Below are 247,376 nucleotides of genomic sequence, written 5' to 3'. Positions count from 1 at the left end.
TTTTTTTGGAAGCAAGAGAGATCAAAAATATGCAAAACTTTCGCCGGGAATCGAACCTCGGACTTCGCAATTACGCGCTGAGCGTGCAGGCCACTACACCACGAATGCACGCTAGGAAGGCGGGAGAAATACCTTATAACTTTATATCTAGAATAAAGTTCAGAGTAGATTATTAGCAAATAAATTGAATTATTACGTATAGTAGTCATTAACTCACTTAGAATAATTTGGATTCGAAGAGAAACTGCGGGGGCACGCTATAAATAAAATCCTAAATACTTTTAGGCTGATCGAGAAAATGAAACAAAGTTAAGGAAAAATGATATGAAAAATGCTCTTAATAACATCTGGTGACAAGTCATGATTTGGTAACTAAAGCTATTGAAATATCCATTGAATTTAATTGGACGAAAGAAGGACTATTAAAAAAGTCGTAAAGTTATTTATTTTCTGAGTACTAACGGAATAATTAAGGATCAACAATTAGACTCTTCTGTAAAGTTTATAATTTATATTTTCAGGTCCACTTTTGTAAAATATCATAGTTAATACTGTTTTTAACTTAAACAGTGGGAGGATGTCATTATCCAGACATACACCAACGATACCATGCTTTTGTAAAAGGAAGAGCTATCAGGCTTATTATAAATAAAAACATTTATCCTATTCCATATTAGGAATAATTTTTACCACCATTCTTATTTGATACCATCAGTATACAGCTTAATAGTCGCCGATCAGACGAGAACGCTAAATCCTGGTGTTATGAACGTCGTTCGGATTCCGGAGATGGGCTGACCACTCAGGTGTTTTCGCGATATGACGATCGGTGGTATGATCCAGCTTTCTTTAGAAATTTCTCCACAAAGATAACCCTTCCTTTATGAAGCTATCCCTGATATACTTTGCTATATGCTTTGCTGTATTCACCTAAACAAGCAAATAAACCGCCAATATGAACGTGAATCCAAAGCTTTATTAACATTAAAAATGGATCAAATTTTCAGCAATTCAAATGCTTTTATAGTTCAGCATAAATATATATACACATACATTGAAAGTCTAAAAACAATGCATAATATGATCTATTTCCCTAAGAATTCGAAATTGTTGTTCGAAACGTTAGAAATGTGAAAAATTCCTGCAACTCCACAATGGCAGCCGATAGAAAATTATGGTAAGAGCATGAGTAGCGCTAATCTCTTAGTAATTATGTTGCGGCTCATATAATAATAAATCAATGGAATGAAACGACGGTGATCACGAACTGTGTATTTTATTCAAGAAGAAAAGACAAATGCATGGATGGAATCTCTACAGAACAGCAATTTACCCAAAATTTCAGGTAGCAGTTACATATCGTTTGTTAATTCATATATCCATTTAGAAAATCCTCGGAAAACTGACATTGCAGCGTAGTATCACCACATATTTAATATTCTAAAATTCATGATCGTAAAGGTAAGAAAAAGCTCTAACCTTTTCTATTCCGGAATGGTGAATATGGAATACTTTATCTGATCTCCAAATGTAGAACTTAGATCAAACACACTCGAATGGATCTTACACGGGCACTTTTTATAATTTATAAAAAGAGCCCGTGTAAAAATGGAAGTATTATTTTACATATATACATCTTTATGTTAACTACATTTCGAATTCTCAAAAGTTAGAACCACACACGCTCTCTTTCAGAAAAGCTTTTCACTCCAACTACGCAATTAGAGTTCTAATTCTCTTTCTTTTCACTACTTCGAAAGTTCGCCAGATAGCGCTGGGAATCCAGACATAACAGCAGAATGAAAACAAGAACTATCTCCTAACCTACACTATTTTTAATTAGTGATGTAATTAGATAGGGGAGATGAGAGGGTGAGTCTCCCCGAGCGGCACATCTTAGGGGTGGTATTTTTCATGTGAAACATACGTTAAGTTATATACGAATCTTCGGAGTAGAAAAACTAATTAAGTTTTTTTTTTTTTTTTTTTTTTTTTTTTTCTTTTTCCCATTATAGCAAATTCATTGTCGTTACCTGTCTAAGGGGCGAAATGTTTTCATAGAGGACTAAAATTCTTTGCAAAGGGCTTATAAATGTTAAGCGTTCATAATCATTTTATGAAAAAGCCCTTGGCTCGTATTTACGTCAAACATATATAACGTTACGTACCCTATGTTAAACACAAGGTAAACCACATAACGCAGCCACCCTGCTGTTTGAAATTTAATATCATGTCGAACTACGAATATTCACACATCTAATCCGCTTGGTCATTGAGATGAAGAACCACGAGATGCCTAATTGTTATACTAAATTAAATTGAGGAGAGACTTGTCTTTACACTGGAGAAAGAAATTGCAAACAGGCTCCAATCGTTTCTTGCTCTGACTTTCTCATTCCATCGAAACTTTTGAATGGAGAATACGAATGGCAGTTAAATTATGATCTTAATAATAGGGATGCGGAAGAATTTCTCACGAGAGAAAAAGAAAAGCTTCAGAGTTTATTTCTGTTATTGCTTGGAAAGTCGAAACCGAGAGATGGAAGGACAGTCGCTTTGTATTTTTATTATTTATTCTAAAGTCCTCAAAACGAAATTACAAATATTGTAATTCTACTTCAAATTTTCTTCACAATTGTTATAAGTATTACTTGGTGTGATAGGAGGTTTTCTGTATATAAATCGGTTAAGAAACACCTAAGAACTAAATGAGTCTCTTGTATTTAATAAATACTGTGAGGTCTAGAAAAGTGCTATTGGGATAATGAAAAAAGAATGTCATCAACGATTTTTCCAACAGCAGAATAAGCAAAATATAACTTTAAAATGATGGATTTGAAGTATTAATTTCAAAATTAACCCACAGCTTTTATTTAATTTCCAATAAATCATTTTGGAATTTTATACTGTAAAGTTTCTAACAATTATTTCAAGTTTAAACATGCTGCGCTCTCTATTCTCGTTTCTCATCTACTATTCCCTACCAGAGTGCGTTTATGAGTTTTTAGTATCGCATTTTATACAAATGAGTTTGCCGTCTGGCTACTCGTTCTTAAATCTACTACGCTCTGCCGTATTGTACGTGCCTGTTGATAATCGCCGGCTAAGTTAAATTGAGGGCCAACTACGTAAGTATTGGCGTCTAGCTTCGGCTAAGTTAGTTTAATTTAGTATTAGATTAGTTTCTTATTTTCTTATCTTGAGTTAAAAGCCCGAGTGGTGGCTTTCCCGTGAGCCCGAGAAGAGGCCATCTGTTATTATTCCTTTCAGTTAAAAAAAGGGTATTTTAATCCTTCTCGAGACTATCGTAAATATACGAACTCATCGATAATTCGCTACTCAGTTCACTAGGTTCCTCTGCATTTAGCATAGACAAAGTACTGAAGAACATTATAATACATTAGATTTTTTGGTGTGCATTGAAAGCGGTGGCAAATGGACCGGTCTGCGCAACAAAAGCTTTTACTATGACATTGTTCTTAATTCAAGTTCAGATTGATAAATTTGGTCCCTAGGTTGAGGAAAGACCTGAAAAATAAAATGTGTATATATCGTAACGAGTCAGATAACCATACACAGTAAGTATGAAATTTCACTGCATGCAAAATATTTCTCAGACCTCTCGTGGATAAAAATGGCTGTATATAAGGGATTGCTTAATACTGCGTTTGCATGCTATTTCAAAAAGTAGAAAATTACTTTTGTATTTTCGTTAATACAGAATGAATTATTGCGAGAAAGAATAAAACATAAAATTCTTTCAGGCTGTTTTTTGCCAATCAGTTTCATGTCAATTGCTTTCCTTTGGGCACGGAATAGATTAATAAAAACACCTTAACGTTCGAAGGTATAGGTGGATAGAAAGGAGTAAATAAAATAATAGAACAATAAAATAAATGAAGAACTTTTTTAAACTTTCACTCAGAATATTTTCTCTTAATAATTTTGATAAACTGTTTATTCCATATCTAATGATGGATAAGAAATCATTACCCCTGCTTACTGAGCACTTGTACAGGAGGTAAAAAACCAACTTAATACAGATAAATCTAATCCCTTGACCATTACACATATAATTAGAGATTAATTATCTTCGTTCGTGTCTTCTTTGTCAAAAATATTTCGAGAGTTAAAAGGGATGTACTTAGGAATCAATCCGAAAACGATTTTCACATGCAATTCTCATATTAAACAAGTCAGATAACAAATAAAAATCAGTCATAGGCAAAGACTGTCATAAATTTGCTTCCTAAGAAAAGTAATTATAACTCAAAAATCAGGCTTCCATTCATGTATTCTTCATCAGATTGGGTGACAGCACTAAAAATTAAATTTGCAAACCTAAAAAAAATTGAGAATAAATATCTCAAGATGACAGCTGATGTGACTTTATTAGGAATAAAGATTTGCATAGATGCTCGGAAACGCTCGTCATTCAAGATCATCTGAACAGCATGAAAGACAAATTCCTTTTTCAAAGTAGAAAACTGCAATATTATGAATTATTCCAACAATTTAAAGTACGAGTTTATTAAGGATGATTATTATCTTCCTCCCCCGATACCGTTCTTTTCCTCAGATATAATGCATTTTATATGCAATCAATAGTCATTAGGTTTATTTAAAGTCTTCCATTTTTGTACTTTTTGGGAGTCCTGCAGTGCATTATTATCTCTATTGTCCAGATGCTCATTATTACAATAATTAAGAGGCAACGGCTCCTTCTTATTTTTTCCTTAATTGTTCCCTTTTAAGTATGGAGCATATCCGGACTTCATAATGCCAGATTTCTTAATGAATATATCTTGCTTTTTACTGGAATGCACTTTCGGCAAGAATGTTCACCACACCATGGTTATATTTAAGTATATTGTTACGAATTTTCTACTTAGACAGATAAGTTCAGTAGAATTATAAGTAAAATTGTTGCATTTTTCTTTGTAATGTAGCGAGAGACAAATTTAAGAGAAGGCTCTTCCGGAAAAGTAAGAATACAGGGGCAAATGCATTTAACATTGAGTAAATGGGTATCTCGGTAATTTGTCGCCAAATTTGGTGACATTTCGGTGCGGTCCCTGTACCATCATAATAAGCATTAAAACTGAATAAATGAAATTGACCACTATGTAAGCTGTAACCATAATTACACCCTCGTATTGCTTTCCAGTAATTTCAAGAAGCAGAAAGTACTAGAAATATCTCACGGCAGGCTAAAAACTATTTGAGGCCGACGAAAGAGCATCTGCGGTCAGTTGTTTAGTTAGCTGCTGTTGTTATTATCGCGAGTTCAGCTTGAGATTAAACGAACTTTTTCTTTAAATACGCTTTGCATTGCGTTGTATTTAGCGTTCTAAGTAGTTTGAAGTGTAATTACTGATTGCACTGTGTGATACTGTGACACCTGTACGAGTATATCTGTGGAAATTTCCATCTGAAATATTCCTTTTGATAAAATAAATTTTATTAACCTATTATAGGACTTGCGCATTCAATCTGTTACGAAACCGTACACACACAACACTTTTTGGTGTCAGGAGTGAGGGTTGAATGCCAGTGACAAGCGCGATGGAAGAACAGTTAAGGCAGTTGGTGGCAGCCTTTGCTGCGTTCAAAGAAGAGATAAAGGCAGGCCAAGAACCGTAAAGAAAGAGAATAAAGCTGTTCAAATAGTGATGCAAGCCCTGTCAAGAATCCGTTAAAGAAGAGACGCAAACTCTCCAAGTAAAGATTGAAGCAGGTCAAGGGAAAATGAGAAGAGGAATTACTTACATAATAATAGAAAACAAATTCGAGGCTGTGGAAGGCAGAATAGACGCCGTTGAAAATAGAGTTGCACCCACTGAAGAAAGAGTTTCTTCTATCAAAGTACAAATAGAAGGGAGAGTTTCTGGTGCGGAGCAACGAATCGAAGGAAGAGTTTCTGTCGTCCAACAACAAAGGGATGATAGGGTTTCTGAGGTCGCCAAAGGAATTTATACCCTGAAGAAATTCGTAGCGACGTCAGGGAGAAATACTGGTGGTTTTAAACTTTTACCCATGCCTTATCGTCCTTCTCTGAAGCTATACCCACATGATGGGAAGACCTCCTGGCACGTACATGGTGATCATAATTAATCACCGATTTCAAAACGCTCTAACCTTAAAACTACTAGTCAGAATAACTTGATATTTTACCAGAACAATCGTGAGGCAATGGAATTTTGTTTGGCGAAGGAAAAAACAGTTTAAAGAATACGTGTTTTAAGCGAAAACTATGATAGTGACAATTGAAAAAGAGAAGCTTTATGAAACAAACACCTTACAGATGATTAACGCATAAGTTGTTCGATATAGCCTCCGCATTGTTCCACTACTAGTCGGAAGCGCAAAACGGCATGTTCCACAACAGTTCGGAGGGTATCTGTGCTGATGCTATGAATGTGGTGCGTGTCGCTTCTCTTCAAGTCAGCCAGATTCCCAATCCAACCACTGTAAACAACATTCCTGAGGTATTCCCAAAGCCAAAAATCACACAGGTTTAGTCGGGGAAACGTGGCAGCCACCCTGTTCGAAAATGGCGGCTTAGGATTTTATGAGCAATCAGCAGCTGCTTCACTCAAGTAGCAATGTCCGGAGGAGAGCCATCTTGCATGAATATTATGCGATTCACACATTGACGCTGCTGAATTACCGGAAGGACAATAAGTGCGTAACCATGTCCACCGTTATTGCACTGTGACTGCTTGACAGTAACGGTGCAGTTAGCGGGACCAGCAGATGTGACCTCGAAGAAGAACCGACCGATGACAAACGCTGCCATTATTCCGCACCACACAATTAGGCTTTTTTAGACTGAAGAGGTAATGGCTGTAGCGGAAACGGATTCTTGATCACGAATATCCCGCAATTTTGCGACCTTGCAAATGGAAATGGGATTCTCCAGACCACAGAATGTTCCCTGATCATCCATTCTCCACTTCGATCGGGGCAAAAAATCGTTGTGCAAACGATTCACGTGTTTCCAGATCAGCAAGTAGCAACTGCTGCACAAGAGTGCTTGCACGGATAGCAGCGCAAGATATTCCTTAGTACATTACGCATCATGCTGATAGGCATATCCAGTATTTGTCCAATTTTCCATACACTACTGATTCCCGAATCACTGTTCGTCTATTCTTGTAATGTTGTGGCCACATCTTCCACTGCCGCCGCCGAAACTGGTTTCCGTCCTCTACCTCGTTTCACGTCAAATGAACCGGTCTCTTCGAATTTACCTATCATTTTCTGCAGGCCGCAAGTGATCATGGAGCAAGATTTTATGCCTTTTAAAGTCAAGAACTTCCTGATAGCTGTTAAAGCAGAGTCACCGGTCTGATCGAAAAGCTTCACAAGCAGAGCGCGATCTTCCTTTCCCAGCCATGATGAAGCATTACGTGTTCCGCTAGCGTTCTGCATTTTTATCACAGCTGTGTGTTCGGTTGCGCATGTCAAATCTTAGGAATGTGCATACCTCCATAACAGCAATGTGAACCTTGACTATTGGTACATTTTGGAACTAATTTTTTTTTTCTTCACCAAGCAAAATTCCATTGCCTCACGATTGTTCTGGCAAAATATCAAGTCATTCTGACCGGTAATTTTAAAAGTTGAGCGTTTTGAAATCGCAATTTTAATTATAATCACCCTGTATATAAGACAAAGTTTTCTTTGAAAGTCTTGGATTGGGAGTCTTATCCATTGCGGAAGCAAATGGATAAGACTCCCAATCCAAGGCTTGTCATCTCGCCGCATCTCACAGAGCAAACGCAGCGCATATCCCTCAGTTACTTCCCGAAGATCAAAAGAGCTCTATCCGGCGCGTTAAAGCTGCACTTCGGGAAGAAATGTTTGAAAGACTACAGCAGGCTCCCATTAAAACCCGGTCAACAGAAGCCCACGGAGGTACTTCAGGAGATAACAGATTTACAGGCAGAGATTACAGAGCCTTGCATACTCGGATTGGACCTTTTAAGGAAATACAATTTTCCCTTGGACTTTAAAAATAACGAAGAGCATTTTGCCTCCGAGGACACAGCCGTATTCGGAATTAATAATGAAGGAGTTATATCTGCCTACAAAATCATAGCTCACGATATCACAATACAAGCAAGAACAGAATTTTTATTTCCTGGATCCATAGCCAAAATAGAAATTTCCACTATTGCATAATCCAATCTTCCATTAACAGTAACAGACCGAAAGGACTACTAGTATCATCACCACTCGTCGACCTATGGAGGAGCGTTATCCTGGTGAGAGTTGCCAATGCAACTGACAAGGCGAGAGTTATTAAGAAAGGTGAAGTGGTTGCAGCATGTACTCCAGTAACCAGGGTTAAACGAAACAGTAACCCTCCAGAATCCGTGTCTTCAGAGATCTCTAGTGTATGCCATGAAATTAGAACCAGCAAGCAACTCGTAGAGACCGCCATCAAATCAGAACTGTTCAAGTCCAAGAGTGGATCAAATGGCTGCTCATACAGACGATTTAACCAGACATCTCAATGCCTTGAGGCGGAATATTGGTCACAAAACAACCTATCCTTAAGTGCTGAAACTGCGGTGCTGAAGGCCACATACGAGAAAACTGCAGAACACACCTGGGTATGGAAGTTACGACCACGCCTTTCGAGAAGGAGGGAAACTAATGAGTGGCTATCTCGCGGAGGCTGCACGCTAATGAAAAACCCCAGTTTAAAGCGCTTCAGATTTCTGCAGCTAATGGCGGCAGTAATAGACTTTTCGTCATGGGATATGTCATAGACTTTTCGTCATGAGTGGAGCTCCTTGCAATGTGACGGTCGACACAGGAGCCTATGTTAACATCATCAGAAAAGATTTGGCTCAACAACTAGAAGGTAAATTTATCTGGAAGCCGCCCTGCGTTACCCTGCAGACTGTGTCCGGTAAGAAGATCGACACTGACGGAATATTAAACGTTAATATAGCGTTTGGAAATGCCGAATACCACCACACGGCATATGTGGCAGATATTACAGATATTTGCATACTCGGATTGCATTCTGCCTCTGACGACATAACCGTATTTCCAATTCACGGGGAAGGAGTTAAATCTGTGCATCAAATCATAGCTCGGAACGATGTTACAATACCTACTAGAAGAGTATTTTTACTTCCTGGGTCCGTAGCCGAAACAGAAATTTCCGGTACATTATATTGGAATATCCCAAGAACTCTAACACTACACGTGGAATGCTAGTTGACTCGGCACTGGTCGACTTATCGAAGATAGTTATCCCGGTGAGAGTCGCCAATGTCAGCAATAAAATGAGACTTATTAAGAACGGTGAATTGGTTGCAGCATATACTCTAGTGACCAGCGTTAAAACGAAACAACACTCCAGAACCCGTGTTTCAGAGAGCATCACATCGGAGTTATTTCAGAATGCAATTTTAAACGACGAACACGGGAATGTTGCCGAACGTTCATTCAAGAATTTTAAAATGCTTTCTCTGGCTAGTCTTCTGATGTGGGTCGAACAAGTCTGACTCAGAAACGATACCGGGGTTCATCCACTAATTAAGCAACATCCAAGACGTCTACCGATTGCTAAACAGTAAGAGGTCTAAGGGATATGCAAGAAAGCTATGCCATCGAGCCTTCAGCAAGTCTATGGGCCTCTTCCATCGTCCTCCTCAGAAAGAAAGACTGTTCAACTAGACTTTGCGTTAACTATCGCCGGTTGAACGAGGTTACGAAGAAAGATAGCAACAATCTTCCTAGAATTCACAATATTCTGGAACCTCTTTCTAGAAACAAGTTGTTCTCGACACTTGGTTTAAAAAATGGATACTAGCAGGTAGAGATACATCCTGATGATTGAGAAAAGAGGGATTTACTACTGGACAAGGAATTTGGCAGTTCAAGGTAATGTTCCCTTTGGACTCTGTAATGCGCCGGTAACATTCGAACGTCTCGTAGAGACTGTAATTCAATGATCAATGATGAAGTGTAATCACTTCATCATTGATCATTGAATCTTTGCAAACACTCCATTTGTATCGTCGTGTAATCACTCCATACTTCGGCAGCATTCCTGTGTTCTTCGTTTAATTGTGCATTCTGAAATAACTCCGATGTGATGCTTTCTGAAACACAGATTCTGGAGTGTTACTGTTTCGTTTAACGCTGGTCACTAGAGTACATGCTGCAACCAATTCACCGTTCTTAGTAAGTCTCATTTATTCAGTCATTAATTGAGAGGTCTTTCCTATGAAACCAAGTCTGATATACCTGTATGACATCATCCTCGCCGGGAAGAGTCTTGAAGAACATCTACAAAATCTTAGAAAGGTGTTTCAGAAACTGAAAATAGCCAATCTAAAGTTGAGTCGCACTAAATGTAAACTATTCAGACAGGAAGTGACTCACCTCAGACTCGTCATCTCTGCTGAACGTGTGTGTATAGATCCAGAAAAAGTGTCAGCAGTTGACTGGAGACGCCCCGAAAATGTTTATCGAAAATGTTTTATTATTTTATTTGTTTATATTTCCTGGGGCTTTGCACTTACTATAAGGAGATTTTTGAAGGACCTTTATTCCGTCGCGAATCTCTTCACAAACGGGCAGAAAGCAAACAAACGTTCCTGTCAACAAAGAAGTCTGAGAATGCATTTAACAACCTGAAGAAAGCTTTAACATCTTCTCCAACCCTGGCGCATCCTCTGCTCGGCAGACCATTATTCTCGACACGGACGCGAGCAATGAAAGTGTCCGTGCTGTTTAGTCCCTAGAAATAGATGGCCAAAAACGTGTCGTGGCCTGCTGGAGTAAGTGCCTATTTAACTGGACAGGAATAACTGTGTCACCACTAAAAGTTGTTCGCCACAGTTAAAGCCGTAGAATATTTCAATCATTATTTCTAAATAAATTCCTGCTTCGAAAGAATCATGCATCGTTCACCTGGCTTTTAAATTTCTAGAATCCTGAGGGTCAAATATCCAGGTGGATACAGAGACTCCAGGAATGCGGAATCACTATCTGTCATCAGAAGGAATCATCACACTGAAACTTTAACGCTCTGTCTAGAAGCCTTGTTCCAGGCTCGAAGGGAAATACGAGCTGATTGATCCGGTCGCACGTTAAATTAAACTTACAACATGAACATCGACTGATCGAGACCCATGGAGTGACAAAGAAGTCAGGGAAAGCTAGCAGGCGATGTTAAACCCATAATTGACTTAATGGAGTCTTCAAACAGAAAACCTTGTCTTATGACAAAACAATATTGGGCTCTCTTGGACTCACTCCATACTTGAAACTGCGTCTTGTACCGGAAATTCAAATCGGATGATGAAGACATTCCAATGGCAGCTGATATTCCCAAGATCTCAGGCGTCCTTAAGAACTACACTACAGCCCCACAGGAAGCCATTTTCGAATAATGAAGTCTTTGCAGAGAGTTCGAATGCGCTTCTATTGGAGTAATGCAAAGGATGACGTAAAACCTGTTGCCAATCTTGCGATGCCTGTGATGGTGGGAAAGTACCGAAGAAACGCAGCGGAGAGAAGCTACAACGTTACAATGTAGGAGTAACATTTGAAGGTATCGCCTTTGACATTCTTAGACCTCTGTCACGAACTGTTGATGGTAACAAATACATCCTCGCTGTCATTGATTACTTTACCAACTGACCTGAAGAGTATGCTATTCGTGATCAAGAGACTGTGACAGTAGCAGAGGTAATGATACAGCGTTGGATTTCCAGGTTCGAAGTACCTCTTTAGTTACATTCCAATCAAGGAACAAATTTTGCATCGGCTGTAATAAAAAACTCTGCAAGCTACTCGGCATTGAAAAAACATAGAAGGCACCTTTGCATCCTCAGCCAGACGACATGGTGGAGAGATTTAATCGAATCATCCTTAATAACCTCTCGTTCGTGATTTCCAGAAACCAACAGGACAGCGACAAGAAAGTTACCTGTGTTTTTACTGGCTTATCGCCGTGCTGCCATTGAGACTGCCGGCTATTCCCTTTCCCAGATGCTCTTCGACCATCTGCCTTGCGATTTCTTGTTTGGTCATCCTCTTGATGCACCTTCAACACCTGAGGAGTGCATCCAAGATCTCCAGGCACAGTTTGAAGTGATGCACAATTTTGCACAAGAGCGAGTCAACTCGGCGACGAAGCAGGTGAAGACCCGATGCGACAGAAGAGCTACAGGGTATCGATTCAACGAAGGAGACAACATATGGTTGTAGAATTGGATTCAACAGAAAGGACTCTCGCCTAAAGTACAGTCACATTAGAATGGTCCTTACACAGTCCTAAACAAGCTGAACGACGTCGTAGTTAGGATCCGTAAGTCATCAAATTCTAAACCTAAAGTCGTTCGTTACGACAGGTTAACTCCATACTATGGCCATAGTATGTAGTGTATATGATGTAAATAGTATGAGACCATGATCCCATTTGTTTCTAAATATGTAAATTTGTGCACAAAATTATTAGTTTAGTATTTGATTTGTTTTAAGTTACTTATTGCGATTATTGTTTATGTTGTCTATTCTTGTATTGTAATGTTTATTATTACATTGACGCTTTCGTTGTAAGTATGGCTTCCTGTCCAGGGATTGTACTACTATCCGGGAGATGCAGTCCTTGGGAAGGAAGCAATGTTACGAATTTTGAACTTAGATTGGTAATTTTAGTAGATTGGTAATTTTGTAGTATTTCCTTTGCTGGTTCCTCGAAATATTATAATACGATAAACACTGATCAGATTTATCAACACCTCCCATATTTATATTATAGTCTACGACAGCTTGGGGTTTTTTCGCTACGTTTGTTCTTTTTGTTACAACTTCCACAATTTGCCACGTACTCAGCATACAGATCTCTTTTTTGTCCTTCCATTTTAGCACACAAATTTTTCCTTTTTGGAATGCTTTTAGTTCCCCTTTCTTAATTTTTTTATTTTTAAAAGATGACGGTAAACCTTTCCTGCTGCTTTTCATAGTCCCATATAAATCGGTTTTCTTCTGAATAAGAATTTCTGCTAATTCGGGAGAGGTATAGAAACTGTCTGTTGTAATTGAATACCCTAGTCCTAGCAAATCGTGCGCTAAATACAAAACACTTTTTGTAGCTAGCCCGTACTGTTCATACTCTTCTCTAAATACCGTATATTTCCCCTTATATATTATCGAATTCCATATATAACCGCTTGCTGCTTCACAGAGTTGAAAAAGTTTAATTCCAAAACGATTTCGTTTTGAAGGAATGTACTGTTTCCATCCAAGCAATCCCTTCTATGCAATAATTGATTCGTCCACTGTAATGTTCCTTTCAGGAACATAAACACTCTTAAATTTTTCAGTCAATTTTTTATGAATTTCATAAATTTTTTTCAGTTTGGGTTGCGGATGACTGCTGCTGTTAAATTCTTCATTGTTTGCAAAATGCAAAAATTTCATTAATAAGCTAAATCTTTGTTCAGTCATCACTTTTCCCACATAGGGGGTGCTTATAACTGGTCTCTGTGACCAAAACCACTTTTCTGTTGGTTTTTGAATTATTCCTTGTAGTAATAAAAGTGCAAAAAAGTTTTTCATTTCATTTCTATTTGTTTCATTCCATTTGAGAGCCCGTGATGAAGGTGTCAGCTCAGCTTCCTCAAAAAATTGAGAGGCATATCTGTTTGTTTCATCCACTGTGGAAGAGATTATTGCCTCATCAAAGTATAAATAAAAATATCTCAGAGGATCACATGAATCATCCACCTGGGAGCTGAATCCTGGATGGCCGGTGAAGGGAAAATTTGGGGGTGCAGGGCTCGGTGTAGCAGTAATAACAGCACACCAGTCTCTTGCATCTGCAATAGAATCGTCTGTTTCACTTTCAGATGAAATTGATTCATCATCTGAACTTCCAAAAAACTTTCAGTTTCTGAATCACTTTCCATTTAAGAGATAAGCTGCTGCTCAGTACAATTTCGACCTTTTCAGCGCAGTTTCAGATTGGAATGACCGTAGTATACAAATAAAATCAAATAGTGGCCATGGGCTGGGGATCCGTGGACAGCAGAAAAGAAGTCATTTTCATCAAAGGTACCATATAATATCTGGAATGACCATGCGCATTGCCTTCCATTGTTATCCTTCGTCTTCTAATTTCGGAAGCAATTCCTGTTCTTTCTTCATTTCCCTTTATATTACCTCTTCTTTTCAACGTGCACCCTATTTGAAAATACTTGACCGATTTTTAGAAATAGAGGCAGAACATTTCTCAGTACTGTCAGAAGAAGACGATCAGTAGCATGTAAGAACGCACATCTGTAAGTTAAATTCTATGGGAAAAATCCTTTTCAACAAAATTAACTCAATTTTATGATACATATATAAGCATAATTTTAAATGTAATCTAAGTATGAATTTTATAATTTTAAATACATGCATCTGAGAATACCATAGCCTTTATCGAAGTCGCAGTCTTTTTTTTTTAACACTAAACCCAAGTTTTGCATAACTTTGCAAGCAAATGGTTTACACTTACATCAATGTGTTATTTTTTATAAAATGTTTAAGAAAGAATTTAAAATAATTGGAGTATATAAGGTTAAAGAAAATGCTTAAGTGTTATAAGAAAAACTAAATTAAGGAGGGAAAAAAAAAGGTTTCGCCATTTATATTTTTAAAATAATCTAATTAGTGTTTTATAAACAAGTGCTATTATTTCTCTCTTTTACGACAGTATTAGAAAAATAAGGGAAATAAAGATGTTTAGAAACTGTTTAAAGTCCAATTATATATTTATATGAAAATAAATTTCATAATTCTTAATGTGTGAGTTTCACATACTTCAAAAAATACATGTGCATATTTATGTTCTACAAAATAATTTTTTAAAACTCTACAGGATATTTGAGTGGGTTTCAAATACTCATGTTTCATAAAGTAAGAAGCAAACATTTATATTATATACAGCATGCAACGATAAATGCAAATGATATAAATAATCTGTTTTTCGAGCTTTTGTAAAAGGAGAGTTATATACTCCATTTAATAAGCATAAAACGTTTTTTCCTCTTTTGTCACTTGCAGCTGAATTATGATTAATGCATTATAAGGTTGTGCAGCCATTTCCTAGTCCGATTTACCAGCGTTCAGAGACTTCATTGCTCGTCCTCTGATGGATCAATGCTCTTTATGCATTTTTTGGAACATGAGTTTAGTATGTGCAGTCGGAAAATTGAAAATATTTTTTCAAAATATTAAAAAGAGCTAATGCATAGTGTTTCTAAACATTTTCTATCAGTGTTACTTTCACTGTAGTTACCTAATACAGAAACATAAAGTTTTATAAATATTTATATTTATAATTTGGTTTTCGATATGATGAATTAAGATTTCCCAGAATTCAATACATTCTTAAATTTCATTTTTCAGTATAATAATATTCAGTTATTTTTAAAGGGTGTAAATGGTGAAAGTTTTGAAATATGAAAAGAAAAAAATTATGTTTGCGCTCAAAAAAATGCAAATGATAACGAATTTTAAAATAAAATTGTGTAGATCTGATCATGATTAGATTCATCTTCTTTCAGTTAGGTTATTCTCAAGAATATTGATGTGTTCAAAAATACACATGATCAAAGTGCGAATATTAGAAATTATATAAAACATGCACTGAAGTAGAAGTAAGCAACAGAAATTCAACTAATTTCAACGAATAACCCGGGATGATATGATCACAATCTATCTGAATATTTAAGAAAGTCTTGGCAACAGGTTTGCTTCCTATAGGCTCATATTTATTTATTATTACGTACATGCGTGACTGTTATTTTTTTTTTATACAGAGAATGTTTTTCCCCTCTAGGGTTTGAAAAAAAAATTAAAGATTTTAATTTCCGTAAAACAAAATACAAAACAGACATTTTAAGGCAAAACTGAAGTGTAAAACCCTTTTTATTCTCCAAAATGCACAACATATTTCTACTTCAACTAAAAGAAGCAAAATTAAGTTATGTTCACATAGCTGACTGGCTCAGTTAGAAATAAATATATAATCTTTTATTCCTTCTTTCCTCTAAGAAAATAAAATTCAACAAGATACTTTTTTTTTTTTTTTTTTCCAAAACAAAAACGCGTAATTTATTCATTTTCAATAAAAAATAGTTTATACTATTTGGATATTGCAGAACATAGGACAGCTATTTATTGCAAACATACCAGGGCTGCCATCGTGAAGGGCTTTCTAAGGAAAACTGACTTTGCACGAAACACTTATGATGCAGTCATCCCATTCACCTATGTTCGAACCTAAATCAAACTATCGGCAAGTGTTTTATCATTCGGCTGTTAGCAAGGTTCAACTAGACGAAACCAACTCATAACTTTTATTCGCATACGGTACTAAACTCGACACTCGAAATAAGAGAATTCTAGTCTTACTATATTTCTTGTGCTCTTGTAGTTAGCTAATTTTAATGCAATTAGCAGGTAATATCGATATTAGAAAACTTTTAAAGTAAATTGCACTTTCGAATTTTCTTTCGCATCATTCTAAATTTTACAGTGGGAGCCCAGTTATGCGAACAGAAACAGATAATAGTTATATAGGTTCAGGGGGTAGTGACTCGTGGATAGCGGAAAAGAAGTCTTTTTCATCAAAGGTACCATATATAAAACGTGGATGACCACGCACATTGCCTTTCATTCTTATCGTCCCTCCTCTAATTTTCAGCGCATATCCTGTTCTTTCTTCTAGTCGTTTTACATTACCGCTTCTTTTCAACATGCAACAGTTTTGAAAATACTTGATCTGTTTTTAGAAATAGAGCTAAACTTTTCTGAGTATCGTAAGAGAAAGACGTTCAACCGAATGTGAGAAAGTATTTCTGTGAGTACAATTTTGTAGGAAAATCTTCTGCAAAATGCTTTAATTTTATGATGAATATGTGCATAATATATGCAAAATTTAAGAATTTTTATAATCATATATATATTTACAAATTCGTTTTTCAAAATCGTAGGGTTTTCCCCCCCCCCAAAGGGGCACTAGGACAGATGGGCTACTATTCTCAAAACGGCATTTTATAGCGTTTCACTATAAACGGCGAATCAAGTTTTAAACTGTTGCTACCAAATATTATATTTAAATAATGTATATTTAAATGTATATTTAAGGAAATTAAATCATTAAGAATCTTCATGAATATATATCTTGCATTATTAAAAATACAGTACCTAGAGCCATCAAATTAAGAATAACGTAATCCTTCACTCGAATATGACCACTGGAAACTGGAATTTTTAAGTTCGAATTTGTTTTATTATCTCTTTCATATTTTGTAAAACTTGATGAATTTTTGATTAGGAAATCGACAGTTTCAAAGCGAGCAGTGGTAACACTAATGAATAAAATATTTTTATCTCCAGCGTGCGAGACTGTTTATCGGAAATTCTAAAGATATGCTGTTTTTAAATATTTTATGATATTGCTGTTGAATTGAAATTTATGTGCTTTAATTGCAAAGAACTTGGTATTTAATAAATAAAGGTAACACACAAAGCGTGAAAAAAAGTCCCTTTGGGCGTAATATAAAATCTGAAAGCTTCTGGATTTTATTTTAATGTTTTTAATTTTATAATTCCTTTTTATAATCCAAATGAGAGTTAGTACAGAAGGGCTATTAGTTTCGAAACGGCATTTTGCGTCGAATCACTTTAAATGCCCGAATCACTTTTCAAACTGTTGCCACCAAATATTATCGCCCTGTATTTATTTAAAGAAACTAAATAATGAGAATCTACATGAACGTATGTATGTTTTTCGCATTGCGGAAAAACAATGTTACCATTTTGGATTACATAGTCCTCCACCCGAATAAGGACTCTTAGAAAGCCGAATTTAGAATCTGGAATATGTTTTTATTGTCTATTTCATATTCTGTAAAACTTTACCGGATTTTTGATTAAAAATCTCAACAGTTTCAAAGCGAGCAATGGAAACACTGTAAGCAATAAAACATTTTTGTCTACAGCCTGCGAGCCTGTGTATCGGAAATTCTAATGATATGCTGTTTCTAAATAGTTTTAGCCCAAAGTGGCGTTAACCCAAATGCTCTCGAAACATGGATGTGTCTGTAAATGAAAAAAAAAAAAAAAAAATGTCCGTTTGGACCTAATATAAAATCTGTTTTCATTTTTTATTTATTGTTTTGGGTACTGAATCCAGTTTTACATAACTTTTCAACCAAATATTTTGCGCTAGCATTATTTTCTTATTTTTTATAAAACGTTTTAGAAAAGTATTTAAAATAAATGGATTTTATATGAACAAGTTAAAGAAAGTGCGTAACTGTCATAGGAAAAACTGAAGCAAGGAGGATAAAAAGTTTCGCAGGTCGTATTTTTAAACTAATCTAATTAGCTTATTATAAGAAAAAGACTGTTATTATTTTTTTTCGATGATAATAATAGAAAAATAATGGGAATAAGGATTCCTGCAGATTTCTTTATGTAGAGTATTATATTTATATTAAAATTATTGCATGAGGTTTGCATATTTCATAAAAAGCATGAGCATATTTGTATCCTATAAAATAATTTGTTAAAATTCTACAGGACAACAAGGAAATATTTATATCATATACAAAAATGCCTTTAATACGTCAATTCACCAAATGCACATGATATATATATATATATATATCATGTTCTCTTTTTCGAGCTTTTATAAAAGGAGAGTTATATAAACCATTTAGTAGGAATGAAACTTTTTTACAGCTCTCAGCTGATATTATGAAAGAGTACAAGAGGTTATGATTTTAATGTAAGAAATTAAATGAATAAAATTAGGCTTTCAGTTATGGACTATTTCGTCTACGAATGCATGAGAGACTTGTCTGCAAAGCGATTGTGCGAAAAAAGTGCCATTGAATGTGTTGTTCCTTACCTTGCTAAAGAAAATTTAGAGAAATAAGACGGTTCCTAGCACTTGTAATAAAAGATGCTGAAACGATCGAAAACTGCGTTTAAAAACTTAAAAATGCAACTTCTGTGTAGTTAGTGCTTGAAAATTTGCTTCATACATTTGTAATAAAATGAGTCAAAAAACTGTCGTTGTGCTAAAGCCTATTTTATTTTTATTTATTTATTTGAAACTGGAACCATGATTCTGCTCAGAACGGTGAAAAAATTGCTTAGTCGTGCAATCTTTTTGAAGCATGTGTACATTACAACTCTCAGGAATCTACTACCAAAATGCACTTTAATTAACGATAATTGCACATTGATTTAGTGAATACTGTATCTTTTTGTTACTCTATGATATCAAGAATACATTTTTAGAACTGGAAAAGAAAATTATATTTAGAATTGAAAGAAAATATGAATTTCACAATTTTTTTTTTGCATTTTACAAAATATTTAAGAATTAATAAAGCAATACCGAAATAAAATATGAAAAGATATTAAAACACAAAGTAAATGGTAACAAATGACCCACATATAAAATAATTTTGCTTTTTTATAATACTTATTTCATCAGTTCTTTTTTATTTGTCCCCAAATTGATTTCTTTCTCAATGTATTTTTGCTCCGAAAGTGAATACCAAATCGTACGATTGGTATCATTGACAGTGACAAGAATAATATTCCCACATTTGTATTAATTATGGAAATATGAGCCAGTTCTGCTTAAAAAGTCCTCAGTTGAAGCTTTACTGCTCTTAAGCACAGAGCCTAGAGTATTAATTACGAGATTAACATCACTGGAAATGTAAATCACAATAGTAAACATTGATTGTTATTGATGCCTATTAAAACATATAATATGATAATTATCTCAAAAAGTGATACGCCCACCAACGGCCAAGCAGTAAAATTGCTGAACACGGGTAGTTCGGTTCGAATCCCAGGAAACGGGTGGCTTCATGGACGTTTTCGTGATTTTTCCTTTGTGTAACATGTATAGAAGCCATTTTCTCTTAGACAGTTCTCCATGAAGGCCTCCCTCCTTTGGCAGATAGCCTTCGAGCGCTTTTCAAGTAAACCAAACCAAAGAGAAATATTTCAAACGTAGCATAGATATTAAATTTTAAATAATTCTATTTTGTTCTTAAGCTGTGAAATTATTTGAGTGGACGTGAAGGAAGGATGCCATAAAAACTGCACATGAAATGTTAATAAGATGTGAAAACTGATTTCAAGAAATACATGCATATAATTGGCCTTTTTAGTAAAAGAATCATAAGTATTAACTAATGAATTTAAAAATAAGGGGTAATCAGTACCTAATATAACATAGCTCATCAGTCCTTAGTCATAAATAACGTCCACTAGCGGCCGAGCAGTAACGTCACTGAACACTAGTAGTTTGATCTGGAATTGAGTTTTCCCACTTGTAACGTGAATATGAGCCAGTTTTCTTTAACAAGTATTCCAAGAAGGCATCCCTTACCATACAGAGACAACCCTCCTTTGTTTTAATTAACCGTAGTCGTAAATAACAAATTGTTTTCCCATCCCCCAGAGTCCCAGAGTCGGTCGCCTGTACTCTTCTTTTTTTATGTTTCTCTTGTAGGAACATGAAGGAATGCACTTTTTTGCACTATCCTTAAATTTTCAATGATACTAGCACAAATTGTGGTCACGCGATTCCGAACGTTTGCGGCCAGAAAACTTGGTACGAGATGAACTTCTTGAATCACGAAGTTCGGACACTTGAAGAGCTTTAATTCCTTCACAAAGATGAGTCGAAGAGGAACAGTTGCCATTTGCCGAAGAAGTTTCGTTGGTAGACACGATGGTGGATGTATTCGTTTTGTTGATAGCTTTTTACATGTAATGGTTCTCTGTGTCTAAAGGTGCATCAAAGAGGATTTCGAAAATAGTAAATAAAATTTATTTACAAGAATATATAATAAATTGAAATAGACTGAAGATACAGATACATTATTAGGCATCTCCGCCTTCCACGTACTACACCCTTAGAATCCAGCCTGCCACTAAGTATTGGAACATACACGTACCCGCCTGCCACTGGCTACTGGAACGTCACAGCGTCGTCGAGCCGAATGGCGCGGGAAATACATAACACTCCCCAACTGAATTCACTTGAATTCACTTACCATTGATTTGTAACAAAATTTACATTCAAGAACCATTTGAAATTACATGAAAGGAAACTGAGTTGAATAAGAAAAAGCATTGGCTAAAGGAAAGATGAACAAACCGTTAAGGGTTTACTGTGAGAGAAATGAATAAGGAGTCCACGTAAGGGACGAGTAATTCTTTCTACTTTCAACTTGTGATCCAAGATTGAAAGAGAGAGAGGTGTTGATTGAGGCGAATTCCGGAACGCATTGCGTTAATGGAATCGGAAAGGTTGGAAGAGAACAGCCGGGAAACATATTGTTCCAAGGCTTGGGAAAGGTAATATTAGGTAATACGGACAGCCGCAGTGATTGCTAATGCCTTGGGGATGAGCGGGGGGGGGAAGAGTATTGCGACTAAAACTGGAATCCAGGGAAGAAGGAACGAAGAGGAGGGGGGGGGATAGTCTATTCAGAAGGCGAAAAGTTCTCCGACCGCCCGTGGCGAGTGGAGAATAGGAGCAACTTTTCGAGCGGAAAAGAACCGTGAAGAAAGTTAACTGCGAAAAAGACGGAGAAATTTTTGGAAGAGGATTTACAGGGACGAGTATTGAGCTAAAGGAGGAAAGCAAGGGGAATTAAGGAAGGAAAATGGATTAAAAAGAGAAACTAGATTAAATTTAATTATGGATTAAGGTCGTGAAGTGATGAAATGCAAGCTTGTGATACCTGTGTAAAAAATAAGGAATTGGTAACTTAAAATCAAGTAAAAGGTGCTCTGCAGGAATGATTAGATTATAGATTATTTATTGCAGGATTAATTAAGTCTGAGATTTAACGAATTTTTACTAGAAGTTAAGTTAGTTTAATAAGTTAATTTTTATTATTGCCTATTTTTAAAGTTAACTTTAATGCTATAAGTCTGGTCCGTGATATATGAAAAGGTGAGGTCCCGATAAATGGGGGGAGGTCATGGTTAGTGGTACAGATGTAGGTCGCGATGAACGAGGCCAGATTAGGTCTGGCGGGCAGTGATGTTAATATGAGAGTTCGTTAAGGGTCGCCGGGTTAGGCCCGTGAAGTGCTGGTTGAAATTTTAAAATTAGAAAAAATTCCTAGTCAAGCAAGCACTTTCGCTTTGGCTTCCTAGGAAAGATATTAAATGTTCTATCAAGAACGCTCCTAGGTCGCTTAGCAGAGCTGGGCTCTGCTGGATTATAGGCAGGAAGTGAATGCAAGACTGGGTTTTCAATCTGAGAAAGTCTATTGAAAAACTACTTGGCCGAATTTTGCCGAAAAAAGTAATCTAGGGGTAAAATTTTGAGATCGTTATGGAGCACTTCATTCCGGACGAAATAATGAGCATTGGTGAGTATGCGAAGCGTGACGCTCTGGAATACTTGGAGTTTCTTTAGATGGCTGTTAGCTGCGGTCGACCAGATGATAGCTGCATAGGTGAGGATGGGAAGGATGGTACTGCGATAAAGGAGGATCTTGTTGTTGAGAGAGAGGTTGCTGGTGCGGTTGATGAGTGACATTAGTTGGGTTCTGACGGTTCTTGCTTTGGCTATTGTATAGTTGATATGGGTACTCCAGAGCAGCTTCGCATCTAGATAAACTCCCAGATATTTATGGGAATCCACCCAGGGTATCTCCTCTTCAAATAACCTGAGTGGTGGGAGTTGGCTATGGACATTCCTCTTTCTGGAAAAGAAAACGGTGGCGGCGCTTTTTGCGACGTTAATTTTGATTTTCCAGGTAATGAGCCAGGACTCCAAGTCTGTTAAATAAAGTTGGAGGTGATTGAGAGTGGCGTTAAGTGTTGGGTGCTGAGAAATGATGGCTGTGTCGTCTGCGTAAAGGGCTAGATCGACACTTGGTGATTGTGGTATGTCATTTACATACAAGTTGAAGAGCGTAGCGCTAAGAATTCCTCCCTGAGGCACCCCCGCCAGGATAGGCCGAGGAGAAGAAACAGAGTATTTAACTTTAACAGAAAAGGTACGATTATTGAGGTAAGAGTGCATTATGTGCACGAAATTAGCCGAAATTTCAAGTCGCATGAGCTTGAATAAGATTCCGATATGCCAACACCTGTCGAAAGCCTTTGCTACGTCTAAATAGACTATAGTTGTAGGCTTTCCACTGCGAGATCCTGTGTGAATGATTTCTACTACCCTCAGTAGCTGGGTCTGAGTTGAGTGTTTTGCGCGAAAACCGAATTGTTGAGGAATAATAATATTTCGGTTTCGGCAGAAATCATTCAGGTATCTAAGCAGTATAGCTTCATAGATTTTACTAAGTGAAGACAGGAGGCTGATCGGTCTGTAATTTTGAGGGACCTTTGGGTCCATACCAGGTTTAGAATAGGAATGACTAAAGCATTCTTCCAGCTATCAGGATAATATTTTAACCTTAGCATTGAGTTAATCAAAACTGCTAGGTAAAATATGAATTTAATTGGCAAATTTTTAATCATGCGATTAGAAATCCTATCAAGGCCAGGTGCTTTTGCAGGGGTGAGATTTTTGACAATTGCAGAAATCTCGGTCATTGTTGTGGTAATGGATTCCTCAGAATGTGTATCTGAGGAGAGAAATTCTTCAACTTGGTGTTGGACTTCATGCGTGTGCGTTGCACAGGTATCGAACATGAGTCCAGTGTTTAATGAGAATTGTGTTTGAAGACTGTCCGCTATGCGTTCAGCCTTCTCAGTATCTGTTAATGCCATCCGGTCATTGACCGTGCCCATTAAGGGGGGAAATGTCATGTTTAGGTTTGCGAAGCCGTGCACTAGCAACCCAGAGGCTATTGTCAGAAGTCTTTAAGGACTTAAGATAATTTGAGTATTTATCATCTGCATACTTTTTAATGTCAGACTTGATCTCATTCTGGATTCTTCGCAGTTGTACTCGAAAGGATTCTAGACGTGTGTTTTGCCAATCTCTGCGAAGACGGTTTTTAATTTTGATTTTTTCCTTAATGAAGTCAGGTTATTTATAGTGATTAGGCCTGAATTTGGGTTTGGAAGCAGCCGTGAACGCACTTCCCAGGGTTTGGTTGAGCCTGTCAATGGCTAAGTCAACCTCCTGATTATCGTTAATTTTGATAGGGGGGAGAATACCATTTTCCAAAACATACCGAAAGTTGTCCCAGTTAGTCGAGACTTGCGCCGGCAAATTTTGATTGATTTTGGTAGTTTTAAGGGTGAGGTGAACCGGATAATGGTCAGAGGACAGTTCCGGAATCACTTTGATCGAATAATCTAATGGAATATTTTTAAATAAAGCCAAATCAATAATGGAAGGAGCACCTAACCCCCCAGGAAACTGGTAATGGGTAGGTGAGTTCGGCGCTATAATTTGGATACGGGCGTCCTGAGCCCAAATTTTGAGTTTATCGCCATAGTTGTTGGCAGTGACACAATCCCAACTTCTATGACGGGCATTTAAGTCTCCTGCGATAATCAGGTTATTTGCTACACCACTTAATTTTCTGAGATCAGAGAGAAATGCAGGTCCCTGTCTCGGAGGCATATAGCAGGACGCTACTGCTATTGGGGGGGAATTTTGAATATGAATTTGAATAATTGTCGCTTCTAGGGCCTCCAGTGGTGGCGTGGGTATTCTAGTATGCTTTAACCCTTTGAAGGGCACCGGTATATAATATATACCGTTTGTTTGTCAATTTTTTAACCTCCGTAAAAATGCTAATTTTTCTACACCAAAAGCTACAATCGTAAGTGTCTAGTGTTTTCTTTCAATTCTAAATGGTAGTATCACCCTATGAATTCTCAATATTTTGCAGTTATGAAATTAATATACCTCTTTGCAAGGTATCATGTTGGAAGATTCATAAATTCTATTGGAGGGAAAGAAAAAATTCAAAATCTGCAAATATATGACGTACACATGCTGAATCTTATATATTTACTTCATTTTTGTCAGAATTGATAATTAACAGAAGATTATTTATACGATTTTAAAACCGGTATATAATATATACCGGCGCCCACACTGAGGGTAACACGCCAATAGATGGCAGCACCAGTTTTCTCCTTTTCTACTCTGTGACATGACAGAATTTCTTTATTATTATAGCAGTTTATGATGTAATAATTTTCATGATTAATTTATAAGTCGTTTGGGATTCAATATTATGTTCATGGAGGAATGGGGAGTTTACTGACCCTGCGCTAGGACTGAATACAAGTATATTAGTTTCATTTATTCTTTGTGTACTCAGCTCGAGTTTCATTCGTCTGTGTGTAGCTAAAATTTTTATTTCAGCACTTATCCCTTTCCAAGAGAAAGACTCATCGATTTCAAAACTGCCATCTGGGGTCAAAACTTTACACAATTGTGGGGGTTAAATGTGGCATGTAAGCCCCCAAAAGACACCCGTTGCTTCGTGTTTTCCAAAATCCTAGAATGCAAGGAAAATGAAAGAGGTGATTGACAACTAATTTGTCATTCGGGAGTCACGCTCTCTTCCCTTTGTGTGTGATAAGATCACACAAAGGGAAAGCACACTTAAAATGGAAATGTACTCTCATAGTGTAATCACAAAAACTGCTGGTTTGAAAGCATGCTTTTATTCTTTAGGGAAATTCTTTTTAATTCTTTGTTAATTTCAGATGAAAGACTAGAGAACACAAGAGAAATTTGCGTTCTGGTTGATACAAATAGGTTGTTTCCGAAATAAATTTTCACAGTTGGTGAAAGGAGGAAAAATATTTCTAAGGCCCGTTTTAGATACAAACTGAAATGTATCCAAAAGTTGAAAAGGAGCCTCTATGAGGCCAAAGGGATTGAAAATCAGAATAAGAGCTTTGAGGTGTATCAAATAATAAAATTGTTTAACGGCGTTTCTTTCTGGAAAAAAAAAAAAAAAAAAAAAAAAAAAAGATATATTACAAACTATACAAAAAATAAAAAAGGGACCCTTACGGTCCTCGATGAGTGTGTGTGGAGGGGGGAGGGGGCGATTCTTCGTATACTGTATGAAGCATGGTTTTTTTCATATATTATCTAAAGCATAAAATACAACTTCAAAAATGCAACATACTTTCTCAGCTGAGTCGGTCGCAGTGCTTCATTTTTCAATTTTTTTAATTTTCGGCTGAGTTACATCTGCTTGTAATATTATACTAGTTCAGTTACAGCATGATAGAATTTACACATGCAGTGTTATATTTGCTAAATTTTTTTATAAAATAATATTGAATTTAAATCTTGAAAAGCTTCTTACCCATATTTTACATAAATATGTTCAGCTGGGTTGCATCATCAAAGTGCATAAAAACATAAATTTTATTTTTAAAATTTTTAATTTCTGCCGAAATTTAAAAAAATTTTGTCTTTAGACTTACATAACTGTATTCAAGCACTCATCACTACAGACGCACATCAAAAGTATGCAAAATTAACTTAAAAAGCAAAGATTAACAGTTGGCAGCTAACTGGAAAAAAATGTCCTAGAGGGGCGCCGGTATAAAATATATACCGGCTCTCAAAATTCAGGATTTCGCTCTAGATTTTTTTGAAGTCCCAATTTTGTGTCCTTAGGGTCCATAAGTCATAGTTCATGCAAAATTTTACCACAGTTTAAATTATTTTATGTACCGCCCCTCAAAGGGTTAAAGAGCGTTTTACATATATGCTAGTACCGCCACTAGCACGAACAGTGTCACTGATGCATACCTCTCTATCATTTCGGTAGCAGAAATAATTCGCGATGTTCGCGCTAAGTCCCTCAACCAGATGTGTCTCCTGTACGAGGAAGAGGTCCATGTGGTGCTCATTAATAAAATCCCGGACTTCGTGGATCTTGTTCTTTATTCCGTTGGCGTTCCAGAACGAAATCAGTAGCTCATCATCTCTATTTGGGTCGTTGAACGTGCTGCTTTAGTTGAGGAGTCCAACGTAGGCCTCGTAGATAAAAAAATGCTCGCTCAGGTCCGGTGAAGACTGTCCGGAGCTGAGGCAGGGCATTTCTGAAGGCTTGTAGTAAGGTCTTGTGTTCGATTCCGAACTCAGATGAAATCTGGAACACGCAACGGAGTGTGTCGATGCAGCTGTAGTCCTCAGGAGTTGGGGCTAGAGCCTGGGCCGGTGGTGTTGGCTGTGGTGCAGGTCGCAGTGCCGGGGCTTGCTTCTGGACTTGCTTCTGCTCAGGAATCATGTTAAGTCCGGGATTTTTTCGTCCGGAAGCGATTTCGCTGAATAGGGGATCTGTACCACTAAGAGGAGGTTTGGCTGGCGCCGGTACGAATTTTGGTTTCCCGTTATCCTTCCGAATAGTGGGGTTTTTGCCCTTGTTGCCCGAGCCACTACAATGGTTCCAACATTTTGGTAAAGTCAGTGACTGCACTTGAGGCACTCTGTTGGCAAGAAGTGGTTTCCAGTGTTTAGAAGATCCTTTCAACCAATGAAGGACGATTTGAGAGTCGCTTCAGAAGAAAATTTGTTTCGCGAAATCAGGAAAGAAACTTTGTAAATAATTTCCTAAACGTGCAGCGAGGAGTGCTGCCAATCTTGCAAGACTCTAATCTTGCAAGAGTCAAAATTTTTAAAGGAGCAACTTTACTTTTTGACAGTATAAAGCTCACTTTAATTTGGCCATTACAATCCACGCACCTTAGAAACGCAACAACCCTATATGCTTTGAGACTGGCGTCACAAAACACATGAAAAGAAACTTCAATTATTTTTACACTCTCAAAACACTTTCTCCAATAGATAGTAATTCAAGTTCACAAAGTTCAGAACACCAGGTGCTCCATTTATTTTGTAAGTCACTAGGTAAATCTTCATCCCATTGTAGACCACGTTCCCACATCTCTTGTAGAAGAATTTTCACAGTGAATACAAAGGGACTAATCAGTCCGCATGGATCAAATATCTTTGAAATAACTCTCAAAACGTGTCGCTTGGCGATTTTAACATCAATGGAATCCATAACATCTCTTAAATCTAATTTAATTTTATCCTGAATCGGATCCCACTTCAATCCCAAGAAACCTGCCCCTTACCCGAAATCAGTATTTTCTAAATATCCCCGAATCATTCCAAAGTTTATACAATAATGGACAAGTAGTTTTTAATTTCTTCAAATGAAATCCCGTTACTTTCAATATCTCTATTGCTGTAAAATTCAAATGATAAGCATCCTGAACGGTATTTCAATGGTTCCAACATTTTGGTAAAGTCAGTGACTGCACTTGAGGCACTCTGTTGGCAAGAAGTGGTTTCCAGTGTTTAGAAGATCCTTTCAAGAAGGTATTGGCTCCATAACACAGATCATCAACATAAAAAAGGAATTTAGCATGTCATAACATTTTGGATGATGCTTCTTAAATTTCTTAACGTGAAATTTCAAAACGCAAGCCAAGCAAAATGATGAAGTGGTTAAACCAGATGGGAGCCGATTTAAATGAAGTGTTTCTGTTGAATCACCTATCTCTTCGAGAAACCACAAAAATTTAAGGTATATTCTATCTTCCTCAGCTATCTCTATCATAACGAAAGCTTTTTCTAAATCTCCGCAAAATGCAACTTGATTTTCCCGAAATTTAAGAATTATGTCCAATGAATTAGCATAAAGATTTACTCCCGATTCTAGACACTCATTTAGAGATTTATTATTTTCAATTGCTTTACTGCTACAGTCATAAATAATTCTAACACGAATTGTTTCTTTGTCATCCCTAATTACCACTCTGTGAGGCATATATGTGAGTGAATTTTTATCTTCATTAACACATTTTCCCACAATCTGGCATTCTAATTGATCCGATGTAATTTGTTTATACTGGTCATAAGTTTCTTCATTTTTGCTTGGTTTGCGCTTTAACGAGTCAAAACGCCTTTTCGCAACCTCATAATTAGAATTGAACCCAACTGCGAGTCCCATGTTTTCCTTCCACATCAATCTGCAATTGTACCTTTCTCCATTAAATTCCAGAGAATTTTCAAATTTTACAATCAATTGATTGTCCTTTTCAGAAAAGCTGCATGTCCCCAGATCGGAGCTGTATAAAGGAGGGCTGGACGAAGTATGGAGCAATATAAAATTACTTTTTTTGTAGTAGATAAGTTGCTTTTTCTACCAAGAAGAGGTCGCAAAGTAGCTGTGGTGATTTTAAATTTTTGTACTACGGAGCGGGAGTGGGTTTTTAAGGTAAGTTTTTGGTCAAGGGTGACTCCAAGGTATTTGGTTTCATTAATTCAGTCTATTTCTTCGTCAAATATTTCAGGTGGTGGAGGACAGTATTTCATGTTTCCTTTGTGGAAAATTATTGCCTCGGTTTTATCAGTGTTAATTTTAATCCTCCAAAGGGTGAGCCATTTTTTCAGTTTTATGAAATAGTTTTGGAGTTGGTTTCTTACGGCGATAACTGCGCAGGCTTTAGTAAGTATGGCGGTGTCATCGGCAAAGAGTGCAAGATGAACAGAAGGGTCTTTAAGGATGTCTTGTGTATAAATATTAAAAAAGTACGGCGAAAGTGCCGACCCCTGTGGGCCACTAGCATTGACTACTCTAGTGGTTGAGTAAGCAGTATCGATTTTGATTCTGAATGTTCTGTTGCTGAGAAAAGAGGCTATTAATCGAATAAAATGATCTGGAAAATTGAGAGTGAGTAGTTTGTAAATAAGGCCTCGATGTCATACCCTGTCAAAAGCTTGATGATTACGAAAACCGAATTGTTCTTCAGGGAGAAAATTCATGGAAGGATGAATTTTTTGAATGTGGGAAAAATAGGACTTTTTCAGTAACTTTAGACAGATGGCTAAGTAAACTGATAGGGCAATAGTTCTGTGGGAAGGTTGGATTTTGTTGCGGTTTAGCAAAAACAATTATTATAGCTTGCTTCCATGAGTTAGGAAAATGAGCGAATTTGATAATGTTGTTGATTATCTTAGTTAGGCAGGTAAGAGCGTTGATCGGAAGAGGTTTCAGTGCTTTCGTCGAGATGTCATCGTGCCCTGGGGTTTTCTTCATTTGTAAGAAGCTGATGGTGTTGGCAACTATTGTTGGGGTAGTCAGGACAGTGAAGTTTTACGGAGCAGGGGTATTAAGGAAGTTATTGACCATCAGGCTGACCCGTTGAATATAGTTATTGTCGTACGGAGACAATAATTAAGAGTGAATGTATCTTCCATATAGTCCGCAAAAGATTTAGCCTTATCTTCTTCTGTATATGAAATTCCGCTAGGTCCATGGATAGGTGGGACAGGTTTATAAGGTTTCTTGAATTTGCGGTAGGGAATTGTCCTCTATAGCTAGGTTATTTAGATAATTGGCCTATTTTTGGTTTTTGAAGTTCTTGATTCTTCTGTTGATTTCTTTTTGCATAGAGTTTAGTTCGCGTTTGAGTTGTGGGTCCCTGGTGGTTTGCCTTTATTTAACCCACGAATAAGTTAAATTTTAACAAAAAGTTCACAAATATTTTAATAATTATAAATGCTTACTTTGCATAGTATTGTATTATCATTTTAGGCAACAGTTTTTATCTTTGGAATACAATTTATTAAAAAAATATATAAATGAGTTTTTGACTACTTCTAAGTTGGTGAATAAAATTATATTTGGTGTTGACGTAGTTATCTTTTAATTTTTTGTAATTCAGTCAAATAGTCTTGGAATAGTAAGATTTTGTTTGCATCTTATTACATTGTATTAACTGAGGACTGCATTCATAGTTACTACTTCAAATTAGTAAGCAGTGCAAAACACAACAAAATGCGAAAGCTTGTACAGTGATCTCTCAATACTCTGAATAGTTTCAGCCACGGAGTATTATACTCCGTGGTCTCACCTAAAGTGAAAAAGGGAGCTCACGGGGAAAGTAGACAGATATCTAGTGTTTTGTGTTATTCAGTGTGTTTCTACTGTAATTCTGGTTTTAATTACTGTGGATTAATACGTTTTTGACCGTGGTTTGTGCTATGGTGTGCGTTGTGGGTGTTAAGCCTAACACGTGCTAGTGTCAGCAATGGATCCGAAGGATTACCCGCCGCTTCCTCCGCCCGAGGTTGTGAACGTTAGTAAAGAAAATCTCTCTGGTTTACCCGAGGAGATATGTGCGTATGCAGACAAGGTGTTAGGAAAAGGTTGGAGTCAGCTATTAAACAAGGATTGTTACGATGCGGAGGATTATCAACTCGCGCTTCAGCAAGTTCTGGTTCTGAATGTTGCAGTTCATGTAGATGAGCAGTTAACGGAAGATGATCTCAATACATTATCCAGTGAGGAGGATAAGCAAAAACGTCTGGATATACACCAAAAAAGGAGTGGAATAGCCAAAAGACTGGCTTTGTTATTTCAGGGTAAGTGCGACGTTTTTAGTGCCCAAAATCCTAGTATTGTAAATTTATCTTGTGATAAGTTGAATGTGAATGTTGTTAAGCATGTCCCTAAGATGCAGGTTATATCTACTGTTACTTCTGTTAACTGTAATGATACTATATCAAGTGTAAAAAATGTTAGTGATAAATCTGGTGCAATTGCACAAACTCCTAGCGGAGAAAAAACAAAAATTTTGCTTAAACGGCCTTCGAAAAAAGGAAAAAGATGTGTTAGCGAAATTCAGGATTCAGAGGGCTTTACACAGCCGCGTAATACGGCTCGGCCTGCTAAATTAGTCAAAGCTAATGCAGAAATTAATGTTAGCAATAAATTTGATAAGCTAGGTGAAAATGCTAATGCAGATAATACTGCCACTAATAATGATATGGAAGTTAGTGAAGAGAATGAGGTTATTGAAATGCAACAACCGAAGGTGAAACCGATAATGGTGAAGCCTCCAATTAAATTTTCGGATTTCTCTAAAAAATTGAGGGCTGAAAATAATTTAGACTTTGCAGCTAAAGTTACTGGCGAGTTTTTAAAAGTTTTTCCGAAAACGGAAAATGATCACCGTCAGATAACAAAATATTTGGATGAAAAAAGTCTAGATCATTATTTAATTACCAGAAAGATAGATAGGCCCATCAAAATAGTTATAAGAGGTTTACCTATCGATTGCCCCTCAGATGACATTTTTGAGGAGCTGATTAATTTAAAGTATAAACCTCGAAAAGTTACCCAAATGCACAGAACCAAATCTAAGGCTCCTATGCCTTTGTTTCAGGTTCATTTAGAGAATGTACCAGGGGTGCAATCTATTTATGATGTTAAAAAACTACTATGTTTCTTTGTTGAAATACATCCTTATAAAGTGCGTGGAAATGTTGTGCAGTGTCACAACTGCCAACACTTCCACCACAGTAGTGAAAATTGCAAACTACAACCAAGATGTGTGAAATGTGCGGGTGCACATCGTACTGATAAATGTAATGTTAAAAATTTAGACTCTCCTATTTGTTGTAATTGCCTGCAAGAAGGACACACCGCCAATTATCGCGGATGTCCGAAATTCCCCCGACGTGTAGTCGGAAATAAAACTGTGAATTAGAGTGCAAACTCAGAAAATGTAAATAATGGTGTTAAAATGCCTAGTACTTCTAATGCAAATTTGAGTTATTCTGCTGTTGCCTCCGGGCGCAGTTATGCTAGTGTAGCCAAGGGTGACGTTCAAAGATCTGTAAATACTGTTAATAATTTTAATGTTGATATGCATAAACAGACTGTCAGCAGTGGTGGTGCTGCTAGTGCTACTGTTGGTTCGGGTATGTTTATGGACTTTCTCAAAATAATCAAAGAGGTGTGTGAAGTTTTTAAAGGCACCACAGTTATGAATGTTTTTCAAAAAATCTCGGCAGCGATGCCTGAATTGCGGGCTGCGGAGCATTCAATCGATAAGTTGTTTATATTATTTAATGTTTTTGACAGTGTTTTTTCCAATGTTGAATAATTATGTATAGTGTAAACAATAGGTACTTAAGTATTATTACTTGGAACGCAAATGGTTTGTTCTGTAAGATTAATGAATTGCGGGATTTTGCAAGTGAGCACAGTCCCGATTTATTTTTCCTACAAGAACACAAGCTTGACCCTAAAATACCATTGTGTGTGGCAAATTACTATACCTACAAGTCGCACAGAAGTACTACCGCTCCTCGCCCACGTGGAGGTGGCACTGCACTTCTTGTCAAACGCTGCATTCCCCATTATCACGTGAACATTCCACAGCTCTCAGCCGTAGAGGCCACAGCTATCTGCATCACAACAGACACTAACACTACATACACTTTTGTCTCCACCTACATTCCTCCCATGAGACCTGTGGCTGTCGTTCAGGCAGACCTTGAAATTCTACTCACACTTGGTACACATGTTATTATTGGTGGAGACTTGAACGCAAGACACCGCGCATGGAACTGCTACACTTCTAATGCAACAGGCAGACTGATTTATTCCTTGGCCGCGTCGGCACGGTTTAAATTGGCAGTTCCAAGTATCCCAATACGGTATGCTGCTGGGTCCACCGCAATTATTGATTTTTTCCTGTTGCGGAACACCAGTTCTCCACTGGATATTTACGTACTGGACGAACTTTCAAGTGATCACAATCCTGTTAGGATTATTCTGGACCTCAGCAGATATACTACATCAGACACCAGGGCCTTTCGTACAGACTGGCAGGTCTTTGCCAAAGCCCTCTCCAACACCCAGTACACTTTACCCACGATACACAAGGGGAGTGACATTGATAGTTTGGTCAAGGATCTCACTGAAAATATACAAAATGCTTATGCGAAAGCACAAGTTGAAGTTAAACCTGGTATGAAACACAAGCCTCAAGAGCTCAGATTATTGATTAAAGAGAGAAATGCTGCAAGACGAGCGTATCAACGTACCAGACACCGTGATGATAAAAGGAACTTCAATCGCCTGTGCGAAGCGGTCAAGTTTCTTACAAATAAACTCTCACAAGATCGCTGGACTAACTACCTCAGATCTCTTTCTGCAGAGGATAACTTCTTATGGAAAGCAGTGAAGAGGTACAAAAAATGCTATAACGCCATTCCGCCCCTTCACGGCCCTCAACGGATCCATTACACAGGAACTGAGAAAGCAGAACTTTTAGCTCAGCATCTGGAATCTCAGTTCTGCATTAACAACATTTCAGACTCAGACACTGAACAGCTTATTGCTGACTTCCACTCCAATTTTACCACACAGCCATGCACAGACAACATTATATCAGCCATGCCATCGGAGGTCTGTCTCTATATCATGCGAATTGCGAAAAGGAAGAGCCCTGGAGCAGACGGGGTCACAAATGAGATGATCAAGCACTTCCCTGTCAAGATAATACTCTACTTCATCAAGTTAGTGAATATCATACTACGATGGCAGTACTTCCCAACTTGTTGGAAAACTGCCAAGATTGTCCCTCTGCTAAAGCCCAACAAGCCTGCGACTGTTCCTGAGAGTTACCGACCAATCAGTTTGCTAAGCTCAATTAGCAAAATCTTGGAAGCAGTTATTCTACATAGACTAAACATCTTCCTGGATGAGCAGAAGATCCTCATACCCTATCAGTTTGGGTTCAGGCGTAAGCACTCGACAACGCATCAATTCTACAGAGTTGTTGAATTAATAAGCAGTGGGATGCAACAACATCGTGTCACTGGTGGACTTTTCTTAGATGTCGCCAAAGCCTTCGATAGAGTATGGCTGGATGCCCTCATATACAAATTACACAACCTGGGACTCCCAGGCTACATCACAAACATAATTAAATCCTACCTAACCGGTAGACACTTTGTCGTTCATGTTTCTGGTTCATTATCCACAAACCGGCCTATACGGGCTGTTGTTCCACAGGGATCCCTTCTGGGGCCTACCCTATTCAATATTTACGTGAACGACATCCCCACTACACACAACACAACACTAGCCATGTATGCAGACGACACAGCGATCCTAACTCAAAGTGCATTTGTTAGCTCAGCAATACAACAGCTACAACACCACATCCATTCGCTAGAGACTTGGCTGACCAAATGGAAAGTCAAAGTGAATGTCGACAACACACATGCCATACTGTTTACTACTAAGAAGAATTTCCCGACTCACCTGCAAATGTATGGTGTGGACATTCCCTGGGTCAAGCAGGTCCCTTATCTTGGGGTGATCCTCAGTAAATCTCTTACATGGAACCCACACGTTACACATATTCTCAGGAAGTTTCGAGCTAGTAAAGCTTCACTCTTCCCCTTAATTGCTCGAAACAGTGTTCTATCTATTGATAATAAGTTGCTCATTTACAAAACCATGTTGCGTCCAATTCTTAGTTATGCATGCCCCGTCTGGGCATACTCGTGCAAAAGTTTGAGAAGGCAGTTACAAGCTGCCCAAAACGGGGTATTGCGTATGATATGTAATGCCCCCTGGTACATTCGGAATAGCCAAATTCGTAAAGAGTTAAGAATAGAGGATCTTTGTGATTTTTATTGCCGCCTATCTAGGGCATTTTATGATAAACAGGAACTTCTGGACAATCCTGTGGTTGTTAACTATTGTTATGATACTAGGGACCCCAATTTCAGGAAACGCCCAAGGGCGATCCTAAATGTTAGTAATGTGTAATTTTGTATATGTGTTATGCAAATTGTTGCTCAGATTCTTTATTGTATATTGTTCTTTTTTCCTCCTGATTGCTTTTTGTTTTTACTAGTGGCACTAAGGCGTCGCACTTCGTATTTTGTTTCTCTTGTGTGTAACATGTATTCTTCTGTGAAATAGTTGTTAAAAAAATAGTTAATTATGTATGGATTAGTAATTAGGTACTTAAGGAAAAAAATTTGTATTTAACTATTAGCAATTATGAATTTAAACTCTTGCTCATTTAATTATTTAGCACATTCAGTTATATTTCTCATAATTCGAAACTTTTATCATGTTATTCGATGAGGGGTAGGGCTATGGCGCCCAGGCACCCTGGTGGTTAAGCACCGCAGTTCAACTACTGTTTTGCACTTGCTAAAGTGCACTAAGTTTTTCTGCCTGCAGGGCGAAAAATCAACCTTGGGTGAAAAGGGAATAGCAAATAGAAAAAGAGAAATTTTGTTAGAGGGAAAAATGTAGTGTTTTAATACGAAATTGCTAAAACCGGTTAAAAGAGTGGATTAAAAATATTATATGGCCCAGACTAAATAAAAATAAATATAATTATGTGCCCAAGTAAGACAGAGAAGCTGAAAGAGAAGCATGAAGAAACCTAACCGTGAATGTGTCCAAACATGCAATGAACGATTTGTCAAATATTGGAGAAGTTTATGTGATCTATCACCTAATCAAGAAGGAACTAATGAGCTCTTGTAAATATATAGTATGTTGAGAGAGGTGTTGAAATTACTAGCCTAATCTAAATAAAAAAAAGGGGCTTAAAAAAGTGCGGCTTTGCTTCATTCCAGTTCCTGAACATTTGTTTCTCATCAAAAGGGAGCAGGAAAAAAGGAAGCTAAAAACCTCTGATCAGGAGTCTGGCGCTTTGAAAACTCTTTAAGTGTGCTTGAGTTAGTTAAAGGAGTAGTAGAGTAACGATTTGATCTTCAGACTAGTGAGTAGAGTAGCGGTACATTATAGTGAGCTGCTGGCGCTTTACTGTGATTTTCAGTACACTACTCAGTGTAATGCATTAATTTTTCTTCTATCTATTATTTAAGTCCCTTTAAATAAAAGAATAATGAAATGCGTTAACTAAATCTTTTTTTCAAACCATTCTAAAAGTCCTTCCTGTGGCGAATGCCTAACTGGTATTGAAATAATTTCAATAATTTACATTGAAATAATTTACATTCCAGATAACGCAATTTCACGAATTAACTTATCGTTAACATTATTTGTATGTCATTTGTAACTTATGAGGCCAGAATGTAGAAAAAATAAGTTACCTTGGCGGCAGTCTAAGTATGTAATCAAATTTTATGCGGCGGTTTCTTATTTCTTATTTTCGTATGTGTGATAGCTCACGTGATGGATTTCCGCAATACCATATTGTTAAGTAAATAAGCAGTGTGTGATATGTATTTTGAAGTGTCAGATGATAACTTGAACTACAGCCGTGTGTTTATTGGGACTTTGTGACTGAAATCTTCAAAGTAAGTAACGAATTGTTACCAAGTCTCAAAATTCTTTATGCTATTACGAAGCGCATAGCCAATATGAAATTGTAATATTACATTAGTGGAGTTTATATTTTCTGGATATTAAATTTTATTCCGTCCAAATGCAGGTCCTAACTTTTTTTAAAAAAATTCTTCTCTTTATTAATAGCCTTATAATATTTTATGAAGTGTCTGTGTAAGAATACAGTTGAACTCTGTTAAGCAGAAACTGAAGAGACTAGAGGAAAAAAATTTGAATAATCGAAGAGCCAAGAAATATTAATATTGATTTCGAATTCTGTATTTCGATTTACCGCATGTATACTGTGTATTATCTTTCTGTGTACAATTTCGACTGTTCTCTTTTGTTTAGATAAGAATATTTCATATTGCTGTTGGTAAGGGTGTACAGGGGTATATGTGCTATAGATTTTCTTGTAAAGTTTAAAATTTCATGCAATAGGTATACTTCTCAGATTGTCACTTTTTACAGTGTTAAGCTATTATAAGTATTCTATCCTGATGTAAACCCTGGAGTGCATTATTACTGCAGAGTACTCGACAGTTATGTGTTCTGTTAGAGTATTTCATAAAGGAAATTGGCTTTATGCCTGTTAAATGTAGAGTTATGATATGTTTAATGGGAGCTGAATCTGAAAGGACTATTGGTATTCATTGGTAATATCACCTGTACGAATTCTGGGCAGCATTAAAAGCAAGGCATATATAAGCATAAGTTACCAATAGTAATTGGTAATGCTCTTTAATTGAAAATTCAACTTTGAATCAATGATAAGCAGGGAAATGTAATTTTCATAAAAATGAAAACTTTACATTTATATGCAAAAATAAGTAAATAAAAATGAATGCTTTTCAAACTTATGGATAATCAAACAGACTATTGCAATTGTAGGGAAAAAATATTAAAGTCTGTAGTTTCATTATTCTCTTCGATTCTTTGTCTTCTGTCCATAACTATATTATAGATATAAAATACTTTTTTTTGCATTACAGGATTTCAGCGATATTAATCAGGCTGTAAGGTTTTGTGACAAAGTTGGTTCTTTAAGAATATGTATCATATCTGAGTATAATGTGAGTCACAGAAGTTATGGTATTGTTCTGTTATCGGGAGTGAATTCAGAAATATATGAATATATGCATGTGTGTATGTAAGTATGTATGTATTCACAGAATATTTTTATATGTTTGTCAATTTGACAAAAGAAATAAACACAAGCAGCATCGTGTTGCCAGAAAAAAGTGTGTGAATGAAAAAATTTATTTTAATAAACACTTTCATGACAAGAAATCATTAAAATTTAATATAATATAATTACACTCAGGTTTTATTATAACAGATTTTGGTTGATCTTTACAATATGGTAACTGGTAGTTTGGCGACATTTTGGAGGCGATAAAGGTTACTACCTGGGACTTTGGTAATAATGTGAGCAGTACTCAGTTCCGATTACGCATTATTTTGTGTGAGGGAAATGAGAGATCATGGGATATGTTATGTGATATTAATGGACGAATTACGGTTCTTTAATCGGAAAAGGGGGGAAATCGGGAAAAAATCTGGAAATTTTGTATTTAGCTTTATTCTGTGTTGTGTGAAACAGTGTTCGTGAATTTTTGGATCCCATGGCCGTAATTAAAGTGAATTCAAAATGGGTATTTAGTGGTATTGAAAAGGGTAGTAATAAATGTTTCTTTAAGGTTGTGCGAGATAGAAATAAAGATGTTTTATTAAGTTATTTATTTTACTTGGTACCTTGCTGTGAAATATAAGTATGATTTTAAAGATCCTGAAACATACAGAAGAAAAGTTTATCGGACACGTAATCAAGATTCTGAAGAAGATTAGGTAAGTTAGTATTTTTAATTATTTGAGGATATTATTTTTATGCATTGTTCTAAATCTAAGGTGGAAGTAAAGTAATTTAGTATTATTGAAAAATTGTTATTAGCAATGATTTAGTTTAAAGTAATTAGGATTGTAAGCTAATTTTTATTAATTTAATGTATGTGCTTATTTATATTTTAAGTAGTGTTTTTGAATTTAATTATATTTTAATTAAATGATAGTTATTTTGTGAATTTTATGTTTGTAGGAATTTGGTATAAGTTTTAGTTGAAGTAAACATGCATAGAAATAATTTAAATATTTGACACTAAGTATTTGTAATGTTTGAGGTATGAATTCATTGGTGACGTTTATAATATAATAGATGATTTAGAGGTAAAAGTTTTTGGATATTTTATTTATTTTATATGTGGAAATGTTCATATTTGGAAAGGGTATATACTTTTTCGCGATCAGGTAATTTCATTATATGTTCTTTTTACCGGGTTTAAAGATTCAGAAAATTGTCATGTATTTTCGTGAAATTTTTCTAATTTATGAGAAGAAAGCATTGTACATGGATATAGTGAAGAGTGTGCGCAGTGCCATTTTTGTGTAATTCTGGGATGTTTTTTTAAGTAAAAATAAGTCGACGTGTACATGGTTTATGTGTATGTGTTATTTTGAAAAACGCGTAAGGAGTATGGTATTGTGCACTTTTTCCCAATTTTGCAATGAATATTTGTCATGATTAAGCAGTTTTGTTAGATAAAATTTCTAGCATAAGTGTAATTCGGCTAGTAGATTGTTGGAAGAAGTGTTCAGTAGATAAAAAGAAAAGAAACATGTCTTTACTTCGTGAAGACAAAATGGCGGCGGGGAAAAAAAAAAAAAAAAAATAGAGGGTTGCTGTAGGAGAGTTGGTCGCCAAATTTTCGCCAAAAAATCGCCAAGTTACCATAATGTAAAGATCAACCATTAACATTTTAGAGAAGTTTACCAATAATACATTTGGCTTTAAGCCTGTTGTAAGAGTGCTGACTGTTCCAGATGGGCAAAAAAGCCTGGAAATATCTGTACAGAATTCGTTTGTTGCATTTGATACCATGCTTAAACATATTTAAACTGTTGTCTGCTGCTGTGATCAACATTGCTTTGTGCTTATCAACTTCTGCTTTATTAAACTACCTTTTGTCTTATTCCAAAAATATCCACTAATTTGAAGCTCAAGAGATGAGATTCCTTAAATATGTGTGTTTGATCAATTTTTATTCAAAACAATTAAAAAGCAATATTTTGTATTTGATCACTGCTACTAGAAAATTTGTATTTATTCACCTTTATGTCAAACTTTTAGTAAACCCTAATGATAAGTTTCATTCTTCTTCTCTAACAATTTATATTAAAAAGTAGCATTTGGGAGAAAGCTTTTTTTTTTTTTTTTTAATCATTGAAACATCTAAACTGTAATATTTGTTTTTTAGGCTATAGCATGTTCATTGAAGGAAATATTTCTAAATGCATCATCATTAATATAAATTTAATATTTCTGATTAAGTAAAAAAAATGTCTAAAGGTGATTAATGCATTTTATCATGCAAGTGAATCATCTGATGATAATGACATTTTAATAATAAAGATTACTAAGATAGAATCCATCCTCATTTTATCAGCTGACAAATCATTTAAAAACATTTTTCTCCGTTTAGGGATAATTAAAAACTCGTTTTTATTACATAAAAGTATTTATACTTTTTATTATTAAATTTTAGATTTTATTAAAATTTGTTACAATAAAATCTTATTGTAATTGTCATATTAAATTTTAAAATAATGATTTCTTGTCATGAAATCATAAGTAAATAAATTGACAGTAATAAAAGAAATGCATTAGCCTACAAACCATGTTTGTGTTTGGACACCTTTTTATTCCCACCTGGAATGAAGGCTATATGCCATTTTCCATTTCAACTTCCTAACGTGGTTAGTCGAATATGATCATTAATTATGAAAAATATTTCTTTCTTGAAGGAACTGGATGCTCATTTTTTTGATATCTTGGCAAAATTTAAGTTATGCAATTTATTGAGGCAAAAGAAAAACTGTTTAGATGTAAAAGGTGGTTATAAAAGTGATTATTTGCAGGAAAGAAACCAAACTAAATTGGTAGCTTAGAAGATAGAGCAAAACAGGAGAACTCCAAACAGTATAACTTTAATTGGAAAGTGTTTGAAAATTTTTACTTCTGGACTTGTATTGCATCACCCTTGAAATCAATACAGTTTAATTCAAAATTTATGTCAAACTAATGGTTCCCCCTAATTATAGATACAGTACAAAGTCCGTAATCCGGACTCGTCGGGACTTCGGCGATTCTGGATTACAGATCATCAATTTAAATCTGGAAAGATGACATGCAGAAATTATACAATTAAAAATATGAAACCGTAATTTATGAAATAAAGAGCAATTATTATCTAAAGGTTATCAAAATTTACAAAAAAAAGTTTAATATTTATTTGTTTACTTTATTAAACATTTCTTTTAATGTAAGTTGTTTAAGTTGCTTCGTTTTGGAACTACTCTGATATGCGCCCTCAAGTCGCCAAACATTTTTGGCGAGAAACTCCACACTGCCATATTACTATTTAAATTATTTGTCTGCATTTCGAACTTTAAGCCTAAAATGTCCCCAAAAATGCGGTTTTCGCACATGCAAAAACTGCGTTTTGAACACACAATTTAAGCTAGAAATCCGAAACAAAAACAAAAAATTCTAGCAAAAACATAAAGTTTCTAACCAAAAATATTTCACAAGAATCCATGTACACAGCGATATGTTTTAACTTAAAAAAAAAAATCTACGAATGGCACAATCTAGGCAACGAACGAATCTACGAACTACACACACCTCACTTTAATAAATTAACATAACAACAATAAATTTCAAAGAATACCATGTACACAGCATCCTGTTTAAACTTAAAAAAAATCTACGAATTGCACAATTTAGGCAACGAACGAATCTATGAACTACGCACACCTTGCTTTAATAAATTAACATAACAATAAATTTCGAAGAATACCATGTACACAGCGTTCTGTTTCAACTTGAAAAAATATCTACGAATTGCACAATCAAAAAAATAAACTAAAATAAATTTCAAACAATTAAAAAAACAACAATGACAGAAATTCATACTAAAAATGCACTTACCATGAATTAATGCTTTTTCAAACAGCAGAAATACTAATTTCATACCGCCTTTAACATGCCGCCACGTAATCACTATTGTATTTATATACAGGCAGACACACTATCCAGAAAATTGATACTATGGTTCACAAATAAATAAAATCACAAATCCCTATTTCTATCGTGCACAGCTACTAAAAATAATCTCCCAGACCCTCTTTCCACACCTCCAAATACTCACTGCCCCTCAACAGGATGGCCACAATATTTCCTTTTGCCGAACTTCAATTCAACAACTTGCACCATTTTACCTTCCGAGACACAGACGCGAACCAACAAGCTCCAGCAAAAGATTTTTCAACGTCAACAGGGTTGCCCTACAACAGGCAATCGTGCCAAAAACCAGCACAGAACACATATCGCCACATTTGGTGAAATCAAGGTGTATGTCAGAGTTGTACCTTCGATGTTTGTACCTTCGATGTGTCTTTCTCTTTAATTCTATAAACAGACATAATTTCTTGTTCCATTACAAAGTTCCACTGTTCAAGTATTGTAATTGCTGTGTCAAAAATACTGACTAATTTGTCAATCGAAATTTTTTCGTTTTAAATAACGTTCTCTGTTTCTCTGTTACTGTCTTCACTATTGGAAGCGCGCATGGGTAAACACTTTTACTGGCTTTACGCGCATGCGTAGTGGACGCGCGGATCAAGCGCGCATGTGCAAGTTTGTGGCTTTGAGGTCCAGATTAGAGACTTTGTACTGTATTTAGTTTCTTTTGCTTGAAGCTATAATATTTAGATTATATAATTATTCTTCTTATAGAGTATCTTAAAATATGCAGGATTTTCTTATGCAAGAGACTATTATATTCAATATATATATATGTCATTGACAAATATATTTTAAAATCATTAAATGTATTTCAGTGGTAAATTGTTTGTAGGCTATATAATTACATTAGATGTATAATGCTGAGTTTTCTTTATATTTCAGTATCTCTATTCTAAAAACTGAGAAGATGAATGATTATGAAAAGCCTCCTCCATACTCACCACGGGGTAAGACATTTATTAAAAATTTGTAGATAGAATCTTGCTTCAGATTTTTTAAGTATTAAGAAAAAAACATATTACTTTTATCTTACGGAGAATTTTTGTAAAAGCAATGGATCGTTTCCAGTGGTGGGAGAACAACTTTCAGCCTGGTGAAACAGAAATTTTACAGCAACCTTCTGTAAAGTTATATGATGGCAATAAAAAAACATTGTTTGAATCAGGGACTTTGACACTAACTAGTCAAAGAATCCGATGGAAGGATGATATAAATCCAAATACTGATATGAGTTTAAATTTGTCTCACATCGTGTTAATTGAGAAAGAGAATGCCACTTGGACTAAGAGTGCAAAAATTATTGCTCATCTCGGTGCTATACTAGAAGAAGATAAAAAACCTGGTCCAGTCAAATACAGTCCCTATAATTATGTTAAATTTTCATTTAGGGGAGGTGGTGATAAAGAGTTCTTCAATGCTTTCTCTGAGGCATTAACAAAAAGGGCTTGGGAAGATCCTGCTGTGGCTTATCCAAAGGGAAAACAGTATCGTGCTGGTATAGTTGGAATAGAGAGACAGATAAAAGACCGCAATGAAGCAACTGGAGAAACAATTTCTGAAGCATTTGAAGATTTGAAAGGTTTGATGAAAATGGCAAAAGAAATGGTTAACCTTTCAAAAACCATATCGCAAAAATTAAGAGAAAAACAAATGGACATAACAGAAGATGAAACTATTCAATTTAAATCTTATCTGCTGAGCCTTGGTATTAGTGATCCTGTTACTAAAGATGAATATGGTTCTGGTAGTGCATTCCATACTGAGTTAGCTAAACAGTTATGTGATTTACTTATAAAACCATTAAATGAAGCTGGAGGTACATTGACTTTAGCAGAAGTTTATTGCCGTGTGAACAGAGCAAGAGGAGTTGAGTTGATCTCTCCTGAAGATTTGCTCAATTCTTGCTTAATGCTAGAAAAATTAAATTTGGCTGTGAAACTCCATAAATTCGACAGTGGAGTTATGGCTCTTCGTCTAGTGGCAGAAGATCCCATGGCTGAGGCTCGTGAAGTTATGCAAATTCTTCAGGATAATGAATCCTTGACTGCTGCAGAGCTGTCTATTCTCACAAAAGCTACAGTTGTGATTGCAAAAGAACGACTGTTATTTCTTGAGAAACAAGGCCTTGCATGTAGGGATGATTCTGTAGAAGGCCTTCGATTTTATGCTAATCAATTTTGATTTTTTGTAAAATTTGCCAAAAGATGTTTTAAATGTCATTATACTATATTACAGTATTTTGATTGGTTATATTAAGATTGTTTCATTAATTATGTATTTGATGTAATGTTTAAATATATATAGACAGAGAAATATTCAGTGTCCCATAATATTTGAGTAAATTCTGATTCTTCTGTATAGATGTGAATTTGAACTTTTAAAAAATTATTTATTTATTTGGGACCCATAATATTTGAGTAAATTCTGATTCTTCTGTATAGATGTGAATTTATTTGAACAACTTTTAAAAAATTATTTATTTATTTGGGAGTGGGTCTTTTGCTTTAAGAATAAATAATATTTCAGTTTTAAATTTTTGTTTTTCAATTTCTGATCAGAAATATATGTATGAAAGGTGTGTTCTGTAATGTTTAAATAATTTCTGATTTTTCAACATAGATGACATGAATTTTATTTTTTAAAATTATTATTATTATTATTTTGGGAGGGGGTCATATGCTTTAAGAATAAATAATACAATTAAAGAGTAACATTTAAGACGTGTGGATTTTGTCTTCATTCCAGATATATAAACACTGTAAAATTCATATGATATATTTTACTGTATTGTAGGAGGTTCAATGTTATTATTGTTAACTGTGAATCATTATTATCAAGTTGCTGCATAATTTTGCGATCAGTATATATTACAAAGTGTGTATGCTGTCCCTTGTTATTTGTTTCCCATTAATTAGTTGTTTTTGTAAAGATGTTTGAAAATTGTAAGATTATTATATTATCTTTATTGATTTTTTAAGCTTGTTACTTAAATAATGAAACACTCATTCACTGCACTTGTTGATTGTAATCAAGTCTGAAGATCAGTTAAAAAAATTCTAATATTTCTGTTTGTAAAGGTGTAATAAAAACAATGGACCAGTACTCTTCTTTCCCCTCATTTTTATCTGATACTCATTATTTATTCAAGGCAGATTGTTTATATATATACATAAATTTAAATATACAAGTGATCCTTAAGATCATTTTATCGATATTATGACTTCATGAAAGTGAAAATTTCAACACAAAATTTTAACATTGTTTTTTAAAATCAGCTGGTATTTTGTATAGATAGTATATTTTGGTTAATCTTTGGATTATGGTAACGGCGATTTTTTGGCGAAAATTTGGCAACCAATCCTGCTACAACAACCTGCTAGTTTTTGTTTGGATGCCATTTTGTTTTCACGAAGTAAAGACATGGTTTTTTTTACTCAATATTTTTTTCCAACAATCTGCTAGCCGAATTACGCTTATGCTAGAACTTTTATGGAACAAAAGTGCTTAATCATGACGAAGATTAGGTGCGAAATTGGGATAAAGTGCAGAATCGCAAACTGCTTGCCGCGTTTTTAAGAATTGCACATACACGGTATCCATGTACACGGCGACCTATTTTCACTTAAAAAATCATCCCAGAATTGCACAAAAATGGCATTGCGCACGCTCTTGACTTTATCCTTGTACGCTGCTAAAGTCCTAGCTAGTAACCTTTACCGCCTTGCCAAAATGTCGCCAAACTACCTGTTACCATATTCCAAAGATTAGCCTATATTTTCAAGATCAGTGACAGCAGGCATAACCATATTGAAGTTTTATGAGGATTTCTATTTCCTTTGTATGAAAAATTGTAATAGCACAAATAGACCAGTTGTAATACAGTACAAAGTCTGTAATCCGGACTCGTCGGAACTTCGACGATTCCGGATTAGGAGATTTTCCGGATTATAGATCATCAATTTAAATCTGGTAAGATGGCATGCAGAAATTATACAATTAAAATATGAAACCATAATTTATGAAATAAAGAGCAATTATGGTCTAAAGGATATCAAAATTTACGAAAAAAAAGCTTAATATTTATTTGTTTATTTTATTAAACATTTCTTTCAATGTTGTAAGTTGTTTAACCCTTTCACAACCAGTTTTTTCTTTTTAAAAAAAAGATAAATTAGGGGTTTATTAGGTAAAATAAAGTAGAAATAGCAATATTCTGCCCAATTATAAGCAAAAATTTACTGTAAGGGCCATTTTGGAGGTGGGACATATGTGTCCCACTGGTCTTTTTAGTTGGGACACATGTGTCCCATTGGGGTTGAAGTGACAATATAAAACATAGTGAAAAGTTCAGTTTTCTAGTTCTAAATGAATTTCACAATATTTTTTAAACAGTTTTATCAGAAAACACCTACCTACACAACATTATTTATGAAATTTCTATGTATGGTACATTGCAAAACAGTTTTTACATAGTGCAATTTTACACATGGCGCAAACAGTTTTTGTTCGGGTTTCTTTATTTTGTTTGGCACAGCGGGCACATCTTCTTCTTGTTGGCCCTTCTAATGGCAAATGATCTCCAACATTCAACATCAGTTTTGTTGCATTTGACGGTCGACCTGATTTCTTCCTCTTGACAATTGCATTTTCTTTGCCATGAGCAATCATTAATTCGGCTAGGGGGACAATGTATTGCAAGAGAGGTATTTTCCTATGTTTGGTTTCTTGAAACAATATGTGTGCATTCACAACAGCTGTCATCAAAAGTTTATAAAATACTTTTTTCCACCATTTTGTAGATCTTCTGTCAAAATCATATAGGCATATCTTTTGATCAGACAAATCTACTCCTCCCATAAATCTGTTATAGTCGGCAATAGCGGTAGGACAATTTGTCATTACTTTTTCTCCATCTTTCTGCTTGCGTTTTACTTGTATGACATCAGGTCCGTGGCAATTACTCAGAATCAGAACTTCCTTTGAATCTTGCCATCTTGCTGCAAGAGTTCCTCTTCTATTCTGGAGAAATTCTGAATCACCTTTTTGAAGTTTTTCGTCAGAGAATTTTGGCATGTCTTTTCTACGAGAAATACAAGTACCAACAGAAGGAAAGGATATGTTATCCAATAAGTTTACACTTGTAAAAAATCTATCAAATGTAAGTGTAACATCTGGGTTACGTATTGTTGAGGAAAGTTTTAGAACAACTCTTTCTCCAAGTATTGTACCCTCATGATCTGTATTATCCATGTCTTTGCCAGAATATATATTGAAGTCATAGGTGTAGCCCGTAGCAGCATCACATCTCTCCCACACTTTGATTCCCCGTTTTATTGGCTTTAGGGGTAAATACTGCTTTAGGCTAGAACGACCTTTGAATTTAGCCATCGATGCTTTGAAAGGGACTATCTTCGCGAGCTTGCATAAATGTCCTTTTGAAACATGCCACCACTTCATCCATATAATATGTCTTTGGAGCATTCGCATCTTTTTCTGGATCATTGAAGTACATTTTTGCAAAGAGCAATAGGCATCTGTTACGGGAAATCGCATTTTTGATAGCTTCGTTTCCCAATGAAGAATTGCTGGACCAATAATCTGAAAAGTTCGGTACTTGATTATACGACATGACAAGCATAACTCCCAACACAAGCATAATTTCTGAAGGGTCTGTGTCAGGAATATCTACTTTTTTTTCATGTCTCAGTATTTCAAGGCGCTGGTTGGTACATTGAGAAATAAAAATAAGAAGACTTCGTGGAAATACACATGAGAAACATTCTAATTCATTAGAGGATCTGTTGATTTTGGCCAGTATTGCAGTTGGACGGTCTTTAGATACATGGAGCCGTGGCTCAAAATTTGGACCAACATTTGACCAAATGACAGGATCAGTAGGTTTTGAAATAGTTTTTTTTTATGTTTATTTTTTGCCTTGCACTTATATTTTGATACCTGCTCCGCTTCATCGGGTGAGAAATCATCAGAGTCCGAGTCAACGGAGGGTTCTGATGAATGCTCAAGACATGACAGCTTTCGTTTCGGTGCCCTTGATGTTCCTGAATTTTCTCTCAATTCTTCACAGCTATCACTGTCTGAGGAACTAGGGACATATTCCTTGTGTATATCTGAATCGTCCAATTCATCACTTGAATCCGGTTCATTCAATAATTTAATTATTTCTTCCTTTGTCAATCCCTTCCTGCGATTCATGATATTGCTATGCCTAAAAATACAGAAATGACCACTTTGAGAATGAGGCATAGATATATTTCAATAACCACTGGGACAATAATGTCCCAATAAAACAGACCATTGGGACATATATGTCCCATAATATTATTTTTTTTCAAAATCTACAATGAAAATTCACTTACTTCAAATAAACTGCTTGATATGGCAAAAATAGACGAAAATCACATACAACGAAAACAGCACGTGTGTCCACTCATGTATCTTCGCCTAAAATGGCTGCCAGAATGTCCAAACTTTCCCGCTTGTCAAAACTGTTACAATAAAACAAAGAGCTCACAGGGCACTAGTGTCATCTATCGAGAAAAATTACACTAAAAGGTAGATGTAATCACAGGAAACCAGTGGGACACTCGCGGCAATAAATTTTACGCTTGTTTTTCCCATTGGGTGATTTGGAAACATTTGCGGGACATATATGTCCCGGTGGGGCCGAAAGGGTTAAGTTGCTTCTTTTTTGTGCTAATGCTTTCTCTGTAATATTTGTTTACTTTATTAAACATTTCTTTCAATGTAAGTTGTTTAAGTTGCTTCTTTTTTGTGCTAATACTTTCTCTTTAATTCAATAAACAGACATAATTTCTTGTTCAGTTACAAAGTTCCACTGTTCAAGTACTGTAATTGCTGTGTTGAGAATACCGACTAACTTGTCAATCGAAATTTTTTCGTTTTCAATAACCTGTCACTTTTTTCACTATCGGAAGCGGTACATCAAAACATGCTTTCACTTTGTAGATCCTTTGGCAGCTCCAGAATTGGAAACTCTTTTTGACATAATCGAAAGTTCAAGCTTAATTTTTATAAAACTGCTCTAACAGTCTGCAAAAAATAATAAGCCAGATCCAATTAGAAGATTAACCCTCTGAATGCCTAATTTGTGGACCGAAATCGCTTCAAAAATTGTGTAATTTTTTTTTTGCATATTTTAAATCTATATATATTGGAGAATTGAAAAATGCATTTTTCCTTTCTAGAAAATATTTTTCTATATAGATTTTATCATGAGAAAAACCAATTTCAGATGTTATCATAAAAAAAAAACTTTCTTAAAATAAATTTCAGTCGAATTACAGTTAATTTATATTTATTGCATAATATAAAAAAGTAAAATGTATAAAATTTAAGAAAATATAAAGCGCTGAGGGGGAATACATTAGAAATGCAGTTTAGTATGATAGAGTTCAAAACAGGGTTCAAGGCAAAGTCCAACTTCACAGTTTTTGCACCAGATTCAATAAATCGAATTAATAATTCAATAATTTAATTAAATAATCAAGATAATCACTGAACGTTTTCTAGCAGCCATTTCTGTAAGAAAAAAGCGGCAAAAAGTGAAGTTTGAGCGCTAATACCACGTGCCTTCAAATGCTGTAATTTAGTGGACAACTAACGATATCTGTTGGCCAAAACGTAAACTAAACTTGTAATACTATATATAATTTATTTCAATGCTTAAACGGGGTAAAAACAGGATGCGCTCCTCAATAAAAGAAGAAAAACATATGCTCGCAGAAATCACAGGATAAGCAAATTTTGCTACATTTGAGTTGCCCATGAAAATCGCGGGATGATCAGCCAGAGGGTTAAAGAACAGTGCAATCTGCAACATTGACTGAAATGCCTTAGAATCAGTAAAGATAATTTTAGTCTAGCTTATACTTTACGTTATATATTAAAATCACATGCGTAAAGCATACAACAACAACAACAAAAAGTTTTTGGCTTTGATTTCCGGATTATAGATCATTCCGGATAATGGACTTTGTACTGTAGTACATTTTAGAAATTGTGTTTTTGACTGGGAATGCCTGTTTTAAACTTGTATTTCCGGAATTATTTTTCACGCATCCAAACACATTTACAATAAAGTTAATAGTTTTAAATTTTTCTGTGAAATCATTGTTATAAGATCTCTCAAACAAATAAAATCTAAAATAGCTAATTTTTTTTTTTAAAGAGTGGAATTACTTCCTGCATGCTGCAATTATATAATATTTTACCCTAAAATTCCATATTCGCATATTTGATTAAAGAGTGTATTGCCAAAACATAAAGTCCAAGATCTTCGGTGATTTTGCATTTTAGATCATCAGTTTAATATAGCAAGATGACATGTGGACATAGTAACATTTGGCTTTGCTGATTGTTTAGGTCAGATGGGGGGGATGCTTCTCCTTAGTGTATTTATGGCTAACATCAATTCAGTGTATTGTGATTGTCGATTCCCTGGCTAGTAGGTGTTTGATAGTGACATGTAAGTTTTTTTTTTTATATTGCTTGTGCATTGGAGGCCCGAATATTATATTAGATCAGTCCAGATATTGAATGCCCAGATTTTGGACTTTATTTTAGCTTTTATTCATCAAAGAGCAGAAAATAAGAATTTTTTATTTTAACAGTTTTAATATGTTTTAAATTAGATAAAACTATTTATCATAGATTTTATGAAAGAAGAAATGATCCATCAGATATACTTAATCTTGATGGATATATTTTACTGATTAAATTTTGCATTAAGTTACAGCTCATAAATAGGGCCAATGCTAGGCTTTTTTGCCTCCTACTGCAGTTTCCGATACCAGTTGAAACTAGTTAAATTCTGCTGCATTGTGCATTTGTGCCAACCGTGCTCAGCAAGAAAATAAAAGATTTTGAGATGTTTTGTGTATTTTTAATTATGAAAAATTGTTTGGTCAATAAAGTGTTATTGTAACGAGTTGTAAGCTAAAAAAAAAAAAAAAAAATGTATAATTTTGTAATATATGAAATAAATTCTAGTACTGTAGTCAAAACGTGAATGAAAGTTAATTTGAGCATAGCATTTTTATGTACAATGTACCTTGATGGAAATGCTGTAATCATTAATAAAATTGTACATTTTATTAAAGTATAAATTTTGAAACACAGATAATATATCAACACTTTATTATTCTTCTTTTTTATATCCTTAAGGGGGAAAAAACACATGAAACTATTTGCTTTCATCTATCCTTCCTTTATTATTTACTTTGTATTTGATCACTGCCAATTCTTAGTACATTTGGTAATATTTTGAAATTACACCAAGATTACAATTGTGCTGTAAAGGGCACAAAAAATTAATTAAATCTTTTTATGTACGAGCATGTATATACAAAATAAAAGTGTGTAAATGTTATTTACTTAATATATTATGCATTTCTGAGAATTATTTCCCTTTAACTAACCTTATGGCAAATTAAGTTCATTTTATAATAGGTAATTTGCTTAATTGTTAGATTTGTAACTGCTTTTCTGTGGGACTATTGTAACTGGCATTTATGCATATTATTTGTAATTTTGTGATATATCTTGTGTATTTATTTCGCATTAGACTAATAAATATATTCTAAACTTCATTCACTGAATTGTAGTTCATTAACTGCTCCAACATACAGTTTATTATTTTTTTATCTTGAAGCTTATTACTTTGTATGGAAATTTTATAAATATGCTTATATTATGTATGTTGCTAATATTTTGACATTCTAGGTTTCTTTTCTTAAGTTTCTATCTTAGAATTAAGATTTTTTTTTTTGTTTTTGTTTGTTTGATGGTAAAATATAGGATATGTATTAAGGAGAAAAACTGAATGTTAATGAAGAGTTTTTAAAGGGAAGATCTCTTGATTTACCTGACTAGTTAATAGAAGAGTAATCATGTAGTATGTGATTTAACCACTTTAAGTTAATTATTATCCCTTATTCAGGTTTAAAAATAGCATTTTAGTGTCATCATCTAAGAAATATTAAATAATTTATTGATATAAATATTTCTATAGGCATGTCTTTAATTAAATCTTATTTATAATTTTTACTGCTGTTAGCAAAACATTTTTCAATTATACTTAATAGTGATAGCAGGAAAGAAAGTTCTTTTTGAAATAAATGCAGTATTGTGCTTTATAACAGAATTTCATGATAATTGTTGATAAATATTAGGTATAAAACAAATAATTTCATCTGTGCAAGTTATAGCCATTGCATATAATTTTAGTATAATAATGTTTTTATTATTTTTTTATTATTTTTATCTTAAAGAGGAATTTGTCCAGAAGGGCTATTAATTTCGTTCTGGCATTTTATGTTGTCACTATAAAACAGCATTTCACTTTTCAAATTGTTGCCATCAAATATTAGCACCCTGCATTATATTGAAAGGAATTAAATACTGAAGAATCTACATGAAAGTAGGTATGTGTCTCACATTGTGAAAAAAAAAAAAAAAAGATATCTAGAGACATCAAATTTTAAATAGCGTAGTCTTTTACTCGAATATGGGCATCTGGAAGCTCAAATTTGGAATTGGTTTTATGATCTATTTCATATTTTGTAAAACTTTAACAAATTTTTGGTTAACAAACTCGATGATTTCAAAGCGAGCAATGGTGAAACTGTATGGGGGGGGAATTATATTTTATCTCCAGTGCATGAGATTGTGTATCAGAAATTCTAAAGATATGCTCTTTTTAAATATTTTGTGATATTGCTCTTGAATTGAATTTTATGTTTATATTTAATAAAGGTAATATACAAATCATTAAATAAAAAACTTATGGGTATAATATAAAAACTGAAAGCTTTTATATTTTATTTATTTATTTTTTTGTATTACTATGAATTCATGAATAAGAATTTTGGTGCTCTTTTTTTTTTTGTCCGTTTGTTACAGTACAAATAAGGCTACTTGTTAAACTAGAATTACTTCAGGATTAGTTGTAGTTTAAATTTTATTAATTAGTTAATAGCAAGTCACTTGCACCAGATATTTTACAGATTTGAGATTATAAAGCAATGAGGTTATCTCCCATGTTGTGTTACTTGTTTTTTAATTAATGAGACATTGAAGGAGGATTTTTTTTTGTTGTATGAAAAAGTAAAAATATCATATAATGTTGCATTTTTGCAGTAATTTAATAAAAATTAATTTTAATTTAAATATCGCACATAATTTAGGGCAGTTTTTTTATATATTTTTATTGCTTACATAATATTTTTATGGCTTACATATAAGAAATATACAATAAGAAAAAAAGAATGAACTAGTATAACCACTTAAATACAATTATTGTTCAAATCTCGCATTAGAAAAGCGGATGACAAATGTTAACTTTAGGCAGTGGAGCAGGCCATACAGAAATTGCAGACCTAGTAACCTGATGATACAGGTAATAATGAAATACTGATTGATGATCCAAATTCTCATGTACAATTTGACACTTTGTATATTTCTGCTATCAAATATCCAACAGCTTGTTGGCATCATGTTGTCATCTTTAAGCTCACATGTTGTCATCTTTAAACTGTACATTTGTTTTCTTAATTTTTGAATGTGCAATTACATGTACAAACATTATTTGGTATGATAGAATCTCTCTCCCCCCCTTTTTTTTGAATGCCAGAAAGTATTTTTGTATAGAAATTAATAATAATTGTATTTTTGATGTATACCATTTTGACATGTGAAAAGTTTCATAGAAATGCCCTTTTTTTCACTAAGCAGGGAGTATTTTTTTTTTCCCATAATTATCACTTAGGATTGGGCTATTTCAATTTTCTGCTTTTTCAGACTTGCCAAATCTCACAGTTTTTGACTGTTATCCTGCCAATCTGATTTATAACATATTTCTGCTATCTTTCTTATATTCCTAAAACTTCTCATGAATTTGGCACAACTTTAATATTTCATTGGCTCACCAGCGGCCAAGCGGTAAAGTCGCTGAACACTGGTAGTTCGGTCCGAGGTTCAAATCCCGCGAACGGGCTGGCTGCATGGGTGTTTTCGTGGTTTTCCCCGTGTGTAACGTGTATACGAGCCAGTTTCCCTTAGAAAGTCCTCCACGAAGGCATCCCTTCCCTTAGGCAGATAGCCCTGGTGTGCTTTGCCATAATTAAATACACATACACATAATATTTCATTATTTATACCTAGAAATGCGAATGCTGATGCTGGTTTAGTTTTTCTCTAGGTTAGCTGCTGGGAAAAGAAAAACACAAAACCATTTTATCAATGGCAGGTTATATTTATGCATGAGATCAGTTGTGTCTGAAACCACATATTTCAATTTTGCTATAAGCATCAAGCATAGCTGCAAGTCTTCTGACATATATTATATTGGCCAGTAAGCACAAAGCAAGATCAAGACTATTCGTTGCAGTCCCCAGTTAAATATGAATTTCACACATTTTGAGAGTTTGCTTAAGATTTGCAATCTTAGTTATGTCTGCAAAAAATGTAAAATACTTACACATTGTCATATATACTTTTCAAAAGTCATATAAAGATGACTTTTCTTATATTATTTCATCAAGGAAGTACTATGTTTATACTGTTAGCCATCACAATTTTTCGATTTCATGTGGTGGAAGTGCCCAACATTCTTAAACATATACAATAACATAAAGATAACATAAAAGGTACTGAAATTCCAAAACATTGAATTTTTCAATGGAAACAAAGAATAAAAATGTTAGTTATTTTTTATACAAAAATAATAATGTACTTTTATACAATTTTCATTCACAATTAATTTTTGCACTTTCATGTAGTAGATAGTACTTATTTGTAATTTATAAATTCTTTTTTATACATATTTATTGTTTAAAAATTATTTTTGTCACTAAATGAAAAGAAACTGATTTTTATATTTGATAAATTTAGAAGTATGGTATGAGAAACTTATTAGTGTAGTTAATTAGCATAGTGCAAATTAAACATAAATTTTGCATCAAAAAGCAGAATTTTTTGGGTGGCTATTTGAATTTTTCACTAACACTCTTTGATAACTTAAGTGTAATAAGATTTCAAATACATTAGTATATTTAATAGTATATAGTTTGTTAAAAATCAAGTTATAGAATTTTGTTTAAGAAAGAAGTATTATTTCAGACAGATAGTTATTTATAACAAAGCTCTTGAGGATTATTTATTTGAATGAGATGCTTTATAGAAGGATTTCTGTGGAAAATTAGCTCTTATTTATATTACACATGGAAAATGCATTCTGCTACTGTGAATTGAATTGCCTTCTATGAGAAATTTATTCTTATTTACTTTACAAATAAAAAATAAAGCTATAGAAAAATTTGATTCTGCTCTGGGAAGTAAGCCCATAATGGAAACTGCCTGTATTTTTAATTATCTTGTCTTTGGCAAATGATTTTAGAATGAATGGTCTGCTGCCAAACTATATGATTTTTGTAGTTTAGTAGCAAACCATCCATGCTACTATGATTTTCATGGTAGCTTATTTGATGGCAGAATTAAACTATTTTAAAAAGTTAAATTCAACTCTGTAAAAATTATTGTGGTCAAAAATTCTAAAAATTGAAAAGTAGAATACAGTCAAAAGTCGTTAATTCGGACACCCATAATCCGGAATGATCTATAATCTGAACCTTGAAGCTACAAACTTTCTGCGTATGCGCATAAGACCTTTACGGCTGCGAATATGCGTGTGCGCATGCGCATAATACGTTTACGCATGTGCGTTTAATGTATAACGGACAGTATAAGCTAAGCTAAAATTATTTAATTCAGTTAATGTTGCACATTGTGTTGTTCCTTAATCTTCGAATTGGATCCGGCTTATTATTTTTTGCAGACTGTTAGAGCAATTTTATAAAAGTAAGCTTCGATTATGTCAAATAGAATTTCCAATATATATTTACTAATATGTAAAGGATCTACAAAGCGAAAGTATGTTTCGAAGTCCATTAAACAAAAAGTGGAATTGCTGCAAAAAATGGATAAAGGCAAAAACCATCGTTACTCTAACCATTCTGAAATCTGTTTATCAATTTCACCCCGCTGCACGCAATGAATTGGAAGTTGATCTGTCAGCACTATCCTTATTTTCGAGGCAGATGTTATTTTATTTTGCTTATAATTCCTTACTAAATATACTATTTTATCTCGATGTCTTTGATATGATTTAAATCAAATTCCTCGTTATTATAATTCGCTTCTGATAGTGAAGAAAGTGACACAGAGATATTGAAAACGAAAAAATTTCGATTGACAAATTAGTTGGTATTCTCGACACGGCAATTATAGGACTTGAGCAGCGGAACTTTGTAACTGAAGAAGAAATTATGTCTGTTTATAGAATTAAAGAGAAAGTATTATCACATAAAACGAAGCAACTTACATTGAAAGAAATGTTTAATAAAGTAAACAAATAAATATTAAGCTTTTTTTTTGTAAATTTTGATACCCTTTAGATCATAATTGTTCTTTATTTCATAAATTACGGTTTCATATTTTTAATTTTATAATTTCTGCATGCCATCTTACCAGATTTAAACTGATGATCTATAATCCGGAATCGCCGAAGTCTCGACGAGTCCGGATTAACGACTTTTGACTGTATTAACAAATGTCATATTCAGAGTTCATACAGTCCTTAACGGTACTTGGATTTTTTGGAAATGATTTTCAGCCCTTAAAAGTTCATAATTTGGGCCAAAATCATCAAAATAACAATAATTTTTACTCATCTGACATTTCTGCCCTTTTTTTTACAACTCACATTTTAAGTGTTAACATTTTCAAGGAATATGTTTTTGGTGGTTTACTCATAAATATGTATTTGATTGATTATCATTTGAATTCTTTCATACTTCTTAATATTAAGCAGTGCAATTCTCGAATTTTTGGGCACGAGACCCTGACTCTGATACATTTTGAAATTATTTCTTTTTTTGAATTAAGAGTTCATAAGATATTACATGAAAACAATTTTCCCTTTTTGAGATATGATTTCTTTTATTATGCAGGTCTAAATTTAGTGACTTATCAACATTTTGGTTATTTAAACATCAATCTGTACACAAAATTTTTTATCTTTTTACAAACATTATAAAATTGATAAATATTAAAATAATGATAATCTATTAAAATTATAAATTAAGAAATAGTATTAACATTTTTATTTTCCCATGTCAGATTTTAAATTAACATTTTCCATGCTGACGTCGTAAACATATTTGAAGAAGTTGACTGCGATGCCGAAGGGCCTGGGTTTGAATCTCGGAGAAGGCATGGTTGTAACTCTTCATAGGAAAGGCGATGGTGGCCCACCTATTAGGTGCCTCCATAATAAAGAGACCACCGTATCTGGCCTTATATAGATTAATGGACTGGGTTACATTTGTAATTGTTCACAATCTGCCATTGGAAAAAACGAATGCAATGAAACACAATTTCCGAAGCACTTCTTAGCATAAGCAAAAAAGCAACTTGATTATTTCAAAACTAATTTCTCTTCTCTTTTATGTTTCTTCATAAGAGTTTTTCCCCAGGTAGTTGTTTCAGAATATTCAAACGTGTGGCAGTTTTCTTTTAAAAACTCACTTTGCAGTTTTTAGTCCAAAGGGATTTCAGTCCCGAAGGACTATTGCTTTCGTTTTGGCATTTTGCGTCGGACTCATAAACGTCGGTTCACTTTTCAAACTGTTGCCACAAAATGTTAGAGTCCTGCATTATATTTGAAGAAATTAAATAATGAAAAATCTGCATAAATGATTGTCTATTTCTCGCATTGTGATAAAACAATGGTACATAGAGCCATCGAATTTTGAATGACGAAATCCTACTGCGAATATGGGCATCTGAAATCTCAAATTTGGAATTTGTTTTATTATAGATTTTATATTTTGTAAAACTTTAACGAATTTTTGATTTACAAACTCAATGCTTTAAAAGCGAGAAATGGCAACGTTATATAGAAAAAAAAAACTTTTATCTCCAGCTCGCGAGACTGTGTATATCGGAAATTCTAAAGATATGCTTAATTTAACATTATTTTGCGATATTGCTTTTGAACTGAATTTTATGGTTTAAGTGCAAAGAACATGATATTTAATAAATAAAGGTAACACTCAAAACGTTAAAAAAATGCCCCTTTGGACGTAATTTAAAATCTGAAAAATTTCAGATTTTTTTTTTTTGAATTGTATCTAGCTTTTTGCTTTTATAGAGTGGGCTAATTTTTAGACATGGCATTTCAGAAGGATTTGAAAGCAAGATTTATAGAAAAATGTGACAAAAGGAGAAATGTTTTCATGGCATTACCATGTAATGAATGAGTTTTATAAGAAATTTGTTATGAATGTCTTATTTTTTTGAAAATTTTTTGTAAGAGGAAGAAGTTATTTGAATTTTCTATTTTTGATTTTAGAAAATCTTTCTCGTAGCATGTTTATCTTCACTTTATTTTCTCATCTTTTCACTAGACATAAGGTAGAAGGTTTCAGAAGTGGCTATAATCTTGTCATGTGGACAAGATCTGTGGAATGGAATTTTTCTATTAATAAGGAAATTGAAAACTAGCAATTTAAAAGATTCATCTTGTATGTCTCACTACACTAAACACAGGAGTAGGCATTTTGCCATCCCTCTATCCTTATGGGTTTCATTGCAAAGTTTCCTTTTTTAGATTTTATAGCTTACTTTTATTTCTTTCAAAGTTTCTTGTTTTCTAAGAATAAGCCTTTGTTAATCATTTATCTCCATCAGTGTCTGTCTTTAATTCTGAAAATTTTGCTAATTCCTATTCTTTAAACTGTGTTGCTCAATGCTTCACTGACTGCAAAATTCATCTGCAATGGAAAAAAACCTACTTCTAGAATTCCAGTTCTTTTAAGGAGAATGAAGTTTCTCCCTTGTGCTACAAAATGTACACTGACTGGATCTAATTTTCACTGGTATATGTCCAGTGTTATTTAGTTTCTTTTCATCTGACACATGAAATTTGTGGGGTTTTTTTATGTTAATGGGGGGGGGGGCTTGGTCTTTTTGGCTTTGGTCTGGATCATTCGTTTCCCATTCACATTTCCTCCAAAAATATTTAGAAAATATTTTTAATTTTAAATAAAACTTTTACGCAATTTCTATTTTTAATTATAGCAAAGTATATTTACATTAAATTTAAACCACACGAAATAATTTATAAAATCATAATACTAGCTTGGGAAGCAAGTATATTGAGGTCAGAGAAAAATCTCTGGAAAAGAAAGACCTTTTCACTGGGCAGGTATTTGTTTAGTAATAAAATGACTGTATGGTTTCATAGCCCCTTATCTATATCTGTATTAAAAAAAAATCCTATTTGAAAAGCAGCAAGCACCATTGTGAAGAGCAGTGGTTTCAAGGCGTGACCACCGAGCCTCTAGAGGATTGTGATACAATGCTCTAGTGGCTCAGTAGTCCTGTCCTGAAACCACAAAGTAAATGCCATAAATATAGATGGGTTTTTTTATACATGCAGTTTAAATATTGCTATTTTTTTATTGTTTATGATAGAAATCATGATGTGCAATGAATAACTTTTGAAATTTAAAGTTGTTGTAAAAGGAAATTCTTTTGTCTAATTGAAAACGAATTTTAAAAAGCATCCGATTTAAAGTACTTAGAGCTAAAACATGTATGATTCTGCAGTCATTTTGTGTTATTTAGAGGTAAAAGATTAGTAATCAATTGATTTTCACTCGAAAATTTCGGAAAGAAGAGGAGAAAAAAATTCGAAAAATGGTGGTTTCAGGTGTGACCAGCATGCGTCAAAGGGTTAACCATAATTTGGCATTTGCAGATTTGTGTGAGCACACTCAAATCTGTTTTTGTGCGGTGGGTAGGAATAGCATAAAAGAAAATGCGTAACAAAAAATCGCACAAAACTTCACGAGTAGCTATAAAAGATAGTTTTCGCAACACAGTTAAAAAGTTTTTTTTGTGCAGTGACTAGGAACCGCATTAAAAAAAAGTCTCACTTAGAAAATAACTTAAAACTTGAATAACTTAAAAATGAAATAACTAGAAATTGCTTTTTTAAACGAAATCAAGACACGAGGCTTGGCAGCTAATGGAATCTAGCCACAACTTTTAGAATCCGATTTAGAAAATACACATGCGAATACTTTTAAATATTTTATTTACATATTTAGTACTTATTTTACACATACAAAACTTTTCAAAATGTATAACCATTATCATTCATAGTCTGACAATATGCGAACTTTCTTGTGGTAAACTGGTTCAAAATTGCTTTCGTCACTTGAAGATACTACCTCGCACTCGTTTAGGGTTGACTTTTTTTTTCAGTTACCATGTAGTCTGTGATCAGTTTTTGTGACAACTGTGATTTCACTAGACGCTTGTATGTATCTCGGTAACCAGATATACAAGATTGAAGCTCTTTTTGGAATTTTGCATTGTTATACAAGAATTCCAACACAATATGTTATTGCACACTTCATTTATTTATATGGAATTTTTTTTGCGTTTAACAATTAAATTATGCTATTATAGAATTCAATACATATGTAATATGATAAAATACTATATATCAAAAATCCAAAAAACTGAATGGCCGATCAAACCTATTTTTTTTTTTTATTCATAACGTTGTAAATTATATTCTAATTTCATTGAAATTTTCATATACTGCTAAAAAAATCGTACAAAAACACGTTTGAGTGTATACATGAACTTGCTAGAAAAGGACTTAACTATCAGAAGTAATAATGCAAGGTATAACTCATCAGAAAAGATGCACACATAGCATTCACCAGTTAGCGGATATATGCAGACATATTAAGTCTCACGAACTCCATATCATTACAGAGACACCACAGCCTGCATTTCCTTGTTAATGTGTAGGATCCATAAATTCATGGAGTTTACTGCATGCACAGATTCTTTCACCAGCCCATACACCTGTTCTTAGCAGCTAGCTATTCATTACTAGTCATCAAGTGTTCAATCTATATCTTTCTATGTATCAAAGGTATGTTGGCTGGATGTTAATTTCTAAAGCTCATATAATGAAATAAATGATCATTAGTGTATATGCTGTTTATTTTGAATTCTGAAGTTACTTGAGGCTATGTTGTACTCCTCTAACATGGAATGATTATTGATGCAAGTAATTTTTCACCAAATCTTTTTACAATCAGAATTTTGCTAGTCAAAGTTTTGGTAAAAATTACTGCAGTCATGATATGCTTTTAAAATGGTATATACGGAAATATAAACTTCTCCTCTATCCTTGAAATGCCATGACTCACAACATGAGATGCATTTATTAAATCCCATTAAAATATCTTAAATCATAAATACTTGAACCTCAGGGCTGAAGCAGCTCTAGAAAACTCATTCATATCTCTTGAGAAAAATTTGAGTTTCCCTCTTCCTTAAATGTGAATGCACCTTAAAATTAATTTTTTAATTATGAAAACATTTTTTTATAATTTTAACGCAGAATTATAAAAAATATAGATTACTTCATTCTTGAAGAACTCATTTACTGAATTAAATTGAGAACAACATTGGAATTAATTTTTTTTTTTAAATTTAGTACATTTCAAACAGGTTGATAGAATTAAATGAGAATGTAATCAGATAGCTTTAATGCAAATCTTAAAATATGCATTTAAAGTTTTTTTTTTTTTTTTAATTATTGCAATTTAACTTTAACTTTTGCTTAATTTGAATGTTTGTACTGATTTGTGTATATTATAATTATTATAGTTAAAATTATACATACAACTTTAATAATTTATTTCATAATATAGTCTCAATTAACAAAAGTATCATTTTTCTTTCTGATAAATATGCCAAAATCTATATGATGTAATTATCAGTATATAATGCATACACAATAAATAACTTCACATTTTACAAAGCTCATGGTTAGTAATTTTTCCATTAAATTACACAAAGTATCATTTAAAAGTAGTCTTAAAATGTAATAAGGCCATAGAATAATGTTGAAATAAAACAAATGCACGTAAGACAACTTTTAGGTACTTCTGCATTTATAAAATGCTATTAAAATATTAATAACTTAAATATATTTTAATGGGTTTATATCTTTATAATGAATGGTTATGTTTTTAATAATATTTTTTATAGTACATTTCATATTACCATAAAATTAAAGAAGAAATTTTTATTCTGAAAGCTGAAGTCTGTTGATTAACTTCAATCGAGGAGCAAATATTTTATTTATTTTTACTTTAAAAAAATCCATTTCAGTTTTTATTGTTATTGCAGGAAAGACTCATTCTTGTGTATCGGTCACTTAAAAATATGCATGATAACTGTAGTAACTGCAATCAAAATTTATTTTGATGCTGTACAGCAAACTTTATGAGAACAGAATGTTGTTATTTGTATAAAAAGTGACTAATTATTTAATCTTATGTTTCTTAGATTGTTTAATTGCATTTAGTGCTAATATCTTTAAGTCCAACAAAATAAATTTTCTACGATCCACTGAAGAAAATCTACAACAAAATTATTTTTAGATTATTAAATACACATTTTCATGAATAATATTAATATATCATGAGTTTTAGTATTCCCAATTTTTGCTTTTACAAGATTGTTATCCTGCCTCCCAAAAGAGTATTTATTATATAATGCATGTGAAAGAAGCCGATCAGTTTCAGATGTGATAATTATTTGTATAAAATGTCATCAAATAAATCATATCAAATTCATTAATTAAGTCCTAATTTTATTTTTAAGCATTTTAATGTACTTTTTTATTGAGCATTTAAAAAAAATGTATGAACATAATATAAATTACCTTTAATAAAGAAACCACTAATTCAAGACTACAGAAATTTTACAAACGTGTTATTTACATGTAATTCGATTGTATTTGCTACCTTTTTTTTACTATTTTATTTTGACCAAAATACACTGAAAAATGTTTCAATAAATATATTCTTACACTAATTATATCATTTATTGCATTTTACCATCCACCATGAACTTAAATTTGCTTTTTAAAATTTCTTTGAGTTAGGAGAGTAAAATAAAGTTTGATAAGTTAGACTGACTTTGATGATTTTGTAAAACAAAATGGATATTTTAAGAATTTTAGAATAAAAATATGTTTTTTCTAAGCCAAAACCTTTTTTTTAAGTGACTTTTGAACTGAACATTTTACTGGAAGTACCATAAATGGAAATTTAAATAATATTTTCTGGGTATAGAAATATATTTTTTAAGAACTGTAATCATAAATTTTAAATATAGTCATATTAAGAGTCATGGATTAAAAAAAAAGGGGGGGAGTGTGAAAATCAAATTAGGTGTTTAAGAAGGCTTTATGTGAAATCCAAAAACTCTTGCAGGCTTCTTTCATGGTCAGAAGAGTTAGAAAGGCTGGTTCAGATATTTTAATTAGGAAATGGAAAAAGGCTTTCAGTTAATATAAGATTGAGTATGAAATTGAGTGAGCAAAAATTCTGACATATAATTAGAATTATGATTATATAAAAGCTCATAAATGCAGAAGTACCTAAAAGTTGTCTTATGTGCAGCTATTTTATTTCAAAGTTATTCTATGGCCTTATTACATTTTAAGACTACTTTTAAATGATACTTTGTGTAATTTAATGGAAAAATTACTAACTATGAGCTTTGTAAAATGTGAAGTTATTTATTGTGTATGCATTATATACTGATAATTACATCATATAGATTTTGGCATATTTATCAGAAAAAAAAAATACTTTTGTTAATCGAGACTATATTATGAAATAAATTATTAATGTTGTATGTATAATTTTAACTATAATAATTATAATATACACAAATCAGTACAAACATTCAAATTAAGCAAAAGTTAAAAAAAAACTTGTAATAAATGCATATTTTAAGACTTGCATTAAAGCAATCTGATTACATTCTCGTTCAATTCTATTAACCTATATACAGTCAAAAGTCGTTAATCCGGACTCATCGGGACTTCAGCGATTCCGGATTATAGATCATCAGTTTAAATTGCGTAAGACGGCATGCAGAAATTCTAAAATTAAAAATATGAAACCGTAATTTATGAAATAAAGAACAATTATGATCTGAAAGGTATCAAAATTTAAAAAAAAAAAGCTTAATATTTATTTGTTTACTTTATTAAACATTTCTTTCAATGTAAGTTATTTAAGTTGCTTCGTTTCATGTGATAATACTTTCTCTTTAATTCTATAAACAGACATAATTTTTTGTTCACTTACAAAGTTCCGCTGTTCAAGTCCCGTTAATTGCTGTGCCGAGAATACCGACTAACTAGTCAGTCGAAATTTTTTCGTTTTCACTAACCTCTCTGTCACATTCTTCATGTCTTTATCCATTTTTTGCAGCAATTCCACTTTTTGTTTGATGGACATCGAAACATACTTTCGTTTTGTACGATCCTTTGGGAGCTCCAGAATCAAAAATTCTATTTGACATAATCGAAAGTTCAAGTTTACTTTTATAGTATTGCTCTTACAGTCTGCAAAAAATAATAAGCCGGATCCAATTTGAAAATTAAGGAACAACGCAATCATCAACATTAACTGAAATAGATAATTAGATAATTTTAGCTTACACCGTCCGTTATACATAAAACGCGCACGCGAAAACGTATTCTGCGCTTGCGCACACGCAAATGCGCAGTTGTAAGAGTCTTACGCGCACGCGTAAACGCCTATGCGCATGTGTCAACGCGGCGCATGCGCAGAAAGTTTTTAACTTTGAGGTCCGGATTATAGATCATTCCGAATTATGGGTGTCCGAATTAACGACCTTTGACTGTATATATATAAAATTAATCCCAATGTTGTTCTAAATTTAATTCAGTAAATGAGCTCTTCAAGAATGAAGTAATCTATATTTAAAAATAAGTGATATAGTTAGTTTAAACTTTAATAATATTCAGTTGTATTTGATTTATTGGATATACATATTTACTCTTCAACTCTTATGATAAACTCTTTAACAAAACTGTTATTTGTTATTATGATATATTGTTATATATTTATTTACATACCGAACTTTTCTGTAAATTTTGTGTTGCTACATAATATATTTTCAGTTATTTTGCTATGCAATGAAGGCTATATGTAAATAATTTTATTTACATCAGAAAAAAGTAGACTACATAATTTTGAAAATTAGAACAGTAGATTTAATAACATAAATAATATGACTGCACTATGCATGTAATTATTATATCTATTGTTAATATAACACAGCTAAAAGGACTGAGATGATTTAAATTGATAACTTTTAACTGCTACAAGATACATGTTTTATTGTATTTATAAGTAATATGACAAGAATTGAAAATGATTATTTGAATATAACAAAAGCACACTATGGCTGTTTTCCTACAATATGGGCTTTTTAAGAGTAAACCTCTCAAACTCATACCATTTAACTATCACAAAGTGATCCTGAAGCAGCCTTTCTTCTGGCTGAAATATGACAAACAAATTTAAACAGAATGTCTCTGGGATGAAGATGAACTTATGGTGTTCTGTATTTTGGAACAAGCTTGTTACAGTAACTTCAAGAACTAGTATCTTGCAGGCATATGGACAAACATTATTGGCAAGGCATCTTTGTGCTAATGTCTCATTGATTGTAAAGCTGTTTGTACAGATCTCTTTTAAATTTTTTTCTCCATTTTGTAAATCTGTATTCTTATTATCATGATTCAAAGTGAATTAAAAATATGTTCAATAAAATCCAGTCTATCCTGTACAGCATCATCTCTTGTAATTAATATTAGCCTCTTTCTTGATTAAAAAAGCCCCTTCTATTAGGTAAAACTTTAAAGCAACACTAAGTTAGTGTTAAATTCTCTTACCTTTCATCCAAGTGTTGCATGAGTTTTATGTAATATTTGTTTTAATTAAAAGAAAATAGTATAATTTTTAAATATTATTTTCAATAAATCATCAATTAAAAGAAGGAATACTCTGATTTTGTACCTACACTTTGTAACTTATGAAAGGAGCATATTATTACATTTAGCTGCATTTTAGCAAATGTGATACTGAATCATACTACAGTATCTCATTCACTTCCTGTCTCTGGAAATTGACTAGCAGTACAGAAAATGTATCACATCCCACTGTTGTTTTAATATGCATTCTACTAGCATACTAGCTATTTACACATCTGCTTTGACACACCATCAGTGATTAATGGCATTAGCCATTGTGTCAGTATAATGACATCTTTCGAATTTCCTCTTTGTGCTTATCCTGTAACAGTTTGTAACCTATTTTTGACTTTCATTTTGAATTATCATCATCATCATCATCATATATCTGAGTTAACATGAAAATTTGATCTAATGATAATCTTATGAATGTATTTCATTCAGAACCTGAGATATGCTCATATATGAATAATAAGGAAAAGAAACATTTTGTAAATTGTGCTAACAGATCATGAAATAAACTATTAAAACTGTATCTATGTATAATTTAAATTATAATAACTAGAACATATGAACTGGATAATATATGATTTCTTGAATTTTAAGTTTACTTAAAAGGTATTTAAAGAATTTTTAACATATTATACCTAAAAATTTGATTTTGTTTTAAACTCTAAGTAAATATTCTTTTAGAATTACATTTATGTTTAAAAGTGTTATTTCAATGTGTCACTGTTCTCCTAGCAACTCCTGTGACATTTCAACCTGGTTATAATACAGCTCCTTATAATCCACATGAAAATAATGGACTGTATTCAGATTGCCAAGGGCCAGCACAGTATGGAGCTTCTCAAGGGCCAGCACAATATGAAACGTATCAAGGGCCAGCACAATATGGGACTTGTCAAGGGCCAACACAATATGGAACCACTTACGTGCCTGTAACTGTACCTGTGAATACAAATGTAGTTGGTGCATGTCCTGCATGCCGGGTAAGCTTTCAATGAAAAAAATAATATAAATAATGCATTAATATTTATTGTAGCTATATTGTAAAATATGTAATTATTAAAAAGTTTGAATTTAACAAATATTCTCTATTCGTATAAAGCTAATATAAATTTAAAATTTAATTAAGAAATTTTAATTGCAAAAATAAAAAATTAAAATAATTATTGCAGTGAACTAATTTACAATATCATTTAAATTCTAATAGCATATGTAAATTAAGTAGTGGAATTTTGAACTCTATGACTGACTGAGTTATTTAAAACTGAAACCATTCAAATAATAAAATTAACACACACATATAAACTTAAAAAAGCACCAAAATTCTTAGTAAATTAAAATAAAAGTAAGGCAATTCCTCTATAATATAATAATTGCAACCGTGCATAAGAGGTTTACCACAGTACCAGAACTAGTCCAGCTAAAGACAGAACTCATAGTAGAACAATTTTGAAAAATAAAAATGCAAAAGGGAAAATATACAAAATTATACAAATAAAAATGAATCTCCTTTTATTGAAACTCCAATTCAGAACTCATCAGGGGAAAATGAATTAAAGCTTCATGAAGGTTGATTAATATGTTTCGTTCTCCTGGTCCATTTGAGACCAAAAACCGTAAAAAGATTTCATCAAATTTTTATTAAAGACTTTAAAATTCATATAAAACCGAAAACTCGAATCTCAAATGTACCAGAATTTTCCTTACACATTTTTGGAACACTTGGAAAAAGAATAAAACATTACATAGTGCCAAAATGACAATTAAAAAACCATACAGCTTTACATTATGTACATTGAAATTAAAAAGAAAGAAAACAAATTGGTCTAAAACCAATACATGCTAATCTGAAATTCAAAATCTGTGCAGACTTTTTCCGTTACATTTTTAAGTCCTATGATAATTTCTAAACTAGAAGTTCAGAATTGATTATCTGAAAAACATGAGAACTTATTTGAGAAAAACTGTTGGCCATTCAGTAAAATAAATGTCTTGATAAACTCTGTTAAATATTTTTTGATAGCTTGATATTATAAAAGGTTTGTACCTCTTGCTATGTTTCATTTGAATGTCCCTTGTACTTTTTTGCAAGAATGGCATAGAGATTATAGATAAATTATGTGATTCACATGAAAATGATTCCTTTTCATAAACAGTATGCAGAATATATGATTAAAGTTCATTAGTTGTACATTTTATGGTCCATAACCTTAACGGTTATAATGCACAAAACATACTGTGAATATTCTTAGATTTAGCATAAACAAATATAGTAAAACAAACTAGATAATAAAATCCAGTCTCTCTCAAATATGAAAACAAATTGACACTGACCTTTTTCCCAATTAAAATAATGAAGTGCTAAGTCACAGCTATTAAAATGAAAAAATGAAATTTCTTTCAAATATGAGGACTGTATTAAAATGTAAAATATGATGCGCTTATAGAAGAGCATTACTTTTTGAACAAATGAGTTCACTCTCTCAACTATAAGAAAGTTACATAATTTGTGATCAATTCTAAGTAAGTTAAAAGAACATCCTCTTTCTGCTTTTCAGTTGTCTCCCAATGTTCAACTATAGGTTTTATGCTTTAAGGATTATCTGAAGGCCTTGCAGATATGTCTAAATGGAATGAACTACCTGCATAAATCTATATAGATTTTCCTGTGTTGTCTATGAGCTCATTACCATTTAAGCTTACTTGCCTAGGAACCTTAAAATTACAGAGTTTGATATCCTTGTTTTCTTAAATTTAAATTCAGCTTTAAGAACTTCAATAACTATAAGACCTATGAGTATCAGAAAATATTTCTATAATTTTCAGGGCACTGTAGGAGTCAGAATGAAAAGTCATAATACATAGCAGTTAATTCTACAGTGAGCGCTGAGAAAGCCTTATGCTATCATCTACCTTCCATATAGCTTCCAACCATGAATAATATTCCATCATGACTGGCTGCTTTTGACCCATACGGGAATATAATTATTGTATTCATGCTTGTGCTCAAGAAAAAGTTGATGATAGATGATCTAGTTTGTAATTTTTTTTTAATCAAAATGGTAGAATATATCCAAAAGTTGAATTTGTATATGCTCCTTTGGCAAAATTTCAAAATGCTTTACTGCCTGGGTATTTACTTCAGAAATGGAAAATTATTCAAGTAGAGAACACACCATAAGAGACAAAAGGCTCACAAGATAATCACATAGTAAACAAAAAGGCATACATCTCACCATGCAAAGACACTAATAGGATGGCCAAGTTGAAACAATGTATTTAAAAAAACTGATGAAGAGAGAACTGCTCATATCTGAACTGAAGTGATGATTCATATGAGTCAATATTCAGACTCTGGACAGGAGAGGTTCTGAATAATTCATAACATATAATCTGCAGAACCTGATGGTGAACAGAATCTACTTTCAACAAAATTGAAGATAGTGGGTCCATAAAAACAGAGCTATATAGTCAGTCTAGTGCAGACAAGCACTCCGTGAATGTGAAGCAATGATCAGTAATGGTCAGGATTTCACCAGGCTTTACAGGATTTAGCACTTTAAAACACTTTTTCCGCAAGCATAGCACATGTGGAAGGAAAGTTAATTTTTGTTCAAGCATCACTCCTAAAATTGAACTTCTGATCAGAATGGGATCCCAGACTCTTGAAGCTAAAACTTACGCTTGAAATGCTGTCCTTACAGTTTCTACAAAAGTGCACACAAATAGTCCGTTTTGAAATCGCACAAATTCTGGTTTATTTGATTATTTTCAAGCAATCTGGAACTGTCATTCTGACAGCTCATCTGGAGGTCATCAATATACAATGATCCTGAAATGGAAGGAGGGGGTTGTTTTAAATCAGAACTTATTTTTAAGCTGAAATGTGTAACTCTCAGGCCCATTTGTTTCATACAAACAGCTGTTTTGGACAATTTTTCTGCTTGGTTTACTATTGAAAGAAAAACACGCAATTTTGTCCTTCCTTTCAAAAAAGATTGCTAGTTATTTGTTTTCAACCAGTCAGGTATCAGCTTTGAATGCTATCCGCTTGTTTTTAATGCAGAACCAATTTCCCCTTTACATGTTAACTCCAAAGTGATCTGTGTTGATTGGCTGTTATGACAAAGCAGAAAAATTGCTCCAAACAGTTGTTCTTCCAGAACAAATCGATGTTTGATAGCAGCCTTAGAATATAACCTTGACACACACCCTCTTTTTTTCAAGAATTTTTGATAACACAAATTCAATCCTGACTTGAAAATTCTTCAAAAAGTTATGCATGAAAACAGACATGTGTCCATGCAAACTACTAGCATGAAGATTACTTAAAATGCTGTATTTTCATATATTATAAGCATTTTCTTTATCAAAAAAAGACAGACAAAATAGATTCTTTTGACAAAAACTTCACAGGAGTTTTCTAAAAGGATTTATTGATGGTCGTCCTCCTTTTAAGGAAACAACTCTGATAAGGTAAGATTACTTTTTTCAGTATAAATAGACTAAGCAGAAATTTACCATTTGTTTCAAAGAAATTTCAAGCACAACTCATAAGAGCAATTTGCTGATAATTGGAGAGATTCCTCGGATAATTATTTAGCTCAGCTATTAGAATGAAAGCAGCATTCTTCTATGCACTGGGAAAAGTTGCATCTTCCAGTTGATTGCACAGAGCGAGATCAATGGTCAGTGACTTACAAAAGAAATGCTCCTAACTAAAATGTCTGCAACTTTATCTCAAGCATGGTAAAATTATTATTATACTCATAAGTCTCATAGCTAGAAGAGTTTAATGCAGTGGGATTTCTCTCAGAGGATACCTTAATGTGATAAAAGAATGGCCTGTTGGTTAGATTTTATATCTGTAGCCTGCTGCACTCCACGCCTGCTGTTTCATATTTTTGTAGATTCATTTTTTATTCACTAGCTACTTAATATCAGTTGTTAAAGCAGATGGGGTAGTTATGTTATGCAGAACCTATACTATTAAAATCTGTGCACGTCTGTTTGTGGCATTATCTCCTCTGGAACTGTGGGGAGTTGAGCTTCAAGAGAAATACTCCCAGATTCCAAAAATTTGTGGGAAGCCATTTCGATCATTCTCTCATCTTCGTACGACTTTAATTAGCTGATATATTAATTAAAAACTTGGAAAAATGCTAATTTTAGCCCTCACTTTTCTGAGTGGCAACAGTTTCGCACGCTGAAGATGAAAATCTGCTTTATTTCGAAAAATGTTGCCACTGCTTGCTGAATTTGAAATGTTCAACAATATTTGGAGCACTATGTATCTTGCAAAGGAGAATGATTGAAATTTTATAATAAAGTTATTGAAGAAGTTTGTGGAATGAACTCAAAATTTTCGCAGAAAGCCAATACATAGTTACTCACAAGGCTCAGTTGAAAGAGGAAGCCAAGAACGTGAAACAATTGTTATCCTTTTGGCTAGAAACATACAATATAACAAAGTGGTTAGAAGGAATAAAATACATTAAATTTATGAAAAATACTGCACATCACTCTGAAATAGACTGAACTCTATTATTTCGTGTAAGTTTAAGAACTACTTGCTAGTCAATACTTTGTTAGCAATTAAAAATGAAGAAATGCTTGAGTATTAAAGAATCAGTCTAATAATAATGCATCAATTTAGACAATCTCAACCTAGCATCAGAATGTAGGTGCAATGAATCACGACAATATGGAAGTGAACTGAGTGAAAATTTGGAGGTAATAACTGTTGCAGGTCCTATCAAAAAACAGAAATAAGAATGCTGTGCAAATAGTAGGGGAAAGAATATTATTCTGAAACAGAAACGATCGATGAGAGAAAGAAAAAAGAGCAAAAAGTTTGACTGATGTTGAAATGGAAGATTTTTAAAATAACAAGGAAACTTTTGCACTCAATGAAGTCTCAGAAAATATTCAAGAAGCTCGACACTTTGCTAAACAGTAACTAAGCAAGCAAGTGGAAGAAATATTATGGCTTTTGGAATTCACAGTTGGAAAATGTAACTTTGAAACAATTTGGATGAGTATAACAGAAGTAAATACAAACAAAGCTGATAGCCGGAATATTATAGATGTTATAATTTCTAAGGAAATAAAAACTTATATAAACTAGGCACAAAACATGGCATTTTAAACAAATTCTACTCAAGGAATGATTTTATGTCTGGCAAGGAAACTTTCATTTCTGTCAATGCAGTTCCAGTTATTGAAATAAGTCTAAGAGAATGTGCCCATAAGAATTATGTATGTTGTCAAGGGCTTTATTGTAAATGTACAAGCAAATGTGAATCAAATCACTGCAAATGTAAAAAATGAAAAATCTTTTATAACTCAAAATGCCACAGAAGCTCTTCCTGGCAAAATAAATAATTTCTTTGCAAATTATTGCTGCCTTAAAATTTCAGTGTGTAATGTAATTTATTTGATGTAATAATGATGAATGTATCTTATAAATAATAATAATCATTATTATAAAGCTTTTTTTTTTTTTTTTTTTTTTTTTTACTTTCACCGAATTTTGCTCTAAAAACTATTAATGTGCATAATTTCATGCACATCATAATATGACAAAAATTCTATTATAGTTGGAGTTCCAACCTATTATGCTTAATTAATCACATTGACCAAACTTCATTAGTGATTACTAACATTTACTAACAAATGTGATTATTATGCATTATTTATCACATTCAACAAGATGTACTTGTTCTGAATTTTTTACTTTGACTGTAACATATACAGTTTAAAGACTGGATTCATAAAGCATTTGAATTGCTTTGTAAAAGTTAACTCTTAGAACCTACCTTAGTTCATATCAGAATAGTTTTCCGAATTTCAAAAATTATCTCAAAATAGTACCTTTTAAAGAGAGATTTCACTATAGGATACAGAAATGTTCAGCAGTGTGTGATAGCATTTTTGTCTGTAATAATTTCCTTGCTAAGAACTATATTATGCAAAGAAACTTTCATATTTCTCCTCATTGAATTGCTAAATTCATGATGCCAGTTAATTGTGGTAATAATCATTATGACAAGGCTGATATAAAAAAATTAGCTCTAAAATCTCGTAGATGCACTGTGATAGAGCTATCTAAATAAAACTGATTTTTTTTATGAATCAGCAAAACTTTCAATGAAATAATTAATGCACTGGAATAACTTTTATGGAAATATTTAATGAAATTAACGAAATTCAATAGTTTTACTTGCTTGACAGTTGGAGTCTGTTGATTCCTAATAATAGTTTTAAATCATTAATCTTTATAGTTTTATAAATATTTTATCATACGATTATTTTGTAGGTTGGCATTCTTGAAGAGGATTATCCTTTCTTGGCCCTTTGCCTTGCTGTGTTTTGCTTTCCTTGTTGTGGTGTTTGTTGTTGCTTAGCAATGAAGCGAAGACGTTGTCCAACTTGTGGAGCTGTATTTACTTGAAAAGAAAAATGTAATTTTTAAAATTACAAAAATATTGAACATTCCATTTTATATGTATTTTTATATGAAGATGCTGAAATGTATATTTTGTTTGTTTTTAATACAGTGACGGATAACGATTGTCATTTATTTTGCAAGATTTTCATATACATCAGTTCATTATTATAATACATATATAAATATAAATTTATATAAAGTTAAAATTCTGCAAGAATAGCAGAACAATTTTTCTTCTTTTCAAATAGAACTTTGATTACAAAAAATAAACTTGTGAAATTTAGCATTATACATGATAAAATTATTTCTTGTATTTTTCAAACAACAAAATTAAGTATGTAGTTTAGAATAAATAGTAAAGGATTAAATTATTCATTAATCCAGATTTCTCCCAAACAATAAGATATAATTATTTTTATATTACTTTTATTTCAAATTGATGTATGTGTTTTACCTTCTTTTATATTAAAAAATACAGTAAATCTGTATAATGAACATAAACAGAATATGCAGACTTTTTACACAGGTAATGACTATTTGATTTATAGCACATGTATTTTGCTTTTACCTTTCAACTCTTCTATCATAAAAGTAATATGGGAATTATGAATTTATTTTTCATTTTATTTTAACTATTAAAATTTAAAAACTGTGTATGTTAATAGACAAAGGCTATTAAGAGAAAAACATACTATGATAAAAATGTAGTCATAGCTTTTTATAAATAATCAAATTCAGTTGATTGCCATTCATTTCAATTTACTGGCAAAGCAATACTCCACTGCCCTTTGGAAACATATCTAGTACTTTTAAGAAATGCCAGTATTAGATTGCATTTCGCTATCAGATATACACGAAACTTAATGCAGTTTTAGCAGTATTATTTAAGAAAAATAAGAATGTTATTGTTTTCATAGAGATCAAATATGTCAACCGTTTAAAAGTCTCAAATTTAGAGCTTTTTTTTATAAATATGTATCCTGAAGAAAGTTAATGTAATTCTTTAACTTGTTATTTTGTTTAACTTTTATGACTGGGTATTAAATACTCTTTTGGGAGTTGGAGAGCCACATGGCATGTGTATTAAAAAATAATAAAAAGAAATTAAATAAAATTTGAAAGTTAATGGAATTCTGAGATTTATAGCATAAATAAGAATATATTGTCTTAATTCAATTGAAATTTTAAATTTTTAGTATATATAAACCCAAGAGTTGTGAGGCTAATAAGAAATGCTTCAATAAAATACAGTTAAATTTAAGTTGTTAAAGTTAAGTAATTAAAGTTTAGTTGCAATAATGAATTATCATTCTTCATTAAGGTGGTGGTATGGTGTATTTAATTATGGCAAAGCACACTAGGGCTATCTGCCTAAGGGGAGGGATGCCTTTCGTGGAGGACTTTCTAAGGGAAACTGGCTCGTATACATGTTACACATGGGGAAAACCACAAAAACGCCCATGCAGCCAGCCCGTTCGCGGGATTCGAACCTCGGACCGAACTACCAGTGTTCAGCGTCTTTACCGCTCGGCCGCTGGTGGGCTCCATTCTTCATTAAGGAAAAACAAAAATACAAAATCTCATTATGTCAGTTGTTAAGCAATATCCCATAGGCTATAATTGTTGTGAAAGTTTGAAGCCAAACTCTTAACAGAACTAATCCTGTCAGTATACAATAATATGAACTAAAAGAATAATTGTTTTCTGTGGCAATGTTGTTAACAAGTAAACTAATAACTTGGTTGACTTAGAAAAGTGTATATATTTAAAAAAAAATAAATACCTATAAAATACTTCTAACACACACATGGAATAAAAATAAGCAAGGTATAAAAAAAAAGGAGGCATATAAAATTTATAAAATTACAATACTTATTAATAGGGCACAATTTAATAACACGTAAACATTAAATATAAGTTTTTAAAATACCTCGCAAACAAAATCTTATTACTATAAAATCAACATAGTGACTACATCACCCAAAAAATGCAAAAATAAAAAATATTCCAATTTTAAAAAAAGGAAATTGTGCATAATTATGGAAAGTGAACAAAAAAAAAAAAAAAAAAAAAAAATTTAGACAAATAAATTGGATTAAAGCAGATAATGTCTTTTTCAAAAAGATTGTTTTAACCCATTAACTGCCAAAACTACACGGAATAATTCTTATGAAAATAATAACAAATATTAAATTAAGCATTTATAATAGAAATTTACACTGAAAATAAAAAATTAAAAAAAAAAAAAAAAAAAAAAAAAAAAAAAAAAAAAAAAAAATGCTCTCGCCTGTGGAAAAAGCAAGTGTTGCGTTCGCGCAATGTCAGCGGAATAAGACTACAGATTGTACACGTACTATGTTTGAGTGGAGCACCGTTATAACTCTACAAATAATTTTACTTGTAATTAATTTAATATTAAAATATATATTATATTTCTTTTACAAATACAGATTATTTCAACTGAAATATTCAAGCATGAAAAGCTTCACTACAATCATGATGTAAAGCTACATTACATACTTTGCATCTATAAACAGTCTGGCTATGGCACTCTTTACAACAAAGACTTTTGTTATCATCAGACTTTACGATAAAATGTCTACCATCTCCATGCAATGGTTTTTGAATGCTGAATTTACTAGGTCCTTTTGTTGCTGATCTATTTCTGGTTAATTCTAAACTCTCAATAGGAGTTTGCAAAAGGAATAAAGCAATCTCGTGCCTGAAATCTAAAAGAGACTTTTTATTTCCAGTAGTAGAATGTCATGATATTTTCCATGCATTTATCAAGGCTACATCAATGTAATTAGTAAATATTAGCCACCACCATTTTTTGCCACGAACTCTTATTCTGTAACTGGCTACTAAATTGTCACATAAATTGACTCCACCCATTTCGGTATTGTATTGTTCAATAAGATGAGGCTGAGATATAAAAACCTTTTTCCTTTGTGTTTTTGAATAATGGGAAAAATTTTTTATGAGCTGAATGTTTCCAAATGTTGAACGAACAGTTACAACTGAATTGTCGTCCCATCAGACAAAAATTATTTTGTTTTTCTCTTCATACTGGAAATCATAATAACCCCTATCTTTCTGAAGGACACATTTCACAGTTTCTAGTGGGCACATATGTATGCAGTTTTCCTGAATGATGTAAAAAAGTTATCAAAATAAATAGCATGATTGGCAGGAGTTTCAACAGCACTGAACAATTTATCACCACACTTCCTCCAAGCCCATACTCTTCATATTCTGGTTAAGCATTTTGGAGCTGAATAAATATAGAAATGAAACACATATCCATCAGATGATGCCAGAGTCCATACCTTGTATTCAAATCTTATAGGTTTCCCTTTTAAAAGCATCTTTCCTGAATGTTTGCCTCGATAAGGAATCATTTGCTCGTCAATACTCAGATCGTAGGAAAATATACCAAATTGTTGAAATTTCTTATTTAGAAAGTTTACATATGGTCTCACCTTACATAATTTATCAGTATTGTCAATTTGACTATTGTCAGCTAAATGCAAATTCTGCTTTTTATTCCTATACTGCAAACATGACATCGATTCCCGTACAATAAGAACAGAAATATCCTTATCAAGAGACCAATACATTTCTTCTTGAGGTAAAGAATGATATCCCATAAGCAATAATATTCCAGTAAATCTTCTCAGGCTTCAAATGCAATAAATTCTGGGCAAATTTTTTTTTTTTTTTTTTGCTGAACGTATATATTTGTCTGTTCAACGAGAAGAGAGTAAATGTCTGAACCAAAAAGAAAATTGAAAATCTCTCCACTAGTTTTACCTTGTATTTTGTCTCTTATAGTTTCTGTTCTATATCTTTCTTCATTTTCTTCCTGAGACATAACTGACGGTTCCTTTTTTATCCATTTCAAGTTTTCTGCTTTTTAAACTTTTTCGTACAACTACCACTGCTTTCAGAAGGCCAAAACTTACTTCTTACGTGAATTTCAACTTCCCCAGCAGTGTCATTTGGTAAAATATCATTATCATTATTTGAAACATTGTCATTCACTTCTTTATCACTAGCTTCTGCAATTTATTCGGGAACAACAACATCAGTTTCATTCTGGTCATTATTAACATTATCATTATCTGTTTCTTCATCAAAGTCTTTGAAGGGCTGCTTCTAAGGTAAGATACCTCATTCTAGGCATTTTTAAAGCAGCCAGAACATTGAAAGGAATGAGTAAAAAAGGAGATTACCAGTTTCCTGCTGACCTTGCATCAGCGCAACATCTGTCTTCCCTTCCTTCCCAACACGAATATAAACATCTGATTGATGTAATGTTCTGATAAACGGTGACCTTGAGTAAAAATAGATCACTCATAAAGACAGCGATTTTTTTCGTTAAATATTTTCGGCAAAAATACCCGGTCGAAAATTTTGCTTAAAGTATGAGATTAATTATTATAAACAAAATGATTGTTGAAGGTAAATATTTTTTACAGAAACAATCTTCATAATATTCCCTACCAAAAAAAAATCATCTGGTATAAAATATATTAGGTAGTTACATTTATATATGCATTTATTTTAACCATTGCATCAATGCAACACCAGCAGCTAATGGGTTAAATTAGATAATTTTATACATATATTTCCATAGAAAATTGTGTGTGTCTTGAAACCATTATCATCATCTGCATATAGACCATAACACATTTTTATCTTTATTGTAGCCCTAATATTAGGATTTTAAAAAGTAGTAGTCTTGCAATTTGTTTACAGAAATGGTGACTTTTCTTAATGGTCTTAAGAAATATAATTGCTTAGTAGTAAAATTGATTTATTATTACTGAACAGAATTTACAGAATGGTGTGAGTATACCATCTGGTGTTTGTATGGATAAATAAATGTAAATGCATATAAAACATAAATACATAAAAATATTTATGCTTTATAACATATAACAAACTAAAAAAAGTTATGCTTCTTAAATTAGAATATATTTGTAATCTCTTTTTAATAATTGATGAAATCCCAGTGTAGTTTCTCGTCAAATGCAATTTTTTCATGTGTGCGTCTTAAGCAGCACAAAGAGGAGTTTTTTCTTTTAAACTTTTTATTAGTGTGCAATTTATTTTTATACATTTAGTGTATAACTAAAATTCATATGATTAACTCATAAAAGAACTAATAGTGAAAACTCATAATAGAAAATTTTCCTAACATTTACCTGAAAACTTGAGATTTATTTGTTTATTTTTTCATAATTTGAATCTTTCAAGGAACACAGAAAAGACAGCTGTTCTTGCAAAAACTCTCTATCCTGTAAAAGATTTTCAAATTAAAATCTTTCATTTTATTATATAACTATTAATTAATTTATATAAGGCAATTTAAATAAGCACAATTTAATAATAATAATAAAAGAGGTTTCCAGTGGTTTACAGTGAAAATGAAGTCATCTTAAATAACAAATACTATGAAATAAATATTGCTACAAATTATAAATTTATGCTGTACATTTTCTAATAAATTATCAGTTTTTAAATATTTTAATTTTTTTTTGTCATCAAGTCAAAAATTTAACATAGCTTCAGCCAGCACCATGAACTGCTTTTCTTTTCCTGTACCACAGAACTTTTTTTTTTTTTTCTGTCTTTTTTCAGTTTTTCCCCAACTCTAAAAACACTACATTAAGAAGGTGGACATTTTGTGAGATGCATAAAAAGAAGTATTATGTAGAAGTCAAAACAAAACAAACCTTTAAATATATTCTTGAAACAATTTTGTGTGATGCTGTTTTCATATGTGCTTATGATGCATATTATCCTTTAAAAGTTAAAGAACAAAAATATATTTTAAATCATAATTATTAAGATAAGATATAAGCATAAAATTATCGCAGTTATGTATAATAAAATAATTTATTGTACTTCGCACCTTGTATTTTTTAAAAAATGAGATGGTAAAAGATTTTTGTTAAAATAACTCGTAAAAATAAACTTTATCCATACCAGATGTGAATGCAAACTCTCTGTAATCAAATTATCAATCAAGAGCAAATGTTTGCATACTTTTAAATTTTATTTCATTTTTTCAGTGAATTTGGAAAAATATGCAGAGTCCTTACGTGTCTTCATACAAGTAGTCTTGTAAATATTCAGTTAGTCTGAGGCTGATGATCATACTGGCCAGTATATATGTTAAATTCTCTTTGCTGTATAGTACCAACTGACTATAGCTACTGTTTGTAGCCAGGTATTATTATCTATTAAAACAAATAAATGAATCAACTGTGGTCTCAGCACATGTTTATTAAGGGTTTTGCCTCTATGGTATAGAGCAATAATAGGGAGGGGGAACACAGCAAAATATGAATGTCTAAAAAATTCCTTCCTAAGCAAGAAAGGGCACTATCTTCTCAATAAGTATCTCTTTTGAGAATAATGGACTGGTTGCATCATTTTCTATCCATTAAATAATTAGAGCTATAGTGTGGGGAATAGCAGTGTAGCAGTGTTCATAGATGCATACAGAGTATGCATACAGAGTGTTCATAGATGCATACTCTGTATGCATCTATGAACACTGCTACATAAAGCATGCTATATTGCCGAAGAAAGAAACTGCCTTTCAAAGCCAGTGGAACATGCACAAAAAATCTTTTGGCAAACTGTTCTTGTATACTAATTCAGAAGTCAAACAACAAAAATCAGCGTTATATTTACAAAATTTTCACAGGACTAGTTTCGATGGTTTTACTGAACCACCATCCTCAGCTGCAAAACTGCAAATGAATAAGATAGGAAATAATGATTAGATAAAATAAGAAAGCCTGGACAAAAATAAGCAAGTGGCACCATCTGTTGGTGAAACCAGAACTAAAACATAATTTCTTTAAAGGCCGAAGGCAAATTTGGATTGAAATTAGGATCGTTAACTAGGACAGAAAGATTTTTATGAATGTAAAATGCCTCTAGAATATCCATTTCTCCAATGGAAGATGTTTTTTGAATAATTTTGGCAGCAGAAAAATTGAAAGTGTGATTTTAGGACCAACAATGTTGAGCAACAGAAGACTTCTGTGTTTCCTTTTTTCTAACATATGCCTCATGTTCCTTGATGCAAAATTTTAAGGCTCTCTTAGTTTGGCCAATGTAAATTAAATCACACTGGCAAGGAATCCTATAAATACCCCAGGAATTCATATCAGGAATGGGGTCCTTGAGTATGGAACTCGGAATTTTATTGATGGGAGAATAAACAACCTGAAAGTTAAATTTCTGCAAAATACGTGCAACTTTATAGCTAATTGATGGAAAGAAGGGAATGACAACAGAAATTTTATAATCTCCTAAAACAAGAGTGTGCCTTTTAGAGTGTTGAGATGAGAATTTTTAAACTGCTTGATTAATAATGTTGGGTGAAAAGCCCCTGTCAATAGCTATTGCTTTTAAATAATTTAGTTCTTCATCAAGGGTTGGTTTGGAGGAGCAAACTTGAAGAGCACGGAAAACATAGGAATAAAATGAAGCTAACTTTTGTTTAGTTGGATGACATGATTTAAAGTGTGGTGGAAGGCAAACCGATGAAGGTTTACGATAAACCATAGTACTGAAGTTGGATGTGTTACGTGTGACCAGAATGTCGAGGAACGGAAGAGAATCACAAGTCTCAAGTTCAAAAATGAATTGAATAGCAGGACCAATAGAATTCATTGTTGAAAGAACTTTATTTAAATCATCTTTATTACCTTTAAACAGGGTAAAAGTATCGTATATGTAGCGGAATCATGCCGAGAAGTTTAAAGTTTCAAACAATTTTGATTCATAATAATGCATGTAGATATCAGCCAGGATGGGACTGAGGGGGTTTCCCATGGCTAATCCCTCAGTTTGTTTGTAATATTTATTTTGGAAAACAAAATGTGTTAGTTTAAAACAGAGTTGAGTGAGAGAAATTAGCTCATCAATTTCGATGCAAGAGAAATGAAATTCGCGAAGTCTGGTTTCTAGACATCTTAATGCACCCTCCACTGGGACATTGGCGAATAATGATTTTACATCAAAAGAAACCATGAGTAAATTACTAGAAGAAATGTTTTTAACCTTTTTTACAAACTCTATTGAATTTTTTATCGTGTAAATGTTATTTTCTAATAGAGTGGAAAATCTAGAAACTAAATATTTAGCTAATGGATACGAGGCAGTACCTAAATTTGAAACAATAGGGCGGAAAGGAATACCACTTTTATGAATTTTGGGTAGAGCATATAATCTGGCACAATTCGCAACAGATGGGATAAGCGAATGTTTTAAGTTGCTTGAAATGATTTGCGAAGATTTGATCGCAGTTTTTATTTTTGACAAGTCCAAAGGTGAAGGATCTTTAGGGATCGGATTATATGGTTCTTCGTTTAAGAGTTTAGTGACACCATCGATGTAAGTGTTCTTATCCATGATGACTATCTGGCCACCTTTGTCGGCCTTTGAAATGATAATATCCGGGTTAGAATGAATTTCGCGCATTGTAGCTCTTTCTCTCTGTTCTTGTATATTAAACATTCTTTTCATAGTTAAAGCAAAAATCCATCTTCCTATAAAAATAAATTAGTAACAAACTATGATGTGATCAGATTTCTTTTTTTTTTTTTCTTTCTTCCCGTATTTGGCATATCAGTTTGGACTATGTAATGCACTGGCAACATTTGAATGCCTCAAGGAGATTGTGTTGAGAGGTCTTTCCTCAAAGCCTGCCAGATATACCTGGATGACAATCATCATCAAGGGCAGGAGTTTTGAAAAATATTTAGAAAATCTCAGAAAGATGCTTCAGAAATTGAAGGAAGCCAATATGAAATTAAGTTCGGCCAAATGTTGACTGTTCAGACAGTAAGTGATTTACCCTGAACATGTCATCTCTGCCGAAGGTGTATGTACAGATCCAACAGAAAGGGTGGAGATGTCCTGAAAATGGCCATCAGCTGAGAAGTTTCCTGGGGTTTTGCACCTACTATAGAATATTTGTGAAGGACTTTTCTTCCATCGCAAGACCCCATCACAAGCTGACAGAGAGCAAGCGAAAGTTCTCGTGGACAAAAGAATGTGAGGATGCATTTGTCAAACTGAAGGAAACTAACAATTCTGATGTCTCAGCTTGACAAACCATTTATTCTCGACATGCATGCTAGAAATGAGAGTGTCTGTGTTGTTTTGTTACAAGAAATAAATGGTCAAGAATGAGCCAGACCATACTGGATCAAGTGTCTATCTGAACTTGAGAGGGATTACTGCTCTTGTTGTTGGAAAGTGTTGCTTAGAAAAGTTAACTCTTGCGTCAGTAGTGATCAAAATCTGTTTCACTCAAACACCTGATATGCCCGCATATATGTATATTTTTTTAATGGATTTCCTTCCATTGCAAGTAGCATGCTAAAGCAATAACCTAAGTAAAGTGAAAACTTCTGTCTTGGGATTTTTCATAGGCTTTCACCACTGTTTGCCATTTTCCCTTAAGACAGGATTGCAACTTTGGACATGAATAGCTAAACATTGATGCTAAACAAAGAAGGAAGGTGCATTCACTTAACAAAACTACTTTTAGTCGTTTCAAATGAATGATTGGCATGTCATTTAACGACACCCATGCATGACACGAAGCATACGTGCTAAGGTGATGGGGGAAAGCACCAGATAGAAAATAATTCAGCCGACTTGTCGATGTCCAAATGGTTGGGTGTTTTGGGCGAATTCGATATGAAAGAGTTAAAGCTGTAGAACATTTCAATCATTTTCTCTATGGCAGAAAATTTCTGCTCCACACAGATTATGCATCAGTGACCTGGCTTTTAAATTTTAAGAATCCTGAAGGCAAATAACCAGATGCTTACACAGACTCTAAGAATCTGACATAATTAACTGTCATAGGAAAGGATCGTCGCATTGAAATGCAGATGTTCTCTCCAGAAAGCTGCCAGTATTGTTCCTGGATCGAACTGCTTAGTCTGGTCGCACAACAATTTACAACTACTGGATAATGGAAAGGCATTCCAATGGCAGCTGATTTTTCCAAAATTGCGGATCCAGGACGTCCTCAGCAGTCCAACAGGAGGCCACTTCGGAAAAATGAAGACATTGAAAAGAGTTCGTTAGTGCTTCCACTGTAGTAATGCAAGGGCTGGCATGCAAAAGTGGTGCCAATCATGCGATACCTGTTTAGGTCGGAAAGATCTCAAGAAATGCAGCCAAGCGAAGCTGCAATGTTACAATGTAGAAGTACCTATCAAACATATTGCCTGTGGCATCCTGGGACCTTTGCCACAAACTGCTGATGGCAACAATCTCTGTTATTACTGATTACTTCACAAAGTGGCCCAAAGCATATCCTATTCCTGATCAAGAGGCTATTATGGTACCAGAGGTAATAATATAGCAGTGGATTTCCTGGTTCAGAGTTCCTTTTCGGTTACATTCTAATAAAGGAAGAAATTTTACCTCGGCTGTAATTAAAGAACTCTGCAAGGTAACGAGCATCGACAAAACCCAAATAATACCTTTACATCCCCAGTCAGACGACAAAGTAGAGAGGTTTAATCGAATCATTCTTAATCCCTTCATGAAGGGTTTATCATATATGCATGTGAAGCCTCAACTGTGTGTCAGCTGGGTTTTGTTTACTTTATACCACCTGCTCATACATCAAAATGAATCACCAGAATCAGGCTCTCATCTGCCTACCAGTGATTTTGAGAAGCAGAAAGCACTAGAAATCTCTCTGTGGCCAGGTGAAAACTATATAAGGCTGAAGAGAGCATCTGCCCTCAGTTGTTATTGTTGTTAGCTCAGAGCGACTTCGGAGCATTGAAAGCTTTGCCTTTTAGATGTGCTTTTGCTTGCATTATGTTTAACATTCTCAGTAATTTGAAATGTAACTACTAATTGTACTCTGTGATTCTGTGAAGAGTTCTATGACTATTTTTTTGTAGAAAGTTGCAGAACTGTAAAGTGTTTTCTTTGATAAAATAAATTTGTCAAGCTATCATTGGGCATGAGTGCATTCAATCTGTTATGAACCTGTACGCATGCAACACTGCTAATACTTTTCCAAAAGCTAAAAAAATTATGCACATTAACATTAGTATAAATAGTTACAGCTTCTATTTACATAAATGCTTTAATCATTTTAATGCACAGATTTTTTTTTTTACACTGACACTACTGAGAGCCATCTGTAGCTCACTCTATCAACCGAAATACCACCAAATTTGCTAAGAAGACTTATGACAATATGGCAAAAAAGATTCAGTAAAAAAAAAATTAGTTCTGAAAATTGTTGATAGGGGAGAATGAGGCACTGTTCTAGTTCAGAGCTGAAAAATAGACTAATCAAGAACAAAAAAGAAATTTTAGTGCAGCACTGCTTCAATGTAGCAAATGAACTACCCCAGAGAATTGAACAGATGATATTTCAGTACACTATAGCACTTTAATGAATAAAAGTGTTTCTTCAGCAAGAGCATAAACCTCTTACAATGTGACTCTTTTCTTGTGGATCACACATCTCATCCTGTACACAACATTATTAATAACCAAATGTAACGTGTCACCAGGAATACTCAGGACAGCCACCTAACCTCTTGATGTAATGATAATGTCTCTATCTCCTGTCAGCTTGTCAGCTGTAAACTTAAGGCTCAATAGCTGCTGTAACAATGGACTAGTTTGCAGTGTACTCCGTCCCCATAAAAGTTACCTAATACAGCAACTGATTCTACTGAAGTTGTGGAATGACAAAACTTAGTCAGCATATCATGATACCTTTGTGTGGTAACACAGGAGTGTGGTCCTGTTAAAGTAATGTTCTCAAAAAAGAATGGTCTGCTGATGAAATCTGCTGTGAAGCCACATCAAACAATGACTTTTGGTGAGTGCAGAGGGATTTCCTAAACAGTATAGAATTATTCAGATGTTTAGATTTGAGAATTGTAAGTTTAACATTTCCATTTAGGTGAAAATAGCCCTCATCTCCCCACAGAGTTTTCCATAGCCAAGCATCGTTGACTTCTATCTGGGAAGAAATGTCAGAGCAAATGCCACCCATTTATCATAATCTTTGTATTTTAATTCCTGCATGCAGCTTATCTTGTGTGGGTAGAAGTGAAGAACTTTCCACAAGATTTGCCATACTGTTGAAAAATTGTTTCCCTATTTCTCAGGTACTACTAGTAACAGTAAAATGGTTCCATAAGTGCTGCCAGTGACTGCAATTATGACATTAATAAGTGTCTGTTCCAATACCAGTTTCCACTCTCTATCATCAATCAACTACTAAGGATCCTGTTTCTTCAGAATTCCGAATCATGTCTTTCAATGCATTCATTGATAGAGGGCCTTGTTATGACTTCTAAACTCATGAAGAGTGGTGGTTGTGTTCAATTGATGAAGACAAAACAACTTCACAAGTAGCATATGCTGAGATTAAGGGGGACAAATGTTGAATGTAACATTCAGAATGTGTTTCACATTATCTTTACAGATTGAATTACTGGTGCTGCTGTTGTTTATGTAAACAAGCATTTGCATTTTCAAATTTTATCTGTAATTTATGTAAATTTTTAGTTGTGTAGACTAGAAGAATGCCACATTTCCACACATCAGCAACTTCAGAATTAAATGTTTTTTTTTTTTTTTTCCTCACATGATCCCTTTTCCCATGTCATCAGTTCTGCTACCATATTTGGTGGAATTCCACCTGATATATCCAGCTACAGATGGCTCTGAATAGTGTCATTACTGTAATTCATATTATTATATTTTATGCTATAGTTCTGTTCTTTAACTTTTAAAGGACATTGCATTTATTTATAAGTATAGTTGCCCCCCCCCAAAAAAAAAAGTTGTTCCTAATTAGAAAAAAATATACATTTTACAGAAAACACAGTATATAACTTAAAAATTGATAAGTGATTGAAATATAAATGAGATTAAAATCAATAGACAATTATAATTTTTCATGCTGCTTTCCTAGAATAGTACAGCGGTTAGCAAAAGCTACAAAAGCTAACTGTTTATTTGAGCTCCGGAATGTAAATTTGACTAATTAATGATTTAAATGACTAATGGTTTTAGTCATTCCTGACGAATGCTTTCAAGGCAGATATTCAGCCATTAGAAGCAAAAAATTAGAATTATGTAAACTGACAGAATTAGAATTTATTATTCTAATAAACTAAATTTGGGAAAAGGAAATTTTTTCAACTTAAATAATATTTCTGCTATAGCAAAACTGGGCTGATGCATTATTTATTTACTGAAACTCTTACTACTGTGAACTAACCCAGGCAGCACGTCTCCAAAAATATACGTATAATTTTGGTGAAATAAGGGTATGGTATTTTTTGCACGTTACTTTTACGAAATTTATACGAATGAAAAAGGCTGAAGTTACTGTTGACTCTTGATCATTATTTTCCATACGTTATTTTTACGAAAATCATACAAATCCGAATGTACTGATAAAACTACCGCCATGATGGTATATTTTATTCGTCACTTTTACGCATATTATACGAATCCGAATGTTCTGAAAGAAACTACTGCCTTTATGGTATATTTCATTCGCCACTTTTACGGATATTATACGAAGTCTAAAAAGATTGAAAATGAAGTTTATTAATTCAAAATATTTAGTGTATTTCTGGTATTTCACTTTGTTTTCCTTGTCCACGAACATGAAAAAAGGGGCATTCGTATATGAGGCTAAAATTTTTCTATAAATTTTAACATGTGAGCTGAATCTTTACGTGCATTTTTACAAAAAATTATATTTTCTTAATTCAAACATCTTCAAAATAACTTATTTATTTTCTTATATCAAATTTGTTATTTTTATTCATATCAACACTTACATTAATTTACACAATTTAATTTCTTTTATGAAAATCCTATTACCTATTTAACTGGAATAAGCTGTATATTAAATTTGTGTACTTACTGAGTTTGGTATAATACTCGCCTTATTTTATTTAGCAAATGTGGGCAATTAAATTGGAATAAGACTAGCAAATCTTTCATGTCGAGGAATAGAATAATAAATACAGCAGAAGATGCTCGAAAACGTTTAACTTCTTAAACAATAGTTTAATGTAGACCAAAGGATCATTAATTATAATCAAAGATATACTAATATTTTTATTTAATAATAATAACTCTACGAAATTGCAAGCTGAATCCTGATATTTTACATATATTTCAGTTCCTTTAATCTTTGTTATAAAAATCATATGAGGCTAATTTTTTTTTATTTTGTTTAATGTACGGAAAAAATGATATAGCGATTTTAGTAATTTTTATATGAGGAAAAAATTAATAAACAATGTAAATAAATAATTATATTATATTTTATATTTTTCCTGAAACAATTAAAGACATTCTTAATATGGAGATCTACAGAATAAGTACAAGGGTCCAGTTAAATGAACTCAAAATTTGCATAGTTAATTTTACGCTAACTTTTAAAAATTAACCGGATTTACGATTATACACTGAGCATGCGCATACACAGACATTTCTATTTTTCGTAGAAAAATTTAATTATTACCTTAATACAGAGATGCTGTGAATATAAATTTATATAATGCAAAAGTAAGTTTATTTCATATGCTAATTTAGAGGCTTTCTTAATATGTTTAATTATAAAGAAAAAAAAAAAAGCGTTGCAATTCTTGTTCACTGACCAATGGCAAAGCAGACAATTTCTACTTCCGGTTGTGGCGGGATATTTGTGAAGTCAGCACTCAGCAATGGCGGTCGAAAAGAATGGTAAAGTCGCAAAGAATACTGTTTGTTCGTGGATTGGCGTTTGTGACTGAATCCATCGAAGTTACTAATTATTTGAAGAAAGTAAGTGAATATTTTATATTTTCAGTGTTTAATACTCGTACTTTCTTCACCTATATAAAATTTTATAAATAACGTCTGTGTAGGAAATGTGATTTTCCATGTGTTGTTCTTTTGTGTACGTGCCTAATGATTCATTTTCAGGATTTGGTACTGTTAAAGTTTGCACTAGTCTGTTTCTTACTGTTTGTGTCACTCCTTTTTGTATGTGTCTCACCTTTTTATAGTTATATTATTTTTACTCAAACGTTTTAATATTTATCTTAAAGCATACTGTAATTAAGCAGGAAATAGCTTTTAATGGAAAAAGAAAGGCAATATTAACATGACTAATTGTTCAGAAATCTGTTATGGAAATGTTATCTACCTTATGCCAAAAAATAAAGCATGTAACTTTCATTTATTTATGAAATTCAAAATTTTTTATTTGCTTAGTGTTTTCCCTAAAAATAATTTAATTTCTTATTTTTTAATTTAGTTTTATAAATTTGCTTTAATATATAATCTTTAACTCAAAGATATTGTGCTATTAAAAAAGGAAATTTTATGCCATAGAAACACAGGTACTTTGTTCCAAATCTGTGTTCATTTTTTTTTTTTTTTTTTTTTTATATATATACTGAATTTTTATGCACTTGTAATTACTGAAATATATCCTTTCATGAATAATAAACAAGTCCTAAGTCCTTTCATGAATGCATTTCTTTTTTGTTTGTTTGATTTTGTTGTTTTAAAAGATCTGCCATAGTTAAAGAAAGAAAATAAAGTAAGAATGCTTTACTTTCAGTTTTGAATAAATTTATTACTATTTACTGCAGCTTCAAGTTTCTCTAAACATAATTTTCGAAGTCAAAACTTGATAGTTATGTTGATTATTAGACTTGCATGAAAAAATTAGTATTTGATCTAAAATACCTTAAATTATTTGAATTATATTTTACTAAATCATGTATTTTGATATAACTAGATAGTTAAAAAAAATTAAAATTGTAAATGTGCAGAAATGCTTATATAAAACCAAGAAATTGTTTATATTTTTGTTGCTTTTTCCCTTGTAAATTAATTATATATATATTACAGTCTGGGGAGTCAGCATCCTACTGAATTGTAATAAACGAGACGTTCAATCTACTAGACCATCAAAGATGCAGATTTGGATTTTCTATTTCATAGTTATTGAAATCATAATGGTATGTTTGTTTAAATTAGTACTGTTTATGAATGTGATAAAAATAAATTCTGATAAGCTAAGAAATGATTTATTTTCTATTAATTATGAACTGTAAATAATGTAACAATTTTCTTCATAGTATTTACTAAAAAAAATTTTTTTAAAAGGGAGGTAGTCTTATTTATACAATTCTTGCAGAGATACCAAGAAATAAAACATTTCAGGAATTTTCACTCAGTATATCTTGATGTGTAAAATCGTGTTGTTCAATGCCATATTACTTTTTCACAGGAAAGTAATTTTATTGATCTAACATCTGCATAAATCAAACTTTTTTAAGAATGATTACAGTTTCTAAGCTAACTTAAAATTTTCAGATTTAGAAAATGTATGTTTAATTTAGCATTAGTTTTCCATGGAATAGAAAAGGTTTTCAAAATGTTCAGTTGTTAGAGGGAAATAATATAAATGAGATTGTCCTGATACAGTTTCAGCTGGAAATGAAACTGAATTTTTGGATAGTGAAGATTTCATTTAAGAATTTTAATAAAACTGATTAATGTAAATCCTCTGCATTTAAAAATTCTAATAAAACTGATTAATGTAAATCCTCTGCATTTAAGAATTCTAATAAAACTGATTAATGTAAATCCTATGATTCATGTAGGTATTCTTCTGTTATCAGGACCAGATTCAGAAATGTGTGTTTATATGCATGCATTTTTAAATGCAGGTGCTCGTGTGTGCATGTGTATATTCTTTATGTATGTATGTGTATACTTTACACATATATGCGCATACATGCATATACACATGCTTACATATCTACAGTGGAACCCCGAGATATGAGTTTAATTCGTTCCAGCATTCAACTGGTATAGCGAATTTCTCGTATCTAGAAACAAGCTTCCCCATTGAAAATAATGGAAATTCAGTTAACCCATTCCACACCCCAAAAAATATCAACATTTTAAAATCAAGTCAATTTTTCCTAATAAATAACACTGGTAAATAATATAACAATAGTTTAACTTTGTTACCAACATTTTAACTCCTTCTCATTAATCCACACCAACAACAGCTTCTCAACATCTAGGAGTACTTTTATGGTGCTTGGAAGAAACGATAATTCCTTTGCCTACATCAGGTTTCTTAATTTCTTCCTGCTTCTTCAGAATAGTATAGATTTTCGATGTTGAAAGGCCGCAAGTCTTCGTCAATTCCGTCACCATGCTTATGTTTATCTATGATTTCTTTCTTGATATCGACGGCCATGGCCTCCTTATTTTTCTTTGCAGCACTATCTGAGGCAACAATCTTCTTGCGAGGCATCTTGAAATAATTATTTTCACGTTAAATGTCAAAACAATTAACTTAAAGTGCACAAACACGTATATAAAAGAACACTGAGTGATCTGTCGAGGGGATTCCCCGAGTTGAGCCGGATAGGGAAATGGTGCCACCCGTACCAACAGCCTGGCTCATTGCTCGTTACTTGAATTAATGCTCGTATTTTGCTCATACTTTCCTCGTATCTCGAGGTTTCATTGTACATTTCTGAATCCCGTCCTAATAACAGAGGAGTACCTTTGCCAGTATTGCAACAGAGCTAGAAATGAATTATTGTGTTAAATATGTGGAAAATGCATGCTTAAAGTACTGTTATTTTCTAAAAATATTCTGTATGTCTATTTTTTACAAGAAGAAAAAATAGCTAAAAGCTGTTAATTTACTCGTATTTATTAGTCCAAAGGGGCTTTGTCCCTAAAGAACTATTGTTTTTGTTTTGCATTGGTTCACTATAAATATCTGTTTCACTTTTCAAACTGTTCCTACCAAATGTTAGAGTCCCTAGTGTGGGATTAATACTCTCTATCTTAGTGCCTTCTATAACCTATGTTAGGGTTAACCTGTATAACCTATAAGGATTGCCAGTTTAGGTGAGATATCTAGGTAGTCATCATAATACGTACCTTATTTTTTATTATTTTTAAATTAAATTGAAAGTAATAAACTAGTTTTCAAGAATGGAGTTAAACTAGATTTGCATTCAACTCTGGTTTATTGTGTTAATGATGTTTTGCTGTAACAAATATGAATTTTTTGTTTAAGTATAATAATTTAAATTTTTTTTTTCTAGAGAATGAAGTACTGCCACTAAGGTAAAGGTGCTAACTTGCAAGGTAATTTTCTATTCTACATTAACTCAATCTTTATGTCCTGTTACAGATATATTGGCAGAAATAATGAAAACCTGACATTCAAAAAGAAAAATAATAACGTTGAATGTAGTATATTAGATGGTTAACTGCGGTTTGGCAGCTCATTAATAATCTTACACATATTGAGTACGAATAACTTTGACAATTACCGGTATTTTCAATAGTATAAAATTAGGCAAGAAAGCAGCTTTAGCTTAGCACCGATTTTAAATACAACTCTCTTACCAATATTGGTTTGACGAAGGTAAAATATAATTGAATTTAATAAGTTGGAAATACTATCTGTCTTTCCATAAGTTAAAAAATAATTTCAAATAAAATTTCTTTTTTCAGTTTTTCATGTTATTTGTTTAATGTTATTGTAATCTGATTTATCATATTTAGTCACATATTCCATCCCCCTTTGCACTATAGTATATAATTCAAAGGACTTATCAGTTTCAGCAATATTTTTTTTACCAGTATACATTTTTACCATAACTCTGTTTCTAAATCATATCCTGAAAAATTAAGGAGTAAAGTATACAAAGAAGGAAAATATGCAAGTAAATAATGGCATTTAGTGTGGTTTATGTGTCTAATATTTGTACTAGATTGTAAAAGTTATAAAATTCTGTTAGCTTTTTTAAATTATTCTTTTTTAAATTGAGATGCTTTTTTGCACCCAAATGGTTAAAGCCCTAGTGTGACTTTGGTACTTTGATCTAACTTCTATTCCTAATAAATAATCCATCTGCATACAGTTTACTCAATTTCTGCCATGTGTAAGATAAACAATATTAGCTTTTTTTAAATATATCTTTTACAACTATTCCATCAGGTAGATTTCTTTCATATTTTGCCTTAATTGAGTCATCCTGCTAATTAAGAATTTATTAAAGTTAATATGTTAAGTTTTTGTGTGTATAATTCATTGTAAGTATGTGCAAGCAAATGCATACATTAACAGTTACGTAGAATTATGTTTTGGGTATCAAATTCAGAAATTTTGGGGCTGTTTTTAGAAGATTTATTAATGATTTATACTATATTAATATTGGTAAAAAAATTCTGTGGCTTTTATATGAGAGTATATATTTTAAAATAGCTGCATGATATGGTAGAGGTAAAAAGCTTCATGTGGATCATAAATTAATATTATGTGGGAATTTTTCATTTATTTAATAAAGAAAATATTCAAGCCACAATTAAAATTTTTTCACTGGATTATTTGCATACAAAGTTTGCAGCAAATATTTCCTGCAACAGAAGTGACAATTTTTATTTTGCCAAGACAGGAAATTTAGTTAGTGTAAGCAGTAACTCTATTTTGAGATGTTAAACAGGAAGGCAAATTTTTGAGTTTAAATTGATTTTTGAAGGAAGACTTCATTTAGTCTTGCTATCATTCTACGTGGCTCTTAACTTTTTTATGGTATTTATAATTTTATTGTTATTCAGCTTTCTGTTTGCTTAGAATGCACATGAATGTAGACTTGAAATATTTTATATTGCAAACTGAGATGCCATTGTTATCATAATTAAAGATTTTTGCTCTGATTTTGGAGGAATTTATTGATAATACTTTTGATTGTGTATTGGTTTCTGGTTTATTGAAATGTGTAAAATAGCCTGGTAATGCATATACGTATGTTAATGACATGTATATGTTTATGAAGTATTCTGTTATATGTATATAGTGTTGTGATTAGTTTTCTGCTTACTCTTTATTTAAGAAAAAGTTATCTGTAAGAAAGCGAATATTCTTTACTATATGTAGGAGTAAAATTGAAAAGGCTAATGCAATGTAATTAATGCAAAATTAAGTTTTTTCTCATGTACTTAAATACTAAAGACTTTCTCAACCTTGCAGTTCTAAACAAATCTTAAGTATTTTTTACTTGAAATTATAGGCATTGTGTAAGGTATATAATTGAAGCTTACTGTGTGATTGTATGAAATTAAATTTTTAATTACTGAAATGTAAATTTTTAAATATGAAATACTCAGTGCATTTTATATGCATCTTTTAATACTTCAACTTTATTTAAAAACTGAAAACATCTGAAGTGTGAAATTATTACAAATTTTTCTTTTTCTTGTTTAGGAGCTGTTCTCAAAACATTGGGTGACAAAGAATTCACTTTTACAAAAATCGAGCAGGATATTAAAGACAGCGAACTATAGAACAAATATGGCGAAGCTACATGAAGTCTATGTGGAATTTTATTATTGAAAAAAATATGCTCTTCAGATTTAATGTTAGTTTTTATTGTTTAACAGTAATTGCAGTTTTCGAATACCTGTAAAATAAACCTAATTCTTAAATTAATTTCATGTGTATTTCTTTTGCAAGTATTACAGTTCATAATACTTCAAACAACTTGAAATTTTATACTTGTTAATTTATGTGGGATATGTTCATAATAATTTTATAATTTAAATAACTCATTGTCATCATATGAGCATAATCTAAAATGCACAGCATTTGACAACAAATTAATAAAAAATTAGCCAACTTCTAATTGCTTTCTTTTGTCCAGTTGCCTCTTTTTAAATCATTTAATACCATAAAGCTATTTGATGAAAAAAAAAAAAATTGGTATGTGCACATCAACATGTACATTTATAATGATGTTATAGAAAAAGTCACATGAGATAAATATTTAAAAACTTAAATATTCTTAAACAATTTAACTTTTTAAAATTTTATCTGGTATATAAGGTAAAATAAAGAACATATTTAGGTAATTTTGAATTTGCATAATTTTATGAACTTATTTATGAAATTAACAGTTACATTGTAAAAGGGAACTTTTTAAAAATACCTCAATAAAGCATTTCTTTTGTAGAGGTGAACTTGGTAAACTATTGGAAAAGGTAAGTTTTCTACAATTTCCTGGTCTATATTTAACAATTTTAAAATTTAGCACACTCATTCAAATAATCTAAACGTATGATGTTTTCTTTTGTGCTACATTCGTTTACTGAATTTGTTAATTAACTATATTGTACTTTAGATAGAAATTAATGTAGATATTCCCTGTGTTTTACGATTCAAAAACTTATATATTTGATAATAATTGGCCTAAATCTTCCCTATGTTTTCTTTGCATATACGAATGACTTTGGTAAAAATTTAGTCCGATGTCTTCTCCTCTTTACTGTGTATAAGTGCACATTTTTGGTAAAAAATTTGCATAAATCTCCAATTACCTATTTACTGCATTTTTCATAAAATGTGCTTATTTTAATCTCTTATTTTTTATATAAATCTATGCAAAAATGTTCTGCATATTATGATTAAAAGATAAAATTAATATCAAATTTTTACATATCCACCTTTTAGGTATGTACAGCAATATGGAATATATATAACTGGAAAATTTAAATGCAAAACAATTAATTTCTATTCAAAAATTACATAACACTAAAAGGCTGAAAATCACTTTTAATATTTCATTTCAAAGTGACTACAAAATATGCAATAAATTTTGTAAACCTGAGTTCTATGTTTTAAATCAATTAATGCTATCGTTCATTTACATGGCATAAGAAAATGTCCTTCAGAAAAGCAAATAATTTATTTAAAGTGTTATTTAGTAAACAACTGTTTGCTACAGTTTTTTAGTAAAATTAAATTTATGAAATGAATTTAGTAAACAAAAATGCAAATGAACGATGGCATTAATTGATTTAAAACACAGAATTGATGTTTACTAAATTTATTGCATATTTTGTAGTCACTTTGAAATGAAGCCTTTAAGTGTTATGTAATTTTTTAATAGAAATTTTTTTTTTTTTTTTTTTTGCATTTACTAGTGCATTTAAATTTTCCAGTTATATATATTCCATATTGCTGTACATAACTAAAAGGCAGATATGTAAGAATTTGATATAAAAATTATTTTACCTTTTAATCATAGCATACAGAAAGTTTTTGCATAGATTTATATAAAAAATATGAGATTAAAATAAGTACATTTTATGAAAAATGCAGTGAAAGGTAAAGATTTATGCAAATTTTTTACCAAAAAATGTGCATTTATACACAGTAAAGTGGAGAATACATTGGATTAAATTTTTACCAGTCATTCGCATATGCAAAGAAAACATAGGGAAGATTTAGGTCAATTACTATCAAATATATACGTTTTTGTACCGTAAATTACGGGAAATATGTATGTTAATTTCTATCAAATATATACGTTTTTGTACCGTAAAATACGGGGAATGTCTACCTTAATTTTTACCCAATATATACGTTTATATACAGTAAAAAATCGGGGAAATTTACGTAAATTTTTACTAAATATATACGCATACGTGAAGCAAAAAATTGAGATTTACGTATATGCGATAAATATACGTAAATTTTTACTAAAAATATACGTAAATCCCTGAAATTTACGTATATTATACATAAAAGTTGCGAATGAACAGTAGTCTCTCGCGTAAATATACCTAAATTTTACGTAAAAGTTACGTATAGTATAACGTAAAAATATACGTAAATATTTAGTAATTGCCACTGGACACTTTTTATGATATTTTTACGTTCAACTTGAACGTTTTTTATACGAAAGGCCATTTGTAAATTGCACGTATTTTTCTCGTGCAATTTACGAATGCATGCTGCCTGGGAAGCAGCCAAGATGGCTCTGAAAAATCAATAAGAACAAGGGCTATGTAAAAAAATGTGTAAAAAAGTGTTGTACAAGTATTCATTAAGATTAGATTATTTTTATAATTCTATCAAAATGTACGTTACAGCTTTCCAGCATAAAGAATGAAGCATGTGCTGGAAATTACCTGAGAAAATTAGTGTAGATTATGCTACATAATTAAAAAATTTAAAAAAATTCCATCTTTCTTTATTAAAAATCTTACCTTTTGAGCTGAAATATACCACAGCACTAGACCAGGATCAATACTAGACTGTGGAATATGATTTGAAATTTCCTTAACCTTGCGTGCTGGTGACATCGGTACTGTATTAACTGATTGCATACCTAGAAGATAAAAGAATTAAACTTGTAGAATTTTCTCTTTCAAGAACAAAAATATATTTCAGAATCTGTCTAGCTACATGTAGCATTTTCTTTTTTTTAAACTGATACCAACCTTAAGTTGAAATTTTGTTTCATTTTATGTTTTCCAAGTGTACCATGAAATTTAAAGATCAAATTATCAAAAGTAATTCCATAATCAATAAACAGTTTTAGCTAGTGTTTTTCTCAGCCAAAACTCTAAAGCAGCAATTTTCAACCTTTTGACTAACGCGTACCATCTAAACAAAAATTGAAAACCTTTAGTACCACCACCACTCTTGAACAAAGCCCAGATTGCATAAAATTACGTGTATCAGAGAAAAAACTCAATCAGGATGTTGGGGTTTTAACTTTTGAATTTCATAGTTAAAAATACTTTGTTTCTTTACGTACCATCTATTTTTCTCTTGCATACCACCAGTTGAGAACCCCTGCTCTAAAGTATCAACTCTTTAAAAAAAGGTGTCAATACTTTAGAAATATATTGTTAATAAGTATGTTCTTCAACATTCTAAATGACTGTATGATCGAAGTGGAAAATGCTACTTTACGAATACTGTCAGGAAGTAACAGAGGAAAAAAATGATAAGAATTGTTACCTCATGTATTTACTAGTTCAAAGGAAATATTAAATACAAGAGGGAGGAATCAAAACATACAAGTGAAATATTCATTTTTTATGTGCAATATATAATTTAATAATAGTATTTAAATATTACCATAAAAATAAAAAAGGAAATAGCTATGATAATTATATATTTTTTGTTTCATACTGCCATATTTTTAAAATGACAACATCAAAAAATATACTTCATAGGTATACTTATAGATACATTTTGTACCTAGTGAATGATCACCAAGTTCCCTAACAAATAAAAAAACTGTATTATTTTTTATCCTCTCATTATGTGGTTGACCTTGCTGAGGGGACTTTGCTATCCTCTCCATCCCAGCTTGGAATGACAGTGCAAAAAGAAGGTTGCATAATTGTCTTCTGGAAGTGGCATGGCATAACATTATGTAATCTACCTTCAGCAATATTCTGCTGATAATTCTTTTTATGTTATGGTTAAAATAAAATATTTTAAAGATCATTTTATCAAATGTTTATTTTGAAGGAAGGAAATTTACATTCCTGTTATAGTTCTAGCTAAAATATCATAATTTTTAGCAAGAGTTTCCTAATACAATAAGTCTTGGTATCATTAAATTTGTACATAAAGCAAATCATAGTAAAATGAAAATACTACAAATAAAGAAATTACATTTTTAGAAGATACATAAATAATGCACACATATCTCCGAGTTATATTCCAATATCTAATTACCAATAGATACTCTATTTAAAATAACATAATAAATTAGGCAAAATAGTATTTAAATAAAAATAGAAAAATATATATTACTGAGTAGTGTATAGAGATATCCTTTATAAAGTATTAGATACTTATAAGGATTATATATTCCAAGTTTCATGCATTATGAATACTCACCAGTTACTGGAAATTCAATAGAAAGTTTACATCGATTACACAATATAGAATTTTTCTTTCTCTCCAGTTCAAGCTTTTCTTCAGATAATTTCTCCTTTTCCTGTAAGAAAGTACATCTATTGTTATAAATGGTGAAATGCTTTGCCTTCTTTATGATAACTCTGTATCTTTATCAAATACTAAATGCCCTTGTATTAAATTTCAGACTTTAATATTAACATAAAGCATTAAATTAATATATTAGCATATTTTATGAAAACGATATGAAATAATACACATATTTAAACGAGTAAATATAACTTTTTTATAAATTAAAAAAATATTTTCTGTCTCATGTAATATTTTGCTTTCTTCCATTTTTCTTCACTTTTCTTACAATTCTATAAATGTAGAAATTATTTAAATAATAGATGCACATTCATTAAAAAAAAAAAAAAAAAAAAAAAATAATACAAATAAAAAAATAATAATAATAAAAAATATTATTGTTTTTCTTGATTTTTCATGCAAAACACATAAATGTTAATATATATGCAGATTTGATTTTTCATGCAAAATATATAAATGTTAATATACACGCAGATAAATCATGACATATGAAAATTCAAAACATATCACAAGGATTGCAACAAGTGCTTTCATAATTCAGTTTTAATCATAGTATTTATTAAAATACCAGGACTTGTCATGAAAGACAACATTTATGAAGATTAATTATTCTTATCATAATGGTCATTCTTCTAACGGTTGTCATTTTTTTTCAGATGCAATCATTCCTCATTATGAATGTTTTTGTATGCTTGTTTTTGATTTTTTAGTGATCAGGCTACTTGAAAAACTGCTCCAGTCATTGCAATAATAATAAAAAAATTTGTTTCTTGAGGCATTTCTATATTTCTTGCTCTCTAAAAAGATAAAATATATTTTTATACCGAATTCTGTGTTCATATATGAGATTCTGAGTTCTACATTCATATTCATGTATGATAATTTTATTTCCTGATTTTTTTTTATGCTCAAGTTTGAAACATGAAATAAAAATACCATATTCAAGTTTTCAAAAATTGCTAAAACATACATCAATCAACATTTCAGAGCTAATTTTAGTTTTGAAATTTTTTAAATAGATATGTTTCTGAAATCTTAAAACAAGAATTCTTAATTGCCATATTGGATGAATCAGATACGAGTTTTTGCAATTAAAAAAAAAATTATAATTGATGAAAAACTTAAGAAACTATGCAGCTTTTTATCAAAAATACTTTTTAATTTGTAGATAATCTAAATATAAGGTGCATAACTTAAAAGTATAAAAGACACTTTATGAAAAGCTGATTTATTGAAAAAATTTAAATAGAATTAGAGCAAAACTATTGATTCAGGGCAAGGCACTCTCTGTCAATATATTTTATACATGAAACATTATTCTGATAATAACTAGATGTGCAAATTATTTACAAATACATATAATGATATATTATCTAATCATTGTACTCCTTCATCACTCATGAACAGTTTTAAGTATAGTATATAGCAAAGTTATACAAACTGCAAGCAGTTCTCTTTGCTTCTCCATTAATATTTGCATTTGTTGAGAAATTTGCTGCATTCTAGAATGGTGTTCAGCTTTAATCTTGAGAGCAGCAGCATGTTCAAACCGAGCTTGTTCTCTTTCTTCTCTAGCTGACTAAAACATGATATAATATTTAAGAAAAAAAGAATTAATTTTTTTTTTTTTACAGAAAGTATTACATAAATGTATCTGACTCAATGCTTCAGTGACATATATCAAAATATATTAAAAACACAATATTGGATAAAATTTTTTAATTTCTTTTATAAATGTTTATATGCAGATAGATCATGGCATATGAAAATGTAAAACACATCACAAGGATAGCAACAAGTGCATGCTTAACTTAATTTTAATGAAGGAAATTTCATCATATGATAACTAAAAGGGAGAAAATGTTGTTTACCATTAAAAATAAAATAATAAATATTTATTACCAATTATCATAGGATCATGAATTATTTGTGTAACAAATCAAATTAAAAAGTTTCCCTCTTATTTATGTCTGAATGCTTTACACAGGCTTTTTCTTAGGTAGACAACCTTTGCATTATTTCCCTAACTAAATAACCCAGTCATATTTATATGCCTGAGTTACTAATGCATGATTTAAAACATATATCCATAAAGAATAGCTCCTTTAGTATTGATAGAAAAGTATAAAACAAATATATAATTACAAAATATAATAAAACAAAATCATTTGCTTTCCACAAAAAAGTCTGCTGACAAAATGAGGAACATTCTGTAGTATACTTTATTAATAAATAATGTAATTTTCTAGTGAACTCTGTAAAATAAAAAATTTTAAAATAATCATTTATTTAGAACTACATGAGATGGTGTGCCTGTTAACTAAGGATGACTGACTGCAAACCGTTGGCTGAGATCTGAATCTCAGATAAGCCATGAGTGTTTATGAATAAAATGGGAACAGTTTTGAAATTTGTTGATCCCAAAGTCCTCTAAAAATTGGTATTAAAGGAAGAGAGATACACAGCATGTAGATTCTTACCTCTAAAATTTGAGATGACATACCTTTGCCTTAAACTGTGCTTTGCCTTAAACAATGCAGCCTTCTTTCATTGAGAATCACACATAAATTTAAATATTCATGTTTTTTTTTTAACTTCAGTCTGTTTTTGATTTTATTAAAACTGAGTATAAAATCCAACAGTGCTTCTATTTATATAAACTCCAAGGCCAAGTATTTGTTAACCCTCCAAGCATTATTTGTTTAGCCCTGAAATTTCAAATTTCCTCAAAATGTTAAGAATAAATAGATTTTTTTTATTATTTTAAAAAAATGACTCATTTTGTACCTTGATTCTTTTCTTCCAATATACATCCAACCCAAACTCGGATAAGCTGGCATAAATTTTCATGTATAATGAATATGAAAGCCACCATTTTCTATGGAATTTTATGTCTATAACACTGACAGAGTTAATCAGCTATTTATTCAAGGTGGCAAGACCTACTCTACACTCCATTTCTGCACACAGAAAGTCATCTAGGATGTACCACATCCAGTAGACTGACACTGCATTTAGAAAGTTGGGATCAGTCACACAAATGTTCATGCCTTACCTCAGTAGTCTCAAGCAGGTGATTGGTTCACAGGCTGCATGCATTCCCCAAAATAATTTTATGTAGCCCGCAGGGGCATTTCAATGATGGAAATACAGGGTTCATACAATACAAATGTTCCACAAATACAGTTCGCACAACTTTCTGCACATGGATATTGAGTACTTTAAATACTTTAAAGGACCTATCAGCAAACGGGAATTGAATAAATCAAACTTCATTGTTTATGCTGAACTTCACTTTTGTAATGCCATGGTACGAATAACACAGTAGAATCCATCATTATTAAACATGATCTAATATTTAACATAATTATAAAACAAATTTGAGATAAAAACCAACTATGCAAAATTTATCAAACAACTAGCATTGAATTGCAATATTTTTTGAAGTTTTACTAACAGGTAGCTTTATGTTAATTTTTTCTTTTATGCCTTGTTTTACCATGTACTAACTCAGTCCTCAGGTTTATGAAGGTTTTATGCTCAGAAGCACAGGTTAAGTAAAATCATAATCAGCATGATTCATAATGCAGTAGATGCCACTTCATACGATTGAATTACCGAAGTCCTAGAATTTCGTATGTGAACACATGGAAAATACATTGCTTATTTAATCAACAATTTGGTTAATGTGAACAAATTATTATAGAATAATTTTTTAACGAAAATTAAAAAAATAATGCCAAAACAGATGATAAAAATTGCCAAGTGACAGAGAATGTCACCAAATGAGGTGTTAAGTCACCAAATATCTTGGTTTCAGTTTCAGTAAACCATTTAAAACAAGGCAAAAAAGCAACCTTAGTCTGAGGTATATTCTGGACAACTCTATCGATTTTGAGGGCAATCAAACATAAATCTTTCTTTTTCAGAAGAAGAAGAAGAAAAAAAATATATATATATATATATATATATATATACAGAAATTTTTCTTTTTTCTTGAAAGAAAAAATCTATGAGAAACTAATATTACTTTTTACATCTCAGTGATCTCAGTTTCTTTACTCTTATATGTTTGTTGCATTTTTTGCTTTAAAAATGATTGAATTATGTTGTTCTTATCTTCTAGTTAAGGTTTTTATTCCTTTAGTAAATCTGCAAGCAATATTTGTACAATTATCAACAATTTAAATGCTGTTTAAGTGTAGTTAAGCCTAATTTTTAAATAACATAGCAGACATACTTGTTTACATTTGAAAGAGCAGAATAATAGATTTGTTGCCAATCTAGAGAGACTAAGTTTCATAACATCAAAGATAATGCCCTCATTTATTATTGTGAATTAAATCATGCTTAATCCTTTCTGGAATTTTTTCAAGGAAATAAGTGTTTAATATTTACTGCGTAATTTTTAGTATAGATATTTTTAGTTTTTATGTATTTTTGCCTTGTCGCGAAGGGAGAACTGAATTAATTGAATGAGAAATACTAAATTGTCTGTGAAAAACTTTCTTTTTTGTTTGCTTGATTTCTTTTATACATCGTTCTACATTTATTATAGTATTTGAATAGAACATGTGGCAAAGATTAGATAATTCTTCAAATGATATAAATTTTGTGCATTCTAAGTTATAATATGAATGAAATATAACGCTGTTAAGTGAACCTAATGCCAGAGTGTCGCTATGGTAAAAAAATGTAGTGAATTTTAAAGAGTGCATTTATTCTATTGTGGTTTATGCGCTATCGATGGAGTAGATTTAATTCCATCCAATAAGTTGAAATAAAATGCAAGAAAAAATGCATATAATTTAATATTCCGTACAAGGAAGTCATGTGGTGTACACATCAGATTTTTTTGCTTAGTTTTAAATTCTACATTGATATGTTCTTCTCATGTTTTACCTTGAATGTTGAGTCACCATTCCGTTGAGATGTGTTAATGTAAGGGTAAAGAGGATAAACCTATTTTTAGATCCATTATTTTAATTAGATTAAAAAATACATTAGTTAGCATATATAAAAGCTAACAAAAATAAACATCAGATGTAAGTCACTCGGCACAATCAAATAATAATCACAAATGAGAATCTATATTAGTAGCAAGAATACTGCAGGGAAAGCAGCCAATATTGCATGACCAGAGTGAATTTAGTTCGGTTCTTCACTACCCAAAATGAACTATTGGTGGTCAGTCACAAATTCTCCTCTCTATTGGATGAGTATGAGAAAACTGCTAGCATCATCTTTTGGAACTGGTATTAAAGTTCTCCACATTCTTTTCTAATTAAGGATGCCCTCCAAGTAAGATTATGGATACAGCATCGGTCAAATAATTTCCAGATACATTGCAAACTATTGCATTAATGACATTAAGAATTGTTCATAAACAAACTTTTACATTTTCCTAATTAAAATATCGTGAAAGTATGTAAGTTTTTATTTAGGTTTGTATTAAATTAGTTAAATTCCACTGCTGTTTTGAGGGATATTTTTTCTCATCGCTTAATGTTATCAAAACAGCCATGGTTAGACATGATTGTGTTAAGTAGCATCTACTATAGAAGCATGGCTGATACCACTGCTGCTGCTTGCCTAGAGAGAGAGGGAGATACAGACTAACTAGAAGAGATGTAAATTCTAAACATAGGCACGGTTGGTAAGGGCTAATAGTGCCTTTTCTGTCTGACCTAGTCTGTACTGTAGGTTCACACAGAATTGCTGGAGATGTAACAGAGTTAATATACTATAAAATTCCAATAAGCCACTGAAGGACTAAAGGTAACAAAATGTTTTGTATTATTTGAAGACTCACTAACTGTAAGTAATAAAGTTTTATGTTAAATTTTACATTTTTGTAACTTCACCACATCTATCTGCATCCATAGTAAGGATAAGGAAAAAGGACAACTCATCTTAACTTGCAGAGAGAACTTCTAAGGGTAAGCAGTTAGTTAAGAATAATTAAATTATGTAGTGAGATATTTTCCATTTATTATAGTCATTACTAAAAAAATGTTTTTATTTTTAAAAGATATTTGTTAAAACAGCATTTATTAAAATTACAATCTAAGACTATTTTATAATTTAAAGTAACAGATAATTATGCATATAATTTATGACATTGATTTTAAAATGATAATAGGGTAGAATTAAAAGCTACAAAACATATTTTAATTAATAAGAGAAAGAGCCTACTTACTCTTTCTCTGAAAATTTAGGAAGTTTTGTAATTTGTTTATTTTTAGCTTACATTAAAATAAAGTTACTTAATGATTAATTAGACATGTTAAAATTATTTATAAGACCTCAGTCTGACAATTTAATATTTAGCTGTCAATATATTTGAATTACAAAGTACAACTAACACAGATGTTTTACAGGTACCAAATTTTAAATTTCAAATAGAAAATAAATTTGAATTGTTTCTTTGCAATATTATTATTATTATTGTTGATGCATGTTTTAATAAATATTTAGTACATAAAATTTTAAATATTTTTTTATTTTGCTAATAAAATTTGTCATTTTGTTTTTTGAAAGAAAAAAAAAAAATCATGGTCTGTCAGGTGTTTTTAGACTACGTATTCAGCCTACATGCAATTTGGGTTTGGGACACCTGCCTTACACTGTTTTTGAAACTTAGCTCATCAGTGTGGAAGTTAGCTGCACTAAGCTACATATTAACTGAGTGGCTTTATTCAGGTACTAAAATATTAAAATAGTAACAAACAAGTATCAGAAAAGAGTTACATTCTATTAATTTCATCAATCAGAAAACAAATTAGGAAAAAAAAAAAAAAATTGCTTTTAGGAATTTGCATTAGGAATGATCTAAAACTTTGTTTTAGAATTTACACATCAGCAAAATAAACATTATGTAGCACTTTTAGTGCTAGAATAAATATTTCTATGATTTTACAATATATCGGCAATGTCTTTTAACACTTTCATATTCAATCGCATTCAAGTATGCAATGGTGGTATTATTATCTAACACATATTCTGGCAGCAAATTATTACATCTGTTAAAACTGAAGTCAATGCATACATTGAGTTGCTGAGAAGCTTCTGCTACTCAGAAGTATATTATGAACACTTATTTCTTATAAAGGCAAAAGTTAGTTAATTAAACCCTGTTTGTACTAGCATTGTTCAAAAAGATTTCTTATCCCATTCTATAGAAATGAATATGAACTTGCTTAGAAGCAAAACTATTTGCATGTCTCTCATTCACTTTAAAGCTATGTGTACAAAAGCCTATTCTTAAGAATTACAGATCAGCGATCAGAACAGTCAGTGCATATGGCACATCTTCTTGTAAGCTCTACGAATTTCCAGGTGGTCCCCAAGCCACATTATGTTTTGTACTGCTTGAAAGGCACTCAAAAGAATTATGCTATGAGTTTATCTACGAATTAATCAATGAAGTGCTGTGATTATTAACTGTGCAGGTTTAGCAATGATACTGGTTTCTAGCAAGAACTTTTAAAAGATAATATATGAATCAAAACAAAAATACAGCCTTTTGTACTATGCAGACGGATTTTTGTTTCAGCTTATGCCTAACAATTGTTTACCAATTAAACTTCCATAAACATCATATTGATAAAGGCTATATTCTTCATAGCCTATGCCAATAGAATCTAGGTATTAGTGAAGAGAACAGGAATGTACAAGCCATTTGGTGAACAGATTATCCCATTAATTAAATTTGCTTTCAAACCAAGGGTTGGTCAATTACAGTTGTAAAACTGAACCCAACTATGATGAACTTCAAGAGACCAAAAGTTTGCTTCATTTTATCTAGTGGTTGGTTATATCAGATCCAAGAGAGAGAGAGAAAAGGATTACTTCATAAAAAGGTGTAAAAGTCAACAGATGTATCACAAAATAGCGTTGTTACATCTGTCTACATACTACACATTCTAAGACACATTCTATTCTACTCTAATCTCTCATTAAAAAAATTACATGAATTGTTAATTATAATTACATGCAATTATTAAATTTGATTCCCTTTCTTTTTTTCAGTTTCACAAGAAGTTTAAAAAATAAATTACTAGCATAAAAGTCACTGTTCATACCTTTTTATACGCATTTATAATTACTTTATCCAAAGAGTCATTATTTCTAAAAATTCTGGAAAAATATTTTTAAAAAATCAGTCAAAGATATCCATAAAGTCCATTATATCTAATTATCATTCATTTGGAGTTCACTGTATTTGTAAAAAGTAACAAAGTGCAGAGAAAATTTGAAGGGGACAAAAGGTTTGCTTGTAGAGGTTTATTATAAATCAAGTTCACTATAAAGCAGGATTTGACTGCATTTTGTACCACTAAGCTCTTGGCAAACATATGCATAGGTAAATGTGAATCTGCTACAGTCCACAGCCAAACACCGTCCTGAGCACACAGATGTATATGGCAAGATACTTTTGCAGAGTATTCCTTTCACAGAACCTTCACTGTATGCTATAACATAACAATTTAATTCAGAAGTAATGAATGGATGAAATTATTATTATTAAATTTTTATGTTGCCTGGTATTCTTCCCTTATCCCCACAGCTCAAATTTCAAGAATACTCTGATAAAAAGATTTTCTGTTAAGTTTTTAAAACATTCAGCACTTTCCAAGAAATAAATAACTAAATACATAAATAAGCTTTAGTAGGTCAAGTAAAACACTCAGCACTTTCCAAGAAATAAATAACTAAATACATAAATAAGCTTTAGTAGGTCAAGTAAAACACTCAGCACTTTCCATGAAATAAATAACTAAATACATAAATGAGTATTTTCAAATTTTGTATTTTCAAATTCAGGATAGATCATATGTTAATTTTCAGCAATTAAAAGAATTGCTTTTTTTATCAGAAATTTCAAAAAAGAAAGGGGAAGGGAAAAAAAAAAGAACAAAGAAGGGAATGAAAGAAATAAATAAAATATTCAGGATTAGAATAATTTCCTTCAAACTAGAAAAGTAATTATGAAATGTAAATAATTACCCTACCAAAGCCATTTCTTCAACTTCATCAGCTTTTCTTTTAACAGATAAATGAAGTTCATTAAATTTCTCTCTTTCATTCTTTAATTCTTGTTTTTCTCTTTCCAATGATTCTCTTTCTCTTTCCAACTGGTTGGATTCCTGTTTAAGACGATCTTTTTCAAAGTAAAGTTTGCTTTCTTCCTCCTGAATAAGCCGTTTTTGAGATTCACCTAAGCTTTCTTCCTGTGAAATCATGAAAAAATTATTAAAAATTCACTCAAGATACTTAACAGTTGCCACATAGAAAAGTTAAATGTGGTATTTCTGTGAATAATTTCAATTTATAGTTTTTAAAGCTAAATTATGCAGTTAGTATTATAGAAAGACAATTTTACAAACTTCTCATTAGAAATAACATTTTAAGCAATCCAACATTCTGCAAAATGATTTTTTTTTAATCTAGGAAAATTGATCAGAACTATTGGTTTCTTAATGTAATTATTTTAATTTTTGCTTCTTTAAGACTGACGATTTCTTACATTTTTACAAATACTGTAAGCAATATTTTCTTCAACTACTCTTTCTTAACCATCTCAATCTAGAGCAGCATAGTGTTGAAACAGTTCATGTGGCTAGAATGTAGATGAGATTATGAAGTGCAAGGAGTGGACATTCTTTCATACACAATATTTGTCAAATGTCTTTGTGGCTGTAAAATTAAAATATTCATTTTTAATCACATAGGTTTGAGTTACCTGAAGTTTGAAGTTTTTGGATATCCTCAATATCTAATTTTCAAAAAGAACTTGTGAGTCGTTGTACTCCAGTTATTCAGAGGATTAAATTATTTACAGGCTTATGAATAAACATAAGCATTCATATACCACTGTACTGAATTTTTCAGATAAATCTATCTAATCTTCCATTAAGAAAGAGGACGGTATTAGAACTCAAAAGGATTAATTTATACAAAGTTAATATTTTTCACGACATTTGAATAAACACTAGTGCAATAAATAAATGTACTATTACAAGTTATTTAAATAGATAAAATTTAATTTTTGTGCTACCTTAAAATTGCATATACCAACATTTAAAATATCAGAATTATAAAAATTTACAGAATACAGGAAATAGACATAATTATCACTTATATTTTAGTAAAGCACTTAGTTTAACTTCCCCCCCCCTCTTCTTTACTTTTCTTACCTTCAGAAAGAAAGTAAACAACTTCTTACTGACAAAAATGCTTTGTATTTTCATTTGTAGCATGGCTAAATACTTAAAAATTTATAGTTGTAGCAAAAGTACACTCTGCACATACACACACAAATGAGACAATTTTATATCTCCCGTTCTACTGGGACATTTGATGAAATTTTGTATATTATAATTTTGGGATTAAATTTATTGGATATTTTAACCCCCACTGTATCCTTAAACTTCATATATTCTTGAACTGCCTGTTCAATAAGTTCCATGTCATTTTTTCTGGCTACTTCTATTAGCACTTTGTATAATTTATTTCATTTGTATAATTTTAATTCTCATTTCAGGCAACTACACAATTTGGCTTTAGCATCATGGATAATACCGAGATCCAACTTATACTTTTGATCTGCTTGTTTCAGGGTTGCCACTCAAACAGGAGAATGAAATTCCCTGACTTTTCCAGGTATGTTTCGAGAAAATTCCAGTCTATCCACGTAATGTACGTTGGCTGTGCTAAGAAGTAAATTAATTATGGTATTACTTGTATTGTATAGCAAATTCACTTAATTATTCCATAAATCCCAGCGGACATTTATTCTTAATTATTCTTGGTAACTTTGTTTGATAATTTTGTTTACTTTTCCACTTAAGAAACTTAATAAAATTTAAGATATATACATTGGATAACAAATGTACGTTTTATTTAATTATTACTCATGATCATCACCAGTTCAACACAAGGCTAATCCGGTTCTTATAAATCACAACGCAATGCTAAATAGTTAGGTTAGATTTTAGGTAAATTTAATTTGTGTGAGGTGTCTTTTTAAAAGGCACCTTAACACTTGAAAACACAAATATAATTATAATAGGAGTTGTTTTCTCCATTAAAGATTGAGATTAGAATCTGCCCAATCTGGAATAAAATACGGCTGTTTTTGCAGACATTCTGCAGCTAAACGAAAGAAAAAAAATCCATTTAATGATATTTTTTTTAATAAATTGAGGTATTTATATTTATTTCGCAGCATACATAAGGAAAAAATAAGTGCATTAAATTTTGTGATGGTATGTCATCATACTGCTAGAATTAATTTCAGGATTGTGCCAGAGAAAATTTCCTAAAATTTGGAAATATTATTTACTAATGATAAATAAATTTAGAGGGAAGAAGCAACATTAAATTATATGAATAACATAAAAATAATTACTTAAAAATTGAATTAGAATAATCAACGATATTTCAGCGAATATAGTTATATTACATGGATAGCCTAGATGACTGATTACTATTTTTTATTATACTGCAAAATGACAAGGTATTTATTAAAAAGAAAAGAAAAAAAAAAAAAAAAAAAAAAAAAAAAAGGTTTAAAAAGATTTTGCGGTAAAATCCTAGTATACGTTATTATGGCCTTCGCACGATTTTGAAAATTGTCGCCAAGAACAAAATGAGCCGTTCAATCATGTCGCCAAATCCCGCTGTACCATACATGGAAATTATTCTAACCAAAGAACGTCTATGTAAAGTAGAAAAGGTTTCATACACGTAAATGCTATTATGCCGCTAGAAAGCGGAGGGAAAATTAGCCAAGGGATTTGGCGACGTAACCTGGCGGGCAGAATTTCCCTCTCCGCAATGTGTACAGGAAATTGAGAAACACGTGTTAAGAAGCGTTCTTTGACTAAAAAGAAAACTACGAAAATGCGTTTTTAAATTATTGCAAAAAATCCAAGAAGAAACGTTTTATCAAAGAACGTTTTTTCTTGGATTTTTCACAAAAATTTTAAAAACGGATTTTCGTATTTTTTTTTACCTCAAAATAACTAATCCATGAATTAATTTACTTGCGCCAAAAAATATTTTCTTTTCCTTTAGAGTTTAAAGAAATTTTAAACAATATTCATTTTATGAACTCTTGATAACGTGACCTTCGAACTTCGACACCGGTTTCGAGCTTTGGCGACAGATATATCGCGCATACACAGCTGTTTCCCTCTATGATGGAATGGAGAAGAACGGTCTGTTGCAGAGAGGTTTTCCTTCTTTATAATACATATTCTTTGACTCTAACCTTCATGTACCGTATACTAGGATTAAACCCATTTTGTTTTATACGAGAACAGGTACTTTCTTTAGTTCATGCACTGCACATGCGATTCTCGAGGTTACTGGAAACAAACGTTGCGGGAAACTTGCTTTGCCTTTCTAAAAGACAATCAAATTGGAGCTGCGAAAATTGGCTCTATACCAGCTGCCCGAATGACACTCACGTGATACACAATTCACCAAAAAAGTGATCTCTTCCGACGTCGGCGCAAAACTCGCCTTTTTTGGCGGGATCGTTGTATGAAATTCCCTGACTTTTCCAGATTTTGACTAAAACACTTAAATTCCCTGACTTTTCCCTGAATTTTTTGGTCAATTTCCGAATTCCCTGACTTTTTCCGGTTTTCCAGGTAGCGTGGCAACCCTGTTGTTTACAATTAATGCAACAAGATTCCACAAGTGAACAATCTACTCCAATATGTCCCATGTCTCTGCATCTAGAGCATCTTTGCTCGGCATTGCTATATTTTTTAGTATCCTTGTACAGTTAAAGCATTTCTGACACTGAGTCAATCTAAGGAATTCTCGTACCATATTCCTAGTCCATTTGAGATGTACATGTTGATTCTTAACTATAAGTGATATTGAAAAAAATTGGGATCTACCTCCAGCACACTACTGTTACCAAATTTTCCTTTCAATGAAAATTTTACATCCAACACAGAATTTAGATATACATCATTTTGTGTCTGTTACAGTATCTACAAGACTTTCTTTTGTAAGTTCTTCAGTTACACTGTATATTATAATTTTGGAATTAAATTTATCGGGTATTTTAACCTCCACTGTATCCTTACGCTTTTTATTTTTTTCTTGAATTACCTGTTCAATAAGTGCCATGTCATTCTTTTAGGCTACTTCTATTAGTACTTTGCTCTTTTTAATTTTTTCTACTTGCTTAATAGAAACTTTTATTCCTGTCGGATGAGTATTTTGAACTAAGCGATTTTTTACTTGTTTTGAACAAGTAAAAAATTGTTTGTTTTTGATTCCTTGGGTATACTAAAACTGAAAGTGCCCTTGAAAGTTAAGTTTTTTAATATCAAAATCAGATAAATATTATCTGAATATGGGAAGGGATGCTTCTGAAGAGGATTTTCTGAACAAAACTGGTTCATATTTAGGTTAGACATGAGGAAAACCCTGAAAATCAACCATGCAACTTCTTACTGACAAAAATGCCAGCCCATTTCCCTAGGATCAAATCCGGAATGAACTCCAAGTATTCTGTGGTCTTAACCAGTCAGCCCTGGTTGTGCAAAGGTCTTTGAAATGGTACGGTGAAAGTCTATGATTTCAACTTCAAAATTTGAAACTTGGAACCCCATGACTCATGAGCGGTAGAAGAAATTAGCATCAGAAGCACTTTTCATGCTAGATAAGCCACTGGTATAAACATCAAATGTTAAGCCAAAATAATTTTCAGCTTACCAAAAGGGTAACCAAGGAAGGAGATGAAACCATTAAATAGTAATATTCATAATAGGCATTTGTTTATTCAAATCAGAGTTTTGATGTTTTATTCATCATTATTATATCTAAAAATAAATTATTATTTATGTCTAAAAACAGAATATAAGTTTAAATATTATAAGAAAATTTTTATTTTTAATTAATAAAGGAAAATTTGCCTTTAATTTTCTAATATTTAGCCGTGCTTCTTCTTCTTTGATCCTCTTTGCTAAGAATTCCACGTTAATTTTTTCTTGTGTTAGCTGTTGTCGCTCTTGTGCCAATTGCAATAGAATAGTTTTTTGTTCATGCAGCAAAGAATCCTAAAAAGTAAAATTTTGTAATTAAAAGCCAATTATAAATATTCACATTATCATATAAATGATTATAACAAAATAAATAAAATTCTCTTCTTTATTTTATGGGATATGATTTATAGAAATCCACTGTGTGTTCTAATTATAGCTATTTTTCTTTTATCATTCAATACTTTATTTCAATCATAAAATGAAACACTGATTTTTGATAATTTACTTATGTATCGTACATTCGACAAAGCTTTGGGACAGCTAATTATAATATATGAAATCTATAGCTTGTAATTAACGCAATAAATAACAGAGATGAGGGAGCAATCCAAATTAATGTTTTGAAAATTTGTAAGCAATAATTTATATTATACAAGTTATATATATGCTATACACACACACACTGAGATAGACAGATTTTGAGTACAAGAGTTCAGTTCCACTCTTAATGATAATAATACATCATATGTATGATGAATTTAATTAGATATAAGAAATGGTGAAGAAAATGAAATATATTAAATTATAATGAACTTTATTTATGTATAAAAACATAAATATACAATTATTTATTTGTAAAGACAGGTAAAAGAATTTGAAAGTACCTGAGATAAACGGAGTTTTTCCTTTTCTTTTTCAATGTGAAACAAATTCATTTTATGTTCTTCATCTAAATATTTCTGCTGTACAGATAATTTTGCCTTCATTTGCTGAACTTCCCAACGATCCTGCATATTTAATAACACAAAATAATGCATGAAACAATTTTATGCTTTATAAAACAGAAATAAATCCAAAGCATTCCAAATAAAATAATATATAGTACATGACATACTACTGCATAACATTTATTATGAATCACACCTCTTCTCCTTCCATGGTATATTTCTGAAGACGATTTTCTAATCGTAAGACTAATTGTTGCAATCGTGTCCTCTCTTCATCCCCTTCTTCAAGTTGCTTTTGAAGCCTGCTTTGCAGTGCTAAAGTAAGAGAAATAACATAAAATATAAAGTGTGTACTTATATAAACTTTGATTATTAAAAAAAAATTACATATAACTGAATTCTGCCATTTAAAAAACCTGAAAATATTTTTACTTGAAAGCTCACGAATGCCAGATAAGTGAAAAGTATGTATAAATTAGTGTATAAAAAGTGCAATTCATTGTAGAAAAGTAAATGAATGGAAGAAATTTCCAATCTAAAATTACAAAAACAGTCCTCTTATTTATTATCAATCTGAATATCAAAAACTTACATTTAACATTATGTAAGATTTTGGAGGGAAAAAAGGCGTTTCAGACATAAATACTAATGCATTTTCATAGGCTTTAAATATGGTGAAACATCTTATCTGGTCATGAAAGTTGTTAGAAATCCCACCAAACTTGTGCCAGTTGTCCAGCCAGAAGTTTTAAAGAACTGATAATTTGTTTATTTGTTTTTTAGCAAACCGAGATATATAAGTTACAGATATAGCATATAAAAAACTTAAATCACTTGCAATAATTTTTCATATTGCACCACCATTGTTTAGCCTTTTTAAATAAAGTAAAAAATTGTGTGTATCAACACATACTTTTCTTGATGTCAGGATCCCATAATTTTGCAAATACTCCACTGTATGCTTTTCAAGGTAAATGGGGAAACACATGGGGAAAAGCCAACCCAGTAAAACAACTCACATTTACCAAACCTATGGCAGCTAGAAAGCAAGGAAGGCCACCAATTGATGTTGTTGAAGATAATATTAATACTGTTACGAAATGTCCAGGCACGGTAAGATAGCTTCACCCCGCAAAGCAGGTTTAGGGTTGCCATCAAATGGCAATGGAAGGCAGGATTGCCAAATCGTTCATTTGGCGACAAAATTGGAGATATGCCATGGACGAATAGAGAACCTTCTGGAACAAATTCTTACTGGTTTAGCCCAGAATGTTCTCGACCACAAGCCAAAAGCTATATAAACCCTGCTGGTATGCAGACAGTCAGTTAGTTAGTCCGTGCGAAGTCAATTGAGTTGACAGTTGATCAGCCTGTGCTGAGTGGGTCGTCCAGTGCACTGAGTCTCCTTGTATCGCGGTTAATGCATCATTGAGAGAGTGTGTTGAGCTCCGGAAATGACTGAACCGAGGAGTCGGGAGCTGTACTCTAGTGTATCGTCGAGTGCACCGTGAGTAGTAGCGTGGAGAGTCTCGAGAGTACGTTAAGCTGTGTCGCTGAGTTTCAGTGTGTTTATAGCAGATCTCCAACAACTGTGTAAACATGATATTGACTACTGTAAATGTGATTTTGTAGCTGTCTTGAATAATACTGCCAATAAAGTGTGTTTCGATATTTCATCAAGTGTCGTTCTTGTTATTTACTCCAAATCCACATGAACCCATATGAATGTACATAAAGAAAAAAATGCAACAATACCATACATACGGTAGGTAGAGTAGATCAAAGTAGTACTGCCATGAATAGGTCCAGATGGCATAGACTGACTGAGATGGCCTTGGCCAGCAGTACCTCAGAAGATATTATACTTGAATTTTTTAATGTTAGAAACTTATGGTTACAGATCCAAACATGGGACTAAGCATGGACATTAGCAACTATGGTACCTTTATAAAATGGAGGCACTTAAATGTCTGTTAGTACAAAAATCTTCACTAATAATAAATGACAGCAAATTCTTGGATTCATTTTTTTTTTTTTTTTTTTTTTTTTTTTTTTTGCCAAATTCAGATAGCATTAAGCAGATAACCCTTATATCAGTTACCTGGTTAAATAATCTATGTAATGATACAAATTCTAACTATGGTTAAACCTCCTGCTATAGCCTGTCACTTCAAAGCAGGAACTTCAAGGCTATTTTCCAAAACACGATTTTACTCGTAACTACGTGAACAACAGCTGCAGAAAAAAGTTGACTTGCAAATCTCCCCTCCCAAATTTTTTCCATTTAGCAAGTTTGTCTCCAAAAACATGCAAATGCAGGCTGACTTGAACTATAGTCTCAAATAGCATGAATAAAATAAATGCTGTGGAGTGATGATGACACGAGCTACGATCGCTAATGGGAGACAAGCAATGGCCTTGAAGTGCTTATTTTAAAGTAACGAACTATAGCACAAACTCATGGTACCACTATTTTGTTCAGTTTTTCCCAGAGAAGAAGATAAAAAAAGTAATATATTTAAACTATTTAAATAGTTAGCAAAAATAACAGTAAAAATTTTAATAGTTAAAATAATACTTAAACTAGTTAAATTTTTAGCAAAAATATGAAATCAAATTATTTAGAAACTATGGAATTTCACTAATGAAATCGGTTTGCATGTATGGCACATATGTCAACAAAAGTCCTTATCAGGCCTTTGTCTTCATAACTGTTGACATATATGTTCAATTACAAAAATGTTTAAAATGATGTGAATATTCATGTTTTGGTGTTTCCAAATATAAAGAAATCGACTTTCTAAAAATTATGAAATGAAATACATTCGTCTGGTTTATTTTATATATTCTTCTGATTCTTACACTTATATTTAAAAAATTTGTAAAGGTTATAAAAATAAAAATAAATAAATAAAGAAAATGTGTGTTTCCCATACAATAAAACTGACCAAGACATTTGATGTTGAAGTTGGAGATCATATTCAGGGGGCTGTATATAAATTGAAGAGTGAAATGTTTGCATTTATATGCAAATAAAAATAATATATCAATTTAGAAATTAAATGATGAGGATTTCTATGCAGATTATTTTGAAAAATATTGAAGAATGTAAATTTTCTCAAAAATCGAAATTTTATTCATCTGAAACTTAATTCATGTTCTAGAAAACACTAACAAGCTTCAGACTGGAATGTAGCTAACTTGTAATATTATAGAGGGTGTTTACACCTTTTTAGAATTATTTCTGTGAAGAATTTTAAAAAAAGCAAATATTTTTTAATAAAAATTTCTGACAATGGCTTAATATTTGAAATAAGAAACACTGTTTACTGCTTTTAAATTTATTCTTCTTTCAAAATGTTGCATGTAAACAAGTTGTGAACTGAAGGATAAGTTTTTGCATTTCCCAAAGATAAATATTGCTGTTTTGTAATTCAAAAATGTTGTGAAATCCATCGTACAAAAATTCCTAAGGGCGAGATAAATAACATCATTAAACGGAAAGGAAAAAATTGTCAGTCATAGACATCATAATTGTGAATCATGTATTGTCATGTCAATTTTAGTTGCAGATATGATAGCTTATTTAAAATTTTTTATTCTCATTCACAAATAATTATAAACTAACACAGATAAAGTGGCACACTTAATCACACCTGTTCTTGCAGAACTACATCAATACCATTACAATTTGAAATATGTTCAAAGATAGGCAGAATGGCAGGTTACAAGCAAGTCAACAGCACAGAAACTATGCTGGTTTCCAAAAGTTAAGCAAAAAATTGAAAAATCATTACCATGATTTTTCAGTTTGTTGCTCAACTTTTAAGTCAGTTAAAAGCAGTTCAAAATTCTTGAAATTTAAGTATGTTACAAACAAAAGCAAGCTGCATTAAGCAGCATTATGCAGAAGAGTGGTACTGCCATCACTTTACGTAAATACAATATGGCTTAAAACCAGTTGCTTAGGAGAGCAGTGTTCTGCAATGAACAATGGTATGTTAAAGCATTCCCAAATAGCCAAAGTGTAAAAATGAGTTTGAAGCAACATTTGCCAGCAGAATTGTGTTGTGGAGCCACAGGCTCATTAGAAACAGGTCAATGACAATATGATGTTGTAAGATAGCTCAAAGTCAACTGTTCTATGGGAAGCCAGTTGCAGAATCAATTTCTAACTACTTGTTCAGCCTCTTGAAAACCTACCTGAAGATAGGCCAAGAGTCACCACTTATGCAAATGAATGGTGTTCATGACTTACTGCACACAGCAACAGGATTGCAAATTCCATCTCAGCTTAGATCCATATTTATTTCTGCTACAAGAAGGACATCAGCATGACAGTATGCAAAATGTTGCATGAAAGAGGTCTGTATATTATGTGACCGCCACTGAGCTCCCTGCTTACCTCCTGCCACCGAAGAGACTTGGGCACATAGTCCATGTGAAATGATTATTAGTTAAAGTCTGTTCTGTTTGTTTATAAGCCCTGCTTTGCTTTGCAGAGCGATTCTCGACTTGTTTACATATGGAGAGAAGCAAAGCTCGATATCTTCCATCTAACATATTCAAAACTGATACTTACGCTGGAAGTAGTGTTGTTGTAAGAGGGGAGTATCTTTAGGTGGGCACACAGACCTGTAAGTGCTGTAACATGGAACTCTCAATGTTTAGAGGTACAGACATTCCATACCGGATCCTACTGTTTGTCTGTATGCTGCTGCAATTGATGATACCTTCATTTTGTAAGTGGATAATGCCTGCCATCCCACTACTTGCTTTGTGCACCAATTTCTTGGAGACAAATGGCCGAATGGAATGGCTAGCATACTGTCTCAACCTTAATCCCATTCAGCATTGATGGTCTCGGGACACATGTTGTTGGCTTGAAACCTCCTCCCTAGAGGGGCTTAGAACTATGGTATGTAGTCAATGGGCATTGTTACTCATGCAGCTCATTGACATCATGTATAGTATGACACAGCTGCCAGGCTTGTACTGCTGTTTGGGCTGATCATACTCATTATTGAGAAATTTTTTTTATTTAATTTATACAGTAAAACATCGACTATCTGGAAAGCTTGGGAAATGCCAAATTCCTGCTTGGAAATAATGCTTGGGAAAAAATAATTTCAGTCTCATAAAAGCCAGCGTATTTTATATGCTTCATCAAATTATGAAATCTCATTGAACACAAAAGTTGGTGGAGATGTTGCTAATCATTCCAGCAGAAGTTGAGAAATGGAATTCGTGTTAGAAAAGCCGAATTAATGAGAAATATTTCTGCTCTAAAATCATAAGAACAGTCATCTTATTTCATATCAAGCTGAATATTTGTAGCAATCACGTAGTGGTATGTTCGCTTAGTGCTGCTTGCTATGTAGTTGCTTGCTCACGTCGCCATCTGTTAGCACCAAAGAGGAGTGCAGCAGAGTATGAATTTTGTATGCCCTTGGGATTTGATCCTGAGTCTGTTATATGGCAGTCGAGTATCATTAGTAGTCTCGAGAGCTAATGAAATGCTCACATTACAAAGCAGTTAAAATATCGTAATCTGTCACACGAAAGCTCTTTTACCACAGCAGTATGATATTAGACTGCCATATAACAGACCGAGGATCGAATCCCAAGGTCATTATCATCTTCAAAGGGCACGCAAAACTGATTTTGTTTTATAAAAGAATGGGAAGGTATTTGCTTTAGTTCAACATGCACTACCCACGTGCATGCAAGTCTCTCGATTCTCGAGTTTACTGGAAACCAAAGTTGCTAGAGAAACTTGCTTTGCCTTTCTAAAAGACAATCTGATTGGAGCTGCAAAAATTGGCTCTACACCAGCCCAGCTGCTCATATAATGCTCATGTGATACATAATTTGCCAATAAAGTGATCGCTTCAAATATTGGCGCAAAACTCGCTTTTTTGGGATCACCGTATGACATTCCGAGACTTTTCCAGATTTTGACTGAAATATTTAAATTCCCTGACTTTTTCCGGTTTTTCAGGTAGCCTAGCAACTCTGTATAATAGATGGTGACAGGAGCAAGAAACTACATACTAAGCATACCAAGCGAGTATTCCACTAAATATCAAAACTTCGGGGAGAAATAAAATAAAATAAAATAAAAAAAAAAAAAAATAATAATTACAATCTTTCTTCTTATTTGTTATTAATGTGAATATTAAAAGCCTACACTTAAAATTAAGATCTGATGGGGAAAAAATAATTTCACTCTCATAAAAGCCAGCGTATTTCATATGCTTCATCAAATTATGAAATCTCATTGAACACAAAAGTTGATGGAGATGTTGCTAATCATTCCAGCAGAAGTTTAAATGCTTAACACTCTCTATTTACTTAAATAATAACGAGCTACAAATTATGGATATACTGTATAAAAAACTTAAATTGCTTACCAAAACTTTTCAGATTTCATCACCATTTTCATATGCCATTCATACGCTTTTTTTTGATGCCCAGATCATGCAACTTTGAAAATAGTCCACTTCATGCAACCCAAAATATTAATGATTTTTCAAAATTCGAGGGAGAAAATGCAATTTATATCTTTCTTTAAAAAAATTAAACTAGCTTACAAAGACTTAATCAAATTTATATTAAACCAAAATTAACTTCTTATGGTTGTGTTGTGACATCATGCTTATCCATTATTGATATTAAATTATACTGTTTGGCAGCAATGTGTACATATTCACAGCATAAATAACTTTATAATGCATTACAAATATCTCATTAAAATTTTTCCAAAATTCTAAAATATCCCACTAACTTGAGCTTTCAAGTTAGTTGAATGACAGTCAAGCTTTTACTGTATGCCCGAATTTAGTAGATTTTATGTTCCTGCTGATATAATAAAATGTAAATATTCTGCATGACTACATGTATACATGCAAACACACAAATTACATACAATCACACACACACAAAATTGCATACAATCTCAAACACATATATATACATATTAAGAGAAAGATTATTGTTTCTGAAAATGCAGAATTAAAAACTTATTTAAACCTAGTTTGGTATAGTAAAACTAGTAGAAAAAACTATAAAATATGTATTAAAAAATCAAAAATAAAAATTATATATATATTTGTCCTGCAAGTAATTTTTAATCAATTTAATGAACACAGTATTAGTTCTCTCATACAAAGGTCCCATGTGCCAGTGAGCACTCAGCAATAAGCTTTATCTCTATTATTTTTATTTAACCCATTCATATTTTTATATATTGTAAAATGAATTAATAATATAATTTCAAAATTACTTATTAGTAACTTTCCATTTAAAAATTACCTAACAAAAGAAATCTCGGCTTTTTTCTTATCTTCCTTTTCTTCACAATAAATTGACGAACTGAATCAGAGCACTTTTGCTGATAGTATGAAGTTATAACAGTATATGTCTCCAAATATTATTTTAAGTTAGAGAATTGAAATCAAAAGTTTTAGCCTTATTCTGTTTCAAAATTTTGCTTTTGTAGCAGTTATTCTTGAAAACACTCTTTCAACTAGCAATGCTAATTAGAGAACTGTACATAGTCAATGCAAATCGATACAATTCCTTCAAAATGAAACCACCAGCTGAATTTTTAATGGCTATTTGATTTGAATCAGAAATCTGCTCTATCTGTTTATATGCCATCAGAAAAAGCAGTTTCCCGATTCACTATCAGCAGACAAACACCATTATTTTTCTATCTCACTTATGTGAGACCTCTTAGATCTAATGATAGAGCTAAGCTAATGATAAGTGTGTGAGAAAAGCATATCTTGGTAGAAAAGTTATGAATCTTCAAAAGAATCTCCATATATCTCCATACGATTTAATAGTTCTTCACATGCCCTTTTTAAGAACTGGAAAGAATGCTGTTGTATTTAACACCCTTGTTCTGGGAGATGGGAAACTTTACTTGAAGCTCAGATCTCTTCTGATAAATTAACAAATTCAAAACCAAAATCAGCATTCTTATATGAAACATAGTCCTCTTCATCAAAATTATTTAAGTTACTTTCAATATTTGCATAAGACTGGTGTAAATTTTTTTTTTCGACAATGATGAGGTAAAATTGCCTAAATCTAATACACCACAGATATTGAACATTTCTTTTTGAGAAAGTAAATTTTTTTCAAACTCAATCAAGCTTTGGCAATGAATGTTAAATACTATTTGTCAGCAGCAACATAACTTACATTCTGCCACATCAGAATACATAGCAGATAATTTTTTTGCATAATAACTATGACAGATGGAAGAAACCATTTTAAAACGCAATTGTAAAACATATCATTGATATAGGATTCTCTTTATGCAGTTGCTTCTTGTTAGCCATCATATAGGAGAAAAAGGAAGAAATTTAAGGATTAACACAATAATTTATCAGTTTGTAGAGTTTTGTACAGGAATCACTCAGCAGTGCAGATCTGTCAAACCAGTTATATGTTTCTGAGCCATATAACTGTATAATTGCCAGGCAGTTTCTCTGATGCATCTGAACAGGAAAATTGAAGACAGTGGCAGATGCACTTTATTATATATGTATAGGGTTTTCTTTTTTCTTTTTTTCTTTTTTTTTCAAGCATGTGTAAAGAGAATTGTTAATACTACACAGGTTAGATGTAACATCGGTTGAAATAGCATTGTTGAATAATGATACCAACATCAGACAAAAAACGTTTAACTTGTAGTCCTCCGCAGTAGTAACTGTGAAAGAAATTAATCTGAAGTATTGAGACACTATTTGATTATCCTTCAAGTTATAACATCTAATACACAAGGATAAATGTTTCACACATGAAATATTGGTTGATTCATCAATGATAAAGGAAAAAATATGATCCTTACTGTCCTCAATTTGTTCTCACAGCAAACAGAAACTATGAATTTCTTAATAATAACAGAGCATTTAGTTCTATGCATTTTTAAATTTTTCATCTTTACTGCCCATAGAGGAAATTCATTTTTCTACTAACTCTGTTAAATGATCAGCATTTTAAATTCTTGTATGACAAGCAACACATGCATCTAGCATGGGTTTAAATGAAGTGATCATATCCTTTTGACAAAGCAAGATTATCAGCTTTTATTGTGATGATACAGTTAAATATGTAGCACTTTTAATATGTTTTGCAGTAGATGCATGCTTGCTTAAGTCAGTTCACGGGTTTGTAGATAGATTCTACAAAGTTTATAATATGCTTTTATCTGACATTCTTCACTTCTTCAGTTCAATTGCTAAAACTTTTATTTACAAGCTACAAATTTTGGAAGTTTGTATTGTACATATTTCACTTACCTCTTATATTTCTATGGGCAGTATAGTAATATTAATTTGAAATGCTCACATTCATATAACATCCTTCAAACTAGGTGTAGGCATCAGCTGCTACAGCTACACAGTCAACAAAAGTTCTAGCATTGCCGGATCTGAAGATTAAACATGACTACAACTAGAATCGAACAAAGTATCAAACATGTTATGAGTTACTAATTCAGAAGTCAAACAACAAAAATCAGCGTTAATTTACAAAATTTTCACAGAACTAGTTTCGATGGTTTTACCGAACCATCATCTTCAGCTGCAAAACCGCAAATGAACAAGATAGGAAATAATGTTTAGATAAGATAAGAAAGCCTGGACAAGAATAAGCAAGTGGCGCCATCTGTTGGCAAAACCAGAACTAAAACATAATTTCTCTAAAAGCCGAAGGCAAATTTGGATTGGAATTAGGATCGTTAACTAGAACAGAAAGATTTTTATGAATGTGAAATGCCTCTAGAAAATCCAGTTCTCCAATGGAAGATGTTTTTTGAATAATTTTGGCTGCAGAAAAATTGAAAGTGTGATTTTCGGACCAACAATGTTGAGCAACAGAAGACTTCTGTGTTTCCTTTTTTCTAACATATGCCTCATGTTCTTTGACGCGAAATTTTAAGGCTCTCTTAGTTTGGCCAATGTAAATTAAACCGCACTGGCAAGGAATCCTATAAATACCCCAGGAATTCATATCCGGAATGGGGTCCTTGAGTATAGAAGTTGGAATTTTATTGATGGGAGAGTAAACAACCCGAAAGTTAAATTTCTGCAAAATATGTGCAACTTTATAGCTAATTGATGGAAAGAAGGGAATGACAACAGAATTTTTATAATCTCCTAAAATAAGAGTGTGGCTTTTAGTGTGTTGAGATGAGAATTTTTTAACTGCTTGATTAATAATGTTGGGTGAAAAGCCCCTGTCAATAGCTATTGCTTTTAAATAATTTAGTTCTTCATCAAGGGCTAGTTTGGAGGAGCAAACTTGAAGAGCACGGAAAACATAGGAATAAAATGAAGCTAACTTTTGTTTAGTCGGATGACATGATTTAAAGTGTGGTGGAAGGCAAACCGATGAAGGTTTACGGTAAACTGTAGTACTGAAGTTGGATGTGTTACGTGTGACCAGAATGTCGAGAAACGGAAGAGAATTGCAAGTCTCAAGTTCAAAAGTGAACTGAATAGCAGGATCAATAGAATTCATTGTTGAAAGAACTCTATTTAAATCATCTTTATTACCTTCAAACAGGGTAAAAGCATCGTCTACGTAGCGGAACCATGCCGGGAAGTTTAAAGTTTCAAACAATTTTGATTCATAATAATGCATGTAGATATCAGCTAGGATGGGACTGAGGGGGCTTCCCATGGCTAATCCCTCAGTTTGCTTGTAATATTTATTTTGGAAAACAAAATGTGTTTGTTTCAAACAGAGTTGAGTGAGAGAAATTAGCTCATCAATTTCGATGCAAGAGAAATGAAATTCGCGAAGTCTGGTTTCTAGACATCTTAATGCACCCTCCACTGGGACATTGGTGAATAATGATTTTACATCAAAAGAAACCATGAGTAAATTACGAGGAGAAATGTTTTTAACCTTTTTTACAAACTCTATTGAATTTTTTATGGTGTAAATGTTATTGTCTAATAGAGTGGAAAATCTAGAAACTAAATATTTAGCTAATGGATACGAGGCAGTACCTAAATTTGATACAATAGGGCGGAAAGGAATACCACTTTTATGAATTTTGGGAAGAGCATATAATCTGGCACAATTCGCAACAGATGGGATATGCGAATGTTTTAAGTTGCTTGAAATGATTTGCGAAGATTTGATCGCAGTTTTTATTTTGGATAAGTCCGAAGGTGAAGGATCTTTAGGGATCGGATTATATGGTCCTTCGTTTAAGAGTTTAGTGACACCATCAATGTAAGTGTTCTTATCCATGATGACTATCTGGCCAGCTTTGTCGGCCTTTGAAATGACAATATCCGGGTTAGAATGAATCTCGCACATTGTAGCTCTTTCTCTCGCAGTTAGATTTGGTTTCAAAGGTTTATTATTGAATTTCACATTATGAGCGATAAGATGTCTAATCATTTCTTTCTGTGAATCTGAAACTTTACTGAACTTGAAAGCTTTTTCGATAGGAGCCAAAATCTTTGGAAACGAGGGTTTACAGGTTTGTGAGAAGTTAAAATTATATTTTAGAATTCTCTCTTGTTCTTCTGAAAGACTAACATTAGAAATATTAACTATTGGCTTGATGTTTACAATGGGAAGATTTTTTGAACTACTTGAACTGGAAGACTGTAAAAGAAGTTTTTCGAATTTAACTGCAAGGGTGTTTTTATGACGGTTAACTACATTCTCCGTTCTAGACCAAGACTTTTGTTCAAGACTTAACTCGCTAAAACATATCCAAAATTCACTGCCCTTGAACAAAAGTCTTGGTCTAGAACGGAGAATGCAGTTAACCGTCATAAAAACACCCTTGCAGTTAAATTCGAAAAACTTCTTTTACAGTCTTCCAGTTCAAGTAGTTCAAAAAATCTTCCCATTGTAAACATCAAGCCAATAGTTAATATTTCTAATGTTAGTCTTTCAGAAGAACAAGAGAGAATTCTAAAATATAATTTTAACTTCTCACAAACCTGTAAACCCTCGTTTCCAAAGATTTTGGCTCCTATCGAAAAAGCTTTCAAGTTCAGTAAAGTTTCAGATTCACAGAAAGAAATGATTAGACATCTTATCGCTCATAATGTGAAATTCAATAATAAACCTTTGAAACCAAATCTAACTGCGAGAGAAAGAGCTACAATGCGCGAGATTCATTCTAACCCGGATATTGTCATTTCAAAGGCCGACAAAGGTGGCCAGATAGTCGTCATGGATAAGAACACTTACATCGATGGTGTCACTAAACTCTTAAACGAAGGACCATATAATCCGATCCCTAAAGATCCTTCACCTTCGGACTTATCCAAAATAAAAACTGCGATCAAATCTTCGCAAATCATTTCAAGCAACTTAAAACATTCGCTTATCCCATCTGTTGCGAATTGTGCCAGATTATATGCTCTTCCCAAAATTCATAAAAGTGGTATTCCTTTCCGCCCTATTGTATCAAATTTAGGTACTGCCTCGTATCCATTAGCTAAATATTTAGTTTCTAGATTTTCCACTCTATTAGACAATAACATTTACACCATAAAAAATTCAATAGAGTTTGTAAAAAAGGTTAAAAACATTTCTCCTCGTAATTTACTCATGGTTTCTTTTGATGTAAAATCATTATTCACCAATGTCCCAGTGGAGGGTGCATTAAGATGTCTAGAAACCAGACTTCGCGAATTTCATTTCTCTTGCATCGAAATTGATGAGCTAATTTCTCTCACTCAACTCTGTTTGAAACAAACACATTTTGTTTTCCAAAATAAATATTACAAGCAAACTGAGGGATTAGCCATGGGAAGCCCCCTCAGTCCCATCCTGGCTGATACCTACATGCATTATTATGAATCAAAATTGTTTGAAACTTTAAACTTCCCGGCATGGTTCCGCTACGTAGACGATACTTTTACCCTGTTTGAAGGTAATAAAGATGATTTAAATAGAGTTCTTTCAACAATGAATTCTATTGATCCTGCTATTCAGTTCACTTTTGAACTTGAGACTTGCAATTCTCTTCCGTTTCTCGACATTCTGGTCACACGTAACACATCCAACTTCAGTACTACAGTTTACGTAAACCTTCATCGGTTTGCCTTCCACCACACTTTAAATCATGTCATCCGACTAAACAAAAGTTAGCTTCATTTTATTCCTATGTTTTCCGTGCTCTTCAAGTTTGCTCCTCCAAACTAGCCCTTGATGAAGAACTAAATTATTTAAAAGCAATAGCTATTGACAGGGGCTTTTCACCCAACATTATTAATCAAGCAGTTAAAAAATTCTCATCTCAACACACTAAAAGCCACACTCTTATTTTAGGAGATTATAAAAATTCTGTTGTCATTCCCTTCTTTCCATCAATTAGCTATAAAGTTGCACATATTTTGCAGAAATTTAACTTTCGGGTTGTTTACTCTCCCATCAATAAAATTCCAACTTCTATACTCAAGGACCCCATTCCGGATATGAATTCCTGGGGTATTTATAGGATTCCTTGCCAGTGCGGTTTAATTTACATTGGCCAAACTAAGAGAGCCTTAAAATTTCGCGTCAAAGAACATGAGGCATATGTTAGAAAAAAGGAAACACAGAAGTCTTCTGTTGCTCAACATTGTTGGTCCGAAAATCACACTTTCAATTTTTCTGCAGCCAAAATTATTCAAAAAACATCTTCCATTGGAGAACTGGATTTTCTAGAGGCATTTCACATTCATAAAAATCTTTCTGTTCTAGTTAACGATCCTAATTCCAATCCAAATTTGCCTTCGGCTTTTAGAGAAATTATGTTTTAGTTCTGGTTTCGCCAACAGATGGCGCCACTTGCTTATTCTTGTCCAGGCTTTCTTATCTTATCTAAACATTATTTCCTATCTTGTTCATTTGCGGTTTTGCAGCTGAAGATGATGGTTCGGTAAAACCATCGAAACTAGTTCTGTGAAAATTTTGTAAATTAACGCTGATTTTTGTTGTTTGACTTCTGAATTAGTATTTATTCGGCGTGTTATTGAGTCTTAATTACGTTATGAGTTAGTTAAAGTATTGTTCATTGTGGACAGAATCATTCAAAAAAATTTTTTTATTATGTTATTCAGAAATTAATAGAAAATGACCTGTTCTTCTTCAATGGCCAGACAGCACAGGATGGACCCTTGCGTTCCTCAGAATCGAATTCCAAGCTCTTCTAACCCTGGCCTTGGACATCAAATTGGTTATTATTAAAATTCTTAAGTCTGTTTCCAAACAGTCGAGCCACCTAAGTTAAAGTATTGTTCATTGTTAAAGTATTGTTCATTGTAGACAGAATCATTCAAAAAACAAAATTTTTATTATGTTATTCAGAAATTAATCGAAAATGTCCTGTTCTTCTTCTTCAATGGCCAGACAGCCCAGGATGGGCCCTTGCCTTCCTCAGAATCGAATTCCAAGCTCTTCTAACCCTGGCCTTGGACATCAAATTGGTTATTATTAAAATTCTTAAGTCCGTTTCCAAACAGTCGAGCCACTTAAGTTAAAGTATTGCTCATTGTTAAAGTATTATTCATTGTGGACTGAATCATTCAAAAAACAAAATTTTTATTATGGTATTCAGAAATTAATCGAAAATGTCCTGTTATTCTTCTTCAATGGCCAGACAGCCCAGGACGGGCCCTTGCCTTCTTCAGAATCGAATTCCAAGCTCTTCTATCCCTGGCATTGGACATCAAATTGGTTATTTTTAAAATTCTTAAGTCTGTTTCCCAACAGTCGAGCCACCTAAGTTAAGGTTTCCCTCTTTTTCGGTTGCCGAATGGTCTGGCCGAGACGATCTTTCTAGTTACTTGATTTTCATCCATTCTGCACAGATGTCCTGAACATTTAATTCTCTGAATCCTTATATATTTTACTATATCTATTTCTTTAAAGCATTTATAGAGTTCAGAGTTAGTTCTTCTTCTCTAGATATTGTTACATTTTATGCCACCAAAAATTCTTCTCAAAATTTTTCTTTCAAAGACAGAAATAATACTTTTAGCTTTTTCTGTCATTGTCCAGGTCTCAGCAGAGTATGTAAGAATGGGTCTGATTAAGCCTTTGTAAATTAAAATCTTCGTTTTTCAGATAATGAAATTAGACTTCAAGTATTTTCTTAGACTGAAAAAACATCGGTTAGCATCTGTGTCTCTACTACGAATCTAAGGCATTAAATCATTGAGAGTATTAACCTCTGATCCTAAATATTTAAATTTGCTAACAGTTTCAAAATTCCCAATTTCAAAACAGGGATTGCTGTTATTACCACATGGCATGCATTTAGTTTCATTTTGGTTGATTGCTAGATGCATTTTGCTGGCTGCAGCCTCTAGAGATGTAAGTCTCTCTAAGTGACTCGGGACTGCGTGCGACTATGTAAGTATCGTCAGCAAACGCAAAAATCTGAACAGATTTGTTAAAGATAGTTCCACCAGTATTAATGTTGGAGTCTTTTATGATTTTTTTGGAGGGCAAGGTTAAAAAGCGACCAGGCCAGTGCATCACCCTGTCTGAGCCCACTTGAAACAACAATAGGCTCAGAAAGATTATTCTGGATTTTAACCCTAAGTTTTGAGTCAATAAGAGTAATGGTAACCAAATTTATAAGTTTTTCAGGTATTGCAAATTCTCTCATAGCTTCAATTTAATATTTTCTGTTTATTGAATCGTAGGCAGTCTTAAAATCAACAAAAAGGTAGTGCATTACAATGCCATATTCATTAGTTTTTTTTCAAAATTTGCCTAATGTTAAAGATTTGTTCTGCTGTAGATCTTCCTTTGTGGAAACTACATTGGTAATCACCCACATTATTTTCTGTATAAGTTACAAGTCTACTAAAAAGAATATTGGAAAATAGTTTCTAGAAAACACAAAGGAGACTGATTCCCTATAGGGTGTACATTCCAAAATGTCTCCTTTTTTATGTATAGGACAGATGATGCTCAGTTCCAATCTTCAGGTAAAACTTCTTAGTTCCAAACTGATTCTATGAGGTAGTTTATTTCCTCAATGTTTTGACCTAGAGCACTTTTAATGAGTTCTGAAGTAATTAAGTCAGGGCCTGGGGCCTTGTTATTTTTGAGCTTTTTAATTCCTTCTCTAACTTCTGCCAAAAATGGTGGCGGGATACTATCGGTATTTACAGAGGTATTTGGGTAGGTTGAAGACCCATCCAGGTATGGTCATTCAACAAATTACTAAAGTGCTCATTCCACCTGTGGAGTACCTTTTTTCTGTCATTTAGGATGATGTTGTTTTTATCTCTACAGGCAGTAGTTCTAGGCTTAAAATCTTTGTGGCCAAGATTAATTTCACGATAGAAAGCACGGCTTTCATTGGACCCCCTCAGATACAACATCCTTAAATAGGTTGTCATGAAGAAGCCTTTGGATCTTCTTCTCCTGTTTTCTAGATCTCTCGTATTCCTCAACAGAGAATATTGAATGTTGCTTTTGGACCATATTTTTATAAACAGCTCTTTTTGCTTGTGTTACAAGGAAGCATTCATTATCAAACCAATCCCTTGGTCTGGGTTTTTCCATATATCCCAGTGTGTTGTCAGCTGAGCGTATGATCGAATCTTTGAGCAAGCTCCACTTATTTTACAGCTCAATCATGTTTTTAGATCTTAGTTCTCCCCTGAGTGAGGACTGGAAATTTCGTTCAATTGCCTCAATTTTCAGTTTTTCAGAATCAAACTTTTTTTGCCTTTCTCCCCATATCTTTCGAGCATTTGAAATTTTAGCAATTAGTTTAGCAATAACCAACAAATGGTCGGAATTGATGCTAAAGCAAAGTTTAAAGAAATTAAACATTTAGCAGTAGTAGCAATGAAAGCTCTCTGAGTTATGTTGTGCAGACATTGAAGACAATAAAAGATTTTGAACTTAACCAATTTATTAACAATATAATATAGAATAAAAACACAAAAATAAATATCAACAATATTAGAGTATTAGGAAAAACATAACATAATCATCATTCATCAAATATTTTTACCTGTACTCCAAAACACTGGCATTCTATACAAACAAACAAAAAAAAAAAAAAAAAAGAAGATGTCCTAAATAGTGACTATGCAGCCTAAAAATAAACCTGGCTACCCTTTCAATAAGTCCACAATCAATGGTCAAGAAAACACATGAAAAATTTAAATGTGAAACCACTTAAAACCGGCCTAAATTCGTTTGACAAGGAGTCGTCGCCGCTCACGTATTTTTAATTCTGCCCTCATTGAAGAAACATGGACGCCGCCCACGGCAGTCACTCACAGGATAGCCCCCGGAACCGAAGAACTTCAATCTGGAACCATCATCTTGCAAACTGGAATCAAGGCATCCTTTCACCGGACTGCAGGCATCCTTTGGAAGGGGCTGGAAACCGCTCACTTACCAGCCTGGAAACCAGGAACTAGCAGGGTTGAGCCATATAGACCATAGACCATCGCGTTTATAAGAGGTGTACGACCTGTGAGGGCCTTTACCAATCTATTTTTGTTTCCGTATGGGATAATATCATCTGAGGTAAAATACCTGAATAATCAGGACTGAAGGAAATTCTCTATGTCTGTACTAAGCAGCTGTGGATTCTAATTTTGTGTGTGAATTTTCACCTAATTTCTGCCCTACAATATTTTTTAGAACATTAAAATAATTTCTATTTACATATTTGAATAATAATATTTTTCTACATCTTGTTTCTTTTCTGTATTTCTATATACAGAATATTTCACGATTTTATGTACATTTATTTTCCTAAAAGTAGTTTTTCCTGATTATATGCTAAATTTTCAAAATATCTACAAGTCCTTTCAAAATATATACAAGTTCATGAATTTTCACTTAATTTCTGCCCTACAATATTTTTTAAAACTTTAAAGATAATTTCTATTTTCATATTTGTATAATAATATTTTTCTACTTCTTGTTTTTCTTTTCTGGATTTCTATATACAGAATTTCTCGATTTTATGTACATTTTTTCCTGATAGTAATTTTTTCCTGATTATATGCAAAAATTTTTTCTTAAAATATATACAAGTCCTTTGCGTTTTAAGGTTCCGCTGAGGGTCGAACCGTTGATCTTAGGATGCACAGTGGTAGGGGTTTATCCCGCTAAGCTACCGGTTGCTTGTTGAGTTATCACCAATTGAGCCAGAGCGACGCGAGATACTTATAGCAGAAGTAGGAATGACGTCATCTCACGGCAACCAATCAGCTATCGGCACGAATCAGCTTTTCAGATGACGTAACATCATGCTTCGTTTTTGCATCTCAATTAAGTTGAAACAGTCCGTTCTCAATGCAAACAGTGGCAGCAAGAAAAGAAGTAGAAGTAACTACTATATTATATTAAAATAAGGACTAAACTAAATAAACATTTCAAGGAGGAGAGATGATGCAGTAAAAGGTTTAAAAATAAGCTATATTTTCCAACAAATGCCCCCCACATCATCATCTAAGACCTGAAATAAAAACCGAATGCCAGTATCTTTACAAAATTCAAAACAAGAATAAATAAATATCACAATTTCATTCAGAAATTTTTAAGAAAAATTTTCTTTGGGAAAATCTTATCCCATTATTCAAAAATTTTTACCGTAGCAAGAAAGTCCAACATGTTACAAAACAATACAAAGTCATATATATATGATCATACGCTCAGTACATTTACCCAGGGCCTTGGTCACTCATACAACATTCTACACTATACAATTTTACATTTACCTAATATCCATCATAATATGACTTATAACATATTAGTTTCAAATAAGCAAAACTCTTAATTTAAATACACACAAAAACAAATTTCATAGGCAAATTGTTCCACAAAATCTTATCAGATTATGCTTAGTCAGCGGTTTTGTCATGGGATCAGAAAGATTATCTTTACTTGGGACATATTTTAAATCAAAAATTTCCCTGTTCAATAGATCACGAATGAAAAATAGTTTCACATCTATATGTTTTGTCCTTGAGTTTTCAATGGGTGATTTTGTAAAACATAAAGCAGCCATGTTATCAGCAAACAATATTGGCCTCGAAACATAGTTACTTGCAATTTTAAACTGAATGCATTCATCCAAAATGTTTTTAAACCAAACTAATTCTTTTGCTGATTCAGTCATGGAGATAAATTCAGCCTCCATAGTAGATAAACTCACTCCCCTTTCTTTAAATGTACGCCAAGATATAGGTGATTCTCCCAACAAAGCTATTTGTCCACCAATAGACACCATATCATCCCTACTTGAAGCAAAATCCGAATCTGAATATATATTGAGCTTCAGTTCCTTGCATACCAGTTTGAGTTTGTGCTGTCTGGTATTGGAAACGTACCCTAACAGTTTAAGTAATCCTTCCCAGTGAAACTTACCAGGATTGCTTTGGAACTGAGAAAATATATTAACAGCATAAGCTATATCCGGACGAGTACGATTGCAAAGAAACGAGAGACATCCCAAAACATTTCTATAAGGATAATTCATCATTTCAGTCGTTTCTTCTTGTGTACTGGGACTTTGAGACTTTGAGTATTTCACACCTTTAACTATTGGAAGGGAAGTAATTTGTATTTTAAAAGACTTAAATCGATTAACTATGTCTTCTATATATAATTGCTGATGAATTATCAAATTCCACACCCAGAAGCTTTCTTGTTTTAACTAAAATTTTCAAATCAAAATGTGAACTCAGGACTTTTAATATCCTTTTGGCCTGAACTTCACTTTTCCCAAACACAACTATATCATCAACATAAACCAACAGAATGACAAAATCTTTAAAACGATAGACACAATTACACCACTCAAACTTGATGAACCCTAGGTTACATAGTGTTCTATCCAACTCATAGTACCATAATCGGCCACTCTGATGCAAACCATACAAGGCTCTATCTAAACGACACACAAAAGTTTCTTTATCTCGCTCCACAAAACCCTGAGGTTGGGACATGTAAATTTCCTCTGATAAAGAAGCGTAGAGATAGGCACTTTTCATGTCACATTGTATATTTGCCCATCCAAGGTGTGCAACTAAAAGGAAGAAAAAGAGCCTTATTACTGAAAAGTTGACTACAGGAGAGTAGGTTTCATCATAGGTATCGTATTTAATTTGCCGATAACCCTGAGCCACTAAACGAGCTTTAAAACGAACAATGTTTCCAAATTCATCACGTTTAACGTTGAAAATCCACCTGCAACCTAGTGGAGTCTTGTCTTTAGGAAGTGGAACAAGATGCCATACCTTATGCTTTCGCATGTTGGCCATTTCCTCTTCCATTGCCTCTATCCATTTAAGCTTTTCCGCAGATTTCATTGCCTGGTTATAAGTGTTTGGAATTGAAACATCTAGTCAGCTATCTCGGGTATACGACGTTGAAGGAGTACCAGTTGGGTCGATTTCACCACTATAAGTATTGCTTCCCTTGAAATCAAACAAGGTAGGATCATACTGAATATTATGTTCAGTGCAATACCTTTCTACATCATTTGGTGATCGTAGTCTTTGATTAGACCCCCTCTCAAAATAATACACATCCGTACGAGTGCCGTCTGGCCTTGGAACAGGTTTACGAAGCCAAGTTACTTGTCTCAATGTAGATTGAGTATCAGTGCCAATTGTAGAAGAAGGTACATTGGTATCGGTTCTTTCCTCTATTTCAGGAAAATAGCCAACTGGAGTGTCAGTAGATTGGAACTATACCCTTTCTTCAGATTCCAAGTCAGGAAGGGTGCCCAGTGCAGCTCCACTGCCATTTTTCTGCATTCCAATCGACTCTTTAAAAGTAGCATTTAGGGTTTCTACTACCTTTTGCTCATTTTCCAACCAAATCTTGTACCCTTTTGTTCGTACACTGTACCCAATCAATCGGCCCTTTGTTGCCTTTGGATCAAGTTTAGAATTTCTTTCAGCCTTTGGAATTCCCACATAGGCAATCGTTCCAAATGCCTTAAGATGACGTACTGATGGTTTCCGCTTAGTGTATAATTCAAATGGGGTTCTATCTTGGACCTTATGACAAATTCTATTAAATGAATATGCAAAATACATTACTGCATCTGACCAAAATTCGGAACTCATTCCACTATCGTGTAAGATTGCACGTACATTATTTAGAGCTGTCTGATTAAATCTCTCACAAACTCCATTCTGTTCTGGAGTATAGACATCTGTAAATTCGTGCTTTACACCATTTTTATTACAATATGACCTGAATTGATCATTATCATATTCTCGCCCATTGTCAGTCCTAAAGTATTTCAACTTAAGGTTCAAAGATCTTTCCGCACGTGCTATATGCCTTTCAAATACTTCAAACACCTGACTTTTCTCCACAATGGGGTACACTACCACATAACGAGAATATTCGTCAATAAAGGAAACGAAATAACGTTCACCATTCCTACCTGGAATGTTAATAGGTCCCCATACATCAGAGAAAACCCTTTCAAGCGGTCTCTTTACTTGAATACCTTCTAAGGGTCTATAGGAGATTCGTCTTTGCTTATTGATTTGGCAATGTTCACAAAACAAATTAGGTGAGTGCTTTAACACAGGAAGACCTCGAACTGAATGTCTCTTACTAGTCCTGACAATAGTATCATAATTTATATGACCAAACCGACCATGCCATAATTCACTATTATTATGCTGAACTGTGGATGCCTCAAATTTTACAGATTTGCCCCCCTTTTCGATTATTTTCGGGAACACATGATAGTTACTTCCTATCAACTTAGCCTTGTACAAAGTTGAATTCTCATCATCAGTAACTTTAATTTGCCCATTTTTACCATAAAATCTCGCTCCATTGATATCCACCCTAGGTCCAGATATTAAATTTCGTCTCAGTTCAGGTGAATATAACACATCTTTAAGCAAAATAACCGTATCCCCAAATTTCATTTTAACAGTACCCTTCCCATGAATTGGAAAAGTTACCCCATCAATAGCTACTAGCATATTCTCATTTTTCACAGGAGAAAAAGTATCAAACAATTCACGATTTTTACAAAAATGATGAGATGCAGCCGTATCAAAGATCCAACTATCATCATTTTCTTCCAAATTGTTAACATTGGCTTGAGCTATAAAATGGGACTGTGCATGGGAATTATTACTTTTACTCAACTTGGGTTTATTCTTACACTTAGAAGATGTTTTATTACTACTAGATACAGCTGAGGAAACAGAAGAAGCAGGTGAGGGTGATCTGGAAAAATTACCTCTCATTCTACAGTATTTTTGAATATGACCTGGACGGCCACATTTATAACACTTGAGCCCTTTAATCTGCTTAAATTTGGGTTCACAGTGAGTACTTTGTATTTCTATAGTCTTGTTGGAGATTTCCCTATCTATCTCTCTTAAATTAAGATGCGTTTCCTCTGCTAGAATTTCAAGTTCAACATTTTTAAAAATGAACTTTTCATCTGGCCACCTCAAAATATTCTGAACTACTTGATCAAATTTATCTGGAAGGAACCTAAGAAACTGGAAACATATATATAAGTCTCTTACAGCCTGATTAATATCAGCTAACTGTTCAGTTACGCGTTTTAAACTAGAAGAAAAGAAACTAATACTTTCATTTGGCTTGATTTTGCAATTTAAGAACTCTGAAAACAGGGACATATGTCTTGACCTATAATCTGGCTGGAAATATTTGGCAAGCGTGTTCCATGCCACTACCGGGTCATCAATTTCACATATCAAATTTCTATATTCAGGGCTTACATTCATATAAATTAACGATAATGCCAATCGACTTCTATTTTGATAGTCGGCAATATCTTTTGTAATACCCTTAACATCGTCTAAATCAGGACATTTTTCAATAACTTTGACCAAAAGCCATGCATTTTTTTCATTCAAGACAAACTTCATATCTTTGGACCATGTAAAATAATTACATGCATCAAGTTTAGCAATATTATGCATGACACTAACAGTAGCCATATTTGAATTTTAACAAAAAACCGCCCCCAATCTCTTAAGTCCTAAAATAACTTTAAACTTCAAAAGTCTGCACTAAAAATAACTCAGGAGCTACTGGGCCCATAACCAAAATGATGCTAAAGCAAAGTTTAAAAAAATTAAACATTTAGCAGTAGTAGCAATGAAAGCTCTCTGAGTTATGTTGTGCAGACATTGAAGACAATAAAAGATTTTGAACTTAACCAATTTATTAACAATATAATATAGAATAAAAACACAAAAATAAATATCAACAATATTAGAGTATTAGGAAAAACATAACATAATCATCATTCATCAAATATTTTTACCTGTACTCCAAAACACTGGCATTCTATACAAACAAAAACAAAAAAAAAAAAAAAAAAAAATGAAGATGTCCTAAATAGTGACTATGCAGCCTAAAAATAAAGCTGGCTACCCTTTCAATAAGTCCACAATCAATGGTCAAGAAAACACATGAAAAATTTAAATGTGAAACCACTTAAAACCGGCCTAACTTCGTTTGCATAAGGAGTCGTCGCCGCTCACGTATTTTTAATTCTGCCCTCATTGAAAAAACATGGACGCCGCCCACGGCAGTCACTCACAGGATAGCCCCGGAACCGAAGAACTTCAATCTGGAACCATCATCTCGCAAACTGGAATCAAGGCATCCTTTCACCGGACTGTAGGCATCCTTTGGAAGGGGCTGGAAACCGCTCACTTACCAGCCGGGAAACCAGGAACTAGCAGAGTTGAGCCAGAGCGACGCGAGATACTTATAGCAGAAGTAGGAATGACGTCATCTCACGGCAACCAATCAGCTATCGGCTCGAATCGGCTTTTCAGATGACGTAACATCATGCTTCGTTTTTGCATCTCAATTAGGTTGAAACAGTGCGTTCTCAATGCAAACAGTGGCAGCAAGAAAAGAAGTAGAAGTAACTACTATATTATATTAAAATAAGGACTAAACTAAATAAACATTTCAAGGAGGAGAGATGATGCAGTAAAAGGTTTAAAAATAAGCTATATTTTCCAACAGGAATCACAGGTGGCGCCTTGATAAGTTCTAACATCCTGGATATCCAAAAATGCCTAGAATCAATGAGTACGTGATCAATTTGATTCCAGGCTTCTCCATCAGGTGAACGCGAAGTCATCTCATGTATTCTCTTGTGGCTGAACATAGTGCTTGAAATTATCATGTTGTGTTCAGCAGCAAAATGTACTAGTCGTTATCCATTGTTATTAGTACTATCATGTAAGCCATGCTTTCCAATTGTTGGTCTAAATTCATCCTCTTTACCCAATTTAGCATTCATATCCCCCATGACAATTTTAATGTCATGCTTGGGACAAGATCTGTATGACATAGAAAGTTCCTCATAAAAAATTTCCTTCTCTTCCTCTTCCTTGTCCTCTGTAGGTGCATGTCCATTGATAATACAGTCAAAAGTCGTTAAGCCGGACTCATCGGGACTTCGGCGATTCCGGATTATCGATTTTTCCGGATTATAGATCATCAGTTTAAATTTGGTAAGATTTAAACTGATGCATGTAGAAATTACAAAATTTAAAATATGAAACTGTAATTTATGAAATAAAGAACAATTATGATCTAAAGGGTATCAAAATTTACAAAAAGAAAAAGCTTAATATTTATTTGTTTACTTTATTAAACATTTCTTTCAATATAAGTTGTTTAAGTTGCTTCATTTCATGTGACAATACTTTCTCTTTAATTCTATTAAACAGACATAATTTCTTGTTTAGTTACAAAGTTCCGCTGTTCAAGTCCTATAATTGCTGTGTTGAGAATACAGACTAATTTGTGAATTAAAATGTTTTCGTTTTCAATAACCTCTCTGTCACTTTCTTCACTATCGGAAGCGAATTATAATGATGAGGAACTTGATTTAAATCATATCAAAGACGGAGTACATCGAGATGAAATACTACATTTAGTAAAAAATTATAAGCCAAATAAAATAAAAACATCTGCCCTGAAGATAAGGATAGTGCTGACAGATCAACTTCCAATTCATTGTGCGCCACGGCTTTTCTCCCCCCATCTGCTGCAGAGCAGCATGAAATTGATAAACAGATTTTGGATTTCAAAACATACTTTTGTTTTGTAAATCCTTTACATATTAGTAAATATGTATCGGAAATTCTATTTGACATAATCGAAAGTTCAAGCTCACTTTTATAAAATTGCTCTAAGAGTCTGCAAAAAATAATAAGCCGGATCCAATTCGTAGATTAAGGAACAACGAAATAGGAAGATTAAGGAACAACAAAAAACAGATTAAGGAACAAAAGAACATCTTATGTGCTTGCGCACATGCACATTCACAGCCATAAAGGTACAACTTATGCAACATTAACTGAATTAGATAATTTTGGCTTAGCTTATACCATCCGTTATACATTAAACGTGCATGCGTAAACATATTATGTGCTTGCGCACATGCACATTCACAGCCATAAAGGTCTTACGTGCATGCGTAAACACCTATGCGCATGCGTGAACGCGATGCATGCGCAGAAAGTTTGTAGCTTTCAGGTCTGGATTATGGGTGTCCGAATTAACGACTTTTGACTGTACTATAATTAAAAAACTTTCCCCTTAGCCGAATTTTGCAAAGTTGTGGTGACTGAGGAATAAAATCAATGACTAAGTGTTTTAAACTTTTGTTCGATAAGAAACCAGTACCAAAAACATGTTTTTTTCGCGTCACAGAGATAGTAAACAGTGTGGTTTCTTTTCTCAATAGCACCTTCCCCAAGCCATCGCATTTTCTGAATGGCAAGTAAATCCATATTATATTTTTCAAATTCTTTTACAAGAAATTGCAGTCCCCTACTGTAGTACAGTGTTCGGACATTCCAAATTCCAAAACGGAAAGTCCCTAGGCCATTTCCAAGTTGTTTTCCAGTAGAAGCGGTCCAGCTAATTCTATTGTAACATCAGAACACCCGTGTTGGGTACAAGAAAAGACAGGTTGGTTTTTTAAATATTTATTTTGAAAACTCACTAAGAAATTCTTGAATAAATATTAAATTAATTGAATCATTTCTGCCATAATTCATACAAAGGCTGCTGACGCGGGACGACACTAAAATGTGTCTGCTTTCACTCGTTTACAGCATCAAAAGCTTTTTACACAAAGCTCTTTGCTCGTTTTGTTAAAAACCTGGAAAGAGAATAATTAGACCCTTATGGGCGGAAACCACACTAGGGGGTTTACGCTATACCTTTCTTCAAAGTTCTGCTGTCCATTTTGTCTCTGAACAAAACAGGAAGTTCTCATTAAGCACCTGGAAGTCTGAGGGTGCATATGTCGGATCGTCACAACTCCTACCCTCCCTGGGCATTGGGGGGGGGGGGTTCAGTTCTCCAATTCCTAGTACCATATGCCAGCAAGTCTTAATAATAAAACTAACTAATAGTTATTAGTACTAATACCTTTTTTTCCACAATGCTGGGCTAAGTACAAAGGATAAACATAACAAGAACTATATTGAGGCCAGTAAAAAAACATATAATCAACATAATACTGAGAAATAAACTTAATTATACACATAAAAATAAAGAACGTATAATTTTCTGAAAAATTTAATATACAATATACATTCCGAAGTTTAATATTAATTATATATCTAGCCAGGCTGAAAAGGGAAACCGTGCATATTTTTAATTTTCCGTTTTCTGATAATCTCTCAATGGTAACCCAACAGCTGAATGAGAACGGCTACATTTGACCTCAAAATAAGCATGTGCATTTAATTTGGCATTAACATCAGAAAAAACTACTACATTATAAGTTGGATTTACATCATTCATGAAGTAGCTATATTTAATCCCCTTTGACCCTTCAGTATCAGGCACTAGAATAGATAAATGATGAACTGGGGATTCTTCTAATTTCTTTGGTAAATTTACACTACTCGGTGTCTTGGGCAATTCTCCTATGGAATTTTTAGGCATTTGCAAACCTTCCGAGTCTGGTTGGTATGAAATATTTGGCATATTTACAGTTTCTTGTTCATGCCGAACCAAAAAGGAAATTCTTAACTTGTACACATTTGCCAAAGAGTTACTGTGATCGTCTAACGTGACTAAGTTTAAAGATGGTTTTACAACATCACTTTTTTTTTTGTAGGTCAGACAATTGCATCTTGTCTATAGTAAGTAGTGTCAGGTCGTTCACCTCGGTTTCAGGCAGGGCGAAATTGGCCTCCTTCATCCCTTTTGTTGGGGACGAAACTTCCCCTCTTTCAATAATGAGGGAAGAATTCTCGCTTGAGGGTTCGAGTTCCATGCGTTCAGACTCCAGTGGACAACTTTTCCCAATTTCATTTCTTAATTGACTCGGAGCTCGAGTTTCCACCATGTTTACTTAAAAGAAAAGTTTATCATGTTGATTTACTGCTAATTTTTCGGCGGTTCTGTTTCCTAACAAATAATGGCCGGGGTCCAATTCCTTTTGAATGACTGCTGCTTTTGTTGTTACTTGGCCAAAAGTTTCTTCTATTGTAATGTTTGCTAAGGGTAAACAATTTGGGGCCTTTTCAAACGGGTGTTTTACCCAAACCATCTCGCCCGTCAGCATTGAAGCAATAAGATATTTCTTGCATATTACGTCAATGCAAGACCCGGTATCTCTCAAAACTGGAAGATCAAAACTGTTCACTTTATCCATCGTTAGATACGGGGCTACACAATCTTCTTCAATCTCCTGGACTCTATTTATGATAAACTGAGTTTTGAGATCCCTTTTAACTTCCGGACATTGAGGCCTTAAGTTTTCGGTTGAACCACAAGAATAACACTTAAGTGGTCTTCTCATATCAAATTGACGCTCATTTTGATTCCGGAGATGTTCCTTTTTGTAAGAGGCATATCTATCTTCCCCTCCAGACTGGTGACTCCAGACTTTTGTGGATCTCTTGAATTTAAATGATTTTATTTCCCCGTTGTGACTCAGAACTATGGACAGGAGATATCTTCTTCCGAGTTTTACGTACGTTTTCATACTCTTCTAGCATTTCTGCTAATTTATCTGGAGTCGTTATCTTCAACCATTCTTCAATAAAGTGCTGCCACACTTTGATATTAAAGCATCAAAAGCATTTTACACAAAGCCCTCTCCTCATTTTTTTAAAAACCTGGAAAGAGAATAATTAGTTCCTTATGGCCCGAAACCACACTAGGGGGTTTCCGCTATACCTTTCTTCAAAGTTCTGCTGTCCATTTTGTCTCTGAACAAAACAGGAAGTCTGAGGGTGCATATGTCTTATCGTCACACTATCTTTGGATTTCTTAACAGCAAACGGTGAGATTTTTTACGGGGTGGGGTAGTTAGCCCCACCCCCAACCTGGAGGACCAGTCCCCTGATACCCCAGAGGCAGTGTGCCCGGCTACACCCCCAGATGCTGGGTACCCATTTTAGTCACCTTTTATGACATGCATGAGCTACATTGGGACTATTCTTTCACACTCGGTCACCACACGGCTGGAAAATGTCCTATTAATGCATTAAAATTTTATTTGTTTGAGTGTTTAAACTGTATAAAAAATATACATAAATAACATCGCATAACCATTGACTAAAAAATTAAATTAAAATTTTTAATTTGTAGATGTCATCTATATTTTTGTGATTAAATTTATCTTTTTTAGAATCAATAAGATTAAAAACACAGCAAAATTGATTTTATGCTTTGCATTAATAGTTATTTTGTAGCTGGAAGACATATTTGGAATTAGAAACATCTTTTGTTAATTATGCTAGGAATATAAATGTTTATAAAAACATTAAATACATATATGACAAACTATACCACTGAGATAATTTACAAAAGCAGGATAGCAGTTATTAAAAAGACATAATATTCATATTGCTCAGTTTGTTACACTAATAAAAAATGTACTCATTTAAAGATAAATTATATATTTTATGCCTTAGAGATGGCAAAACACTAGAAATAGTTAATGCTTGACTATATCTGCAATTTCATTAGCAGTGAAAGACAATTTTTGAATTTAATAAATCAAAACTGGACTGGAGGATACATAATTATGAAAAACTGATGCAACTTGAAATTAATTAATGTATTTTTAAACAATGATTTAAATTGAAAAATTAGCAGATATACCATATAACTTAAGAAATTATGCACATTATAATTATGTCATAACAATAAAATGACATAACAAACCGGCAAAAAAGGAGCTGATTTTGCACAATGAGAGTGCAAGACGCAAGGCTCACACTTCTGACTGCTATTCACTAATACGGATTTCGGCTTTTACTCATTATACTATAAGTCCCCACACATGGCATTTTTGTTTCAAAAAACTGAAGCAGCATTTAAGTGATGATGATAATTTAAAGGATGGCATTCAGAAATGGCTGAAAGCCTATGATAAAAAAAAAAAAAAAAAAAAAAAAAAAACTTCTTCAACGCTAGAATCTAAAGCTTAAACAGATTATTGTGTTAAATATAATAAACAAGTTTGTTTCACACAGTGTGATAATGATGCTGGCAATGACAACGATGTCTACAATCTAAATAAAGTTCACATTATGATTGTTAAAGTAATAATCTGAATACATTAAACGTTCCTTTAAATACCCAATATTGAAGTCCCTACCAGGTTATTAATTAGGCTGGGGAAAAAAACTGCAACTTTAATGTGCTTTTAAATACCCAATATTGAAGTCCCTACCAGGTTATTAATTAGGCTGGGGAAAAAAAACTGCAACTTTAATGTGCAAAATTAATTAATGTATTTTTAAACAATGATTTAAAATGAAAAATTAGCAGATATACCATATAACTTAAGAAATTATGCACATTATAATTATGTCATAACAATAAAATGACATAACAAACCGGCAAAAAAGGAGCTGATTTTGCACAATGAGAGTGCAAGACGCAAGGCTCACACTTCTGACTGCTATTCACTAATACAGATTTCGGCTTTTACTCATTATACTATAAGTCCCCACACATGGCATTTTTGTTTCAAAAAACTGAAGCAGCATTTCAGTGATGATGATAATTTAAAGGATGGCATTCAGAAATGGCTGAAAGCCTATGATAAAAAAAAAAAAAAAAAAAAAAAAAAAAAAAACTTCTTCAACGCTAGAATCTAAAGCTTAAACAGATTATTGTGTTAAATATAATAAACAAGTTTGTTTCACACAGTGTGATAATGATGCTGGCAATGACAACGATGTCTACAATCTAAATAAAGTTCACATTATGATTGTTAAAGTAATAATCTGAATACATTAAACGTTCCTTTAAATACCCAATATTGAAGTCCCTACCAGGTTATTAATTAGGCTGGGGAAAAAAACTGCAACTTTAATGTGCTTTTAAATACCCAATATTGAAGTCCCTACCAGGTTATTAATTAGGCTGGGGAAAAAAAACTGCAACTTTAATGTGCAAAATTAATTAATGTATTTTTAAACAATGATTTAAAATGAAAAATTAGCAGATATACCATATAACTTAAGAAATTATGCACATTATAATTATGTCATAACAATAAAATGACATAACAAACCGGCAAAAAAGGAGCTGATTTTGCACAATGAGAGTGCAAGACGCAAGGCTCACACTTCTGACTGCTATTCACTAATACAGATTTCGGCTTTTACTCATTATACTATAAGTCCCCACACATGGCATTTTTGTTTCAAAAAACTGAAGCAGCATTTCAGTGATGATGATAATTTAAAGGATGGCATTCAGAAATGGCTGAAAGCCTATGATAAAAAAAAAAAAAAAAAAAAAAAAAAAAAAAAAAACTTCTTCAACGCTAGAATCTAAAGCTTAAACAGATTATTGTGTTAAATATAATAAACAAGTTTGTTTCACACAGTGTGATAATGATGCTGGCAATGACAACGATGTCTACAATCTAAATAAAGTTCACATTATGATTGTTAAAGTAATAATCTGAATACATTAAACGTTCCTTTAAATACCCAATATTGAAGTCCCTACCAGGTTATTAATTAGGCTGGGGAAAAAAACTGCAACTTTAATGTGTTTGTGGTTAAATTAATAAAAGCAAAATTATATTCTTGGTATGTGATTATGAATTAAAATCTCACAATTTCTCTGAAACAAATTTATTTCTCCAGATATTCTTGCGGCAGCTAAAAAGTTACCTTTTAAATCTCTTTCTTTTATATCAAGAAGTGCTTGTTTTTCTTGAAAAGCAGTCTGTGTCTTTTTTTCCACTTTGGTCTGCAGTGAAGCTAATTCTGAAGCTCTTGCTTCTAGCTGTTCTGTTAAATGCTGAAGTGATCTAGAGAATTTTTGAAAAAAAAAAAGTCATATTCATAATACACAATTTGATAATTTTTTAAGTGATAAATTCCACAGAGTATAAAATCTAGCAAAATAAATTTAAAGATTTTTTCTAATAGGTGTTAAATTTTAAACCCTGAGTACAAACCTTGAGTGAGACTGAGTACTTAAAACAGCTTCTATTTCTTGTTCTTTTAATCTTTTAAGTCGTTGTAAAGCATCTTCATGGTCTTGCTTCATAGCACTAATTGCCTGACTAATTTCAAAGATGATATAAAAATTGAAATTTTTTTACCAATAAAGGCATTATTTTAATGAAGTTTCATTTAAAAAATAAACTTAACATACATATAACATGCATTCATATATAAATATGATGTTATAATGCTGATGCATATAGCTAAGCACACACACACATATATATATGTTAGAATTATGAATAAACATAAGTAAGAAGCAATTCAAATCCTTATCCAATTATATGCTTATAGCTAGAACTGGGGGTAATATTGTAAAGAAAAAAAAATTAGACATCGTTTTTAGATGATAATGGTTTCAGCGACAAACTTGTAAAAAATAGTAAAAAGCATTTGTGATATGTCAAAAGTCCATGTACATCTTAGCACTAATATGTAAATCATAACAAATTAACTTTAATAGGCCATTTGTACTAAATTTTGAAACTTTAGTTAACTGTTATATAATAACAAATAATGACATTTCTCATACAAGAATGAAAGGAAAAATATTAAGAGAGCAACCAACCAGATAACTTTCTAATAATTGCAAAGAGAAGGTAACTTTCTTATTTTTTAATTACAAGTAGATAAATGTATTCATAAATCTATTCATTTAGGTACCAATCTAAACATGAATTTCATTGATAAATGAATGATATCATCAGACTATTGTGGCTCAGTGTGGAAAAAAATGTCATGCAAAGAAAATGATTTATTGAAAAAAATTATTTATGCAGAACATTTTTGCACTGCTCATATGTGCAATATGCTCAAGGAAAATAAATCTCCTCAAAACTCTCTTACACAGAAGGTCTCCATGAAAGCATCCCTTGCCTTAGGCAGATAACTCTTGTGTGCTTAAACAAGCAAACAGTCTTCAGCAAAAATGAATAAATAAACATGGAAATGAACTTAGTCATTTGAAAACTTTGAAAATATATTGTTATTTCTTATATGAAAGTATTATTTACATGTAGGTATATAAATAAAATTCTGAAAGCTTTCAGATTTTAAATTAGGCTGAAACAGTGTTTTATTTTTTTACTTTACAGACACATACACACTTCAAGAGCATTTCGTCTAATGTCACACTGTGCTAAAAATATTTAAAAACAGCATATCTTTAGAATTTCCAATAAATAGTCTTGTGTGCTAGAGATAAAAATGTTTTATGCCCTACAGTGTTGCCACTGCTTGCTTTGAAATTGTTGAGCTCTTTAATGAAAAATTCGTTAAAGTTTTACAAAATGTGAAAGAGAAAATAAAACAAATTCCATATTTGCGCTTCCAGGTGCAGGACTATGTTATTCAAAATTTGATAACTCTAGGTACTGCTGTTTTTTCAGAATGCAAGAAATATACATACATTCAAATAGATTCTTTATTATTTAGTTTCTTTAAATATAATACAGGATGATAACTTTTGATGGCAACAATTTGAAAATTGATTCTGCCATTTAAAGTCCTTTGACACAAAATGCTGTTTTGAGACTAATAGCCTTTCCGGGCTAATGCCCATTTGAGCTAAAAATGTGAGTACTGTTGAGCAGGGGTTCAGCGGAAAAATGTTGAAAATTATTAAATAAAGAAAAATGTTGAAAATTAATATTTAGCAATAATCCCTTTCTTTGCATCAAATGATATTTCTTCTCAGACTCAGCCATAATATTCTGATGATATCACTCATTTATAAGTAAAATTCATGTTTAAATTGGTATCTAAAAGACTTGATCTAAGAATGCATTAATGTAATCAACAGATTAGAAAGTTACCTAGCTCTTTGTGATTATAAGAAAGTTATATAGTAGTTTGCTCTCTTAATCTTATTTAATTAGTTCTTACATAAGAAAAGTCATTATTTATTATTATATAACAGTTAACTGAAAAAGTTTCAAAATTTATTGCAAATGGTCTATTAATCAGTTATGATTTACATATTAGTGCTGTATATAAGGTGTATGTGAACTTTTCAAGTACCACACAGTTTTTTTTATTACTTTCTACATTTTTATCACCAAAACACTAAATTCTTTTATGTGTCACCCTAATATGTGAGTCAAAGCTTTAAAAATTTTTATGTGTCATCTTAATATGTGAGCTAAGCTTCAATGCATTAAGATGTACATGGGTTAGTTAACCCTCTGCATGCTGAGGAACATACATGTGTAACTTGATGCAGTGCACAATGATATGTACAAGAGCACATGCAATGCACAATAATACAAATGACAATGCACTGCAGAGTTTCCTCAAATTCTTTATGGTATGTTAATTCTTTTTAAATGCAGGCTTAACAGTACTCACATTTTGATATATCTACATGTAAGCAGATATACAATAAAAGAACCTATCTTCAAAGTTTTCAAATAATTAAGTTCATTTGCTTGTTTATTTATTTATATTTATCCAGTCAGATAATATGCACTCTTATTTTTAAAGTTAGAAAAAATAGAGGTCAAACAAACATGCCATTTTTCAACGCAGTCTCCTTCCTTTACAATGTACTTAATTTTAGTTGTCCACAAGCTTGCATATTTCTTTCAAGAAGGTAGTTTTCAGTTGGTCTTGCAACTATTTATGCACTGCTTCAAACACTTCTTTTTCTACAGAAAATCAGCAATCTTGTAAAGCACCTGCAAACAGTCCAGAAAGATGACAGTCACAAAAAGGACAAATTCTGTATGATGAGAGGGTGTTTCAGCTCCTGAAAATACAAATGGTTAATAGTTTCAATGATCTTGTGCTTTGTAGTAAGCTCTCTTGGCACTCATCTTGCACTGATTTTAATGAGACTGAATTCATCATTGATGATTTAGGAGGCAGAGCCATGACTAATCTGCAGAAAATGTTACCTCAGTGATGGCAACTTGTCATTTTGTGTCTGGTCACTTTCAAATTTCTTGATCCCATCATATACACTTCTACATAACATGGAACTGCTCCCAAATTATGTTGAAAGCTTTGTTGAATTTCAGTCGCTGTTATGGCTTACAACCTGTGAAATAAGATCTTTGCTCTTTGTTCTTCTGTAATATATGCTGGTAGCAAAGAGGCCATGTTTACATTATTACAGTAGCAAAGAAGATAATTGATCAAGATCAAACTTTGATTACATGCCTACAAGAATACCAGTTTTAAACATGCCTATGTAGAAGACAGTGTGACAAATTTAAAGATGTATTATGGTCAGTACTTAATTTATAAAATTAGAAGTGTCAGAGGTCTATGGAAATCCATCAAGAAACGAAACAAAAATTAATTAAAAAATATTACACTCAAAATTATTCACTATTACACTCCAAAAGGATATTTTTTAGCTTTTGTGTTACCTTTATTAAATATCATGTTCTTCGCATTTAAACCACATTCAATTCAACAGCAATAAGCAACAGCAATAAAAAATTCAATTCAACAGCAATATCACAAAATATTTTAAAATAGCATATCCTTAGTATTTCTGATACACAGTCTCGCACACTGGAGATAAAAATGTTTTTTTTTTCCATACAGTGTTGCCACTGCTCGCTTTGAAATCGTTGAGTTTGTTTATCAAAAATTCGTAAAAGTTTCACAAATTTCAAATAGATAATAAAACAAATTTGGATTAAAAAATTTGGGCTTTGAAATGCCCATGTTTGGTTGGAGGGCTACTTTATTCAAAATTTGATGCCTCTAGGTATTGTTTCCCTTCCACACAATGCAAGAAACATTCATCTGTTCATGCAGATTTCTTATTATTTAGTTTCTTTAATTATAATATACGGCGATAAAATTTGGTGTCAGCAGTTTGAAAAGATAACCAACACAGAAAGTGAAATGATGCAAAATGCAGTTTTAACAGTAATGACCCTTTGGGCTAAAAAAAATCTGAAAGCTATCAGATTTTATATTATGCCCAAAGGGGTGTCTTTTTAAAGTTTTTTGTGCTATCTTTGTTTATTAAATATCATGCTCTTTACACTTAAACCACATAAAACTCAATTCAATAGCCGTATCACAAAATATTTAAAACCAGCATACCTTTAGAATTTTTTATATGCAAACTCACATGCTGGAGATTAAAAATGTTTTTCCCCGTACTGTATTGCCAAATCATTGAGCTTGTTAATCAAAAATTCATTACAAAATGTTAAGTTTTACAAAATGTTAAATAGATAATAAAAGAAATTCAAAATCTGGGCTTCCAGGTTTCGATGTTCGGATGGAGGTATACATTATTCAAAATTTCATGCTTCTAGGTACCCTTGTTTTTTTTACAATGTGACAAACATACATACATTCATGCAGATCCTTCATTATTTAATTTTCTTTAAATATGTATAATACAGTCCTATTTGATGGCAACAATTTGAAAAGTGATTCAACACAAAATGCCATTTTGAGACTAATAAACCTTCTGGGATGATGCCCATTTCGGCTAATAAATAACAAAATAATTATAATTAAAATGCAAGTCAGAGTATTGTTCCAGCTGAATTTAAGCCATGAATATACAGTGCAGTCAAACGTCGTTAATTCGGACACCCATAATCCGGAATGATCTATAATCCGGACCTCAAAGCTACAAACTTTCTGCGCATGCGTCGCATTGACCTTTATGGCTGCAAATATGCGTGTGCGCATGTGCAAAATACGTTTACAAATGCGCGTTTAATGTATAACGAACGGTATAAGCTAAGCTAAAATTATCTAATTCAGTTAATGTTGCAGATTGCGTTGTTCCTTAATCTTCGAATTGGATATTATTTGATTATTATTTTTTGCAGACTGTTAGAGCAATTTTATAAAAGTAAGCTTGAACTTTCGATTATGTCAAATAGAATTTCTGATATATATTTACTAATATGTAAAGGATCTACAAAGAGAAAGTATGTTTCGAAGTCCATTAAACAAAAAGTGGAATTGCTGCAAAAAATGGATAAAGGCATATCCTTTGTTTATCTAACCATTCCAAAATCTGTTTATCAATTTCCCGCTGCTCTGCGTGTGTGTGTGTGGGGGGGGAACATCGCGCCGCACAATGAACTGGAAGTTGATCTGCCAGCATTATCCTTATCTTCAGGGCAGATGTTTTTACGTTATTTGGCTTAATTCTTTACTAAACGTAGTATTTCATCTCGATGTACTCCGTCTTTGATATGATTTAAATCAAATTCCTCGTCATTATAATTCGCTTCCGATAGAAGAAAGTGACACAGAGTTTATTGAAAACGAAAAAATTTCGATTGACAAATTAGTCGGTATTCTCGACATAAGCAATTATAGGACTTGAACAGCGGAACTTTGTAACTGAACAAGAAATGATGTCTGTTTATAGAATTAAAGAGAAAGTATTATCACATAAAAAATGAAGCAACTTAAACAACTTACATTGAAAGAAATGTTTAATAAAGTAAACAAATAAATATTAAGCTCTTTTTTTGTAAATTTTGATACCCTTTAGATCATAATTGTTCTTTATTTCATAAATTACGGTTTCATATTTTTAATTTTATAATTTCTGCATGCTACCTTATCAGATTTAAACTGATGATCTATAATCCGGGAAAATCGATAATCCGGAATCGCTGAAGTCCCGACGAGTCCGGATTAACGACTTTTGACTGTAGAATGTACTATTCCAAGGGATGGTAGAAACCAAGATCATTCTCTATCCAGCACACCAATGAAAAAAGATAATGTGTGACACATGATTTTAGAAAGGCAGCCAGAAATAGTATAAGACTATAGAAAGTTTTTTTTTTTTTTTTTTTTACTTTTTATTTTAATTAAAAATTTTTTAAATATGAAAAAAGACATAAGATTCAAAATAGAAACAGTTATGCATTCAGAAGTTAGAATCAATTTTTAAGATTGATTTATTACTAAAATAAAATTTTATGAGATCAAAAGAATTTCCTGGTGAAACTCTGGTTAAGAAAAACTGCAGTCTCTCTTATTTAAGGCTCCAGTGTGTTCCACTTAGAATTACAATTTATCCCTAAAACTGAGATGTACGGGAGCAGGCCTCCAGCACAACTTATGCTCTCATTATGTCAAATGTGTAGATAATTTTTTACTTATCCTCATAATGCTATATTAATTAAGCCACAAATTAAGATTGACACAAATATATAAACTGATATTATAGAATCCACATACATTTAGAATCAATATCTTAACATTTATGTTTTGCTAATGAAGACAATTTTATGTTAAATATTTTAAAAGATAAAATTTTAATGTATGGCATTTCTTATAATCACAGGAAAAACTTTAACAAAATTAAAGGGAGTCCCCAAAAATTAATTTATTATATTTTTGTAATATTTTACCTATGCAAATCCTTTAGTCTTTGAATTTCTTTTTGATGTTCTTTCTCAATAGTTTCTAATTTTCCTTTGACATTGGATTCAAGCTCTTTCTTTTCACCCTGAACTGTTTTCAGTCTCTCTTCTAATGCTTGAATTTTAGCTTCAAATTCCTTTCTGAGACTGCCAAGAATTTACCTTATTTTATTATAGAACATTATATTAATTTATTAAATTTAAGTGGAAATAGTAAAAGAAGATACCTTATTTCTAAGTTTTTGTGTGTTTCCTCAGATGATTTCATCTTATCACTATAAACAAATAAGACATATTCAAAATTAAGCACAATATATCAATTATTTGAATGTATTAAAACTGCAAATATATTATTAAAATCACAATAAAAGTTGCTCCTCACTTTTTCCTACTTAAATAAATAAATATTTAAAAATAAATTCATAAATAATCTCTAAACAAAATTTGAATCATGCATATGATAAAACTGATCAGTGTGTGTCTATCTGTACTAGCGTCTGTGTAAAATAAAAACCATGCCATATTACAAAATTAAAAATTTAATTAAAATTGTAATTTAAAATTTAAAAACTTTATGTTAAAATTCTAGGCAGTTAAGAATTTTGACTGACAGAAAACAAGTAAATAAATAATAAAAAAAAAAATACTCAGATTTTTACCATTTTGTATGATAAAATAATTTAAATTGTTTCACTAAGTAATCCTAATTTAAAACTCTCTCTCTACATCATTAAAACTCGCATATTTTACATTTTTTTCTTTCTTAGCTTTCTTTGTAAACTGTAAAATTAAAACTGAACTTTCTGTAATCAAAATCCTAGTCAAATGATCAGTTAGCAATCTTGCTTAATCAATCTAATTTAACAATTTTACTACCCTATAATGAAAATTAACCTAATGACCTCACTAACTACAAATCTATTTATTTCTTATCAAAATAGCATGCAGTTCTCTATTCTGTAACATTATTATCCCTATGCAGGAAAAAGATGGCTACAGATTATATTTCCTTAAATACTGATCTAGAACATGTACTTTCAGGTAGCTTCCAAAAACAATATAGAAAACAGTTTTAAGATAGCAGCTAGAAACATTTTAAGTTTTTAATATGATGTCAATAAAGCATTAATTCTAACTATTAAAATAGTTATTGTGCTTTATTAAGTGAAATTTCAAAAGTTTCATGCCTTTGTATTCAAAGTTTTCAAAAATATATTAATATTTTCATACACCAATTAAAAATTTAATACCGTGGATTGTCTGGGAGGAATATGCTATGCTTCTAACATTATTCATATCAAAATACCACAATGAATTCTCAGTCAATTTAAGATTTTTTAATAATCACAGTTAATGACATGAATAAAAATCATTAAAAATAAATAATAAGTACTGTGTTATCATGTGTACACACAATAAAAAATCAGAGTATACTTTCTTTTCCTTTTTTATAAAAATTTATACTATAGACTTCTATTTATAGATTCAATACTTATGCATTAGCACAACTACCTTAATAGAATTAGTCAAATTTTCAGAATGCACCAACTCTGAGAACCATGTGCATAACAGTTCTTCAGTTTTAACAAGTAACTTCATCATTTCTATACACATTCTTTTTTATGTATCCAAGTTCCAATAGTTTTTATAGACAAAGCATGATATTTTTTGTCTAAAACTCAACTTTAAGATATGCACTTCAGGGATTTACCTTTGGAGAAAGAAACTGCAGTAAAAATTTTTGCAGGTATTGATTATTTTGTCATAACAATGATAAAGAGGAACAAATCTATTCTTAAAATAATCATCACAAAATTTCCACTAGTTCAAAAGAAGTAAACAATTGCTTTTAAGTAGGTTTATTGATTGATTTTTGAGATCAATAATTAAAATACATATGAGATAAAATACTTTCATTTAAAATAAAATAATCCCTTTTAATTTGATTATTTCCTCTTTCCATCCTAAAAATAGTAACATGCTTATAACAAAGTTCTGTAAATTGCATCATCTTAAAATTAGTCTTTGCCATGACTTTAATGTAACCCTACTGATGCAGGTACTTTAAGTTTCAGCCACAAAACTTGCAAACTGAAATCTAAATTAACCAAATGGAATAAAAGCAAACCAAAAATGAATCATTCTTAAACTTTTGAAATGTAATTTTCATAATCTTTCCCTGGCTTGGTACCTCTGCTGCTATTTCTTTCTTCAAATATATTTAACAAAATGCAAAAAGTACCAGTGTAACTAACTAATCAAGATCTCAATTTCGTGTCAAAAATATTTATCTACAACAACAACAACAAAAAAAAAAAAGTTAAACTAGCCATATCTTCCTGAATCAGCTTTCATCATTAACCTTTTCGCGACGGCGCACCTTTGTTCAAGACGTTCGTGCGGGACGGAAAGCAATCGAAGGCAGTCACCGTACAGGACAGAGGTTTTGCATCGCTAAGCCTAATTTTATAATAATAATAATAATAATAATAATAATAATAATAATAATAATAATAATAAAAAAAAAAAAAAAAAAAAAAAGATCAGGAAAAAAAAAGTTTCATTTCTAGCATTGTAATTTTTTTGTATTCTTTTAGAATATTATTTGAGCTTTTATATACCTTAAAATTAGCACTTAATAACATTTTTTTATTTTTTATTTTTTTTATTTTACATGAAAATGTACTTAAAAAATTGCTTGTCTTGTAAAATAATTTTCGGAAGCGCTATCGAAATTATTGAAAGTCTTAATAGATAAAATCCATCAGTAAAGTTTTAAATTAATAAAACACTATTTACAGTAAGAAATAATAAAATTTAAAATGAAGACTGTGTTAAATCTCGAAGTACGGAGAAGTATCACTTTCTAACTCTTTAGAAAATGAATCATCACTCTCATCTGCGTTAATAAATGGTTAATTGACCATACAAGGGTATTCTTCCTCTGATAAATAGCGCCTTTCCGCTATAATAGACTGGAGGTGAGGCTTTCCGAAATAAAAAGAGCAGAAACGGAAATATATCTGAAGGGCAATGCAAAACGTAACAGTACTCCACATACTAACCCTAAAAGACTGTATATAGTAAAGGAAAAAATAGAATAAAAAAAGGAATTGGATGTAAATCAGACACGCAAATGTTTTCATTAGCACGCAGCAATTTAAAGAGCTCACCTCTGTTTACGTTTTCCCTCCCCTCCACCTTCAAAAGAGCTGACGAGTAAAATACCAAAGTCAAGCAGAATATATCAAACACAAGGTCAGGAACTTAAAACTGTGTGCATTTCAAAAGTAATGGACATAGGATGCCATCTAGTGGCCTTCAGAAAAAGGTTCCAGCTTACAATGTGCATACGCATCACGCGTCCTCTGAATGCAATCTCTAGCGATGCGTGGATGGGACGCCCGGCTGTAAGAGACGTTCTTAAGGAATGTGTATATGGGAAGCCCGTCCTGAAAGGGTTAACATCTACAGTATTATAAAAAAGAATATCATTACACATAAATGTAACTGAAGTCACTTTTTCCTCTAATTATAAGTCACCATTATTATTATTATTTTTTTCCGTAAAAGTTCCAAAACACAGCAAGGTACTTACACATAGTTATCAAAAATTCTCCCACATTTCATACATGCATTTGACTATAACCTATAAAAATGCTAATGCTCTACCTTTAAACTTTTAAATAAATTATTAAAATGAAATTAAAAGTTGCTTTCCTTACATTCTCAACTAAAAATGTTTTCAACATTAAAATCTTGGAGATACATGTTTCATAAACTGAATTGCTTCACGCTATTGTCTTTAACCTTCCAGCACGTGCGTATGCGCAAAACTTACGACAAACTCAGTTTTGCATTGCATTTCCATCTTACTAACATAAGAACTTTTACTATTTGAATGCGATATCATTTGTATTTTGCAATAATAAGATTAATATTTTATTTCTTAACAAATTCATTATCAATATTCACTCATTTGTGTCATTTTTCGTGCCCAAAACGGTAAAACAACGGATGTCGTTTAAAATCCGACGCTCGCGTGCTCATGTAAAATTGCCAAGCGTGCGTGCTGGAAGGTTAAATTCAGTTTTTCATCCATAAGAAATAACATATCAATTTGAATTTAAGATGCCATCACATATAATATGCTCCTACATTTTTATAAAATGAATATACTTTTCAGAAGAACATTTTAATGGATGAGCGAGGGTAAATTGTCCTAAGATAGAATTAATGAGTTAATTTCATTATAGCAGTGAAAAAATGACAGTTTTGCTTAAATAGTTTTTTAAAATTAAGATCTCACTTCAGATATCATACAGACAAAATCATTAAATTTTCTTTTCTTCAGTTTGAGAACTTAAAACATGAGCTGTCATTAATATGAGGTTGATATTTTCAGTTCTACATAGAATCTCTTTAAAATTACCTGATAGTTTAGAATACTTTTGAAATTTTCTTCTTCTTCAATGGCCAGACAGCCCAGGATGGGCCCCTGCCTTCCTCAGAATCGAATTCCAAGCTCTTCTATCCCTGGCCACGGACATCCAATTGGTTATTTTTAACATTCTTAAGTTTGTTTCCAAACAGTCGAGCCACCTAAGTTTAGGTCTCCCTCTTTTTCGAGTGCCGAATTTTCTGGACGAGAAATTCTTTTTAGTTAATCGATTTTCATCCATTCTGCACAGGTGTCTTGCCCATTTAATTCTCTGAATCCAAACTTCTTCTTAGTTCCAAACTGATTCTATGAGGTAGTTTATTTCCTCAATGTTTTGACCTAGAGCACTTTTAATGAGTTCTGAAGTAATTAAGTCAGGGCCTGGGGCCTTGTTATTTTTGAGCTTTTTAATTCCTTCTCTAACTTCTGCCAAAAATGGTGGCGGGATACTATCGGTATTTACAGAGGTATTTGGGTAGGTTGAAGACCCATCCAGGTATGGTCATTCAACAAATTACTAAAGTGCTCATTCCACCAGTGGAGTACCTTTTTTCTGTCATTTAGGATGATGTTGTTTTTATCTCTACAGGCAGTAGTTCTAGGCTGAAAATCTTTGTGGCCAAGATTAATTTCACGATAGAAAGCACGGCTTTCATTGGACCCCCTCAGATGTACAACATCCTTAAATAGGTTGTCATGAAGAAGTCTTTTCTTAAGCCTTTGGATCTTCTTCTCCTGTTTTCTAGATCTCTCATATTCCTCAACAGAGAATATTGAATGTTGCTTTTGGACCATATTTTTATAAGCAGCTCTTTTTGCCTGTGTTACAAGGAAGCATTCATTATCAAACCAATCCCTTGATTTGGGTTTTTCCATATATCGCAGTGTGTTGTCAGCTGAGTGCATGATCGAATCTTTGAGCAAGCTTCACTTATTTTCCATGGTTTCCAGCTCAATCATGTTTTTAGATCTTAGTTCTCCCCTGAGTGAGGACTGGAAATTTCGTTCAATTGCCTCAATTTTCAGCTTTTGACAATCAAACTTTTTCTGCCTTTCTCCCCGTATCTTTCAAGCATTTGAAATTTTAGCAATTAGTTTAGCAATAGCCAACAAGTGGTCGGAATCACAGGTGGTGCTTCGATAAGTTCTAACATCCTGGCTATCCGAAGAATACCTAGAATCAATGAGTACGTGATCAATTTGATTCCAGGTTTCTCCATGAGGTGAACGCCAAATCATCTCATGTATTCTCTTGTGGCTGAACATAGTGCTTGAAATTATCATGTTGTGTTCAGCAGCAAAAAGTACTAGTCGTTGTCCATTGTCATTAGTACTATCATGTAAGCCATGCTTTCCAATTGTTGGTCTAAATTCATCCTCTTTACCCAATTTAGCATTCATATCTTCCATGACAATTTTAATGTCATTCTTGGGACAAGATCTGTATAACATAGAAAGTTCCTCATAAAAAATTTCCTTCTCTTCCTCTTCCTTGTACTCTTTAGGTGCATGTCCATTGATAATACTTTAATAAAAAAACTTTCCCCTTAGCCGAATTTCGCAAAGTCGTGATGATTGAGGAACAAAATCAATCACTAAGTGTTTTAAACTTTTGTTCGATAAGAAACCAGTACCAAAAACATGTTTTTTTGCATCACAGCTATAGTAAACTGTGTGGTTTCTTTTTTCAATGGTACCTTCCTCAAGCCATCGCATTTCCTGAATGGCAAGTAGATCCATATTATATTTGTCAAATTCTTCTATAAGAAATTGCAGTCCCCCTACTGTAGTACAGTGTTCGGACATTCCAAGTTCCAAAAGGGAAAGTTCCTAGGCTATTTCCAAGTCGTTTTCCAGTAGAAGCAGTCCAGCTAATTCTATCTTTGGATTTCTTAACAGTGAGATTTTTTACAGGGTGGGGTAGTTAGCCCCACGCCCAACCCCCAACCTGGAGGATCAGTCCCCTGATATAATCCCCAGGGGCAGGGTGCCCGGCTATACCCCTAGACGCTGGGTACCCATTTTAGGCACCTTTTACGACATGCTTGAGCTACATTGTGACTATTCTTTCACACCCAATCACCACACAGGTGTGTAATTTTCTTATGCGCAACAAAAAATGAAATACTTTCTTTCATTAGAAAATTTGGCATTTACATACTTTCCCACTAAGCAAATAAGTTAGTGGCGATCGAATCAAAACTGCACCAATGATTTCGGTGGAAGTTTGAAGGATTTAAAATTTTATTTAGTAACTAATAAATATTTATTTAGATAATAATATACAGTTCTTCATTTAAATAGATAATCAACAGATACAAGTTATGAACATGGAATATAAAAGCTTCAATAATTACAAAGTGAAGTTTTGATATTATCTGACAAAGAAATTCATTAAAACTAATGCCAATCATTCCAACAGCCAAAAATTGCCAAAGGCATGCAAAAAAAAAAAAAAAAAAACCACCACCACCACCTGCCAAAAGTTTCATGAACTCAATGTCACATACATTCATTTAAATATGAATCCAAGTGGTATTAATGCTGTCTTTTATTGCTCCAATTTGATGAACTCATCAGTCTTCTATTGTTCTGAGTATGTGCTATAGTATAGTCAGTCCCATAGTTTTGAAAATAGGCCACAACTTGTTGTTCTGTAGAAGGCAAATAAATATTCTGATATTTTTTCCAAAATGCAAGACAAAAATTGTAGCTCATTTATAACTTCCTTTCAAAACCTAATTTGGCTGATTAAAGATCAGTGTCATACAAAATCAAAGCAAAGTTTTTATGAGTGTGTTGTGATATCACATTTATCCATAACGGATGATAGATTGCACTATTTCATGACACTGTTAAGATAGCAGACAGAAAAATATGTAAGTACGGAAAATTCATTATAAAAGCATTTCTTCTCTTCTTTCCTTTTATTATGATGCTTGGGATGGCTGTGAGAGTACATTCATAACAAGAAATCTCAACACTTCCATTATAGGCAGACAACCCTTGTGGTATCCATTACAATTAATTAATTAGATATTTAAATTATGAATTTTTGCTTCTCAAACTCAGCTCTTGTAGTAAATATGATTTAAATTTTAATTAATACCAAACAGCTCCCCTTTCAGGCTAAAAGTAACTATGAAAAATTCATCAACTTTAAAGCACCTCTTATTAAATGCACATTTAATCATAAAGTTTGAATTGTAAATTAAATTTTTATTGATCAATTAAATAACTATAATCTGTAATTCTCTTTTAACAAGCAAGTAAATATTTAGCTTGCAAAATAAAAAAGGTAAGAAAATTAATTATATCCTTACATTATCAGAATATCAATAAATAAAATTATTTCTTTTACAACAGATTTTATGTTTCCCAGAGAGTAATGACAAATCATTTAAAATTTTATTCAGACCAACATGTTACTTCTTTCTTAGGTTACAAGGTTTTATGCAAATACATACATGCATTTATATTAACATAGATACATACTTGTATAAATTTTCCAAGGTTTTCAGCTTATCTTCATACATTAGCTTCATTGTTTCAGAACTTTTAATTAACTGTTCTTTCTCAAGCATACTATTGTTTAACTGTTATCAAAGAAAAAGAAAAATGAAAAGTGAAGTTTTAATTGAAAATATTTTAAAATCAGTATACATTTTCTTGGAATAAAGGCACAGTATTGGACAATTGTTAATTACTTAACCTTTTCCCAAAATAAAATTCTTCAATTTAATCATTTTAATAAAGCATATTTTTTCAAATAAAAGATAGTAATAAAGCAATTTAAAGTGCAACAGTACTGTACTTTCTTGAAATGTATCTGAATTCAAAATAAAACAGATTTATATAATAATAACATTAATTGAAAAAATACAAAGGTAGAATTTTTTTAGCACTGCTAGACATAAAAGTTCTCAAAATTCAAGTATTAGGCCAACTAAAGGGATAAAAATATTGTAAAAAGTAAATCCAATTTTGGAAATTTAGCTGTTTAAATCTAATGTGTATCATTTTTAATGTATTGATATGAATTTTGTATACAAGCAAATAATGTTAGTGAAATTATAAGTGAAACTGTGATATCTTTTGCACAATGCAACATGAAATGCTTGAAAAAAAGTGAAGATCTGCTGGAAAAATAAGATTGTAGGGGCAAGCCCATTTAACACAAAGGTAAATGGCTATCTTGCTAAAGCAGCGAGAAATCACCAATCTGGCTATGGTTTGTTGACTAATTTTTGTTGCCATATTTAGAGACAAATCACCAAAAACTGCCAAGCTTGGTGACATTTTGTTCTAATCCCAATATAACTATGAGTGGTAATGTAACTGATCCATATATATAACTGTCTTCGGCCCTTATGTGTAACCATATATGGCTTCCAGCAATTTCAAGAAATGTAATGTACTACAGATTTCTCAGCGGCCAGGGGAAAACTATATGAGACTGCAGAGAACATCATTTCTCAGTACTTTTAGTTTAAAGCCAACTTCAGAGTATTGAGAGATCATGCTTCATTCTTTGTATGAGCTTTGCATTGTGTTGTGTTTAACATTGTTAGTAGTTTGAAATGCAACTACTGATTGTGCTCTGTTATATTGAGAAGATCTGTATGAATACTTTTGTGGAAAGTTCCAGAACTGTAAAGTGTTTTGTTTCGAAAAATAAACTTAAGCTATCATCAGTTCTGTGTGCATTCAATCCATTACAAACTCATATGCACATAACAGTATTTTTCTGAATTTATGATCCTATTTCAACAATTTGCTTACAACTAAAATATTCCCTGAATGTTTTGAGCGTGTCTAAACACTCAGTGACTTGGCCCAAATGTACTTGGAGTCAAAATTACAATACATTAATAATTTTAGCATTTGAATATAAAATCATAGATTTTTGTAACAAGAAGACTATAATGGAGGACAAAAATTCTATCTCATTAAAATGGCTGAAGAAAACTAAGAAAAGAAAGACAATACTGATACACAGTGGCTCCTAAAAGTATTCGTACACTTATGATTTTCATTGAAATAGGGCTGTATCCATTAATTAAAAGTAAACTTTCTGAATGAGATTTTAATAATATGATCTATAATCTATTCGTAACAAAATTACGTGAAATATTTTAAAAATATAGCAAGACTTTATTTTTAAGAAATTAATAATAAAAAAATGACAAACATTTTATCTCACAAAAGTCTTCGTACACTTAAAAAAATCTTGACATATTAGTAAATATTTTCATTTTTCGTTAAATTGATATTTAGTAGGATATCCTTTAGCATCCATAACAGCTTTCAAACATCTGGGAATAGAATTTACTAGTTTTTTTTTTTTTTTTTGTAATTTCTGCATCAATGTTCATCCATTCTTCCATCATGGCTGTTTTGAGTTCTCTTTTCTTTTTGATGTCGTGTTTCCGTACTCTAACTTCCGGCTCTTTCCAAATGTGTTCTGTGAGGTTTAAATCTGGCGACTGAGGTGGTGTTTTCAAAACATGTGGACAATTATAGAGACACTGCAGGCAAACGTTGAGAACCATATACTTAGGATCGTTATCATGATTAAAAATAAAGTTGTTTCCAATACCCAAATTTTGGGCTGATAATTTTAAATTGTCTCTTAAAATATTTACATAAAGAGAATGATTCATTATGCTATCAATAAATACCAAATTACCTAGTCCTGATACTGTCATGTCCCCCCCACACACAAGAACACCTCCACCGCCATGCTTAACTGTTCCAACTAAGTTCTTAGAATGAAGTTCTTCATTTTTTCTTCTCCATAACATTTATTCGACCATCGGAAACCAAAAATGTTAAATTTGCTTTCATCAGCAAATAGTACATTATTCCAGTATGTTTCGGGTGTACTTATCATTGATTTTGAGAATGAAAGCCTATGCTTTCTGTTTTTCTCACTAACAAATTTTTTTTTACAGGCAGAACGCCCATGTAATCCAGCTTCTCTGAGAACTCATTGAACAGTTTAAGGTGAAATTGAAGTAGAAAACTTTGCATTAAATTTTGTAGAAACTTTTACAGCACTCAAACGTGGGTTTTTCACAGTTTTTCTAATAATAAATCTCTCATCACGTTTAGTTAACTTTCTTGGTCGACCTTTTCTTACCTTGTTTACAATCTGATTTTTTTCTTTAAAGCATTTTATTACATATTGCACTGTAGAATGGGATAAATTAACTAATTTAGTGATATTTCGAATTGATTTACCACTACTATGGTGAAAAATTATCAATTTTTGAATGTTGTTTGTAATTTCTTTACGACTGCGACCCATTTTTCAATAATAAATAGAATATTATTAAGTAAACAATAAAAAATTAAAGCAAACGATTTTTTAAATGCCATCACAATGCAAAAATTTAAAAAAGTGGCAAACAATAATTCTAATTTTGATTTTATCCAAAAATATTTCAGTGTACGAAGACTTTTGCGAGATGAAATGTTTATCATTTTTTGATTATTAATTTCTTAAAAATAAAGTTTCGCTATATTTTAAAAATATTCCATGTAATTTTATTACAAATAGATTATAGATTTTATTATTAAAATCTCATAGAAAGTTTACTTTTAATTAATGGATAGAGCCCTATTTCAATGAAAATCATAAATGTACGAACACTTTTGGGAGCCACTGTATATTCTTTGACATGATGAAAACTGCACATTGATAATTGATTCTCCAGTCACATAATCAATAGCACTTTTTTACAATACTTGAGATCGCTGTGAGAGGATATTCAACACAAAAAATTTCAACACCTCTATTCTAGGTGAATAGGAACTTTGCAATATCGTGACCTTCAATAAACTATGCTATAGCATTTTGATAAAACCTAAGATTACAGCGGTCTTCGATCTCTTTACTCAGAAGATTTTGGTTTGAAGGGTCATTTTTTATTTCTGAGATTAAGGTTCAAAGTGAAAGAATAATATCATAAAATCATGTAAACAGAAGACATTCAAGCCATTTCACAAAAGATGCTAGACATATTTTAATTAAAGGACTTCCAATTATGATGCAGGGTTGAGGAATAAAATACATAAAGAATAACTAGTTTCAAGAATGTAGAGATTCAGAATTTTGCTGGCCTTGCACAGTTTGGTTTTTTTATCAGCATGTTATAGTAAATAAGGAATAGTTAAACTTGTATTTTACCAAGAAATTATATGTTTACACATTAAATATTACTTTCATTTATCAAAATTTATAATAAAAAGATCCTTTTTACTACAATATCAGCCAGATCTTTACTCCTTAATCTGTCATAGTTTCAGAAACAGAATGCATTTCCTGAAAGCAAAATTATTGAAAAACACAGCTGAAAATCAAACTACTGTACAAATATCGATAGAATGAAAGAAAAAATTATATTAACCAACCAATCTGATATTAAGGATTAACTGATGCAAAAACATTTGGAGCAATCCTATTACATGGCCTTTGGTTGGAATTAAAAAAAAGATATTATAAACAAAATACCAGTGAACTCAAATTAGGCAAAACAACAACCTTATTTTTGCATAGATTTTGAGAGCAAACGGACATAGGTCCCTCTTCTTCAGAAACAAAAAAGAATTCTTTTTATAATTAACATTACATACATATTTCATCAATTACACATTCATAATGTCATAGAATTAATACATAATATTGTAAGGGAAAAAAATCATAAAATTAAGACTTTTCTGCTTTTTCACTACATACCATCATTTGCAAAGTATTCAAAGCATTTTTTTCAGCTTCTTGATAGGCCTGCTGAGTTACATAAATATTTTCACGTGGAGCTTCTTTTAACTGTGGAATAGTGAATACATTTACAGGATTTCTGGACCTTGAAGAAACAGCTTCAGATTTTCTCTGCTGCATTAGTTCAGATGGTATACTTTCAATGCCAGGATGCTTTGACTTAAAATTTAATGAATTAGGACCTTTTTCAAATGTAGATACAGTTTCTTGAGAAGTATCACCATCTGAAGTAATACCTAGAGTATTTAAATCAAAATCTTTTCTTGAATCAGATCTAAGTTTGGAAGAGCCAACTGATTGAGGTGCAATATTACGTTCATGTAAATGATCGTCATCAGGTTCTTTCAGTTTGGTATCAGAAAATAAACTGTTAAGTGCTTGATTAGATTTCAAAGTTTCCTTTCTGTCTTCACTTTTTTCCGTAGATCTTGGTCTACGTGGTTTTATCGGCTGATCTGACTTTAACCAATCAGCACCCTCTTCATTTGCCACATTTCTTTCCTCAGTTGGAATAGCATCATCTTTCATAGCAGTGTCAGATTCACTAAGTCCTAACCAATCAGCACTAGAACTTTTCTTTCTGTTCATCCTAGGCTGGCTCAAAGGCATTTGCTTTGAATTTGTTGCATTACTAGTCTTTTTTGTTTCAGGTTCAACAGGTTTATTTGATTTTTTAGGACTTTCTTTAAAAAATGTCAGCCAGTCCATATCATCTTTTGATGAACCCATTTTGCCTAGTCTCTTTGTTCGAGACGATGTTTCATTAGTACTTTTTTGCTGTTGAGATTTACTGGATTGAGGTATTTTGACTGGAGATATGCTTTCTTTTTCTTTTATGGGTGATTCAGGAGTATCTTTAAAACTAACTTGCTTTAACAAGCTTCCTCTTTTTTTCTGCACAGTTCGATTCAATTCATCAGATACAGATTCACTATAAAAATAGACAGAAAAATTTATAAATATGAGAATAATTTTTTTACTAAGTTTTGAAGAGCTTATAAATAGAAACACAAATGAAGAATACATGCACAATATACACAAGAATTATGCTAATTTGAGAGCAGACCCTGTCTCCAAAAAAGAGGTAATGCAAATGAAATTGCTGAAAAGGTATTATATATTTGCTTTATTTCTCAAGTCCAACTTTTATTGTTTTATTTCTCTGATTCAACAAACTAATGTTATTTCTTCTTGTTTAAAACTTCTGTCTTAAAGCACCACCAATTTTGTACACCTTTGCCAAAGAAGCTTGCCATCTCACTATTAAGGGGAATTATCACAAAATTTGAATGAAATCATGTTACTATAGGCTCTTTGACCTTTCAAATTAAATCATTCATTTCAAAACTTCTTATACCGTTTACACACTGGAATTTCTGATATCAAAAAAGGATAAAGCATTGCTCTGTTTGTTGGAAAAACATATAAAATCACATTCATTCCATCATATAGCAAAGTCTTAATTATTGAAAAATGACCATAAAAGCTACGCAAGCTTTGTTCCTATCTTTTAAATTTATATCTGCCACAAGAAACAATCCAAAATACAGTACAAAGTCTGTAATCCAGACTCGGCAATTCCGGATTATAGATCATCAATTTAAATCTGGTGAGATGGCATGCAGAAATTATACAATTAAAAATATGAAACCGTAATTTATGAAATAAAGAGCAATTATAATCTAAAGGGTATCAAAATTTACAAAAAAAAAAAAAAAAAAAAAAAAAAAAAAAAAAAAGCTTAGTATTTATTTGTTTACTTTATTAAACTTTTCTATTAATGTAAGTTGTTTAAGTTGCCTCATTTTTTGTGCTAATACTTTCTCTTTAATTCTATAAACAGGCATAATTTCTTGTTCAGTTACAAAGTTCCACTGTTCAAATCCTTTAATTGCTGTGCCGAGAATACCGACTAACTTGTCAATCGAAATTTTTTTGTTTTCAACAACGTTCTCTGTTACTTTCTTCACTATCGGAATCGCGCATGGGTAAACGCTTTACTGGCTTTACGTGCATGCGTAAGTTTGTCGCTTCAAGGTCCGGATTATAGATCATTCCGGATTACGGACCTTTGCCAAAGAAGCTTGCCATCTCACTATTAAGGGGAATTATTGCAAAATTTGAATGAAATCATGTTACTATAGGCTCTTTTCCTTGACCTTTCAAATTAAATCATTCATTTCAAAACTTCTTATACCGTTTACACACTGGAATTTCTGATATCAAAAAAGAATAAAGCATTGCTCTGTTTGTTGGAGAAACGTATAAAATCACATTCCTTCCTTCATATAGCAAAGTCTAATTATTGAAAAACAACCATAAAAGCTATGCAAGCTCTGTTCCTATCTTCCAAATTTATATCTGCCACAAGAAACAATCCAAAATATTTTATTGCAGAATACTGTACATGGCCACAGATGGTACATTGGGAAAGCAGAAAACATGGCTTAACATAAAAAATACATCTAATTTTCCAACTTAAATTTTGATTTTAAAAGTTTTTACTATTATTATTATTTTGACATGCTGCCTTAATGAGGGCATATTTACATCCAGTAAATTGTAAAATATATGAAAATATTTATAAACATCTGAAGAAGAGACCAAAATGAGTGTATTGGGAACAGTTTCACTACTCTAACCACAATATTCCTTTCCCAGAACATTAATCTTGATGCAAAACAAAATCATAGGAAGTGTCATTGCCATAAAATTTAATAAATATGAGAATATCAACAGAATACTGAAGAATCTTTCAGCTCTAAAATCGGTTTACCAAAAGGGTGGAAAGATAATACAGATAAAAATAACAGAATGACCATTCCTATACTTAAAAGGTATGTGAATCCCCTAAGAAACATACAAGGTATGACAAAAAAAAAAAAAAAAGACTAAGTGTGTAACTTGAAAACAAAGTGGAGTTGCCAACAACTGTTTTAATGACATTATGCAACACACCTCCTCAATCCATGCATCCAATTTTGACTTAACCAACCACACCAATAGGTAGTACTGTGTCATTGCGTGAACACGTGCAACTGCATTCATGCATTCACCCGGAAAAATGTTTAATGTAAAAACCAAATCGCTAATCAACATTAAATTTCTTGTGAAACTTAAGAAATTAGCCATGGAGGAAACATTTCAAATGTTAACTGAGGCTTATGGAGATGAAACTTTGTCTCATGCACATGTGCTTGAATACCATTAACGATTTTCAGGGGAAAGGGACAGTGTGGAAGATGATGAACGTGCTGGATGCCCAGCATGTTCATCATCTTCCACACTGTTCACACACACACACAATATTGAATGGGTTCTCAGCAATCAAACTGTTAACCCTCTCACTGCACACTTTTTTTTTTTTTTTTTTTTATCAAAATAGGTTCAAAAATTGTGTCTTTTTTTTATTATATATTTCAACTCAACATATATTTTAAAGCTAAAATATACAAAAAATTTTTGTAAAAGAGTTTTTTTTTTTTAAATATAGAATTAGATCATAGAAAAAGGTTGTCAGAATACTGAAATTAAACAATAATGATATAAAAGGACAATTTTGAAAATTAATATTGGTTAAATTATGATTTATTTTATAAAATATAAAGGTAAAACATATATACTAACAAAAATATTTGCATAATGTAATATTTTGCATATTAATTTTGTACCACTGTCGAGCGTTTTCAATAGAAACTGAATTTTCGGATTCATTACTATCTGCAGAGGAATCCGAGAAATTCTCATCAGTTTCGCTATAACTACCTTCAATATTCTTGAAATCACAGTCAGAACTACTCTCAGTGTCGAAAATATCGAATATAGGTTATATCATTCACGAAACGCTTCCTGCCAGGCATCTTTGAGCTCTGAAAAGTGTGCGCAAAATGCTACATAACGTATTCTTGTATATATTTGCCAGAAATGTGGACAACTAAAACCATCTGTTAGCCTACATCTAAATAAACAATTAAACATCACAAAAAAGCCGAAAGGAAACCTTGAATGGCAAAAGAGCGAGTTGCACAGTTAAATAGACGGCAAAAATTCATCCCCGTGGAAATCGCGGGTTGCACAAATTTTGCTACTTTTACGTTGCCCGTGGAAATCGCGGGATGCGCAGCGAGAGGGTTAATCAGTACCACTACACTAAAGTACTAAAAAGACTTAAAAAATTAGGGGGGAAAAGGCCACAGTTGTGGAGTGATGGATGGCTGTCGCATCAAGACAATGCACCCGTTCACACGGCCCTATCTGTCAAGCAGTTTCTGACCAGCAAAATCATTACTGTAATGGAGCATCTTCCTTATTCACCTGATTTGACTCCATGCGACTTTATTTCCTAAAGTTAAATCATGCTTAAATGCAAGCCATTTCACCTCAGTTGAAGAGATTCAGGCAAAAACAGAAAATCTCCTCAAGGGCCTTCCAAAAACCTCATTCCGGAGCAGTTACCAGCAATGGCAGCACCAAATGCAGAAGTGTGTGAATGCTGAAGAGAACTTCATTGAAGGTGATAATGTCACAAAGAACTGATTCTGTAAGTACAATGATTTATTGGATCAGTCTTGTATTTTTGTGTCACATCTTGTACAATTTGTTACTAAACTGTACTTCATTTCATAATATATGGAAAATGGAGCCTCCATAAATTTCAAGAATTTGCTTCCATTTAAAAGATATCAATTAGACAACAAAGACTTAAGAATTTTCAAAAAAATCACCAATTTGGTGACATTTTGCCTCATGCTCACCAAATTTCCAAATAGAATATTTCAGCTTCTCATGCAGCTATTTAAATTAACAGCTAAGTTAATAAAATTTCTTTCACTACAATATGCTACAAAAATTACACACAATATATATATATGCACACACACAAAGTTACACAAATATTTATGTAAATATATAACATTATATTCTTTACATTTTAAACTTTTTTCATATAAAATTAAAGTTTTATGGGATGATACTTAATTTAAATTGTCCAAAGAAATTTTTCCTCATAAATTTAAATTACTTTTTCTTTGGTGCAGTAGGAGTGTAATTTCCAAGAATATCTTCTTCATCTTCTGGAGCTAAAATTGAACAAAACATTCCTATGTATTTCAAAAAGATAAAAGTTATAATATTCAGTTAAAATATATAACTTCCACAGTTCACCAATTATGTTTTGTAAAGTAGTATATTTATATCCATCTTCATGTTCTTTTAGCTAGTTTTTAACATTTATACACTCAAGAGCCAAAACATTATGACCAGCCTTACATTTTGCGATGAACGCGCCTGGATGATGTGGAAGGCACGTGATCTGGTGGAAGTGGTATTTAACTGCTGCTGGGAGTCTGAAAAATCATTCTTTCACTTACTTCTGTGTGTGATGGGAAAGGCTGCGGATCTAAGTGACTTTGATAGAGGGCAGATTGTAATGGCTCGAAGGCTCGGAACAAGTATTTCTGAAACTGCACGACTCATGGGTTGTTCGCGATCTACAGTTGTTAGTACGTATGAAAAGTGGATGAATGACGGTGAAACCAGCAGTAGATGACATGGTGTTGGACGTCCACACGCTATCAAAGAAAAAGGTCGTCGGAGACTGTCTCGCATGGTGAAACAAAACCGGAGCCAGACTGTGGCTCAGCTGACAGCCGAATACAACGCAGGGCCAAGTAGAAAAGTTCAGAGCACACTGTTCAGCGGACATTGTTGGATATGGGGCTATGCAGCAAACGTCCCAATCGTGTGCCTTTGCTGACCAAGCGTCATTGCCAACTGCGCCTGCGCTGGGCTTGGGAACATCGTTGACGGGTCCATGGATCAGTGGGAGAGAATTGCCTGGTCAGATGAATCATGGTTTGTCATTCATCATGCTGATGGCCGTGTCAGGATACGCCGTCTTCCAGGTGAACAGTTGCTCCCTCATGCACAGTAGGTCATACACAGGCTGGTGGTGGCGGTTTTATGCTCTGGGGGACGTTCTCTTGAGGATCTCTGGTACCGTGGTTGTGGTAGAGCAGAACATGAATGCTACAGGGTATCTGAACATCATTGCGAACCAGTTGCACCCTTACATGGCCTCTGTTTTTCCAGCTGGAAATGGAATGTTCCAACAGGACAACGCCCGTGTCACAAGGCTACAATTGTGTTGGAGTGGTTCTAGGAACATGATGCTGACTTCCAGTTAATGTCCTGGCCACCTAACTCACTGGATCTCAATCCGATAGAACACATTTGGGATGTCATGGGACGGCAGCTCAGAGGTCAAAGACCACCAATTCACAATATCTCGGGATTTGCGTGACCATTGCTACAACATCTGGTACAATCTGTCTCCGGCCATCTATCAAGGACTTGTGGCATCCATGTCAAGGCGGGTTGAAGCTGTGTTGCGCGCCAAAGGTGGCCCAACTCGTTATTGACAGGTAATCATAATGTTTTGGCTCTTGAGTGTATTTAATAATAAGATAATTTCATTTTGCAAATACTGAACTACAAATCAAATGCCTATGTTTAATTTTATATAAAAATACTAAGCTACAATTTAAATGTCAGTCTTTTCTATACACTAATTTTGTAGTAAATATAAAAATTTCAAATTAAAACTAAATATTAATCTATTTCAAGGGAAAAATTTGTAGATGCCTTGGTGACAGAAAACAGTGCTGGCATAATTTGAGTTTAAAAAAGTGCGATTTGTTGCCAAATGTTGTAAACACCTACAAAAACGAAATTGACTGCGGTAAAAGATAAATCAACAAATCATTCAATATCTATAACACAAGCTATTTAATACATATATATATATATATAAATTTAATATAAATTTGTATTTATTATAGTATTTAAGACAATTTTGTTGGCAATTTATTTGAAATAATAACATAATTCAATGATATTTAATACAATTATACATACTTTTTAATACATAGTGTATGTATATATATATACGGGAAAATGGATTTTTTTAAGACTCTTTCTGATGGCCACAGGTTAATATTTGCTGCTAATAATGCCGCAAACAATCAGCTATAGCTTCTTTTTTCATTGATAAATGGTTGAAAATAATAAACATATTGAGTATTTTACAATGAAAACTACTACAATGATATAATGCAATTAAAAAAAACTGTTAATCATTTGTTTCTTGCACCAGTGCAGATCATTAACGGTTTATTTCTTACACGCATGTAGATCGGTTGCCATTAGTTTTTGTCAGTGGAGTTCTTGCAAATACACTCTTTTGCTAAGGTCATCACAGAAGACAACGAGAAAGTTGTGAAACTCTCGGATTCCATTCCCCAAAGGATACTTCAAAAATATGAAGGTGCTAGCATAAAATTTTTCTGCAATTATTTGTGATCAAAGTCTTCAATATTTTCAAGTATTCCTTGATCCTATTTATGATTATTCATGAGGCTGATAATATTAAGGACACGCATTCCAAAATGCAGATCAACAACAATAACAACTGCTGTACATTATTAATATATATAAATATTAAATAGCATCCAGATCGGTATAGTGGTTACTGATGCCTGATGTATTGTTATGCCCGGTTTCGAATCCTGGAGAAGGCTTGAATGTTTATAAGCATGTAGTGTTTTTGTACAATGAAAATACACAGTGAGTTAAAAGGTTTGATGGTAGAGTGAAGGGTATCAGAAATATAACCTTGGATATATCGTCCTGAGAAAATTTCCCAAGGCCCAAGCTAGTGACAGATGCAATTTTGTGCTCCTCTCCATGATAAATTCATGGACTTTTCCTGATCTTATTGTCAAACAATGAAGATATATTACAACATGCATATTAAATGGCAAGAAATATATTAATATGTATTGAATTCACTACATGAAATTTCACATTTTAATTACAGTCTAATGCAAAAATACAACAAGAATCAATTTTAATTCTTATAGTGATATTATGTGGAGGGTTCAGAACAAAAGGAGCACAGTCCTTCTTTCCCCGAGTATGAAATTAAGTACGCTCAGTGGGGGGGGGGAAGGGAATACTTCTATATTTTCCATTCTACTTGACTGATTGACAAAAATCAACTTGCATTTTTCTTGTTTTGAAAGTGACTTCAGATATATATTATGTTTGTATACAGTGTTGTTGAACCTTCTTCTGAAATGACATACTAATTTTTTCCATATTCCTATTCTATGATTCAAATTATGCCTAAAATCAAATTTTGTAAAATCTGGTATGAAATTTAAGCGGCAATTCAGAAATTTAGCTTAGTGCACTTTTTTTTCAATTTGCAACAAGAATAAATCATTTGGTGAATTTCTCAGTTTATGGCAACATATTTCAATTTTCCTTTCATTCTGCATGAGCAGAGAAAAAGTAAGGATTTTTCTTCCTAACATATATTTTTATTTCGTATTATATTTTTTAATCCAAGTTGCTATTTTAAATATTTTTTCTTTTTTATAATTTCATTTAATTGAGTTGCATGGTTGAATAATAGTTCTTCAAATAGTTGGTTTAAAAATTTACATTCATACACTTGTACTATTCTGTAATTTAAGCATGTCTATTCAAATACTTTTTTTAATTATATTTAATTAAGTAACATTTCTTTCAAAAGAATACTTTATTACCCACTACTCATCACACTGTATACTGACTTCTGCATTAAAAGAGAAATACCATACAGTTAAGCACAGTTAATAAATCTTTCAATGATCGCTAAGAGAAGATATATAAATGAGTACAAGTTGTATTATCTATATTTTAAATTAGAGTGATACGTATGCAAACAGTGCCCATGGTTTTATCAATGTGCTATTGCTTTATACAATTTTATCATCCTACATTTAGTATGTTAAAATATTATCCATATTTTTTGAATAATTTCCAATTTTTACAAAACTTGGCACTTTGGCATAATTTGAGACATAGGACAGAAATGAGGGAAAAAATTGTGTCATTTTAGGAAAAGTCTGATTTTGTGTTAAAATAACTATGATAGAACAATTCTATAATAAATCTAATGTATATTCTAAGTCCCACCTTCGAGACATAAAAAACACAAGTTGACTTCCATCAATTGGCCCAGTCGAATGGAAAATATACAGCTGTCCCATTTTTTTCACTCACCATACATATTTGATAATCTAAAACAGTGAAAGGAAACATTTTGGGCTTGGCATATAGTCCTAGCTAACTCTTTTACCATGTCACATATATAATCATATGTCTGCCATCCGTATCATCCATCTGCCAAAATTGCACCTAAAATAATGACATGTTGATAATGACAAGACCATTACAAAAGACAAATAGTTTGGTACTATTTTTTTTTTTTTTTTTTCCATCAACGGCTCTGGAAGTGTTTGATGTGTCACCCAAAATGGATTCATAAGTTTGCCATCACTGGCCTAAAATAACAAGCATTCAAAGTTTTAAGTAATTAATAGCCACATTTACAAATTATGTCAATTCTGTACTTGCAGATTAACCAGTACCTGCTGATACACCATCAACAAGCTACTGGCATGTTTTGATGATGAAATACAATTTGGACATCAGCAAATTGGTGAAACATGTCTTTATGATTTCTCATAGGTACTGTTTGGAAATTGCATCAGGTTGTTATTATTATTACTATTATTTGCAGCTTGTCTCTGGCTCTCATTTAGTATATGAATTCTACTAAATAAGAAGTTAAGTAACTTCCCATGAACCACTTTACAGTTCTTTTTTTCTTCTCCTTCATGCTTTGTCAGCTGTTATTGACATCACATTATCATTGTATTTTTTCTGTCAAGTACAGTTTTACTGCCTAAGAATTAAGTACTTAATGAATGTTTGGCAAAATACTACATTCTTAGAAATAATTATTGTTTCTGATTCATTTCTCAGCAATATGTGTAACTGCATAGCAGATAATACACAAGTGCCATAAAATATTCTGCCTTTAACTTGAATGGTGAAAGTAATAGCTTCCATTTACAAAAAATATTACAAATGAAACCTATTATTTTCATATTTTCACCCATAATGTCAATCTTCATTTCAAATCTCTAAGTAAAATAATATGAGATTTATTTTACACCCCATTTGAAAACTGAAAGAGAAAGATATATATACGAGAAAAGAGAAGTAAGCTACAGATATTGAAAAATAAACATTTTTCAAGAGAAGAAAAACTAAGGGAATGAATAGGTGCATACACGAGTAAAATTTGGAGCAAAAAGATTTTAATTGGAAAAAAAAAAAAAAAAAAAAAAACAGTATCTCATATGTGCAAGACAAAATAGAAAGGGCTGAAATCTCAAGCAATTGCATCATCTGCAAAAACATTATTAATAATTCATGCATATCACATAAAACGCAAAACAGAAACTGTAAAAAACAAATCTCTTCTTAACAGGATACAGTTCAGGATCATGATTAGAAAGTGGAAAAATATAAATTTATGACTTTCAGGTATACCTTCTTTCATTATGTAGATTTTGATTTTATTGTACTCGCCAGTCATACAAAAGAACATATTTATTCATCATATAGCAGTTGCAGGATACAGAAAGAAAGTTCTTTTCCTAATATCGGCAACCCAGAGGAAAGAATTTTTGTTGACAAAGAAAATGTTATTCAATACATTTGTTAGAAAATTATTGCCAAACATCAATTTACAATGGATGAAAATTAGATGAATGTGATTTTACAGAAAAATAAGCATGTGAAATTCATGAAGCAGATACCCATAAGCTCAAGCTAAACAGACTTCTTCAAACACTTTAGTACGTCATTTTTCAGACAATGTGCTTGAAATACTTAAATATATTTTGACCTTTAAAGCATTCATATTATAAATTTTTTTAGCATATTCTGCTTATCTCTTATAAAGTCCACAACATCAGATGTCTTATAAGAAAAATGATGAGCATTTTTTTTTCTTTCTTTCTTTCTTTTTTTTTTTTTCTTTTTCTTTTTTCCTTTTTTCCTTTTTTTTTTTTTTTTTTTCATAATTTATTTCAAGCTGAATAATGCATTATATTACAGTAATGCTTAAAATATTTAGCACACAAACTACACAATTAATACTTTTTCTTCTGCTACTCCAATTTCCATTATTTTGCCTTCACAACAGAAAGTTGTTCTTAGGGATTTAATAGATTAGAGTTTCTGTTATCATATGCAAGACTAATAAAATTGTTTTGCACCTTTAATATGTTTTAAAGAAAGAATTTTTTTTTAGAACCCTCCAGTTAAAATTAGATCTAAATTTCTTATACATTAAGTGATTTTAATGAACTACAATGTAATGAAAATAGATGGATAAAATAAAATTTGAGCAAAAATTAAACACACATTTTGATCTCAGGTTTTAATTAAAAAAGAAACACATAAAAAAGGGAAAGTGACTTACTCTCCTCTTTATCATCAGTTATTTTCTCTTTAGATGCAATAACAGTAGGTTTTTTTGCTTCATGCTTTGGAGATAATTTTTTAAGAAATTCATCAAGAAAAGAACTACTACCCTTTTTCTCAGAAGTATGGCTTACTTCCTCATCTTCATCTAATCCTAAAGTTTTTAAAATATCATCATCATCTTCTTCCTCTTCATCATCATCTGATAAAACTTCATCATCAGCTGGGATTTTTGATTCTAATAAATTATCACTTGACTGATTTTCTGATACTGCAGATTTTAGAGTTAAATCATCAAGAAATTCGCTTTCATTGCTTCCAGAATCATTCTGTTTATTAGATTTAATTGGAGAGGAAGTTTTTGCTGCTTTAAAAAATGCAGCATGCACTCTACTTTTATCTGATAAGAAATCGCTTAAAACATCCTGATCCGCTGAAGCATCTTTGGGCACTTTCTTATTTAAAGCATGGCTTGGTGAACTGCTACTAAATGGACTTTTTTCAATTTCCTTATTTATAATATCTGCATTATCCTTCGGAATTGTTTCATGTTTAGGAGAGTCTTTAGTTTTTTTTGCCGATAAACCAGGTGCTGGAAAAATTGAAAAACAGACCAAATTAGCTGAGCATAATCAGAATTCGAATTTAATAAATTTATGAACTGAATATATATGTGAAATATTTTAGTGTTTTCGAATAGATGATGACCTTCACTTCTAAAAAGTCTTGTATTTTAAAAGGTATTTTACATTATTATAAAAATGGTTTGTTTAAAAAATAGATCAAAGTGCATATATCTGTATGCTGACACTCTATATAACAATTAAATTATCAAATATAATAGTTTGATATACACCTGCTTAGTTAAGGGAACTGAGGGGCTAAAGGTGTTAAATTTTTTTTCTGTAATGCAAATAAGAAACATGAATGGAATTTGATGGTTTTCAAGAATGGGTTAAAAGCTGGACAGAAAAGTAATGTCAAAGAACAGGACAAATATCTATTTTATAACTTCTTGATAATTATACTGCAATTCCAGGAGCTGCTAGAAAAATTTTTAAAAACTGAACTTCTTACCCCAAAGATTCCCTCAGTTTTATAATCTGTGGATAAAGGAATAACCCAGACATTCAAAAGATATTGCAGAAGCTGAATGATAAATAAAATTTCAATCGAATTATAAACTAAAAATTCATGACATTAAATATGCTAACTACTGTCCACTTAGTGAAAACTGTTCGGGGTGAAATTTTCACTCAACAGTTTGCATGGAATTTCATCATGCAGTATTTAGCTTTAAAAAATCTTTTTCAAGAATATAATGATACTGATTTGTCTCACATTTGATACATAAAATGTATCAAATGGGATTGATATATTTTATGTATCAAATGGGATTGATACATTTTATGTATCAAATGTGAGTAGTAAATGAAGTCATCTCTTCATTTCTTAATCATATTGAAAATTGAATCCCCCCTTTCCAAGTATTAGCAAAATACATGACTATTTTGAAAATATTTTCATCACTAATGATTATGTTGTGAATGATGAAATTATTCAATATACAGAAAACTGATGATATACTTTCAAATTCAATAACTTATTAATAAATCAATAAGGGTGATTTTTCCTCTAAAGATGTGAACGAAAATCTATTGTATGTATAAATAAAAATTGTAAAAAATACAACTAAAGTGTTGCAAAACTTCTTTCATAAAGAAGAAAAGCCAAGCAAACAATTTTCTTGAATAAACACTTTAGAAAATGGTCAAACATTTAAAACATCACCTAGCATAAAGGATTTTGTTTGAAAGATTCTCTTCTGTTTGGTAAGTTATCAGCCATTCTTTTATTTATTTTTTCTCCTTTTTTTTCCATCTCTCTCTCTCTCTCTCTCTTTTTTTTTTTTTTTCTTTTCTATCTTTCTTTTTTAATGGATTAAAAGAATATAATAGGAAGTTTCTAAGTATGAAACAAAACAAAATAAAAACTGCTTAATTTATTTGCTTATTTATGCTACACATAAATATATTAAATCAATAATGCCTAGGGTGTTTAATATTTTAATGAAATGAATATCATACTGATAAATAATTTCTGTTGTTTAATTTTGAGTAGCATTCTGTAGAATAGCTGTTCAATATATTATCTTTTTCTGAGAGTCCTTAGATAGCTGTAACACAAGTTGATAATACTATCAAATTCTGTTATATTTGTCATACAGACTTTTATTTTACCCATTGTATACAGCAGTTTTATGCGGATTGGAAAACCGGTTTGAAAAAAAATTATTTTCCATTAGTTTTGGTATGCCTCAAATATAGATGAGTTCTTATATTGGCAATGTCCATCATTAACAAATATTTGTATCAGAACAAAGAGAATTTGACATTCATCACTCCACATAAAATGCCCCTATAATTTCAATACTTCTTTCTTTATTTAAGTAAATAAAATACATAACACTAATAAATATATAAAAAGTAATAGCAAACTGAGTAATAGCAAAACTACTCTTAGACTGCAGAACTGATCAGTCTGGAAATCATGAAGTTAAAATTCGTGTGAAGATCCTGACATATTTTCAAAAGATGCAGGAGGCAAAAAATAATTTGGAGACAGAAGTACCCTGATTGTACCCATGCATAGTATAACTCTACCTTGTGGTAATTTCATATCATCTATTTAAAACACATTCACTGATAAGCCTGTTTTCTAAAATCAATAAATGATTTCAATTACTGCTTATATTACTTCATTTTTTAACTGTATAATACCTAATATAAGAAAAAAGAAACACAAAAATAAATTAACTTGTCATCTCCCCATGATCACTCATGTTTCAAATATGCAATTTAAACCCCATTATCTTTCAAATAATAGTTAACACATTGACTGCTATTTTAATTTTTAAAAAATGTGGTATGGAAACTAACACATAAAATTAAATCATTAAAGTTTAGAGAACTATTGATATCATCTCTGATTAACCATAAAACACCAAAAAGCAGTAAAGAATTGAAACAAACTAAATATCATTGCTCAAAGAGCATATCTCCACAGAAAAAAACAGTGAACAATGATTGCCTATCATGTTTCCATCACCGAAAGGAGATGTTAAGAAACATGACATTTTTACCCAGCATGGGAAGAGAAGTCTCCTTTATATGTAGAACAATACTTTAAAGCTTATTATAATTAAGTCTTGCTCTTAAGGTGGTGTTTATTTTCACTTTTTACATTTTGAATACCATGTATAAAAATTAATTCTTTTTGTGATACCTTTTATTAATGGACTTTTATTGGATACACACCCCAAAAAATGCCCGTGCATTTACTATTATATAAATAAATTGAATTATAGCTTCATCACAGGGATAACAAGCGTTTATTAGGAGAATGTAAAAGATAAGCACTCGTGCAACAGTGATCAACATTACTACGACTAATATAACTGAAGTTCTACAGTGGGCAGATTGCCCAGAAACATAGATTAAGACATTTAATACTTTGAGAGGCGAACACAAGCTAATAAAGAAAAAGAAATCACATTAATCATTGCATCTCGAGATACTTGGAGGTATAAAATAACAACACCCCTCCTCAATGATTAATCCTTAATAAAACAAAATTACTGATCTTAAGATGTATAAAAAACAATAAATCTATATATAACATGAAATTACACCTTTAACATTACCAGGTTTTGCCTAAAAGTTTTAAGTTTGTTTTTCCCAGATGCAGTTTAAGAATCTTGGTTAATTTCAAATATCTGAAGAGCCTTTTGACTTTAATCCAATTGGCTTCTGTTAATTTTGACGCTTTCTAGACTAAAATGGAAACAGCAACTGTCATGTCTGGTCTAGTATTGACTGCTAGGTACAGTAAGGATCCTATTGCACTTTTATATTCCTAAACTTTACTGTACGCTTTTGCACCTTTCCTTTGCTTATAATATCCTGGATCAATAGGAAATGTAGATGTTTTACAGTCGTTCATGTGATACTGTTTCAGCTTTCTCGAAATGTAGCTTGATTGGACTAGGCAGAAGATTCCCTCATTGTCACGTTGAAAATGCATGTCTAAATAGATATGAAGAATTCCCAAGTTTTTCACTGAGAAATGTTCACCAATTTCACTTTCAAAATTTTCAAGTGAATCCTCTGTGCTTACTGCAACGACCATATCATCCACATGCACAGTGATGTATACAAACCCTTCTTTATCCTGTCTTGTATATAAACAAGGGTCATTTTGACTTTGTTCAAATTCTTAGCTTAAGAGAATTTCATTAAGTTTTCTGTTGCATTCATTTGCCCCTTGCTTGAGTCCATATAAGTTCTTTACAAGTTTACAAACTTTGCCACCTTCTTCAAATCCGGAAATAGGGTTTGGTAAAGCTCGATGATTTGAAGCTCGGTTAAGCTCAAGCTCAAGCTCGATTGTTTTTTTGGGCTTTCAAGCATTTGAAATTGACATATTTACATTATCAAAAAACTAATAATAAACTTATAATTAAAATAATATTTTTTAGAAATTTAAAGGAAACTTTTTCTTTACTTATACAGTTATTTATGCTTTTATATTAATGAAAAAAATATTTTAAAAACACCAGTGCATGTAGTGATTTATCCGATAGCTCCGACCTAATTTTGGTGCAAAAATTTTTGGCCACGGAAAATGCCCTTTCAGAATCAATCGACATTGGTTTTATACTGTAAATAGCTTCAAGTAACCACTTTAAATTTACAGTCAATTCACCATTACTTTTTGACAAAGCAAATTTTTGAGTTAATTTTTTTAAAGCGGTCACCTTCCAGTAGTTTGGTGGTTGGAGCTTCTAATAGTACTCTAAAGTTGTTCTTCAAGAGAAACACCAACTTTGGTAGTTGTTTCTGCTTCGCTGCTTGATTTTTCATTTGATGAATCTGGTGACAGAAATAAATGCTTCATCAAAGCAGCTGCTAGTTCTATAGAAGCTTTTGATGGCATTTTATTTAAGTTGTTTAGTGAATTCATTAAATCTATGATGTTTTTGTTGATCCTGCTATTGATGTAAAAATCGATATTTTCAGAAAGAGAACTATTTATTTCAGATTCTTGCTCAGTTAACACTTCTCTGGCATAAAGTTGATAGAAATATATGCTGTTCATAAAGTGGCTTGTTTTTCACCCACTTCAATTGGTTTTAACGTCAAGGCTATCGATTTTATTAATTCCAGGTTTAAATTTGTTAAACAACATTCAGATCCAAGTTCAAATTCCTTTGTAACGTCATACAATTTTACAAATGTTTGAAGCATTTTCAGCATTGAATTCCATCTGGTTTTACAATCCAGAGAGAGTTGTCGCTCTATCTGTAATTTTTCTCTACATTTAGACTTGAACAAATCTGAACGCAAAACAGAATTTTTGAGAAAAATTACAACTTGTCTCACAATATTTGTTTTCCTTGAATGATTCATTCTGTAATTCAGTTTCATTAATGCTCAAACCATTATCAACATCATCAAAATCATCAGTCTCTCCTGAACTTTTGTCTATACTTTCTTCTGTCTCTGATTTTTCATTATAAAAAGTTTTTGAAACAGCCAAATGCAAGGCATATGTAAGACATGTTTGATAAAAAGCAGGTGATTCTTTTCCGAACTTGATCATAACACTTGCTCCATACCCAGTAGTGGATACAATATCGTGCTTAAATGATAGACCAAAAGATTCGAGGTGCTCTTCTGCAAGTTCTTGCATTTTTTTTTTCGCATCGCAACTTCCAAAAATTCTTACCAGTCCAAGATTGATACTTTTTTGGCAGGCAGTATACATATTTATATCCAGGAATCTCCAGTTACCGATGCTGTTCCATTCATCCATGATAATGGAGAATTTCTTTGATTCAACAATATCTTTTTTAATATCATTTTTGATTTTTTGTTTCACAGTTTTCATATGGTTATGGTTTGTTTTGGTTTATTGAGAATACGGCAAAGCACACTAGGGCTATCTGCCTAAGGGGAGGAATGACTTTGTGAAGGACTTTCTAAAGGAAACTGGCTCCTTTAGAAACAATCTCTTCAATTGATACACGTTACACATAGGAAAAACCACGAAAACAGCCATGCAGCCAGCCCGTTCGCGGAATTCGAACCTCGGACCGAACTACCAGTGTTCAGCAATTTTACCGCTCGGCCGCCCCATATGGTTATGAACAAGAGCCATTACGGATTTTTCGTTGGCCGGAAGCTTCATACCCCTTAAGGCCAATGATTGTCGAATAAACTCTGACTGAGTAATTTGACGAATTAATAAATCATCTACTGCAGCCATTTTTGCAACAATCTCTTCAATTGATATTTTGATTATGAAATTATCCAAAGTTTTTGTTTTTTCAGCTGTCGTTTCTGCCTCTGCTTTGTCAATGTCAATGTTATAAATGCTGCTCAGATGACGACGCATTGTTGACGTATTTCCATTTCAAATGGAAATTTTTTTATTGCATTCATTGCAGCATGCATAATTTTGGTCTGCCTTGGGGAAATGACTCCAAACGGTTTTCGGTATGATTACTATTCTAGAAAAAAATAGAAAATACTATTCTAGAATATGTGTGTATTCATAGCTGTAACTCCAATAATATAACCATTTTTACCAAAATATTGCTAAAATTTCGACTAAATTTGTGTTGAGATATTAGTAATTGCATTCTTATTGGTTAAAAAGAAGTATAGCTTTCTGTCACATTCGATGCATTAGCTTTCTGTCAGGTCCAAAGTATTCCGAAACTTAATCCCATTCTATTTGTTTATGATTTGTTAAAACATGATCTGCTTGTATTTCTGTTTCTGTCTCTGCGTACCCCAAGAAGCAAATAATTCGCTCTCAGAAATTTTCAATCTTGGATCTTTAAAAACTATATGGACTGCAATAACCGAAGGCCTAAAAGAAATGAAATAACAAAAATCTGCTATTGACAAAATCAGCATCATAATTAATATCATTGATAAAATCTGCAGTTACATTTAATATGTCTAAAAACGTCAATATGAGATGCTTTATAATTATTTCCTGGAATTCAAATGGCTTAAATAACAAAAAGGATGAATTGGGTGATCTTATTCTTGAATTAGAACCAGATGTTCTATAAATACAAGAGACTCACTTACAACCTGCAAACAAAGTACTTTATGCAAATTATGCTACTTTCAGATCTGATAGAACTACAGGGCGAGGAGGTGGAATTATTACTTTTGTTAAAAGGAGTATACAGCATGAACTTGAACTAAACCAATCTACTTCTTTTGAGAGTAATTCTATTGAAAATGAAATTGAATTTAACAAATTCATAATCTCCAATATTTATATTCCACCGAATCATAGACCAATTATGGCTGAAATTGAACATCTTTTGGACTCTAATTATCCCTCTCATGTAGGTGGTGAATTTAATGTGAAACATCAATGTTGGAATCCTGGTGCAAGCAACAGAAAAGGTACTGAAATTTTCAAGTTGATCCAAGATAAAAATTATGTTATACATGCGCCTGATGAATAAGCACATTCTGGTTACCATAGCTCCTCCATCATTGACTTTTTTCTTTCAAATAGCCTCAGTTACAATAGTCAAACTTCCATTATCCCTGCTTTATCTTCTGATCATAATCCTATCTTGCTTGAAATTAATATCAACTGCTTCCTTCCTGCATTAGGTCGCAGCATTGGAATTACTAACTGGAATAAATATTCTCAAATTCTGACTGAAACTATACCAGAAAATCCTTGCATTAGCAGTAAAGAAGCCTTAGACACGGAAATTCAAAATTTTACCATAAGTGTTGAACTAGCTTTAAGTTCTGCTAAAATAAATTCAGCAGTAAGCATCATTTTCTTCCTCTTCCGAATAACATCAGGCAAAATATTAAATATAAAAATAGCATCTGGAAATTATGGCAATCTATTAGAGACCCAATAAAAGCTCACCTAAACGCTCTTCAAAGGACCATTAAAAGAGATATCAGGGAATTTAAATCTCAACAGTGAAGCAACTTCTTTAACACTCTTGCTATTGAAGACAATTCCCTCTATGACATTGCTCGCAAATTCAAAAAGCCTTTCAAACAGATTCCTCCACTTCATGTTTGCAATGGACTTGTTTATTCTGATGAAGATAAAGCCAATACTTTTGCTGACATTCTTGAAGATACCTTTACTCCCAATGCTTCCCCATATGACAATGATCATATCACAGTATATCAGTAAGTCAATAACACAGTTTCTTCTTTCCTTAATAGCCCTGGACCACTTAATTTCACCTTTCTCGCTTCTCCGAGAATTGTTGCGGATTTTATTAGCTCTTAAAAAGCTGCTGGATGTGATGGCATTTCTTCCAAAGCACTCAAGCATCTTCCAATTAATGCAATGACGTGCTTAACTAAAATAATTAACTCAGTTATCAAGCTCTCTCACTTCCCCAAAGCATGGAAAAATGCAGTTGTTGTCTTCCCTACGCCTCATCTACTTTTCCTCAAAATTATTGGCCTATCAGTTTACTTAGTCAAATTTCTAAAATTTCTGAAAAAATTATTCTCTTTTATATTAATCGAATCATGCCTCCTAACTCTTATACTCCTGATGGACAATTTGGATTCAGACATCTGCACAGCACCAATCATCAGCTTTGCCGTGTTATCAATTACATTACTGATGGATTCAATTGCAAATTTCCTACCAGCGCAATTTTCTTAGATATTGCCAAAGCCTTTGACAGAGTGTAGCACCAAGAACTTATATTCAAACTAATTCAGCTCAATTTTCCGAACCACTTTATTCGACTTATTGCCTCTTATCTCAGAAATCGCACTTTTGCTGTCAAAATTGGAAACACCCTCTCAACTACAAGAAATATTACTGCAGGTGTCCCTCAAAGGCTCCGTTCTCTCTCCTTTTCTTTACAATATTTATACTCAAGACATTCCAAAAGAATCTCATATTACTATTGCCTTATTTGCTGATGATACTGCTATCCTAACTCAAGCTTCAACCATCAATACTGTACAAATTTTTCTACAAAACTATTTGGAGCTTCTTGAAAACTGGATGACACTGTGGAGAATTGCCATTAACACTGACAAAACAAAAGCCATTATTTTCAGAAAAGGACAAACAAACTTCCTTCCGCCTAATCCCATCTTCTTTGATGACGAATTCAGTGGACGGATCAAGTGAAGTATCTCGAAGTCACACTTGACAAAAAACTCACTTTTTGGCAACATTTACACAAAACTGTCAGGAAATTCAATATCTCAATAGCTACTATGCATTCTCTCCTCAGCAGACATAACAATCTGACTATCAACAATAAACTTGTTTTATAAAAGTCCATCCTTAGACCTACTTTACTTTATGCCAGTCTGCTATGGGGACATGCCGCTAAAACTCGCATAAAAAAGATTTAAGTTATTCAAAATAAAAAATCGTGAAATTATTAATGCACCCTGGTTCATATATTCACAGAGATCATATATTCCCAAATTGATATATTCACAGAGATCTTCAAATTGATACTATACAAAATTATATAAAAAAACTTGCAACAATTTTTTCCTTTCTGTACTATTACATCCAAACAGCTGTATCAGTTCTTTGTGATGCTCACCTTTTCCTACAGAAAAATACAAATATCCTTCGGATATACTAAACCTAACATTTTGTTAATTATTTGAAGTACTTTCTACCTTACTGATCCAACTTTTTTCCATATTGCTTGTCTATTTTCATTCATTACATCTTTCTTACCCGACTGATGGCGGCTAAGTGAAATATCCCATTCTACCATCTTGATTCTTCTTATCATCCAGACATTCTCTTATCTCATGCAGAGTAAAAACGTGCTGCCGCGCGCTGTCAATCTCTTTCCTTTCGACACAAGTCAAGTGCCTCTGAGTGTATTTCTCTGCGTATTACTCTGTAATAAATTTTTGTTTTGCGAAACATGGCATTTTCAATGTTCAACAATTTGTAATTTTGTTTTTTTACTGATACTAAGACAATTATTATTTAAAATTACATACACGTTACTACTTAAACTTAAAAGTATATCGTTTTTATCGGTAAATATTAAAAATCCTTTCATTTCTACATACTGTAGGCAGCAAAAAATTCATCTCTTTACCAAAACAAGTTTCAACACTGTTCAGGTTAAGGAACTGGTAAAAGCATTATTTTACTGTATATATTTATAATTCTTTTATTGTTTAACTTTACTTATCCGTAATACAATTACAAAAGTTTTAATTTTTATGTACTTAAAAAAGAGCAGGTTTATGACACCAATAAAATGTCTTCTAGGATTCTTAAGAAGTATGTTGACGAATAAATTAAAAATAAAATGCAGAACGAAAAACATTTTGTACGTACAGAGCTCGAAAGCCCGTCGGGCTTTGATTCGAGTATCGAGTACAAAAAATAGCCAAAAATTATTGAGTATCAAGCCAAAATTATTGAGTACCATTTTTCGTTTTCCTGCTATGGTAAGAAGTCTTCTCAAAGTAGTTGACTTGGCTACTGAAGCAAACGCTTCATCATAGTCATGACCATATTTCTGCTGGTATCCTTTGAGCAACTAATCTAGTTTTATAATGAAATACTTTTCCTTCACAATCTCGTTTGGACTTGTATACCCATTTGCAGCCTATAATGGTTTTCCCTTCAGGTGCATTTGCCAAAATCCATGTGTCATTCATCTTTAAAGCATTAATCTGTTCTTGCATGGCTTGTTTCCATTTTCCCTTATGGGCACCCGCCCACCAGCGGCCGAGCGGTAAAGTCGCTGAACACTGGTAGTTCGGTCCGAGGTTCGAATTCCGCGAACGGGCTGGCTGCATGGGTGTTTTCGTGGTTTTCCCCATGTGTAACATGTATACGAGCCAGTTTCCCTTAGAAAGTTCTCCACAAAGGCATCCCTCCCCTTAGGCAGATAGCCCTAGTGTGCTTTGCCATAATTAAATACACCATACACACCTTATGGGCACCTGAACAAGCTTCATAATATGATGTTGGATCTGCTGCTTTCTCTGACTGTGTTGAGAATGAACTCTCACAGGCAGAACACCTTTGTTTTTTCTAGGAGATCACCTCAGTTCTACATTTTCAAAGATATATTCCTTTTCTGAATTATTTTTAAAAATATTAGACCTGTATCCTCCTGTTTATCCTTAGGATGGGAATCTTTTGGTATAAATGCCCCATCCCGACTAATTACAATACTGTTGGTATTTGAGTCCAGCAAATGATAACTTTTTGTTCCTTCTTCATATCCAACCATGATTCGTTTAACAGACGTGCTGTCAAGTTTTTGCTTCTTCTCTTTTGGTATATGCACATATGCTGGAGTACCAAATGCTAGTACCATATGCTTGCTAATGATGATTTCCTTTTATGCCATTTTTCATAAGGTGTAACATTAAGTTCTCTTGTCGGCAACCAATTTTGCAGGTAGTTTGCTGTAATAACACCTTCACTCCAGTACTTGTTTGGAAGATTAGAGCTTTTTAGCATCGCTCTTGTTATCTCAATCAATGCACGATTCTTTCTTTCAGCGATTCCATTCTGCTGCGGAGAATAAGGAACAGTTTTCTCATGTATTATGCCATTTTCTTTCGACGATTTTTCAAAGTCGTTGCTTGTACATTCCCCTCCTCGATCTGATCTCAGTCATTTTGATGCTTTCCCAAACTGTGTTAATACATGTTTGATGAAGTGTTTAGTTTCTTCATGCTTCAGAAGATAAACTTTAGAGTATCTACTATAATCATCAATTACTGCTAGCATATATCTTGCACCATCTGGAGTTTCAGTTTGTATTAGTCCACAAAAATCTGTATGCACTAAACCGAGTATCTCGGACATTCGCGAAGTAGACTTTCTAGGAAATGATTCTCTGCATGCTTTGGTAGCAACACAATCCTCACATGTCAATACAGTAGAACAGGGAGCAATATCCATACCTTTAGCCATAGATTCATTGAACATCCTTAAAATATCAGGAGGATTTCTACGACCTAATTTTATATGCCTGCCATGAATTCATTCCATATGGACTTGCTTCGTATGAAGAGCATGCTGACTTTCCTAAGAACATACAATCCTCTTTTGATGTAGCTGAAAGCTATTATATTATCATTGTTCACAACATGGCATTCTGCACCTTTAAAGTTCACTTCATATCCATTATCAAACAGCTTCTTTATGGATGATAAATTTCCAAATAGCTGTGGAACAAAAAGCACATCTTTGATCATAATCTGTATTTCTTCATTTTGATTATTCTAATATTTTACCAAGCAATTACCCTTTCACTGACTAAGCACTGTATAACCGTTAGCTAAGCTATTCACTTAGGAACAGAATTGTTATCAAAACTGCTGAACATAGTTTTATCATTGCACATATGAATGGTAGCTCCAGAATCGATACACCAGTGACCATGTAAATTATTCACACTTGTAAAGCACTGGTGATTAAAAACTTGTTTCACTTCATTAATGTCACTTGAATTCATAGTTGCATTGACTTGTTCCTTTTGGTTATGCTTAAGCTCCCATTTTGCATATTTCCTGCAGTCAGCCTTTAAATCCCCTAATTTCTTACAAAAGGAACAATTAGGTACTTTAATTTTAGCAGTTGGAATGTTACACGTTAACGAAGAATACGACTTCAAAGCTTTATTCTCGCTTCCTGTACAAGGTTCTTTATTTTCTTTATTTATTTATTTATTTTTTTTTATGAGTATACTCTTCCAACAATTTATTTTTAACCAATTCAACAGTTGAATCTCGTTCTGGTCATGTTTCTAAAGGTGTTATTAATGTAGCATAATTTTCAGGTAAGCTACTTAAAATAAATGCAATGAATAAAGGTTCTGAAATTTTGTCACCTAGTGCACTAATTGATCTACAATAGCTTCCATTTTCATTAGATGATTGCTCATTTGTTCTTTATTGCTGAGCTGCAAATTACACAGCTTTTACAAAAACCGAATCTTTCAAGACAGGTTGACTTTTCATGGTATTGTTTGAGAATATTCCATACCTCTTTTGCAATCATATATTTCCTAATATGTCTTAATTGGTTATCGTCCAATAAAAGTCCTAATTGCTCTAGCTTTTCCGTTTTTCGAAACCCACTTTGTAGTTACTGGAGATGGAGGTTTTGTAATAACAATATCTCATAAATCCTCCTTAATCAGCAAGAGTTCCAGTTTTAACTTCCAAGTATAGTAATTTCGGTCATTCGATGTAGATGTGGTTTAGATCCACAGCTGCCATTATGTAATCATTAAAAATGAAAGAAGAAAACGAAAGTAATCACTGCTAATCAATTTTAATCCAGTATGCCGATTCAAAATATTACTATACGCCTTTATAAAAGATTTCTCCTAATTAGTGGGCCCATAACCTGTTATATAAATAAATTGAATTATAACTTCATCGCAGGGATAACTAATGTTTATTAGGAAAATGGAAAAGATAAGCACTCATGCAACAACGATCTGATAACTGAAGTTCTAAAGTTGGCAGATTGCCCCAAAACATATATTACGTCCTCATTGAATGCTCTGAGAAGGGACACAAACTAATACAGAAAAGAAATCACATAATTATTCTAGGTAAGTGTATCAAAGACTGTCAGTCACGAGTTATCTCATGGTTGGCAATCAACATGTTAAAATTTACTCATTTTATAATATATTTATACTGTAATATTCAAGAAAATAAAACGCATTTCAAGGGAAATGATATTACATGTACAAATTAATGTCACTCTCAATTCTGTAATTTAATTACTGGTAAATAATAGCATGAAAAAAAGTTTAAGGGCAATTTTGGAGTTTTCTGTTTATCCCCATACTCATTAAAAAAACCACGAAAAAATGAAAAAGTACTGACGAAGCAATACACCATGCTGTCAAAAGCATTTATGCGACAACCCATGTATAGGCATAGCATTCCCCCAGATGTTTTGCATTTCTCTGGACATTTTCATCAACTGACAGCAGATTATAATCTTTCCTTACAGAATTTTAGCATAGCATTAGACCATATCGTGTTTACATTACTTTTGGTAAAGTATTGGAATTAACTTCCAATACTTTACCTAAGCATAATGTGGCTCACTTAAAGGCATCATGCACCTCTTTTCTTTCTCATTTTAGAATTTGAGTGCTGAGGTTGTGTGCACTGTCGAGTTGTGCAATTCTATGATGTTCTGTTTAGCAAAAATGGATTGTTCTGTACATAGGAAGAACAGCAGCAGCACACACACACACACCCAAAAAAAAAAAAAAAAAAAAAAAAAAACTGAGAAGTCTTACACGAAAAAAGATGAATGTTACAAAACAGGTAGTAGTGGATGCATCTTTGAAAGGTATAGAAAGATACCCAAACATTTTTTCTCTAAAGTAACCAACAAGTTTGCAACTTTTTATTGATGATGAGGATAATCAGAAAGTATCCTAATTGTAATAGCAATGTAACTATTAAAAGTAGATTTATGAATGAAATCAAAAACTACTCAAGTTTTATCATTGCATTAAGATTTCTAAGGCAATTTTAGTAATTTTAACCCTACGGCAGCGATTTTCAACCTTTTGACTAATGCTTACCATCTAAATAAAAACTGAAAACCTTTACTACCACCACTACAAAGTACTACTACCACCACCACTTTTGAACAAAGCTCAGATCGCATAAATTTAGGAGTGTTAGAGAAAAAACTTAATTGGGATGTTGGGGTCTAATTTTTGAACATAATGATTAAAAATACTTTGCTTCTTTGAGTACCACCTATTTTTTTCTTGCGTACCTCCGGTTGAGAACCCCTGCCCTAGGGTAAAAACATTCCCTTGCACAAACAAAAAATAAATGTCTTACGATCAGAAGACAACTTTTTAGATGGCAGACTGCTAGAATTTCTTTTTCCAAATATATCATCATCATCAGCAAGAAGGCTGGCCAAATCCTCATCACTGTTATCAAAATCAGAAACTGGAAAAAAGTGATAAAATAATGCTATTATATTCCCATCATATCCACATTTTTAGCACAGAAATGAAAATTTTTCTAATATGCATATTCACTATAGAACATTTTGCATCATTAATAATACTTCTAAAATAAATAAATTTGCAAAATACCTGAGATTCAGTTTTTTAGAAATTTTTGTTCATTTTAATTACCTCTTTAAATAAATAAATAAAATCAGTTATTTATAAATATTTAATTTATTAATAAATTCATTAACACATATTTATTATCTTCATCAAACTGAAGAAATTTTCTTGTCCTTTGGCAATTTACAAACTTATTTTGTTCTCAAATTGAGGAACAAAAAATGAGCAAAATCCTATTTATTCTAAATATTAAATAACAGCTGTTTGTTTAAGCTGTCATTTAATATAACTTTTGTAATTTTATAAACTCTTTGTTAAAGCAGCTGCCATGTATAATCACCGAAATTGGTAACTTCCCAGTCAATAACTTGCAAATTTCAACTATAACCAAAGGCTTTTGCAGAGGCCACTTTAACAACGACGACAAAACAAAACAAAAACAAAACACCACTCCTTTAATTTAGAATGGATACACAAGAAACATCAAATCGAGACTAATTTAGATTTAAAATGACTTAATTTTCACTGAGGAAAATTAAAATAAGAATTCATCACAAAATTATACAAATCTATTTAAAACGGCATATATTTTAGAGATTTAAGACAGTTTCAGCCCTTTCAGAAAAGAAAAGAAACCATAACAGAAATGAACTCCACTATAACAAACCCGGTTTATAAAAAATGAACCTTTTGGCCCCATCCAGCTTATCCAGTTTCCACTTAATATTATTTAATACTGTTAAAGCGAACCTCCAACAATATGAAAACTGTATGTAACGAACCATACGGATGTCTTTCATTGAAATGCTTTTTGTCTTTTTTATATTTTTCACCGAGTTTTCTCACGTTTTAAGAAAAAAAATTAATTGTTAAAATCATCCAAGTTTAGGATATTTGGATCCATATTCCATTTGTAAAGGAAAACAGCTTTACTATTTTTCTTTTATCTTCACCCCTTTTCCTTTAAATTCCAAACAAAGGCTATGCAAGACAGGTGTGACACCCAACTCCAAGAAAATGAGGATACAGTAAACATATCTTTGGACACCATATATTGTACATGACCACTGAATGAGAATGGGCTCCTTAATCCCATTCAAATTCTTTAAATAAGCTGCCAAATAGAACGCTAATCAAACCCAACATTATGATGGAAATTTTAAAATATTTGCTATTCAAAGAAAGAGGAAATTAGCAAATCTTAGGAAATAGCAATTTTGCAGTTATTCCTCATTTAGGGAATAAAAGGTTTTCATCCTTATCAGTTTGTTATAATATAAATGTTATATATTGTACCGGGTGGTTATAATTAAGCTTCCCCCATAAACGGCATCCTACAGCACAACTGGGTAAACGGAATGCAATGAAGTTTTGTATATGGGCTATACACGAGATGCACTCATGGAATTTCGAAAAACAAAATTTAGTTCTAAAATGTCCACCACAGGGCGCCTTTTCAGAAAAAACACGAAAATTAACACAATAAATGACCAAAATAGAATACAGAAGCAATATTAACCTTTATTGACTAGTTTCTGATCACCTTGTCATCGAGACATATTAAGTAAAGGTAAGATAGAAACAAAAACAGTTCAGTTTGCAGAAACAAGAACAGATTAGGATGAAATTGCACAAGAAGAGCAGTTGTTAATCTTGTAGAACAATGTAGGGAAAGGTGCTCCACGTGATCACCCTCGTGCCCTTCAAAATTTCAAATTGATGGACAATGTGTTCAACAGCAGATCATAACTGATCAGTTATGAGGCTTTGCAGATGAAGCGTTATGGAGTTTTTAAAGTCATTCAACATCGCAACACCTCCAACACACAAATCACATGGAGTTAGATCCAGTGAACGTGGCAGCCATGGATTAGGAAAGGAGCGATTAATAACACATTCCTCTGTTACATGTTGGAGTAATAGTGCCTTCACAGACCCATAAATATGTGGGAGTGCACCCTCCTGCATGAAAATGGTTGATGTAAGTACTCGCCTTTGCTATAGTTGAGGCAAAACAAACGTCTGCAGCATGTCATGGTACCGATGGCCCCTGTGACAGGCTCATGTTCACCAAATTCCTCAAAGAAAAATGACTCAAGGATGAATGCTGCCATGAATTCCCACAAGATTTCAGTGTGGATCTGCGGATTTTCCTTAGCCCAAAAGCAATAATTTTGTGTGTTGATTGTCCCATTGAGGTAGAAATGAGCCTCGTCGCTATACAGAATATTCCATTGCCATGACAGATCATTCTGAGAACGAGAGACATTGTCGCTTGTCCCTATCAAGCAGCTCCTGGGTATGGTGGATTTTGATCAGGAGTAGTGCATTATGTTTCTGGGAACTTTTCGAACGGTGCTTAAGAATAGCCTGTCTGTCGAAAAATTGCATGCACACTACTGCCCCCAAACTCTGATGTCTGTGACTGTGCGTCAACAGCTGTCTTGACGGCATGAACAAGTATCTGTGTGACATGTTTACGGCCTCTTTCAGGTTGAACTCCTAATTTCCCCTAATTTCAAATTTCTTAATCATGGCCCAGGTACCTTTAGTAGACATTGGCCCATGTCATAGGTTCTTTCTATGACAAAATTCACGAAATGCAGCAGAAGCATTCCCCTTGTTTTTGTAAAACAGCTTTACCAATAACACACGTTCAACCAAAAAGAACGTCATTAGTACAGCCAGAAACATCAACATAAACATGACAACATCTGCAAATGTTTTATACCCTAACCTGTTTTGCATAAAGTTTCCTCCTCTTCCCAAGCATGCAAATCGCGACATTTTTCTCCTACAACTGATAGCTTTTCCTGGTTTTGCATTTTCTTACTCACAATTCTTGTTCTGGATTGTTAACTGCTTCCCTTACAAATTTTTTTGAAAAAAATTGCAAAAAATCATCACATTTTTTTTTAAAATTTTATTATTAAATACAACAAAACGAAACAAATCAAAATATGTAGGTTTTAAGTTGAATTTTTAATTTTTTGAAGGTGTGAAAGCATTTATTTTTAATATTAGTTTACTATCCCGAGTTATCTCGGGCAAACAAAAAAAAGTTAAATATTAATCTTTGTATGATAGTTTATGAATGTCGGGCATCACTCTGTGTTGTCCCTTGTTTCATAGTTTATGAAACAAGGGACAACACAGAGTGATGCCCGACATTCTACACTGATATCTGGTCTCTTTTCTTACTGGCTTACTGCTGAAATCTCTTTCACGGGAGCACAGAGTACACTGTCTCGTTGGATTTGATTTGTTTCTCCCACCTCTTCATAATTATTATCTGAAAAATCATCGCTTTCGCTATCTTGCATCATCGCCATCATTTTATTTTTTTCCAACGCATGCATCCTTCTTTATACATTACTAATCCACAAGCCAACGTATACAATACAATAGGGAAACAAGTGACCAGTTCCTCCAAAAGAATCGTGCAACCAACAAAATTTGGCAAATTGCCAATCAAAGCTAAATATTTCCTTTCATTTCCTCCAGACCGAATAAAACCGTGATAAAAGAAATTGTACTAACAAATTCTGCTTCGCCCGAGTTTTCTGGGGATAATAATTAACTGCAATATATACGAACCCAAGATAACTCAGGATAATCAGGCAAGTGGTTAATATTGTTTCTGCATTCCATTTTGATAATTTATTTTGTTAAATTTCATGTTTTTCCTGAAAAGGCATCATCTGGTGGACATTTTGGAAACAATTTTTTTTTTTTTTTTTCCGAAATTCGTGAGTGCAACTCATGTATAGCCCACATACAAAATTTCGTTGCATTCTGTTCACTCAATTACACTGTAAGATCCCATTTATAAGGAAAGTTTAATAATAACCACCTGGTATTAAAATGAATACAATTGTATTTATTGTACTGTGATATTTATTATACATAACAGTTTGAATATAAATGCTCTCCAAATTCTCTGAAGAGGGCTTTTGGCATTCGTAATGCCTTTTGCAAGGCATAATGTGTTCTTTATAATGGTTATGGAATTTTTGCGTTGCAATCATATATATATATTGAGGAAAATGACTCTATTCTCTCTGGCTAGTGGTAGGTAGACAAATAGGTGACAAAATTATCTTCCTTTGTCATATTTTCTAAAGCAGCAAAACTCTTATATGTTTTTGACCAAACTCTCTGCACTGCGTCAAAATTTCAACTTAAAAATTATCATCAGTATAACTTTACAGTTTAATATTATCATCACATTGAACAAACTGGAATGGATTGATAATATTTTTGGGATATTATAACCTCTTATGGTATACGCCATAAACTACAACAATCAACAATTCATCCACATGCTAAGGTGTAAAAGTAAAGCTTGTGCATTGAAGATAAGGTGAACATTATTTGAAAAATACAAAACGGATTCAGCCTTATCAATATCTGCCAAAAATACAGTTTATTCACATGTACCATTGGTATATGTGAAAAAATCAAAATTCTTATTATTTCCACTCATGGGAAAAAATTTGGATACAAGAAAAAAGTTCAGAAATATAGAGCACAGGGATATAGAAGAAGCATTGTAGAAATGATAGTACTTATGTATTAACGACACTGCAGCTGCAGATCTGGTGGTTTTTAAGTGCCGCCAATCTAAACCTAAAATCACTCCTGATCACACTGTCTTAAATTACATTTCCAAAACACACGTTTACCAAAATAAAGTTTCATATCATGCGAGTTGGTACATTTTCGTTTTTTTTTTTTTTTTTTTTTTTTTGGTAAAATATTTCGCTCCTGAAAAAATAAAATTGCATCTTCTGTGTTTGGTAAATCCCAAAGACGCATTTTCGTAGCACTAAAAAATGACGTCAAAAATCAGCAAACAACAAGGCAAAAAGGAATCCAAAAGATAACAGCATGCAAACAACAGGATTGCTCTTTATTGGCGCATCAGCGCAACTTCTGCTGCAGTGGTGTTAATATGTAAGTACCAAACGGTTTGCTATTAGAAGCCATAATCTGTGTATATCTGGACAAAAGCTTGAGACGAAGGCCTATGAGTTTGACAGACACTTTTTAGTCTGGAAAAGAATGAATAACAAATTAATAGCTGCACATAACAACTGCAATTAAATTTTAATATGAATTTTTTAATTAGATTTATTATTTATTTCTATTAATATATGAAAATGTTAGTTTTATTATTATCTATCATTAATTTTTTACACATGAAATAAACCATTTTTCTTATCAGATCAACTAAAGCGAACCAAACTGTATTATAGCAGAGTTTAACTAAGTCCATAAAGCTTAACCAAAGTTTATTGATTATAAATACACATACTAAATATTCAATTACAGGAGTTAATACTAAACAGCAAAATCAAAATGAAATGCTGATTAACTGTTATTCATGTACATATCTTTACAACAATTAAATGCCAATAATTAGAATCATATATGCTATTGTTTTTTCTTTTCTGTTACATAATGAATGTTTCAGTTTTAAACATATTTTTTATAAATAAAATCAACATAGTGAGGCAAATCACATAAACAAAATTATTTCTATATATATTTGTAAAAATATACTTATTTTTATGCTCTCTAAGGAATTTTTATGCAGCTAAATAAAAAAAAATAATAATAATAATCTAGAACATAACAGGAAGAGTTTAGAAATATTTCTTATTGAACAAAACTGCATCAAAGGAAATAAAGAATAAGTTAGAATGCCCAGTAGATAAATTATGCGAAAAAAATTTTTTAAAATAATTTTACAACATATTTTTTAATAAATAGAGAAAAATACAAAACTAACTCACTATTATCATCTACTGCCGACATTTTCTCTTTTGGCTTTCCATCCAGTTTATTTTTATGGGGAGTGTAATGCGCTGCATCAAGTTCATCTAATTTCTGAAAACAGTAAATACTTGATGTGAATATAAAGTGCATAAAAGAACACAAAATAACTGTTTAGCCTGCAAATAAAAATAAATAAATAAAAACCTTTAATGTAACAACTATTAATTTTTTTAAAAAACATTCAATGACTTTTCTTGAACTTAAAATAATTCCTTTCTCTTTAACTCTATTGCATCATAATTATTTTTAACTTTAAAATTTAGATGAGGCTGTCAAAATTCTCCTGGTATGGACAAACTCCCTACAGCAACTCGAAACAAGTACAACAAAGGTCCTCTTTGAAAGCTGAGCAGAGGCCAGAAAGGACAAAAGGTAAATTTTATGTGCAGCATGTATCATTATGACTTTTTAAGGCTTGTGTACAGGTCTAATAAAATCATTTGGCTCTAGTGTAGAATTGGGTACCCCTTCGATTGACGACAAACAATGTTCAGTTTTGGTGATGAAAATCTTATTTCTGATTACCATGATAATTTTAACTTAGTTTTTGCTTCCTGATGTTTTTTAAGTGAAAATAGATCAATGTGTACATAGACACTGAGTTTGTGCAATTCTTTGACTTCTTATTTTGTTTTTGTGTAGCGGCCATCTTGAAACTGTGCCCTACTGGTGCTGATCTTGGCACCAAAAAACAAGGGGCATTCAATTGTAAACTTTTACCAATTATTCAACCAGCCCATTGCTAGATGGGTGATATGGGAAATTTGAGCACATCAAATTCCTAAAAGCTTGTTGATTGAGGAAATTAAATGAGACTCAAATTCTCGTTCTTGGTCATTAGTTATAATTTTTGGGACTTTGAATCTTATGATCCAAGAAATTTGACAATGTGAAAATTCTCTTAATTTTTGCATACGAGTGTATTTCGCTTAATAAATTAGTCACCTTCTTCACATTAACAACTTTCACATCAAATAAAAAAAAGTTACAAGAAGCATACTCTGAACAGGGGCGAGACTAAACAACTCACTGTGATAGATACATACATATAGTTTCTTTACAGTTAGAAAAGTATGAGAGACAGCTTCAGCCATAATATCCTGCACATATATCACTTTAGGCCAATGATTAAAAAATTTATATATATATACAGGTTGTCTCTTACAAGGATGCAAAGGTCTCCCAATGTCAAGATGAACGCACTTGAAACTTTGAGAAACAACAGGAAATGATTGTAAAAGGTTAATTTTTTTTTTTTTTTTTTAAAATTTTTAGCGATATAAGCATGATTGTGCTCAAATCGATACGTCTTTTACCATTTTTGGCCACACAAAAAGTTCTTAAAATACAGAAGACTATATTTAAGTGTCTTCCTGGATGGGATAAACAACGGAGGTCTCTAAATAATAATCTTAACAATAATATCACTTACAAATTTGACTATATCGGCATTGACTGCAGCCACAACTTTATTAAATTGAGTGGTTTCACAAGTAATTTCAGTCGAGAAAAACTGTGCTTCAAATCTAAGAAACTATAGTGCTAAACTAGGTTTTCCAAAAAGATGGTAACTTAACCACTACATATGCAATCTGATTATCATTGTTGCTTTCATCAGGCTTGGTGAGCAGTATGATGAAATACATATACATCGTTCGTACACATTTCTGCACACGGAAATTAAGCACTTTTAAGGACCATTAATGAAAAAAAATTAATGACCTATTAGCATATGGGAACTGATTAAATTCAATTAAAAATATTATTCTATGCCTGAATTTCACTTTTCTAATACCATCCTAAAAATAGAAAAAGATCCCTAAGTAGTATGCATTATTACCAAACATAAATTAATTAACATAATTATTAATTTGAGAATAAAATAAACTTCATGTAGTTTATCAAGTAGCATTAAATATTTTACACTTATACTAGGTTGGACATATTTGAAAGAAAATAAGTGACATTTACATTTTACTAATAGTTAGCTTTATGTTGATTTTTTTATGTCATTTTGTCACATACTTGGTCAGTCTAGAGCAGAGGTTCTTAACCGGTGGTACGCAAGAAAAAATAGGTGGTACACAAAGAAGCAAAGTATTTTTTACTATTTATTTCAAAAATTAAAACCCCAACATCCTGATTGAGTTTTTTCTCTAGCACTCGTAAATTTATGCGATCTGAGCTTTGTTCAAATGTGGTGGTGATAGTAGTACTTTGATGGTACCACAGGTTTTCAATTTTTATTCAGATGGTACACGTGAGCCAAAAGGTTGAGAACCGCTTGTCTAGAGGTTTAGTAAATAGCAGGTAGATTTTATGTCAAGCAGCATAGGTTAAAATGAGAAGTATAATAATCAGCATCATTCATAACAAAAGACTGAATGTTATCACCGCTGTTGCTTGTCTAGAGAGAGACCTGCTGATTAGAACAAACCTGAAAGGCATGATGTAGGCACGGTTGGCAAGTGCTGAAAGTTAGTCACGCTCTGATGCAGTTAGTGTCGTAGCTTCATGTAGAGTTCCAGGGGTTGTAACACAGTTAATATACTTTCAGATTCCAATAAGCCATTAATGCACCAGAGGTGATAAGTTGTTTTGTATTAAGTCTCACTAGATGCAAAGAATAAGCTTTACTTGAATTTCTACATTTTTGTGTTTTATCTTTTGACCACAGTGAGTATTAATGATAGGCAATAACTTGCTTTAATATGTAGAGATAATTTTTAAGAGTAAGCAGTTACTTATAAATAAATAAATTAGGTAAATAGGTAACCGTAGTCATTATGGATTTATATGGCCACTATTAAATTTTATTTTTTAACAATATTTGTTAAAAAAGCCCTATAAAAATCAAAATCTAATAAAATTTCACATTTGAAAATACATGTTATTTATGACACTGATTCTTAAACAATATTAGAATAATTACACATTAAAAGCTACAAAACATTTATGTTTTGTAACAACAACACTCAACAAAATATTTATCTATCATTTTAATTTGAAGCCTTCCCAAACATTTTGACTAGTTTATACCGATTTCCTTCTCTTTAAGCATCTTTTCTAACAATAATTAGAGATTTGTCTCAATATGCAAACCAATGCTATCGCTAGTTTCTGCGTGCTTTATCTCCTAATTTGTCAACCTTTCATAAATTGTATGATGCATTAAAACATAATAGATGGATCTTTTAAATTGTAAGTTTTCAATTTCTTTATTAATAAAAAAATCCCTATCTATAATGTCTGCCCAAGTAATACGATTAGAAGCATTTTTCATATTTTCCATGCTTGTGTCTAGTGAAAAGTAGAGAAGATAAACATGTTAAGAAAAAGATTCTAGTATCAGGAGTAAAACACTTAAATATTATGTCTTCATTGTTCTTCCAGATGTTCTCAAAAAAGTAAGAAATTCATCGCAAACATTCTGTAAAATACATCCATTATGCGTTGATACTATGGAGACATTTTTCACTTTGTCACATATTTCTCGAATCTTCTAGAACCGTGGGTCTATAAATCTTGCCTTCAAATCCTTCTAAATTTTTCAAGCTGCAATGTCAAAAATACTAAAGAAAAATTATCCAAACCAATTCTGTAACAGCAAAAAGCCAGTAATATTTTGGAAAAAAAATCTGATGTGTACAGCATATGACTTCCTTGTACGGAATATTAAATTATAAGCATTTTTTCTTACATTTCTTTTAAACTTATTGGATTGAATTAAATCTACTTTGCCGACAGCGCATAAACCACAATACAATAAATGCATTCTTTAAAATTCACTCTAGTATTTGTTTACTATAGCGACACTCTAAACTTGATTCACTTAACAGTATTAATAATTATATAACAGTTAACTTATACAGTCAAAAGTCGTTAATTCGGACAACCATAATCCGGACCTCAAAGCTACAAAATTTCTGTGCATGCGTCGAGTTGATGCATGCGCGTACGACCTTTACGGCTGCGAACAGGCATACACGCATGCGCAAAATATGTTTACAAATGCGCGTTTAATGTATAACGGACGGTATAAGCTAAGCTAAAATTATCTAATTCAGTTAATGTTGCAGATTGCGCTGTTCCTTAATCTTCTAATTGGATTCGGCTTATTATTTTTTGCAGACTGTTTTTAGAGCAATTTTATAAAAGTAAGCTTGAACTTTCGATTATGTCAAAAAGAATTTCCGATTCTGGAGCTATCAAAGGATCTATAAAGCGAAAGCATGTTCCGATGTCCATCAAACAAAAAGTGGAATAGCTGCAAAAAATGGATAAAGGCATATCCTTTGTTTATCTAAACTTAAACGTTTGTTTATCTAAGCTTTGTTTATCTTTAACGCCACAGCGCGCAATGAATTGGAAGTTGATCTGTCAGCACTATCCTTATCTTCAGGGCAGATGTTTTTATTTTATTTGGCTTAATTCCTTACTAAATGTATTATTTCATCTTGATATACTCCGTCTTTGATATGATTTAAATCAAATTCCTCATCATTATAATTCGCTTCCGACAGCGAAGAAAGTGACAGAGGTTATTGAAAACGAAAAAATTTCGATTGACAGATTAGTCGGTATTCTCGACACAGCAATTATAGGACTTGAACAGCAAAACTTTGTAACTGAACAAGAAATTATGTCTGTTTATAGAATTAAAGAGAATGTATTATCACATAAAAAATGAAACAACTTACATTGAAAGAAATGTTTAATAAAGTAAACCAATAAATATTAAGCTTTTTTTTTTTTTTTTTTTTTGTAAATTTTGATACCCTTTAGATCATAATTGTTCTTTATTTCATAAATTACGGTTTCATATTTTTAATTTTATAATTTCTGCATGCCATCTTACCAGATTTAAATTGATGATCTATAATCCGGAAAAATCGATAATCGGGAATCGCCGAAGTCCCGACGAGTCCGGATTAATGACTTTTGACTGTATAATAATTATATAATAGAAACTAAGTTAACTGTTATATAATCCAATATTTATATAACAGTTAACTTATATATTTCGTTCATATTATAACTCAATGCACAGAATTTATATCATTTAAAGAATAGAATTATCTAATTGTTGCCACATGTTCTATTCAAATACTATAATAAAGCTAGAATGATGTATAAAAGTAATTAAGCAAACAAAAAAGAAACAGTTTTTCACAGACGATTGAGTATTTCTCATTTAATTAATTCAGTTCTCACTTCGCGAGAAGGCAAAAATGCATAAAAACTCAAAATATCTATATTAAAAATTACGAAGTAAATCTTAAACACTTATTTCCTCGAAAAAATTCCAGAAAGAATTAAGCATGATTTAATTGGCAATAATAAATGAATGCGTTATCTTTGTTGTTACAAAGCTAAGTTTCTCTAGATTGGCAACAAATCCACTAGTCTCCTGTTTCAAATGTAAACATCAATGGCCGCCATTAAAAAAGGCTTAGCGGCACTTAGACAACTTTAAAATTGTTGATAATTCTAAAAATATTCCATACAGATTTACTAAAGGCATAAAAACCTTAACCGAAAGATAAAAACAACATAATACAATCATTTTTAAAGCAAAAAATGTACAATTTACATACATATAAGAGTAAAGAAACTGAGATCACTGAGCCAAGTAACAGAATGGATATATATATAAATATATTTATATACGTTTGGTGCGGCCAATTGCAACCAAAATACGAGGTGCACATCTACATGTTATAGCAGTCCTAAATACAAAATTTCAACATTCTGAGGCTACTCGTTTTTGAGTTATGCGAGATACGTATGTACATACGTTCGTACAGACGCCACGAAAAATTCTCTTCAGAATTAATTTTAAAGCAGTTTTATAATTTTTTTGAAGGAAAAGAGTATTTTATTCTGTCCTTACGTACAGATATCATGCAAAAACATCATTAAATTGCATTCGATAGCGGTCAAAATGGATATTTTCGTTGAAATAAGCTGCCTGAAACTTTTCGCGATTACAATACTTCCTTTTTACCTCGTACAAGGAAGTAAAAAAGGAGGCAAAAAGTGTAAAATTACTTCTATAGATAAAACTGATGCATATTCTGAGAATTTTAAATATTCCGAGACAATTAATTACATGGGAAAAATGCTTACTATGAAAAAATTAAAAAGAAGATATTTTTAATTAATTACATAGCTAATTTTGCTTTTGCTAAGAGTTGTTTCGTAAATTGTGCTTTTTATAGCATTATACCTTGTTTATTTCTCAGTTTCAAAACATTGTATAATAAGTTGCCAAAATGAAACTTTATAATATGACAGCGGAAAATAAAAATGTTTTATTTTAATGTTATTTTTTTACGCCAAAATGTTGACAAGTCACCAAATTTAGAACCGTTTAATAAAAGAATTCACATTCCCAAAAGCGAAAATTGTTTAAGAGCTCTTTATTACAAAAAATGAATTTCGAAATGCTTATGCTGCACTTCTTGCTTAGAAACTCGAGTATCCCGTCATTTATACTAAAAATAGAAACAAATTAAAACCCATGAACCCATTCAAAAGATAACAAATATACGTCAGTGAATCGCCAAAAATATTCCTCCAAAATGCTAATTCACACTCAAAATGGCAGTCGTAAAAACAGACAGAAATTTCAGATGATTAAAATTAAGGACCTTCTACTGATTTTGGCCAAAATTAAATACTTTTAAGGACCAAAAAATCGATTCCAAGAAATTTCAGGACTTTTACGGACTCTTAAGGACCGTACGAACCCTGATATACAAGAGAAATACAAATAATACAAAAAGTAAATGTCCAAAACAAAATGCAGTTATTAAAAAATAATATATAATGTTGACCTAAACACGCACATTCAATAAGCAAAACCAGAGAACCCATTACAAAGACATTGCAGTTAGCAAACTAAAATGCGTTGGGTTTGAAATAATTAATTACAAATACACTTTAGTAAAAATGCTGAAATAGTACATGAAAAATAAAAAATATTGCTTACCAACATTAACAACTGATAAAAATTACACACATGGTTCTGCACACATACACAGATCAGTTTCAGAACACTGGATCCATACCAATAAGAGATGGACAAGGTTGACCAAGATCCAACACGACAAATGAGGATCATTATTTGGCACTTTCAGCAAGGTGACACGAAACTGCTACAGCTTTACAGTTCTCATGCGAGCTGTATGCTGCTTTTGGAATTTAAGTTACATGGTCTCTAATTGCTCAAGTAGCTCATGAGATAAGATTGCATGCCAGAATACTCACTGTTTGTATGCCGCTCATTGCAGCACACAAGAGAGTGCATTTAGCATAGTGCAGACCAACATGTCCCTTAGACCAGACTTCATTGGAGCACTGTGCCTTTTACAGATGATTTAAGATTTAGCCTGGACATTGATTCTCGGCCTACCTGTATCTGTAAAAAGCGTGGAAAATGATATAATTTGTTCCTCATCAAGGAAAAGAATCACTACAGTGGTGGAGGTGTAATGTTTTGAACAGGCATTATATAGGATGGCCAAACATGGCTGCATGTGTTTGACAAAGGCTCTCTGACTGCTATATGGACACAGATCAGATCTTACAGCTCTGTATTTGACTTTATAGAGATGCAATTGGTTCTGGGTTTCTGTTAATGGATGACACTTGTCTGCATAGGGTTCAGACGATTGATGGTTACCTGGAAAGCAAGGATATTCACAACATGGACTGACCAGCCAGATTTCCTGACCTTAACCCTATACAGGATGTCTTGGGAATTCTTGGGAGGGCAATTTCATCTTGCCATCCTTCTCTGAGAACCATTCCAGAGTTGAAAAATACCTTGCTGCAATAATGGGATCGACTGCCACAGAGACTTCAATTGCCTCTTGTTCAAGTACGCTGTCACACTGCATGACCTGCCTGGCTGAAAAAGAAGATCATACCCCATATCAGACACATTTGCAGTTGTATACAGCAGTGCTCCGCAACCTTTTCTCACCTGCGACGCACAAAAAATCTTTCTGGAATTTCATGGCACACCAAAGAGTTCCAAGTTATCAAGGAAGTGCCGAAAAAATTCAAATGCTGGCACACTTACAATCACACACACAACCACACAACAATGAAATATATTAAAACATTTAAAATAGACATTATTAAGGAAAAAAATTGTCATTGTGTATTAAATACATGATAAAAAATTGCAAAATGTCAAATACATGTATTTGATTGCGGCACACCTATATCCTACTCATGGCACACCGGTTGCGGAGCACTGGTATACAGTACAAAGTCCGAAATCCAGACCCCAAAAACTGCCAATAATTTTTTTTATATATATAAATGCTTTACGCATGCGCATTTGATTTTTTTCACCCGTAGATAAAACATGTGGAGAGACCGATTCTTAATTTCCATTCAGCACTGAATAAATACCTCGTTATTGAAGAAACAATAATTTAGCATAAATCTGTGTGAGCAATAATTTGGCTTCGTAGCTGCAATTTCAAACCAAAACATTCTATATAGAAGCATTGTTGATTTTACTCCTACTATATATCCCTGATGCCAACTTGGCAAATCGTTAGTTATTACATTTTGCTTTCACCTCTGCATGTTTATCAACAAATGACAACTTGAGCAATGACTCATGCAGTGATGCCCAAACAATTTTTTTTTTATGTATTAATACAAAGAGTATGGTAACCTTTCATGTTGAAATTCTTATGCTTGGCAATGATTACAGATTTAAGTTAATGTGCTAAGAAATATTAACAAGGAAAAATTTAACAAAAATTTCTTTCCATATGCTAAAAATAGATTTTTTTGATGATATTCATAGGCCAAAAGATTACATTTAGTGCTAAAGAATAACTAATTTGTTTTTCCTGTAAACCCAAAACCGCGCCAGAGCTCGTATGGCCGCACCGGGCAGCAGAATTTACCGAAACCAAGATTTTTGGAATTTAGAGAAGCACCGAACAACAAAATTAAAGGATGAAAATATTTTTAGAATTTAAAGAAGGCATTGTGATCCAAAATTTAGGGACCGCAAAAATTTAGAACTTAGGCATTTGTTAGCAGAATTTAGTGCCCGCAGAGACAGCATCAGGTGGTAAGATATCTAACACCAGCCCTCAAAAAGCCTTAAGTATATGAGAGAATTTATTTATTCACGATTAAGATAAGCATGTGCAAGAAATAGACACAAGTATAACAAATAACTTAACTAATACAATCAGGCTTAATTGTCTCAATGCACAGTAAAAGCAAGACAAAATTTAGTGGAACAACTTGACTTTCGTCCCTAATCTCATGACGCATAGCCAATAATGTATAGCGGATTCTATTAAGCTAGGCTAAAAATATACTTTACTGATTCCAAGGAATTTCAGCCAATATGGCAGATTGTGGTGTTCCTTAACTTTCTAATTTGATCCAGCTTAATTATTTTTTTGCAAGCTGTTTTTATTACAGCAATTTGATGAAAATTAAAGTTTCAGCTTTCGATCATGTTCAAAAGAGTTTCTCTAATTCTGCAACTGTAACAGGATGTACAAACCGAAAGCATGTTTTGATGTTCATTACACAAAATATGGAATTGCTTCAAAAAATGGATGAAGGTATATCTGTCTCAAAATTGTGCAAGAAGTATGGCATTGGAAAGTTAACTGCATATGACATAAGATAACAGAAAAAAGAACTTTCTGAATTTCTTGTGGATTCTGACACCCCGTTCGCAACTAATAACAGAAAATTATTTGTTATGCTAAAAGTGAAGATCATGACAAAGTGGTAATTGAATGGGTCAGAAAGCATCACAGCGAGGCTGTGCCATTGACGGATCAAATACTAATGGTGCAAGCTAAAATATTTCAATAAGAAATAAACTTAAAAAACTGAGTGCATATGCAGGTTGGTTAACCAAATTTAAAAATTGCTGTGGTATAAGGCAATTAAGAATTTCAGATAAACTATTTGCAGATGTGAAACTGGTCTTTTATGTACCACAAAATACCTTGGCAACCTCCACAGAAAAGGCTCCAACTCGTGTCAAAGATTCCAAAGCGAGACTAGCAATTTTAGTATGTGTAAATGCGGCAGGAACGCACAATTGTAAGCTTTTCGTAATCGGAAAAAAATGCATGACTTCAAGCATTTAAATGAGTAAAAAGTTTTCCATTATATACTGTGCAAATAAAAGAACATGGATGACACAAGTGTAATGAATGATTGGCTTGAAAATCATTTCATACTCAAGGCTCAGCAGAATTCGGTTGGTTTACCTGATGACGCAAAAATTGTCCTGATTGTAGACAACTGTTCGGCTCATATTTCACTTAAAGTTTTATTAAAAGATAATATATCCGTATTATTCTTTTCTCCAAATTGTACATCCATCATTCAGTCTATGGGTATCAGAATAGTGCGCACGCTGAAATGCAGATTATAAAGTAGAATTTTTGTATTGCAAACCAAAGGTTAAATTTTTCAATTAATGGAATTTTTAAAGAAATGTGGAGAAGTGGTAATAAATGAAGATAATATAACAGAAGTTTTTCATTTCAATGACATTGCCCCAATTATCAATCAACAGATGCAAAATCTGTAATATGGTTTCTAGATTCAGAAAATACCACTACTGATAGTGAAAAAAGTGACAGAGAGGTTATTGAAAACGAAAAAATTTCAATTGACAAGTTAGTGGGAATTCTCGACACAGCAATTACAGGACTTGAACATGGAACTTTATAACTGAATACAAAATTATATCTGTCTACAGAATTAAAGAGAAAATATTAGAACAAAAAACCAACTTAAACAAATTACACTGAAAGAAATGTTTAATAAAATAAACAAATATTTATTTTTTTCTTTTTTTGTAAATTTTGTTACCCTTTAGATTATAAATGCTTCATTATTTCATAAATTATGATTTCATATATTTGGTTTTATAATTTCTACATGCCATCTTACAAACATTAAACTGATGATCTAATATCCGGAAAAATCCCAAATCCGGAATCACTGAAGTCCCAACGAGTTTGGATCTTGGACTTTGTACTGTATAACAATGTGAATTTTGGACACCCCTGCACCATGAGTTTTACTGATAGTCATGCATTTATAAAATGGCTTTTGAATGGTACATCTTTTTCTCTAGTATATATATATATTAATATCAAATTTCATTAAACTGTATGCTAGTTTTTCAGAAATTCGACAGTGTGCAAATTCTCTTAATTTTGTATATGAGTGTATTTCACTTAATAAATTATTTGTCTTCATATTGATAACTTTATCAAATGAAAATAAATTACAAGAAGCGTGCTCTGAACATAAGCAAGACTATTATACATATGTATCTATGATACAGATACATACATATAATTTGCTTACAGTTATAGTTTTAGGTAAATGAAATAATGCAGTTAAATAAACAGTTAGAAAGTAAATAATTCATAAGGATGGATTATATGGACATAGTAAGTCCATTTATGATTAAATCGTCACAAGCTTTACTAGACATTATTATATTTAAATACCTTCAAAAAAGCTCCAATATCATCAAACTCGTCCATATTTCAATATTTACAATATGAGGAGTTGTAAAGGATATATTTATATTTCTAGCAAGCAACCTATTATAATAAGCACAAAATAAAAGATGCAGAAACAAAACCAGGAAAATACACAAGTAAGCAATAATAAATACATCAATGTTTCAATATTTTCTGTTTAAAATATAGGAGAATTATCGCAAAACTAAAAGTATGCATACAGTTATTCTGATAAATTTAATATATATTCAAAAATTCATATTCAATTTTTAACATTTTATAATTTACATACATATTTAATCAAGCAAAATTTAATCAAGAGAAGAAAGAAATTTTTTTTATGTAGGAAGCCAATGCATTTTATCTTTTAATTGTTCCACATGAATACCATAGCAGCCAGCTTTGAAATATGAAAAAGCAGAAAGTTAATCAACTGAAAACTGGGAGTTTCTGAGAGATTTTTCTTGCTGCACGGTGGCAACATTTTTGAAGTACTCAAAATTGATTTAAATTTGCTTTACAATGCAATACCTTGGTGCAAAACATATTAATTACATATTCTAATTTTTATACTCTTCGTTTAATTTCATTTTGCAATTTTCTTAGACTTATGAAAAAAAAAAAAAAAATTTCTGAGTAGGTAAAGAAAGCTTAAATTTCTCAAAATATTTTTAAACGTGGTAAAAAGTAAAATTAATAATTCATGTGTAGTATTGTGCCCAGTATTGTGTGGATAAATTTAGAAATGTACCATATATTTATAAGATACTTTCTTTGTCTTTACCATGTAACTTCATGATGTAATTGGAAGCACATTCCACTAGCAATCCAGAGATCTGGAGTTCGAATCCTGGCAAAGGCACTGCACATTTTTCATATCTCCAACCTCTAGAAAATCAAGAAGTTAATCTACGATGGCACAAACTAAAATATGGTGGACAATAAGTTGTCCCCATCAGGATCATGCAACTAGGTCCGAAGCCCCTGTGCTTTTGTGGTGTAATTAGGAACATGTCCGGCTAGCAGTTGAAAGCTCCAGAGTTTGAATCCCAGTGAAGGCACAGCCAATTTTTCATTTTTCCTGTTCTGAAAAGGATCTAATCACTCTACATATTGATTAAAGCAAGACTAAATACAAATATTTACTAAATTCAACATTTGGTTGAGTCTTCATATAAAGTTCTGTGCAAGTGTACAGCAGATTAAGATAATTCTGACCACAGAAAATTTAATAAGAAAACTTTTGCTGAAGATCACTATGGATGGAGGGATGAAATTTGCACAATTTCAAGCTTTGTTAATTCTATAACAAAACTCAACCTGTGCAAATTTTATTTGCACTATTTAATTTTTTTTATTGTTGAAAAATACTTTCAGTACTGTTTTGTTATCGGAACCAGATTCAGAAATGTACGAATGTATGCATGTGTGTATGTACGCACATACATATATTCGTACTTGCATTTATACATGCATACATGAATATATCCATTCATACATACATTTTTTTATCTGCTCCTGATAACAGAACAGTACCATACTTTCTTTAGTAAAGGCTGAAATTTAAAAACCGAAAGATTGATTGTCTACTGGGAGATGAATAAAAAAACTGGAATAGTAGGCAGCTATGTAAAACTGACAATACTATAAAAGAAACAACTATATTATCAGGGTTATCATACATTTTGTACTTAGAAAAACCTCTAGAAATCTGAATTTCAAATGCCTTAATCATATTTATACTGCCCATATTTATATTAAATAAACAAAATGCCTACATCTTTATTTAATAGCATAAAAGATGCCTTGGTTAGAGTAGATTTCAGGGTGCCCCTTCTATTAAGTCGTTGCTTCATTTATGGTAACTTAAGTAGCTGAATGTTACGGACACCCTATTATGACATAACTGGTTGCGTGATTGTGGTGTATTTGAATGATGGGAAAAGATTTGTGACAAAGAATTTCTTGTGGTGTGTGCTGGTTAGAAAGTTGTTTTGTGGTTTAGATGGTAAAATGGCTGAATATGGTACGGTTAATTTGAAGTTTTCTGTACAATTTGGAATGAAAGAGAAAACGAACATTAATTGATTAATGTGCAAATGAAGATTTATACCATTAGCCATTATAAGTGTCCTATTCGTAGGAAGGAAATGCATATGGTCGAACGTCAGAGGTTATCAGCACTATGAAGGATACATTTGACTGTTATCTTTGTGAATTTATGTGTCGACACCAGTATACAGATTTCAGTTCAGATAATTTTAGGATGTTTTGGGATGCTGTTAAAGAATTTTGTTTGACTGAAGACAGGAAAATTTCTAAATAAGGTAAGTGGACATTTACTTTGTGTAGTACTAAGATGAATTTCCTTTGTTATGTTATTTGATTGCTTGATTTAAAATGTGATTTACTGAGATTATATATTTTCTGTTGGCTGCTTCTTTGACTTTTTAAGTGAAAATAGATCGATGTGTACATGGACAAAGTCAAGGGAGTGTGCAATGCCAAGTTTGTGCAATTCTATGATTTTTTTAAAGTGAAAATAGGTCGATGTGTACGTGGATACTGAGTTTGTGCAATTCTCTGACTTGTTGTTTTAGCTTTGTGTAGCAGCAATTTTTGGATTGCACAAACTCAGTATCCACGTACTGCCAAAAATTGCCAAGAAGTGTATGAAATAAATTAAATGGTGTCCTGAAAATAGTATTAAATCAATTAATTAGTACAAATACAGTAATTTTGTTACTATATTTTAAGATGCCTCTAATAGACTGAATATCAAGTTTGTACATATTTCGGCTATTAATATACATAGCATCAAGTGAAACAGAAAATAGTGGATAACTGATTCAACGTTATATCTCAGATGCACTTTTAGTTAGATGGTTTAAGCACCAGGACAGAAAACGATGATTTTCAGGTTCTACTCATACTGATGAAGCTTTCATTTTAAATTAGGAATATATCATCTTAAACAGATGATGTCACCTGGTAGCACTCATTCATTGCCGACTGTAGGATTTTAACTGGTGACAAGGGATATGAACACGATTTCCACTGATCAAAACAACTATATCTTTTACCCTGTATCATATGGTCTATTTTTAGACCAGGTGGTTTGGGTCATATTCCTCTCATCCTTAACAGGGTTCACACATACATAAACATCACAAAAATGCAACTTGCATCAGGACTTAAAAGAGAAGGGCTAGCTCATAAAGCTTTTTCCCTTGAAACAGGCAGTGGGGTGTGATGACGTAGCCACGATGGCACTGAGCGCGGAGATGCAAATGACAACATAAGAAATTAGCTTTTTAAATCTGAAGAACCAGCACTTAAAATGAGCTGTGTGTGAAAGATAGCTATAATTTAAAAGAGCCAATGTTGCTGCAGTATGCATTTTACACTGGACATTAAAAAATTTAATAGTACTTACTCAATTTTAAAATAACAGATAAAATGTGCTACTCTTAGCATAAAGTTCCTTTTTTTTTTTTAATTTGCAGCGATTTTTTTCTTTCTTTAAATGCCTGTTTATTTCATATCATTTCTTTATCTACATGTTAACTCAGAAAACTGTACTACTGCTTCTAAGATAACTATAATAACAGCTATTTAAAATTAATCAAAAAACAACCTTAAATTGGCATAGTTTTCAAAATTTCTGCTAATCTAAGTTTGAGTGTCAGCCTAATTGTAAATTTTACATTGGCATATTTTTCTCCCGATTCAATATAATAACATATTTTCTTAATAATTTTGTAACTTAGGCTTACATCAATATTACATTTAAATAAATGCATTAAGATTATTATCTTAATTTATACGAAACAACTTTACTCACAGTACCTAAAAAAAAAAAAATTATTTAATTTTTCAAAAGTTGAGATTAAGGAGACACGTTTTCTTATGCCAATTACTTTAATGTTATACTATTATATTTTATCTAGAATACTAACCTAGCACAAAACCGAATCAATAATAACACAGAATACAATAAAAATAACTTTAACAATAACTTAACAAAATTAGTTCTCATTTGAAATATGCTTTATGCTAGTAACTTCTAAAATGTCATCTAGAAATATTTCAAATCAAAACATATTATATATGCTTACTTGTATAGTCACAATGCAACTACAAGTTGTTGAAATATTATTTATTGTCTACCACATTCGAAGCAATCTATTTTTTTGCCTTTTGGGTTGCTTTTTTTGGAGGAAAAAACATATGCATTTCTATTTAAGAAACTTGTTCTACAGAACTCTTATGACAATGCAACGTGAAATATCTTCACTAGTATATCTGATTTTTTCCTTCTTTTCTAGCAATGCGCTAATCTGCATCTTTGTAAAAATATGCTTTGGATGTTTTTCGAGATTCTCTGATCTGTGCTGTTTTTTCCTAAATTTCGCTATTTGGGATTTTAATTTCTGAATTTCCGATACAAATTTCTTTCTAGATGTCGTTCACCTTCTTTGTCGCTGAGCAAACATTCTCAAATTTTTCAATATTTTATTACAATTTTCTAAGGATATTATTTTGCTCTTCAAATTATCAATACATTCTTGTTTATCTTTACACTTAGGTCATTCAGGGTTATTGTCACTTAGCGCATTGTCACTTGTGAGTTTTATTTCAAAATCATTCACATTTCATTTATTATTGTCAGCTTCAATTTCATTCTTGGCCTCAAAATAAATTTTCTTTGGGCTTAATTCGTGTAGTCTTTCAAAAGCACTCTGCATTAGTTTCCTTTTCAAATGTCACCGATTTCTTGGTGTTATTTCGTTTACTGCATACGATAAATTTACTTTCGGCACAGTATTGCATTTCAACAATTTCTTTTGCGGCAATCAAAGTAAATGATTTTGCTAATCTTTGGAATATGGTAACAGGTAGTTTGGCGACATTTTCGTAAAGCCATAAAGGTTACTAGCTAGGACTTTAGCAGTATACATGGATAAAGTCAAGAGTGTGCGCAATGCCATTATTGTGCAATTCTGGGATGTTTTTTTAAGTGAAAATAGGTCGACATGTACATGGATACTGTGTATGTGCAATTCTTAAAAACGCGGCAAGCAGTTTGAGATTCTGCACTTTCTCCCAATTTCGCACCTAATCTTCATCATGATTAAGCACTTTTGTTCCATAAAAGTTCTAGCATAAGCGTAATTCGGCTAACAGATTGTTAGAAAAAAATGTTGAGTTAAAAAAAAAATGCCTTTACTTCGTGAAAACAAAATGGCGTCCAAACAAAAACTAGCAGGTTGCCGTAGCAGAGTTGGTCGCCAAAAAATCGCCAAGTTAACATAATCCAAAGATTAACCCCCTGCTGCAGGTACCACGACCCCCAATGGGGGATCGCAACCCACAGTTTAAGAAACCATGGTCTAAGGAATTATAATGATATCAAGGAATTTCTTATAAAATGCTTTGTGTTCTTATTATTTACGAACAGAATAGTACTGAGCTATAAAGATAATCTAACAAATGTCTTTTGTCAATTTATAAAGTTGCCAATGAGTTCACAGTTGATATGCACTGTTTCAGAACCAATGAGCTAAACATAAGTGTAAACACTTAAAAAAGAATATGGGAATAACGTTTCTTTAAATATATACATTTCTCAATCATTATACACATCTTGTTTCACAAAATATATCACTATGCAGAATTAAAAACTTACTACTTTTCAGACGGTAAAATGATTCAATAGACTTTGCAGCATATTATAACAACAAATGCAACATATCAAAATATTGTCTGCTTTCGGCATTTCAGTTTAAATTGGGGAAAAAATTAAAATAATACTAATAAAATATTATTTTCTATGTGTTGAAATAAATTATCAAAAACTGCCTTTCATGTACAGAATTAAAAACTGCAACAATATTCTATGACAGAAAGTTTAACATTCTGAATAAGAGCTTTGCAAATAACAAAAATTATATGTTTATCATATTTAGTCTATACAAATTGGAACAAAGACAAACGACAAATTAAAGAAAAATTAAATCTGCCTCTACAGCAATGGTGAAATACTATGCATTTACATTAACAACTCACGTACGTCTTCTACAACATTTGAATTACGGCCGTCGTTGTCATAGCAACGGACTGATAAAATTGCTTTTAAAAAATTTCAGTTTGAAATTTCTATTAACGCTTAATAGCATACTTTAAAAAAATTCGTTTCCTATCACTTTGACTTCAAGAGTTTATGTTACATCACTGATAGCATATTTATTGAATTTCGCGACGAAAATACCGATAAATTTCGAAGCGCCATCTGATGGCAACTATTGAAATGAAATTATTTTCCTATTTTCCCTCAAATTTTTCATCTTGATAACGAAATCAAACAGGTTCGAAGAGAAAAATTGAGTTTTCCCATATTTTGATATTATCTTGAAATAAAACTAAAAAAAGATAGAACAGAAGATGGACCCCCAGTCAGAAAATAAAACCCAAATAACAAACAACGACCACGTTCTTATCATTAGTAAAACATACTTATTCAGAAACGTGGTCTCTGTTGAAAATTCTTGGTCTGCTCCTTGAAAAAGACCAAGAAAGTTTCCACAATTTTATACATTTTACATCAATTTTACTGATTTGTTCTTGTTTTAATTTTATATGAGTATTTCCTGTTAGAAAATTGCTCCATTTCATAATCTAATTTTGATTTAATTATTATCTCTTAATTTTCTCTCTATATATATAGATATATGCATATGTAACAATAGCATCAAAAAGATGGAGCAGCGTCGATGCGTAATAGCAATATATAATAGATCGTAGATCAATATTGAAGAGGAAGAATTCTGATTGCGTAGTATGCTAATAATGTTGACTTCGTAATATCTAAGAAACTTGGAAGTTTTAATTCGATTTTATTTCCAGTTGACACATTTGTAGCCATAATCACTTGGCACTCTAGTCCTGCCTATTAAAAAAAATTAAATTTTTGATATTGTTGCGATATGAATAGAGCAGAATGAAACAGCTTCTAACTGGCCCAGAGGGAAAAGCTAAAATGCGTAGTTATCCTTTATGAAAGTACACGAAGGGAAAGGTTTTGGTTTGAGTTAAATGTTTCTGTTCTGAATATTACGTCATGAGCTCTGCGCAGGCCATGCAAATGGAATGATCTAGAAATGACGCAAATCAGAGAAGTTATTACGATTTTTAGAACAGAGAGGGAGAATTAAAGTTTTAGCATTAGTTTAAATTATAATTTTGATTCACATATTTTTTCATCTTACATATGCCCCCTTCAAAGAAAAAAAAGCTAGGTGACAAAAAAGCCTGTTTAGAAGAAAGCATTACAGAATTAGCGAAACAAGGGTACGTAATACAGTACAGATACGTAATATGAAATTATGGTAAATGCATGTTAAAATTTATGGGTGACTGTATGTTAAAAAAAACACACACAGATCGTATTTTATTCTCGAGTGTCAAGATGTGGAAACATCTTTTTACTCGACTTTTGATAAAGATCGGGGGGGAGAAAGAGAGGGTGAAAGGAGTGTGGGAGGCGAATGAAAGAGAGTGAGGTCCGCACTAGCGGCGGCGAAAAAAGGGGGGTGTCAAGTTCAGTGTCGTGGGTGTTAAAACCGCAGAGTCAGTTTTGCGTGGATGAGTCAATTAAGGTTGGGATTCTTATGTGGGAAGGATGTCACAAGGGAAACGATATTTTTCTCTGGGACGCAGGGAGTGTCTTCTGAGAGTGCTAACAAGGCTATTACTGTGGGTTTGTACTGAATAAAAGAAGTTGACCGCTAATCGTTTAATATACTCTTGAATAAGTTCGATTCGAAGGTCTCTGTGAATATAGATGTTGGGAATATACCAAGGAAGCATTGATAATTTCTCGTAGAATTTTATTTTGTAGAATTTGTAATTGTTTAATATTGGTTTTAGCTGCATGTCCCCAAATCGGTGCTGCATAAAGAAGAGCTGGGCGCAGTATGGAGCGATATCGAATTAATTTGTTTGTAGTAGATAAGTTGCTTTTTCTACCAAGAAGAGGTCGCACAGTAGCTGTGGTGATTTTAAATTTTTGTACTACGGACCGGAAATGGGTTCTGAAGATAAGTTTTTGGTCAAGGGTGACTCCAAGGTATTTGGTTTCATTAATCCAGTCTATTTCTTCGTCAAATATTTCAGGGGGGGAGGATAGTATTTCATGTTTCCTTTACGAAAAATTGTTGCCTTAGTTTTATCAGTGTTAATTTTAATCCTCCAAAGGGTAAGCCATTTTTTCAGTTTTATGAGATAGCTTTGGAGTTGGTTTCTTACGGCGATAACTGTGCAGGCTTTAGTAAGTATGGCGGTGTCATCGGCAAAGAGTGCAAGATGAACAGAAGGGTCTTTAGGGATGTCTTGTGTATAAATATTAAAAAGGTGCGGCGAAAGTGCCGACCCCTGTGGGACACCAGCATTGATTACTCTGGTGGTAGAGTAAGCAGTACCGATTTTAATTCTGAATGTTCTGTTGCTGAGAAAAGAGGCTATTAAGCGAATAAAATGATCTGGAAAATTGAGAGTGATTAGTTTGTAAATAAGGCCTCGATGCCATACCCTTTCAAAAGCTTTCGCGATATCGAGAAATATAGCACCGGTCGGAAGCTTGCAGTTGTAGCCTTCAGTGATAATGTTGATAACTAAGAAGTTGGTGGTAAGTGCTATAATGATTACGAAAACCGAATTGTTCTTCTGGTAGAAAATTCATGGAAGGGTGAATTTTTTGGATGTGGAAAAGTAAGATTTTCTCAGTAACTTTAGACAGGTGGCTAAGTAAACTGATAGGGCGATAGTTCTGTGGGAGAGTTGGATTTTGTTGCGATTTAGTAAAAACAATTATTATAGCTTGCTTCCATGAGTTAGGAAAATGAGCGAATTTGATAGTGTTGTTGATTATCTTAGTTAGGCAGGTAAGAGCGTTGATCGGAAGATGCTTCAGTGCTTTGGTCGAGATGCCATCGTGTCCTGGGGCTTTCTTCGTTTGTAAGGCGCTGATGGTCTTGGCAACGATTGTTGGGGTAGTCAGGAAAGTGAAGTTGTACGGAGCAGGGGTATTTAGGAAGTTATTGACCACCTGGTTGACCCGTTCAATATGGTTATTGTCGTACGGAGTGGGATTAAGAGTGAATGTATCTTCCATATAGTCCGCAAAAGATTTAGCTTTATCTTCTTCTGTATATGAAGTTCCACTAGGTCCATGGATAGGTGGAATAGGTTTATAAGGTTTCTTGAATTTTCGGGAAATGTCAAATAGGGAATTGTCTTCTAAAGCTAGGTTATTTAGGAAATTGGTCCATTTTTGGTTTTTGAAGTTCTTGATTCTTCTGTTTTTTTCTTTTTGCATACAGTTTAGTTCGTGTTTGAGTTGTGGATCCCTGGTGGTTTGCCATCTTTTACGGATCCGATTTTTCTGTTTAATCCTATTTCTTATATCGGCAGGCAGGGGAAGGAAAGGCTTGTTCACATAAAAAGTATTGGTGGCTTCCTTTAAAGCAGAATTGATGCTGTTGGTAAATTTTGAGACTTCGTGTTCTAAATCTTCTGTATTGTTGATGCATGGGTTACCTTGTATGGAGTTATTTAGAATTTCAGAGTATTTGATCCAATTTGTAACTCCTATACTTCTGTCAAGTGAGGGGAGGTATTTATTAATGGGGATTTCAAATACAATGGGGTTGTGGTCGGAAGACAGGGCTGAGATTACAGATATTGCATCTGTTAGTAATGTTATTTGAGATGAAGAAGTCAATTGTGGTGGCGCTATTGTACCCGTAATGGGTGGGCTCGTCTGGAGCATGAATGTTATAATTATTTGATTGAATGAGTTTAAATATGTCATTTCCTTTCTTGTTAGCAGGTCCTCGGTTCCAACAGGGGTGTTTGACGTTGAAGTCCCCTCCGACAATGGTAGAAGTATTAGAATTAAGGAGGTAAATCAATTCTTGTGCGCTGGGATTATTATTTGGTGGAATGTATATATTCGAAATTTTGAATTTTTTATGTTCTATTACAATTTCTATTGTGTTACTTTCGAAAGTGGTGCTGGAATTAGGAATTTGAGCGTGTTTTATGCTCCTTTTAACAAATGTGATGATGCCACCGCCTCTTCCTGTCTCACGATCCGTACGGTAGGTGTTATAATTAGCATAAAGTACTTTGAGTGCTGGTTTAAGGTGAGTCTCTTGTATGAGTATTACGTCAGGTTCAATTTCATTAATGAGGTTGGATAATTCATCTTTTTTATGGTAAAGACCGTTAGCGTTCCAAGAGAGATTTTTATGTTGCATCTGTTCTTGAATTTATTAGCATTAAAGATGATTTCCTATTTTTTCAATGATTTCGACTACTGCGATTATTTTATCAAGAGGTGATTTCTTGGTTTTAATTTTGAGTCCTTGTATCACTATTGTCCAGATTGTTTTTAGCGAAGAGAAGTCAAAGAGGTCTGACAGGGAGGATTCTGCGGTGCTGGTAGTTTCTTCTGTTAGAATTTCGTTTTGAATGGAGGTTTGAGCGATATTTTCGTTACTGTTTGATGTCAGCGGAGGAAAGTCTTGTCTTCTGTTAGTCCAGGGATTGGTTGTTGGTGGAGGACTGGGTTGGAACTGAACGTGTTTGTTTTTTGGTCTGGCCGGGCAATTTGAGAAGTTGGCTGGGTGAGGACCTTTGCAGTGATAACATATGGCTGGCTGGTCACGACTACGAGTGCATTCTATAGGTTTGTGATTGCCTCCGCAACGGACGCATACCGAGTCTCTGGTGCAAAGCAGGGAACTGTGAAAAAATCCCTGGCATCTATAGCATTGTGGAGGGCCAGGTTTCTTGCGTAATGATTCTATTATTACGTTCATATAACCTATGCGTTTGATTTTGAATACTTCCTTATTTTCTTCTGATTTGGGTATATGTACTAAGAAAAGCGGCATTGGTTTATTTACTTTTCTGTTTCTTAATAGTGTAATAAAATTAACCTTAAATTCTTTGTCAAGAAGTTCTTGAGAGATGGTTTGGGGATCTGTGGTGATGGGTAAGCCTCTTATTATGACTTTTAAAACTTTATCTTCGGGCAATAAGTAGGTGTGGGCTTTAAGCTTAGTTTCTTCGACTATTTTGCGAATGAATCGATGTGAGTCAGAGTCTGCAGGCTGTATTTCAAGGCCGCGTCCTTTTAAGGTGCCAGTTATCTCTTTTCCGGTTTGCTTGTTTACGTTTTTTAAGAATTCATCCGCTTTTGGTACGTCATCTACGACAATAATTGGCACTTTATCAATGCTGCTTGTTTTGGGGCTGGAGTTTGGTTTTCTATTTGCGGGAATGGTGTCACTTTTGTTTGTTTGTTCTTTTGGGGTGGTAGTGAGCTGAGTGGCTGATTCATCTTCGTTGTCCAAATGCATGTCGTCTATTTGGTTCTCTAATTGCTGGTTTTGAGGGAAGGCTCCTCATCGGAGACAGAATCCGTTTGTCTATGGCGCAATTTTCTTTTTCTTTGTTCTTTGAAACCACTAGTGGATTGAAGTATGTCGCAGAAGTTTTTAATCTCTTCAGATTGTTTAGCGAGCTTTCCGTTAGAGGTTTGTAATTCGTTTATTTTTGCATTGGCCATCTCGTTTTCCTGCATACGCAGTTGATTAATGGCTTTTACAAGGAGAAAGTTTAGTCCTTTTTGATCACTAACGGACATAATCACTTTTGGGTCGTTACAGATATCTTGGATATCTTCCACCAAGGATCTGGTAGTTTCGACGTCATTGGATAAAGTAATTTTGTGACTTGATATTTGGAGAACGTTGGGTTCGTCATTAAGATGTCTCATGTGAGGATTTTCTGCGTTTGAAGGTGAATTTTCCATGTTTATGTTATTATTAGTTACAGTTATGTTTGTTGTGTCATATTGATTAATCATGTGAGGCAAATAAGTTGGAAAAAGGCCTAACTAGAGGCCGTACCCGAAGGTACCCTTATCAGCACGGTGAATAAAGAAAATCAGAAGAAAGAATAAAATACGACCTGTTTTATCCAGCGAAGGGTGCAGCAGTGAAGTTAAGGCGACGCTTTTGCGAGGCGAAAGCCAAAGAAGAAACAACCCAGAGCCCGTGAGGCGAGGTCGATGAACTCGGTATAGTAGCGGGGGTGGTAGCAACGCAAGGAAACGGAGAGCGAAGCGATGAGACTTCTATCTCGAACGCTGTCCCACCTCGGAATGCTGTATGTTAAACCATTATCACATACGATATTTGTTGCCGTAACAAAACGTTTGCAGCAACAGTTCTGAGAAACGCCTATTGGCGAAATAGGGTTACCATCTTTACTTGGTAAACAGGCTGAAAGCCAAACAAGAATCAGTTATCGCTCAGATTGGGGAAAGTGACGTTTCCTTTCAAGTGACATTCGCTTCTTCGTGTTGCTTTGTATCGCTCAGACGCTTTTCGTTTTAAACTTTATTGGTAGTAATGGAAGATAATAGAAAGGTGATTGCTATCAAGTTCATCACTTTGATCTTCACTCTGGCACTTCAAGTAACAGATAAACACACTTCTGGTTATAGTAATCAATTACATCAGTAATAGCCAAATTCTGTATACACTAAAAATACTTTAAAACGTGTGCTGGATAAGTCTGTTTATCAGACATTATTTATGTGTATTTTCTGTTGTTTGCATTGCAATGAAAATTTGATGGCTCACTGGAAAATTTGTGACCTGGTGACCACCTTCTGACCTTGACTAACTTTATGGCTCATAATTACTGTTCTGTCCATTCAAACAAACAAACAGACAAAAAAAAAAAAAAAAAAAAAACTTTTTATGACAAAAGTCTATACGGCTTATATTTACATCCTCACAGCCAGCAGATACTTTTCAGCAAAATGAAGATCAAATAAAGCACATGAATACATGAGCAATCAAATATGTGCGAGTTCTTTACTGTCCCAAAGAACACTCGGTAATACACCTAAAACACATTAATTATACCAACTCTAGAAATTAGGTGGTGCACATCATGAGTTTGTTTTATGTGATTACGGCAAAGCCTCGAGGGATATCTGCCTAGCAGGAGGGATCCCTTTGTAGAAGATTTTTTAAAACTGGCTCGTATACCAGTTACAAATGGAGCAAACCAAGGAAACGTCATGTAGCCAGCTCGTTCGCGGCATTTTAACCTGAGACAGAATTACCAGTGTTCAACGACGCTTCGGCACTAGTAGGCCCGTGCACTTAATTGGAAAGTGCAATTCATTTTTTAAACAGACATGAAGGTGAGAATCAGTTGTGCACTGTTTTAAGTAAATGCACAGCTGTTACATTTCTTATTATTTATTAGTCATGATTTTATTACGTAGATCATACATATGATATAATTATGAATTAACCCAATAACAAAATGTGTACACTCTTTAGTACTCAAATACTTATCAATTATTTTCAACTGATTATTACATACCCATAATAATTTGCAAGGAACTGATAACTATAGTTGCTGCCAATTACATAACCGGTATCTGAATTAAAAGCAACTTCAAATAAACTTCTTGGCAATATTCATTTTTGTATTCATACATACATATATATATATACACACATCTAATAAGTCATATATTTGCATACAGATAGAGAGATGCGATGGTTTAGAAGTTGTTAATATATATTTATTAGTATTAATGTAATGAATAAGATTTATATTAATGAATGTTTTTCCTCATGCATAATAATAAATCCATAAATTTCCAATGTTTCAATAGGTAGCATTTACAATAAAAGTATAGTTTCTAATGCATTTATAAAGCAAAAAGTATTTCATTAATAACATGAAAATAATAGACAAATTTAATAAGTATTCTCATTATTACATAAGCTATGCTTTTCTTTTTTATGCATCTTTTATGCTGTTTAAAATGTGTCACTGATTACGCAATTAACGAGTTAAAAGACAAGTAATTAGGAGAAAAACCGTGCATATACAAACGGATTTTAAAAAATTATTCAACTTAAATTTAAGAAATAAAATTCTATTATATAACAGTGATAATACACGATTAGCACGAAATACGACAAATTTGGCGAACTTTTGGCGACGAACAATTTGTAAACAAATCCGAACTGCAAGAACGTCGTAAAATACTGTCAACTCTGAAATTTCCACGATTACATATTTAATGAATATATATACATTTAAAAAATGACTCAGGCAGTTGTATTACAAAAAAAAATAATAATTAAATCGGCCTCTATTTCCACCGTCCATGACTTCACAGTGAGAGCCATAGCTAAAATTGAAAGTTACCCGTGATCCTTGAGAAGCAGAACTTTCGTCTGATTGGTTGAACGTTCGAGGAACACGTCTCCAGCCGGAACATTTTCGGACAAGTTTTAAAATGTTTCTCGTAGCCGGGACATGTTCCTCCTAGCTAGACGAAACATTTCTCGGAAGCCTGCCGCTTAAAGCCATCCTACTAGAATCTCGTTTCTCGGAATTGTCCCGGGTAAGCGCGCGCGTCCATAGAAGTGATAGGGCCCTTAAGTTTGGCCGCTGCTATTCGCACCACCGGTGCGATTAGCCACTTAAGCTATTCGCACCACCATTAACCACGCATGCGCATTGAGTTGTCAGATCCGTAACGAATTCCATGTACGAGAACTGCCTAATCTTTTTTTTTTTTTTTTTTTTAAAGGCGGGTTACTACCTTGGCGTAGTTTATTATTTTTTAAGCGTTAGCGACTTTCAAAAGTTTAGAAGGAAAATGGGTTCTTTTTGTTATAAAAAGGAGGAACACATTTCCTTTTATTAAAGTATATATAAAAAATCTGATGTGTACACCACATGACTTCCTTGTACGGAATATTAAATTATACACATTTTTCCTTGCATTTCATTTAACTTATTAGATTGAATTAAACCTACTTCGCCGACAGCGCATAAACCACAATAGAATAAATGCATTCTTTAAAATTCCCTTTGTTTACCATAGCGACACTCTGGCGCTAGGTTTACTTAACAGTATTATATTTTGTTCATATTATAACTTAGACTTAGACTCTATAATTGACCGAGCTATTGCGAAGAGCAATGTTGCCGGTTCCAAAATTAAAGCCCAAGGGCACTTGACATAAATAAATCCGGACGTGGAGAAAATCTCAGATGAGAAAACGGAGATAAGGGGAAGAAGAGAAGTACCAAAAGGAGCAAGACAATCCAATCGGACAAGTTCGCAAAAGGTGACGAGCGATCATAGCTTTTAAGGAGGACCCAAGACAATGGAAATCAATGACAACAATACGAGAAGATACACTACAGCAATAGTTCTAATGACAAATTCAAATATAATTAAACAACATCAATCAGTAGTGCTAAATACAACACAATACAAAACAACTATACAACACAATTTAAATACAATTATACAACGAAGCAACAGAAGAACTTCAATCAGAATCAGATGCATTGGAAGTGTAAATAGCTAACATTTGAGGATCTAAGTGAAAAAGTTGTCGTCTCCTCCCATGAAGGTATGGGCTGCAAGTGGTCTGATGCTTCTATCTTCGAAGAGAATTTCATAATTAAAAACTTGGGAGTAATTAACAAAGTCACATTGCACAGCTTTGTTGAAGAATTTTTCATTAGATCTTCTGATGTAATCTGGAATCGTCTCAAGTTTTAAGTCTCTGTGTAAAAGTTTATTGCGGATAAGATAGGGAGAGTCAGTAATAATGCGCAGAAATTTGTTTTGCACTACCTGTAATTGATGCAGTTGAGTTTGAGTGACCGTGTTCCAAGCAGGAGCAGCATAACAAAGTATCGGTCGAATGCAAGTGGTATATATATGTTTTTTGGTACGCAAGCTAAGATTTGAATATTTCCCAATGACCGGGAGAAATCTGCATATTATGCCCATGGCTTTGCTCTTGACACTATTAATGTGATTAGACCATGTGAGCCTTTGGTTCAAAATAATTCCTAAGTATTTGGCCTTTGTGACCAGAGGAACAGCTTCCTGAAAAAGGTAGAGGTCTTTAAAAGTAATGTTTTTCTTAGTTTTGCTAAGAATTAAAAGTTGTGACTTGCTAGCATTGATTTTTACTCGCGAATTTGTGCACCAGTCTTCTACGGCATAGAGGTAATTTTGCATTTTGTCTATTGCATGATTAGCTTGAATGGATTTAATTGCAATCGCCGTATCGTCGGCATAACATGCTAACAGAGAGTAATTGTCCAAACCAGGGTGAGGAAAATCTGATATGTAGAAAAGATATAGTACTGGACCGAGAATACTTCCTTGTGGGACGCTGGATCTTATAGGTCTTGAATTGGATTTTTCATTTCCTTGAGCGACGAAGAAAGTGCGGTTTTGCAAAAAGGAGAAGATCAGAAGAATGAGCTCTCTAGGAAGTCCCAAGTTGATAAGCTTGAAGACGAGCCCCTCATGCCAGACGCGGTCAAAGGCTTTTGCCACGTCCAGCATAAGGAGCGCAACACTTTGCTTGTTATGGAATGCAGATCCCACAAATTCTACAATTCTTACTAGTTGTCGAGTAGTACTGAGGTTTTTTCTGAATCCGTACTGATCATTAGGTAGCAGGTGAAGAAAAGGTTCCAATCTAGTGAGAATAAGTCTTTCATAAATTTTACCAAGGCTGGATAACAAACTGATAGGACGATAGCCATCAGGCTTGGTCACATCTTTACCCGGTTTGGGAAGAAGAAAGATCTTGGCTTGCTTCCAAGGATCAGGGAAATAGTTGAGAGCAAGACAAGCGTTGAGAATACTAGCGAATTTACTGATAAGTTTTCTAGGTAAGTTACGAAGCATTTTATTTGTAATTTGATCACTTCCAGGAGCTTTTTTGATGTTGAGATATTTAATAATATTAGTAATTTCCATAGGAGAAGTAAGCCTTGGGATATTATGAGCCGAAGAAGAATGAAGCCAGGAATACACATAGTTTTCGAGAACATCTTTAAAGGTCTGATTCATAGGCTCCATATTAGGAGTAAACTGCTTTTCCAGGTATTCAGCGAAAATATCGACTTTATCTTTAAGTGAGTAGGCAATTTTAGTATCCGTATGAATAGGTCTATTATTAATACTACCTCTTTTAAGATTTTGAAGATACTTCCACAGAGAACCATCATTAATATTAAGTTTAGATATAAAATCTTCTCTTGTTTCCTTTTTAAAATCAGTGATAAGTTTCTTGATTCTTCTATTAAAAATATTGATTTCTCTTTTAAGGGCAGGGTCCCAGTTACGGTGCCAAAGCTTCAGAAATCGGTTTCTTTCTTTGATAATGTCTCTGATACTGCGAGGAAGTCGAATATTATTGTTAGTTAATTGAATGGTAACTGTAGCATCTCTGAAAACTTTCAGTATACTGTCAGTGAAGATATGAATGGCAAGATCGATATCCTGTTTGGTAGAAAGTGAAGTGAAAATAGGAGGATGTTTGATTAAGATATTGTGAAAAGTAATCCAGTCAGTATTATTTCTTGTAATAGGAGGGTCTTCTTTAGAAACACCAAGAGAAGCAATGACAGGTACATGATCAGATGTAAGTTCTGCCTTGACTTCCAAGGAAATAGGGATAGAAGTATTTGTAAGGATAATATCCAAGATGTCCGAGAGATTTGGAGAGGCAGGACGATAAGTGGCTTCAGAAGGTACATGTAATGCGACAGGATGATTGCAGATAAAATTATGCATAATACGTCCATTGGTGTTAGAACGACGACATCCCCATTCAAGGTGCTTAGCATTCATGTCTCCGGCAATAATAACTTGCTGATCTTCAGGAAGTAAGTTTTTTAACATATTTTCAGAAAGTCGGTTTCGTGGTGGATTATAAATAGCCGTAAAATGGATGGTACCAAATTGTGGGAGTATAACAGCAACAGTCACACTTTCGAATCCAGAAGCAGAGTTTGTCGAGACAAGACAGGATTGCAGAGAGTTTTTAACAAAAATTGCAGCTCCTCCTCTTCTTTGTGAAAGTCTATCACCTCTGTAGGTGCGATAATTAGCAATATACAGTCTATCGGCAGGAACAACATGCGTTTCAGAGATCATGCCAATATCTATGTTATATTCTATAAAAAAGTCCGAAAGTTCATCAATTTTGTTAACAATGCCAGCAGCATTCCAATAGCAAAGGTTTAAGCGAATCTGACTTATTGAATATGCTGGTCAGAATTAGTTTCATCTGATACTGTATTAGTGGCATTTTGACGGATGTTTTGCGCAAGGAGTTGTATTCCTGAGTTTTTCAGGAAGGTGACTAGAGTATTAAGGTCATCAAATATCTTTTTTGCTTCTGCAATAAGATTTGGAGAAGGATTGTTATTAGCTTTGATGGCTTCAGCAAAAGACTTATTGATAATAAACCTATCAGCATATGATTTGATTTGTTCTTTTTTAGCTTGCTTCGGAAACTTTTCACAACCTTTAAATGAAGCTGTGTGGTCTAGACACAATTTGCACATTTAGCAGGTGCATTCTTGTCTTTTTGACAGGTTCTTGAGTCATGGTTATCACCACATTTAACACATCTAAAGTCATTGTGGCAAGCAGCTTGTGAATGGTGAAATCCTTGACATCGGAAGCACTGGACTGGGCCAGAGCGTCCTTTATATGGTTCGACTTTGATATGTAATCCACAAATTTTGGTTTCTTTAGAAATTTCTTTAGATTTTTCATTTTTCTTCAGAGTGATAAGAAAAAGTGGAAATTTTTTAACTTCTCCTTTAAATCTACGAGAGAGTTGACTGACACTTATAACTTCGTAATTTTTGCTTAAAAGTTCTTCTTTGATTTCATCAGGATCTGTGTCCATTGTAAGATGACGGAAGACCACTTTATGATTCTTCTCATCAGGCAAGAGAAAGGAGTGATATTTAATTTCCTTTTTGTTCAGAACACTTGTCATTTCTCTATGAATGTTGACATGAGAGACTTTAATTTTAAAGCCTTCTTTTTGAATGTAACCTGTGTAATCAGATTTGTCTGATAATTTATGTTCTGCAAATAACGCTTTTAGTTCTTTCCAATCAAATTTTTTATCATTTATATAAATGGCAGGTGGCGCTTTGCCTTTTTTGTTTTGATCGTTTTGCATTTCTTCATTTATCTGAGACTCATTTGGAACAACAGGACTAGTGTCCATTGATTCTTGACTATTAATGGAAGGAGTAACAACTGGTTTGAGCAGAGAAGGATTAATGGGACGAAAATGACCCTTTTTCCTTTTACCCACACTACGATCTCCTTTGGGTTTTTGTTCAGTTTCGTTACCTGAACTATCCGTTTCTTGTTCGAAAGGAATTTCAGTTGAATTGTCTTTATTTGGCTTATTAGGTGAGCCTTTCATACGTTTTCTTTTGACAATTTTCCATTCACTTTCTGTAGGTGTAGAAGGAGTTTCTTCTTGATGTTCTAATGACTCTTCAATTTCTTTGTGAGCAGTAATTAAGGCATCATACACTTTTTGAAGTAGATCAAATTCTTTGTCTTCTTTGATAGAAAGATTTCCATTTTGTTTCTTAACTCTCAGCTCCTCAACGGTAGCCGCAAAAACTTTCAAAAATGGTTCCATCATTCATAAGCAAATTAATGGAGTCCGGCGCTCCGGACCAGACCCACACGAAGGTGTTCTGGATGAGCCGGCGGGACTTCACAAGGCCCTTGTCTTCAGCACTGATAGTCAAAGCAAAAGAGTAACAATCCAAAACAGTAAAAAAAAATCGAAGGATCGAAATCCAACAATTCAGTGATGAACGATCAGTGGCACAAGATAAGCAACCACAAAGCAAAAACGCAGACGATTTCCAACACCGAGGCGGGAAAACACGTCATCCAAGTACGGGTAGAACACGCAGGTGCAACTCGCAGGTGGAAAAGAGCAACGTCGACAGACAACCTACCCTTACCGCTGCTCCACTGCTCATATTATAACTCAGAATGCACAAAATTTATATCATTTAAAGAATTATCTAATCGTTGCCACATGTTCTATTCAAATACTATAACAAAGCTAGAACGATGTAGAAAAGAAATTAAGCAAACGAAAAAGAAACAGTTTTTCACAGACGATTGAGCATTTCTCATTGAATTAATTCAGTTTTCACTTCGCGACAAGGCAAAAATACATAAAAAGTCAAAATATCTGTAGTAAAAATTACGAAATAAATCTTAAATACTTATTTCCTCGAAAAATTCCAGAAAGGATTAAGCATGATTTAATTCGCAATAACAAATGAAGGCGTTATTTTTGTGTTGCGCTTAGTCTCTCTAGATTGGCAACAAATCTACAATTCCGCTGTTTCAAGTGTAAACAAATATGCCCGCCATGTTATTTAAAACTTAACCGCACTTAAACACCTTTTAAATTGTTGAAAATTGTACAAATATTGCTTCCAGAATTACAAAAGGCATAAAAACTTTAACCGGAAGATAAAAACAACATAATTCAATAATTTTTAAAGCAAAAAATCTGATGTGTACACCACATGACTTCCTTGTATTGGAATATTAAATTATACGAATTTTTTTCTTGCATTTCATTTAAACTTATTGAATTGAATTAAATCTACTTCGCCGACAGCGCATAAACTACAACAGAATAAATGAATTCTTTAAAATTCACTCTAGTATTTGTTTACCATAGCGACACTCTGGCGCTAGATTCACTTAACAGTATTAATAATTATATAACAGTTAACTTATATAATAATTTTATAACGAAAACTAACTTAACTGTTATATAATCCAAAAATTATATAACAGCTAACTTATATATTTCGTTCTTATTATAACTCATAATGCACAAAATTTATATCATTTAAAGAATAGAATTATCTAATCGTTGCCACATGTTCTATTCAAATATTATAATAAAGCTAGAATGATGTATAAAAGAAATTAAGCAAACAAAACAAAAAAGAAACAGTTTTTCACAGACGATTGAGTATTTCTCATTTAATTAATTCAGTTCTCACTTCGCGAGAAGGCAAAAATACATAAAAACTCAAAATATCTATATTAAAAATTACGAAGTAAATCTTAAACGCTTATTTCCTCGAAAAAATTCCAGAAAGGATTAAGCATGATTTAAATAATAAATGAAGGCGTTATCTTTGTTGTTGCGCAGCTAAATTTCTCTAGATTGCCAACAAATCCACTAGTCTCCTGTTTCAAATGTAAACATCAATGGCAGCCATTAAAAAAGGCTTAGCGGAAATTAAACAACTTTAAAATTGCTGATAATTCTAAAAATATTGCACGCAGATTTACTAAAGGCATAAAATCCTTAACCGGAAGATAAAAACAACATAATTCAATCATTTTTAAAGCAAAAAATGTACAATTTACCAACATATAAGAGTAAAGAAGCTGAGATCACTGAGCCGGGTAACAGAGTGGATATATATATAAATATATTTATATACGTTTGGTGCGGCCGATTGCAACCAAAATACGAGGTGCACATCTACATGTTATAGCAGTCCTATATACAAAATTTCAAAGTTCTGAGACTACTCGTTTTTGAGTTATGCAAGATACGTATGTACATACGTTCGTACAGACGCCACGAAAAATTCTCTTCAGAATTAATTTTAAAGCAGCTTTATGATTTTTTTGAAGCAAAAGAGTATTTTATTCTGTCCTTACGTACAGATATCACGCAAAAACATCGTTAAATTGCATTCGATAGTGTTCAAAATGGATATTTTCGTTGAAATATGCTGCCTGAAACTTTTCGCGATTACAATACTTCCTTTTTACTTCGTACAAGGAAGTAAAAAAGGGTAGATTTTTATGTTTGCAATGCTTATCGTTTTCCTGAACGGTTGGCATAGTTTAAATGACTGATTTGGGGGGGGGAGGACAAAATCTTGTTTACATTTTTTGTACTTCTTAGACTGCGTTTAGATTCAAAAATGTGTTTTGCGCAATCAAGATTTTAATTCATTCCTCTTTGAAAATTTTCGTCCGAGAAAAGATAATAAAAATTAGACAGAGGGTTTCTGTGTAGAAAGTTAGACATGAAATAAGTTAAAAGCGATTAAATCAACAATTAATCATATAATACTGGTTATTAACAATTCTGTATGCCTGCTTATTTTTTTATGGAAATACTTGGCATTTTCAGGACACAAAAAGTACTTCAAAGAACTTTGAAATATTATTTAGTACAAACACATTAAGAAATTAAATTGAAATAAATAATGGGATGTGATTTAAAAAACAGAAATAATTTAATGTAAGAGATTTAGATTTAAAAATTTGCACACACAAACTATTTATCAGATTTTATTTCATAAATAACTTTGAATATGGCATTTGAACCTATAAACATGAGTGGATACTGAAAAAGTGATGTATATATAAGAATATTATAATTTTCAGTAAGTTTCCTTATTGAATAATGGATTCTGACCGTCCTATGCTATAAGACTAGGGTCTAAGTTTGCATAAAAATTCCTCTGTTATATAAAAGGATTTAAGTAATTTGTAACCTTTTTGTCAATACACTAAAGATTTTTTAACTAATTACACGTCCTGACTTGCAATTAGAACCATCTTTAAATCGCTGTTTTATCTAATCATTTCCTGAACATTATCATGTATATAGATTGACCTCGTCTTTGTAACTGATAATTATTACTTGCAAATTATTCTCTTGCTGGCGAACTATTAACAACTCTTTCTATTGCTGAGTTAGGGTTAACAATCTTCTTTCTCGCTATTGCCTGCCTCACGGAAATCGGCGTAAAATGCTGGTACCTGGGCTGATTGTGCGCATGCGCGAACGTAGGTGGTGTGAATAGCCTCTTAGCTATTCGCACCGCCGGTGCGATTAGCCACTGTCGTTAAGTTTAGGGTATGTTGAGGGTGTACTGGTTCTGAAACAGAGGCCTGTTATTACCTCTGTATAGTTTTTCCTTTTAACTTCTTCATATAAGATAATGTTGAAGGCTCTCATTTTATGATTGAGAGTAATTTCTTTTATATTGTTATTATTATACTTTTTTATTATGGAATGTATTAGTGCAGTTCTCAAAGGCCAGTTACCTTATGCAAGGAACGGAGGCCTTTTCAAGTATTTACCTAGGCACCCTGAGCCACCAGTGCAGAGCACACAGTGGTTAGCTCAAGAGGATAACCCTGTTGATGGATACGTTTGTTTAATAGTATTGCGAGGCCTACTAGTTTGGTAAAATCAGGAATTGCAAATGAAAGATAATAACGGTGGAACCATAAGTTCTGAAAATGTTACTCCAATTATTCATTTATGGTGTTAAAATATAATATATCAATATGGAAATTAGTAACATAATTATTTATGTGTGTTACATGTAAGTATAAGTAATGATTATGTAAAAGTTTTTATATTTGTGATATATCTGGGAACACAAGAACCTTCCCTGAGGAGTTATGATTATGTGAACTCTCAAACAAAAAGACTTTTGGACTGAAATGCTGAAAAATTCAGCAGGACTCTGCATTGCCCCCCCCCCCGATCAACATTTTATGATGTGCCTTTTTTTTCATTTTCTAGTGCTTTAACGCTTTTTCTTTAAAAAGGCTTCTCTATCGCTGCGCCTTTTTCTCCTTGAAGGGGGGGATAGGTAAGAAAAATAAATAATATGTAAAAAATTAAATAAGCAGCGTAAATTTCTCTTCTGTATTTAAAAAATAGTAACCTTTATTTGCACTGCGTCTTTTCAAGACTAATCTATGTCACATGACTCTTACATAATGCTGATGATGTAAATAAAACTAAAAATCAAACAGCCAATAGCAATTTTATAGTAATATTAACTATGCAATCAAAATGCATTGAAAACCAAAACTAACTCAGTCTGAATTAAGATTTCGCCCTGAACATAATGCATTTGCTTGCTACTATTCAGTATAACTAGACTGCTGTCTGCTGCCTCTTTCTTACTGTAAAATTGTCAAAAATGTAAGCATTTTGAAATAGGCATAAATAATGTGCCAAGTTGTTTGTGGCCGCAACATATTGTTGAAATAAAAAATGAAGATTTAATCTGCCTTCACCTCCTATTTCCTATTCATTATAGACCAACATTTCTACGCCATCAAAATTGCTGCTGGTCATTACTTCTGAGTTTGTTTGTATTACATATAGATATTTATTGACGCTTCGCATTATGTTCAATATGCGCGGTGCTTATATCTTGAGACGCCCCTGCCTTGTGCAAATTCGTGCCTTCATGACTTCATTAAATTTTTCCATTAATGTTCGCTATTTGAAAGATCTTCTAGCTCGTCTTGGGCGTCAAGAACAGAAGCTCAACAATGATGATGAAGCTGCGCTTTTTCTCAAATTTATCGAGGATTTGCAACTTTAAAAGTCGCATGGCAAACGTTATGATGCTATTCTACTGAAAACAGAAGAAAAATTTCGTAAAATGGTAGTTAATCAAGAACTTGGTAATGAACAGTTTAAAGGTTCCTACTGCAAAAAGTGGGACCCAAATTTCACCAGTTCTAGCAAATCTGGGAAAAAGACATCCAAACGAAGGCAGAATTAGTGTTCTTAAGGAGATCTTCCCAAGAATTCGAAGACAATGGTCCCCCAGCCAAAGAAAGTCCCTGTTAGTTCAACGAGGAAAGATTATAAAGATTGGGTTTTCTCCAAGAAGCCAACCAAATTAACGCGCTTCCCAAAGGATGTCCCTGCTACCACTACGGTGAATAAATTGGAAATTCTTGATACAAGCTCCCCTATGATGAAAAACATGAACTGTCACAATGTTACTGATATTAATGAAGAAAATCATGCAGATGTTATTATTGACACCGTGACTGATCACAAGAAAGAACGGATACCCTCGATCATCTGTCCAAGACCGAAGGTCAAACGGAATGAAATTAGAACTTTGTTCTCCAAACACCGTATAAGTAGTTACACTGGTGTTTTATCCAGAGATTTGATGCCGCTCCAAATCGGGATCGTGCACTTGCCATCTTCATGAAAAATAAAGTGCAATTTAGTACGCTCAGACCAAAGCATGACGTTCCGATCAAGATCGTCACAGGTGAAATAATAGCTTATTCTAATATCAATGACATCAAAAAAGAACTTTGTGACCACGGAACTGAAGTGAAACTTTCTGTGATTTTCGCCTTCCTGACGATGAATGAAGCCGGTAGAACCATCTGTAAAAAGAAAACTATTCTCATCTTGAAAGTTTGTGATGATTTGCTTCCGTTGCCAAAGATTTGGTCATGGGCGACTTTTCTGTGATAATTCGCTGAGGTATCCTAACTGTGCAAAAAATCACCTTATAATTGTGATTTAAAGAAAGAAGACAAACCGACCTCTTTCCGATACCAACAAAGTCACGTCGCTTCATTTAAAGGATGCGAATATTATCCTAAAATTCCCAATAAAAATTCTGATGCAAAGACTACTCCTGAGTTGACTAAGAATCCTATCAAGAAAACTTCTAAAGCTCGGACAACATCTCCTGATGCTACGGCCTCTACGTATATCTCATCTCTTCCCGCCAAGATCCCGGAATTTACTTGGGTGACAAAATTTTCTGCTGGAACTTTGATGGATAAATTGGCTAGATGTTTCAGCAAATTTGCTCAGTTCAAAAACCTGAAATCTTCAGAGGAAATACAACAGTTAACACTGTATTTGGTAGAACTTTTTAAAGATTTGAACTTTAATTCCTCAGCTCATTACTTAATGATGACTGTATTAATTCTCATAGGCACGATATCTCTTCTAATTTTATGATTTATGCTTTTCCTTTCAGGCCTGTGAAGTTTTGGGGCCTCTTTTCCACTGCTCTACCAGTCTCTTTTCGGAGTGTCACCGACAGGATTTTTCGAACATTAATCGCCCTTTAGGCACACAACTTTAGGACAGCCGTAGAGAAAGTTATAGAGAGTGCTGAGCCCCACGTATGTATAGTTAATTAAAGAGTAAGTGTTAATCGAGAGGGTTTCAGCAGAGAGAGAGAAAGAGTGGAGAGAGTAGATTGGTGTGGTGATTTAGAGGAGTGGTATTAACCAGCTACCATGTAACTCCAACAAATGTGTAAATATTATTTGTAAATAGATTTTTATTCATAAAGTAGAATTAGAAGAAAGGAAGTGTATTTATTTCAACGCAGCTTAAAAAAAAAAAAAAAAAAAAACAGATGTCAGTCAAATTAAATATATTTATGCCATATATTTTGGTGCCATCTGGCTGCAAGGTGTGTGATATAATTTCTATTTGCATGCTATTAAAATGAGCCTCGAAGAAACTGCTCAAAGAAACAGAAATATTAGAGGTTCGATTCGAACCAGCGTCACAAAATTAATCAAGAAAGTTTAAGACGAATTACAAAATGAAAAATCAACATGTAGAGCTGTTGCAGGTTAGTGTTAATCGAGAGAAAAACTAGTTTTTTAAAATATGATGAAGTTATTAATGCTCAAAGTACTGTGCAAGAATTAGAAACATTCTTTGGAATACAGCGAATCCATCATTAGATGTAAATCGAAAGTTTCTAGATACATTCAAAATGTTGGTAAAATCGAAACAGCTTCACAGGTTTCTGAAATCAAAACTGATTATAATACTAAATTACCTCGCATTATTTTAGAAACTTTTAATGGTGATTTATGTAAATTTACTGAATTTGGGGCTCAGTATAAAGCTGCCATTCACGAAAACAGTACGCTTCGAAAGGGTGAGAAATTTAACCATTTAAGATCTTTACTCACCGCTCAAAATCTTTACTCGGTTCAGCTGCAAAAGCTATAAGCGGATTGCCATTACAGGAGAAAACTATAAAAAGGCCATCGAAATTTTAACTGACAGATTTGCCCCTCCCCCAAATATTAGTTAGTGTGCATTTAAACGTTCTCCTATCTTTGGAGCCTGTACGCTCTTCAAGTGATGTATCCAGTTTAAGAAAACTGTATGATGAAATAACGGTTCAGACTAGAAATTTAGAAACATTAGGTATTAATTTTAATTCTTATCGCAATCTACTACTTCCTATCTTATATAAGTGCATATAACAAGATTTAGTGTTACAGTTTAGTAGAGAACAAAATTCTGGCAAAGAGTGAACAGTGTCAGTTGTTTCTAAAGAAAGAAGTGCACGAAAAGTTCTTAACTCTAGGTCTTAATCAACAAACCCTTTCGAAAACAAGAGAAAGAAATACTGACAATTATCGTAAGAATTTTGGTCCAATTAAAAAGAAAATGGCATCGGAGACACATAATACATCAGTTGAAAATTATATGTGTGACTTTTGACTTAAATCTCACCTCTCAAAAGACTGCGTATAGACTGCGTAAAGTATTTCAGAGAAACACAAAGCGTTATATGATCAATTTAAGTGCAAGCGCTGTTTAAAAAAAGGTCACAAAAATAATTTTGCAAGGCGAAATGGGTTAAATGTAATATTTGCAAATCGCAGTCGCACTTAGAGAGCCTGTGTGACGCAAACGTGCAAGAAAATAAAACCAACAAAAATGCAAGCGCAGTAAAAGAAACAAACGTCACTTCAATATTCCTCGAAACGCTGAGTAAGCAAATTCCAAATGATATGATTTATTCCCAAGTAGCACGGCAACGTCGTAACGACGTTTCAAACTGGTCGCGAGTCATGTTGCAAAAACGTGGTAATTTGTCGTCTTTAAGACGCTCAGGTGTCCGCGAAACTCCAGTGTTTTGCAACCGTTGCAAAGATGTCTTTATTACGTCTTTGCGGATGAGGTTTTTGTCGCACAGACTTCGTTATTGCGTCTTTCTCATGTTTTATTTTGGTTGTGAAAGCATCGTATCGCGGTGTCTTAACGACGGCTGAATGTTCGCGAAATTCCACCTTTTTGCAACAGTTGTGAAAACGTCGTTATTATGCCCTTGTGTCACATATTGATTTATGCAGAAAAATAAGCTTAATATATTTTCTTCTTTTTTTAAAATTTTGTATTCCTTGTATTTTTTTAAAGTATTTTATCATTTCCTGGAAACCAGAGACTAAATATGCATAGTTAATAATAGCCTTAATTATTTTCAGTACTTTAAACTATATTTTTTAAATAACTTAAATTCTAAGTTACGGTTACTTATTTAAGATTTCACCATTTTTTCCTCTTAAGTGACAGTAATTATGAAAGTGCTTATTATAAATATATAACATATAATAGTAGGTTTTAAGTAAATAAAACTCAATCAGACACAAATAAAAGTAAACATATATATGTGGGTAAAAAAAGAGCCTTTCTGATTATAGCAGCATTATCACATTTATTTCTGTTAATCTCAGAGACAATGAAAATAGCCTCTGTCATGATAAATTAGGAAGCGTAAGGTAACATAATCAGTATTTTACCTGAACTCAAGTATAAATTTATTCGCGTTTCATAGTAAAAAATACAACTATTAACTTCTTATCTCCAAGATATGCAAATGAAAGACTGTATAAAGTAGTTAATAAATGTGATCAAAAATATTTCTTACAAAAATATACCTAAATCTAATAATCAAAAAAATTTCCCATATTACATTGTAGAGACATTAAGTATTTTTGGAAGCAGGAGAGATGAAAAATGTACAACCGCCTTCGCCAGGAATCGAACCACGGACCTGTGGATACCGGCCAAGTGTGCAGAACCACTACACCACGAAGGCACGCTAGGAAAGTGGGAGAAATACCTTATATCATATTTTAAATGAAATAATAACCTAACAAACAACATACATGACAGCACTATTTAAGAAAAAAACATGAACTAGTAGTGCTTGAAAGTATAAATAGCAGAAGGAAGGTAACAGAACTAAGATTTCCAATTAATAAAAAAATATTTGTGTTTTTAAAACAGTAAGCAATTAAAAGTGCAATAATTATGGATTGCAGTATTTACTAGTAATGCTGATGTTTCTTAACACCATATCTTTCAATCATATGTTAATGTATTTACTTATTCTTAGTTTCTACATTTTAGAATACTGGTAGATTACAATGATTATTTCATATACTTTCTATAATCAATAACTTTCTTTTTATTACTGTACAGAAATAATTTAAGTAATATAGTATACGATAGTAAGCTAAATACATTAAAGTAAGCTCTTCGTTAAATAGCACACGATGAAACATTTTTTTTTCCTATTTATTATGAATTTCTTTGTTATCAGAAGCACATAAAAAGTAAGCGAAGAAAATAGAATACTTAGATTTAATAATACAATACTTAAATTTAATAAAAAAATAAAACCTAATTTCCAACATTCATTTATTGAGATAATGTAACAAACATAGATAACGGCAATAGAATATACTTAAATTTAATTAAAAATAAAACCTAATTTCCAACATTCATTTATTGAGATAATCTAATAAACACATAATAACGGCAATATTTAAAAAAAAAAAAACGCGAATTACACAGTGTTTGGAAGAATAGATACAAACGAAAAGTAATAAAACTGCAATTTGCAATCAATGTAAAATATTTAGTGCTTTTTAATATTACACAATTAAATATCACATAATTATAGATTACAATATTTCATAGAAATGCTAATGTTTCCTTAACACTAGTTTTTCGATCATACATTTCATACACTGTTTAAAATCATTAACCTTTTCTGCATACTATGCAAAAGACAACATACTATAGAATGTGCATTATTATTAATTTTAAAGTATTGCTTCTTGCTATTACATATTCAGCAGTCATATTAAGTACTGGTACCAGTCCAATAATTTCTTTGTATTTTGAAAATAATGAACATACCATAACAGCTTGAATTGTTGTTCCTTCTGCACTGATTGCATTTTCAGCAAAACCAGAAAGTGTCTTACTGTTGTATGTTATTTTTGGTTTTATATGAATTTATTCTGAGAACCAACCTCTAATATGAACACAATAATCGATTAATATGAATGATATACGATATAAGCTCTTAGGACGTTATAACCGAAGCACAAACCACCGTGTAACTTTTTAATCACCGGAAACACATAAAACACCAAAACAGAACACTATTTCATGAACACTATTTTCACGATTAGCATTGTAGCTCGTTGCATTCGATATTTTTTAAATGATATATCCAAACTTTTGGTGTCTTCTTGTAGAGCAGATATTTACAAACAAATTAAGCACAAATTCCGCCGTCTCACAATGATTTCTCGTGATTTCAAGGCTTCCAAACAGGAGCTCACAGCAACGGAATTTCACTCACTGAAGGCAGTTGAAGTAAGAACAGAACAATGAGAAGATTGACAGTGCGTTCTTTGATTGACAGTGCATTACATTTACTTTTAATATAAGCAATATTATTTATATCAGTCATTGCTTGATTCAATTTCAAACATGAAGTCAGTCTTTTCAAATGCCTTACAGATGGCATCTTTATCAAATTACTTGAAAGAACTGCTGGAATCTTTCCGTTCCGTTTACCGCTGTTCGCCGCGCTTAGCTAGAAAGTCTAGCTTTCAAGTAATTGCGCAGTTAAAATCTTCGAATTTGGCAGCTAGCCAAAGCGCGCAAAACCTCGAGATGTTCGTTTATATAAGCAACCAGTAAATAATGTACATAGAATTTCATCGGTTGAAGAGAAATGTAGTGTTAACTTTCAGCGATTTATATGACTGCATTAAACCTTTCGACGTTTCTTCTGATAATTTAATAGAATCTTTTTTAAATGGCCTAGAAGAATTATTTCAACTAAATAGAATTACGAACAATGTTCACAAAATTATATTTACAAAAAATATTTGTCGAGCTCGCTAAAACATGTTTAATGTCAATGTCGCCAAATCCCGGTGTACCGTATAGGATTAAACCAAGCATATTTGAATGCGTGGAGATGGACAAAAACGTAAAAATATAACAAACAGTTCATCAGAATTTTTATAGGTAATGAATTTCGCATTTCTGTTCACAGTTTCTCTAATTTTTATGTCAACATTTATTAGTAATTTATCAAATCTGTTAATTTTGTTGTTTTCCATGAAATGTGTTAATGTTTCTTTCTCTTTTTCCATTAATTTTTCCGTTCTGCTTCTCCTGACTGTCGGTGAATAATGGACAGCCGTTAAATATGCATGGATATGCATCGTCTTTTAACATTAGCTTTTTCTCGGAATTTTTAAAATCTCCCCATTTTTATTCGTGAATTCATCTTCACGCACAATCATATCTTCGCGAAAATTGTACTTTTGCACTGTATGCGGTAAAATGTTTCCTATTGTTATGGAGGGGAAAGTGTAGAGTCAGCTTTCAGTCTTTCATCAGAAGCGGTATCTATTTTGAGAGATGCAAATTTTAATGTGAGAAAGCTAAACACTAATTCTAAAGAAGCTGTATGACTTGTGGCTTCAGAATGGGTTATGTGAAGAAAGTAGGTCTGAGAAAGATAGTAAGTTGAAAGTGTTACGCTTGGTGTGGAACGTGGAAGAGGATGGTTTTAGAGTAGACGTTACATCATTGTTGAGTAGTTTAGAATCGCTGAGAAATAGTAAAAGATCGGTGAAGTATAGCAGCTAAGGTGTTTGATCTAGTCGGATTTATTTCTGCATTTGTAAAATAATTATTCTAGATTAGGTTTGCTGGCATCGCTAAGACAAATGCAATACTAGAAAAATGCCGACACAAAATTTTACAGAATTTCAAAATCAAAAACAAAATGCATTCAAGATTAAAGTAAGGAAAATTAATATAAAATAACTATCATGAATGCAAATTTTTATAATAGAATGCACAATTAATGCCTATCAAATTCACCAAAGTGAATCAATTCAATTACAAAAGAACGCATTAAAATATGCAAAATAATAAAATTGTCACAAAAATTTTCTGTTAAATTTAATTAACAATTACAAAACTAATAGGCTACAAGTAACCGTTACAATTTATAAGAGCATAGATGCATTCAATGTCAGATACGTCTGTTCTACGTAAAACCACTTCTAATTTTAAATCAGTAACATAAGTAGTGGAAACAACAAAACCGAACAATAATAAGCATCAAACACACAAAGTTAAACAATTACCATTATACAGTAAAAATCTAACAGTCGCTGAAAGTCAATTACTCACTCCCAATAGAGATGATCTGAGAGAATTATTTACAGAAAAATTTAATTCCTGACAGAAAAGCATAATTTCCTTAAATTTCTTACTCTCACTAGAGTTTTTTAATATCATTTCAGCCCATTTTGGCCTGTGTTGATCTAAAGGTTTATTCAAGTGAAAGTTTTTAGTAAATGGACAGTGAAAGATAAAGTGTTCAGGGTCTCCCAACTCCCCGCAAGAACAAAGCTCAGTCGTACGTAGTCCAAATCGAAAGAGATATGTATTAAAAGGTCCATGACCAGTGAAAAATTGAGTATAAAAATTCGATGTGCTTCTTTGACTGAGTGAAACTTTTGGAAAGAAAGAGAAGACTCGTCTTCCTGTGGAGTCATTAGTCCATCTTTCCTGCCATTTCACAAGCAGTGTCTTTAAAGTCTCGCTCTTCAAGTGTGAAAAAGGCAATTTCGTTGGATTTTCAATTCCGTTGATATCATTAGCAGCCCATTTAGCTAAAGTATCTGCTTCTTCGTTGCCCAGTATGCCAACATGAGCTGGCACCCAGGTAAGAAGTGGTCTTTCAGATGAATTAAATCTTAGCAATTTCTCTTGAATAACTTGTACAATCGGATTTCTATTCGTAATGTCTGAGATAGCCTGCAGACTAGATAATGAATCACTGAAGATCTTAGTCTTGCCTGATAGATTTCTTTTAACATAAGTGAGAGCAGCGTTTATCGCTAAAAGTTCTGCCTGAAAAACAGTATTTCTGTTATCAAGCCTTCGAGTCCATGTACATACCTTTTGAGTATTGTTAAATACACAAAATGCACAACCTGTTCCACGTTCAGTTTTAGAACCATCTGTAAATAGAGCAATGTCATTGGCTACTGGAGCCGTATAGTATAAATTGACTAAAGTGACGCACTGAAGTTAAGGAATTCAACGCGTTGAAAATAAAGAGGTACTATTTTGCAGAAGTTCTAAACTCGGTTTACAGTTCTAAACTGTAAAGGCCACTCGGTTGAAGTTCATATTTTCTGAGATATGTCAGCGGTGGCAAATTTCAGATATAAGAAGGAGAGAGGACATATATATTTGTCGTTTATAATGTCAAAGAGTTAAGCAAGTTGTCCCTCCCTAGGTTGGAATTGATGGGAGCTGTAGCTGCAGCTAGGTTTAGGGTTATGGAAATATTTATCTTATGTTAGGAAAATATTTATTGAAAGTGTTTCAGGAGTTGAGGTAAGTTAGTTCTGTAGACGGACTCAAATTTGCTTGTGGTGGATAAAAGGGTCAAAGCGTGAGTAGTGGAAGCAGTTAGTATCGAACAAAGTTGCAGAAATACATGATTGTACTTCGCCTGATAAGTGGAAATATTGTCCAAGGTCGGTAAACCTTGGTCGGTAAAACATCACTAAATTCAGCAGTCTGGAAAAATTGTTGTGAGTTACAGCTTGCGTAAAGCAACTTGTCGCCAAGCTAAGAAAACGTACCTGTGAAGAAGGTCCTCTTACTGTATTGGAGATCCAAGAAGCTGAGGAATACTGGATAAAACAAGTACAGAGAGAGAATTATTTTTCGGATATTCAACAACTAAAGAGGAATAATCTAATAACACCTGATTCGAAGCTTTACATATCTGGACAGTAGAGGTATTTTGCGTGTCAGAAGTCGTTTGGAACAAGCAGAATTAATAGATGACGAAAAACATTCTATTATACTGCCGAAGTCTAAATTCACATAACTAGTGATATTTAGTGAACACAATACAGAATTCCATTCAGGAGTTATGGAAATATTGTCCAAAGTCAGGAATAAATTTTGGATACTTAAAGGAAGAAAAGTAGTAAAGAAAATTATTAACGCCTGCCTGGTGTGTGTAAAAAGTTTGCAGTGAAGTCCACCAAACAGCTAAAGGTCAGTTACCAAGAGATCGTGTAGCCCAAAGTAATCCTTTCACAGTAGTAGGTATTGACTTAACGGGAGCGGTTATTGTTAGAGAAAAGGCGGAGACCCAGAAAAAGGTGTACATAGCCTTATTTACATGCGTCATCACTCGTGCTGTACACATTGAAGTGGTTTCAGATATGTCAGCAAAAAGTTTCATTCTTTCATTAGGACGTGTTTTAGCTAGAAGAGGGAGCTGCAAGGTGATTTATTTAGATAATGCCAAGACTTTCTGCAGCGCATGGGAAATAATTAAGGGATTTAAAGAGTCAGTGTAGAGGCTACGATACGAGATTTTTTTGACATCAGAAGGAATAACATGGAAATTCATACCTGAGCGTTCTCCAGGGAGAGGGTTCTGGGAGCGTTTGATGAGAAGCATCAAAGAACCTCTGAAGAAATCTTATTGAGAGCATTACTGACTCTCGAAGAGCTCTCTACGATATTAACTGAACTCGAGTGTGAGCTGAACAATAGGCCCTTAACATACGAGAGCAAAGAGCTGGGTGAACCTCGCCCGCTCTCCCACCTTCACAATTCTTACGACGAGTACGTGACACCTGAGCATTTTTTGGAAATTTTAAACAAGGTGTCAGACAAAGAAACTTTAACTAGACGGAAGCTTTACCAATCTAAGCTCTTAACATGGATCAAATGGAAAGATCAATATTTACTACACCTTAGAAATGCACATAACTTTGCTAATCCTTCAAGTGAGAGTAACCTTAAGTCTGGACACGTTGTGTTGGTAGCAGGATCAAAACAATCTAAGCTACTCTGGGATATGGGAGTAGCTGAAGAAGTAATTGTGGGACGAGATGGACATATACGAGCGTGCATCTTTCGCACACCAAAGGGACAATTCAGAAGAGCTGTCCAGCTTTTAAATCCTTTTAACATTTAATGTAGGACATTTTATATGATTTTGAGCTTTTACATTGTTTATAGTATTGATTATTATGTTCAGTTAATTATAGTGTATCATTTGTGTTTCGATGTACGTTAGTGTAGGTTATTCATTTATATGTCGTACTATTTAGCATTAAAGCTTATTAATTAATGTTACTATTGTTGTGTAAATTTTGTATACTCTTATTAAAGAGTACAGGTGGGGAGTGCTGTAGAGAAAGTTACAGAGGGCGCTGCACCGCCACGTAAATATAGTTAATTAAAGAGTTTCATCGGAGAGAGAGAGTGGAGAGAGTGGATGGGTGTGGTGATGTAGAGGAGTGGTATTAATCAGCTATCATGTAATACCAACAAATATGTAAATATTATTTGTAAATAGATTTTGAATCATAAAGCAGAATTAGAAGAAAGAAAGTGTATTTATTTCACCGCAGTTTACACGAAAAACCACCGATATGAGTGAAATTAAGTATATTTATGCCATAACAGGTCATTTAAAATTCATGCTAATCGTGGTTAACAGTGGGAGCTGGAGTCGAGGACTTCCTTCCATATTTCTTTGCTTCTGATGAAGAGAGACCTGTACCTTTCTGGCCTCGAAATTGAGTCTTTACCTCTGATAGAGTCTTTACTAACATCTACACCAAGCACAAGGGGGTTGCTTTGCTAATTTTATCTCTTCTTGATTATTTAAACTTGGAATTTCGTAGGTTTTTTTACTCCAAACAAATAATTTGTTAATTAATCCACTTGCAGGGATCACTGATTTGAATGAAACGGCTAAAAAATGGTGTCACAGAAATTTAAAGTCTTGAGAAACATGACTATCAGCCTTCGACACCGGTTCGACAGCTATTTCGCTCATGCGCGAAAAGGTATTAAGGCTGGATGAATAGCTAATGAAAAGTAATGTTCGTGTATATTTTTGCCTCCCCTCTTCATGGCTAACGGAACGACTCCTACTTTAGCGAACTTTCATTCATAATCTTAGAAGTTCTTTGGCCAGACTAATTGCAACATTTCTTTTAATTTACTGATTTACTCTGTGCTCTGGGAAATGATTGTATTGTAACCCCACGCTGGCTTGTCCAGCTTAATATTGTGTGTTTCAATCAAATCTTTTCGATGATGTGTTTCTTATTTTTTGTTATTAAATTGTCAACTTTTAATTGTAAACTTTATGACTGGCATCAATTAATAGATTTAATTTAACTATTTATTTAGTTAATCTTAACCTTGTAAACCTTTATTCATATGCTAAATTAGGTACCAACCTGGTGACCCCGCAGTATATATATTAATCCTTTCAGGATATGCAATGTCGAGCTTTAATTTGTAGCGTTGCGCCGCTCCAACTTGCACGCAACCAAGCGGTGACTGTTGAAACTGGATAAATGACAGAGTCTTGTTAAGGGTTTAAGTCCCTTTTTATTCAACGTAATAAATTACAAGTGCGTGCTCTTGACGCTCACAAACTACGCCAACTCGGCGGTAAAATAAAAATAATAACCTGAAAAGAAACTAAAGACAAGACTCTAACTACGAGGCTCTCTAAAAGTAACTAACCTCACCGCGTTTTACAATACCGCTGCTAATTCAGCAAACTTGAAGATCACGTTGAACGATTAACAATTCTTCCAGGCAAGCACACAGGCCGAAATGCGGGGTTCTTCAATTTCTGGCTAACTACCTCCGCGCTCGTGAAGTAAGAACAGCACACCTCGAACTCGTTTCCTTTCTATTTGACTCAGAATACTTCCGCTGATAATTTGAATCCTTGCGCGTTCTACTAAAATTTACATACTCTGGCATTGGCAGTTCCAGGGGAAAGTAAGGCTTGACAGGAAAGATAGTTTAAACTTAAAATAAATGTTAGTTAAAATAAATATAAACCCTACAAATTAACTGAAAAATCATATATACTTAACGTTTTGATTATTTAAAAAAATACGAGAGGATACGTTTGAACACTGGTCGTGGCATTTTAGATTATCCATTGAAGGGCCCTCAACGGCCAGGAGGTATGATTAATTTATCTTTACATTTTCTCTTTGTGATTGATCATAAATTGCTAGAATATTTAAATATTCCTTTTAATAGTATACCTGTATACTACCATGTTTTTATAACATTAATTATTTAGTGTTTGGTATTCTCCACTATTTATTTCCCAGTGCTTCGTATTTAGTAAAATGGTTCCCTCTACCTATTTCAAATTTTTAAATCCTGCTCGGATCGGATGTCCAAACTAGTGGTGATAATTCTTCCGTAACTCCCGAATTCCAAGTATCTCGCCTTTCTGGAAAAATAAAATCACGCTCTGGCTTAGATAAAATGAAGGTAATTTTGCCCTCTCTAAAATTACCTCTGATATCACTAAATATCACCATCTTATTGCTTCAATGTATCCTAAAACTTTATCCGCTATATCTGAAATTTAATCATACATAGAGGAATAGGTCGTATTAAAAACTAGTTGTGTATTAGCTGCTGAGATAGTTGCGCCAGTTTGTTCATTTTTTAGAAAAGAAAAAGAGTAATAATTTATAATTGTAAAAATGTACTTATTATGTGAGTTTTTATATTTTAGTTCCGTATTTATATCGAAAAATCACCAATAAGGCTACAAATAACTGCATTCTTATTTCTTTCGTACTCCTGGAAATTTTTGGCAGTCGCTTTAAGGTTAGATTAACAGCAATTGTTCTCTTTAGAGATTTTTCAACGGAATTATGTATTCCTGAAAAACGTCTCTAGAGTCATTAGGTTAACTGGAAGCAGAAAAGATGAAAAATATGCAACCGCCTTCGCCGGGAATCGAACCACGGACCTCTGGAATACCGGCCCAGCGTGCTACCGTTACACCACGAAGGCACGCTTGGGAAGTACCTTATACGTCTACCGGAAATATTTTCAATGTAATCAAATCCCATAAGTGGAAAATGTAAAACTGAAAGTTTACAGGAAAAAAAAAAACTGTTTGTTGATAAAAATCATTGAAGCTTTGAGTACAACAACAACAACAACAACAACAACAACAACAACAACAAAAAAAAAAAATGGCGCTTTTTTTAAGCGAAGAGTTGTTGTGCGCATGTCTGCCACAGTTTGGCGCATTCTGAAAATCTGGCCACTTCTAGAAGTGCGGTTACGATAATCTCTAAGTACAGAAAACTAGTTTCATAGCAGAATTCTCTGATCCAGAAAACGAACTAATCCGCCGGTTAATTTCAGAGTTAAGTAACGTTAATCCGTCCCATTTTTGAGTAAAATGTGAAAATTGCGAGGAAAGTGCATTACCGAAGATTTCCTCCAAACACTGTGGCTCCAAAGACTTCCAACGGAAATGAAAGCTATTTTATCTGTCAGATCAGAATTGCTAGATAATACAGGGTGTCTCAAAAGTTCGTTGCCAAACTTAACATACTGGTCTCTCTATCATAACAAACAAGATTTACGTAAGTCTAAATTGCGAACGGTGACCGCTAGACCGCAATGTCCGCAGGTTTATGGGAGGGTCGGAAGCGTGATCATTTCAGGCGAGGATGTTGCAGAAGAAGGATGAATCGGCTTGCTAACTCAGAATTTGCCGATATGCTTTATGTCTACGGTGCTGCGGATAGAAATGGACGAGCTGCGGTACAGATGTGCCTTGAGTACTTCCCAAGCAGACGTCAGCCAAGTCGTTCTTTGTTTTGACAGCTGCATAGCAAACTGCATGAGACAGTAGCTTTCCAAGTAAGTAGCCACATCGGTCAAAAACGCACTACACGCACACCTGTCGTAGAGGAAGCTGTGCTACGGGAATTTGAGACGGACTCGAAAACAAATCTCCAAGCAACGGGACATGTTTTGCATATACTTCGTTCCACCGTTATGCGCGTACTGCAAAAGGACACCTTACAGCCCTACCACCTCCAAACAGTATAAGCATTATGAGATGACGATTATCTACAACGCGCTGCATTCGCACTCTGATATCTGAAAAAACGGGCTGTACAGCCAGATTTTCGCTCGTGGATTTGGTTTTCCGATGAAGCATGTTTTACATGGAACGGTGTCCTAAACCTGCACAACATGCACGTGTGGATGCATAGAACTCAACGAGTACACTTATGCAAGTCAACAACGTTGATCCATAAACGTTGAGCTTGTATTATCGGGGACATGTTAATTGGCCTTTACCTACTATCTCAACGCCTTGCTGAGAAAAACCTATCGCACCTTTTAGAAAGAGTGTTGCCAACTTTGGAGGCTGTTGTTTCAGCAGCTACAAGCAGAAAATCTGCTTTCAGCATGATAGAACACCTGCACATTTTAGCAGCTCTTACTAATACAAACTTGGTTGCCCTTTTTAAGTAGTGCGGAAAATGAGAATACTTTCTCTCGCTCTCCTTCGCTTATCAAAGTTTTAAACTTATTAATAAACATATCAAATAGAACGGAAACATGCCAATGTGAAATTTAACATTAGGCAAAAAAAGTGAACCTTTATTTGGTGGAGATTTTGAATAAACTGTATTGATTTTGAAGGTGATCAGACACAGATTCTCTTTCAGAATGTTCTTTTGAAATATGTTTTCGTAAACTAAAGAAGAAACGACCGTTTTTTTTATATCGACTTACTTTCCTCATTCACAAAAATTATCTTTTTTTTAAAGTATGGCATTAATTCTAATACAGTCCTTCGTAATGCTTTCGGAAATCTAACATATTAGCTTCTTTACATTACTATTTTTACTGACATGTAGCTCTGTGTTCATGCTCAGTTTGTTTCACCTACCGCTTTCAACATAAAAATGATCGTCGCTTCTCCCATTTTTCAAAGAAGTTTTTGCTTCTGAAGAAGAGGAACCTGTATCCGATTACCTTTGAAATTAACTCAGTTTTATTTAAAATCTAAACCAAACGAAGGTTACTTTTTGCCTAATTTTAAATAATACAGACAGAATTTCAATTTAAATAACTAAAATAAAATC

The 247,376-nt window shown here is 32.7% G+C and overlaps 3 protein-coding genes and 1 long non-coding RNA gene across 10 annotated transcripts; 3 read left to right on the top strand and 1 right to left on the bottom strand.

The window, feature by feature from the left end:
- The first annotated feature begins 37,253 nt into the window (after positions 1-37,253).
- LOC118192883 (uncharacterized) lies at positions 37,254-73,888 on the top strand. Its single transcript, XM_035363906.1, has 4 exons — positions 37,254-37,272; positions 43,189-43,253; positions 67,046-67,293; positions 73,629-73,888. Exons 2-4 carry the CDS (start codon positions 43,214-43,216, stop codon positions 73,761-73,763), a joined length of 423 nt encoding a protein of 140 aa, XP_035219797.1. The 5' UTR covers positions 37,254-37,272; positions 43,189-43,213; the 3' UTR covers positions 73,764-73,888.
- On the top strand, positions 43,260-51,935 carry Vps36 (vacuolar protein sorting 36). Its single transcript, XM_035363905.2, has one exon. The coding sequence runs from the start codon at positions 43,360-43,362 to the stop codon at positions 44,485-44,487; it is 1,128 nt and encodes a 375-aa protein (XP_035219796.2). The 5' UTR covers positions 43,260-43,359; the 3' UTR covers positions 44,488-51,935.
- Positions 73,483-213,748, bottom strand: LOC118198493 (uncharacterized). 7 transcript variants are annotated; one of them, XM_085810752.1, is made up of 21 exons: positions 211,570-213,109; positions 207,437-207,532; positions 195,857-195,950; positions 189,820-189,933; positions 174,891-175,484; positions 168,528-168,585; positions 163,466-164,438; positions 159,220-159,320; positions 151,511-151,558; positions 151,272-151,430; positions 144,867-144,974; positions 144,577-144,716; positions 113,598-113,716; positions 113,339-113,461; positions 112,605-112,748; positions 107,676-107,894; positions 100,103-100,240; positions 98,554-98,653; positions 96,900-97,021; positions 78,971-79,063; positions 73,483-73,758 (listed from the first exon to the last, which is right to left on the bottom strand). In XM_085810752.1, the coding sequence occupies exons 2-20, from the start codon at positions 207,470-207,472 to the stop codon at positions 78,986-78,988; spliced, it is 3,468 nt and encodes a 1,155-aa protein (XP_085666878.1). In that variant the 5' UTR covers positions 207,473-207,532; positions 211,570-213,109; the 3' UTR covers positions 73,483-73,758; positions 78,971-78,985. The 7 variants fall into 7 exon arrangements, with proteins under 7 accessions (XP_085666878.1, XP_085666880.1, XP_085666882.1 ...); XM_085810754.1 differs by lacking the exons at positions 207,437-207,532; positions 211,570-213,109 and adding an exon at positions 213,633-213,748; XM_085810756.1 differs by lacking the exons at positions 207,437-207,532; positions 211,570-213,109 and adding an exon at positions 213,508-213,722.
- Positions 88,510-94,352, top strand: LOC146998467 (uncharacterized). Its single transcript, XR_015039445.1, has 3 exons — positions 88,510-88,640; positions 91,949-91,991; positions 94,117-94,352. It is a non-coding gene; the product is annotated as an uncharacterized LOC146998467 (long non-coding RNA).
- Positions 213,749-247,376: the final 33,628 nt, after the last annotated feature.

This window comes from Stegodyphus dumicola, chromosome 2 (assembly GCF_044657685.1).
Source record: "Stegodyphus dumicola isolate Sdum_Otavi_A_Nest chromosome 2, ASM4465768v1".
Classification (NCBI taxonomy): Eukaryota; Metazoa; Arthropoda; class Arachnida; order Araneae; family Eresidae; genus Stegodyphus; species Stegodyphus dumicola.
The sequence above is the reverse complement of the archived record's forward strand: the minus strand, read 5'-3'. Positions and strand labels throughout refer to the sequence as shown.

Coding starts and splice junctions, on each gene's coding strand:
- LOC118192883 (XM_035363906.1), top strand. CDS start 43,214: ATGAATGATTATGAAAAGCCTCCTCCATACTCACCACGGG. Junction 43,254..67,045: donor TCCTCCATACTCACCACGGG/GTAAGACATTTA, acceptor CTGTTCTCCTAG/CAACTCCTGTGACATTTCAA. Junction 67,294..73,628: donor GTGCATGTCCTGCATGCCGG/GTAAGCTTTCAA, acceptor ATTATTTTGTAG/GTTGGCATTCTTGAAGAGGA.
- Vps36 (XM_035363905.2), top strand. CDS start 43,360: ATGGATCGTTTCCAGTGGTGGGAGAACAACTTTCAGCCTGGTGAAACA.
- LOC118198493 (XM_085810752.1), bottom strand. CDS start 207,472: ATGGACGAGTTTGATGATATTGGAGCTTTTTTGAAG. Junction 175,485..189,819: donor TAAAAAGTTGTCTTCTGATC/GTAAGACATTTA, acceptor CAATTTTTCCAG/CACCTGGTTTATCGGCAAAA. Junction 100,241..107,675: donor AAGTTGAAGAAATGGCTTTG/GTAGGGTAATTA, acceptor ATCATGTTTTAG/TCAGCTAGAGAAGAAAGAGA.